This window comes from Harpia harpyja, chromosome 4, assembly GCF_026419915.1.
Source record: "Harpia harpyja isolate bHarHar1 chromosome 4, bHarHar1 primary haplotype, whole genome shotgun sequence".
Classification (NCBI taxonomy): Eukaryota; Metazoa; Chordata; class Aves; order Accipitriformes; family Accipitridae; genus Harpia; species Harpia harpyja.
Window position 1 is genome coordinate 80,643,727 of NC_068943.1, and position 262,410 is coordinate 80,906,136.

The 262,410-nt window shown below is 54.4% G+C and overlaps 17 protein-coding genes and 1 long non-coding RNA gene across 58 annotated transcripts; 9 read left to right on the plus strand and 9 right to left on the minus strand.

Annotated features, from left to right (window-relative positions):
• Positions 1-6,391: 6,391 nt before the first annotated feature.
• On the plus strand, positions 6,392-21,196 carry MEIOC (meiosis specific with coiled-coil domain). The gene is made up of 6 exons (XM_052785848.1): positions 6,392-6,555; positions 6,684-6,788; positions 8,305-10,159; positions 11,859-11,993; positions 15,944-16,124; positions 19,555-21,196. The coding sequence occupies exons 1-6, from the start codon at positions 6,392-6,394 to the stop codon at positions 19,776-19,778; spliced, it is 2,664 nt and encodes an 887-aa protein (XP_052641808.1). The 3' UTR covers positions 19,779-21,196.
• Positions 21,197-22,955: 1,759 nt separating this feature from the next.
• Positions 22,956-34,360, minus strand: CCDC43 (coiled-coil domain containing 43). Its single transcript, XM_052784958.1, has 5 exons — positions 34,156-34,360; positions 28,758-28,845; positions 26,412-26,547; positions 25,683-25,741; positions 22,956-24,457 (listed from the first exon to the last, which is right to left on the minus strand). The coding sequence occupies exons 1-5, from the start codon at positions 34,330-34,332 to the stop codon at positions 24,270-24,272; spliced, it is 648 nt and encodes a 215-aa protein (XP_052640918.1). The 5' UTR covers positions 34,333-34,360; the 3' UTR covers positions 22,956-24,269.
• A 298-nt stretch (positions 34,361-34,658) lies between these two features.
• Positions 34,659-47,847, plus strand: DBF4B (DBF4 zinc finger B). 3 transcript variants are annotated; one of them, XM_052784959.1, is made up of 11 exons: positions 34,659-34,804; positions 37,433-37,624; positions 38,771-38,821; positions 39,345-39,414; positions 40,364-40,434; positions 41,022-41,058; positions 43,045-43,090; positions 43,966-44,082; positions 44,325-44,451; positions 45,158-45,267; positions 45,851-47,847. In XM_052784959.1, exons 1-11 carry the CDS (start codon positions 34,694-34,696, stop codon positions 47,247-47,249), a joined length of 2,331 nt encoding a protein of 776 aa, XP_052640919.1. In that variant the 5' UTR covers positions 34,659-34,693; the 3' UTR covers positions 47,250-47,847. The 3 variants fall into 3 exon arrangements, with proteins under 3 accessions (XP_052640919.1, XP_052640920.1, XP_052640921.1); XM_052784960.1 differs by having other exon boundaries at positions 43,048-43,090; XM_052784961.1 differs by lacking the exon at positions 34,659-34,804 and having other exon boundaries at positions 37,493-37,705.
• A 4,338-nt stretch (positions 47,848-52,185) lies between these two features.
• Positions 52,186-62,953, plus strand: ADAM11 (ADAM metallopeptidase domain 11). Its single transcript, XM_052784962.1, has 26 exons — positions 52,186-52,411; positions 53,639-53,835; positions 55,318-55,394; positions 55,779-55,845; positions 56,385-56,470; positions 56,563-56,629; positions 56,798-56,846; positions 56,949-57,016; positions 57,395-57,469; positions 57,554-57,625; positions 58,205-58,371; positions 58,448-58,532; positions 58,616-58,706; positions 58,818-58,869; positions 59,029-59,128; positions 59,431-59,502; positions 59,599-59,691; positions 59,814-59,894; positions 59,978-60,028; positions 60,761-60,824; positions 60,915-61,014; positions 61,091-61,210; positions 61,301-61,469; positions 61,543-61,657; positions 61,956-62,046; positions 62,621-62,953. The coding sequence occupies exons 1-26, from the start codon at positions 52,354-52,356 to the stop codon at positions 62,664-62,666; spliced, it is 2,313 nt and encodes a 770-aa protein (XP_052640922.1). The 5' UTR covers positions 52,186-52,353; the 3' UTR covers positions 62,667-62,953.
• A 2,070-nt stretch (positions 62,954-65,023) lies between these two features.
• On the minus strand, positions 65,024-103,438 carry GJC1 (gap junction protein gamma 1). 18 transcript variants are annotated; one of them, XR_008234813.1, is made up of 4 exons: positions 101,259-103,128; positions 70,613-70,737; positions 68,895-69,024; positions 65,024-68,710 (listed from the first exon to the last, which is right to left on the minus strand). XR_008234813.1 is itself a non-coding variant. In XM_052784971.1 (4 exons), the coding sequence occupies exon 4, from the start codon at positions 80,816-80,818 to the stop codon at positions 79,637-79,639; it is 1,182 nt and encodes a 393-aa protein (XP_052640931.1). In that variant the 5' UTR covers positions 80,819-80,837; positions 80,971-81,046; positions 82,820-82,933; positions 103,344-103,438; the 3' UTR covers positions 76,643-79,636. The 18 variants fall into 18 exon arrangements, 17 of the variants coding, with proteins under 17 accessions (XP_052640931.1, XP_052640926.1, XP_052640927.1 ...); XM_052784971.1 differs by lacking the exons at positions 65,024-68,710; positions 68,895-69,024; positions 70,613-70,737; positions 101,259-103,128 and adding exons at positions 76,643-80,837; positions 80,971-81,046; positions 82,820-82,933; positions 103,344-103,438; XM_052784966.1 differs by lacking the exons at positions 65,024-68,710; positions 68,895-69,024; positions 70,613-70,737 and adding exons at positions 76,643-80,837; positions 80,971-81,046; positions 82,820-82,933 and having other exon boundaries at positions 101,264-103,100.
• Positions 103,439-106,196: 2,758 nt separating this feature from the next.
• On the minus strand, positions 106,197-169,020 carry EFTUD2 (elongation factor Tu GTP binding domain containing 2). Of its 3 annotated transcripts, none has more exons than XM_052784985.1 (28): positions 169,016-169,020; positions 127,761-127,866; positions 126,661-126,826; positions 126,083-126,161; positions 123,772-123,847; positions 123,437-123,502; positions 123,146-123,181; positions 122,151-122,241; positions 120,940-121,022; positions 120,278-120,444; positions 119,081-119,205; positions 117,348-117,411; positions 116,877-116,967; positions 116,335-116,470; positions 115,915-116,042; positions 114,736-114,929; positions 114,487-114,598; positions 114,129-114,269; positions 113,642-113,743; positions 113,052-113,134; positions 111,803-111,889; positions 111,390-111,516; positions 110,846-110,933; positions 110,200-110,318; positions 109,610-109,704; positions 108,618-108,771; positions 107,535-107,642; positions 106,197-106,870 (listed from the first exon to the last, which is right to left on the minus strand). In XM_052784985.1, exons 2-28 carry the CDS (start codon positions 127,863-127,865, stop codon positions 106,775-106,777), a joined length of 2,919 nt encoding a protein of 972 aa, XP_052640945.1. In that variant the 5' UTR covers position 127,866; positions 169,016-169,020; the 3' UTR covers positions 106,197-106,774. The 3 variants fall into 3 exon arrangements, with proteins under 3 accessions (XP_052640945.1, XP_052640943.1, XP_052640944.1); XM_052784983.1 differs by lacking the exon at positions 169,016-169,020 and adding an exon at positions 128,204-128,306; XM_052784984.1 differs by lacking the exon at positions 169,016-169,020 and adding an exon at positions 128,187-128,208.
• On the plus strand, positions 128,532-134,243 carry CCDC103 (coiled-coil domain containing 103). The gene is made up of 4 exons (XM_052784990.1): positions 128,532-128,683; positions 129,029-129,250; positions 131,901-132,033; positions 133,601-134,243. Exons 2-4 carry the CDS (start codon positions 129,081-129,083, stop codon positions 134,072-134,074), a joined length of 777 nt encoding a protein of 258 aa, XP_052640950.1. The 5' UTR covers positions 128,532-128,683; positions 129,029-129,080; the 3' UTR covers positions 134,075-134,243.
• Positions 136,323-137,597, plus strand: FAM187A (family with sequence similarity 187 member A). The gene has a single exon (XM_052784989.1). The coding sequence runs from the start codon at positions 136,323-136,325 to the stop codon at positions 137,565-137,567; it is 1,245 nt and encodes a 414-aa protein (XP_052640949.1). The 3' UTR covers positions 137,568-137,597.
• On the minus strand, positions 140,422-145,280 carry GFAP (glial fibrillary acidic protein). The gene is made up of 9 exons (XM_052784988.1): positions 144,773-145,280; positions 144,022-144,082; positions 143,713-143,808; positions 143,453-143,614; positions 142,472-142,597; positions 142,039-142,259; positions 141,792-141,835; positions 141,031-141,116; positions 140,422-140,709 (listed from the first exon to the last, which is right to left on the minus strand). The coding sequence occupies exons 1-9, from the start codon at positions 145,237-145,239 to the stop codon at positions 140,668-140,670; spliced, it is 1,305 nt and encodes a 434-aa protein (XP_052640948.1). The 5' UTR covers positions 145,240-145,280; the 3' UTR covers positions 140,422-140,667.
• Positions 148,580-160,037, minus strand: KIF18B (kinesin family member 18B). Its single transcript, XM_052784987.1, has 15 exons — positions 159,656-160,037; positions 157,356-157,513; positions 156,795-156,899; positions 156,431-156,541; positions 154,726-154,923; positions 154,332-154,508; positions 153,859-153,933; positions 153,627-153,739; positions 153,196-153,316; positions 152,824-152,939; positions 151,862-152,076; positions 150,558-151,089; positions 149,676-149,771; positions 149,389-149,477; positions 148,580-149,020 (listed from the first exon to the last, which is right to left on the minus strand). The coding sequence occupies exons 1-15, from the start codon at positions 159,969-159,971 to the stop codon at positions 148,911-148,913; spliced, it is 2,532 nt and encodes an 843-aa protein (XP_052640947.1). The 5' UTR covers positions 159,972-160,037; the 3' UTR covers positions 148,580-148,910.
• C1QL1 (complement C1q like 1) lies at positions 161,387-168,767 on the minus strand. The gene is made up of 2 exons (XM_052784991.1): positions 167,977-168,767; positions 161,387-162,410 (listed from the first exon to the last, which is right to left on the minus strand). The coding sequence occupies exons 1-2, from the start codon at positions 168,541-168,543 to the stop codon at positions 162,231-162,233; spliced, it is 747 nt and encodes a 248-aa protein (XP_052640951.1). The 5' UTR covers positions 168,544-168,767; the 3' UTR covers positions 161,387-162,230.
• Positions 169,021-176,707: 7,687 nt separating the features above from the next.
• Positions 176,708-186,162, minus strand: DCAKD (dephospho-CoA kinase domain containing). Of its 14 annotated transcripts, none has more exons than XM_052784993.1 (7): positions 185,928-186,162; positions 185,505-185,525; positions 184,882-184,996; positions 182,490-182,607; positions 180,335-180,538; positions 178,337-178,424; positions 176,708-177,801 (listed from the first exon to the last, which is right to left on the minus strand). In XM_052784993.1, exons 1-7 carry the CDS (start codon positions 186,020-186,022, stop codon positions 177,516-177,518), a joined length of 927 nt encoding a protein of 308 aa, XP_052640953.1. In that variant the 5' UTR covers positions 186,023-186,162; the 3' UTR covers positions 176,708-177,515. The 14 variants fall into 14 exon arrangements, with proteins under 14 accessions (XP_052640953.1, XP_052640956.1, XP_052640962.1 ...); XM_052784996.1 differs by having other exon boundaries at positions 176,708-177,823; XM_052785002.1 differs by lacking the exon at positions 184,882-184,996 and adding an exon at positions 184,009-184,127 and having other exon boundaries at positions 185,928-186,014.
• Positions 186,163-186,217: 55 nt separating this feature from the next.
• NMT1 (N-myristoyltransferase 1) lies at positions 186,218-204,210 on the plus strand. The gene is made up of 12 exons (XM_052784992.1): positions 186,218-186,442; positions 193,358-193,469; positions 194,822-194,966; positions 197,267-197,385; positions 197,954-198,045; positions 198,708-198,824; positions 199,316-199,486; positions 199,863-199,971; positions 201,069-201,239; positions 201,529-201,696; positions 202,122-202,259; positions 203,862-204,210. Exons 1-12 carry the CDS (start codon positions 186,315-186,317, stop codon positions 203,880-203,882), a joined length of 1,491 nt encoding a protein of 496 aa, XP_052640952.1. The 5' UTR covers positions 186,218-186,314; the 3' UTR covers positions 203,883-204,210.
• Positions 204,211-205,637: 1,427 nt separating this feature from the next.
• Positions 205,638-218,255, minus strand: PLCD3 (phospholipase C delta 3). The gene is made up of 16 exons (XM_052785007.1): positions 218,055-218,255; positions 214,689-214,850; positions 213,244-213,472; positions 213,026-213,155; positions 212,284-212,509; positions 211,165-211,366; positions 210,922-211,066; positions 210,689-210,841; positions 210,458-210,613; positions 210,140-210,175; positions 209,464-209,623; positions 208,595-208,711; positions 208,352-208,500; positions 207,618-207,753; positions 206,415-206,564; positions 205,638-206,333 (listed from the first exon to the last, which is right to left on the minus strand). Exons 1-16 carry the CDS (start codon positions 218,155-218,157, stop codon positions 206,245-206,247), a joined length of 2,343 nt encoding a protein of 780 aa, XP_052640967.1. The 5' UTR covers positions 218,158-218,255; the 3' UTR covers positions 205,638-206,244.
• A 5,362-nt stretch (positions 218,256-223,617) lies between these two features.
• On the plus strand, positions 223,618-232,093 carry ACBD4 (acyl-CoA binding domain containing 4). 3 transcript variants are annotated; one of them, XM_052785009.1, is made up of 10 exons: positions 223,618-223,769; positions 223,884-224,004; positions 224,086-224,170; positions 224,243-224,363; positions 226,985-227,098; positions 228,314-228,420; positions 229,185-229,335; positions 230,802-230,971; positions 231,376-231,420; positions 231,789-232,093. In XM_052785009.1, the coding sequence occupies exons 1-10, from the start codon at positions 223,700-223,702 to the stop codon at positions 231,897-231,899; spliced, it is 1,095 nt and encodes a 364-aa protein (XP_052640969.1). In that variant the 5' UTR covers positions 223,618-223,699; the 3' UTR covers positions 231,900-232,093. The 3 variants fall into 3 exon arrangements, with proteins under 3 accessions (XP_052640969.1, XP_052640970.1, XP_052640971.1); XM_052785010.1 differs by lacking the exon at positions 226,985-227,098; XM_052785011.1 differs by lacking the exons at positions 228,314-228,420; positions 229,185-229,335.
• A 2,250-nt stretch (positions 232,094-234,343) lies between these two features.
• On the plus strand, positions 234,344-235,365 carry HEXIM1 (HEXIM P-TEFb complex subunit 1). Its single transcript, XM_052785012.1, has one exon. It carries the CDS (start codon positions 234,435-234,437, stop codon positions 235,329-235,331), a length of 897 nt encoding a protein of 298 aa, XP_052640972.1. The 5' UTR covers positions 234,344-234,434; the 3' UTR covers positions 235,332-235,365.
• A 383-nt stretch (positions 235,366-235,748) lies between these two features.
• On the minus strand, positions 235,749-240,728 carry LOC128140766 (uncharacterized). 4 transcript variants are annotated; one of them, XR_008234818.1, is made up of 4 exons: positions 240,612-240,728; positions 238,719-238,893; positions 238,301-238,377; positions 235,749-237,690 (listed from the first exon to the last, which is right to left on the minus strand). It is a non-coding gene; the product is annotated as an uncharacterized LOC128140766 (long non-coding RNA). The 4 variants fall into 4 exon arrangements; XR_008234816.1 differs by having other exon boundaries at positions 235,749-238,377; XR_008234817.1 differs by having other exon boundaries at positions 238,301-238,893.
• A 7,901-nt stretch (positions 240,729-248,629) lies between these two features.
• LOC128140767 (myosin light chain kinase, smooth muscle-like) lies at positions 248,630-252,702 on the plus strand. 2 transcript variants are annotated; one of them, XM_052785014.1, is made up of 10 exons: positions 248,630-248,838; positions 249,211-249,371; positions 249,748-249,838; positions 249,961-250,164; positions 250,410-250,627; positions 251,039-251,162; positions 251,241-251,393; positions 251,578-251,698; positions 251,777-251,867; positions 252,260-252,702. In XM_052785014.1, exons 2-10 carry the CDS (start codon positions 249,356-249,358, stop codon positions 252,490-252,492), a joined length of 1,251 nt encoding a protein of 416 aa, XP_052640974.1. In that variant the 5' UTR covers positions 248,630-248,838; positions 249,211-249,355; the 3' UTR covers positions 252,493-252,702. The 2 variants fall into 2 exon arrangements, with proteins under 2 accessions (XP_052640974.1, XP_052640973.1); XM_052785013.1 differs by lacking the exon at positions 248,630-248,838 and having other exon boundaries at positions 248,847-249,371.
• The last annotated feature ends 9,708 nt before the right edge of the window (positions 252,703-262,410 follow it).

A 262,410-nucleotide genomic window follows, 5' to 3' on the forward strand; every position in this document is an offset into this window, starting at 1 on the left:
GGCAGACTCCCTGCCCGCAGGAGGACTGGCATCAGTAGGGGTCTGTCAGGGACTGGAGACCTCTCACATCTCTGCGCCCCTGAGCACGGAGTCCTAAACAGCATTCAGTGAGCAGGTTACAGTGCTTTGTGGAAAAAAAGGGACTTAAAATCTGTCGAACTGCTCCAGATAGGCAGTGCACCAATAGAGCAGCTACTTTAAATGAGGTGCCGTGGCCTCCTCTGATAGTACCTCTAATGGCTTGCTTACCTTTTCTCCTGAAGTGGCTCTCCATTCAACAGCATCTGGCTTATACTAGCGGCATGTTTTTATGCTTTGTGCTACAAATTACAGGGGTGTGCGAGCCTGAAAGCCAGATAATGGGAGCTTAGAGCTCCTACTCTGGTCTCTCAGTACATATGAAAGCCTGGAGTTAACCTCATTCTTTGGTAAGGAGGGCTTGGGGCTTCTAAAGCCCGTTCCTAGGCCTTTGCTCACAACGTGGGTGTCTTTTGCTCATTGCAGCTCTTGCTTCTACACAGAGCTGGTGTAGCCTGGTCCTGTTTGAGCACTTACTGAATGTTTGCAGCCAGACTTCTGGATATGGATCCGTATGGGGGCCCACTCCTGGGATCTGGTTGAAATAGTGCTTCACTCCTAAGAGCAACAGATCATATTGAATAAACTGTCTTATGCTGAGAGATGAAAATAGCTTGTTCACAGAGCAGTGTCCCCCTGTGTAATGTTCTGCAGGAGAATGAAATTCCAATTATTGTCTTAAGTCTTGACTTTGCTTTGAGGGAGAAAGGCGGCAAACACTTGGACTCCAAAGCAAGGTTCAATACTGTCTCCAAAGCTGACCTCAACAGCCTGGAAATCAATTCAGGGAGCGAGCTTTAATGCATTAGCAACCTTTCACATCAGCTTCCTGTGTGGGGCTTTGACAACATAATAAAATATTAACATTGATTTTAACTGCCAGTTTGCTGCTTTGAACGGGTAGCAATATCAGTTGTAACCAAGAGGGAAATGCCAAGTTCATGGAAAACTCAGGGGACGACTTTAACGCAGTGGGCCAAAGTGGTCGATACCTCAGGCTACGGATGTACCTCAGTGCAGAGTATGAGTACAGGATTCAGTGGATAAAGAAATTGGGTCGATACCTAAATCTGTTGTGGGCAGATCTAAACAGTGCAAGAATTCGGTTTCCTCCAGTGAGATGGTGTTCCTCCTGCTTGCACAGCAGCTGAGCAGAGTTTCTCTGTCTATATCCCTTCCTCAATAGAAATCGCTGCACCGGGGAAACATCTCTGAAGAGTGGTTGTTAAATATTGCAAATAACCCCTTGGCTTTGGGCAGGTAACTGCCAGGCAGTTCTTGCTGGAGGGGATTTGCTTCCCGGCCTCAGTTATATGTGAAACAGGCTGTGAGAGCAACAGGGGAACACCCGTGTCTGCCAAAACAGCATTTTCCTCTGCAGTTGGTAAAGGTGTCTGGCCTGGAGGGTCGTCCCTGGAGGAGGCTGCTGCTGCTGCATCCCCAGGAGTGAACTCCAGCTGAATGATACAATTTTGCGGGGATTCTCACCACTCGGAGCTTCCCAAATCTCTCTGCCATGTGGCCTTGAAGGAGTCTCTTGCAGAAACAAACACAGGAAATACAACCCCTGAATCTGTAGGGAAATAGGTGAGGGGATGGCAAGGGCAGGGTGGCCATGCTCCCTCACCTTTCACCATTTCAAAGGGGAAAAAAAACCAAAGCAAAGCTCCCCAAACCAAACATGAAGCTTGCACCAATCGGTTTCTCTTCAGGTCTGGGACCAAAGGGGACCCCAGCCTACCCCCGCTTGGTCCTGAGCTCCAGCTGCAGTTTGTCTGCCCAGCCAACAGGCCTACACCTCGAGAAGCTTTGGGCACAAGGCTCTGAACCAGGCCAGCACCTTCACTGGGGCACATCCCAAAGCTCTGCCCCACAGCCAGCCCCTCCCCGGGGCAGGGAGCAAGAGATGAAGCAGGGGGACCGTGCACGCTATGGAGCCGAGACCTTCAGGGCTGACCCCTCCAGGTGCCCGTGATCTCCTGGAGTGAGACCTCTGGTTTCCAGCAGACACAACATCTGCATCCTGAATCCCCGGGCGGCAGGGTAGCCCTGCTCCCTGGGTGGGTTTAGGAAGGCACAGGATCTGGCTCCCCAGGCTCGTCCCACTAACCTCCCTGTGAACCTGCTGGCTGGTAGCGCGCTGAAGGGAGTAAGAAGGCTGGAGGGCAGCTTGCGCTGGGAAATGAGAGAGATGTATCACAACACAAATGCCCACAATTCATAAAAAAATGATGCCTCTATCGTCATGAAGTTATCCATGTACTGCCTTTATCTGCCCAAATAGAGATGGCAGCAAAAATTATGTCCCTAGATTCCGTAAAAATAGCTTGAGAAGTGAAAACCAAAATAGCTTGAGAAGTGAAAACAAGAGCATGGTTTGATTTCAGGGCTTTTAGGCTTTCCTTAGTCCTTTTTAGTGAAAACAGTGATACTCGTACACTTGGCAGAGTATCTAAACCAGCAGCAGCAATGAGAGGTGTAAAGAAACAAAGGCTGGCAGCGTAGTGACCCTGCTGCTGGAACTGGGCTCCCTTTTCCATCAGGTTTCCTGTGGTTCCTCCTTCCAACCCAGCACCCCGGGGCTCTGGGGCACCCTTGGCTGTTTGCTGCACTGGTTTTGGCTGGGATAGAGTTAACGACAACTGCTCAGCAGGCTCTCAGCCCAGCAGGCCCTGAAACCGGGGACTGCTCTGTCACTGGTAAGGAGGTTTCCTCTTGCTCCCGTGGGCGATGCACAGGACTGTGGACTCTCGGGGGCAGTGTGGCTGTGGGCAGGACTGTCCTAGCGCGGAGACGGAGTGGCAGCAGCTGAGGGCAGCCTCGCTGACAGGGCCCGGGGGGCTGAGAGGGCCCCCTGCCCCGACATGGCTGCCGGTCGGCTCTCAGGGCAGATGCCGGGACGGCGCCCGGGGCGGGAAGTAGCGCTTGGGGCCGGGGCCGGTGCCCAGACCGCTTCAACGGCCGCGGCGCTGTGACCGGGTCAACAACGGCTCCGCAGCTCCTCATTGGCGGGATGGATGAGCGAGGTGATTTTCCATTGGCGGATAGGGGCCAATAGAAATAAAGCTCCGTTGCCATGAGACTAGCTGTAGGCTCTCGATGTCTAATAACCGCGTGGAGAAGAGAGAGGGTCACGCGGTGCGGGGAGGTGCGAGGGTGCCGAATGGCTCCTCATTGGCCAGGCGGCTCAGGGGCTGGCCAATCCCCTCGAGCGCGCGGGGCGGTGGTTGGCCCGGCGCGAGGCTAACAGCCGCCCCTCGCCTCAGGTGGCCCGCCATGGCGGCGCGCGGGAGGGGCGGCCGCGCGCGCTGCCGATAGCTGCTGTGGCAGCCGCTGTCCCGGAGGTCTCTCATGGAGGTGAGGGACGGGGCCGCGCTACGGGCTGGGGAGAGGCTGGGCCGTGCAGCTCTTCCTGTCAGAAACCCAGCGGATGGTTGGAGCTGTCCCGGGGCTGGGCCTTCGCCTCGGCGCCGGTAACCGGGCAGGGCTGAGGCTGGGCGAGGCTTCGCGCCCTTCCCCCCGCAGGGTGTCTGCTGCCCCGGCCGGGCTTTTCTCAGGTCCGCAGCGCCGTCCTGTGTGGGGCCGCTTGGGGCCGTCTAGGCCTGGGCCTGTCTTGTGGTAACGGGTGCTGTGAAACTGAGGTCAGAAGTGGTGGGAAAACAAGCGTCCCAAAAAAGTTCCATTTGGGAAAAAAATGTGTGTGTATGGTGGGGGGGGGGGTGTCTCAAATCTGTAGCAGCTTATTGTACTTAATTCTTTGAGCTCATACATCATGTAAGTACTAGTGTCCTTACTGAGCAAGGAGATAACTAAGGAGAAAATGTGGCATAACTAGTATAAGAAAGGGAGCTGTGTTCCACACTAATTCTGGCTTTGCGTGTTCACATATTTGTAAAATGTGTCTGAGAAAAACTGTGTTAATACATTGGTGTAACTGTGGCATAAACTAGAGGGAAGATCATGCTGCAGACCGTGTACGTTAGATGTAGAGCCTGTATTCATCCTTGGGTAGCTATAGAACAATTTTTTTTTGAGAGAGGAGTGCTTATTCAGAATACTTTCAGAGTGCTAGCCCTGTGGAACTTGAACTTCTTCTGAATTTAGTAAGCATTTCAAGTGAGCTGCTACAGTAATATTTTAAATATTATGCAAATAATGTCACTTTTATTTGTGAACTAAAGGAGGTTTTAGCTAGTCAGTTTTATTTTAACTTTAAATTTTCCTTGTGTACCTCACTTTCTGAGGAGGGGAAGAAAAGATGCCTAACTTTTTGTTTTGTTTTCATACCTTGCTCCCACTGGCCACCTATTTCTGAGCATTCCAGGTTGGTGATGGGGAGAGGGGTGTTTCTTAGGTGGAAGTTGTTTCTCCCATAGTTACGGAATGGGACAAGCTTCCACTGTGGCTCCCAGTATGTGTTTTATAGCAAAATTCTAGCTCCTGAAATCTGAAAATGCATGTACATGCATTCATGTAATGTAAACAATGTAATAGGAACAGCGATGAAAGGATGAGAGGTGTCTAGCCATGCACGGAAGGAAATGACTCTTCTGCTGCTCTTGGTAAAAGGGATGATAATTCTCCCACTTCTGTAGTTGATGTTCTTGTGTGGTGGTTCAGCCCTTTGGAAGCTCAGCTAGTGTAAATGGAGAGAATGCAGGTTTCCTCTTAATCTGTGCTTCATCTGTCTCTAAACACCTTGTGAATTTCTTGTGGTTTGTTTGGTTGAGCTTTCCTCTGAGGGCAAGTATGAAAATGTTCTAATGTCAATATGTAGAACTAATTCCTTGAAAACTCAGGTGGAGCAGAATTCACAGGTAGATTAAAGTGTTAAAGAAGTTAATGTTGGTATAAAATCCACAACTCTCAGGTCTATGTATAATTATGTCCTACCACTTTTGTTTTTCCTTGTCTTGTATAGCCTAAAGTTGCGTTCAGAGGTGGCAGTCGCTGCTGGAGTAGCACAGAAGCTGGTGGGAGGCTGACTGATGTATTCAGTAACGTAATGACAGGCGCTGGCTCGCTATATGGTTGCTACAAATCACAGGTTCAGTTGATTATAAATGAATTTTTTTTATATCTGTGTAAGAGTTTGGGTTGTTTGTAAACAAAATGGTCAAAAAATATTTCTAATACAGTTGCTTATACCAGTGAGCATATATCACCATGTTTGATACATTGATAATAAATGTCCATGGTGGTAATGTTCATCAGAAAGGACAGTGACTTTTTTTTTTTAATAGTCACAGATGAAGGAATATGTGGTGTTTCGTAAAACAGTATTTCACTGTGTTCTTTATTCTTCTGTTACCATAAACAATTGTAGACAAAGTGAGGAGCAAATGACTATTTTTAGGACAACTGAGAAGTCAGTAAGAAGCAGAAGCTTAGGTATTGCAACAGATATTTCTATGGCATACCACGTCCAAACGTTCGTATAAACCAGCCTGTTGAGCAGGGGGTTCTTAGTCTGGCCAGTAGAAAATGCCATGACTGTTAAGTGCATCAGATCTCTCTTTTCATTTTGCCTTTTGTACTCGTAAACTTTCACTGAGGTAAAAGACTCAAATAAATGAATGAAGAGTCATTTCCAGTACCTTCAAGAACAGACCTATTACTTACTCTATCCGAGATACATGTGGCTTTGCTCCTCCATGTCTTTCAGTCCAGCAACTGGGCATCTTTTATCGCTTACAGAAGTATTTTACAGACATGGGGAACTGAGACGTGAAGTAGAGAGACCAGCCTGTAGTTAGGCAGAAAGTCTCACTGGGAATAAAACATGGTTTTGTGTGTCGCTTTCTATAGCTGCTAGACTACTTTGCTTTGTAAAGGAGTGTATCGTGTATCTTTAACATTTAACCCTATGAAAGCACCATTAATTTTTTCACTTACTAAGAGCTAAGAAAGCATACCATGTTTAAACCACACAAGGAAGTGTTCCTTTTCACTTAAACTGGGTAGGAGACCTTTTTCTCTAGAGAAGGATTGGCTGTAAGTTTTCTTCAGTAGCGTAAATAACCTGTACTGATTGGGGGGAAGGGCATGTCACCTGATTCCTGTCAGTGATCATCTGTTAGAAACTGGTGCAGACGTTTTAGGCTGGCATGGCCTGAAATTTTTAGTCCTATGCGTATATGCCTGGGCAGTCACCAGCAGAAGTTATCTGTAGCGTTATGTCAAAAAGTATGTGGCTGGCTTGCTTCTCATGCTCTGGTTACTCCAAGAGTGAACTCAGGTACAACTGTGTAGAATGATGAAATGACCATGTGATGTGTTCAATATTAAAATCAATGCTTTTATTGTACATAAAATGCAGAATGAAGAAAATGTAGAGCTACCTCAGACCTACAGTTCTTCCCTTTCAACATCAGACTACTCTGCACCGGTGGACTCCTCCCTTTTATATGCACCATGGTCTACCTATGGAGATGATACTAAGCAGCCTGCTGCTTCCCAGATTAATATGAAGTCCAGGTAGTCACTTCTGACAGAGAGAATGTGTGTGTTGAAGGAGCAGATGGATTATATTTTTTTGTTTAATTTAACTTATGAAATATTTTGAATGAAGTAATCATTTTAATTAATATGCAATTCATTTTCAGGTTGCAGCCTGAAAGGAATGATTATGGCAGTGAAACGGATTTATATGGACTCGTGTCTAACATCTTGGAAGAACAAGATAAATCACAGCCATATTGTGCTGAGGGGTGAGCGTGTTGCCATGCAAGCACTGCTGGCATTCTCTTCCTCTGACAAAAACTACCCTTGCTGATCTCAGTATCTGTGTTCTGTTAGTCATCTTTGCATCTGCTCCTGGCAAGTCCTCATGCTCTTTACGGTTTCCCTTCCCTCCCCCTTATTTCACTCGTGATACTTTAAAGCTTTTATCTAGGTACTCGGATTACATGGTAGCTTCTGGCTTTCTGGTATTTACAGAACTTTTTAATTGGCTTTTTTTAAATAAGTCCTTAACAAGCATTGTGAAATGCTGTATTCAAATAAATCTCCTTGAATATATGCCTTTGCCTATTAATTTTTTTTTTAGATTAAGATCAAATCCAGACTTTAGGTTTGTTTCTTAATTACTTTCAATTCACAGAAGGAATACACAAAACATGAAATCATACTCTTTCAAACTTTCCTGAACTGGCAGGAGAGAAGAATTCCATGCAAAATGAATGTTTCTTGATGTTAGTGCTACCTGAGCAATATTTGCATATCTAAATGTCAGATTTATTGTGCCTATATTCTAGCACCAGAAAAAAACTATTAGATAGTCATAATAGATTGACACAGAAGGATTCAGATCCAGCATCCCCGAGATACTTAGAGAGCTCACTGTCTTTTGCCTGAATCTGAGCATTCTAGGTCTAAGGGATAAGAAAGAGAACTCAGTTCTCAAGGTTCCCAAGCCAGGCACCACTCTTCTGTTCTGTCTCCTCCCAAAATTCCAATTATTTCTGTATGTGTGCTGAGTTATGTGGCTGAAGTGAGGGAAAACTTTAGAGAGAGTCAGTCTTGATGAAGAGATCTTTCCAATTCCTTTGCTTCAGACAGTTAAGGTTGGATTTCCATTTTCAGTACTGCCAAATTTGGCTGTGACTGTAGTGACTTCCAGGCACAATTCCATTTTTACTTAGTCTGTTTACAGTTTTCCTCGACAGTCAGTGATTGATTGTCCTGTGTTAATCCATGGTAATTAACGGAAGGAAAGGAAATGTGCTGAGATGCTTATTCTTGATTTACCTGCAGGAAGCAGTGTAAGCCAGTGTAAAACACAGGTGATTCTGAAGCAGCGAGCAAGATGATACAGAGTAGTGTTTTGTCTGGAGTGCTAAGACATGGCTTTGAAAGGTTGTGCGTAGTTTCAGAAGTTTGGTTATCTTAACTTGTTGCTTAACCAGGAGTATTTTGGTGGTGATGGATAGTCAAATCCCTTGACAGGATTGACTGACCATAATTTGGTATGTACATATCACAGCTTGAAGGCAGCTCCTAAGGTATACGGGTGGATTTAGACAAGCCAGAATCAGTTTTCTCATCTAGTTAAGGGAAACTGCGAAGATGACAGTAGTGGATAGAAGTTGGAGTAAGGCATTGTTGAATCAATCAGAAGAAATGGTTGAGGGAAGAATTTGGGTTTTAAACCTTTTCCTGCATTTGGGCATGGAAGAGGAGCACCACAGATAAGAATCTAACGCGTGTATTTCTTGTTTTTTCAAGGACCTGCCCTTCCAACTTAAAGCCAGTATGGCCCATGAATGCAGCCAAAATCGTAGACCACCATGACCTGTTGCCAGAAACTAAAAGACCAGTTGGAGCTGTCTCACAACAGGGTTTTTATAGTAGCGAATCTGTATCTGCTGCTGAAAAACAGTACTTGCAAAGTGGTAATCTTGCATCACAGCAAAAAGTAGACGAATGTTATCACGGGTGTACTGGCATAGACCTTGAAGAGCAGTGTTTATACCCTTCTAGGAATGATCATGCCAACTGTTGCAACATGCAGACTAATGAGAATATTAAGACAACACCCATATATCAGAACTATCCATACATAAAAAACACCTTTACGCCCCAAGTTGGGTATTCAGAAGTAATCAAAGACTCAGGAGCTGATGCTTATTCTTATGGAAGGGAGAAGGTGTGTCCCAGAGGAACAGATGCACAGTTGCACCAAAAGCAGGCAGAAACATTTCTTCCACAGTTTCACAGATACAATGAAAATGCAGATTATATTAGATACACTGAATATTCTCATGCTAGTAAAGCAAAGCCTAACAAGAGCACCAATTGTAGCCTCCAAGAAAATAAGTTAGTAAATGGAACTACTGAGGCACCATCTCTGGACACAGAACCGTATACTAAATTATTTCAAGTTAAATCAGGAACTCAGAAAAAAATAGAAGATAGGATTTCAGATCAGCAGAACTTTACATTTCCCAAGGCTGTAGGACTTCTATCAGAAAAACAATTTGCAAATGAAGCTTCATTCTGCGCTGATTTTGGGCAAAAATTTGAATATGGACTGAAGTCTTTTGCAGCTTATCCAGGGAATAGTGACTGTGCAAATGGTGTAGAAAAGCAGCAGTTTTCAAAGTCTGATCTTCAGAATTCTGAATACTGTAAATCACTTCCATTATTACCAAACTCAGTAAATCTTTCAGCAGCTGCTAATGTAAGGCCAGCTTGGATGAACGTTCAAACTAAAACCGCTGCTTCTGTCCCCTTTCAGAATCCAAGTCCTTTGCTGAAACTGAATAATCATTTACCTGCTTTTCCAAAAAGTTCCAGTCATTCTAATGATTTTTTTCAGTTACCATCTTCAAATTTCCCTTTAAATAGTAATTTATTTCACAAGTACTGTCAAGAGAATCCTTCATTTTTTTCGAGTCTTGATTTTGGTTATAATACTGCAGAACGAGCTCGGTCTGCTGCTTGCATGGAAGCACTAGTTAGAAGTGGAGAAGAGAATGTCATTGAGTATTTAAGTGAAAAGAAATTAAAGCAGCCAAACGGATTCTGTGACAATTATTCAGCTCAGCAGTTTGGGATCACTGAAAATATGAACAAACACCGTTTCCAGTTGAAGCCACGCAGTAAGCATTATGATCTGGAAGGACAAAAACATGCAGATGGGTTGTTGCAGAACATGTACCAAGATTTAATGGAGTCTCAGGGTCAGCTTAATCTCAGGCAGGGGAGCGGAGACAGCAATGGCATCAATCCTGTGAATTGCCTACAGGCTCCAAGCTTTTCCAACAATGGCGTGATGGGTGACTTTAGACGTAAGCAGCAGCTTGGTTCGAGTGCATTCCCCTTGAGATCAGCTCATCTATTTGGCCGTTCCATTGTCCCTCTGATGGAGTCTCGTGAATTGTTCTCCCATGATGATTTGAAACGCTTCTACCCTTATTTTAATGATAAGATGTATGGTGACAATTCTTTTTCTGGTTTTGTACCAGCATTTGGATTTCAAAGGCAAGTCAAAACCCGTAGTGGGCCTGCCAGTGAACTTCATGTTAGACTCGAAGAATGTTATGAACAGTGGAGAGCTTTGGAGAAAGAAAGAAAGAAGGTAAAAAAAAAAAAAACAAAAAAAAAAACCAACAACCTAAATCAATATACCATATCACAGATTTTATGTAGATCTCATCCTGTTCAGTCTGGTTAGAGATCATGGGTAATTCTCACTTTTGAGTTGATACACTTAATGGGACTTCAAAGTTAAAAGAGTTTGCTTCCGTGTATGCTTGGGACTGAAAACAGAAGTTTTGAAGGTTTGTAGCCTGGTTAGGAGCATAACTAATGTTGTATTGAATGTTGCACGTAAAGCGGGGATTCGGTGACTTTTTCAGTCTCTGTGTTGGGGTTGGGGAAGGTGTGTGGTATGGCTAACAAAGCCATGTTATGCTTTTTTTTTTAATACAATAAATACAATGCATCTGGAAACTTTGAAAGCAAATCCAATAATTATGTTTTGAATTGGGATTAAACTTTAATCCTTTCAAGAATTAATGAAATTTCTTAGGCCCTCCACTTTCAGTTCTTTCAATGTGGTGTTCTCGCCTCCTGTTTCCCTGAAGTTTTAAACCGAAGATGTATTTGAAGGGGCTCTTTTTCCCCCAGAAACAGAGGCTGAAGAAAGGGTAATATTAAAACACTTGAACTAAAAGATTCCGGTAGTTCTGTATGAAGCCCTACTTAAAGCAATTGCCCTTTTTGGTCATCAGTGGAAGTGTTTCAGGCTACCCTTGGTGAGTGTAAAAGCTGTCTTAATTTAATCAGTTTAGCTGGTATTGAAATTCAGAAACGACCTGGAGCTGTGACTTTCTGAGAGGGAAGCTTGACCAAATGTTACCTGGGAATTGTGGGGCCGGGCCATTTGGCTGTCAGCTTCTCTGTGGAAGCTCTGTTGTGCCAATCCAACAAAATAAACTTAATTGTGAGAGGATGTAATACAGGGTTTTTTTGCCGAAAGCCAGTTGTTGCTTTGAATAGAGGGGTTAGGGTGACAATGAGCTTGACTTGAGGAGGGGAGATTGATGTCTGGGCTTGCATAGAAAAGTGCAAAAGAGAAAGAGTTGACACGTGCTGAGAAGAGGAGGGCGTGGAGAAAATTAGGCGGCAGCTTTATGTGAACCACTACAAGACAATCTAAGAAATGCAATTTTAAAACAGATTTAGCTAGCTGTGTATTGTTACAGGTGTTCCAGAGTGACATAACAATGGCCTGGGAGAGATTGAAATTTGAAATCTTGCAGTCAGGTTTCAAAGTAATTTTCTGATGGCTGAATAAAATATGATTTCATTTTAACAAAAAAAAAACAACTTTCTGTAGTTTGACTAATCTGTACAAAACTTAGGTTAATTGCTGACTTAAACAATTCTATTTTAATTTTGTGGGTGAGGTCCACATCTGTTTGCTCATTCTCTTTTGCCTTGTAATTCTGACTTGCCTCCATTTTATTCACAGGCAAAATTAGTACAGGCTGTAGTCAGAGTGTGAGAAGACATAGCACTTCTGAAACCCATTATGTTGGCATAATTACTTTAGTTGAACTGCTTTGAGTAAAGTGGTTGTTCACTTAAAACAGGTGATTGTCTTACCAAATGGTTAAATCCCAAATGCCTGAATCCTCATTATCTGCTTTAAAAAAAAAAATCCAAAACCCTAAGGGAAAGACACTGTATATCTAAATTTTTTTCTTGTTTCTGTAATGAAGCACACTTTGCAGTTTACGTTCTTAGGAAGTTATTCTTTTGTTTTCCTGCAGACTGAATCAGCTCTTGCTAAGAATTTCCAAGGGAAAAAGGTTTCCAGTGCTAACAACACTCTGATTCCAAGGCTGACATCAAACCCATCAAGAGTTGATCGCTTAATTGTGGATCAGCTGCGTGAACAAGCCAGAGTGAGTTGTAGGACTTAAAAAAAAAAAAAAAAAATCTGTTGAACTTATCACACAGAACTTAGATTAGTATAAGATATATAAGATGATCAGAGCAGCTTTTCCAAAAATAGCTCTGTTCTTAAACGCTATGCAGGGAATAATATTTCAGCAGTCCCTGCTAGAATTTCTACAGCTCCAGGTTCACTGCTGCTGTTACCAGGGAACCCACTGAGTGGCTGAGGCTCACGTTTACATGCCAGGAGGATGTGGTTCCTAGTACAAGAGTGTGCATGAGATGCCAGAATCCAGTCATCTAGCCTAACTGCTTGCACAGCTCTAAGATGTGCCTGCATTTTGAGCTCTTCTGTTTTGAGCAGCTCAGCAGAGAAATGTTCACTGTAGATTTGTAGACACTGTATTAGAGGAAGTATTTGTGGGGGGAAAAGCAAGTTTAATTAATGTTTGTAAGACTTCTATATATATATATGCTTGAGAGTCTTGTATTTTTTTCATGCAGAATGGTTATTTGATGCAACTTCAGCCTGAATTTCTATGTTACTAGTTTGCTGCTTAAGCCAAACAGCCGTAACCTGTAGGGCAAGCATGAGTTGTGTCTTTTGAGCTGCCTGTGACTCTGTGGCCAAACGATCATGCCAGTGTGCGGTATCGTGCTTCTTTGTGAGGCAGCAGCCTGTGCAGAATTCTGCAAGGGAGACTAGAGGGAGGAGGCGAGCACAGGCAGAGCTTATCTGACCTGCCAGCAGAATAGCAAGCATCTGATCTGGCTCTTCTGAGGCAGAGAGGCCAGAGCCAGGATGCTCATGCTGCAGAAGGAGGAGAAATGTGGGCTGAAAGCGCAGAGCTGAAGCCTGCCCCTGCAAGGGGTTGTGGGATTAAAGGCAGCAGCTGTTGTTCTGAGAAGTGCTGGTTCTTGGAGGAACCAGTACTGCTGAGCTCAGTCACTCCCAAGGCAGCAGTGGTAAGAAGCAGTCCTTCTTACCAGTCTCGCATAGGTGAAATAAGCTGTGAAGCCATGTCTGCTTACTGCCTGCTGAAATCTGTCTTGTGGCCTGGCTTTGTTCATACAGCCTAGTAAAGAGTACAGCGAAAGATGTGTTGATAGGCTTAGTGTACACTTTTTAAACTACTGTTTTATGAACCCCAAAGGAACAGTGTTAGGAAGTTTCCACTTTCAGAAGGCTTGCCTGTCTTTGTCCTAGTACTTTAAAACTGCATCTAAAAAAGGACTTCATCTTTTCTAGCCATTTGAGGAACCAAGCTTCAGGGTATAGAACCTCAGACACTTGTTAGGTAGCAACTGAAAAGTAGTTTTAAGAACGCCTAAAAGCACAGTGGGGCTGTTGAACCTGGATTCTAACATCAAAAAGTTTAGTGATAGCCAAAGAGAAACACTGGTACAAAGGCTCTAGTGGATGTTGAGCTGGCTGAATCTAGGATTAACTCTTCATAGTGTGGAGCATTTAGTTAAATCTTCTTGGTGGTCACACACTTTACTTTGGTTTTATCATTTGAGACTTCCACTTGCGGTTGCTTTCAGTTCCAGAACAAAGCATAGCTGATGGAGAGGTGACAGTAGCTTCCTTCACTATATCATCAGTAGCTATTAAAACCACTTAATAGTCAAAGAACAAACTTTAAACCAGGATCTCCTCTCTGTGGACTGTATCTCGTCTCCCTTGTATCTGGGGAGGTGTGAATCCACAGCTCTGTTGTAACTGGAGAATGCTATAGTCACCCCGCTGGGGGGTACTCTGAGGCTGCACATTCAGCTTGTCCTGTTGAAGTTCTTCTGTTGTGGACTGGTAATGATTTTTGCCAGAGAGAGGAAATGGGAGCTTATTTCTAGTAGTGAGGCTATCTGTATGGGCTGGGGAAAGCATTATGGTCCCTATTCCAAATACATTGTTTTGTGAAAAACAGTCATCAAGGCTGGGCCTGAAACGTCAGTCCTTATCTCATGGAGTATGCTCACCCCTAGACTGCAGGGTCTGTGTCTCTGCTGGCTGTTCACTGGGACCCTGCCACTCCAGCAGTCAGCCTCAGTGTCACTGCTGGCTTGCTGCTTTTCCCAGTGAAGGATCTAAATGACTTGGCAAGCCCTGTGACAGTCAAAAGGGATCAGCTGTGCTTTGCAAGAGAAGGGCAGGTTTAGTTAATGCCTCTGAGTTGTGAGTGGAAGGAAGGGTCTCTTGGGAATGCAGGATGAACTTCTGAAAAACCTGAGGGGACAGGAAAGCAAGCATTTGAGCCTTTGGTGGTTCCTGTTGGGTTGCTGGGGCAGCCCAGTTTTGCTGACTTTTGTGGATTTTGCTTTTAGACACCTGGCACTACTCCCAGGCTTAGTATAAAGAACATAGGCATTTAACTATCAGCTGTGGATCCCACTGGATGAGGTTGTGGTACCTGAAAACAAGGTCTTCAGAACGTAAGTCCTTTTGTGGATGTGGACGTACTATTAAGTAACACTGGGAAATGACTGTTAGGTTCATCTTACTTTGTTTCACTTGCTTATGTAATCCTACTATGCCACTCCTTAAAATCTGGCTTTTTCTTCAGAAACAAATCTAGTGATTTTCAAACAATCTTACCAACGTTAGTTTCCTATCTTAGTGGCTTATTCCTCAGTTGTTCGTGTGAAGTTCTCCCTTCGCTTTTTTGTAAACTCTTAGCTTCCTTACAAATGTGAAATGTCATTTTTTGAGTTTATTGGTTGTTGCTGCTGTCACAGTAACTTGCGCAGTTTATTCCTGCCTATGTTCCACCCCCTGCCAGGCTTTTGCCGGATCTAAGGGAGAGCAGGACAAGTCTGGCAGTGGGAGCTTGCTCCTTCCTGAATGGTCTCTCATGAGCCCTTAGCAAGGAGTGGCTGCTCTGTTCTGCTGTTGTGGATGCTGTTATCAAAATAACTGTCTTGGCCAACAGCCTCCTCTGAGGATACTTGGGGCAGATTGAGCAAATTGTCCTGGTTCAAATGCTTTTGTTAGCTACCCTTTCTTATGTTTTAAACACTCCATGCCAGTCCTTTTCCTAGGGAAGCCTACAGTCATTCTGTTGCAAGGAAGCATCAAGAACTTCATTTTGCACTGTGCTCCCAGACCCTCTGTTTCTTATTTTTAACTTGTGGATGACCGTTAATCATCAGGCTTATTTATAGGTCATCAAATGTAGCCATTGCCCAGTGAACATTACAATTTCGGAACTTCTAGTTTTATCTCTTTCTGCAGACCAGTAACCAGGTTCTTCAGTGGTCTGTGAACCATGGTTGAGGAATCACTCACCAAGGGGAAATTCATAGTAATGTGACTGTTGTAAGATAAACAAGACAACAAAGGTACAGATTCTCAATTGACTAAACAAAACTGAATTATTTCTGAATGCTTGTGCTTGATATTCTCTGAAAGAGTTCCCTTAGTGTTGAGTAACCATCCTGAAAGTCAGCCTACACATGTGGTTCCACAGCAGCTTCCAGACTGAGACTGCAGCTTTCCCACATTGCCAGTTGCTTTGCACTGGCACTGCACAAGGAGATAATCTGGGTGAAAACTGGCTGGTCTTTGTGGGATTGGTTTTCACCCGTATAATTGCAGGAGTGCTGATGAAAGGGAGGACTGCAGTGGTCTTGATTCAGAGGAATGCACATTGTCATGTACTGTTACATGGTGGTCTCAAAGTTGTATATATCTATTATTAACTAGTAAGCTGAGTGTCCTAATATTGGGGTATTTTAGCTTTGCTGTTGTGCTGTGCACACCCAGGTATTCTACAGCTTCGGTTCTGGAGAAGAAGAAATCCTAGGTAAGAATTTAAATCTACTTCAGCTATAACTTTATGAACTGTTCTCGAAAGAAAATAATGGTTATCATTAATCTGTTCTTCCTAATCTAGTTAATTTTCTTGTAAGTCTAGATGAGTATAGTTTGAACTCCTGTAACGTGTAAAATGTTCATTAGGTTGTGACTTTACTTGGAAAAATGGAGCGCCTTCGCAGTTCTCCCCTTCATGCTAACATTTCTACTGCTCTTGATAAACATCTGGAGGTAATTCATGTAGTGCAGTCACGTAGAAAAGATGAAATTGTAAATGCTTCAAATCGACAGAGGCAAGGAGCTCCCAGATGCCAAGATGACAGAGGTATAACTATGCTTACATACTTTTATAAGCTAGCTGAAAAATTCTACACATACTGCAAGTCTAAAAAAAAAAGTGTGAGGGGTTTTTTATTAAAGTTTTAATTTATTTTGTAGTGTCTAGAGCTTTGAGAAAGGCAGACTGTACAGGTTTTAGGTGATGGTTTTGAGAGGATACTAAAACTGGGTTATAGAGATAAATGGGTTAAATCAATTTGGAGTGCATTTATTCAATTAATAAACTAGCAAGTAATGAAATGGTAGTGGGGGTTTTTTTGTAATGCAGTTTGGGATTGGAGATATTAAGCTATTGCTTCTTTCTTCTCCCTGCCCCTCCTGTTCCTGTTCCCATCACCCCTCTAGCCCTGTCTGTATTTCTGTGTAGAACTTCCTTGGTATCTCCATGCTGAATCTGTGCAAAGAGACCAAGATGGCCTTGCATTATGAATGGATTTCCTCTTCAAGCATGTTCTGTTGTAGATTGACATAAAACACAAATCACATTTTGGATGGATACACAAAAATATATTGGTCAGAATGTTTTTATTCTTAATGGTATCCAAAATATGCAGAATATTCAGCTTAATCTTTCACTAGTGCTCAGGCAGAATGGCAGATTCCTTTCTCTCTTAGATGTGAGTCAGAATAAATTCCTGGTACCTGTGACACTCTGACCTACTGCTTTGTGTTGTACGCTTTCTTACATTTCTGAGTCCTCTGTTCACTTCCTGCCTTTCTTTCCACAACTGAATTAGATGGGTTATTTTACTTCTTTGGGGTATCCCGTCATGCACTTCTGTAATTCTAAAGTTTACTCCAAAAGATAGACTATAGCAATTTTTCTTTTCACCTGTTCACTGTCATTCTTGTTTCCCTTTACCTTGATTGAAAATTATGTGACTTGTTAAGACGAAGGGGGTTTGGGGGGTGTTGAAGCCCATGAAAATAATTGGTGCTGGCTTTGCTTGGTGCGTCTTCTTAACCAGATCAGTGAGCTCTGCAACTGAGTAGTCTGGGAAAGAGTAGCTGTCAGACCTCAGGATCTGCTCCCTGGTCCAGCTGCTTTGAGAAGAGAAGGGAAAGAAGTGGGCTTTGCACAATGGGTTCTGATTACTTAACTAGAAGGGTTGCACTTTCTTTGTCTACCTCTCATCCTCCATACTGGCTGTCTCCAAGATTTGTTAGCCTGTTGTGGCAATTGGGGAGGATTTTTCAAACAGTAGATTATTGAATGTAGTAACTGTATTTGTTGCATGTCTGGGAAAGCCTTGAGGAAAATGCCTGAAGCTGTGCATCTCCTCTCTTTGGCAGAGCTTTCTTCTTGTTAATAGTTTTGTTTTGTTTGAGAAGAGGTCTTCCCTGGCCCAACCCTGTTTCCACAGCACCTTTCTATTCCATCTGATGTGATATTAAGTATCTGTCTTATCAGGCAGGACCTGTCTATTATGTCCTCTATTCCAGGAAGTTTGATTTAAACAAAATTCATACGTGAGCCATGGTCTTGTCTTCTCCCAGCTCCCCCACTTTAGTTGCAACACAGATTTGCTTCACTGGGAAGCAGATGGATCTGAGCTGCCTCATATCAGTTGTATTCATGCACAATGTGGGTCTGAAAAATTCTATTACACACTGAAGTTATGGAACTGTGTGAGGTATCTGGCAGTTGTTTGTAAATGTTTTTGACGGCTTAATGAAGTTCTGGAAGAAATCACAATGATCAGAAAAAGGGTGTTATGGAGTGCCACCTGTCACCCAGAACAACCATCAAGCCTTTCAGGGCTGTCTGAGCATACCTCTGCTTTGAGATTGCCCTAGATTTAGTTTTGAGGATCTTTCAGAAGGATATAGCTGTTACAGATCATCTTCTGAGGGTAGAAGAGACCTTTTTAATGTCTGTAACTCTCAGGCACTGCATTCAGCCAAAGACTTTAAAACAACCCTTCCTTATTACTATGCGGTTTTCCTTTCTTCCCTGGTAGTGACCCAAATGCCAACCATATCTTACAGCTTTGAGATGCACATTTATGTGTCACTTGTTTCTTAGCTTCTTCTAGGCAGTCCAGATGACACCATTCCTGTGGTCTCTTCTGGATTCCACAAAGCTTGGTGTGGAAATTGGAATTTTGAAAATATAAGACCTGATACTCACATCTTCCCACTCTGTTTTCTGTCCTTTTATTTCTCTGGAGTTATCCTTCCAAACACTACCTTCTAAAATTCTTTGGATAGCTGACGCTTGTGTTGGACAAGTGGATTTTCATGGTGATTCTTCACAGTTACCTAAATCATTTTTGTGTAGCACTCCTTCCAGCTGCTTTAGCAGTGGTAACTGTAGAGGAATCAGTCACTCTGTGCAGAAGGAGGGATGTCTCAGAATGAGTTTCACAGGAACCAGCCTGGGGAGTGAAAGCCAGACAAGCTGGTAAAAGAGTGGTGGTGAGGGGATAAGGTTAGGTCTTAAATTCTGCCCTTTTCTGAGGCACCCCCAGTACCTCCAAGAGGGGCATGCTTTCACCTGGAACAGTGAATCCAACAACATTGGTTGAAGGTAGGTGCCAGGTTTTTGCAATAAAATTAAACTGCACTCGTGCTTACTGAGTACAACCACTTGGAAGAGCAGACTTTGACTTAAAAGTCTTCCACTGCTCCCAAATCCCATGGAAGTGTTTGAGCAGGGAGGCAAGTGCATACGTGCTTTCTGTGCAGCCCAGCGTACGGCGTAGTGTGAACCAGCTCCAAGAGGAGTGAGTGTGCCCCTACCCCAAAATAACATGCAAGTTCTGGCTGAAAACTCCAGTGCCTAGAAGAGGGTATTGAATTTGTTTCTTCACACACAGGCTGGAATTAAAATCAAAGCATTACCTATGCATTAAGTCATTGCAGTTGAATAAATGGACCACTGCACCACCTTACTCTTTATTTTAAAGTGGTGGGGGTTGACATGTTTGCAGAACATGATCTGTATGCTTTAATAAAATGCCATAAATGAACTATTCCTTCACCTGGCTTAATTTCTTAGGCAAGATGGGCAAAGGATCCACTTTGTGGATGTGGAGGGGTTGCTGTGAACATTCAGCAAGGAGCTTGCACAGGAAGGGGTGAGATACCTTTAGTATGTGTGTACATGGAATAGTTTCAAAACCAGAGCTGACCATAAGGCTTTACATGCTTCTGATAACAGGTGGCAGCTAAGTAGGACCTTTAACAAAATAAGTACCTAAATTCTATGTACATGCCTCTTTGTATGAGGGCGTAAAAATCACTACTTTCTCAGATTCAACTTTTACAATCTTATAAAGAGACAGGCAAAGTCAGACACTAAAAAGGGGCTAAGAAGTTCTGCTCTTTTTAGCATTGCCAGGGTGAATTAATCCCAAATAGTGCTTGCTGATGACCTGTGTAATAAAGCTTAAAATGCCGTTTCCTCCCTGCAGATGTGTTTGCTCTTGCTTTGGCAATTAAAGACATGAGCGTAGCAACACGTAAAGCACGTACAACTCTCTGGTGCGCGCTCCAGATGACCTTACCAAAATCTTCAGCTGGAAAACTAGATCCAGAGAAAGCTCTTCAGGAGACTGAGCAACCTGAAGAAAAAGTGTGCGAAAACACAAACAACTGTGGCATCCTAAATCAGAGGGCTGAAGTAAGCAAGCACTAATGAAATACTAGTTGCATGCAAAAATACACTCTGCAGTGTGTATGTATGAGAGATGATTGATACATTAATTCTTTTTAATTATTTGTAAAGTTTGAACTACTAATATTCATATTTAAAGCTGTATCTTGATGAGAAGTTGAATTTGCTTTGAGGGCTCTCGGGTTCTACTTAAACTGTTAACATGACAGTCAGTGTCAGAATATTGTAAAGCCAAACTGGTGAATGCTAACTTAAAAAATAATCAGACTAATTAATTAACAGCCAAGACATTATTTAACTTCTGCAAGGGAACCCTGGTGTACAACTCTTCTGATAACTTCTTTTAGTTTTGCTTTAGGAAATAGGTTTCAAAATAATGATTCTTAAAGACTGTAGTCTAATGGGGTGTCCGGTTAGTATCAGATAAGATTGTGATGTAAAAATGGTTTCCTTATCGGACTAAAACCTGGAAACAGGAGGAAAAATGCTAAGAATACCCAATATTCATGTAAAATTAAATATTTAAAATACAAATATTTATGAATTTGAGATTTTAGAATCTTAAGTTTGTGAAAGGAGATGCACCGGGTTCTACTAAATTACTGGTATGACAAAATTGCTGTTGTGAAACCATGCAATTTAGTAAATGTGTTCAAATCATTTGGGCATGCTCTTGGGAAAAAAAGAACCTCTGTTTTAAAGTATTTAAACATAATCAAAATATAACATGCACACAGGATTATCCTTTAAAAAGCTGTGCGGTAGCTGAAATAATGAGTATTGTTTTTAATACCTTCACTTCAAAATCGGAAGAGGTATCACAAAGTTCTGAAATTTAGGTTTTCTTAAAGTTACTCTTTCACTAGTTTGGTTTGAAATTTGCTTGTCATATTTTAGACTTATTAGTTTACCTCTGCATTTTTTGACAGCTATTAATACTTGGTGTTTATCTATCTGCATATCTTAATCTGTACGGAATATAAGTAACTTATTCACTGATACGAAATATTGGTATTATGTGGCTCGGGAGATATAGGGGGTTTTAACACTTCTAGCATCGTGTTTATAATGTGTGGATTAAATTTATTCAGCTGTCCTTGCCTAGATACCCTGATATTTTAAATGTCTCTGTTCTTCCTCCTTTTGGAAATCCTGATATGCAAAAGGTGTGATTGCACCACATAAATTGTCATTAGATGATGTGAGAAGGAAACCGAATGAGAATGCAGCAGAAAGTGGAGTAACCATTTTGATCACTGAAATGACCAAAAGCACTGCCAGAGTGAGTTCATTGGGGCAGGAGAACAAAGCACATCTTCATACCAACAAGTCACTGTATTAAGATTTGTTAAGTTTAACCTAGGCTATGTTGATGTTAAAAGCAATGCTGTACTGACTTCAGTCTGTCTGGTAAGAAATAAATTAGCTTTTGTTGATGAGCAGTTGTTCTGCGCTTGTCTTCATAGTCTCAGCTCCTAGAATGTGATCTGTTAACTAGGACTGTAATTTTCAGTTAGTTATTGAAGTGTGTTCAGGTATAACACAATGGTGATACTGAAATTACTCTCTCATAGAGAGAAGGGACTGTAACTTTAGACAAACCATGGGAAAATTCTATCAGTGCAGTGAAGCCAAAGTGGTGGATTATTTTTTCCCTGCAAGTATCTCATTAGTTACAAGCTCTTCTGTACTGCCAGAGAAAGCTTAGGCAATGATTTCAGTATCTGCAACTGGAAGTCTTAGCAGTCTGTCTGGAGTATTCCTGCCCTATACATTTCTTGGTGTTGATGTAGTCAATGCACTCCTGAGTGTCAGTCCAGCATCAGCGTTCAGTTCTCCAGACACAACGTCTGCCTCGGCACTGAATCAATAGCAAAAATTACTGATGCTCGGTTACAGCAGCTCTGGGCTTTGAAGGCAGACCTGCAGCCTCACAAGCTGGGAAGCACCAACTGTGCTGAAATGGGCTCACAGCCAAGGGCAGCTTAAACCCTTTGAGTGCGGTTGATTCCTGTGTCTGTGTTTACCCAAGACTACAGCATGCTTGTGGGTTGCCAACACCAAAAGCTGGTGAAGCTGTCCCGGTGGGGTGCTGCTGGATAGTTGTGGTCCTCCATCCCACTTTGCCCCAGGCTGCCTCCTGAAAACCTTTGTTCCTGTTCCTGTCCCTAAAATGGCCTTTCTTAAGTGCAGGAGTGAACTGTTGGCTAGACAGACATGACAGACTGAACCTTGCAGCCTGTGCAGGGTATGAATGGTACCAGCAAAGGTGATCTGTGACCCATCTGTGGCTACACCCTTCTTAAACCCATACACACTTCTGTTGAATTTACACATTTTGGCACATGGGGTGTAACCTTTTGTTTTTCAACTGGCTCTTGAGCTGGGCAGAGGGTGTTCAGTTCCTGTCCTGAGGAGGTGAACACAGCTCTTTGGTGTGCCAGCACCTGTGCAGATGGGCAGCTCCAGCCTGTGGCTTGCTTTCCACTTGGACGTAGAGGCTTGGGGAAGTTCAGTACCAGGTGTCTGGCTTAGGAACATGGGGAAAAAAACAAGACTGCTGCCAGCAAGGGAGGGTGGCTGTTGCTGCCTGAGCAACTGAGGTACCAGTGGAAGCGTTAGATGGCCCCGAACAGCCAGCAGCTTTCTCAAACCTACGTCTGGCCCAGGTGGCTTCAGGCACAGGTGCTGAGCCACAGCTCAGTGCCCTCACCCAGCCTCAAGCCCAGGGGTTGTGTGAAGGGCCTCAGGTCGCAGGAGAAAGTGTGAGCCCACAGTACTGGGGCTGGAGCAGGCCCTGTGCAGCAGTGGTTCTGACACCCTTCTCCCTCAGCAGCTACCCCCCACCTCCCCATCGCGCTGCAGTCCTGCACACTGGCAGCTGCCTGAACCACCCTGAAACGTGACACTGCAGCCAGGGCCCACTGCACCACCCCAGCCCTGGGGACAAGCACAGCTTGTTCACTGCCCTGCAAAGCCCCACGTAAGAGGTGAAGGGAGGCACTGCAGCCTCGGGAAATGAGGTGTGAATAAATGAGGACCAGCACCACAGCAGCAACAGGTCAGCCCTCAGAAATACTGCTGGTGGGTAAGGGGAAAGTGAGGACACAGGACAGGCTGGGGGAGAGCCCCCCACACCACACCACCAGGCACCGCAATCGCTAACCGTAATGTTCAGACAGACAGAGAGGAACCCACTTCTTGGCCAACCAATTTTATTATTCAAGTCCAAAGATAAAGCAGTTAGATACTCACACTTGCAGCAGCTAATTAAACAGGAGGCATGACCCTTTAATCAGACTGGTGCTGAAAGCAGGCGATGGGGACAGGCACCACCAGCAGCTCAGGATCCGCCTGCTGCTAGAGGCGCACCTCACCAGCAAACCACAGCCAGAGCACAAAGCAGCACAGGGGCGAGGCATGCCCGTTCCTTCTGCACCCCTGAAAGTGCTGCAGCTCCTCCTTCACACTCAGTTTACAGAAATTAGTGTTCTCTCCAGAGGCAGGTGACACCATCACGAAAACGGCCGGAAACAGCAAGTAACAAGCCCTTTGGGGCAAGAGAAGCATTCAGCCCCCACAGACAGCTCCCACTTGCAGCTGTGCCTGGTGAGAGCAACTAGCTTGTAAACCCAGCACATCCAAGTCGCCTACAGCCACTCAGTGCTGAGCCTGCATTAAAGCATTCGCCCTGGCAACTGCCATAGAAATAACAATGTTCACCTACATGAAACATCGGGGAGCACCATTTTCCAGCTACCAGCATGAAGTCTTAAAATAGTGTAAGGACTCGACCGATTTGCTACTGCTGCGGCTGATGCTCAAATCAGCACAGCCTTTACCTCACCAAGAGCCTGTGGGTGATGCAGTCTCGTAGCTGCAACTCATATATATTTCATAACATTTCCTTTCTCTTGCTGCAGAACAGCACTCGCCCTCACTGAGGTCAGCCAGAACGAAGACATAGCGTTGTTCATGGCAGCATAAATACATGTATTTGCAAATACGTTTTTCAAGGCTAGTGTAAATAAATTCACATTCGCCCTGTAGCAGCATGTCCTTAATTACACATCAGAAAGGGGCTCTGCTCTGTTCTCAAATCCTAACACGCTGTTGCTGCAAACCAAGGCCGGCAGGAGGACGCAGCCAGCTTGAAAGCCCTCTCCTACATCTTGTTTTGCTTTGCTTGAAGTGGCTAGAAGTAAAAACCAATCAATTTAAAGACACGGACATAATCACTTCACCGTTCTTTGGTACAGACATTGGCCACAATAACCGACTGGGACATCTGACACCACAAGCACATGGCACGCTTCGAGTTTAGGAGGTGCTTGAAATTTCTTTTCTGCTATGTAAAAAAAAAAAAATTTTTTTAAATTTAAAAAAAGAAAAAAGGAAGCGCTTCCAAAGAACCACTCGCCAGCCACGTGCCCAGAATTTCTGCTGCTTTTTAAACACACCCCATATTTGTCATTAATTTTATCCCTTAAGAGTCCAATGGGAAAACCCCAGCTATCGCTTCCGCTCGCCTTTTTGTGTCCTTTTCTTCTCCTTTTCCTTCCGCTCCTGCTTGGCTAGCTTATCCTTCTCTCGCTGGAGTTTATCTTGCTCTTTTTTCTTCTGGAACTCATCTCGCAGTAGCTCCCGTTCCAGCTTCCTGGCATTCAAGACATCCTCCACGTTTGTGTTTCGGAACAGCGCTGGTGGTGTGTTAAGGGCAGACAACGCTCTGGCTGAAGCCGCACATGGGCTGGTTTATTCTACCCCCCTCTTCACCTTCCTCGCCAAGCAAGTAAGGAATTTGGGAACGAGGAATGGAGAAAGAAAAAGGAATCTCTGCTTGTTTTTCTAAATAGAAAAGTCATGTAGGGTAAATACACGCTCTCTAGGAAAGGATTTTTTTCCTGGAAAAATCAAGTTGCCTACAGGTTCTTAAGACTGATATGTAAAAAAATTTGTAAAACCTCTACAAACCTAATGGGAAGAAAAATAACACATACAGCACAGCTTCCTCAAGTGGATTCATGACAGCTGTGTATATGACATGTATGTTTTTACATATACATACATGTACATATGTGTATATATCTGCAGACACTGTGATTACAGCTGACACCCCCAAGACAGGGAGCTGACAGCCAGCAGGTGCAAGGCATCCCAGTAGCTCCCTAACAGCTGGTCCCAGCTAATGGGGTGGGAACAGTGCCGCACAGCGCTGGCTGGGGCAGCTCCGCCTGTCCCACCGGCCAGAGGAAGACTGCAGACGTGGGAATGGATGAGGCAGCTCACACCAAGGATCACCACGGTCTCGTGTCCTCCCTCCCGCAGTGACTAGTGGGAAACGCTTTGGGAATAGCATGAGAAAGAGCAAGTGGGCGTCTCCTCCGCTGTCTCTTCCTCCTAACCATCAACCTTCTTCCATCTTAAACCTGCCAGCTGCTGAGCTCAAGGAATGTCCCAAATTATTGTGTTGAGAAAAACATGGGATACTTGGTCCTTGTTCACCATTAACATTCAGCTGCACCACAGCCTTATGAGTGTCACAGTAGTTTTTGTTTCTGTTGCACTTTTAGTAATTGCTGACGTGATTTACTTCTCTGGACACCAGTTAACATTAAGAATTATCCTTATTAATAAGCATGTTCTGTGAAGCTTCAGAGAGGGTAGAAGAGGGAAGGAAGGAATAGAGAGAAGAGAGAATGACAGGATCAGTCTCAGCTGTGCACACAGGGCAGGGAGCAGACAGACCTCTAACTTTCATTATGAGCAAGGTCAGGCTATATGAAAAGAAAAATGAATCACCAAACTTAAAAGGTGGCCCTAAAGAAACAGGGAGTATCAACACGGATAAGGATGAATGGGAAGCTCACCGTGGAAGCTGCCTTCCTTCCAAAAAGCCCAACTCATTGAGAATTCAAAGGATACATTTTTCTGATCCAATATTTACTGCTGTTGCAGTCGATCCATCCTGTTCATCCTCACCAGTGAGAGAATTAAGGAAATATGGACATCAGTAATTAACTTGTGCCTCTAGACAGTCACACTTAACTCAAAACATGTCAAATAATTTTATCAAGCCACAAGGAAGAAGCTAAAAATTAATGCAGACAATCAAGGACCAGGCAAGCACAAACCCCCATATTCAGCTCCCTCCTGCTGCTCAAGTGCCAGGTACGATTCCCTCCTATTCAACTTTGCTCTTCAAGGAAGAACTTGTTCTTCAGCACTAGGAAGAGTTAACTTTAAATTCTCCCACTTTACACATACTCTCTCTAAAGAGGATCTTTTCCACGGTTTTCTCACCAGAAAGCAAGACATAAATTCAATACATAAATTACTGTGCACAGCTACCAGGAGGTGATTCACTCCTCTTCTGCAACACACCTGGACTGGGCAAACCTTACCCAGCCAAACACGTGTTGGAAATGGCGGAGAAACATACTTAAAGGAGCATCTGCTCATGGCACTCCACAAACTAGGAGCTTCCATGCTTTTTTCCATGGAAATTATTCTATCATGGAGAAGGAAGACTGAAAAGTTTCCCCAGTTCTCCCCACCAGGCACTGCAAAGCGGGGAGGGCGTTGGTTTAGGAGATTTTTAATAAACATTGTCCTTTAAAGCACCAAGTCTCAACTGGGTTAGGAAAAGGATATTCTTCCTCATCCGTCACATTGGCATACTGGGCCAGGAGGGCAGCTTTCCTCTGCTTCTCTTCCTGGGACACCTCCTTTGGCTTCACCACAATCTTGGCCTGCTTCTCCATCATGCTGGCAATGGCTTGGATCTCATCTGGCAAGGAGAAGACTCAGAGCATCAGTCAGTCCCTGCAGACATAGCAGTGAAGTCCCAGCTAAGAGATGCCACACACTGCTGCTTCCTACATCTGCAGTCCCAAAAGGCACCGTCCCACTGTCACAGGCTGTGTCCCATCTGCAGGGAGACAGCTGTCGCTGGGGACAAATGCACAGAGCTAAAGGGAGAAGCCTCACCCCCTCCCCTCCTCCCACGAGCCTTCTCACAAGGTCACTAGTGGTGCTGTCAACGCACAGAGCACAATGAGCCAGCCATTTTGGGGAATTCAGTCTCAGACTTGAGAGAGCCCGTGCTGCTGAAGAGCCACCGAGGGGACGGTTCAGGCCAGCGCGGTGTCTGATGCGGCGATGTGACACCAGCTTCTCCTCACAAGGAGGAATTCCCCCATGCTGCACACAGCCATGATCAGGTGCTATTTTTCCTGGAGCAAGGGAAGTTTCACGATGAAACTTTGAAATAATAAGACTCTTGCTAATGAAAATCCATTTTACTCCCAATTGCATTGTCTTCTGGTTAAAAGCAGCTAAATATGTTTGTTTAACTACATACTTAAAACCACATCAAACAGAAATTCTGAAAACCCAAAGTGGCTGATGAGTTTAATACTCTTTCTTTTCTACCTACCTAGGGAAACAAACAGCTGATTAACCTTTCAACATGGAAGTTCTGCTGCCCATTTCTTAAAATGACATTTGGGTTTTGACACCAAATTTTTTTTAGGTTGTTAATAACTTATCCTCAGGATTCTGTTATTCTGACTTCACTGGGGATTTATCCTTTTGTGGAACCACAGTGAAATAATTAAATCCTTGCACTTCTAACCACCTAGACACATACTGCTACCTTCTTTCTGTGACAAGTAAGAAAAACCCCTGCAGGTAACCAATGGTATGAGCAGGAGGAGTCCAGCAGCAGCTCCAGCAATTCCAATCACATGTCCCCAAAAGAGAGATTTATTTTATTTAATGCACAGAATAGCCTAACTTTTCCCTGTCCCCAGCCAAAGGCAAGGTTAGGCCAAGGACAGACTTCAGTGAATTTTCAGGGAAAGCCACTGAACCACTGCGTGGTTCAGCCACCTCATCTATAAAGAGGAGGTGAGTGATATTTGTGAAATGCTGAGGTTTAGACAAGAAAAGCGCTGTATAAACACAGGCCTCACGATAAGGGCTCACTGGGAGAACTACTTCTAGAATGACATCAGTTGGTGACAATATTCTGTTTGCAACCAGAACCAACAAAAAAATGCAAAGCAAACAAAAAGCAGGATTTAGCCAAAAGGGATGTTACATTGTCACAGGCTACGGTTAGGTCCGTGCAGTTGGAAGATGACTAATTAATTGATCCATGCAGTATGCTTAAACCAGCAAAATCTTTCCAGCATATGACTTCATTGTACTCCAGAGCTCTGTTCAATGACCAGAACAAGCCTCCCCCGATGAACAAGAACAAGACGGAGGTCTTCGCTCCCGAGCCAACAGCTGAAGATGAGGGATGAATTCAGAGAGGGTACAAAGAAACAGTGGGGCTATATACATGACTGGGAAAGGAGCAGCATTAGTATAGCAACAGCAGCCTCACAGAGCTTCCCCCCTACAAGCATTTATGGAAAAAAAGGACAGTTTTAAGAGAAGATTTTGAAGGAGAAAATAAGGATGCTTTCCTGATGTGTACTGGGGTGAGCAGCAGCAGAAGGGACAGCACAGCTCTCCATAGGTGCAGTTGTAGTTGTATTAACAACACCTGCTTTCCAAACTAGCATAAACTGAAGTAGCATAGGCATTTTACATCATAATAACTGCATCTACCATCAGAGCGCTAGCTGCCATCGCTACATTGCTAGCATTGAATGGAGAGAAAGCCCTAGGTGTTTTGTGAAAGGAAATTGAAAAAATCCTACAGGAAAAAAAGAAAAAAAAAAAGAGAGCTTTTCCTCTGCAGGATTATGAACCCAAAGAGCAGTAGAATGCTAGGGACAGCTAAACGTGAAACTACTCATCCTCATGTCATATTTCAAGACAAAACAGTAAATAAGCAGCAATGGCAATGATAAGCAAGTCAGATCTGCAAACATATTAGCAGCATTGGTGTTAACTCCTAACAGAACGAACACACAGTTCTCATCTTGGGAAGGCCCTGCAAATTACTCATACCACGAGGAAAGACACACCGAGCAGCGACACTACCTTCTTTTTTCTCTTTGGCGTCAACAATCTGAGATTCAGACCACTTCTCGACTACTTCCCTGCAAACATCGTTTAAGAGATCTTCTTCCTAGTAAGGGAAAAGAGACTTCTCAGTCTTGGAACAAAGTTGGTCTGCTTTAAACAAGCATGAATCAGATATGAAAAGTACCAGCTGCAAAGAATCTGAACACCCAGCAATAAGCTCAAGTGATACAGCTTTTCACACGACATCTACTCATTCAATGCATACACGGGACTTTGGTTAACCTGGGACGACACAAGTCATGCAATGCACTTACTTGTTGACACAGCTCAGGACTAGAGAATGCCTTGACCTGCTAGGCAAACACAAGGTGTCAAGGCTGCCATCCAACAGCTCTGCACCACGCCAGGTGATGCCGTAACACTGCGGCGGTTTACTTTTCACGATACAGCTCTAACAACACACACTGGTTTCATAGTGGCTAGCTCTGTAGGTGCAACAGCCCTACAAACACCAAAGAAAGGCAATCAGGGTATCTTTGCTCTAGAAATCTACTGCCCAGCATCATCTCTCTTCTTGAGCAAGGCTGCAGAGAAGCTACTCAAAGTCCACCTCCAAGCCAATCTCAATAAAGTAAATAAACTAGACTGGATAAAACATGGGTCAGGGCCAGTATGGAGCTGAAACCACTTTGATGGTACTGATAGACCATCTCCTCCTGCCAGCAGGGATATTCTTGTCCCCCTTGACCTGCCTGGAGCATTAAACACAATCTAGAGGTGGCAGCGGAATGCATTCACACTGTTGTTCATTACTGAGGAAGACTAAACTGCAGGGAGAAAGGAAACGCACCCAACCAGCACCAGGACGGTATTCCCATCACCAGATCCTTCGCTTGTGGTGCTCCACCATAACTAGCTCTCTGCTCAGTGCCTACGTACAGCTTCTCAGGGGACTGATCAACACCTTAATTCAAGTTCCAGCAGAGGACAGGAGACACACTACTCTACCACATCTCAACAGTTGCGGTCACAGCATTCCTGTAAGAATTGCCCAATACGTGAGTTCAGGTTACAGAAGCTGAATCCAGGCACGAAACACAATCCTGATAAAAAAAAGTGTTTCGAAGAGTTACAACCAGGAGCGCTTCAGTGGGAAGACATGTGTACAACAGGCAGAAAGTGTCAATATTTTTTTATTTATTCTGCTCATTAACACTATATGGGGTTTGCTTAGGAAAAATCAGCAGCTGAGAGGCAGAGGCACTTGAGGAGAGCTGATACCAAATGTAAATTAGGTGGCCAGGGACACCTAAGGAATGAGCCAGCTGGGACTGAGAAATCCTCTTCCCTTGTACCTTGGCAGGTCTGGCCAGTGCATTGCAGCTATTAATGCTCAGGCTAGATCCGGGCACTGCCTGCAAATCCTTACAGTCATCCTGCTCTCCTGGGTCAGCAGCACTGCACTCAAGCAGGGACAAATCAAACAGCAAAGCAATGGCGACTTCTTACTAGAGCTGTTCTGCCAGCCTTGACCATCGCCTACCCTGCCTATGCCAAAAGCTAGCTCTGGGAGGCAGAAAACCTGATAAACTCTGCCTAGAAAATAATTTCTTATACAGGTATGTAGAAACCAGACCTCCGCCATCTGCCCCTTTCCCCATCTTTCACAAACAGGTGTGCAGGAATTGGCATTTCAAAGATGAGCACACCAATCCCCTGCACACAGACTTTCCACCAAAAAGACACCAAGTTCAGGATCCTCATCTTGAAAATTTGGGCACTAGGTACCTAAAAAAAGCACCTTCAAGTTCCAGGACAGATTGTCACTGAAAACATTACCCATCCAGCAGAAGAAAGCTCACCTGCATGGGGGACAGCAAGAAAAGTTGAGTTCTCCACAACTGTGGGACAGACGAGGAGATAAAAACATACACAAAAATCTTCCCACCTTTTGCTCCAATACAAATAAAGAGCAACTCAGAGTAAAGTCCTCCTACCCCAAGCCTACAACAGCTAAGCACAAAATTCTGCGTGTAACAGGCAGACAGCAGGAGAACTGACACACAGCCATCACACAACGCGGCCAAGCACCCAGATTACGAGCATAGTTCATGGCTGTACACACAACAGAACAAGGTCCCTGGTTTGGGGAGGACATGCTACAAGAACAAACACGCGGGATATTCAAGGCTGTGAGAGGAGGTGATCTGCAATCAGAGAAACAGCAGAAGGACGAAGGATTTGCAATTCCCACTGATATCAGACTCCATTTTAAGAAGTCAACATGCCTTTAACAAGAGTAGATCCAGAGGACAGGATGATGCCTAATCTGCTAAGATCAGGTACGAAAACGGGTGGTTTAGGTCTGGAAGAACCCACCGACCCCACTCCCACCGGGAGATGACACTGGGATCCTCACAGGAACACATGCTGGATGAGGGGACCAGCAACGAGGATGAGGTGCACCAAAACATCATTCCAAGTGCCAGTCAGAGGGAACCTTCCAGCCCTCAGACACACAGTAAGTCATGAAAAGGTAGGGAAAATCAGCATGGTTCAAGGACATGGAAGACATGAAAGTTTTTAAGTGCCAGAAACACTCATAGTAAAAGGATCATCCTCAATGGATGGGCTCCCCTGAACGCAGGGAATACTGGCCTGCTGGAATCAAGGCTGGCAAAACAATAAGTAACTTTATATTAAGCCAGGAGAGAAGGCTGGGAGAGACATACTCCTTGGGCACCTGGTTTCAGTATGCAGAAGGAAGAAAATAAGGCAAGTGATGATAAAGGAATGGCAGCAAGTGGGAAGGAAAATGAATGGCAGAAGACCTGCACAACCTTCTAACGAGGGTTTGAGCAATGAGAAACAAATCAGGTATTTCTGTATCGGGGGAGGCAGGCCTATGAGGGGAGAAGAACACAAAAGCGAGAGATGTTCTAGCAATTCCAGAAACAATGAAAAAACAGCCTTGGAGCTAGAGAAAGGAAGAAATGAAAGACAAAGATGACAGCGTGTGAATGGACACGAATGAAGCAACAGAAAAGAAACACGACGGGGCAGCCTGGGCGAAACTAAACCATTATGGAAGGAAGCAAAGAGAAGTTCTGCCACACAGTGCGGGGTATTTGCTGTGGCACCCTTCCATCTGACTGCAGTCTGCATGGAGACCTCTAGCAGAGCACTGACTTCTGTGCCTCTGGGAGATTCGTTCCCCACGTATAAGAGCAAACACTACTAATAGTGGTGGAGTTCAGAGAGCTGAGGATGCAACTACCAAATATTTTCATCAAGTATTCCCCAAACAAACAAGAAATGATGTTGGCTTAGAGGTTAGTAAATACAGACAAAAATTAACTATGGAAAATACAAGGGAGACAGATTCTGTCTGGTTTAAAGAGAAGACCTGAACAGAAATAGATCTCGGTTCTAAGTTTCTTGATTTGAAATGGTTACATCTGAATAAATTCAGGGAACTAATGCATGACATTGTCAGGACTGAGGAACCATGGACATGAGTGCAGAGGTCACCTGAAATTTAGTTTCATGAGGGTTGTCAAAAACAAACAAAGAAAAAATTACCTGGAATTTGTGTATAGAACAAAGATAAAAGACTTGGCAAGAAAGGCCCCAAATTAACCAAATAAAAGATTGTTTCAAAAGTCAATACAGAAATAAGCATAGTCTCTACAATAAAAGAAAAAGAATGCATCAACTAAAAAAAATAATTAAAAAGTTTGAGGGTTCAAGAGACAAAAACGTTTTACAAGAATTGCAGAAAAATCAAACAGCTCAAAACTGCAAGCAAAGCAAAAGTCAGCTGTGACTGTGTCACAAAGAAGAAAATGAAGAGAAGAAAGGGGGCTGTGGTACAACACATACAGAATAAAGACAGCCCAGAACTCGATGAACACAAAAACCCTGCACTGGTTCTCAAACCACGTGGCAGCACACGAGAAGGGTAACTGAGCACTAAAGAGAAAAGAGGAAATATCAGAACATAACGCAGCCGACTGCGGGGCAAGGGACAACCACCGCACTACGTACCTCAGAGCTCGGAAGGAGCATGCACAGTGAAAGGCAAGGCCCACTTCAGGCTTGTGAGTCTGCAACCGGTGTGGTCAAGGATCAGACACAGACTCTGCCTTTGGTGGCGAAATGAAGGCAAGTTAATTAACCTCAGCTATTTTAGAACAGCATTTTCCAAAGACATTTTTGCTCTGCCCCTGACGCCAGCAGGATGCACTGTTTGCTTATCCTATTATTTTAGGCACAAAGCTACACTACTGCAGTTACACTTCTTTTACTTACTGCTGTTGCCCCAGGGTGGGGAAGGGATGGTGGAAGGCAGCAAAGAGGTGCTCTGTCTTTTAGGAAAACCAATTTAAAATGGCACGCAATCAGTGAACAGAAGGAATTACGTGATATAGTTACCTATGATAACAAAAAGCTGATTATAACAACCAAGTCCCTTTGGGTTTTGCGCTCCTATACAGACATTTTGGGAGGAAGTCAGCAATAGCCATTGAGCAGACTGTTAACAGCAGCATGCACTCACTCATTAACGTTTTACACTACAAAACATCCATTTATGCAACAGTCTGAGACACAGATACTGTAAAAACCCTACAGCTCCCCAAAGGAGATAACTACTTAAGAGAAATTCTTTTCTGCACTCTCCTAACTCTCTCCCAGAAGTTTCGGGGGTGGGGGGAGAAGCAAGCCTCTGCCCACACACGGCTGACAGCATGGTTAATCTCTGTCCCAGCTAGGAGACAGACTCCAGCTCCAGCCTGACACAAGGGCCTCACTCCTGGAAAACAACACTGTGCTGCAAGGAACGAGATCTGCTAGACAAGCAACCACCATCTAACACAGCTACCGGTGAGCCACTCTAAAGGATTTGTCGTTAAAAGTCAGCTCTTACACCACACTTAGGCACTACCAGAAAGCCACCCAGCTGGCAAGCTGAACCCTGTGTCCTCCGCACAAACAAAAACCGACCCTTTTCTTCCCCCACACGAACAGCCACGCTCCACAGCGGCTGCCAAAGTTTCCCATCAGTCTCAAAACCGGCACAAACCCCTCTGCCCAGCAAACAACCCCCCCCAAACTCCGAACACCTGAAGAGCCCAGAAGGACCCCGGAGGTGCTGGGGACCCCCCCCGGGCAAGGCGGTTAGCCACCCCAGGGCTTCAGGGGAGCGACTCCCGCGCGTCCCCCGCGGTTCTCCGGGCCCAGCGAGGCCGCGGCCGCCCGTCACCTCCCGGCGGCGTAGGGCAGTCCCGGCGGGGAGGCGGAAAGCTCAGTGGCGCGGACCGGGCGGCAACACCCGCCGGAACCAGCCCCTCACCCCGGGCGGCGCGGCGCGGCCCGGCCGCCACCCAGGGGAACCCCCCGCCCCGTCCCTCACCAGGCAGGCGGCCAGGACGCCGCGCAGCGCCTCCAGCCGCTCCTCGTCGCTCTCCTCCTCGCGGAGCAGCCCCTGGATGTAGGCACCGTAGACGGCGCGGTCAAGGCCCAGCGCCTCCAGCCGCGCCGCCAGCCAAGCCGCGAAGCCACCCGCCGCCTCCCCACCGGGCGCCGCCATCTTGGAGCCGCACCGCCTCCGCCGCGCATGCGCGCGCGGCCTCCCGCGGAGAACGGGGTGGGAGACGCGACGGTGGCCGCGGAGGACAAACTTATGGCGGCGCCGGCGGGAGAGCGGAGGAGCTCAAGGGATCGGCTCGTCCGTGCCCGCAGACAGAGAGCGGCGGTACCCGGCGGGGCGGCTCGCCGGTGCCCGTGGCCGCGCCCCACCGCCCCGAGCGCCCCGTTTCTTCCCCCAGGAGCGGCGAACGCGCTGCGCCGCCTTCTCGGGCAGCGGCGTGTCCCTGCGCGGCCACCGTAGCGCCGCCGTTAGGGGCGGGGCGGGAATTTAAACGGCGGCGGCGCCTCCCCGCCAGGGCGCCATGGCGGGCCCAGCCGCCCCCTGGCCGCTCCGCGGGAAGTCCTTCTACCTCGACCTGCCGAGCGGGCGGAGTGCGCGGGAGCTGGCGGAGGTCATCCGGCGCTTCGGCGGGGTGAGCGGCCGCGGCGACTCCCGGGGCCTCCCCTCGCTCCCGGGGCCGCCTCCGCCGGGTGCCTGGCGGGCCGAGGCGGCCCCCGCCTCCGATCTCGCTCCGTTTCTCTGCCTGCTCTCCTATTTTAATGGCTTGCCGTTTTCCCTTGTTGCTCCCGGTGTTGAATTTGGCGTCGTGAAGCAACCGCCCGGCTCCCCTTCCCGGTCCCCGGTGGGCACCCGGCCTCACCTCACAGCCGGGGAGCCCCTGGGGGAAGGAGGCCGCTCTCCATCGCCTGCCGCCTTCCTCCCCTCGCTGGTCCCCGCTGCCTCGCTGCTGGGACTTTCTGGACCCCTCACTGTGTTGTTGGGCAGCACGGTCCCGCTTGTGACCAGCTGCTACAAAAACTGCTTGCCCCTGCCTTCCAGGTGGTGGCAACTGGTTGCCCGGCCATGGGAGCACTTTCCAGACGGTGGTAACAAGTTGCCTGACTGTGGGAGTGACTTCCAGTTGGCGTAACTGGGTGCTTGGTCCTGGGAGCACCTTCCAGTGGATGGCAACTGGTTGCCTGGACGTGGGGGCATGTCCCGGGCAGGTGGTAACTGGTTCTATGGTGATGGGAGTTCCTTCCAGTAGGTACTAACTGGTCATCTGGTGATGGGAGCATCTTCCAGTCAGTGATAACTGGTTGCCTGGTCATGGGGAGCACCTTCTGGGCAGTGGTAACTGGTTGCCAAGTTCCCCCTCATCCCTCACAATAGCCTGTGGCAGCCTAGTTTTTTAGGGAAGCTGTGGGACTTCCAAATGTTTCTGGGAATTCAACATAAAGTAGGGTAGTGCCAGCCAAGTCTCTTTTTGTCATGGAGCTGTGTGCTTTTTCTTATGGCTTTCCCAAAAAAGCCATCTGGACCCTTCCCTCTGTGAAGCTGTTGTTTGGGTGCATCCATATGGCATTCTTCATGGCCTCTCCAGATTTCCTTGGTGCTGATATTGCTCACTAATTCTGTATATCCTCTCCCAAGCCCTTTCAAAAAGTAGCATTGCTTTAGTCACCTGGGCCAGAACTGAGGACAGGGGTTGTACCCAGCAGCTGGTCGTTCATCAGTTTCATATTTCAGTTTCCTGATGACTCCTAGGTACAGTTTCGTCCTTATAGTTGTTGCTATTGGTTTTCAGACTGTTTAATCTCTGAGGTGAATTTCTTGTGTGCCCCCCAAAACTTCCTTAAATCCTTCAATGCTACACACAGGTGTAAAATCTTCATTTAGTTCTTGTTGCTGCTGTATCTCTGCCACCAGGATCATGTTTTGGCTGTAAATATGTGGGGAAGCTGACTTGCACTTTTTTCCCTTTTTTAATTGCACCTTCATGCTGAACTTGCTGATTTCTTTCTGTCCTCCCCTGGATGTGCTGTCAACACTCGGGGACACTGTCCTCATAGCATCTCTTATTTAGCTGTACATCTTCAAGTGTGAGAACTGCTTGCTCCCAGCAGTCAGTTATTTCTCTATGTATAGCTGCCACATTACTTGGAAATAATTTTAGCCTTTTGACTGTCCCTCTAGTTTCTTATCAAACATTGTCTCAGGTCACTTCCCTCTCTGAAATGCAGCCCACTGGGAGTGGAGTTCTCATTCCTCTTGCTCCTGTGGAGATACTGAATTCAATTATACCACGGCCACCATCTGTGCTCTTCAGTAGTGATATCCAAACCCAGGTCCTGTGTGTTGTTCAGGACCAAGTTAAGGGCATCTTATGGCCTTGGACTTGCATGTGGTGTCTTGAAGTTAGATTTGAGGTAGGGGTGGTAACACCCTGGAGCGTTATTTCAATGGGGAGATTTTGATTTACTCTCCTCTGTGCCTGCAGCCCCCTTGATCTCCCCTAACACAAGTCACTATTGCAGGGCAGCCTGCAGTGTCACGTGTGGTACTTCACACAGGTGGATCTGGGATCTTGATCCACGGGGATTCTGTAACGTAGCAGAACCAGCTTGTTCAGCAGCTGTGATTTCAGACTGCTCAGATCTTTGTCTTTCTGTGGGCTTCATACCCGTGTGTTAGTGCCCCATGACTGTCTGCCTTCTGTTGAGTTTCTGATAAGCCTACTGTTAGCGTCCCAGATTTTGGTTTTCCACCTCTTCCTTGGACTTCTAGCATCTGTGCAAAGGTGTGTGTATGTGTTTCAGCTTTCTAGTTCCCTACTGCCCTGTTCTGTGTGGAGCTTCTTGTCCAGCTGTTCACTTTCTACTTTATTTTGCTAAAATGTGTTCTGTTCTGAGAACGGAGCTCTTCCACACTCATGCATGATGTCCAGGGCCTTTTTCTCAGGTATTGTTTTTTTCTGAAACCATTGCTGGAGGAGTAGGTAATGGTAGACAGCATCATGGAAGTCTCAGTCTGAAGGTTCTGGTGATTATTTGCAGTGTATCCCTAGGGCATGCACTCTCTGTGCATCATAGGATCTCCTCCTTCTGGGAGACAGCAGTAAGGAATGGAAGAAGGAACTACTTGCACAAATGAGTGCTTTCAGCAGGCCCTTAATTGTGGGGGGGGGGTTAAGCTAAAGACAGTAGTTCTTGTTTAGCAGGACTCTTTCAGCTCAGAGTTGGACAGTTTCAGAGCTGCTCTGTTCCGTCTCTTGCTGCAGGTGACTGAAAGCTTCCTAAGCAAGGAAATCAGCTACGTGGTTTCCAGCAACAAAGAAGCTAAACGAGACAAAGCCAGGACTCGGACTGAGAAGCAGAGCAGCATGACTTCAGAAGATGCAAAAGCCACAAGCTCAATGCCTTCTACCTCCAAAGGGAACAATACCAGACCTCACCAGAAGCCACCAGACACTGTAAGAGCTATTAAGGTTTAGGCCACCTCAAAGTTTGGCCCAAGGGATCTATAGAATAGAACCTAAGACCAGTGTTGGAAGGTAAACTTGTTCCTGCTCTGAGCAAACATGTTGTGTGTTGTTGTTTGGGTTGGTTTTTTTTTTTTTTTCCCCTGGTCTGGCTGTTCATATTCATACCAATGCTCCTTGTATCTGCACATCATTGTCTGCTCAAATGTGCACGTCACAGCTTTGAGCTAGTAAACAAGGATATCTGCTCAAATGGCAGAGGAAATAGAGGGTTTAGCTGGCTTCCCAACAGAATAGGCAATTGTTCTGATGCAGAGGTGTGTCTAGAAAAGCCAGAGAAACGTAGAAAAGATAAAACCATTGTAGGCTCTGGGTGTGGGCTCACAGACACAGGTAGGGCAAGGCCGTTGCCTTGGGAGGAGATCTACAAGGGCAGCTTGCCAGAACGGATTTCTCTAAGTCCTGTTCACCCTGCCAGGGCTGAGATTTCTGGTCAGTAGTGCTTGTGGCCAAAGCTCCAATGTCTTGCATTGAACGCTGGTGTCCACTGGAAGCTGTGACTTTGGGGAGAGTCTACTACCCCAGTCTAGGCCATGGGCATCTCTGCCAGCTGGAGCTGGACCACCTGCAGGTGGGAAGCCTGAGCTAATGTGAGGGGTTTCACTCACTCGAGGTGTTTGTTCCCCTGTCCTTGCTCACAGCGCTATCCACTTGTCATACAAAAAGCTTAACCTATTTGCTGAAATCATTGGCTTGCAAATGAGACTCTCTTCCCAGGAAGGGCTAGCAAGGATGTTCCTAACCCCTGCCAGCCCATTGACATGCGGCAGGCAGAGTCTCCAAGCTAAGTTGCTGCTTCCTCTTGGCTTGCTCTGGATTATTCACTGCTGTTCAGTAAAAGCTAAGCCTTGGCTGAACAGCTGCTTAGTGTAGACCTAATGGGTGCCTCTGCGGTTTGCATTCCCCAGAAATGCTCAGTCCTGCTGTCTTTGAGATGAAGTCTTGGCCAGGCTTCCCTTCCCAGTGGAGAGCGGGTATCATTGGAAATCATTCTTACTGGACAGCCGTGCTGTCCTCAGCTTGCTGCTGCCTGGTAGCTCTTTGCTATAACATAGTACTTGGCTTCTTTCTCTGCAGGCCCTGATCAGCAGGGGAAAGGAACTGCTACAGAAGGCCATGAAGAATCAGGTGAGCAGCATGTGGATGGGCTTTTCTCTAGCTGGGTATGTTCAAAGTACTGCTGAGCAGTGCAGAACCAGTGCCAGCCACTTCTCCAGAGCCTCTGCTTGCTGAAGGGAGCAGATTCTGGGGCTGGTATGGGTGCTCAACACAAGACAATTATTAACACAAGACCCATTGTTAGATGAATTTTTAACCTAGAAAGAACTAAAGCTGCATAGCTGGGGCAAAAGGCTCCCCTGGAGTCCTTTCACTAATATAACAAGTGGCCAAAAGAATCTCAGTGCCCACTTAGAAGCTCATGCTATAGCAGAGATTAAAAATTTGACCTAGATGCTACTGTTCATTTGGGGTAGATAAAGCATGAGTTCGAACCTTTTCTGCTTTTCTGCCCTGATTTTAATAACAGCTACGCAATGGTCTGTCACTTGGGCAACAGGAAAATCTCTCTAAACTAGATTTGGAGCTGCATGTGCTCACACAGCCATCTCTGCTTTGAGCTGTACCTTGCCAAACCTCTCTGTTTGTACAGGACACCTGCAGTGGCAGCAGTATCCTCGCCAACGCTCGCCTGTGGGGAGTCCAGGTCTTGCACGTGGATGGTATCCTTCTCTGTAGGCTGAAATTTGGCTGTTGGTAATTAGTGATTTTTGAGACAGGTGGAGCAGAAGTAATGTAGCAAGTGTGGTACAGGAGAAGGAAGAAATTGCAAGAAATACCCGGTACTTGACTGATGCCGTCCTGGCCATGGCTAGCTAGGTCTGCCCTTCAAAAACCAGATTAACTTGTACGTACAGAACATGCTACTGTCACATTTACAATAGCAAACAAAGTATGTTGTAGTATACCGAGGCTGTAATATTAGAAAATGTTAATAGCTTGGTCAGTGCATTAATTTGTTCCAAAAAGACCATTTTTACTAATTGACCTAGAAGTACAGATCATGGAAACTGCAGGATTTGGTCGTTTTTAATTAGGAAGTGCTGATGTTTGAGGATCTGTGCTGGAAGGCGCTTCCCGTCTCAGTGATGAATGGGGAAGGGGTGACGAGAAAGACAGATGGTGAAACTCTTATTCTAATAATAGGTCTGGAGTAAAAGGTTCCTGAGTGTGCAATGACAGTGACATACAGCCGTGGCTGAGCTTGTCTGGGTGCGTGATGGAGGCAGCCACTGCTATTACATGTTCCTGAGCAGCCAGCTCTGCTGAACCGCAGCAGCGTTGCAAGCCTGTCAGGGCTGTCTAATGCCGGGGTCTGGTCTGCATGCTGCAAAATTCCTAACGGTGTCTTGTTTCTGCAGAGACTTGAAGCTAGCCTTCAGCTCTGCGAAAGAGCAAAACGGGGTTCCATCCCTCAAAGCACTCTTTCTTGCCTTCTTCTTGGGCAAATTAACTGTGTATTGGTGATGCTCTGCCAGGGGATGGCAGGCTCAGGTGCTACGTGCCTTTCCCCAGTGAGGGTGGGGAGTTATACTTGTGCTGCAGTCGGTGGAGGGGAATAGCTCACCTTCTCTTGTTGAGCTATGGCTCTTTGACATCCCACCTGTGCAGAAATGTTGTCATACACTCAACAGCTGCTGCGTGCCACCTCGGGAGCAAGGAAACGGTGCCAGAAGACAGAGGTAACTGACTGAACTCCAGCCAATCTGAGGTGCTCAGGATCCCTCGGTAGCTCTAAGCAGTCCTTCTAGCTCCTCTAGTGCTAATGGGCTAGTAAGCAGGGTGATCTCCTAGGTTTTCATCCAACACTGGGCAATCTGGTGCTTCTGTTTATTGATGGAGATGACAAAATTCAAAGACTTTTTCCTTTTATAAACTGGAGGTAAAACCAGATGAGAATGAGGCAGCTGTTAGTTATCAACATCATCTGTAGCTTAGGTAATACTGATTTTGACTTTAAGGGACTAAGGGTAAAACAAAGATCATATGTGACTAGTACACTGGCTTTCTGAAGTATTTTTTAATGCATTGTGGAGGTCAGTGAGAAGGTAGGGCATAAGATCAGAGAGTGGCAGTCTGTATATTGCATTTAAACTAACTCTAGGTAACTTGGGAGATGAAATATCAGGGGTAGGTGATATAGTCTCTGATGCAGGAGCTCTGAAGTGGTGGGTGAGACTGCTGTAATTTCACTTTGCTGCTCTGGGATCAGTAATTACAGTTCTGCCTGTGCTGGTTCCCATACTAAATATGTCACTCTTTCCTTTAGGCAAAATGCCTCGCATCAGGATCAAAATGTCGCAAAGGTAGGCCTGGAAGTTGTGCTCCTATTTACACTCAGATGTGGAGCTGCTTGAAGAAGCCTTGTTTAGAATTTGAAAATCCATCTGAAACTTCAGCAATCCAAAATATGCCAAGTGTTAAGGCAGTTTCTCTTGAACGGGTTTTGTAACTCCTTGTCTGAGTCTAGCTGCAGCCTATTAATACAGCTGAGGATGTTATGCCTTTGATTTCAGGCAGTGTTTTTAAAAATCCCATAAACTGTTTGCAGAGCAGCTCCCAGAATCCCGAGGCACCTGAGAACTGTGCTGCTGGCACTGCACATTGAATCCACTGGCTCAAACGAAGTTTTGAAGAATAATGCATCCTACAGAGGAGAGCGTGTTCCTCACAACCCACTCACTTCTGTTAGGCTGAAATGTACTGCTGAGACACCAATCTAGGGATAACACTTCCAAAGGAGGAGGGAGGAGGGGGGGAACCAGATTCTCATCTGCAATTAGACTAGAGCCAATTGTGGTACTGAGATTGGCACCAGTGACGTAAGTTAATTTGTGACTTGTTTGACTTCGCTCCTTGGAGGGTGAACACTCAGTAATATCTCAGAGCAGACCCCAACCTGGATTCTGTGTGTGACACTTGGAAGATTATTTTCCAGTTTGGGGGGGGAAGGTGGTGAAAAAAGGCTCAAAAAGCTGTCGGATAAGGCAGATTGTCTGCTGCAGGCTCAGAGCTCTTTGTGGCACACTCTGAACCATGCCTGGGGACTTGTGACAGCTGAACCGTTTGTCACTGTTCAGCACTCTGCCATGAGAGCTCACGGCCTGCGCACCAGTCTGAGTTTTATCTAGGGCCCTAAACATGGCCTTGCTTTCAGAAGTGCGAAGCATGTGGCAGCATTTACACGGAAAAATTGATCCTGTACTTAAATAGCTACTTTAGTGACGTAACAGCACATTTGATGCAGGTTCAGGATGAGGCTCAAGAATCTAACTGGTGAGGACAGGTGGACTCGGCCTTTCTGGAGGATGAGGTTAAAATTTCTTTGGAGAAAATAGCACTGAGTGCCGTGAACACAAGAAAACAAAACACTGCCCTTCAGAGGCGATAAGGGAGGCACAAGAGGTTTGGTTTCGGGGTCAAGCAGATGCCCTGTGGGAATACCTTGGTGTTTATTTGTTTCTTAACCGGATCTGTACTCAGATTTTCAGGCTGAGCATAATGTTATCACTTGTGAGTTGAACATACCTGTGAGACAGGAGGGACCTGGTAGCCTCTTCTCCCAGCTTGGCTCTGAAAACCTTTTCCTGAATGCACTGCTGAGGCTTTCTTCTGCTCCCTTAATATACATTATGCCTCTGCAGGAAGCATAGCTGCTGTTTGCCCTCTTCAGGGACTAAGCAAAGGCCAGATATTGCTCTTGAGAAGAGTTCTCATGCTAGGCTTGGCTATGTAGCATGTTGGTTTGTCTCCAGCAGCACTTACTGCTTTGACTTAACTATACTGGCCTGAGCCATTCTGAACTCCAGGCTGGTGTGTAAAGGTAAACGGAGAAAAAGGTGCTGGAAGGGTTGATGCAGAGCTCTGTGCTTGTGCGACTGCTGCTGCAATTTCTTTCTTATAAACTCATCTCGTGCTTGGCTGCATGTTGTGTTGAGGATGTGTGACAGTTTTTAGGATTCAAATCAGAATTGGAGGCTTGGGCTTAGGCCACTGGCTGATAAGACTGAATAGACATTAAAGATGCAAAGGGCTTAGTTGGATGTTCTTTAAAGGCGGAAACAGTCCACGGTTGGGCTGCCTCTAGGGTTTGGTCACCCTACTGAATACTCCGGAGGTGGGAGTTGTCGTAGATTACCCAAAGAGCTGTTTTGGCTGCACTTAGCCATCACTTGGCATTTGTGGGTGTCAGAAGTACTGATGAGCTTGGCTCTGTAGCCCAATTTTGTTGGGGGATGAATGAGTAAGTAGGGAATATGGCCAGGGCAACTTCTAACCAGCTTTCTTTCAAGCAGGAAAATTGAAGCCTCCTTTTCTGAAGGTTGAAGACCAGAGCAGGTAAATGAGGTCTTTCTAAATATCACACCTTCACCTTAAAACTTCAGGGGCTCCCACGGAACGAGTCCTTCACTGGTTTTATTTGCGGTGGATATTCTGTCCGCAAGGCAAAGCGTGGCTTCTTTGAAGACCCTGTTACAGGGAAGTTGACACTCTCCTAGAGGGAGGCAAATGGAGTATAGAGAAACAATCTAGGTGGCTCATATGTCGGGGGCGGGGGGGAAAGGTGTTAAACGAGACTTGACAACAGAGTTTACTTCCTTGCTCGGATTCTGTTTGTGATCCTTGGCAGGTCACTTAATCTGCTTGAGCCCTCTGAAACGAGGAAAGAGATTGAAACACATGAGGTCAGGGCCTGTAACTTGATTACAGCATCCAGCACCAAGGGGATCTGATCTCTGTGGTGTTTCTAACAACTCTGTAACTCTAACAGTGTCCAGAGCATTAATTAATTATTCTGAAGATAACATTTAAGGCAGCTGCAGAGTCAAATATTAGGTTTTACATGCTGCATGCAAGAAAGTGTGAAGAGGGAGATATCGTCTGGGAACCAAAACTTTCCCATGCTGCTGTGTAGCTGAAAATACTGCACTGGCTGCTGCTGCTGTGCCTCAGGGGCAAAAGGTGGGTTTCTACCTGAGCAGGCAAGCCTGCCTTCTGTCCAAAACATCCCCCCCATCAGTGCTGTTACTGGGAATCAGGTTTAGGACTTCCAGTGGGAAATGGGAAATCTCTGGAACAGCCAAATGAAAGGACAGCAATGGCCAGTATCCCATCATAAATGAGACAGCACCTTGAGCTCCTCTGAGGAGGGGACAGCTCTCTAACCATGCTATCACTGCTAGAAGTCTGATGTCCTGATCTGCTGCTTTCAGGCAATTCCGACCCTTCCATCACCAGTTCAAAAGCTTTCCCAACCTGAATTTCCTGGCACCCAAAAGCTCCAGCCCATTTGAGCCTCTGAAAAGCCTCTCGAATTCTTGCAGAGCCAGGTAGGTTGTAGCTCCTTCTGTGCAAGTTTTTAACCCAACTTCTCTGCTAACTGCTGCCCTGCTGGTTCCTGGGATTTAGAGAACCACTTGCCTTCTGGGTGCAGGTGAAAGGAGCCCTGTTCTGGGTTAAACAGCTGTAGTTATAAAAGGCAGCACTGCCTCCCTGGCCCTTATGCAGGCAGCTGGGTACCTGCTGATGCTGTCAAGTGAGGGCAGGGAAGATCTTTGCTATTACCTTGCAGGGGTGTGGAGGGCTGTCCGATGCGCAGCGAGGGGGAGAAGAGCCCCCAATCCACACCAGTCACTGTGCCAAAGAAAAAGAGGGGATTTTGTGAGTGCTGCCAAGAGACCTTTGAAGAGCTGCAGAAGGTAAAGGCTCCCCTGGGACCTGGTTCCTTGCAAAAGTTACAGGGGCCACTCAGCAGCTTAGTTAATCATGATGTGCCCATTATCAGTATGAACCCTTTTGGAAGGAAGGCAGATTGCTATACATACAGCCTTCGTGGTATCTCGTAGGATCAGCCTCATAGATGAAAGCCATAGTATAGCTGTGCTCTGAACTTCTGGCCTGTGCAAACAATGGTTTTGAAGATTGGAGCATGACATGCTCATCTCTGGGGCTAGGAGAGCCTCAAGGATCATGCCGCTACCTGATCTGTAAGGTGAGAAGCCTATTCCAGAGCAGTCAGGGGGCACAGGCTGATTAAAAAGGTGGGAAGAGGGTTTTTATCTCCTGGAAGATGCCAAACAATGTGGCTTTCAGAGCCCAGCCTTTAGTGATAGACAGTATGTATTTGGAGTTTGCATTTTTGCTAGCTGCTGGGGAAAGCTGTAGGCTGCTGTTAGATATAGACACAACCTTCTCATCAGCAGGTGTCTATGGGAACAGAATACTCACTGTAAGCAACTGGGGTTAACAGCATTGCCTATGTTTCCCAAATCTGCTTCCAAATAACAGCTCTGTGAAAAGGCTGTTCGTCCTCTAGTCTGTTAGGCTGTGGGAAGTGGCTGTTACTGCAAATTTCCCTCCCATGAAAGAATAAGTGTTGCTAAAAGGGCCTCTGCCACCTTCCAGCATCTCCAGAGCCCCCAGCACAAGCAGTTTGCACTGGACGACTCACAGTACGCCCCTGTGGATCATGTCATCTCGCAGCTCACCAACAACTTTGTGGAGCAGTCAGCCAAGTAAGTCTTTGCAAGTCTGGTAACTCCTGGACCCGAAAAGCAGTATGGTGCCACAGAGCACGCTCATGGGAACAGGGCCTGAGTCTCGGTGCTGCTGTGGTACTGGTCCCTAGCTCATGCCCTGTGTCAGGCAATCAGCCAGCAGGGAGCAGAGGGCTGTGGCTGACTGCAGGATCAACCTGGCGCCTGCCAGGCAAGGTTTAGATGAGCTGTGGGAGATGTTCTTGCATTTCTGTGTCTTCTCTGCTTCGGGGAACTCCCTGTGGACTTCCAGTGCCTCTTAAACTAGAAAAGGCAGCTGAGCCCATCTCTTCTCTCCCTGCATCTGACATAAACCCTGCTGTTCTGTAGCACTCCTGTGCCTGGGCCCTGGGCTGTTGAGAAGGCTGAGAGAGCACTCGTGCTGCCCATCTCCTCTGCCAGCAGCAGTATCGCTGTTTGCTGAGCCTCACCAGTCTAAAATTTCTTACTGTCTCCTGAGCAAGGGCTTCAAACACCCTGCACTGCAAAAAACACTTCATCTCACTGGGGGGAGGGTGTTGCTAGGCCTAGAGAGTGAGCATTAACTGATGGTTCTTCTCAGGGTACCTCCGTCCTGCCTGACAGACGAACACTTAGTGCCTCAAGAACAAGTTACTGGAGGAATTGAGATGCTGACAGCGGAGCTGGGAAAGCAAAGGGAGCAGCCTGAGCAGGGTGCTGTGGAACTGTTAATTGATGTTGAGCATGATCATGGCCTGAAGACTAAGGGATGTTCCCCTTGCCTGCCCAGGGACAGGGTCAGTAATCCCAGAGAAGAAGGGGGGTTGTCTAAGAACTGCTCTCTGGGGCTGCCTCTTGGAGCAGAACTCACCAGAGGGGTCTGTGCTGTGCCTGGCACCACGGAGGAGTCTGCAGTGGGGGATACAGATTTGGGCTTGGCTCCTGACCTGGGCTGGAGGACACATGTAGCAGCCACTCATGCTGGAGAGGCAATTGCTTCTTCATCTGAACCTCATAAACAGCAAGTGCTTGGGTCTATCGGCCATCTTCTACAAGCATTGCCTGCCTCCAGGAAACGCCAGCTTTCCTCCAGACAGAGCACCCAGGTAGGAAAGAAACCCAGGCTGGAGCTGGGTAGTGACCTCTCTCCGTCTAAGCAGACAAACCCAGTGGATGGTGGGATGGGTGGACAGAGTGCGGGACAGATGTCTGAGCCAGGCTTGCCCAGTGTGGTGGAGGCTGGCAGCTTGCCCCTAAGCACAAAGCTCTCCAACAGACCTCGTAGCTCCCTTGGTTTGGACCTGCGCCCCTGTGGGAACCCTGGGGACCCTGCGTCACGGCTGGGTTCCCTTGAAGCTGTGTCTGTGGGTTTTGATCCCACAGAGGCTGCAGCAGCCAGCACTGTCAGCGAGCGTGGCTGGAGCAGAGTGAACGTGAGTTCCCAAGGGAAGCAGCTCGGAGAGGAGAATGAAAACACACACAGAAATATGAATAGTCCTGAACTGGAGAGCACAATGAGCAAGACCAGCTGTCCTCCTGGCCGGTTGCCCTCTCCAAAATTGCCTGTGGCTGAAGCCAGATGTTGCTGCTTGCTCTGTGTCAGAGCAGCACAAAAAATAGCACCCGAACTACCTGACCTCCCAGGCCACAGCAAAGAGCAGGCTCCATGCCCTGGGCTCCTTCAGCCTCTTCCACATAATGCACGGGCTGATCATGACTTCAGCAGAAGTTCTTCTGAGTCAGACTGGGATGTCCAGCTGCTCTCCACACTAACGAGTGTCCAGGATGGCAGGATTCAGTCTGTGGACAGGGACTTGCTCCAAAGGACACATGTCAATGTAAAGGACAGTGGGTATGAGTCTCAGCTCTGCTCGGTCCTGAAGCAGAAGTCAGAGCTTGCCTGGGCAGACAAAGAGGACAAGAACTGCCGGAACTGCTGCACAGAGACAAAAGGAACCTCTTTCCCCATGTTCGGGACCTTTTTTTGGCAGCTGGACTAGCTAAAACCACCTCCTGGCTGTTCTCTGGGCCCTTAGTGGGAGTTGTGAAGTGGCTGGAAAGGAATTTAACAAGCCACCCCTCCCTCTCAGGACCAGGAGGTACAGCCGAGAACCAGAGCGAGGACTGTTGGCTGCACAGTGGTCTCCAGACACCGCAGACAACCTGGGCAGCTCTCCTGTTGGGAACTGATGGGTGATGAGGTGGTTTCACTGTCCTTGGCTGTGAGAGGGACTGGAATCTTCCCTCCTCACTGCTGGTAATGTTTAGAGCCAATAGCTTCCTTCTTTAACTCCTCAGTGGGCTGCTGACAAGATAGTCTTTCTCTGGAAGTATCTCCAGCAGGAATATGCTCTTTGCCCTTCCAGATTGAGAGCATGGCATGTTCCTCCTCTCACCCAGTCCTTGGAGGTGCAGAGACAGTGGGGAGGGGGGCCCTGGGGGTGAGATCTGTGTTCACGTGATTTGGGGTTTTGTTGGATGTCTTTGAGTATTTACGGATGTTTGTAACTGGTACTGAGTTGGGGGGTTTTTAGCAAACTTTTAAACTTTGAAATAAAATGGAAGATGAGATCCTGCTTGGCTGTACACCGGGTAAAACTTGTCTGGTGACCTAAGCATAACCAGCTCAAAATCTTGTGAAAAGTCCATCAGTAGAGGCTAGGTGATGACTGGGCAGAAGCCTTGCTGGAAAGGATGTGTAGATGATGGTGGGCACCGGGCTGAATACAGGGCAGCAGTGGCTCTGGTCACATAACATCACCCCATATGTGGTTTGTCCTAGGAATGTGGTCAGCAGGCTGTGGGAAGCTGTTGTACCCAGTGCAGTGGTGGCCATGTGTGGGGTGGCCCCAGGTAAAGAGGGATGTGGAGAAACTGGAGAGCACTCATTGGAGACTATGGACCTCACCTGGGCATGGGGCCAAGGAGAGATCATGGAGGCTGGGCTGGGCTGGCCTTGCCAAGAGGAGGCTGAGGTTGTCACTTCTTGAAGGACAGTTCCAAGTAGGATGGAGCCAACCTTTCAGTGGTGCCAGGTGTCCCAAACTGGGGCTTCCAAGGTGCAGGTTGGGAAAGGCTCCCTGCCCAGGAGGGTGGGACAGCCCTGGGCCAGGCACCCAGAGCAGTGGGGTCTGTCTATCCTTGGAGATTTCTCAAGTCCTGAGTGAAGGACAACCATCCTCCTTTTCTCAAGGCTTGAAGTGAAGCCCTGAGCAGCTGGATAAGGTAGTCTCGCTGTGAGCAGGAGGCCTGACCCTAGAGACTTTAGAGTTCCTCCTGAGCTAAATAATTCTGCAGTGCAACAGCCAAACTCTGGCTCTTCTTTACCTAATGAAGACTCTATACAGGTTACGAAGGGCTGAGCAAAGCTGCTGCAGGAGCTGAACCACACCAAGCATGGGACTCTGCTGTGGACATGTCCCTGCAGCTGCTTGCTGTCCCAGCTGGAGGATAATCCCTGGAAGAGAGGTAGAAACGGGCTTGGTGCACCAACTGTCCAACATCTGGATGTGCTCAGTCTCCTGGAGGGAGAGACCAGCTCTGTGCCCCTCAGACAGCAGAGGGGTGACCTGGCCTGCAGGGTGAGCTAGGAATGGGTCCTTCCAGATCACTGGTGGATGTGACCAAAACTCGAGGTGGTCAGTTGTCCCCTGCTGAGACTGGGTTACCTCATGGTAGTGTTGCTCAATGGAGGAGACAGTGAGCTTCCCTGAGACGTTAGGAGAGATGGCATTAGGAGATCAGCTTGATGCGGGGTGACACTGGTTGTCCTTCACCAAGCTTGGCCCTTCTGTGGAGGGGAGAGGGAGCCCTGGTTGCTGCCTGCCCCCTCCTAATGTTGACCAGTGACCTACATCATGGGGGTCCCTGGTCTTGCGGACTGTAGGAACGGCTTTGTGGACTTCAGGGACCCTTCAGACCTTGGGTCAGATGTTCTCGCTGGAGATATGCTTGCTGTCGTCTGGTGTAGACCCCCTCCTGTGAAGCACTGATCCCCTTTGTCACTGTGGTCCAGAGGGCCACCAGGAGAGTGCTGGGAGAGGTTGTCACCCTTGGGCTGGCAACCTTGCAGACCTCCCTGAGGTGCAGAGCAGATGCTGGATCAGCTGGGCTGTGCTCGATGCCACAGGTTCCTCACCTTGTTGCTGCGTTTGTGGCTAATTATTGCGTGGAGAAAGATGAAGGCCTGAGAGCAGCAGGTCACAGCTTCGAAGCCCTGCCTGCCCCATGCCGAGCTTCACGGAGGGAGGTGTGGGGCTGATCCAGGCAAGGTCTGCCCTGGAAGCACCGGGAACTGCTGCAGCGTGGCCAAGGAGACAATCGGTGTTTCCTGGAGCCTGTTCCCTCACGCAGCTGTCTGACAAAACCAGCGTGGGAGACGCTTCCCCGCACACGTGTGCCACCCCCCGTGCACGCGGGGTGGGGGGATGCGGTGGGGGTGGATGTGAGCCCCCCCCAACCTGAGCGTGACCCCACAGCAGCTCCTCTCTGCTAAAACCAGGCTGAGACAAACCTGCCCCCCTTCCATCCCCGAGCTGCTGCAGGCTTCAGTTCGTTAAGGCTCTGCAAAGCGATGATAACAAGGTGAGCGGCAGAGCTTGGGGAGGGGAAAGGAGGAGGGCTGGGGCTTATCCCCCTCCCTGCTCCCCGACCTCAGGCATGTCCCTGCCCTGTCCTGCCTTCCCTTCCACCTCTAAATGCTTCTGCCCCCCCCCTTTTGCACAAAAGTGTTGAAAACCAAAGTGGCCGCTGTTAATGAGGGTGTCAAGGTGGTTTTTGGCATGGGTGGAGGGGGGGCCCATTACACCACCGTGCTTAAAACACTCAACAAACTTCCTGGCAAGGCAAGCCTGGTGCTTTCACGGCTGGCTTTGAGCTGCAGAGCTGCCAGGGTGTACCCAAAGGCTTTTGTCACCAGTGGGCATGTGAGTCCTGGGGGGAGAAGGGAGCAGGTGCAGGGGTTCTGGAGGAAGGTGCTTGGAAAAGAGGGGGGGCCACAGGGAGAGGGGGGACACACTGGTGTGGCTCCCTGATGCCCTGTGGGGAGGGATTGGGTGCTGGCATGTGCAGGGAATCCTTTCCCTGGGCTCATCACGGCTGTGGGAGGTGCTGGGAGGAGGGGGGGGGAGTGCCACGATGACCCTGGGAGATGTGGGGAGCCCCCCAGGGTACTGGCTGCCCCAGGGAGGGAGCTGGAGCCTGATCTGAGGTGGCACAGGAGGGGTTTGGCTGGAGTGGTAATGGAAAATGGGTCACAGATTTAATTGTGGGATGAGTCGTCCTGGAGGAGGGTGAGGGATCCAAAACTGGGGGTTCAGAACCCCCGGCTTGGTCATTTGGGGGGCTCTGGGGCCTTCCCAGGGCAGCCAGCCTCTGGGAAGAGCTGGGGGACACCGACGTGCCTGAATTCCCCCACCGCTCTGGAGCACCGTGGTGGCTGAGCCGTGCCCCTTGTCCCCCGGTCAAACGCAGGCAGGGGCTGCCCCTCGCCACCCCTGGGGACACCCAGCACCCGCCGGGGTACGGTCCTGAGCACCCCCAGGGAGCAGGGGGTTGGGGCTGATGATCTCCAGGAGGTCTCTCTCCCACCTCCAGTCCCCCCTCTGCGACAGAGGGATGAGTGTCCCCTCTGTGCTGGTCAGACTATCCATCATCTCAGGGCTCAGAGCCCCCCTGTGCCGCCCAGGACAGTCCCTCCTGTGGGTGCCCCTGGCTGTGCTGCACCCCCCCGCGGAGCTGGACATCACCCTCCCATGATGCTGTACCCCCCCATCCTGCAGCTGTGTCCTGCTGCAAGATCAATGGGTGTTTACTGGTTTTTTTTCCCCCCCAAATTGTTCTGTTATCCCCAGGTCAAGTATGTGGCCTTGCGGCATCCCCCAAAATTGGGGCAACCCAAGAGGGGGTCCTTGTTTCTGGTACTTCCTGAGGGTTGTGCCTGGCTGTGGGTGGGGACCCCACAGCACCCACCCACCCACCCAGCAGTGATGGACCAGGATTGACCCGTTTCCCCAAGTGCCATGGGTCCTGGCACCCCTGTTTCAGCGTCCTCCCGCAGGACCCCGGGCTCCATCCAGAGCTGGGGTCCTGCAGCAACACTGGCAACTGGCTGGGGATCCAGGACCAGTTAAGGATGAAGTACCAGCTGGGGGGGGTGGGGCTCGGTCCCAGCTGGGGGTCTCTGATAATGTCTGGGGGCCTGGTACCAGTTGGAAGCTCCAGTACTGTCGGGAAGGGCTCTGGTACTGGCTGGGGGCCCCAGTACTAGCTGGGGGCCAGTTAGGGACTGGGACCAGTTAGGGACTTGGGACCAGCTGGGGGTCTGGGGGGGCTCAATATAGGCTGGGGGGGGTTCAGTCCCAGCTGGAGGCTCCAATTCCAGCTGGGAGTCCAGGACTGGTATGGGAGGGTTTGGTAGTGGCTGGAGGGGGGGGGGGGGGCAGTACTGGCTGGGGATGGTCTGCTACTGGCTGGGGGGCCAATACTGGTGTGGAGATATCCTGTACTGGGGGGGGGGGGGGGGCAAATCTGTCTGGAGGGGGGCCGGTACTGGTGGGGGCATCCTGTACTGGCTGGGGGGGTGCAGTACTGGTTGGGGGAGGATGGGCAGTCTTCGGGGGGGGGTCCAGTATGGACTGGGGGGCTCCAGTACCGGTGGTCCTATACCGACTGGGGGGACTCTGGTACCGGCTGGTCCACTCCAATCCCACCTGGGGGAGGCTGAGTACCGGAGGGGGGGGCGGGCTGTCTCCGGTACCGGCTGGGGGTGGGTGATGCCGGCCGGGGGCTCGGGTGCCGCCGGTGCTGCAATGCCGCGGGGGTGCCAGCGGCGCTGCGGCAGCCGGGGCGGGGGGGGGGGGGAGCCGGGACCGGGGAGGTGGGGGCCGGGGCGGGGCGGGGCGGCCCCGGGGCGGGCGCTGCCGGTGCCGCTGCCGGCGCCGGTGCCGGTGGCGGCGGGCCCGGTGCCGTGCGCGCGTGCAGGGGGGCGGGGGCGGCGCTCCCGGCCCGGCGGCCGCTCCCTGCCCGGCCCGGGGCGGAAGGACGGGCAGGACGGTCCCCGGTTCCGCGGGCCCGGCGCGGCCGCGCTCGGATTATGAGGGAGCCATGAGCCCGCTGCGGGGCTGGCTGCTCGCCGCGCTCCTCTCGCTCACCCCGCGGGCAGGTAGGTCCCGCTCCCGGTACCGCTCCGCTCCCGCCGTCGCCCCGGCCCCGGCCCCGGCCCCCGCCGCCGCTGCGGCTTTTTCGCTGCATCGACACATTTTTCCGCAGCGCCGCCCCGCAGCGCCCCGGGAGGCCACCCCCCACCCCCCCCCCCCCCGCCCCGCAACCACCCGGCCCCGCACCTGCCGCCCCGCCGGGGGTGGCCCGGACCCGCACCCCTGTCCCCCGGGTGTCCCCGCGGGAGGTGTCCCCATGCCAGCCCTCCGCGTCCTCTCGGGAGGTGTCCCCATAGCGGCCCTCCCCCCCCCCCCCCCCCGCTCCGTGTCCCCTGGGTGTCCCCCTCCGGGAGGTGTCCCCCCATAGCCGCCCCTTAGGTCCCCTCTGGGATGTGTCCCCATATCGGCTCCCCTGTCCCCTGGGTGTCCCCCGAGGAGATGTCCCCATAGCGGCCCTCCGCGGCCCTTTGGCATGTGTCCCCATAGCAGCCCTCTGGTGTCCCCTGGGTGTCCCCTCTGGAGGTGGCCCTACACCAGCCCTCCTGTCCCCTCGGTGTCCCCCCTGGGGGGTGTCTCCATAGAGGCCCTCCATGCCCCCTCAGAAGGTGTCCCTCTACCAGCCCTCCATCGCCCACTGGGACGTGTCCCCATCCCAGCCCTCCCTGTCCCCTGGACGTACCCTCGGGAGGTGTCCCCATCCCGGCCCTCCCTGTCCCCTGGACGTCCCCTCCAGGATGCACTGCTGTGCCCAGACCTCACCCCGCTTCCTCTAGGTGCAATGGCCTTTCTGGGTCCCCCACGTCCCCTGGGTGCCCCCCTGTGGGATGCATCGCTTTACCAGCCACCCGTGTCCCCTGGGTGTCCCCCTCCAGGACATGCCACTGTGTCCCAAGGCCCCCTGAGCTTCCCCTCTCAGATGTGTCCCCATATTGGTCCCCCACGTCCATCAGGCACCCCCCAGCCCGTGCTTGCCGGGTGTCCCCTCCTGGACACACCACCGTACCTGGGCGTCCCCCCCCCATATCACCCGCCATCCACCCTGGGACATGTCCCCATACCCACCCTCCACGTCCCCTGGGTATTCCCTCCAGGACACGGGTGTCCCCTTGGGGATGCAGTGCCACACTTGGGTCACCCCAGAGCGCATCCCTATCCCCATCCCTCCTCGTCCCCAGCCCCCCCGTGTCCCCAGCCGTCCCTGGGCCACCACGACCTGCTCCCCTCGCCCACAGGTCCCGCCGCGCAGGCCGGCTCGCTGCAGCGGAGGCTCCCCCGGGCCGGATGGCAGGACGGGCGGGTCGTTTCCCAAATCACCCACCCCAGCAGGCTAGTGGGGCACAGCTCGGGAGGAGAAGTCCAGAAGCATCAGCTGGACACCAGGGTCAGGAATGAGCCTGGAGGAGGAGGAGGAGGAGGAGGAGGAGGCCCCGTAAGTGAACCGCAACCCCCCCCCCCCCATCCGCTCTCTTTTGGGGGTCCCCGGGTGGGTGGGCAGGTCCCCCGGCAGCTGCCGTGGCCGGCCCGGCTGCACCCCAGCACGTGCGCGACCACCGGCATCCTGAACCGGGGCCTTCATCCCCCCGGGGACCGTACCGCCGCCGTTCCCCTCCCCGGTGGGGCATCGATGTGTGCCGCGAAATCCCATTAAATCTGGGTACCGGGGATGCGCGCGCGGGTGTTAGGAGAGATGAAATGGGAGCAGGCAGGCAGCAGGCAGGTCTCCTGCAGAATGAATGGGCTCATGGCTCTGGCGCCAGGGAGGACGGATCCAGGCCACGTGGGAGCAGCCCCACGCATCCCACCCGGTGCCATCCCCCAAACCGCAACCGTTTTCCCACCCTGGGCTTGGTGCATCCACGCTGGCCGGCGACCTTCACCCCGGGACCGGCGGCTGGTTTGCCTGGCATTTTAGGGAGCCGGCACACACGTCCCATCCGGCATGGGGAGGGGGTTGATGCTTTCAAAGAGGCGGTGGCGGCTGCGGAGGCTGGCGCGCATCGATCCCCCCCATCCTTGCCGGATAAAAGGTGAAATAATGAGCTGCAATTGCCACAAAGGTGATTTAAACCCGGCGTTAAGTAAAACCACCGGATGCCGGAAAATGCTGGTGGGTGGCCGGGCCGCCGCCAGCGCTGGCGGGATTTTAGGGAGGTGTTAAGCCAGGGCGTCGCGGGGGGATGGAGCGGCTGCGGAGCCTGGGGAATTTGGGGTTCGGCCCCAGCGGCGGCACCGGCAGAGCCCCGGTGAGCCTTTCCCAGCCGCACTGCCTGACTCGGTGGATGCGGTCTTGGCCCAGGACATCCCCTCCTCGGGGTGCTGCGTGGTGGCAAACGGGTCCTCGTCCCCGTGTCACTGTCCCGAGCTGCACCCGGGGTCTCGGCGAGGGAATGGGGCACCCCATGAAAGGTTTGGCTTTCCCTGGCCACCGTTTCCCCCCCGGTGCAAAGCCCTGGGGCTCCTGGGGGACATACTGGTAGTGATGGACGCTCACCCATGCAGTGAGTTTGCCGGGTCTCAGGCGGGCACCGCAGAGCACGGCTCCCGCTGCCGCCGGCAGGAATTAGGTCAGGAGCGATGGGCGCCGCAGGGCGGGTGAAACGCCGGCTTGGCACTGCCGCGGCTGAGCCGAGCCTGCTGGGGGTGGAGGTGATGCTCTGGCAACCCCTACCCAAATATGGCTCCTGAGGAGGTGGGCGATGGGATGCAGGTGCCTTCGTGGCACTGCAGGAGTGATGATCTTGGGGCAAAAAAACAGCTTTTTTCCTTTACATTGAATTTTGGGAGGTTAAAAATAAAAGTGCACCCTTAGAGGCCGCATATTTGGGTTGTTTGGCTTTTTTTTATTAGTTTAATTTTTAATTTTCTTCCGGGGGCTCGTGCGGGGAAGCTGACAGCTCCAGCTCTCTTGCAGGGGCTGCACCTGGCGCAGGTGAGCTTCGTGGTGCGCGCCTTCGGCTCGGCCTTCACCCTCGACCTCCAGCTGAACCAGTGAGCGGCTCCGGGGGTCCCGGCGGGGTGAGGGGCACCCACTGTGGGGCTGGGGGCACCCACCATGGGGCTGCCACTGTCCCCCAGCAGGAGGGAGGGGGTGGAGAAGCCAGGGGTCCTTGGGGACAGGGATGGGTTGTGCGGAGCCATCCCAGCTCTGATACTGGAGCTGAGCTGAAGGGGGTGGGGGGGGAAGAGGGGCCCGTGGGGTGCCAGCACCCTCCCAAAGTGGGGGTTCCCACACCGGGGTGATGCCACGTGCGTGGGTGGGTGCACAATGAGGGTGCTGCCGGCAGGGCTACGGCTGCTGCCATCTCCCTCCTCCTCTTCTTCCTCTTCCTCCCCACCGCTGTGGCCTCTCACCCCACCACCTGATCCTGGCAGCCACCTCCTCGCATCCCACTACGTGGAGCGGCACGTCGGCACGGGCAGCAACAGCAGCCATAGCACGGTAAGCTGCGTGCCGCACCATGCCATGCCGTGCCATGTCATACCATGCCATGCTGTGCCACACTGTATCACAGTGTGCCGTGCCGTGCCTTACCCTGCCGTGCCGTGCTGTGCCGTGCCAGCTCTGGGGTCACGGTGGCAAATTTGTAACTCCAGCAGAAGTCCAGGAGTGGCCACCAGCAGCTCAGCATCTCCACCTGGGTGGTCTTGAGATGCCCTCCCTGCCCCTGGGGTGCCCAGCCCATGCATCGGGGTGCTGCCCCGGTGGGGGATGGGGGGATGCATCTCACGTGGGTGCTGGTGCTGGGTGATCCCCAGGATGCTTTGGCATGCGCTACCAGCCTTGCCCGGGCAGCGGTGGGTGCCCACCGACGTGCCGTGGGTGCCAGGCGCACTGAACCCCAGAGCCACCAGCCCAGGGGTGCGGGCTCCTGGGGATGCTGGTGAGGGGGGCAGCTGCCTGCGCAGCAGCGGGCAGGATGGGACCCAGGGGCAGGGGCAGGGTCCGGCCGGCTCAGCCGCCTCTCCCCGCTCTGGCAGGGCGCGGGGGAGCACTGCTACTACCAGGGCCGGATCCGGGGGCAGCCCTACTCCTTCGTGGCTCTCTCCAGTTGCCACGGCCTGCGGTGAGTACCCCCTGTCGCCGGGTGGGCTGAAAGGGGGGCTGTGGGGGGGGCTGCACCCCTCTGCAACCTGTCACCCCCCTCTCTCTTTGCAGCGGGGTCTTCTCAGACAGCCGAGCCACCTACCTGATCGAGCCCCAGGTGGGCGTTGAGCACGGGCAGGTGAGTGGTGGCACCGGGACCCGCCATGTGCCTGCCTCAGTTTCCCCACTGCAGCATTACAGGTCTGGCTGCAGCTCGGGGACAGCCTTGGGGACTCAGGGACGTGGCGGTCCCCCTTCCACGCCGTCACGTCCATGTGTGGCTGTGATACTCGTCTCCCCATGGCAGGGCCTTCGACCACACATCATCCAGCGTGTCCCCAGCTGTGCCGGACCGGGTGAGCCTTTGCACAGAGCCGGTGCTCGTCCCCAAGGACTGGTGACGGTGGCCCCGGTGGTCCCGTGTCCTGTGCCCCACCAGCTCTGTCCCTTCCCTCCAGGCTGCCTCTTCCCTGCGCTGAACCGGCCCATCGCGGGTGGGTTACCAAAGCTGCGGCGGCGGCGGCAGGTCAGCGGGGACAATGGGGGACATGGGGCAGGGGACAAGGACGCTTGACCCCAGTTGGTGTCTGGCTGCCCGCTCAGCCTCGCTAGGATGGCCGCTTGCCCATGGCACAGCTCTGCCGCGGATGCAGCCGGGCTGGTTTATGGGTGCTGGGGATGTGTTTGCAGGACGATGCTCCTGCGTGGGCTCGGGGATGCCCTGGGGACCCACTGGCAAATGCTGGGGGGATCCACCCCGAGCCCACCCAGGTGGCGTTCCCCACCTCCATGCATCCCAAATATCCCTCACGAGCAGCCACAAAAGAGGTCAAAAAGCCCCTTCGCTGGGGCTCGGCAGGCGGATCCTGCCGGAGCCGGCTCAGCTGTGGGCTCCTGCCGGCAGGTACGCCGAGCCCAGCACACGGTTCACAGCGAGACCAAGTACATCGAGCTGGCGGTGGTGAACGACCATCAGCTGGTAAGCACGGGGGGTCCTGGGGCTGGTGGGGTGGGGGTCAGGGTGGCCCCCCTGGCCCAACCTGGCCCCTGGTGCCCCCCCCAGTTCCTGCAGCTCCGCAAGTCTGTGGTTCTCACCAGCAACTTCGCCAAGTCCGTGGTCAACCTGGCCGACATGGTGAGAGGGTTTGTCCCTGGGGGGGGGGTGTCTCTGGGGGAGGTTGTCCCCAGCACCTGGTGGGTTTGTCCCTGGGAGGTTTGTCCCACTGGGGATTTGCCCTTGAGGGGACTGTCCCCAGTAGCTGGTGGGTTTGTCCCCAGGGAGTTTGTCCCTGGTTCCTGCTGGGTTTGTCCCAGGGGGATCTATCCCCAGGTGGGTTGGGGTCCCTTGGAGGTTTGTCCCCAGGGGGTTTGTCCCACTGTTTTTTTTATCGCTGGCACCCGATGGGTTTGTCCCCAGGGGTTTGGTCTGCAGCACCCAGTGGGTTTGTCCCACTGGTGGTTTGTCCCCAGGGGATTGTCCCAGGGGGTGGGGGTTGTGCCCAGCTCCTGGGGGATTTGCCCCCAGGGAGTTTGTCCTCAGGGGGTTTGTCCCTGGTGCCTGCTGGGTTTGTCCCTGGGAGGGTTGTCCCTGGGTGGGATTGTCCCCAGCAGGTCGGTCCCTGGCACCTGATGGGTTTGTCTCTGGGGCTTTGCCCCCCAGGGGTTTGTCCCAGGGAGGAGTTTCATCCTCAGCGCTGTCCCCTCATCCCCACAGATCTACAAGGAGCAGCTCAACACCCGCATCGTGCTGGTGGCCATGGAGACGTGGGCCTCGGAAGACCGGATCCGGATGGGGGAAGACTCCCTGGAGACCCTGAACCAGTTCGTGAAGTACCGGCGCGAGGGGCTGGCGGAGCAGAGTGACACCGTCCACCTCTTCTCGTGAGCGTCGCGGCCGCGTCACCTCCCCGGGGACGGGAGCTGCCATCCCCCGTCCCCACCGTCCTCTTCCTCGCAGGGGTCGGACGTTTCAGAGCAGCCGCAGTGGCACCGCCTTCGTGGGGGGCATCTGCTCGCCCGCCCGCGCCGGGGGCGTCAATGAGGTGGGTGTGGCGAGACCCCCCCCATGAGAGCGGGCTGGGAATGGGGGGGTCCCTCCAGTGACTCCCCCGTCCCTCCCGTGCAGTACGGCAACGTGGCGGCCATGGCTGTGACGCTGGCGCAGACGCTGGGGCAGAACGTGGGCATGATGTGGAACAAGCACCGCGCGGCTGCAGGTACCTGCCACCCCCCCCGGGAGCGGGATGGGGACACTGCGGGGACACTGCGGGGACACCAAGCCGGCAGCCGGACAGCCGGCACCCCCAGCCCGTCTTCTCTCCTCCCAGGGGACTGCCGGTGTCCGGACTCGTGGCTGGGCTGCATCATGGAGGACACAGGGTGGGTGCCCGCTCAGGGTGGCACTGCCATCGTCCCCCGCCTGCCTTGTGTCACCGGTGGGGACATCGCCGAGGGTCCTGCCCCGTTTTGGGTGACCAGCCGTGCCTGGCGATGCCACCCGGGGGGTGCAGGGGGGTGACGGTGGCCCCCGGCCCGCAGGTACTACCTCCCGCGGAAGTTTTCCCGCTGCAGCATTGACGAGTACAACCAGTTCCTGCAGGACGGCGGCGGTAGCTGCCTCTTCAACAAACCCCTGAAGGTAACGGGACCCTCCCAGCCCGGGGGGAGCGATGCCCCGGGGGTGTCTCCGAGGGTCCCTCGGGACTCGCGGTCTCCCCCAGCCCTTGCCACGTCCAAGGTAACGGTGCCAGCGTCAAACCCGGTGTCCCTGGCAGGGGACAGAGCCGGACCCTCACGCTTGATGGCAAAAAGCAAGCAGTGTCGGTATCCTGCTGTTCCCCCGGGGATGCGATGCCCTTTTGGGGGGGGGGGCTTGTGGCAGCACCCTGCTTGGGGACACCCCCAGTAGCTCTCGCTTCCCCCCCACCTTGGTTCCGGCAGCTCCTGGATCCTCCAGAGTGCGGCAACGGCTTCGTGGAGGCAGGAGAGGAGTGTGACTGCGGCTCGCTGGCGGTGAGTGGGGACCGAGGTCTGCTCGCCGCGGCCATGCCCGGGGGCTGCCGGCATTGCTGGGTGGCTGACGTGCCACGCCGGCTGCTGTCCCGGCAGGAGTGCGCGAAGAGCGGGGGAAACTGCTGCAAGAAGTGCACGCTGACCCACGACGCCATGTGCAGCGACGGGCTCTGCTGCAAAGGCTGCAAGGTGTGGGGCCGGGGGGGGTGGGGGGGGCCAGATCTGGCATCCCACGGGGCCAGATCCGGCGAGCTGCCGGGGTTCCTGTGCCGTGGGCTCCTGATGTGGTGGCTTCATCCCCCCGGGTGCAGTACGAGCCACGTGGCGTGTCCTGCCGGGAGGCCGTGAACGAGTGCGACATCCCCGAGAGCTGCACTGGGGACTCCAGCCAGGTGAGCTGGGCTGTGGGGGGAAGTGGGGGGACGCGTTTCAGGGCCATGTGGCATCACCCGTCCTCTTCTCCATGTCCCCCCAGTGTCCCCCCAACCTCCACAAGCTGGACGGCTACTTCTGTGAAAACGAGCAGGTGAGTTCAGCCCAGCGTGGTGGGACACAGCCGTGGGGCTCGGGCATGTCCCGTGAGCTCAGGCACATTCCCATCGGGCTCTGGCATGTCCCATGGGGTTGGACACATCCCTTGGGCTCCAGCATGTCCCTGTAGACTCCAGCATCCTGGAGCTGGGGCATGTCAGCAATCGCAGCCACGGCTGAGCCGCACACACGTGCACAGGCGTGGGGTTTGGGGGGAGCTGGTTCCCACAGTAGCCGGGGTCCCCGGGATGTGCAAGCCCTCCCCATGCAGCGGTTCATCATCCCAGCGCTGTGCAAACCCGGGCTGTGGTCCCTGTGCCACGCACCTTCCCATGTGTCTGTGTGTGCGCATGGCCGTGGCCCCGGCACCTTGTAATTTTTCTTGTCCGTGCGCTGCTTCCTTGTGCACAGGCGCCTGCAGCGATGGCCCGTGCGAGCCTCCCTCATCCACGTGCATCTGCAGCCGTGGGCCGTGCAAACCTTTCACACACACGCGTGCATGGCTCCCTGTGCCCTGAAAACTGTCCCGTGGCCGTGCACACACATGGCTCCCCGGTCCCCGTGAACCTGCCCCCTGCCCGTACAGCCGGGGTGGTGGTCCCAGGGCCAAGCACATGGGGGGTGGTGGTGGTGGGGGGGGGTCATTGTCCTCGCGCCACCTCCGTGTCCACGCATGCACGCGTGCAAGCCCCTCCCCAGCCCCGTGACCCCTCTCCCTGTTCCCCAGGGACGATGCTACGGCGGGCGCTGCAAAACCAGAGACCGGCAGTGCAACGCGCTGTGGGGCCGCAGTGAGTGCCAGCCCCGGGGTGGCTTTGCCAGGGCAAGGCGGGGGGGGGGTGTCAGTGGGTGACAAGCAGGTGACACCCACTTTCTCCCAGGCTCGGCCGAGCGCTTCTGCTATGAGAAGCTCAACGTGGAGGGGACCGAGAGGGGCAACTGCGGGCGTGAGGGTCTGGGCTGGCTGCAGTGCAACAAGCAGTGAGTGAGCCTCGTCCCCCCTGTCCCCTGCCGGGTGCCACCCGCCCGCACCAGTGATGCCACCAGTGCCTTGCAGGGACGTCCTCTGCGGCTTCCTCCTCTGCGCCAACATCTCGGGCGCACCCCGGCTGGGCGAGCTCAGCGGCGAGATCGCCACCACCACCTTCTTCCACCAAAACCGCTACGTGGACTGCAGGTGGGTGCCACCGCCATGGGGACGGGGATGTCCCTGGGTGTGTGTGTGGGGGGGGTCCCAGTGTCACCCGCCCTCGCCATCCTGGCACAGGGGAGGCCACGTGCAGCTGGTGGACGGCTCGGACCTGAGCTACGTGGAGGACGGGACGCCCTGCGGGCCCGGCATGCTGTGTCTCGACCGCAAATGCCTTCCAGCCACGGCCTTTAACTTCAGCTCCTGCCCCGGCAGCTGGGATGGGAAGATCTGCTTCGACCACGGGGTGAGGGACATGGGAGGGGGGGACCCAAGGGGGTGTCACGGCAGAGTGGAGGGGTGACACCGTGCCCTCGCAGGTTTGCAGCAATGAGGGCAAGTGCATCTGCCGGGCCGAGTGGACGGGGAAGGACTGCAGTGTCTACGACCCCATCCCCGAGCCAAAGCCGACGGGGGAGACTGAGCGATACAAGGGTCCGTGCGCCCCGCGGGGGGGTGGGGGGGGGGGACAGGACGGGCTCCCCGTGCCCCTGCTGTCCCTGGTCCCCACGGCCTGGGACATCCCGCTTTGTCCCCAGCCACGCCCTGGGAGTCCAGTGTCACCACCCCCCCCCCGCCCCGGTGCTGTGGCTCCGCTGGGCACAGCTGGGTCTTGTCACCCCCTCCAGGTCCCCACAGTGCTGGGGCTGCCCTGGGGCTGTGTCCCCATGTCATGTGTCCCCCCCCACTGATGTGTGTCCCTGTCCCCTCTTCCCTGTCCCCTCTGTCACAGGTCCCAGTGGCACCAATATCATTATCGGCTCCATCGCGGGGGCCGTGCTGGTGGCTGCCATCGTCCTAGGGGGGACAGGCTGGGGATTTAAGTAAGCAGCCGCCGCATGGCTCGTCCCCTTCCGCTGCCGGCACCGGCACCGGCACCGGCCACGTCCCCCCCACGCACCGTCACCGTGCCAGGGCCAGGCCCCTGCCCTCCTGGGGACACCCCAGGCACCCCTGGGTGGGGGCACCTCCAGCCCCCCCCCGCCAGCTGGGCATCACCTGCAGCGTGGTGGTCCCCCAGGGGCTGGGGAGGCCAAGTCCCCTTGTCCCTGCCCGGTGCCCTGGTCCTGCCTGGTCCCTTGTCCCAGCCCCTGCCTGATCCCCTGGCCCTGCCTGCCCTGCCTGCATGTGGCATCGGGGGTTCGCTGTCACCCTGACCCCTTGCTCAGTCCTGGCCCCGTCTGTCCCCAAGCATGGGGTGCCGGGGTGGCGGCTGTGTCGGTGACCCCCCCCCCCCCCCGTGTGTGTGTGTGTGCTCCTGGCTGGCACTGGGACACGTCTGCTGCCTGTGGGACCAGGGACACTGGGGGGGGACGACACACACACACCGGGGGGGACAGCGGGGACAGGGGGGGTGGCACTAATGCTCCTCTCCTCTCCCCCCCGCCACCCCCCAAGGAACATCCGCCGAGGAAGGTACGACCCGGCGCAGCAGGGAGTGTAACCGCCCCCCCCCATCGTCTCCTCCTCGTCACCGTCACTGTCACCGTCACCGTCCGGCAGCCTGACGGCGTGGGAGCCCCCCCGGGCCGGGCCCGTCTGTCCGTGTCGCTGTGTGTCCGGCCGTGCTGTCTCCATCTCTGTGCCCCCCCCACAGCTGAAAAGAGACGGCGGTTGGGGGGGGGGTGGTGTCTCGCAGCAGCTCCCCCGATGCTGGCTCTTTTCGGCTCAGTGTCCCCCCATGTGTCCCCCCCCGTGTCACAGCCCCACACTAAACGTACCCCACTTCTGTGTTGCAGGTCCGGGGGGGCCTGAGCGGGGCTGCTCTGCCCCCCCCCCCCCAGCACCTCATTAACAGCAATTAAACGGGGCGCCGCTGCCGAGAGTCCGGCCGAGGAGGAGAGCGGGGGGGCAGCACTCGGGACCACCCCCCCCGACCCCCACCACACCACCACGAATGTACGGGCCCCCCCGGCCCCCGCCCTGGGGCTGGTGGCACTCCCAGCACCGGGATGAATGTACCTGCAGGGGCGAGCAGGGACCCCCCCCCCCCGAGCCCCACATCCCCCCCCCCCCATCAGCATCTTCCAGCTTTGGGGCCTCGGTCCCCCAAATGGCAGGCCAGTACCCCAGGATGAGGCCAGTATACCCCAGGACCAGGCCAGTATACCCCAGTACCAGGCTAGCACCCTGCCCCAGTGCAGGGCCTGGGTGTCTTGTCCCCCCCACCCCAGATGCCAGGTCTGGGATGGGGTCCATGGGAGCCAGGTCTGCACCTCCAGATGTGCCCCCCCCCCAAAAAGCAGCTCAGCAGCCCCCGATGTGGGGCAAGTCCCCCCAAACTCTTCCCCTGTCCCCAAATGTCATGGCTGCACCTACCCAGCCATGGGACCCCGAGGTCCCCAGCGGTGGGGACTGGCACCCACGGGTGCCACGCTCTGTCTCTAGGGCAGGGACTGCCCCCCCCCCCCCAGCCCCAACTTCCCCAGCTCAGACAGCTGAAGCCCAAACTGGTGGCACTGGGGTGAATGGGGGCGGGGCAGGTGACAGCAGGGCCCACCCTGGGGGCTGGGGTACGGGGTGAGCCCCAGGCTGGTGGCACAAGGGGCTGCTTGGTGGGTGGCACGTGTCACCCCCAGCCCCATGGCAGGCTGGTGGCATCTGTGTTTCCCCCCCCCCCCCCCCCAGCAGGCTTGTGCACAGCACCTGCTGGGGTGTCCCCCATCCCCATGGCAGGTGGGTGGGATGTGTCACCCCATCCCCATGGCACATGTCACCCTGCATGGGGTGGCTCTGTAGGGCCACCCAACCCACAGCACCATGGAGCACTGGGGGCCCACACTGGTCCCTTCAACCACTGGTGACAGCATCGGGGCGGCGGGGGGGACACTCCTGGTGACTCTCAGCGCGGGGAACGATGGGGGATGACACACCATGCCCACGGCGGTGTGGGGGTGTCCCCTCTGTGCCCTTCCTTGCCTAGCGTCCCTGTTCGCCACCAGGCCCCTTTGCCATGGAGGCAGAGGGTGTCCCCGAGCTCAGCCACGGCCAAGGTGTGTGGTGGCCCCCAGCATTGTGTGACAGCCCAGCTGGGCGCCCGCGGGTGCCTTGGCCGTGGTGGCACCAGACGAGGGACAGGGCACCTCCGTGCCAGGGTGTCGGGAAGTGACAGCAGGACAGGGGGTGGCTGGACGTCCCCAGGCTTGGCTTCAGTGGTGGGTCCTCACGTGATTTATCACTGACGGGCTGGGGGACATGGGGCCACCACAGGCACAGGGGTGTCTGGACCAACCCCCCCCCCCCCCCCCCATCCCCACCACTGTCACCCCAAAGTCCCCACAGCTGTCACGGCCACAGTGCCGGGGTGGTCCCCGCGGCAAGGGGACGCCCCTCTTTCAGAGCAAGAAGCCACCGTTGTCACTGGGTTTGGGGACATTAATATATATATATATCTATAAATATTGGGTTTTTTTTCTTAATGATTTTAATGCTGTAAGGTCAAGTGGTGCCGCTGCGGACACGCCAGGTAGGGCCCATGGCTGGGATGGGGGGGTGCACCCGGTGCTTCCAGAGCCAAGAGAGCAAAACACACACCCCCCCACAACATCCCCCCCCCCCAGCAGGCTGAGCTGATGGGCCCCCCTCCCGGCACGCGGCAGGGGACAAGCACACTGGGGCGGTGGCAAACCCCCGCCTCGCCAACTCACCGCCAGCCACACCGCCATCCCGCACCGCCTCGCTCCGCGCTACCGCCCGCAGCCGGGATGGGGCCCTGGGTCATGGGGTGGGGGCTTCGCCACCCCCCCCCAAACGCCTGCACCTCGTCTCGTGCTCCTGCTTTGCACGCGCTGGGGAGCCGCTGTCGCCGCTGCCGGAGATGCCGCGTGGTCCTCGCTCGGCCCTGGCTCTGGCCCTCGGGAAGCCTCCTGCAATGTCGCAGAATTTATTTACAATAAAGATTTGGAAAATGATGGGGGTTCTGCCTTCCTCCGGTGCCGGGGGTGGGAAGTATGGTGCTGGGGAGGTATGATCCTCCCCGTATTTCATCCATGAGGATGCTCCAGTCCCTGGTCCCCTCCACCTCATCCCACCAACATCCTCCCCATGTCCCATGCTCCACCCTGGCCCGTCCCCAAGGGTTGGGACCATCCGAGTCAGGGTTCCCATTGTATGGAGATGATGGCACATGGCAAGTGCCACCGAGCTCCCTCCCTCTGAGCTTTTGCCCGGCTGGGAACCCTGCCCTGCCATGGGGACACGTCCGCTCCCCATCCCACTGCAGGGATGCTCAGTCCTGCACCTCTCCCAGCACAAGGACACGGCTTCATCCCTGTCCCGCCACATGCACCAAGCGCTGTCCCAGCACTGGGACCTGGCGCTTGCACATCTCTGGGACACAAAAGCTGTTCCCTGTCCCATCGCAGGGACACAGGGACAGGTCCCTGTCCCCTCCCAGGAACACCCTCAGGCTGGGTTAGCTCCGTGCAGGGTCCTGCCTGGCGTTGCAGTGGGGTGAGCAATCCCTGGCAGATGGGGACTCGGGGACAGGTCCCCAGCTACCAGAGGGACCCATGAGGATGGAGCACCCTCCCATGGGACCAGTCCAGGTGATGCTCAGCTGGGGCTGGTCGGGCAAAGCTCAGCACAGTTGGACTGACCGGCATAGCCGGATTCCTTGGCACAGCCGGACTCCTGCTCGGCACATCGACCACGAGAGGGCTCTCCCAGTCCAGTCCATGTACGCCTGGACTGGACGGTGCAAGAGATGCTCTGATGTCCTCAAGATGTTCCAGGGCCACACGTGGCCCCACGGTCCCCAGCCCCAAGCTGGGAGGAGGGAGTCTGAGAACAAAGGCACAGGGTGGGGAGGGGGCTGCAGCACATCCCCCCCGTTCGGGGTCCTTTGAGCGTAAAATCGGTGGCAGATGGGGGACACCACACAAGTGCTGCTGCCAGCACCCCTTGGCCCTGGCAGCAGTGGGAGAGGCCCAGCATGCCCTGTCCACAGAGGGTCACTTCCCTGGGGGACCCCCTCTTCTCTGCCAGCCAGGGACAAGGGATGGGATGCAGGACAACGCACACTGCGACAACCCACCCCCGTGGGGCCGGTGGGGCTGGAGGTGCCCCTCACCCTGCAGAGCCCTGGAGGGACCCACTCTGGTGTCCCGCTATGCGTGTGGCACAAAACCACACCTGGATTCAGCACCTTGCAGGGAGGTGCTGAGCACCGGGGCCCACACACACGATCCAGAGTGCCGGGGTGGGTGAGGACATGAGCTGCCAGCCCTGCCCCACCTGTGGTGCTGCGGGTGCCCAGGAGCATCTCAGGGTGCTGCCAGGGTGCTCCCTGGGGTGCTGCCTCCCTTGGGGGGAGACCCAGCCCCAGGTGGGGGCCTTTCTCCTGGTTTCAAGAAGGGTCAAGCTCATCTTATTAAAGCAATCACCATCATCCACTCACTCTGTCCCCCACAGCTACGGCCTCGCAGGAGGCGGTGTGGGGTAGGGAAAATGCTGGAGAACACTCTGGCCACAGAAGGGAGCGTGGGGCGAGAGCTGGCTGAGCCGGGGGGTCTGCACCAAGAGCCACCCCTCATCCTCGCTGCCTCCTCAGCCGCAGTGTCCTCCCCTGCCAGGGCAAGGCTTCAGCGCCGCTCCTCCCCAAGACACCGTGAGCCCATCGCAGCAGAGACATCTTTATACCCCTTAAGGATTTTAGCTGCAGATTCGCTACCAGCCACAACTTGAGATGCATCTCGGCAAGGAGCTATTTTGGGCTGCTGTCTAGATACCAGCAAGATGAGTGAGCCAGAAATATTCCAGATGCACAGACTGTTTCTGAATCTTGAGTTATTCAGGGCTTTCAGGGTCAGGAGGGCAAAAAACATGACTTAAAGTCGGTCCAGCTCCAGTCTGCAGCCCCATAGGGTCACTCACCACCTATGCTGCTTGCTTAGGGCAGGGTCCTGCCTGCTGGCACCGCTGCCTGTGCTGGGCAGGCTGGGGCTCCCGAGGACGCTGCAGTGGGGTTGGATGTGCCCAGCACAAGGGAGATGCTCCTTGGCCAACTCCCCAGGACCACAAAAACTACAAGGGGCAGCAGGGTCCAGTGCTCAGAGGTGCCTGATGCCCCAGGCTGCCGCCTCTCTCCATTGCAAACTTCTCCAGCTCCTTTCTAGCTTCCTCCATCACATCATCCAGCTCCTCTGCCTTTTGAAGAGGAGCTGCCCCGAAACACAGAGCACAGGCTGGCTGGATGCTGCAGTGCTCCTGCCTGTCCTCAAGCCCCTTCTCCCACTCCTAACTCACCAGTTTTATGTAAGAGACCAGTCCTTGCACTTGGCTCTGATCCACACTCCTCATCCACCGCTGCCGGATTTTAGCCACAATTGCTAAAGGTTAACCACATCGCCCAAGGGAGAAGCCACAGTCTCCCATTTCCATACTGGGTGCCGAGATGCTCCTCTGATGAAGGCTGCAAGGTCAGCATCAGCTTTTTGGTTCCTCCGAGGTCACTTGCAGAGCTCTATCCCTAATCACAATGATGTGATACATCCAACTGTAATGCAACACACCTGAAAGGGCCAGCAGGGAGCAATCCCTTGGGCAGGCCTGGGGGATGCGTCTGTCTGAGCAGCTGTCACTTACAAGGATAAAATCAAAGACTTATTTGCCCCTCTTTTCACTGAAAACAGTAACGAGCCTCTAAGGGTGCATCCTGCCAATTTCAAAAACCTGCAATGTGCAAAAAAATAATAGTAAATCCCTCATGATTAGTAAAACCAAAGAAATAAGAAACCAGCTCTTCCACAGCCGCCTCTGTGTCTGTGCCATTACATAATGGGAAACCCTTGAACCTAAAATATCTCCGCTCCTTTGGTTGCCGAAGCTGATGATTGACCATCTGGCTGCAATTTTTCAACTATAATCTAATGAGGCAGACTTTGCTTTTAGGGTGCACACAAGGAAGAAAATCCTCAAGGACTCCCCAGGAACATGGTCAGAGCAGAGGCTGCAGCATGGGGGGCTGCCACGTGAGCGGCAGCTTGCGTGAGCAGAGGGAGGCTATGACTTCTCAGCTCTTGTGCTCGTAAGAAAGCCGAGATGTTTCGGTCAGCTTTTGAGAGCAGGGGGAGGTGTCAGATGGTCAGGAGGCAATGCTGCCGTGTGAAGTGAAATGGGGAAATGTCATCCTGAAGGGAGTTTTCTTTGGGGGACAAATCACAGGTGAGAGAAAGTAACACCCCAAACATGAGCTTCACGATGCAGCTGGAAGAACCAGGTCCTCATTTTCCATGCAAATAAATGAAGAACCCGAACTGAACTCCAACCACAAACCAGAACACAGGTTTTCCAGCTGGGAAACCCTCCGAAGGCTGACACAACCACATGGCACAGAAGCTGTCCGTCTGTCCCTTCCCTGTTTGAAGCACTCCGGTCATGCACCCACACCCTTGAGCAACAGGCGCTTTCTACTCCAGTGATGATGGTGGAAGACAGCATGACTTTTTTTGGCCGTGTCATCTTCTGTTCCTGGTGGGAAACTGAGGTCTGGAGAGGGAGTGAGAAGAGGAGAGAGAGGATGGGAAGCGTTGAGCCCACTCTGGCTTTCCCCCAAAGTAAGTCCCCCAGCACACAGCATGGCCTGTGATGGAGCAGGACCAAAGCAAGTCCTTGCTGTGCCTCTCTGAGTTGAGGCTTTTATTTGGTACACAGAGATTTTAGGGAAATTCACCTTTTTGTCCCCGTGGAGAAACTGCAGGCAAACAGCTGAGAAATGGTCACAAGGAGTATGCACACTTCAAGTAAAAGCAGATCCCAGCTCTGTCTCACCCGCTACGGGAATTTTGCTATTTAGGCTCCAACTGGAAACAAGAAACAAATCAGTGCACAGAAAAGAGGTAGTTCAGGGAAAAGCGGCAAATGTCTCTGAGGCTGAGCAGCCTCAGCTCCGCACGTCTTTCTTACACAACGCTGTCAGTCCAAATGGCACTCCAGCGCGCTGATCAGAAACCAGGCACGTCAGGGGGAAGGGGAGCATCGGCATTTCCAGCCACGGAGGTTTTACTGAGCACAACGCATCTGCAGCAGAGGCAACTCGAGGTTTGGGAGGAGCTGGGCAGGCTGAGCTGAAACAGATTAGACCAAATGGTCACAGGAATTTTGGTAAATGCTTGTCGCAGCTCTGCAAACACAACAGGTCGTGGTGACCGCACGCCCCTCGCAGGCTTCTTCCTGCTAGTTGTGCTACTGAGCTCTTTTGGGGTAATAAACACACCTAGCATTACACGATGCTTGAAGCATTTTGCATGGGAAAGATGGGTATCATTCTGCTTTTAGGAAAACACGAAGATATCAAAGCTGAAACCTTCTGCTGACCAATTTGAGACACCACTGACCCGATTTCTAATGGCAGTGAGGAGCCCTCAGCAGCAGAGACTAAGGACGTGAGCAAAAAAAACAGACTTTCCATGCCTGCACACAAACCAGACACATGCCAAATCCAAAAATCACTTTTAAAAATTCTTTTGAGGGTTAACGAGTTCAGGTGGAGGGAGCTCCCACAGGCAGCTGGCCCTGGTCCGAACACGGGCGCACTAAGGCTGCTTCAGTATCCCCCCTACATTGCAATAGCACTGAACCCTCAAAGTCAGGGGGAAAAAGAAAAAAGGAAAGAGGAGGTGAGCCTCCAAGGTCAGCTTAGCAATTGGAGCGACAGGTGAGAGCAGCCCCATGGCACCAGAGGCAACAGCCAAAGTCCAGATGGGAATAAGACGGAGCCACTCAGAGCCAGGGGTTGCTGCTGGACACACAGACACTGGGAGTGACAGGGCAGCTTGTGTGTCAAAGCACGGCCGCATCAGTAACTGCTTGCTTGCGAGAGAGGCCCGTGGGCTGGAGGCGTGTGAACAGACCCAGCCGACAACGGGAAGGGAAGGTTCTTTGCTAGCCCAGAAGACAGCCAGTGGCCTGAAAACGTGATTGAAGGCTTTGGTGCGCTTTAACTTTGGCTGCGCAGCCGCCAGCTCTTTGGGGGGGGAGGGTGTGAATATCCTGTGGGAAATGGGGGAAACCCAATTCCTTGAGTCTGTTATGACTAGACTGTACAAAAAATTTTCCAAACGCCCTTTAAGAAGCAATCTCCTGCTGGCCAGGACACTGACTGCACTGCCTTGTAGGTCTTTTCCAGCTCAAAGACTGTGTCATTCCAGGCATGGGCCAGCCTTGCCACTGCTTTTTATTAGCAGTCCCCCGAACGCTTGAGTTCACATTTCTGCCGCCGGTAAGCTTTAACCCACAAGCAGCCAAGGCAGAGACAGGCATGACTCAAAAATGACGCCCGATTGCTTCTGGGATTGCGCGTGCAAGATAGGTGCAGCCTGTTTTACAGCTCAGCAGTTCAAATCCAGGTCAGCAGAATTTAATTGAGAATCCCCAGTGGGCCCATTTCACCTTGTCAGCGCAGTCAAAGCAGAAATAGATGGCAGCCGCTGAACTCTCCGTTCCACACTCACCGGCCGTCACCTGCCTCTGCACAGGGCACAGCACACCAGGACCCACATCTCGTTGACCCCTGCCTGTAATTGCAAGTGAGATGTTAAGCCCTCATTATCTTATGTTAAAATGCAGGAGCTAGGGATCACAGATTGTTGAGTTAAATTGGCATCTGACAAAGAAAAGGCTCCGTTTTCCTATTTTCCTGAGCTTTTCTTCCTAGTCCTTCTCAAGAATTTAAATTCGTAACTACAAAAGAGCAATTTATTAAATTAGCTTTGAAGTCTCTCAAGATCTCGGCTCTCATCTCCGGGATATCTGCAGTACCGTGGCACTTGGGGTCAGAGCAGTTTATGTAACTATGTCCTTACCCCTACACTGGCTACTATCATTTTTCTGGGATCTCCTTTCTTAACAAGGATCTTCTCTTTCCTTACTGGACATCAAAATATGCATACAAATGTGAAATGTATAAAACCCTTGCATTGCAGAGGATCATAGCTTGCTTTTTTGTCAAAAAAACAACCAGGTCATTATGTAACACTGCTGCTCCAACCAGCTAGTCAGCAAGAAAAGGCAATAGGTGCTAAGAAACCCGATTCTGGAGCCACCAATTAAACCAGAATTTCATTTCACAGCCTGGTGGCAGGCTCGTCCTGAGCTCATCCCCTCCCTTGATGGTCCAGCAATGAACTGCCCTCCCTCCCCCAGTATAAAGGGAAGAAATATTCAAGGACAGTGTGATCTAATAGCCATACTGACAAAGGAAACTTCAGGGCAGCTTGAGTTTTCTTGGAAATACCACACTCTGCATGAACCAAGGTGTAAAGCTTTCCTGCTTGCCCTTTGTCTAGCTACATACTTCTAACATTTAGGACAAGGTGGCTATTTTTATACCTACAGAGCACTGTGGTCCCCAGCTTGCCCTGCAGCATCTAGGTGCTATCGCAATGCATGCAGCAGCAAGGACTTCCCTCACTGGGACTGCCAGACACTGTACAACATCAAACCATGCCAGGTGGATCACACTCACGCTCTGCGCGGAGGCAAAACATCTATCTGCACCCCACTCCTTGTGTTTCATTGAATAAACTCATTTTCTATTTGATACAATTGCATCTCTTTTCTTAATTTAGAAGTTTCTTACTGCTGCAAAGCTCCTGGCCATTGTCCCCCAATGTGCCATCCCCTGGCAGGCTGCAGGTGCTGCTACGTGACCTGGCAGCTGCCCAGCCACACTACAAAAGTCCTCACTAATACATATTCTTACCCATTTTCAACAGAAGCACTTCTTGCCACTGCCTTTTTATGCGACTGGAAATGTGCTGAACTTCTCTTTAATTTGCTTGAAGTCAACAAGCATCTGCAGGAGAGCTGAAGAGAGATGTTAATAAATGGGGCAAATGCTCACATTTCCATGCTGAAAAGCAGTTTTGCTTTCAGAGGGGGAATACTGCGCACCCAGGTCACACGAGGTCCATAGCACTGGTAACAGCAGTTCCTGTCTCCAAACTTTCACCGTCTTTACAAAACACCTCTCAGTGCCATACTACCTGCAAATTCCATTTGTACATTTGATATTTGTGGGAGAAAAAAAAAAAATCAATGAAAATATCAAAAAATCAAAAATTTAGACCAAGATATCAAAATATCTTGGCTTGAAGACCAAGAGCACAGTTCCTTCAGCTCTCCAGACTGGCGATTCCCTATTCTCCCTCCTGTGCTCCCATCACCTATGGCACTGCTCTTGTGCACTTTACTTGGCTTTTGAGAATAACCCATCTTATCTGGCCAAACAATTTCTTATGCGGCATCACAACAAGGCAGTGACTGATGTCCAAAACATTCACATTTATCGCTTTTCTTCTCTGAATCATGTACCTCATCACAAAATTTACCAGATTGATCCAGCCAGCCTTAATTTTCAGAGATCCTCACTGCACATTTCCATGTCTCTCCACCTCATTTTAAGAGCATTTACAGTGGCATGTGTTGATATGAGCTGTTATCTATTTTCTCATGGAGAATATGGAAAATATACTCCCAGGGAACCTATGTCTTCATCTCTCACAGTGAGCGCGTTCCAGCTACAAGCCTGTAGAAATTCAGCATGCAGCTGATGTAATCAAACTGACTTTTCAAGAGCTCCCTCAAAGACCTTTTGAAATGTTAACAAGTTTATTACCAAATACGGTTGACTAATCAGCCACATTTTCTGATTCATGCTTTACATGTCAGATAAAGGGCTCTGTCTGGGCTAGAGGGTCACTCTCAGCTCAACAGAAACCAGCTCCTTCCAAAGGGCCGGACCTCTTACGGAGGCTGTAGAGTCTATAAAACATCCAACATACCTGCGAACAGACCACCAGCCTTCAATTAGCGCTGGAACCAATTAATGAAATGTGGTGCTTTGCTGAGCCAGCTCCAGGAAAGTTGATTCCTGTCCCAGTGCTCCTCGTCCTCCTCCAGGCAGGTACTCCGGATGAAGCTGACCCGAGCAGCGGGTACGGCGCTTTCAGGGTGTCTCTTCCATCCATTAAAAACCACAGACAACCCACAAACTTTGTAACTTCATATTTTTGCAGCATTTTTCACCACTACACACCAGTGGGACTTACTGTGGTCTCTGGTGTAATTCCAATTAATGCGAACACTCAAAGGATATAACGCAAACAAGCAAAGGAGCTCTACAGTGCATTAAGTCTTCATTTTTTTTTGTATATGACATAAGAATATATGCAGCAACGAATCACTCAAGACTGTAATATTAGCTTCAGAGGAAAAAATGAAATATTGCGATCAGCAATATAAAGTGAGAGAGCAAGAAGCAAGTTTTGTTTCAGAGCTTGGAGTCATCACATTCAGGTATCATGGGTCAAATCTCCTCACCTTCTTCCCTGCACAAAAAGGGGGAATAAGAGCCAAAGATGATGAGATAGCTCCAAAACTACTGATGCACATGTACATACCGACACCTGCTAATATCAATGTGTTACCAAAAACATTTTCCGAACAGAATGGACTTTTAAAAAAGTTTTCTGATAGTGGATTTTCAGGTGATTTCAAGTTTATGGAAAAAGATATAAAAAGCCTGGCAAACATTCATAAATGGGATTATTGATTTTCTAGGGTAAGAAATACTCAGAGGGGAAAAAAAACCTCACTTAAGTCACAATATGTCTTTAAACAAGGGCAAGATGAAAGCTGAGAAGTTGGCATGATGCTTTCCAATACTCACAACAACACTAAAATATATCACCACTTGTTTGCTGACTTAAGAAATTTCATTCATGGCCAGAGATTGCCTAACTTCCATCTGAATACCAAGACTAATCTCCTGGCAAAGCCTATTACAGACGCTACAGAGGTCTGCATCGCCCTAAGCCGCAAACTCAGACACCCGCCTGCACTTGGGCTCAGGCACACGCGGTGGCCGTCTCTAAGGAGGAAGCAGGTGCGCAGCTCGTGCTTCTGCTCGGACAGACTTCGCTTCCACACAGAGGAAATCCAGGCCACGAGACAGCAGAAGTCACAGCCCTGAACAAGGGTCATGTGTAAAACTCCTGGGGCGTGACGCTGCATTTGGATGCAGCCGCAGGGGCCTCAGTTCTGCTCCTGGGGAAGCTGCAGGCTCGGGTCCACAAACAGGCGACATGTCCTTTGTCAAAGAGTAACCAGAATATCCCGCTCAATAAAAAAAATAAAAAGGAAGAGGACAGCAAAATCTGAACTGTACAGAAACTAGTCCATAGCACCAAGGAGCATCAATCACATGCCTTTAAATCCCCCTTCTAAGGCATTTTTCCCCAGCTATCAACATGGAATTTACACGACGACGATAATGTCATGCTGTAGAAAACAAAATGTCATTATCCAAGCAATGATGAACTGATATTTGAAGTCTCCTCTGATACAGAGAAAATGAATGGCAAGCCCTGAAGTAGCGGAAGCCCCCGAGCTCCTTTCAATGCTGCTGTAGAAAGGTGGGTTACATCTAGTTACACCGTTAACAGCAAACCATAATTTAACTCGCGCAAAGAGATGTGTCTTTCAGGAACTGTTTCACAGTAACTGCACAATGTGCAAAGCATAGCATATCTAATTCACAGGAATTAGGCACACCATAAACGCCCCAAGAGCAACCGTGCGCATCTCAATAAAGAGCTCATTCTGAAAGTACCCTCGTAGCTGGGAAGTTATGTGCCTGGTATCAGGAATTCTTGATTTATTAACAAATGAAGCTACAAGAACAGCGTAGTCGCTACAAGATTGTGGCTAAACTATAGGCAGGAACACTTAATGCTAACAACATTAAACCGCTAACCTATGCTTCCAACAGGAAAATTACTCCACAGAGAGGATCTAATTTATACTTGCAATACCCGGTATGAAATAAACAGCGTTATCCTCCCTTTATAGCAGAGGAAAACGAGGTGGAGCTGTCAGCTGGGCTGCCCAGCGACACAAAGGATCAGCTGGGATCACGTCTGGGATCAGGCGCGTGGTGCTGTCGGAGAGGCCCTCGAGCACCCAAGGCATCCGCGCAGGGCTGGCAGATGTGACACAGGACCCCTGGGAGATGCGCCCTCTCGGAACAGCAGCTGGAGGCCACGCAAAACACCCAGGGGCGTCTCAAACAGCACTGTGCATCTGCACGGAGCAACTGAAGCAAGCCTGGGGTGACTGCGTACAATCCCAGCTTTGACCTTGGGGTTTTCTGCTCCCGGCCTCTTTCTGAGCACAAGATCAAACACAGCCATCACATGATGGCTTCTATTAGACGAGTTCCCAAGAAACGTATCACAAGCAAAGAGCGCTGCAACCATACCCTCCTTTTTCAGTTATGGTTAAACGCCTGAAGCATTTCAGAATGTCTTGCTGCAAATTTGTTGTTAAATGAAGGCTTCTACACTTTAAAACACTTAAGCACATGCTTAGCTGGATGCCTGTAGCTGGCTGCATTGACTCATACAGAGATAATCACATGCTTAAAGATAACGGCGAGGTTAAGTGTCCTTCTGGAGCAGCAGAGGCGACGCAGCAGGAGCCCAGGCCCTGCTGTACCTCCTCAGTTATCCGTGCACTTGAACCCCTGCCGCACGGCTCAAGCCAGCATTACCCTGCCTGGGCACGGAGGTGGTGGCTGCGTCTGGGCTGTTCCCCGCTCCGCGGGCATTTCCGAGTCTGTGGAGACTGCGGGATGCTGAGGTAACCTGATGGTTTCAAAAACATGCACAATTATCACTGCTGGATCCTGCCTCGGTCACCATCACCGACTTCTGCCATTACAGTCCTCGCTGAGGCTGGGGACACAATGTGTTCTGGAAGCAGGCGCAGCGCTGTCCTCATCTATATGGCTGCTTTTTTCTTTAACTCTGAACAAACAGCTTTTTATTCCAAGCCCACACCACCAAATCCATCTCACTTCTAGATTTCTCGCAGCAGCACGGCACGACACACCACTTAATACCTCCTTAGACACACTTCCAATTCTGAGGTCAAACTTGCAGAGAGGGGAAAGCATGGGACACTTACCAAAGCCATCTTTTGTGATGGCAAAACAGACGGGCATTCAGCTGCAATTTTTAAAAGGAGCTGGGCAGCCAGCTCCTGTATGTTCCTTCAAAAATTGCAGCTAAATTAGGCCAGCTAATGCTGCACAGTTCACTGGACAATATCAGCATGCTCATTCATATGCACAAATGCAGATTTTCATGTTTTCATAAGTGGTACCCTTCTCAAGGTCTGACTTGCAAAGTTTCTAGATTTTTCTTTTTTTAATGCAACTGTTCTTGTCACTGAAGAGCAATTCACATGCAGAAAGGCACAGTTAGTTTCTAACCGACTCTTTTATTACACTAAACAAGGTCAAATATATAAAAATTCCAAGTTGTGGCTCTAAGACAAATCATCAAAATACCCCTCTCCCTCGCTCACATATTTGGAAGATATTCTATTGCTGGAAAAAAGAAGCCATATCACTCAGACTGGAGTAATCCACTGGATTTAATAGATTTTTTTTTTTTCCAAACTGCATCCAAAACCAGAGAATGACAGGACAAACCCAAGTTATGTTCAGTATTTTTTGTCCAAAAGTCTCTTCTGAACGTTTATTTCAGAATGGCCTACATTAAGCCAAAGTAAGAGAGCATTTTAAAGTAATGCATGTATCATTTCTTCAAAAGGAAAAATCAAAACAGATACTTTGAAACTGAATACAGTCACAGACATGAACATTTAGAGCTTTAACAGACATCCTCTACTAATAACAAACACTCAGTTTCAAAGAAAATGTGCACTTCATACACAATTAAAATGAAAACAAAAAAACAGTAACAGAAACAGCTTCATTACTTTGCATTTTCGGTATGAATTCAGTGCTGGGATTGGAATATTCTATACACTCTGCTCACTAATGGGAGTATTTACTGGTGTGGACAAAAGCTCACAGGACTGACCTGAGACAGTAGCTTTAAGCAGGTAACGGTTTAGAACATTAATTGGGAAAGGGCTAATACAAACAATGGGTGAAGCAGCTGTCATGAACCAATTTTATTTTAAGCCATTAATAAGAAACTGCTGCAGTTTGCATAGAGAGCAGCAAGAGGAAACGATTTTCACTTCTTGCCATTCGGCTGGTGAAAGGCTGTTCCGAAACCACCACAAGGGGTTAAGAGCAACGTAACCCTTTTGGGAAGCTGAAAAGAACAACCCCAGTGTTGGGGATAATGAGTGGATTGTAGCCAGGCATTGGCGTTTATCTCCAGGCTCCAAATGTATTTCCCTGGTACTTTCAGACATGTTTTCCACCCAGCTTCTCCATCACACTCCCAGCTTTCTGCTGGCAAAGCCTCTCTGCCCATCTTCAGGCAGCGTGCTTCTCTTCAGACTCCTGTTTGATTAGAGGAAGCACTATTAATAAACTCCCTCTCACCCCACACAGCTAGTCCCATCTCACTGGCTAGCTGTCCCTGCCCTCAAGTCCACTCAGGCTTTTAAAAACTGCTATGTACTTACTGTGTTACTTACTTATACTCACTTAAAGACATCACCCTGAAACTTTTCTGCATAAAATTCAGAGGTTGCTCCTTTCCCGGAGCAGCGGCCAGGAGTTAGTGCTAAACAAGAAGCCAGAAAGCAAGTTCGCTTCCCAACGTCTCTGCTGGAGGTGAAGAGGAAAAGCTCTCGCTGACCTCACGCAGAGGGTTGCATTGGCTCTGGGTGCACTTCTGCCTCTCTAATGCAGAGCTGAGAGACAGCTGGGATCTATGCCTGGACTGCCTGGTGTCCCAGAGTGAAAACAGACTGAAAACAATTCAGCAAAATACTTATTTTCAGCAAGTGCTTGGGTAGAGGATAACTGCAAGCATGTGCTTGTATCCCCTTAGTTTAAATTTAACATAAAGCCTATGCTTAGATGTTCTGCGGGACAACAATGGAGTACGGGTTCACCTGTGTCCTCCACAGAGCCTTTCTTCTCAATCCTGTTCCTGACCAGGCTGTAACGAGGGCACTAAGGACTGAGGTAGCCTCAAAACAGAACAGTCCCGCTTGAAACAGGCCCCCAAAATATATTAAAATGCACAAAAACCTAACTAAAGGGAGCGGAGCAAGGTCCTGAATACAATATAAATAGTAGCAAAAAGCATACACATTTATCGGCATCTCTCAAACATTAATGCACATCCTTGCCAAAAAGACACCGCCAAAGGCAGTAAGTACCGCATTCTCTGTTTTCTAATTATAAATTCAAGTTTAGTGCCAAAACCACAGAATGCCAAATCTGACTGGTCTCTCAAGCAGAAATCTAAATTATACACATTGCTCTGTCTGAACTAAATTCCTCGGACATAATGGAAGGAAGAGGGGTCTGGAATAAGGCAGTATCATTGATATTCGGAAAGGGCTTTGTAAAAACTCTTACAGACAGCTCATGTGTCCTGGCTGGGGGGAGAGAAATGTTATTCCTTGAGTGTAATGCACGGAGAAACAAAATTACCATGACTCCATCTAACCAGATTACTTTGGAAAAGACAGAAATCTTACCCAAAAGGTATTGTAACAACTCATGCCCTTGGGGAGCGGGGCGTTATGTAACAACAGACCTCAAAAACATCTCTTTCCATAGATCTCACATAAACATGTGGGATTACTGAATCCAGTAATTTCTATTTACTTTTTTTTTGATGTTTTACAGGAGTTTGAAGTCTCTCTTGCCTCCTGTTGCATAAAGCTTGCAGGGAGGTCTGAGCCCTCTCTGCGTTACGGCTGGCACTCTTACTCTGAACACAAGTACTCTCACACATGTACATTTTTGCTGTAATTTTCCACAGGGCGAAAAAAACTGTAGTACATAGTAGCTATAGTATGACACTTCCATTTTATAAGTAGCGCATCATTTTTGTAAAGGACAGAATCAAGAGCACCATTAACAGATGTTTTCCAAATCTTTCACTGCTTGCTGCTCAGTGACTGGCACCCGTGGGCTGCCTGGATAACCGGAGACTCCTCTGTGCTGTCTGCATGTGCAAGGCACTTTTGAAACGCAGCATAGAAAGTTTTACGTTTAAAACAAGGAAGAACAACAACAAACTGCAGACCACGGTAATAAAACTAGCAAAATGCTAACAGCTACCCATTGCTTTCTCCTCATTAATATAAAAAAGTGTAACGTCAGAGATCCAGTGTACAAATACAAAAAATTGTGCATAATAAATGTACTACAATACTGTACATACAGCATAAACCGTTCAATGAGAATGGTTTAAATATATCTATTTGTCTCCTGACTTGGAAGACAGAAGAATAAAGTTCTATAATCCTAGAATATGCGTATAAAGCCTTTCTGAGAGGTTGAATCACTAGCCAACGGTATCCCTGAAAATAAGCAGTCAAATATTTACTTAATGGAAGCCATTATTCAAGGGGTTGCTGGTTATGATAAACTAGGAGAAAAAACACAATATATAAACTCAGCCAACATTAAATCCAGACAGAGTTCTTTCCTTCTCCTGACTTGCTACTGGCACTGCTTTTGTTTGAGCCTGCTTTGGATTTCTTCTCTCTGGAACTGCCGGGATTGTTTTGGTTGTTGTAAGCCTGGATCGCGAGGTCCAGGCGCTCCTGAGCCACTTTAATTTCCCTCTGCAGATTTTCCAGGTCGGCAGGAATGTTTTCTTCGTTGCTTCCATACTGCTGTTCCTGAGCTATATTGGCTTTGTTCTGTTTGTAGGCCATTTTGGCATTGGACAGTTCAGTATATTGGATTTGCTCTGGCTTGACGGCAATGTTATAGCCAGGAGGAGCAGATGGCGTATTCCAAGTAAAAGGGTAGTTGTAAGTACCAGAGTCTTCCAGCTCTTTTCTCTTGTTGTTCAACGTGTCCCGGATTGTGCCAAATCCCAAATGGAGCATCTCCCAGACATTCAAAAGTAAACACATGCAGCTCACCCCGTACATTATTAGCAGGAAAATGGTCTTTTCGGTTGGCCTTGAAATGAAGCAATCTATCTTGTGTGGGCATGGCTTCCTGCTGCACACAAATATGGGGCTGACCTCAAAGCCATACAAAAAATACTGACCGACGAGAAAGCCAATTTCAAACGTAGTCCTCGCCAGAAGCTGCAGGACATAAATTTTCATGAGTCCATCTTCACGGATTCGCCGCCTGCCATCATGCTTAGCTTTGGCAGCGGCCTGCTGCTCTTTATTCTCCCGTTCGCTTTCCAGCTCTATTTCTGGGTACATCATCGGGTCTTCCTCATGGTCCTCCTCAGTTTCCTCTAAGCCACGGTGTTGTTTCCAGCGCATAGAAAAGCTTTTGCTTCTGATTCTTCTGTCAGCTTCGCTGTGTTCCACCATCCGGGCAATTTTATGAATTGCATAGCCTAAGTACATCACAGATGGAGTGGCAACAAGAATGATCTGAAAGACCCAAAACCTCACGTGCGAAAGAGGAGCGAAAGCATCGTAACAAACATTCTCGCAGCCAGGCTGCTCTGTGTTGCACACAAACTTGCTTTGTTCATCGTAATAAATGGATTCTCCTCCCACAGCAGTTAGGACAATCCGAAATACAATCAACGCTGTCAGCCAGATTTTGCCAACAAAGGTTGAGTGATTGTGGATCTCCTCTAACAGACGGGTCAGAAAACTCCAACTCATGGTGGTCAAGTAATTTTATCTAAAAAACAAACAAAACCCCCAAATATTTATGAGTTTATCAGCTTGAGCCTGAACGCTGCAAACATTCAACCAAAAGAGTCAGAAAACTCTAGAATTTTACAACCAACACGCAACCATGTTTGTAGCATCACCTGTTACCGGGAAACTCCAGCTGCCAGAATTTGCTTGAAGATCCTACGTCTCCTCCACAGGCTTTTGAGAAGTCTGCTACAAAAAAAAGTAGCAGTTAACTGCCATTTCACAAACAAAATGTGCTCCCAAAGCTACTCTCGAGTAGAAGTGAAAGACATGGCTGCTATGTATTTCAAATGTTAATAAAAACATTTACACTTGAGGCTGAAGTCTCCAAAACACAGTGGATCGAAAGCTAAGCTCCCGTGAAATTTTATGGGCACTGTTGGCTACATCCCACCACTAACAGTAAGATTTATTTTAGCTGCACAGAGGTAGCCCTGTTGAAGCCTGAGCTAGCAATCCTGGCCTCAACCATAGCCCATGGAGAGAAACAGCTCTCTCCATGGGGCAATGCCAGCTGTCTTGAGTGAGAAATGAATCACCCAGCCCAAACCTGAGAAGCAAGCAAGTGCTCTTACCTTTGATTTAAAGGCAAGACAACCTGAGTGACCTGACCAGTGCTAACCTGCAGGTCTAGCCTAGAGACAGGCTTTGATGTAAAGAACATCTAACTTCTAACCTGATGCTCAAACTATTCTATGGATTTGGGTTCAGTCCCTTAGGGAGGCTAAAAATCTCACTTTCAAGGCCAGAAAAGACTTTAGTATGTATTTTGTAGTGGGGTTTGGGAGAGTAGATGGAAAATCTAGTTAAAAAAATTTATCTGTCAAAAATTTTAGAAGAGGTACTAGATAGAATCAATATAAATCTGCAATTCTAACAGTAAAAAAAAACATTAGTGGAAACTCACGGCTGGCAACACTATTAAGTATTACAATGAACAAAACCTAGCGACATTACAGGCCCACCTGGAGCTCTAAGGAGTGAAACTAGTAAAATATCAAGCCCAGGAAGAACTGTTTGACGTTGTTCCAGCACAGGGGATACGACATCTTTCAGTCCTCTGACAATGTCGAATATTAGTTTGTCAAACATTATTAATAGAAATGCTTACATCAGAACAACATTTGCTGAAAGATCCTAAAACTAGAATTGGACAAATCTCTGACACTCTGATCTTAAAAGTGATTTATTCTTAACCTGGAGAAATTCCAGGAAACTGGAAGAAAACTAGTATTTGCAACTATTCAACTTCCACATAACTACAGAGTTGTTCACAAGCAAAATAATGAAATTTGAGGGGATGCAATCAATACAGAATTAAAGGATATAAATGTAATCCCCCTTCGGATGAAATTCAATGTTACACTGAAAAGGCAACAGCACAGACATAATGTGGATGGGCTGTGTAGGACATTTGATTTATTACTTCATGACAGTGTGAGGAAAAAATAGCACAAGAGAATATTAAAAAAGACCATATTAAGTGGATCAAAAGTAACAAAGGTCTTGACAAATGATTCCCACATTAGAACCAAGATCAATTGCATGTAATTACAGCAAGTTCTGCAAAGACCAGGAACAGGCCTGGCAATTAGGCTGTATCTTCCCCAAATTCAACCTGAAAATGGCTGCTGACAAAATCTGCAAATGGCACAGAAGTTTGCAGGCTGACAAAGATGAGAGTTATCAGAGATGCAGAAAAACAGATTGCTCGAGAGGCTGAGTCCACTGAAACAAAACCACCGCTTTAACCAAGCTTAATGCAAAGACATGCAGCTAAGAAAAAGAATAGCAGTCTTTTTTTTAAAGGAGAGAGCAGTTACTCTGGATATCAGTTAATAGGGAAGGGAGTGAGAGTCCTAATGGATGAGCATCTCAACAAGAGCTGGTGATACAGCAGAGATGATTAATGCAACCCTTAGTTGTGTCACGTGCAAACAGGAGCAAGGAGGGTGATCTTACCTCCTTGTTAGCAAGACAGCACTCAATGCCTGTGTCTGCATCCTTCAGAAGTTGCTTAAACATCAGAGAGTGAATATATTAGTCTCAAAACCAGCTGAAGAATGGGGAAGATGCCTAAAAGTGAGAGATTTAGACAGTTCAATTTGTTTAGCTGGGAAACATGGGAAGAAAATGAAGGATTACCGGTGAATCACTTAATCTAGAGGCTGTCAATTGTGCATGCAATCAATCCAAGGTTTACCATCGTAGCTCTTCTTTCTACGCAACCATGCTACCATTATGCTGTAGACAGAATTGGCTGAAATGGCATGTTTTTAACATGAAAAAAGACCAGAGGGTTCCAGTCCTAGTGCAGCGTCTTACTGCAGCAGGTGGCTTCATGCTCTGAACCCCCATTTCAGAAAGGCACCCAAGTACAGCTCCGTAACCCCAAGTTCTGCATTAGTGGGACAAGAGACAGTGCTTCAGACACCTGCACATTCAGCACTTCCCCACAGCTCACTCAGATTAGGAATCAAAATGGATGATAGAGTGAGCCTGGGGGTACCCTATGTGCCTGAAGTGTCTCCAATACGCTGAAAAGGCAAGTGAACCCCACATCTGGAACTGGGGATTACAGAGCTAAGAGCCACAATGCCGACATTCACACCAAGGTGCACTGCAAATCTAGCCACCAAGCACGGATGCTAACGAGACATACAAAAGCAGGAACTAGCCTGTACATTTTCAGATACTGTCAATGTTTATTCAACAGCGGTTACAACAGAGAAGTTTGAAATTAGCACTGGTTTCAATAAGAGAGGGGACACTGAATCTTTACTTCTAGACAAGCTGCTACCTCGACATCTAATAAATTCTTTCAAGGTATTTATCAGCTTTTCACAGTGCGTTTTCTATCTGCAGACCACATACCTCTGGTTGGCTCTTACCGTACCTCGCCAGCTATAAAGAGGAAGATGCAGGGAAGCGTGTGGATCACACCTTGGCTCCCTCGGCCACCACTCAGAGTGGGAGACAGCCACTGGAGGGCACAATGCATCTGGCCCGCTTTAGAACTTGCTTCAGAAGAAAGATGGGGGGGATTCACGTCCTGGATTCCACCAGTTATATAAATGAACGGCGTGACAAACCTACGTATAGACACTGACCGCACAGACTTGTACATTTAGGTTAACCACAGCTTTCAGATGCGTAAGACGGCGTTATCAGCTCCATGTTTAATAACCAAGACTTCTGTCAGTTACAGAGTTCTGGCTGCAGAGATGTGAAGTTGCTGAAGAGCTCTGATTCTCTTCAACAGGAAAGTGTCACTTATTCTAAATGTAGTTTTAGTCCAGAGCAGAGCTACTGACACAAATATGGGAGAATCCACCAGCAGGCAAAGAACTTCTTTGTCTTTAAGGAAACATTTTTGTTCAAGTGAAATGACCTGTCTTTAAACCTTTCTTTCACTGGAAATGTTCAGCCCATCCACATTAAACATAATATGAAAGCAAAAAGTTCCAGGCGGAATTATGGCATTTGAAATGGTGGTATCCTTCAGTTTCATGAGACTGGCCAAGGTTAGAGGCTGTGCGTTTCTGCCTTTACAACACATGTACTGCAGGACCTAGATATATTGCAGTAACCTTCACCTAACGTACACTTAGCGTCTCCCAGATTTGTTGTTCTGGCAACATTTAACTCAATAATTTTCCATTGTTTGAAATAAAAGTCTATGGACACTGACACGCATCTGAAAAAGGCAAAACATCAGCAATTTCAGCTAATTTAAGTCATGCCAGAAAGTGCATTTGAGAGAGACTTTCATTCCTTGTATTTGTCATAAGTTCATTCTAGCACTTCCAGCGGAGGAGGCTCCTTAGAGCAGGCAGGATATACGATGCAAATAACATGACGCTTATCTCTGACAGCAAGCTGGCTCCTGCAAATTAAAGTTTTGCAGGCACTGACATCCAGAAAGAATAAAGAAGAATTTGGAGCAGGTACATGGGGAAAAGAAATCAACTTTAAGTTAAGAGGTTCACTGCAGGAAATCTCTTCAATTATTTTAACATGGCTATTGTTCACATACAGACAGTGAACTGCCCCTCATGTGTGCAGCTTCCCCTATCCAGCCCATGTGTGAGTTTGAACACTAATTTAACCATGGGATTAATTTCACCTTCTTTCAGCTTTCTCATCTAACTGTGATGGCCTCCCACCAGTCAGGGCAGGAAGAACTGCACCTCGGAAGAGCAGTTTACTGTAGCAACCTTAAAATCCTGCCTTTGGACAAGATAGTTGGAAGTGTGGCAGGGATGGACAGTGGGACAGGAAGAATGGAGGAAGCTGGAACCATGGTTAGTCTGGTGAAACATTCCCAGCAATGTCTCTATACTCCCAAGATGTACGGCACCTATAAGGCAGTCCAGCATGCAACAGCCAATTTCTAAGAACAGCCTCACTCCAGGCCATCAAATGCCAAACACTTTCAGAATGTACAGTATCAGGACTCGTTACGTGTCATTCCATCAATGGCAGACAGCGGGACTGACACCAAGCTGAGGGGTGCAACTGACATACCTGAGGGAAGGGATGCAATCCAGAGTGATCTTGACAGGCTTGAGGAGTGGGCCCATGTGAAACTCAGGAACTTCAACAAGGCCAAGTGCAAGGGCCTGCACCTGGGCTGGGGCAAAATCCCCAACATCAGCACAGACTAGGGGTGGGGGTGGATGGGTGGAGAGCAGCTCTATGCAGAAGGACTTGGAGACTCTGGAGGTTGAAGAATTGGACATGAGTCAGCAATGTGCACTTGCAGCCCAGAAAGCCAATTATGTCCTGGGCTACATCAAAGGAAGCATGGCCAGCAGGTCAAGGGAGGCGATTCTCTGGGGTCCCTGTATAAGACAGACGTGGACCTGTTGGAGCAGGTCCAGAGGAGGCACAGAAATGGCCCAAGGGCTGGAACAGCTCTGCTATGGAGAGACGCTGAGAGAGTTGGGGTTGTTCAGCCTAGAGAAGAGAGGGCTCCAGGGAGACCTTACTGCGGCCTTTCAATACTTAAAGGGGACTTACAAGTAAGAGAGATTTTTTTTTTTTACCAAGGCCTGTAGTGACAGGACAAGGGGCAATGGTTTTTAACTGACAGAGGGCAGGTTTAGATGCAACATAAGGAAGAAATGTTTTACAATGAGGGTGTTGAGGCACTGCAACAGGTTGCCCAGAGAGACTGTGGATACCCCATCCCTGGAAGTGTCCCAGGCCAGGCTGGATGGGGCTTTGAGCAACCTGGTCTAGTGGAAGGTGTCCCTGCCCATGGCAGGGGTTGGACTGGATGATCTTTCAAGGTCCTTTCCAACCCAAACCACTCTGTGACTCTGACTCTGGCTGGAAGGACTCTACAACTGACCTCTCCACCACAGCTGACTGACAGCACTGCAAAGGCATACAGGCCAACCCACCCTTCCTAGCCCAGCTCACCATCCCATCATAGCTGGAGCCACCTTCCCCTAGCTAAGTCCACATCCGGGTATGGGCTTCAGCTCACAACCGAGTTTTCCCTGGAATAGAGGTGAAGTGCAGCACAGCAGCACACCTTCCAGCCATGAGACTCAACTCCCAGAGGGGAACAGGGAGCTGAAGCTCTCTAGTCTCTCTGAATTTCAATAGTTCACTAGCACCTCCTCAGACAAAGTTTGTCTTAAACAGCATGCTTAGGAGAAAGATTTGGTAGCCAAAAGGCAGTTATTAAGACGCATATATTTACAGGAAGACTTTTTTTCCCTTAAAATATGTCCTCCCATGTCATGCTAATGAAATTTGATTAATTTATTAATGATATATTTGTTTTGTTTTGGTTTTAAGCAGTTTAAAAAGACGTGTGCTGAGCAGAAAAAAAATTCAAGAATAAACACATGGCAATTCTGTTGATAATCAAAAGAGGTTTCATGCTGCATGAAAGTAAAATTGGGCCCACAGGCTAATTAAAATAGGATTTGAATTAGGATGAATGAATAATTAGCATTATTCATTCAAATCTCATTTACATTGAAATGTAAGGAAGTGCATGATTTACGATTATTTTTGAGGAAGCATGGGGGTTCCTTTTTTTTTTTTTAAACCTGAAAAATGAGTAAGATTTTACTGTTCAAGAAAGGAGAAAGTTGTGGCCAGACCCAGTACCAGCAAGGTACCAGCACCCCACAAATCCTGTTGAGTATTGTGCTGATGCTACCTGCCTGCCCGACCTGAGCAGCAATTCCAGCATTCACCCTCCTAAAGGACACAAGGGGAAGGATGTGGGGATCTTCCTGGGATAAGACAATTCATTGCTATCACCCTTCCATCATTCACGAAGGAAGTGGGTTCAATCACCACCAACTTTATTCCTATGTTTTTCAGAAGCATTTACAGCACTGTGCAGCTGAAAAAGAATAAGAAAGCAACTCTACTGAATTTTATTTTTAATCTATATTAAAGAATATTTGGGAGTGAAAAGGCTGGGACTTTTTGGACAACAGACAGCGCTTTTTCAAATAAATACTCTGTCATCTGGCAAGTCTCACACGGCAAACAGCAGAGAATGGTTTTGAAAAAGCCACAGCGTCAATGTCAACTTGGAAACAATTTCTGAACGGTGCCTTCAAATCCCAGGCATGCTAACAAGGTTCTGCTGATCCCCAGACCAATCCCCCTGAGTCTAAAAAACTCCTCATTGAATTAATTATAAGACCACAGATCCTATGCAGGATATAAATAGAACACTAAAATATGGGTAAGAGGTAGAGATATAGTAAGATTCTTGTGCTGTCAAAAAAATAAAGATGTCAAATAGGTATCTTTTTGAAAATCAACATACATATACCCACCCGAGCATTCAGCTTAAAGATAAACCGGAATTTGCAGATAAGACATGAACCTCCAGTAGCCTCAGCGTGCCCTCTAGGTAATGCTAACATGGAAGGCCAAGTGACAATTTTAGCAACACTCCCCTGCAGTGACACAATTCAAATGAAATCACAACGTGTTTCATACTGGCCAAAACTAGCATTTACTTCACCTACAGCAACCACGCTCCTCCACGAAGCATCATCTCCAGAGCACATACCCCAGAGCATGCGAGATCCCGACTTTGGAAGAGCAGCGTCCATCGGGGCAGCCCGTGCAGCCTGTGCTGCAGCACGAGGACATGACAAGCTGCAAGCCTGACTCGAGTTAATTTGAGAGCAGAAGCCTGCAGTGACAACAGGCTTCATCAAAAATGGAGGCTGGGCTGTAGAGTCTCCATTACCTCATGAAATTTTTGGAGACCTGTTTTGGGGTCTGCGTCAGCCTAAGTCCCTTCACACACACTCAGCATTCAGTGTCCCTTCCGAGGTGTACCAGCTCAGAGACTGGTATAGCGAGCTCCCAAATTTAGCATTTCTGTAGCAACTCAGGACAGAGTTGCCTGATGCTTAGCAAACCTGATTAAGCTGCTCATCACATCTGTCCTACAGACTTAAGGTATCAAGAAGCAGAAGCAAGCCCCAGGTAATGCTTACACTCTGGTGATGTGAAATGTAATAATGGAGAAAATAAAGCGGTCAGCAGATTACACGGCAAGACGCGGTGCGATGTTTGACAGTCTTTGCAGTGAAACACTTGATCCTCAGGGCAACAAGCCACAGTCAAACCGACATGGCATCGTGCCAAACCTTGGTCATACCAGCACAGTAGCAGGATGGAAGCTTGCAGCACGAGTAACCCCTCTCCCTTCACAATGCAGCTTGTGGATTAGGAATAACCCAACCAGTGAAGAGCTGCTACACTTAGGTCAAAACAACCCGGGAGTTAATTCTGCCCCAGGTCTCCAAGGCATTCCCTCTTCCACCTCACCCATCTCTCTTTTCTAGTTTCAAACACTTCAAAGTATTTCTCTACAATATAGTTTAACCCTACTAAGCCCAGATGGATTTGAGTAGCTCCTATACAAACTGGCCTCATACAGTGTTGGCAGGTCCAGCACAACTTACCAACCTGGGCCCTGCCCTGCTCTTGGCCCCAGCATTGCCACGCTTGCTCCTCACTATGTAGGAGCCAGTAGCATACAGCAAAACTCTTTCCCTGCGTAATTTAGTTGGATGTTGAAAATCAGGAATTACAGGGTAGGGAAAAGGGCAAATTTTTTTTTTTTTTTTTTTTTTTTTTTTGCAAAGAGTTTGAATCTTAAGTTCAAACCATACTAGAGAAAACACCCAACACTGCTGTTTTGAGATCGAGGTCAAGTGTTTAACCAAAACCTGAGCTCTTAGATTACCAGCCCAGGCTGTCTGCAGACAACGTGGCCAGGAACTGGTATTTGTACCCTTAAAATCCAAATATCAGGAGGGTATCCTCAAGAAAGATTGTTCCTACCAACTGAAATGACCATCAGACTGGGTGAGCGTGATCTCAGTATGGATTCAGGTCCACAAAACACTCCCAACTGTAAGCTGTCAATTCCCGTTCTTCCACACCAAGTGGATCCTGCAGGCTTTTCCATGAGATTATCATATATATACAGCACTCATCTCCCAAATGCCAAGAAGTTCTCTCTAGGAGCTGCTCCCAAACTGGATATTCGTTTGAATAAGATACCACATGCTCCTTAGCTCAGGGCTAGTAAACCCTGGTTCAGACACATGAAGTGTTATCGCTTGCCAAAATACTTCAGAGATCAAACACACCAAATGCCCAAGTCCGATGCTGTGACAGCTTCTTTGTAAGCAACAGAACCACCTATTTACTTCAGTCATTTACTTATATTTTGAAGATGCTTAACCACTAGGTTTCCTTGTACCCACATGCATTACCCTAAGAAATGTATAATATTCTGCCAACAGGTAGTTTAAATTACCATATTCTATCTCCCAAAGCAGGGTCAGCTAGAGCAGGTTGGCAGGTCCACATCCAGCCAGGTTTTAAATACCTCCAAGGATGGAGACTCTACAAGCTCTCTGGGCAACCCATTCCTACGTCTGACCACATTCAGAGTAAAAAAAGCTTTTCTTACGTTTAAGTGTAATTTCCTGTGTTTCAATCTCTGCCCATCACCATTCCCTGGGTACCACTGAGAAGAGTCTGGGACAACAGCAGCAAAGCAATTTTTCCTGGAAGAATGAATGTGACAGAAGGGGCACAAGTTACAGGGACTTGAAACACACAGGCAAGTGATGCTGACACCTAATATCCTTCCCATTCAAAGTGTGGGACAACTGCCCAAAACAGCACAGGCTGCTGCTGTGTAGTCAGCCCCGACATGCCCTGTGCAGCTCCACTAGCATTGGCATGATATAAACACAATACTTTATTAAAGTATTAAAAATATTGTACTGTTGACTATTTCACCTGTGTTCTCAGCAGTTATTTTAACAAATACAGGCAATGGAAGGGTAAAGATGGAAAAAATGCAGCGGGGATAATGACAAAAGGCAGGTACCAACTGACAAACACCACTCCAAAGTAACAGAGTGTAATGGACAGCGGGGCTGGCATTACTGCACACACCTGCCAATGAATCGCACAGCTTCAGCTCATTTCAGGACGCGCTTGCTGGCTTGCGAACAGTGGAGGGAAAGAAACTGCAGGACGGTATCCCACTTCAAACTCTGCAACAGGACCTGTGCAGGCAGGCCTGACACTGTCATGCAGGGCTGCACCCGGAGACACACGGGAAAAGCAGAGCCCAGGTGAAGCAGAACAACTTGTGCACTCAAAGGGAACAGGAGCACGATGCCCTACCTGACACTTCAGACCTATGGATGGGCACTTCCATACCAAGACACAGAGCACTGCAGCAAGACAAAAAGGAAAAATCGTATTTTGGCGGACAGACCCAAAAGGTCTCTGGTCCAAATTGAAGAACACACAACTACTGTTGAGCGTTACATCCACAGCAAAGCCACCGAGGGACACATGCTGCTGGAGAACAGCCGCCTTTGTAGGGGCTAGAGCATTTGTGCACCTACCTGGGTCCCTCCACCTCTCTTGCAGCGAGGTCTGGGTAAGGCCATCTTCACTCGCGTACCGTTTCAGTCAGGCATCAGAGAGATTTCCCTGTCTTGATGTGATTAGTGATTCGAATAACCACAACACCCCTTTAACTACTCCTGATTCCACTGCAGCCAACAGCACCACAGCATTTCCCCATCGGGCTCCTCCTATATGCTCAGAGGGATGAGTGTCAAAAGAAAATGACAGACTGGAGGCAGCTGACCCAAATATCACTCTCACAGCCATTTCGGGAAAGGAGAGAGAAGCCAAAAGAGAGCAATTCTGTCGGCTCCTGTACGTCAAAAGGCTTTCATTCAGCTGAGCGGGAGACAATCGAATGGGGATGAACACCTAATTCACCCACCACCATATTATGACAGTCAAAAGAAACTACGACAGTGTTTGCTTCATAGATAAGCCTCAAAAAATAGCATGAATGGCTTGTAAATAAAATAGATACCACATATCATGATGCAGTCTGTCACAATGTCCTCAGTCACCCATTCTGCAACATGGCAGTTGTTTCACTGTGACCCAAATTCAAAAAAAGACTTTTGTTTCCCAGCTCTGTCATCTGGTCTAGTACGAGACACTGCCTCACCCTACAATTATACCAAATTCATGTAACATTTTCTTCAACAGCAGCTTTTTAGAGAAGGAAGGATGTTCAGAAGGCAGACGAGGACATTGCAAACCCTCACCACCAACTGCTTTACAAAACATCCAGCACTTGGAATAGCTCTGCTAAACCTGGTCAGGACTTTCCACTCGCAGAGATACGGAGGACCAGAAAGCTTTGCAGACCTCTGTGACTTTACACAGCTGTATATCTCCTTAGGTGGAGAGCACTAAGCTCAGGAGGATGGTAGCCAGCCACGCCGGAAGGCCAACTTCTCAGGGTTGGTACCTGTACGTCACAACAATCTATGAGGATGGTGTTGGGAACACAGGCAAGGTCAGAATGACAGCACCTCACCAGACCATCAAAACCACTCTATAGCAACGCGGTACCCAGCACGCACATGGCCACGCACTGTACAGATGCTCCTTCCAGAGCCATGCAGAGAGCAAGGGGTCCACTGCAACAAGACAGCAGTGAAAACACAAACTTGCCAGGTGAGCTCGCCCACTCTCCTGCCAAGTGCTGGCTTGCTGCTTCAACTTCTCTCAAGTGCTACCAAACTGCAGAAATAATTGAAGAGTTTTGTTTCAGTAAATTGGTTTGAAGTACGATTTGTTCTGAGAAAAGGAGCATAGTATATCAGAGCAGACTGCTATACTGGCATTAAAATGTTACTCCAGCCTGAGTTCAACAGGAGTCTTAACAGCTTTATTTTGCCAAAGATAAAATTTAGAATACAAATACGCACATAAATTCAGTAAGTGAATTATTTGTTGAAAAAACCCATTTCATATAGTGAAATAAGAAACCCTAAATTGTCATTTTCTGAAAGACTTGAGTACTTTTCTAGACACCCTTGGGAAGAGACCTGAAGCAGCCACTGATTGAACTCCCGATGCGCCATCACACCAGATGGAAGAAGACACATACCAACTGTTTTTTTCCTTCTGAAAATAGCCACAAATAAATTCTATTTTATGAGAGGAAACTAGACGCCCTTTTCCCACCATGCCTCATGCCACAGAGAAAGGCACACTTCACCAAGCACAAAGTAGCAGGTGGGTCATTTTTTTGCCACCTGACTGCTTTACATGGCCATGTATTTTATCAGACTTCAGATTATGAAAATTAGCAGCAAATTTAAGGCAGATTAGTCTCCCAAATGCATGGAAACTGCTTAAGCCAGGCATGTGACTTGATATAAGAGTGCAAAGAAGACAAGGCTATGGTATATACTGCTTTTTGGTCCTGCTGGAGATGGAAAAAAAGCACACTGAGATACTACAGGCACAATTGTGGGCAATGCAACAGTGCCAAGCTTCCCCCAGTTTCTTATTTCCAAGCTTTCAAGATTTTAGGAGGGTGGTTACATCTTGATACAACCTTGTTAAGTCACTGAGTGAACTTCATGCTTGTTCTGTACATGTTCTCTTCAAGCTCCAACCAGGAGACAACACATCACCACCATTCAGCATGACCACAGAGAAATCACAACTTGCTGTCTCAACGCAAAGTGGGCATCAGTGTAAACAGGATTATAAAGCACTGGCCAGGTCAGCAGTTTGGCCTTAAAAGATCTTACTTAGAAAAATATCTAGAACACCAAAGACTGTAAAAAACCTTACTTTTCTTATGACTAAAAGAAAATAATACGAGCATATAACAACAGAACCTGTACCAACAAAAGAATCTCCTTTTAGAGAGCAACTTTGGACAACCCAGTTCATTCCCAAGTCTGGCTAAGGCCATGCTGCAAGTTTGGATACAAGTAATTTCCCATCTGCATTACTAGAATAAAACATTTACAGGAAAATACAAAGTAGAGACAAAAAAACATTAACACACTAGATTGCTTTAGTGATGAATGCAGACACAGCCTTACTATTCCTCCTAGCACATATTCAAAGATCTATTACCAACTATGCCAGCTATCACTTCACCTGAAGGGTTAAATCACTGGTATGTGCAAGGAGCCCAACCATTTTCTAATGCAGATGTGAGTAGGTCTGCTTGCAAAAATATTCTTAATACAAAGGATATTTGAGCATCTGCTGTATCACATCTCATTTCACTCAAAGAAAAGGGGCATTAGCTGCAAGCATGGGAATTCCTAATAAGAAACCACTGATTATTTGGTAGATTCTCTCACTAAGGCAACTCATACCTACTCTGCCAAGTTCACAGAATCACAGAATGGTTTGGGTTAGAAAGGACCTTGAAAGATCATCCAGTCCAACCCCTGCCATAGGCAGGGCTGTCACTAGACCAGGTTGCTCAAAGCTCCGTCCAACCTGGCCTGGGACACTTCCAGGGATGGGGTATCCACAGTCTCTCTGGGCAACCTGTTGCAGTGCCTCAACACCCTCATTGTAAAACATTTCTTCCTTATGTTGCATCTAAACCTGCCCTCTGTCAGTTAAAAACCATTGCCCCTTGTCCTGTCACTACAGGCCTTGGTAAAAAAAATAACCCTCTTACAAGTCAGTCCCCTTTAATTATTGAAAGGCCACAGTAAGGTCTCCTTGGAGCCTTCTCTTCTCCAGGCTGAACAACCCCAACTCTTTCAGCGTCTCTCCATAGCAGAGCTGTTCCAGCCTTCGGACCATTTCTGTGCCTCCTCTGGACCTGCTCCAACAGGTCCCTGTCTCTCCTGTGCTGGGGACCCAAGAGCTGGACGCAGTGCTCTGGGGGGGTCTCACCAGAGCAAAGTAGAGGGGGAGCATTCCCTCCCTCAACCTGCTGGCCACGCTGCTGCCATCTATCCTATGACTAAAATAGTTTCTCCCCCACCACTTAGTCACTACTTCAGATACCCATCCACATCTTGAGGGAGCCTCCCTGCAGAAAGCCACCACCAGGAACAGGTTCATTTCTTAATGCTACTAAAAGAGATGACAATGCCACACAGGAAAAATTAAGTGGCTTCTTTACACACCTACTCACAGTACTAAAAACAGACCCAGCCTCCTCACCAGCCCCATTCCTCCGGGCACTCTCTGGGAAACTGGCTCACACTGAAGTGACTAGAGAGGAGGTTACAGAATAAGGAGCCAAAAGGAAGAGTAACGGCAGGGAGGACTGGGTGGCATTCACCAGAGAGGTTGATGGAGCTCAGAGCTGGAACAGCTGACTGGGTTACAGCCTTTCTTAAAATCACCTTGGTACATGGAGGCAAGCATCATGCCAACTCTGTAAGAGAAGGGTTACAAAGAAAATCTTGGTAAACTGCAGACCCCCAAACCCAACATTTGTACAGGACTACTTAGATATTATTATACAGATCAGAATTAGTGGACAATTGATGTATCTGTATAAATACAATATACCAGGGGAAAAGTCAGTGTGGCTTCTGTAAAGGGACTTCCAGCCTCCCAAAAGGCTCCAGACTACCTGGACTTTTAAAATCTGTGAGCCTCTCTCATCAAAGGCTTCTTGCAGGGACACTGAAAGGCCACATGGGAAAAGGAACTGTCCCTGCACAGATAAACAACTAGGTGAAAGATAACAAAGAGTAGGAGTAAACAGTCATTTCCTGCAAGGGAGGGAGGTCCCAGTGGAGTTTCACAGGCAGAGAGGCTGGGACCTGTGCTGGACCAGGACACTGAGTAAAACACAACAGTGAGGTGAGTGGGATGTGACCAAGGATCCTGACGGTAATATGCAAGGCAAGGAAGACAAGCAACCATGAGGAATGGCAGAAGGACTTTATGACTCTAAGTAACTGGTAATAAAATGGCAGATAAAATTCCATGTAGATAAAGTGATGCATACATTGAATAAAAAAAAGTAAATCTCAATTTCATAGTAAAAAAGATGTGCCCTGAGACGGCCTCAGCAATCAGCTCTTGGGGCTGTCAGGCTGTTCCATGAAAGCTCCGGTACCGCTCAGCACATTCCAGAGAGCCAACAGCATTTTACCAGTGTTAGAGAAGGACAAGCACACGAACAGCACACGCTGCTGTGTCACCATGAGCACCCGTGGTTCACCTGCATCCCAACTACAGTGTACAGCTCTGGTCACTCTCACCGTCCCTCATCACAGAAATGGAAAACAGAAGCAGCTTCAGAGAAGAGGTACAGACTGGCTGGCATAGGACGAACAGTGGAAAAACGAGAAGGCTGAAGGGGGAAAGAAGGTAGGGAGCTGTAAAATCTGGAGTAGCCTGGAGAACAAAAGCCCCTTAAAAACTGAAAGAAAGAGACAGTGCTTGATGCAACGGGTAAGTCTCTAGGCAGAAAGCAGTCAAAATGCTGAGCAGGGTTTCAAACATGCTCCTCCCGTGCTGTTGCTGCAGCCTGTGCTTGGGCCAGTGTCAGAAACAGGACTCCGGTCCAGGCAGACCTTCAGTCCAACCCAGTGCAGCTGTTCTAAAGGAGCCAGGAGTGAGCATCTCCCAGGGGCCTGTGGGAAGAGCACGCTAATGAATCAGCTAAAAGAGAGGTACTAGCAAAAGCCAAAAGGAACCTGGGTACCCCAGGTTATTAATCATTGATAACTTACAGCCGACTGGTATTCAGTATTTACTTGTCAAACAAATCTCACACAGTCGGCACACTTGAAGGGCAGCAATGATTTATTTCTGTCAATATCTCTCCAGCACAATCCTCCAGGGAATCGGATTTTGCAGACACCCAGATCGATAAGGTTTTGCCACAGATTGCAAAGCAAGCAAGAGCAGGCTGAGGAATATAAATCAAGCTGGTGTTGCCACAGAGGCAGACATTTCAAGTAAACAGTCCATAAGGAGTGCAGACTTTACATGAACCAAGGAATAAAGAAGATCATTTCCATATGGCTATATGGAAGATCACCGTGTACTTCCTCCCGAACACTTCAATTTTATTTTATTTTTTTAATATCCCAGGAATCACAGTTTCCACTATGAAAATTCTTCTCCTTTTAAAAATAGTTCAACTACCTATTCGAATGTTGGCTAAGTAACTCTTGTGAATGAATGTCTGCTGTAATTAAAATTTAGTAATTTCTCAACTACTTAAATATGTTTACCATGAAAATCAGGGGATTTTTAGATTTTTAGGAGGAGATGCCATATGCAAGACAGCACACCTGCAAAACACACATTAAGAACCTTAATTATTATATTTTTACACCATTTAAAAATATATTAACACTGGGGCCAGCCCCATGTGCACAATCTACCACCCAGCCCCTTGCCTGCCTACAGATGTTTCTCCAACCTCAGGCCCTTGGATCACGCAGCATTACTTGTCAGCTGTGTCCCTGAATCTGTAACGCAGCAAGACTTCCAGGAGTTAAGGAGTCAGAAACTCACCCTCAAGGTAGCATGGAAACCATCTACACACAAGAAATACAATCACCCTTCCAGGCTCTCTACTATTTTAAGCATGAGATACAGAACTTTACAGACAATGACTTGTTATACCCGAGTCTGGCACGGCTGCACCACTCACGACTGTCGGATGCTGGGATGTCACTGCAAGCAGGAGTCAATATCCCCTGATGCCACAAGCATCATCGCTCATCCTGTAAGCCGTGTATTCCTGAGGTGCACCACAGCTAGACTCAGAAGTCATTTTTCCACATTCCTTCATCAGTTTAGCTCAATCAGAAAAGCAAAGTGGAAACAACAGGCTCCAACGCACTGCACTTTTTGGGAGGTCTTTGGGGATTTTTAGAAGAGAGGAAGCGCTGCGCACAGCTACCTACAAGACAAATAATAGAAGCCTGGGAAAGCAGATAAACAGCTGAGTGGAACACCACAACAGGTATTCAAAGGGAAAATAATAATATGCAATTGTCAGCCACCTCTCCAGCACCACCAAATGCGACATTCATACTAAAAAGAACAGTAGGCACAATCTGCTGGTCATCCATATGTATGTCTTCTCTTCGTACTTCAACAGTATCTTAAACGAGGTCAGGCACACACACTCGGAATTGTTTTCTGACAAATTTGTAACTAAAAAGGTGGAACTAATATCTGTAAGAGCCGAAAGCTGGTATCATGTCCTTATTTAGGCAAAAAAGCTGGCTGACTCCACCGATTTTCATCTAAGCAAGGTAATGGGGAGAAATCCTTCACTCCTGTGTAAAAATGTAAATCCCAGGTCAGTGAGTCATTTAAGCACATGCCTAATGTAAAGCTTGAAAGAAATCCTGCTAATAACCGGGCTGCTTCATATTTACAGTTAAGCATGGGCTTAAGTACCTGGATGATCTGGAAATACCCAATAGCCCCCGGAAAAGAGACTAAAACAGGCTGGTTCGTGAATTAATCACAGTGGTATGAACAAAACTGCTAATATTAAACTGGGGGGGGGATGTACGAGTGTGTGTGTGTTGAAGCATCTGTTCAAGTTTAGGCATATAAAACATTTTTCAGCCCAATGACTCCATAGGGAAATGCCTCATACATCAGCTCATCTGACTCAATTTTTCCATCACATTTCCCTTAATACAGTTTTGTCCATAAATACACTATTCATTTTTTCCAAATATAGCTTTTTATTTATAGTCACAAAACCTTGTAGCTTGTGTTGTTACTTAAAGCCCTGGGTTCCTCTCTGAAATGTAATAATTAAGGAATTATTAGCCAACACTGAGGTATGAAACTAAGTTATCTGCGTTTGCAGAAGAAAAAGGGATTTCTTTTTGCTACAATATTTACCGTTCTCAGTATTTCCTTCACCAGAAAATAACTCATAACGTTGCAACTGCCCAGCCATACGTTGCCGTATGTCAATTTAGCCCACAGCGCATCTGGGAACTTTCACCTTAAATCTTTGTTTTACACAAAAGCAAGCCAATTTTTTTAAAATCCCAGCCAGACCTTCCAGACAGTCCACAATTTGGGGAGAACCATGCGTCACTACCCAAGCAGTGATAATGATTCATATTTATGGTATGAGGAGGTCAGTAAAGGAAATCTACACATTCCCTTCTTCCCCTCCAAGGAGCATTTTGAAGATAAATTCTTTTTTGTGGCTTTTAACAGAAAGCGAACAGCCTACCAAAGCCATAAGAAAGAATGGCCACTGAATAGATAATTTAGGCATTTAAAAAGTATAGGGTTTTTTTCAGAGGCAGAATTTAGACATCGAGCAATACTGAACACAGCAAGTGAAATGTGATTTAATAGAATTTGACCATTATTAACCACAGCTTGAGTCAAAAAAAAGCGTAGCATGTTATTACATGGCACAGGTACAGGACAGTGGAATTCCACTTCTGCTGCTGGCGGGAAGTGCAAAGACCAGCTGGAAAGACTGATAATGACGTGGGGCTCTGCAATAAAATACTCATTCACAAAGCACGGCAAATGGGATCATTTCTCCGCACGGAGGCGGCAGTGCAGCCACCCTCGAGGGGCTGACCGGGCCGTGGTCCAGCGAAGAGTTTTCGGAGGCACATCTGTAATTTGGGGAGTCTTCCTATGTGCTGGGCAGGGATGCTAGGAAGGAACTTGCTTCCCTGTACAGTCAACAGCGTTAAAGTAGAGCAAGCATAAAAAGTAGGGAATATTAATGGAACTTTTTTCATGGGAATAATTTACTTCCTATTAGCCAGATTAAAAATAAATAAATCTGGAGCACAAACTCTGTAAAGCACTTTGTTGAGTGGCAGCACAAAAAACAAAAGCTGGAAACGGGGTGGGAAGAAAGGATCACCTTCCTCCTAATGAGACAGCAGCACCCATCCTCTCGGACCACAGAGCGGCCAGACAACAAAGGGGTCCATTATCTGCCAAGGTTTTTACTTCAACTGTTTAATGATTGTTACCGCTGTCCAAGTTTGTGCTGCCATTCAGAGAATCCTGTCTGAGCAATAAGGCAAAGGAATAATGAGGTACCTGCCGCATCTTGCTTTGCGTTGCCAATGTTTAGAAAAGAGACGGTGAAAATCTGAAGTGGCATTAGGAAAGAGCCACAAAATTGCCTCCCTCTTCCTGGCTCAATGCTAACAGTGAGGCTACAGACTGATTTCATAACTTTTTTTCTCAGCCACGCGGCCCCTCACAGGTACAAATCACCATGAGGGAAACATTGGCAAATCACCAAAATTCAACCTGATGAGCACAGCCTGCCTGGGTCCCCCCGCTCCTGGCTCACATGCACCCTGTTGCATTTTAGCAGCTCTCAGTTGAAAGCTCACTATGCTGTAACGATTCCTCACTCTCCAGCACCGTGGCTCAGTCAAAAAAGAAGCATCAGCCACACTGCGAGCGCCTGCTGGCTCCAGCTCCCCCAGCAGAAGTACCTGAGGCACAGGAGGTTCAGTAACCCAGTCCATAACGCACCCAATGTGGGCGTTCTGAGGATTAAACAACGCCTGACAGTGTGTTTCTAGCTTGCTTTGTTGGTCCAAAGTGCCTGAATTACACCTATGTACAACTGCAAGCACTACAAGAAATGCACTGGACCTCATCCTCTGCTTGGCAAGAAGTGATGTTTTAGGAGTTTGGGGTGTTTTTCTGGAGTCACAGAAGTTGCTGGCAGTCAGTAAATTACCAAGTCAACAAGTCTGTGTGTTAAAATTCATCACAAACTCTGCATCAGTGATTAGATTTCACAGCTTGTAAGAATTTTCCTCTTAAATCTTGCCCTTGTCAGCTATAAAACCACACAAAGCCAGAAAAGACCTTTTAAGGTCAAGTTTCACCTAAGCAACACAATTCCCAAACCAATTACCTTTTGAACCACAGAAAATTATTTAGAAAAACTGTGTCTACAATTAGAACTCTTCAGTATGTACTAAAATCTTTGCCAAATTCTTAAAATTGGTCTAAACTTGCCTAGCATCTGATCAGTGCCTTGCTACACCTTCGTCCTCGCTCATAAACTGTTTTCTTTTAACCTTCCCTCTGTTAAGAGATGGATGGGACCGCCAGAAGTCCTCACTGTCAGCATGTTTTCCAACCCTTTGGGGGCTCTTCTCTAACTCCTTCAAAGCAAGCTGCCATGCTCTCAGTCTGTGACCCCGATTTTTTAGTTATTTACTGATATTTGCATCACTTGCAAGTTATCTGCAATGACTTGGATGTTTGCTTCAAACTAACAGGCAAAAACAATCACTAATGAAGGGCTAAGAATGGGCACCAGTGGAACCCATCTAGAAAACAGAAATTTCATGACAATTCCTCATTTATAGTCATTCATTCAGACCTGTGAGTTGCTTTAAAAAAACCCAAAATCTTAATGTTGTTGCATCAGTTAAGAAAACACTTAAGTTTTTTAAATGAAAATGTTCTCTATTAGCAATAATTCAATAGTCCACTGCATCAGTGATAATATAAACTTGCAATTCTAGTCTCAAAAGTACTAAAGGTAGTCCCTTTCATTAGGATACAGCCAGTCCTTAAGATTTTTCTACTAACTTTTCACAATTTAAACTGATCTAAAACTTGATAAAGCCAGTTTTAAAAGCCACTGCAAGGATGAGAGAAGCCAGGTCATGAACCTGAGTAGCCGCAACAAATAGCAGCTGAATGCATTTTCAGCACAGTTGAAAAAACTGAGATGGTCTTGTAAAATAAGTTTCATGTGATCTGAACCACAAACCTTCAAACGTGATCTGTCAAAGTATACTAAAATATGCTCCTTGTTCCATTTTGCCCCATCCTTTGGCATTTCAATTCAGAAATGTCAGTCAAGTTACCATTTTTCGAGAAAGACACTGCAAAGGAATCATTTTCTTACAAGAAGCCACGGAAATACTCCCAGGGCAGACACTCACGCTCAGTCCAACTGACCCAGAGCGTACGGCCATGCTGCCCGCTCTCAGCACACCATCAACCCCAGCTCACCTGAGCTTTTGCTCCGAGCCCCGCACCCCCTTACCTCACCTCCTCCTCAGCCGCAGACATGGTCAGAAGCCCCTGGCCATAAAGGATCCCCAGCCTGCACTGTGGCACAGGAAATCCCTGCAGTCAAACTACTCTACCTCAGCTTTAATCGTCAGGACCATCTACTCGTTAGGAGCTTTTGCCGCTGACCAGACAGAGGACAGACGCCGAGCAGCCTGCGCATTCGTCAGACACAGAAAATATGTAACAGTTCACCCCACCCACTGCCAAGCCCTCCAGATCCGCTTCAGTCACCAGTGTGACATGAGAGGGGAAACAAACATCATCCCCTCCTGCCTTTTTAGAACTGCAGAAACGCTGGAGTTAATTTTAGGATTGCTGGAAATACAGGACTTTCAGCTGTCTGCAGTGTATGGGGAGAATAAGGAACAGCACAATAAGGCTCAAATTACCTGTGTGTTTCTATATTAATTTTCTTTTAAAAATTCTTACATATCCCACTTCACAGAATGGAGCTTACTTGTTCCCCCTGGAAAGCACAAGCATAACTTTGGAATACACTTGGAAAGAATCAAAAATAGAGAAGGGCACCTTTCATTTTACTAATCACAAGTCTTGACAGAAAACAACAGCTTTCCCCTTTTAAATGACCTGAAGAAAGGTGGGGTTTGGTAACTGGACCAACAGCTGGTTTGCTGAACATCACCGTGAAACAGATTTCTAACAGAGTGGGACAGATTTTTTTTCTACCAATTATCCTTGACTTGCAGTGAGCAGAAGAAGACATGGAAATAATAACAAGAATAATCAATGGTCTGTGAAATGCAAGGTTTTTGTTCTTCCTTTTATTTCTAAATACTAACTAAACACCCAATGAAAAAGCTGAATGCGGTGTTACCAACTGTTGCTCGAGAATCCATACTGTACATCCATGCCCTAATTAAATCTCTGTGCACTATCTCCTATTTGTAATCAATTTGACGGTGGAACAAAATTAGCACTTCCCTGGGAAGCAAGGTCGCAATGACCAGAAAGAGTCAGAACTAATTCCTACCAGTAGAAAAGAGAATTGGCTAAAAAAAGCCAGTAAAAATAACTGTACAAATGTCATTCCTGTGAAATTTTACGATGACGGGTGAAAGTTAGGCCCAACAGAAGCCAAAACTTTCATTATCTAACACAGGGGGCAGATTTTTCTCCTCATGCTCTGCATTCAGATCAAGCACTGAGAAATGTCAAACCACACGGCTGCAGCCCCAGTTAGCTTGAGACAGGGTTAACTCAGGGTATCAGCAGTATTATAAACGTTTATCTGGCCAAGGAGAGCAAGGAGCTGCTGATTTCTTAGCTTGTGTTGGTGCTACAACAGCGTCTGCTGCCGTGGACTGAACGCTCAGGATCTGTTGAGCACTGTCCTGCCAGGCTGAGGAGCTGGGATGGCCGAGCCGGCTTTGCAAAGCGAGTTCGCTAGTGAGGTGACAGACAGTTGGTGTCTCTTAAAGTAAAAAAAAATACCTGTTACTTGGAACTAAGATCAGCATCACAGGAAAAAAGCAGAATTTGCCACTGAAGGTGGTAAGAACACCTGGAAGGCTGTGCACTCCCAGCACACTTCTCTCTAACGCCAGAAAGCCGCGACGAGGGTCTGCATTTCTTCACTTGGGAGAAACGCATTAGAAATGCCCGTCCCTGAAAGCCGCCTCCCCGCAGCGGGAGCCGAGGGGCTTCCCTGCCCTCCAGAGCCCGCCGGGGAAGCCCGGCGGGACGAAGCCGAGGGCGCCAGCTGCGGGCAAACAGCAGCGGGGACGCGCGGGCCCGCCCGGCCCACGGGAGACGCCGGGGGCGCGACCGGCCCCTCGCAACGGCGGCTGGCGCCGGAGGGCGCGGCGGCTCCTCTCGGCCCCTCGCTCGCTCCCCTCAGGCTCCCGCCTCCCCTCAGAGCCCGCGGCTCGCCTCAGAGCGCCCGCCTCCCCTCAGCCCAACGGCCGCTCAGCCTCTCCCGCCTCCCCTCAGCCCCCCCACCCCACCCCCCGCGGCTCGGTCCCCTCCGAGCTCCCGCCTCCCCTCCGCCCCCCCGCGGCCCGGTGCCCCCCTGCCCGCCGCCCCCCTCCCCACTCACGCCGCCGCCCCGCGCGTCTCCAGCCCATGGTCGCGGCGGGGCCCCCCTCGGCCGCCCACACGCGCCGCCGCGGCGGGCCCGCCGAGCCCGGGCGGGGGGCGCGGGGCGCATGCGCAAAGCCCCCTCCTCCCCCCACGAGCCCACCCACCCACCCGGCCCCGCCGCCACGTGCCGCCCGGCGCGCGCGCCCCCGCTGACAGCGGCGCGTTTGCACGGCGTGGGGAGGGGGCCTGTTGCGGAAGGGGGGGAGGGGTGTGCCTCACGCGTGGGAGGTCTGGAAATGGGGAGGGGGGGGAGGCGAAGCAGCTGGGAAGCGGCCCAGGCGGCCCCTTGTGCGGGACTGGGGCTGGGTGCGGCCATGGCCGGCAATCACCTGGGATGGGGACAGCGGGACACGTCTTGTGACACCAGGCAATGGCCTCGGAGAGCAAGGGAGCGGGGTCACCTCCGGGACGGGGACAGAGACACTGGGAGCAGGACAGGGGCAGGGTGGGGATGGGCACATCAGGAGCAGGACAGGTACAGGCTGGGGACAACAGCACTGGGAGCAGGGCTGTGGACGGGGACACCGGGAGCAGGGTGGGGGCACTGGGAGCAGACAGAGGACAGGGACACTGGGAGGGGGGGAAACACAAGTACAGGGGCACTGGGAGCGGGATGGGGACAGGGACATGGGGAGCACGATGGGAATGAGGACACCAGGAGCAGGATGGGGACCGGGACACTGGGAGCAGGGCTGGGGCTCAGCCCACTGCGAGCTGGTTGCTCTAGGTGGTGCATCGCCCTGGGGACCTGTCCAGTCACTGGAGCTGGGGGACAAACGGGAACGACTGAGGGGTCGGCGCAGTGTCACTCGTTGCTGACGACCCCGCGGTAGATGGGGGTATTTACCCCTGTGGTGTGTCCCAGCGCTGAGCCCTGATGAACTCGTGCCAAGGATGGGTCCCCCAGCACCTGCTGCCCTAGCGAGCAGTTCTGTGTGCCGGTGTGCCTCAGTTTACCTGCTCCATAGCCCCAGCCAGGCACGATCCCCAGGGCACCCTGCCTGCACCCGGCAAAGCTCCTTTGGGAAGAATTCCTTTGGGAATTCTAGCTGCTCAGAAGGGGCTGGGGGGTCAGGGTCCGGCCATGCACAGCCCCTGTTCCCAGGGAACAGCCGTTTCCGCGGAAAATTCCCAGCCCGTGTGTGCGGGGCCAGGTTTTCGGCTGCGAGAGCTCACGCAGCTGCTCGGGCCCTGCCGCGGGTCAGCGTTTTCCAGCTGCTGGGAACAGGCTGCGTGAGAACCGGCTCCTTCCCACGCCTGCCCGGGCCATATCCTGCCACCCCTCCTGGGGTGAAAGCCGGGCTGATGCTCAGATCCATAGGGACCCGTCGGGCAGCACAGCCCCATGGTTCTGCTCTCCCAGGGGCAGGGGTGACAACCAGCACTGATGCCTGTCAGTGTACGGGTGCCCCCACAGAACCCTCCAGCCCCGTTATCCAGCTCTGGAGAGCCCAGGGTTGGGATCAGAGCCACCCCAGGGGGATGACAGATGTCCCCTTCCTCGGACAAAACCCCTTGCCGCAATGGGTTGGAGCGGCCGAGCGCTTGGCTCCGGAGCCGGGGTCACATCCCCTGAGCCCGGGGACGTGCTGTGCAGCACCAAGTGTGCTGCTGGCCACACAGGCACTGATCCTGCTGCAACCCCAACATGAGCAATTCGGGGCTTGCGCAGCTCCAGCTGCCCGGCCTGGTCCCCAGGGGCCCAGTTTGGTACTGGGCTGTATTGGGAAGCAAAAAGCATCCCCTGTGAGGCTGTGGCAGGGTTGGCCAGGTCATAAGGCAGGTCCTGCCTGCACCAGGCAGGGCTTGGACCCCGCTTGCCCCCCAGGGAGGGGGAACAAGCTGCCGGCAAGGTCACAGTGCCAGGGCGGATGCGGGAGGCGATGGGGAACCTCCAGGCACTGCCTGGCAGGAAAGGCTGAGCCCAGAGATAGGGCTGGAGCCCACAGCACCATCCGTCCTCCCGCCGGGCGGATGGGATAGGGCAGCATACATGGGCGACGCCGCTGGCCACCGGCAGCGGCAGGAAATCCTTTCCACAGAGACCCGGCACACGGCGGGATGGCTGGACACGATTTCCCAGGGCTGCTTCCTGTCCCCTGTGCCTACATCAACCCAGCGCCTCCCGTTTCCACCAGTGGCTGGGAGGTTTGTGGGGGGGCTTCTCAGCTTTACCTTCTGCTCCCAGGGTGCTGTGTGCCCCCACAAGCTGTCCCGAGCCCCTCCGAGCACGGGGATGCTCTGGGGCAGGTTCCCAGAGGTGAATCTGGGGCTGGACCAGCCTGCCGTGGCCAAATTCAGCACAGTGGCATCAGGGCGATCCCAGGCAAGGCTCAGTCTCGGGAGGGGAAACCATGCTAGCAGAGCAGCGCCAGGGGAGAGAGGGTGTAAATGCCCCCAGGAGATGTAAGCCAGCCCTAATTCCACAGCACATGGTCAGAAGCGGACCCAGGGCCGAGTCCGGAGGCAGAGTGAGGAGCTGGGGCAGGGAGCACTAAAAACCTTTCAGAGCACAAGCGGATGAGGAGTTCCCCTGAAAACACAGCAGGAGCCCAAGACCTAGAGAGAAAGGAAGAAAATCTTAGTGTGGGACAAGATTGGCCTGGCCTGGCTGGCAAGTTAGCTACTGCAGGCAGGACCAGGATGGCTGGGGGACACGGAGCCCTTGGGGGTGGGACAGCGCTGAGGATAGGGGGAATTGGGGCTGAAGATGGGGGAAACTGGGGCAGTGCATGCTCTAAGCACCAGTGAAGGCAGAGCCTCTCCCAGCGCTGCCTTCTCTTGGTGCAGTCAGACTAAGCCCCGCCTGGAAGTTTGTATTAAACGTTTACAAGGGTTCAAAAAAGGTGTACAAAAAAGGTAAAAGCCACACTTGCCTATTCTCCTGGGGAGGCTGGTAAAAGCACTCCCCCCAACCAGCATCCCCACCTTCCTCAGCTGCCCAAAGACATGCTTTGCTCAAGGCAAAACATGCCCCCAGCAGCCAGGAGAGGGTTAGCAGAAAGCTCAAATGCTTGACGCACGTTTACGCTCAGTCCTTAGTAATCTTGACATTATATTCACACTGCTCTGCTGCAGCCGGGGATAATCCGTGTGCCTGGAGAGAGCCTATCCAAAGGGAAAATCTCCTCGCTGGAGGCCACAGTGGCTGAAGACTAATAATACAAGAAGCATCAGCACTCTGGGCTGCTCCTTATACAGAGCAGGCCCTGAGTGCACAGTCTACCAATGCCCAGGGAGACTTCTACAGCCATGGAAGAGTGACCTGAGGAGCAGCTCCCTGCGTGCCCCGAGTGTCCAGAAACCAGGGCTGGGCAAGCGGGGATGGGAAAGGACAGACAGATGCCGGCCAGGACTCAGGTCAGCCCTCACGCCGCGGCAGCACATTCACATGGGGTAGTTGAGAACAACATCTTGCTTGGCCAGCTCCAGCAACATGGGGTCATCGAAGAACTTGCTGATGCTCACGTCTTCACTCAAGCCCTGCAGGGTAATGGCAAAGCCAGAAGTTATTCCTTTGGTAGCCAGCTCTCATACAGCCATTGCAGCAGGGATCCCACCAAAAAGCCCTGGTGTCCTGCAGTAAGAGAAATTTTTGGGCTCCAGAGAAGGCAGGAGAATTTGCAAGGCATGAGGTGCTTCTCAGCAGCTTGAAGACACCTAACAGCCTCTCAGGAAGCCGCAAATGTGTGGTTGCTGCTGCTGAGAATATCTGCCAGCTCACTGCCCTCCCAAAGGGGAGCTTGATTCCCTCTGCTCCCTCTGCGGTCCCAGGAGCCCCTCCAACCCCTCAGTCCAGCTCACTCAACCAGCACAGAAACCAGTTGCTGCTTTTTCTGCAGGACAAACAGGCTAAATCAGGCCACCAAGGCGTCAGACGGGCTGGGGAGAAAGCGGGGCTCAGCAGATACTGCAGGACCCCACTTTTGGCTGGAGTCGCTGCCAGATGAGTTGCTCACGGGACCATCACAGGCACCAACAGGCAGCATGGGGGATCAAGAGTGAGGGAAGTCCTGAGGCACAAAGGACATTGGTCCACTCTGGGAACACGGAGGGGACATGGCATGCCCAAGAGACAACACTGCAACAGCTCAGCTGCTGGTAGAGATAGACAGAGGGACACTACAGGGATTACTTCCAGACATACCTTCCTACGCCTGGTCTTGATCATGAACTCTCTGGCCAGATGCGGGGCTGGCTGGGGCTCCAGGGGTCGGATGACGATGCTCTTGTCCAAGGGGTCACCAGGCACAATCTGAAACACAAGGCCAGGACATGAGAGTGATGCTGGGGGCTAGTTCAACCCCCTGGAGACCCTGAACTGCAACAGAAAACATCCCTGGGCCCTGCAGACACCCCCAGCCTTGGTCTGACAGCCCCAACACCCTGTCTGTTCTCCTGGCACAGAAAACCTGTCATGTCACTACTGGTGATCATGCCTGCAAGAAGTCACTAATACGGTGTTGATAACCTAAGCCAAGAATACATCCCACCTTCCCCACATGCTGGTGTACTGTAAGGCCTCTAAAAACCTGCTAACCAGAACAACCAACCCATATGGGTCTCAATCAGTGCAAGCCTCTCTAGAAATCAGGCACATTTATTCTTTTCAGAGCTAAGCCTTGGGCTTTTACATCTTGACCTTTAAGCCAGCTCTTGAGGCTGACTGCTGCTGTTCTCACCTGGCTACACCAGAAGGAGTTGCGCACCTCACAGTGGTAGCTCCCACAAGACCTGGCTTGCCCCAGACTCGGAAATGGCCAGAGGACAGTATTTTGTCCCACACCCTGTTTTCCATAGGTTTAAAAAGCCTTCTCTAGAGGCAAAGCCTAACTGTGTCTTATGGCAGGCCAATGAGTCTGAGCCCTGCTCCAAGACTTCTGCTCCCCAAGCTGCAGAGCACCAAGCGCACCCAAGCAGCTTCCCTTGTCCCGGATGAGGATGTCCTCTCTCCAGGCACTGAAGGACCCTTATACTCAGCAAGCAGCAGCATTCAGTGCTCCCTTGCGAGGGCAAAGGGTGATGTGACTTGGAACAAAGCCGCTGGCTTCTGGCAGACACTTAACAGCTAGCGTACAAAGCCTCCCCAACTGGAGATCCTTTGAGGATATTCTCCAGAGAAGTTGTCCTGCCCTGTGTGAGCTGTGGCACTGAGCTCTATTGAGAAGACCTACCTGGCGCCTGATCCTACCATGTCCCTCTTCCCCATCTCACCAGGGCATGGACTTACCTGCCAGTGGTGGAAGACAGAAAGCGAGAAAGCTTGTCCCTGCGTGTGGGTCCTCAAGTCTGTCTCAAACCCAAATGAATCAATGGCTGGGATGAAGGCTTTGATGGTGTAGAGAGGAGAGCCCGGGATCGGAGCATCTTGTGTCACGTGGCCTCTGCCAACACATCAAAAGATTAGTCTTCCTATATGTCACAGAATCATGGAATGGTTTGGGTTGGAAGCGACCTTAAAGATCAACCAGTTCCAACCCCCCTGCCATGGGCAGGGACACCTTCCACTAGACCAGGTTGCTCAAAGCCCCGTCCAACCCGGCCTTGAACACTTCCAGGGATGGGGCATCCACAACTTCTCTGGGCAACCTGTTCCAGTGCCTCACCACCCTCATGGTGAAGAATTTCTTCCTAATGTCCTATCTAAACCTACTCTCTGTCAGTTTAAAACCATTACCCCTCATCCTATCACTACATTCCCTGATAAAGAGTCCCTCCACATCTTTCCTGTAGGCCCCCTTTAAGTACTAGAAGGCTGCTATAAGGTCTCCCCGGAGCCTTCTCTTCTCCAGGCTAAACAAGCCCAGCTCTCTCACAGCCTGTCCTTACAGGGGAGGTGGTCCAGCCCCTGATCATCTTTATGGCCCTCCCCTGGACCCACTTGAGCAGGTTCATGTCTTTCTTATGCTGACAGTCCCAGAGCTTAACGCAGTACTCCACGTGGGGGTCTCATGTCCCTTTATGTGTTCTCCTCTCTGACACTCAGGAAGAACCACGCACAAACCAAAGGCTGGGTGTGATCCTGGACATCCCCTCCCCACACAGCACAGGTGCTAGTATCAGTCAAGGAAGATTTTGGCTGTCACTTCATACAGATTTCACACTCTCCCCTTGCTTTACAAGCAGTGCTAGGACTGTGAACGTCTCCAGCAACCCAGATCCCAAGCGAGCAGTTGCTGCTTTGCAATGCTGAGGTGATGGCAGCTGGCCAGAACAGCTCACCTCCGCCTGGCCAGGACCGTGTACACCGCAGACACACAGTCAGCAGGAGCCTGCACCTCCACAAAGTAGTAGGGCTCCATCAAGCGAGGGGTGGCCTGTGAGGAGAAAGGGACACAAGCCACTGAGCCTCCAGCAGTGCCAACACAATTCAGTTCAAGTAAGAGTCAGGGACTGGCATGCTTTGGTCAAAGGTCAAACACAGCGCCTGACTGGGAATGAAAGGGTTCCTGGTGACCCATGCCCGCCCAAACCAAAGTCAAACAAACACTGAAAGGAGCTGTTCTCTTTCTGGCCATGAGTCACATGCTTCCATCTCCCCCACGCCCACCCTTCCCAGCAAGCCAAACAGTAGCAAAAAGGGGAGACAGTGCAGATGCACACAAGTTTCCAGCCAGACTGGAATGTGATTGCCTGTAAAACCCGTCTGCCAGCCACAGGGGCGCTGGAAACATTAATGGATAAATGAGTCAGTTTAAACTGACATCCTTGGGGCAGATACTGCAGCACACACGCAACCTGCATTCCTTGGAGCCCATAGGAGCCAGCATAGCACAAGGTTCAGTCTTTGTCATGCACAGCATAGTCCTCACCATCAGGAAAGCAGAATACACCACTCTCCGGGCCGTTGGGATGATCTGTCCTCCACCCCGGTGCAAGGGCTCCTGAGCAATCACTGCATCCAGGATCTTAAACTTCACGTTGCGGATCACTGAGGAAGGGCAGAAATGACAGCAAGTGACTCAAGGGGGATGTTCTCTGCCATACCAGCACCAACCGTGCCTCCCCAGAGACCTTGAGCACAAAGCAAACATCCAGACAAAAGACCTACAGCCATCAGAAGTTCTCCTAAATCTAATTCCAGCAGGGAAGGCATGACCATGTCCTAACCCGCATATCCAAGATGGGCATTCAGCAGCTTATCTTGCAGGGTGCTCAGTGGTCTGCACCTGAACTATATGAGGAGCAGAGCCAAGGTCTGGAGCAGCCAGATTGCCAGCTAACTGTGCCTGGTCTGTAAGCACGCAGCAAGTGCCAGTGCCTGGATAGCATGTACAGCCAGGAAAAAGGGGAAGGTTCTGTTATCTGCCTTGTCACCCATCCCCACAGCTGTTCCCAGCTGTGGTGTGTGAAGGGAACTGGCCACGAGGAACTGCACCAGCAAAATGACTTGAATGTTTAGAGATGGAAGAATTTAATCAATCTTATTAGCTCCACTTCTCCACAGGTCCTACTTACATTCATCACAGAGAGGCCCTTCCCTGGTCCCCCACTGAAATCCCTGTACAATGCTGTCCTTCACAGAGCCCAGCAGCGACTTGTCCACCTACAGACAGATAGACTGCTTCAGAGATGTGCATCACAAGGCAGTAACAGACAGACCCCAGTGTTTAAAAGCCAGTTCCTAGAAGAGCAGCAATGTCCCCCGATACCCCCAATGTCCATCCCTCCCTCTCACAGCTCAGGAGCATCATCTTCAGAATTTGGCATCTAGAGCTGCAAATTAAGAGAGTCCATGTTTTGGTAATCCTGAAAGGCAGACCAATTAGTTGCCAATTTTGAGGATGTTGGCCCAAAGACCAACACCTGAAAAATAACAGGCAATTTGCTAGCCAGTGTAGGAGTATGGTGAAGGAAGCACAGCAGATCTGAGATCTGGCAAACCAGTGAGCACTCCAACAGCATTAGGACCTTGCTGCAGGTTCTGGAAGGAGCGGTCACCTCTTGGCACCACAGGACAAATGTCTCACTGAAACATAATCCCCCTGCCTGTGTTTCTCACCTCTGAGGGCAGCGTATCATCTACTAGGATGTTTGGGCCAGTGGCATCTGGCCCAAAGGCCCAGATAGAACGGGCAGCCAGCAAATCCCAGTCATATTTGGTCTGGAAGAATTCACCCAGCTTCTTTCTGATAGAAGAAGGGAAGAAACTTTAGCAAACAAGTATCTGACCTGCACTCACAACATATTTACGACCCTGTTCCCTTCAGGCATAAAACGGTCTCAGCTTTTACCTGGAGCAACTCACTTGCTGGGACAGGCGTGCTCATGGACTAGCTGGTAGCAATACTGAACATAGGACCCGTGCCTAGAGGCAGTTGGCTGATACTGTGCACCTTGCAGATCCCAGCATTCCCTTTTTTCCCCAATTATTTACTTCTGGGTGGATTCCTGCTCTCCCCAGATCAGTCATACCTGTTCCACGTTATCTGGACCACTTCATTTTCAATGTCCTCTGCAAGTCCCTTTTCCAGAGGCTCAGCAATCATCGTGATCTTGTTCCTGAGAAGAGAGATGGTTGCAATTAGTCTGCAGAATGATGGAAATAGGAGTAATTGGCAGGACCTCAGGGACGGCACACTGCCTCGAACACAGCTAGAGAGATGAAGCCATCCGTGTCCTTCGCTGTTACTATCTTGCTTGTAAAGACAGCCCAGGCGCTTAACAACTGCTCTCCGAAGTCTGCTCATCTCCAGAAGCAGATTGCTAAGGGACAGCATGGCTCCATCCCTCCTGCCAGATGTCGAGCGCTTGTCCGGGCTGCAGAAGAAAGCCCATGGGCCACACAATATGCCTCTATCAGAGCCAGCACTCGCTGTGTCCAACACACAAGATGTTGCCTTGGAGAACCTCACCAATGCAAGTAACCTGCCCCCAGAGCAGGTTACTTCACATGCCCAACAGTTCAAAGACTGAGCTGAGACTGGAACCTTTCTGTTCGCAAAAATAAGGCTGCCAACCATGGGGAGAGTATACCAGAATAAAGGAGGGTAAGAAAACCCAGAAACCACAAGGGAACACAGAAAAGCTGTCTTCAGCTTATGACAGATAATGATTTCCCTAAAAATTCAGGCATTAAAATGTCCTGTGCTGCTAAACTTCACCCTGGTTATTCAGCCTACATTCCCTCACAGGCATCCCTCTTTCAGACATGTGCATCTCATAATGCATTGCTGGGGGAGGAAGATGAGACCAGGCTGTAAGGCTCCAGTGCATCACCAGAAAGGAAAAAAATCAATTTCAAGATTAAGAATGGATAAGAGAAGACAAAGTTTTTGCTCATGAAATGTTTGGAGAGTTACTGAAGGCACCACTGGGCTCTTTGGCACCCACTCTAGGATCCCAATACATCTCCTAGTCTTGGAAACACCACAAAACTGCTGAGAAGGTGTGAAATTTAGCTAAAAGAAAGGAGTATGTGGATCTGTCTTTGTTCCCTCCATTCTGAGAGTTCCTACAAAGCACAGAAATATCCCTGGGACTCAAGTGTGTTACTGAGGTGTTCAGCAGAGCTGCTGCAACAGCACGCTGCCAACTCAGGCACGTGTCACTTGTCTGGACAACAGCCACCGAGAACAGACCCCTTGGAAGGTATGAAGTCTATTCCCCAGTGAACCCCTCCATCTGCCTGTCTCCAATGCCCAGCTTGCCCATGGGCTCTTACTTCTTGTTGGGTGTCTCAGCAAAGCACTTGAGGGAGGACGTTTCCACCACTGTCTCGCAGAATGTCACAACTGGATCAGCGACCTGGAATAACAACAACAGGTTTGTAAGGTTTTCAAGTACTTCTTTTTTTTAAAGAGACTAAAACCTTTGAACACCTAAAAGAAAAAACTGATTCGTCTGCCAGTGTTTTAATCAGCATTGTGTATGAACCACTGAGGCCTGCACAGGCAGCTTTACTATTCCTTCATTTAAACAAGACAGGAACATTTAAACCTCATTCCAGGTATGAAAAATTCTCCTCAATTTATTTATTTGATGCTAGCCAGGCAACAGCTGAAGTACAAGAAAAGGCTGGAACATGGTCATACACTCCTCTCCAAGCCAATTTTGAAGCTCTCAATCACACCGGTGTGACAGAGTCAGGCTGTAAGAGTTACTTTTGCATCCTAACAGCCCTTTTTTTTTCCTTTTAAAGGGACGTGACAAAATCCACGCTGTATATTCAGCTAGGTTTATTTTCCCATCCTTCTGAGACAGGGGGACAAAACCCCTTCCCCAGCTGGGAAAATCCCTCTCTCATTTCCTCACCTTGATATCAATCTCTGAATACATCTTCCGTAGATCGTGCATCACACAGTCCAGGTAGAGCTCCCCTGTCCCCAGGATCACATGCTCCCCAGACTCTTCCACCTGAAAGATAAGACACGGGTTCAACTGACAGCATTACTGCTCACAGGCCCTTGCCTTCCAGGCTCCTACACACAAGCCTGAGGGAGTATCAGCTTTAAATAAATTAGTTAGGATCAGAGCACCCCAAGGAAAGCTCCCACAGCCTTTTCTAGCAGAAAGTGCTGATGTGCTCTGCAGAAAGCTGCTTCCCTGGCACAGCAAGGTATGTGTTTTTCTGCTGGATTTACAGTTTTCTGCTATTTCCACAGGATTCATGAGATCAACCGCAACAGCATGAAAAAACCCAAAACAAACAAAACCACCTACAGTAAAATATTATTTAAGATCAGCCTATGAGGTAGCCCCCAGCATGAGCTGAAAACAGCCATACATACACCAGAAATACCTTAGTAGTAAGCGAGGGGTAACTCTTGTTAACTTTGCGGAGACCATCTAACATTTTGGGGAGCTCCGAGGGGTTGACTGGCTCTACAGCTATTTTGATAACAGATGTGGTGTTGAACTTCAAGGGACGGAAGATCTGAGCCTGAAACCAGATAAGGACAAAGAGCTGACACTCTGCATCATTAGATGGCCACTGGAGTTAAACACAACGTTTGAAGCTGTTCTCTTTCCCTTAGTGGCTCTTGTGCCCTGGCTCCTCGGCAGACAACATTTCTTTAACCTCACCACTGGAGCTTTTGAGATGTGCTCCATCACCTTGACTTCCTGTAAGGCTGAGCAATACCAGCTATGCACAGTACCTCCTCATTGCCCCGAGGCTCCGTGACGGTTGCAGTCTTCACTATGGGCTGGTCCACTCCTTCTATCAGCACCCAGTTGCCAGCAGGAACCCGGTTTACCTCAATGTGATACCTAAAAGGCAGGAGACCATCACTGCAGCATTTGCTGCAGCCAGCCTCAGGCCCCTTGCAGCACTGCCCTCCTCCCTGTCCCTGGCAGCAACGACTCCAAGTGACTTTTCTCCCAAATAAGCACATTGCCAGATGCACCTTGCAACTGAGATCCAGAGACGTCCGACAGTACAGATCTGGGAATCCTCCTCATCCTCCAGGGTATAGTTTTCTCCAAGGACCTTCACAGGCTGCCCAGCATGGATGGTACCACTGAGCACTCTGCCAAAGGCGTGGAACTGAACACCATCGTCTGTGCTGTACATTTTTGTTGTGTGACACATCAGCGGACCCTTCCCGTGAGAGAGAGAGAGAGAGAGAAACAAGCCTCTTTCAAAATACAGTCAAGAAACAGACAGACCTGGCAGGACTCGTAGATACAAAGGGATTATAGGCTGGAATTTAGAAATACTTCTTTTGACTTGCCAAGTCCTTCATTTCCTTCCACTGGAAGCCTTACATCTCCTTGCCCTGTATGGAGATCCCTGGAATGACTTTGGTGGACGTTTCTAGAGCTCTCCTCTCTCCTCTTGTGGAGCAGTAAATAGTGGTTGGGACTTGAGAAGAAATGTCATCTGCTGGCCTGCAAACAAGCTCAGGGCACAGCACCCGAGCCTCCACAGATCACAGCTTCCAGTCCCATAAGGCCACTCCACAACTCGTGATCTGGTGACAGTCACCACTGTATAGTTTTATGTGAGTAATCACAAATCATTAAAATAAGAGATTTGTTTTCTCTCCAGACACTAGAGCAAAAGTCACAGGCAAATTCCTCACTAAGCTGCTGGCTGGCGTTGGTGGCTCTAGACAACTCTGAATGACAGCTCAGTACAAGCTGTTTGAGGAGGAAGGTTTTTGCAAGGCTTTGATAAGAAAGGTGCTGACTAACTAATGTAGGGTTATTTTTATCAGTATAGTTCAGATCAGTTTTCTCAGAGTTTGGAGAGAGAATCAAACTTCAAGGAAAAGGGACAAAAAGGCAGCAAAAGGACACAAAATCACCCTGCAGTTCCCATGTGCTCTGAAGTCCTGACCTAGTCCTGTTCCTCTCTGAACACTGTCAAACAATTCTCTCTCTCAAGGGCTGCGCTGGCAGGCAGCTAAAGTTTCTCAGAGTGAAAAGATTTGTTTCAGTATCGGATGAGAGGTTTCAAAATGCTGGAAGTCAAATCTGTGCAGATGGCTGCCTAGGAGGCAGCTGCCCTGTCAAGGCAGTGAAAGAGGGGCACATTTGCCACACTTTCGGACGCTCAGAGCAAAGCAGAATAGTTTCCTTACGTCAGGGTCGCATTCACTCATGGCCTCCCCGAGATCAGAGTCGACGCCACCAGTGTAGGTATGCTCGATTTTTGTCTTGGCTCCCACCTTTGGGGAGGGGATATGCTGCACACACATGTCCACAAAGCCTGGAAAAGTAATACTTCATGAGAACAGGATTAAGCACTGTAGAGGAAAGAAATGGACTCCAATAACCACAAGGCAAAGCCATTCTGACTGCAGTGCACCTAGAGCAATGGGGAAGATGGGAGCAGTGTCTCAAGCTGTCCTTTGGGCAAATGGTTTAATATTTTATATTTGGAAAGCTGAGAAGGGATCTGTGCAAGTGAGCAGTCCATGGCTATAATACAGCCCTTAACTCTGTTAATGTGAGACTAGGGTATTGGGAAGATTGTGGAGGGGAAGACAAACAGCATTTACCTGTGAATTCCCCAAAGAACTTCTTGCAGACAAGCCGCAGGAGTGGCCGAATGTTCAATTTCAATTCCTCTTTGGTCAGGTGGATGCCAAGTTCATCCAGAGTCCTGGGCAGGGTCGTGTCCACGTCCCCCACCACCTGCAAGACAACAAGCACCACCCTCAGCTTTGCTGCAGGGGTCCAAGCCAATAACTCCCAGGTGCAGCTTCATACCCCAGCTATCACCCTCAGGGCTCTTGACCTGCTCTGGTTTAGAGCTCACAGGAGAACTGGCTGGCTGGTTCAAATTATCACTTGGCTGATATTAGGGCATGCTAGAAAGAGCAAAGGCAGTTCTATTAACTGTGCAAATATAGGGCTATATTTGCACGGAGCAACTGTTAAGGAGTTGCTCACTGTTGTTCTGCACCCCTAAACTCAATCTGTGAAGACCACACTGCAGAACAGGACAGACGAGTCCCACAGGCACCAGGCACACCACCACACATCAGCCCTTGGCTGCTCCTATCTGCAACTGTGGGAAGGAGAATGAATCACCACATACCTGAGCCAAGATCTTGTACAGGGGCTCCAGAATGAACTCCACAAAACTGCGCTGGGAACTGCTCGTTGGGGCCTTTTTAGTGAACTTGCGGCTGTTGGGAGACCAAAGGAGAGACATGAGGAGCAAGCACTCTGCAGCCTGCAAGCACTCCTACTGCAAACACAGCCTCTGCTCTTCCCAGGTTATCTTCTTTTCCCTCCCAATCCTCCTGGGAAGCTGTCAGGGACACAGGAGTCATGCTTACTCCAAATGAAGGCCAGAGGAGGTTCTCTGCTCCTGCTTATGGGATTCAGGAGGACCACATGGATTCACATCAAGCAGGAGACCTGACTCAACCCTTCCCAGATACTACTCTATCACAGGACAACTCGGGTTGGAAGGGACCTTGGGTGGTCAGCTAGTCTACGTTTTACAGGGAAAGGAGGGAAAAAGCCAGCAATAAACTAATAGACATTTAAACAGGCTTCTTACGTCTTCGGGTTGAAGTAGATGTCACCCCAAAGCCGCTTTGCAAACTCCTGATAATTGATGTCTCCTAAAGGGAAAAAGCAAATGGCAAGTCTCTCAGATGACACTGTATTTCTCTCATCTTGGAAATCTTTGGGGTTTGGCTTTTAAAACAACCCTGAGGATTCGATTTAATGGACCAATGCTGGCGAGTGAATGCTTGGTCCCAATTCTGAATAAATGATTAAGCCCTGACCTGGGGAGACCAGGCAGAGAGGCAGGCAGAAAACAGGCCACTGAGGATGGCACCAGCAGCCCAGGTACACTGTGGGTTCACAGACTTGCTTCTCAGGAACATTTCAACTCTCTCAATTACACACAAGGTTAGAGCTGAGAAGAGCTGGCCTGCCAGACACCACGCTGCAGGAACTCAGTTACATCTGCTTCATTTTCCAAACGTTAATGCTGCAACGTGACACTGTAGTGCCAAGGTGCTGGGATGGCTTACACCCCATCCGCCCTGCAGGCTTATCGCAAGCATTTTCTGCCTTGCTGAACATCTCCAGGTTCTTTTCTCTTTTTCAGCTGATGCACTAAGCACATAGCCAAATACCCAAGTGCTGAAGGAATATTGTAGTGCCTGGCTGTCATGGTCAATTTACAAATAAGACAGCAGTGATAATTTAGAGCAGTTTCCAAACAAGCTTTTGCTGTGGGCAGATGTGCAAGCATAAGAAATTTCATGGTGGCTGCGGTTTTGACAGTTAAACTACTATAACTCATGTTAGTTGAAGTGTGGTGGCTGCACATAAAATCCCTGGTGGCCACAATCGAGTATTACTGACTTCAAGTACCCATTCAGCTCATGTCTGCCCCACATGGATGACAGCTCCTACTGACTGTGCCTGCATCTTTATCAGTCCCCCAAAGAAGGGCTATCATCCTAGCGGGCATCGAGTTAATGCTGTGACGCCCAGGGAGCTCATTTATTTCTCCAAACTCACCGAGGACATGTGATAGTCTGACACATCAGTCCCTGACCTCTACAACTTCATCCTCCCTCAGGCTAACTTCTTTGCAAGAGGTAGGCCAGCTGCTTTACAATATCCTTCTTCCCCTGCTCACGGCTCCTATGGATCACCCCGAACTCCCCAGTGTGAGACTTCAAAAACCTTGGCTGTACAGCTGGCTAATGCAAGCAAAAGGCCCACTTTTACAAGTGGCAGATTGCCTTGAGTGGGCACCTGGGGAACAGAAAATTAAATCAAAGCCAGAAAAAGACAGTTTCTTAAAAAAGAAAGAGGGCAAAAGTGCAAAACCTTGTGGGCCAAGCTTGTGCCCGGCTGCAGCTGAGTCTTAGACTCTGGAGACTTTTATGAAAAGGCAGGCAGAACTTAACTGCTTTGCTTCTGAGCTGTTGTGATAAGGAGGCAAAACACAACACATACACCTGCCTTCAACTGCCATAGCAGGACTTGTTTTTTCTGCTTAAGGGTATGTATAAAATATTGGCTTCTGACTCAAGAAACATTTCTCGGGAGAAACCATCTAGCTAAAAACAAGTGAGAACTGTGTTTTTGCTTTTTACCACCCAGGGCTCAGACCTGCAGTACCTCTCAACTCCTAGAGATTCAAGAATGCATATACTGGTCATAAACGTGCAGTGAAAATTGAAGCTGAACGGCTTAGAAAACCTCAACAAAAAGGGTTAGGAAATGAGATGTTGGAAGTGTACGAGGTTTCTGGATAATCCTCACCATATGTGTCTGCATAAATCTTTGCAAAAGATCCCAGCGTGAAGCAGATGCTGTACTGTGAACTGGAGAAACACACGTTCCCCAGAAGGGGAGACAGAACGAGGTTCTCATCGGTGGAATACATGCTGAGAGGAGACAGTTTTTAGAGACAAGAAAAAAAAAAAATAAAATCAATGTTATGAACCAAGGAAGACACTTAAATCCACTTCCCACACCAAACAGCAGTATGTGATAGGCAAGGATTCTACATTGCCAAATAGCATCTTAAAACGGGCTGCAGCATGCTTGCCATTGGAATTTCAGGGTCAGTATAATTTTATGACTATAAACTTCGAAGCATTAGTTTGCAAAGAAATATTTAAAGACCTAGAACTAAAAAGTTACCAGCATAAGTGCTTTGTATGTTTTGACAGGTAGAGTTTTGCTTCCCCTAAAAAAAGGCAGCCAAGTTGGTCAACCAAGCAAGGCAAAAGATAATACAAGGCAAATAACGTATGGATGGAATTGAATTGAAAGTTTTAATGAGTTCACAAGCACGCTAGACAGGATAAATTACCCTGCTCTGAGCTGCTTGACGCCAGTAGCAACTGAACAGAGAGACATGCAAGTGAGCTCATGTGCAAATTCACACAAACTTAAAGGGGAGAATGCTGTTAAGAAAATCACCTGGATGCAGAAGAACCCACAGAAACGATGCACTGCTACTGTGAAAGCTAGAGAAGATGTCCCTCCCTTCTCTGAGCAGGGTCTTGCAAGGAGATTTGAACATAGCAATATCCTAGTCTCTGTTTAGGGGTTGGGACAGCAAGTTCCCATTAGTTTTGTAACAAACGTTCAGGAGCTCTGCAACATCTCAACCTACAATTTGGGATACAGCCTGGACAGTTTCGGTGTATTTGAGACATTTGGGAGCACAGAAGTTCCCTGCTCTGGTCATATGTCCACTTTCCCTACTTTTTAATGGGGAAAAAAAAGAGCTGATCCCATGAAGCTTGTCAGGAAGAGCCAATCCTGCCTAATTCAACTTATTGGCCAAGATGAATTTCCAATGGTTCTTCCTTCCCCATTTTCTATGATTCAACATATCAAGAGACAAACTCATTAGTTTTTAGGCATACACAGGGCTCACAGAGAGAAGCACCTGCAATGGAACAGGGACAGCAAGCACTACTGATGCATCATCCCAGACACCCATACCTGATCAGACCATTAACTTCATCTACGATATGTCTGAGTTTGTAATAAGCATCTGTAGGGGGCAATTTCAGCTCCAGGATCAGTCGGTCTATCTTGTTGATGCACACGGTCACTGCTAGCCTTTCCTGCACTGCGTGCTTGATCAGCCTCTCTGTGTTCAGCATCACCTGCAGGGAACAATGAGCACAAACACTGCTAGCGAAAGCCATCCACAAAATGCTATCTAGGGCATGACAGACAAAGCAGCGACCCTTACACACAGGGCTGGAACTCTGTAGAAAAGCCTAAGCTCAGCCACCAGCGATCAGCTAACCTTCCTGAAATTTAGAAGTAGGTGCTAACCCAACCAAATTCCTTGAATCCTACCCCTTGGACATCTCTGATATAAATAACCTGCTCAATTTTAGGTATCATGGGGATGGAGATGCCAACAAGTTAGATAATCAGCCTACAGGTCACACGCATCACATCAGCCCTGGGTAGAGAAGCCAGAGGCTTGACTCCTTATTTTGGCTGGAAAACACGCTTGCTTCCCAAACTGTCCTCCAAAAACCCTTCACCCCGGAAAGCTGAACCCATCCCAGGTCTTCATGCTAATGCAGGATCAAAGACTCCAGAGGAAGAGATTTTGAAGTTAATTTGCTGGAGAACCTGGCACTCACCCCCTCAGCCGCATCAATGAATAGCACAACGCCATCCGAAATACGAAGGCCAGCTGTCACCTCATCAGAAAAATTGACATGACCTTCAAAAACACAAAATGGTGGTGAGAACCAGAGTAAGACCTGACGCCAGCAGCACAAAGGATGGAAACCTGTCCCTCTGCTCTGCAGCTTGCTCTGGTCACTGGTATCCAGTGAGGCAGAGCACAGATGGCTTCCTCCTCAGACAGGGACCCAGGAGCAGCTGCCAGAGCTCCGTATAGGGATTCACTTCAGCTTTAATGCTATTTTTTGAGAATAAACACAACTCGTTTAACAGGCACTTTTCCTCACATTTGTTACTGTTTTTCTCACAGCTCTGTGCAAGTACTTCAGGAAAAGAAGGAAGATTACTTCTCACCAAAGAACAACAGATGCCTCTCCCTCCAGTCTCCTCCTGCGCTCTAACCTCCCTCATCTTGAGCTGTAACTCAACAGATGTGTCCCAAGACCCTCCTTCCTAAAGTTTGGCCTTGGTTTCTTACAACAAGCTGATCCGTGATTATGCTCCCCCCACAGGAGCTTGTCAGAGGCTCGATGGAACTTGCCGAGAGTCTCGCTGTGGGGCAACAGCATTTGAGAAAAATACAGTCCCCACTGTGCATGGTGATACCTGGAAAATCCAATTCTACATATGCTTCTCATATACTTGAGTGAAACTATTTTCAGTCCCATTAGCCCTCAATTAGGCCTGCTAATCAGAAACGCAAGCCTAACTAAAAGCCAGCAGCACAGTCATTACTGCTGGAAGCGATTCCAGAAGACTGAGCTTAGCTAAAGGCTCAGGACTAGGCTGGAATCATCTACAAAAAAAACACAAAAAACCCCCCATGAGCTTCTGTAAAAGAAAGCTTCCCAAGGTTTCATTGCACCTAAGTGACATCTCCAGATGAATCAGTGAGGTTTCAGCGTATAGATTTTTCTTTGTTTTTCTGAGAGCCAATGCTACACAATCCCACCATGATCCAACACAAAAGCTCTTTGAAGGCTCTCAATAACCATCACTGTACATGTTTTTACTGCTCTACTCCTGTCAATAGCACTATCCAGAGGACCAAAGAGGTTTATAATGAGAGAAATCTTGGTTCACATGGTCATGTATCTGCTCCACACATCAAGCTGCCTTCAGCTAAGTGCATCCCAAAACAGAATTTTCAGGATTACACAATCACCTGGAGTGTCGATGATGTTGAAGAGAAAAGACTTTCCTTTGGTGTCCGGCAGAACAATAGTCACTGGTGTGCTCTTAATCCCTACTCCCCTCTGAAAGACAGGAAACCAGCATTATCAGTTAAAAGAAAAAAAAAATACATCACCATGTAAAGATATAAAAGATGACAATAGAAAAATCAGAAAGATGGAAAGAAGTAAACATCCATCCAGGACATCCTGTTAGTCCCAGGGAAGGAGTAACAACCTCAGATTGCTGCAGCATCCAGCCCAGCTCCTCCATCCATACTGGCTCAGACTGATGAGCCACCATAGCACAATTCATGCCTCATTTCAGCTGAGGAAGCATAATATGCAACACCAGAGACAAAAGATATGTGTTTTTCTGTGCTTTTGCCCTTCTGCTGCTATCAAGTTATACCTCAAAGCGTAAGATTTAATCACCCAGAACATAAAGTAGAGCATTAAGGTGAAGAGAAAGAAATGCTTCACAGGATTGTTCTGGTCATGACAATATTTAGCAAGTAACAAAATAAGATTCCCATTCACACCCAACCACATGGAGTCAGAGCACCCAGCTAAGAGTTCCCATCAAAGGAAACCAAGGAGAAATATGTTTATTTTGAAATCATAGTCTTTCTCCTCATCCACCACTGCTGTGAACCCCTTCCACCTCTTTCTCTCAAAGAAAATAGGAGTTACACATATGCTAGGATAACTCTGCTATAGATTTTCAACATTTCATGGGTTATCATCTCAGATAGATAAAATCATACATGGAGACGAGGGTTGCAGGAAATGGAAGAAAGTTGGACCAAGGATCTTACTGAGGCAAACAAGGCAAGCAGATCGTTTTATTGATAAAGAAAATAATCAAAACATGGAAGGCACAAAAAGATGTTAAAATGGAAAAGGAAACTGCCTACAGTAAGTAACTGTGAGTAAAGCATGAGACAACTGGATAAAAATCACTGCCTATTCTACAAGGCTCACTTACCTCTTGCTCTGTGAACAATATATCAGTGTAGCAAAGCTGCAAAGACAAAACAAAAGTCAGAATATCACATTTTGGTATCAAATATTAAGGTTGAAGCAGGACACAATAACTCTTTACACATGGTTAAGGTGCTAAGTAAATGACAGAGACAGAATTAGGACTGAACTCTGGCTTTCCAATCCTACGTTCTAATCACTAAACCACATCTTCCCCACATACAGTCATGCTCTCTCTGAGCGTAAAAGCCAACCCATGTTCCCCAGGGCAGGAATACACCAAAAACTCACTTACGTCCTGGTCATAGCGCTTCCGGATTTCTGGGTGTGTCTGTTCTATCAGGCAGTCAACAAAACAAGTCTGAAAAACATCAGACCACAACAGAAAGGAGGTGACTATGTTCAGACAGATAAGTACAAGTACAATCCCATCCCTCCAGCAGCAGTACAGAGAAAGTTGGGCACATTATTATTTCCACGTGGCTGAAGGAAAACCTACAAATAACTGCATTAGCAAGAGGAGCAGAAAGAGACTGCTGCTGCGGAGATTGAGGGGTCAAGAGCAATGGTAAAAGTAAGCAACAGACAGATCATTACTACTACCCGATATACGTTGGATATTCACACTACCTTGCCGTGATGAAGGTGCCCACACAGAGTCACATTTCGAATTAGCTCCGAGTTGTCCATCAGATCTGCCAGGAAACTGGAGGAACGAAACACAAAAGACTGTTGGAGGCTTCTGCTGTGTCTAAGAAAAGTAGGTGCCATTTCAGCTACACTTTCTATCCAAGGTGCCCCCTGAATCCTCTCCAAACTTTCATTCTGCCAATGCCCTGCGGAGGAAGAATCCCACTTTCCAGATGGGGAGGACAAGAGAGTTGGAGTCCTAGACAGATGGCCGTGGGTGGGAGGATACGGAGCTGGTAAAACTGCCAGCAATGGAATATTATTGAATATTTTTCTTCTCTTCTAGTCAGTATTAGAGCAAAAGTCACATCCATGTACTCAGATGATGAAATACTTCCACTCAAATAGTGGCAGGCAGTCAAGTAAATCACAGAGCTGGATAACAAGCACCCCACGCAGTTTTAGAAGGTAGCCACGGGGCTCCGCAGACCATTAATTCTGATTTTCAGGTCTTAAAACAGTGATGTTCCCAGGGACTCAAAGAAACAGTGATGGAATTTAAATCTTTTTAGAATCAGCAACTGAGCTGGGTAGTGACGAGCTGGTCACTTCTGCATGGATCCTGGCCAAAATGTAATTGAGATCCTAAATTACCAAGTCCCCTAAAAAATAACGGGAGGCTACAGAACACATATCCATTGCCATGGGTCTGCAGAAAGTAAGTCCTGTCAAATAATCTCCTTTCTGAAAAGATTTAATTTTCACTGATGCGGTAGACTTCTTAACATACAACATTTTGATTAAGAGCTAAAAAATACAAAAATCAATAATAATACTGATTAAAAGCTTGCTTATTGGGCTTAAAATAAGGCTAAATGGGAAATCAATACCAAGCTTGCAGGTTTCTGGCTCAGTCCCACAAGGAATTTCTCTTGGCCCCATCCTAAACATTTATATCAACTAACAGGACAAAGAGGAATTCATTATAGATGGAACGACCAGAGGACACAGGGATCAGCAAAGCAGTAGATAATGAAGAGTACAGGTCATTGATTAAGAGCAAAATGGACTGCTTAGAAAAATAAGACCCAGCAGGCTCTTTGGTTTATATCTGGCTATATAAAAAAATATCTCTGATCAATGAACACAGCCATACTGACAGCATCAGAGGACAGCCCCAAGAAGCAGCCATTCCAAAAAGGTCTTGGGCATCCAAATAACCAACTGACTGAATAAAAACTGCAGTGAAATTTTGTTGCCAGAAAATAACAGGATCCTTGATGATACACAGAGGGACTGCTCATGTTGGGGTCTGTTTGGCACACAGGGAACTGCTACTCAGCCTGCATCTGGTTCTGGGATCTACACTTGAAGATGACTATTAAAAACTGGAAAAAGCTCTGACTAGCCATGAAGTGGCTTATGGAAAGATGAGCCTAACAAGACACTCACGCAGCCCAATCTGTTCATCCGCAAATAGAAGACAACATACAGAACTATGCACGCGAGGATACGGAGCCCCTCCACCCATCAACAAAATGTAGACGTTGATGCTAAGATTATATTTTTAACAGAGAAAGTAAACAACCATTTTTATTCCTTACCGAAGTTGCGTGAAATACTATATCTCAAATTTTAAATTCATTTGGATTTTTTTGCAGGAGGTTTTCTCCCAACCCTGGTGCCCCAGGGGCTGCTTTGCTGGGCACAACCAGCAGACACCATCAAGCGCAGCAGAAGTGCAGCTTAGCTGCAGCATTATGCTGACCTACGCACAACTTTGCATAAAAATTCCCCTTGGAAACTCCTCCAGGATAGATGGGAATTAATCTGAGACAGCAGTAGGCCAATGGTCACTGGGATCAACCCAAAATGTCCCAGTATGAGGTGTGCCACACACTGACCATATAAATATTTCTTGAGCCAATCAAGAAAACTTGCCTTCAGCAAATCTGCACCACGAGGGCTTCTAATTATCAAGCTTTATATTAGCTGTCAAGGTAAGACTTACATTCTATTTCAGAAAACTATGCACTTTGCTGCATACTGTGGAGGGAAAATATTTGTAAAATGGTTAGTCTTTTACTTTCTTCCTCTTGTTTTTGGTTCAAAATCTGGGAAATAGCTGCACTCAGTTCTGTTGCTTCTGTCAGTAAGAAACAAAGCCAGTGCCCCCCGAAATCTGCCTCCTCCACATAGTACACACCACTCTGCCTCCCTACCTTTGCCTGCAAACAACAAAAAGTGAGGAAATCACAGCACAGATGGCTTGAGCCAACGTACACACTTAAAACCCCTACATACTACTTACTCCATCTCATAGACAGTGACCGGTAATGTCTGTTCCATCAGAGAGAATTTTTTGGTTTTCACAGGTTTAATAATAGGCTCTGAAAACAAGAGAAAGAACAATAAAACACTGTTACCAGAGACCCTGAACCCAGCAGGCTCAGAAACAATCATAGGGAACAGGGACTTTTGCAGACAAAACCACAATTTTCAAGCTGACAGATTCTCTTAGCTTTTTATAAAAGCAGCTGTACTAGATGATCATTGTAGGTCCCTTCCAACTGAACTGTTCTATTATAGAAGGATCAAATGAGATGACTTAAATGCATTTTCATTTCTCCTTAAATATCTTTCCAGTATCTGCTGATATCTATTCTTCAAATGATAGTTTGCTTGGCATTTGTAATAATCCTGAGCGCCAAAATCTGCGCACCGCTAGACAAACAAGAGTCTGTGCGCTCCTGGGGCTGACAGGGAATCCAAAAGGGGCATTAAAACCAATGTGGAGAACAGAAGGGAGTATTATTTTCCCTTTTCCAAGGATCCATTAAGAGTCTTCTCCTCTCTCCATACCCAACTCATTGCTTCCTCACCACTTACCAGTGAGAGGCTGTGTGTCTTCCTCTTGTACTATCGTCTCTACTTCAGGCCCATAAACCTCCTCAGCAGTGGGATAGTATTTCTTATCCTCATGCAGCACCACCTCCATGCCAGGGTGGTCCTCGTCGTGGTCCCCCATATCATCATCATCGTCATCATCCTCAAGCTGCAACCAACACTCACGTTTAGCTGCTGCCAGTACCAAAGTGCTTTACAAACACCAATCACCCCTGAAGGTACAGGCTTGGTGTTGTATGGCAAAAGAGAGACACAAACGCAGCCAGGGAACCAACAACACAGCCCCAGCACCTCACATCCATCAGCAGAGCAGCTTGCAGGGTTGCTCTCTGTAAACAACACACTTCTTCTTGCTGAAAATTAACAGCACCTTGAAAACGAACAGCAAGAGGACTTGCAGAGACGCCTGCATAGGCGGCGACTCCCGCCCCTCACTTGCATAGACAACAGAACACACTTGTGCACAGCCCAACCCCAACCCCAATCACACATAGACACCACTTTCAGATGAACTGCAGGAACGGGAGACTGGAAGGGGCTCCCGCAGTCCTCCAATGCTTTCCCCATCATGGCGCAGCAGCCTCTGCTGTCCTCCCTGCCCTCATCACTCTTCTCTAGTGTTTGTGGAGTCTTGCTCTGCCTTCTCCACCGAGGACTTGAGCTCCTTCCAATACTGCTGTAGCATTAGCGCATGTTACTAAAGGCCTGAAGACCTCACTGAATGGGTATGGATCCTCCATTTGACTGAACGCAGAAAAAAGCCAAATACAGCTTCAGCTATAGCAGCTCCCAATTCTAACCATGATTCAAGCAGAAACTTTGTCTTTCCCTTATCACAGGAACAGGAGGGCAGCTTTTCCTGAATCCTTTAAAAACCAAATCCACTCTGATCCTCAGGAGTCAAATTCCACCACTAAACAAAGTTTCACTGCAGAACTAGAGCCCAGCATGGGAGAGGAATCACCGGCAGCTTGTGAAGACCGTGCTGCTCATCCCCTGCTCCCGTGGGGCTTACCGGGCAGGATGAGGCCCACGCCAGGCTCCTGTGGGACGCTACCCCTCCACCCATCCCCACCGCTCACCTCGTCCAGATCTTTAGACTCTCTGCCCAACTCGTCATCGTCATCGTCCGAGTCCAGCTCCGGCCCGATGTAGTTCCCAAACTCATCGTACAGGTCGGTGTCCATGCTGGGGGCGGGGAGGGGGTCGGAGGAGGGTGCAGACTCTGTCCCACGCACCCAGGGATCCCTGCCCGAGCCACCCACAACACCCAGCATTGCTCCGCGCCGGGACTCCCTGCCCTGCCCGGCCCGGCCCTGCTCGCCCCGGCGCCGGCCCCGGCGCCGGCCCGTGTGCGACCCCCCATGACCGCCCGCCCGCCCGCCCCTCCCCTCCCCGGAGCCCTGCACCGCCCCGAGGGCCCCGGCCGGCCTGCCCGCCGAGCGCCCTCCCGCCCTCCCGCCTTCCCCGTCCCCTCCCCGGCTCCCTCGGGCCCGCCCCGGGCCTACCCCGGTGCCGCTCTCACCCGCCGCGCTACCCTCGCCGCCGGCGCCGCCGACACCGCCGCGGAAGGCCCCCGGGCTGCCCGCGCCGCCTGTCGCGACAGAATCCCCCGCGGCCGCCGTCAGCGCCGCGCCCGCGGGGGAAGGGCCGGGCGGGGCGGGCGAAGCCGAGGACGGTCTCGGCGGGGTCTCGGTGGCCGCGGGCCGGGCGGGACAGCGCGGGGCGGCGGGGTCGGTTCTGTCAGGCGCGGACGGGGCAGCCCCGCCGGGGCCTCGCGTGCGGTGCCCGGTCGCTATGGCGACGGGAGGGGCACCCGCGCGCGCGGGCGCGGCGGCGGCGGGAACTCGGCTGGGGGCGGCGGGGCTGTCGCGATAGAGGGAGGGTCCTCAGGGGCCGGTGGTGCGCGTGGCCCGCCGGGGCTGTCGCGACAGAAGGAGGGGCCCCAGGGGCCAGAGGTGCGCGTGGCCCGCCGGGGCTGTCTCGATAGAGACCGGGGCCAGAGGTGTGTCGGGGCCCGGCGGGGCTGTCGCGATAGGAGTGAGGTTCCCAGTTGCCATCCATGTCCGTGGCCTGGCAGAGCTGTCACAATAGGAGTGGAGTCCCCCGGGCCAGCCCTGGCAGCACTATCACGATAAGAGTGGGGTTGTCAGGACAGGAGCAGGGTCTCCGGGACCAGTCGTGGCAGGACTTGTGACAGGAGTGGGGTCTCTGAGTCCAGCCCCGGCAGGGCTGTCACGACAGGAGCAGGGTGCCCAAGGCCAGCCCCGGCAGGGCTGTCACGACAGGAGCAGGGTCCCCGTGCACCCAGGGGTGGCCCTGTCTCCCGCGTTACCCCCTGTCCCCACAGGTCTCAGGTCCCTGCCAGATCCCTGCTGGGGGTCCCTGCGCCCCACCTGCCCATGGTCCCGGTCGGTGGCAGGGCCGGGATGGAGGCGGATGGAGCCCTCGACCCCAGGGTGCTCGAGCGGGAGCTGCGGGAGGCGGTGGCGGCCGACGAGAGGCGGGAGAGGGAGAACGACGCCAAGCTGCGGGCCATGCGCCAGCGCGTCCCCTCCTACGAGGAGTTCAGGTCTGTCGGGGGAGGCCTGGGGCGGGGGGGGGATTCGGGTGCTTACCTACCCCGAAGGCCTTCGTCAACACCAAAGCTTTGCTAGGTGCTGGGTGCTCCTGCCACAGGGCCGACCCAACCTCATGGGAGACTTTTGGAGCTTGCTCTTTTGGAGCTCCAATTTTGGGACCTCTTAAGAGACAACGTCACCCAGCGAGTTTTGAGCTCAAACCTTGCTCTGAGAGAGGATTGAGCTGATTATCTGTGCTTTCTGCTCCAGGTGACCATGAGCGTGGCTTGACAGGGCAGCAAACCCAGCTTTGGGATTCCCAAAAACGTGACAGCCCCGTGGCACAGAGCCCTGGTGGGACAGAAACTCAGCCTTGTTTAAGATTTGCCCCCAAAAAATCATCAGGTTGACACGTGTGGGCTAAGGTCTCAGCTGTTGCTACCCGGAACAGCCAGCTCCAGGGCAGGTCCTCACGGTGGCCAAGCTGTGGAATGGCATGCTGTCCCCTCGCTGGCACGCTGTCCTCTCCCCATTCCCAGGCGCAACACCCACCCTCCAAGCCCTGCCAGTCTGCCCTGCCCTCCCTTTCCTCCCCACATGGCCCATGCCGTGGTGCTGGTGCAGAAGAAGAGGGTGACGTGTGTCCCCGTGCACTCTGCCCAGCATGTTCGTGCTCCCAAACCCATCACTGCTTTTTCCAAGGTGGTTTGGGAGAAGGTTTGTGGCCTGGGGATGGCAGGGATGTTCCACAGAGGTAGCGCAGGGCACTCCCAACGCCCACCAAAGTCCTGGATCCACCTATAGATCCATCTGGGGAAGTCCCTGTCCCTTGACATCCACGACAGATCTGTAGGTGGATCTAGGACTTCGACCACCCCTTGGTAGACTTACGTGGGACTAGATCAAATTCCATTCACAGCTTCATCTCTGCCTGCATTTGGTCATGTCATCTGATCCTTGAAAAGCAGGAAAACACTTTAAAATGGCATTTTCTCCCCCAACCTTCTTGCCAGTCCCTATAAAAGGATTCCTGAATGATTTTAAGCTGTTTTATCAGTGTATTGGTAATGGTAGAAATAATCTGAGGGAGGTAACGAAGGAGCTTCTCTCTGTGAGTGCAGCGTCTTCAGTCCTATAGCCCACACTAGCATAGGAGCAGAGAGCTGGACCCCTTCAAAGATCTCCTGCCCATTATTGGGAGGATTAACTACAGGGATTCATCCCATGGGATGAGAGGAACCATGTGAGCCACTGAGTCCAGGCTGCTGTAGTTAGTTGCAGATGTCAGTGTAATAAGATGCTGAATTCAAATGAATCTACAAAAACAAACCTTCCCAGTGTGCTGCAAGCTACAGAACAGTCCCTAGGTGCTGTCAGAATTTAGGGTCTTTCCTCTGGAAGTCCCAAAGCTACAGAAACTTCAGCATAGTGTAAGAAAAATGTAGGAGGAAGAAATGTCCTGCCAGTTCCTCAGGCTTTGGCTCTGGAACAACTGTTGGGTGAAAATGCCCAGCTCCTGGGGAGTGCACCATTCCCCATGCTGGGGAGGAACCACAGTGCTGCAGCCTATGGGGAAATTCCTGCTTCATTGGTCCTGACAATTGGATTAACACCGGGTGTGTGAGGAGGATGTGCCTGTCAAGTGCCCTATGCAATATCTTCTGTTTTCCTCTGACCCATCTCTGATGCTTTATGATCTCATTTGAACCCCAGTCTTGTTTGATAGAATCACAGAATGACAGAATGGTTTGGGTTGGGAAAGACCTTTAAAGATCATACAGTCCAACCCCCGGCCACGGGCAGGGACATCTGCCACTAGACCAGGTTGCTCAAAGCCCCATCCAACCTGGCCTGGGACACTTCCAGGGATGGGACATCCACAGCTTCTCTGGACAACCTCTTCCAGTGTCCCACCACCTTCATCGTAAAACATTTCTTCCTTATGTCCCATCTAAACCTGCCCTCTGTCAGTTAAAAACCTTTGCCCCTTGTCCTGTCACTACAGGTCCTGGTAGAAAGTCTTTCTCTGTCTTTCTTTTAAGCCCCCTTTAAGTACTGAAGAGATGCAGTAAGGTCTTCCCAGAGCCTTCTCTTCTCCAGGTTGAACAACCCCAACTCTCTCAGCGTCTCCCCATAGCAGAGCTGTTCCAGCCCTTGGGCCATTTCTGTGCTTCCTCCGGACCCGTTTCAACAGGTCCATGTCTCTCCTGTGCTGAGGACCCCAGAGCTGGATGAAGTGCTCTGGGGGGGTCTCACCAGAGTAGAGCAGAGGGGCAGAATCACCTCCCTCGACCTGCTGGCCACACTGCTTTTGATGCAGCCCAGGATACTATTGGCTTTCTGAGCTGCAAGCGCCCATTGCTGCCTCATGGCCAATTTTTCAACCGCCAGTATCCCCGAGCCCTTCTCCACAGAGCTGCTCTCAATCCTTCCATCCCCAAGTCTGTGCTGATGTTGGGGATTGCCCCAACCCATGTGCAGGACCTTGCACTTTGCCTTGTCAAAGTTCATGAGGTTCACATGGTCCCACTCCTCCAGCCTGTCAAGATCCCTCTGGATGATACATACGGCCCAAACTCAGAAATTGCCTCAGAGAAGAAGCTTGAAGCCTCAGAGTACTTGATCTTGCTAAGTATCCCATCCCCTTCTTGTTGCCTGCAGGAACATTGTGTTGGCATCACACCTGAAGCCCCTAGAGAAAAAGGACAAGATGGGTAAGAGGAGGAACGTGCTGTGGAATCCCTGTGCAGCCCAGACCAAGGCCCCACAAGCCAGCGACGTGGAAATACCCCAGGTGAGGGAGATGCTTTCCAGGACTTTGTCCACATCTAAAAATTACTCCAGAATAATTTGTGTATTATTTTAAAATGTGAGAGTTCTTCAGAAATATCTCTACATGTGATTAAGCCCTCAAAGTCCCCAGGAACTTTGGTGTTTAGATAACTACAGAGTTCAGTCTTGGCCCCTACTTTGCATCTGATAAGGGCTTGCACCAGCTGCTTCAAGAAGAGTCTGCTTCAGCCCTGTGGGAATCTAAGACCAGCTGCACAGCATCGGACCAGAGCTCCCAATACCCTGCCTCTGATGGTGGCCAGTAGCAGATTCTTGGGGAAGAGTGCCCTCCCTTGACTGCACTCTTCCAGCTGGCTGCAGTTTAGAGACTGAGAGCCAGGGTTGTGCATCTGGATCACCACGTTTAATAGGCACAGACCGCAGATCTTCTGTGAACATAGCCAGTTCTTTTTCACCCCGGGGTTTAATTATGCATGGTATGGAAAAGTGCTACGTTGTTTTAAACCTGCTGCCCGATAAGTTCTCTGGATGCTCCTTAGTTCTTCAGTTGTGGGATACAGTGACTAAACATTTTCTAGCCTGGTCATTTGTGATTCGAGTGACATCTGTCCTGCCCCCCTTGAGTGGACTCTGCCCATGCTGGAGAGTCCTAGTCACTGGACTTGTAGCTGGGGATGTTTCTCATGGATTTTTTTGACACTGAATTTCATTTGCCTGTTTGTTATGAGATCTTTTTGCAGCTCTTCTAGGCAGCTTTGTGTTTTCTTGGGCTGAGCAATGATCTCCCCAGAGCAAATTCTGTTCCTAATCCCGTTAGCGCTTGGGCTCTGATCTCCAGGGCTTCTCCATTTTGTGTTTAGACACAGCCTGATGTTGCTGTGCCTTGTTCTCACTATCTGTATAAAAGCCTAAACATTTTAATCCTCCTTCAGTCTGTGCGTCAGTTAAGTCAGCGATGATGAGTTCAGCAGTTCAATTACATATTGTATAAAACAGGATTTCCTTTTATCTGGAGATGCCACATTGAGCTTGGCTCTCTTTTAGTGCAAGCTCTCTGCCACAGACCCATACAAATGCAGTATGTTATGAGACAGTGTGTTAGGGCCATCTGCATATTTTCTGGGTTTTACATCTCATATCTTTTATTTCCTCACTCCTTTGATTTGCCTCACAGTGCCTGAGATGGAGCAGAGGTTTTCACTGAACTCCCCCAATTTCCAGGAGATCCCTTCCCGAGCAGTGATGGTGGATCCAGACTGGGCAGCGTGCCTGGTTCTGGTTAGGGTTGGGGTTACTCCACTCCTGGTCTGTGTTCATCCACGCTGGGTTTCATGTCTCATCCATTCTTCCATTATTTTCCCATGAAGTTCTCTGGTTTCTATGGGGCTTGAGGAACCTGGTATTTCTTTATGTTTTGCCACCTCACAAGCTTTATGCAGCTCTTTGTGCTATCAAAGCCTGTATTAAAAACATCTCAGCCATCTACAGGTTGATGGGGCGGTGGGGAGGATAAAAATCTTCAAGTGGGAATAAAACAAAAGGAACTGGGCAACTATTTTTTCCTTCAGGAACTGGATCAACTGCCCGGAACCTCTGCTGAATTTTACAGAGATTGGCGCAGATGCTTAAAAAGCGGAAAAGAAAAATACCAGTTTTTACTTGAACTCGGAGGGAAGGCCTTGGGCAGAATCTTTCAAACTGACTTAGGCTTTGGCCTCCTGGGTGAATTCCTTACGGTGCTGGCAGAGAATGTCTGTCATGAAGACAGAGATGCCATCCTTCAGATCTTACAGAGCCTTTCGGGCACCAACCGCTTTGGGTTAAACGTGGATCTTCTGAGCGAGTCGGAGAAGGAGAGCAGCAGGGCTTTGTTTAGGAAGCTGCAGAGCATGAGCAGGGATTATTGGACTGCTGGCCGTCCCAGCAGCCCAGCTGGTTGTGAAGCAGGGAGGGAAGCCCACCTCATGGACACCAGCTTGCAAAAGGAAGCTGAGAAGGAAAGGATAGTGATGGAGCTGATGAAATGTTACCAGGTCAACTGAAGGAGCAGAAGCACCAGGGTCATGCAGAAACAGAGTGCAAAAGAGGCTCAAAGCTTGACTTTGTGTGAGATGGATAATTGGATACTTATGGAGCATTGCTGTACATTTTTTCTGTACTGGGAGCCACCCAGAGCAATAGTTCTGCACAAATAAAGGTTAGTTACTGAGAGGACTGTGTTGTGATCTCTGGGGCAGGGTGTCCTCACAGAATGGCTCTGTGAAAATCTTTTAGATGAGGAGAACAACCGAGAGAAAGAAAAAATTGGCTGGTATTTTTGAAGGAGAAACCAAAACTAAATGGTCCCTTCCCTTTTTCATCTCTATCTGTTGTCACTCAGGGGATTTAAGAAATGTAATCAATGACACTCCGTGTTTAACCAGCCGCTGAAGGGGGAATGGGCTGATAAAGGTGGAAATGCTGTGCAAGGTGGTATATCTGGGACTGATCGAACCAGCTATTTTATTATTATTTTACCTCAAACAACAGGGCATGGGGTAAACCTCAGAGATCTGTCACCTCATGGTCCTGTGATCTCGGACACTATCTGGTTTGCTGAAATTCCACATAAACTGAAATTTAGAAGGAACTGATGGGCATCAGTCCAACAAAGAGACTCTCCAGAGCTGCCTAATACCACGTCTAAGTTGAGTCACACTTCTGTTTTGGCTGCAGACCAGAGATGCCCTCATATGGCACAGCTCAGCACCTACCCACCAAGCTTTCTTATTGTTCTGGTCTGGGAGGATCCTCAAGCTTCTCCCAAGCATGCTGAGCAGCCTGGTGTATGTTACATTGCTCAGGCTGCCTTGAAATCAGCTGGGAAACAACTGTCAGGTCCATTTTATTCCAAAACCCATCTAGCAGAGCAAAAGGTAGAATCACACCGGCGGACTATAACCATCCCTCTCCCACATTCTCTGTAGAAACCACTAGGCACCTAATTGCAGGCTTCAGATTCATCTCTGAGGCCTGGCACTTGAACGTTGGGCTTTGTGGCATCTATTTTGGGGACATGTGTGTCCCTGCAATCTGTTGTGAGTGCCATTTCTTTTGCCTTCGCGTAACACTTGCAAACCTGAGGATTAGCAGAAAGCTGAGAACTGAAGTCTTAAACAAAACAAGAAGATCCTGGAGCTACCCAAGGTCAGGATGGAGGATGTTGATGCAGGAACAGCCCCAGCACGACAGTTACAGCACTGGTGGGAACAGGCACAGTGCTTTCAGCAGTCTCAAGGTGCAGGGCTTGCATTCACATCCTGTGTCAAGGATGGGAGCAGCCTGCTGTATCCCCATCACTTGGGGAAAGGCAAAATCCCCACGGTTTGGTGAGAAGACTAAGGAGAAATGAAGTATGGGAGAGGTTGTGTGAATATTTATGGGAGGATGGGCTGTTAGACCAGCTGGGATCAGTTTCTCAATCAGTCGGTTCATGGTCTGACCTGAGCGTCTGCTCAAGAAGTGCCAATAGCTGAGCTGAAGGTCCAGCCAGAGTCAGTGGGGAGCAAATGGCTCACCTTCACTGTAGGAGAGATGCATTTAAGGCCTCCGGGGCTGGTTGCAGCATCAGCCCAGGCAAGGGTGATGTGAACAAAAAGCCTCCCTCGATCACTCAGAGAGGGGGCTTCTCAAACATTACCTGTGTGGAAGGACTTCAGCACACAAAACCTTGGAAAGCCAACAGGGAGGATGTAGAAGTATAAATACTATGTTTGAAACCTCTTCTTCTGGGCTATGGAGGTCAGCTGCCGTCGGAGGAGAGTCTTCTCTGCGTTCATTGCGCTTACAGGGGTCAGAGCAATAATTAACATTTACTGCACATGAGTCTTTCAAGAAGATGGCAGCAGTTCCCTTGTTCCCACCACGCTTCCCATCATCTTTCCTCTGCAGCTGTGCTGCACAAATGACCTGCCCACTCGTTGTCTGGGGCGTGGACAACAACACTCTAGAGCAGCTGGGTGAGAGGAAAGGTTCTAGAGTCCGTGTCCCAGGGAACAGCCTGCCCCCAGGGCGGGGACAGAGCACTTCCCAGCAGCTGGGGTGGGATATTTCAGCCGCTGTTTGATCCCTGCTGTCAGCATGTGCACTGCAGGCGGGGGGTCATTTGCAAACCCCACCTTTGATGAGCGGGCTGGGGTGTGCATCGTCCCTGCCCGGCGCTGGCACTGTTAACCCCATGTGCGGGTTCCTGCTGTCCCCGCTGAGGACGCAGTGGCTGAGTTCTGCTGACTGCAGAGACCGCCCGGTGTGATGGAGACGAGGCTGCTGGGACCCGCCATTCTCCTCTGCCTGGTAGGTGTTCTCCATGCTTTTGCGATTGAAGAGAAAGGAGATGTGTTCAAGAGAATGGCTTGTCCTGCTTTCCTGATGTTCGACAATGCTGCTTACTTGGCTGACATGACCTTCGAACTCCCTTGCAACTGCAAGCCTGAAGAGGTCTCTTCTGTCATCTGGTACTTCCAGAAGAATGTGGGCAGCCATGAAACCACAGTCTTGACGGACTTTGCTGGCACCGTGGTTGTCGACTCCGGCCATATCCACACGGGCAGCGATGTGCTGAAGCGTTTCAGTATCCGGATGTTCAGTCTCATTGTCTTCCGAGCCCAGGTGACAGACTCGGGACACTACCTGTGTGGCACTAAGAAAGGGGACTTCTTTTATGGCTACGATGTGGATGTGCAGCCCACCAAGCACATCACAGTGGCTTTTGTGGACAGAGGCCAGCACGTCCAGGATGACTACACAAGGAAGCTTTTCAGCCTCTTCACCACCTTCTGGGACTGGACCAGATGTGACCGCTGTGGGGTGAGAGGCGAGCAGCGGCGGATCGGGCTCTGCTACATACAGAGCGCCCAGCTGCACCCCCGATACCGCACCGCTGTGCCTAATGTCACGTCCTGTGGCTCAAGAGCTGTCCCTGCAAATATCCAGCGCCCTGGCCGCCTCCGGAGACCCGAGGTGGCCATCCGAAGCTGCCTGACCCCTTGCCTGAAAGAGGAGGTCCCCAAGGAAGGTGTGCAGGCCATCTCCAATGTCATTTCCAAGCTGGGCGAGAAGCCCTGGCTGCCCCGCGTCCCCACGCAGTTTCACCAGCAGCCCACTGGAAGTGGCCTGATCATTGCGTGCCCAGGAGCCCGGCCTGAGCATGCTGTGGCCTGGGACAAGGACTCCATCCGGCTCTACCGCTCCAGCTACCTTGTCGGTGTCAACAAGAGCATGCGGGTCTTCATCGACCACGGAAACCACCTGCACATCCAGCGGGTCCGGGTCAGTGATCGAGGTACCTACTTCTGCTGGCGGGAGGGTGAGATGGTGGCTGGCTTCCGGCTCAGCGTGATCTACCAGCACCAGCGCCGGCGGACACTTGACGATCCTGAGACATTCTACGCTGTCAAGACCATCGGCATGAGCTATGTCCTCATCAGCATCATCTTCATCATCATCCACGTGTGCCGCTGCTGCTGGCAAGTGTTCAGGTGCCCTGCCAGAACATAGCGTCTCCACCACGGCCCTGATGGGTCACTTTTACACCTCAGATCATCCTCCTGTTAGAAATTTCTAATGTCCTGACCATTAGAAATCAAAATGCTGCCAGCGCCTGCTCATCCTCCCTTTTGGTCAAGAGCGTGACAGTGAGGACTGATGTGGAAAACTCCCCGTGCTGCACATTGGCATGGCTTAGTAGGGACAGGCAGGGATTTCACACTGCCACGATTTGTTCCTGGCTCTGCTGCTGGCTTGCAGTGGGGTTTTAAGCTCAATATAGTCCTTTTCAAAAGAATGCTTGGAGTTGTTGCAAGATCTTCTGGCCAAGCTCTACAGAGTTCTCAAACTGCATCAGTGATTTATTTGAGCTGTTTTTCTAAGAGGCTTCTAAAAAGATCCACCAAACTATTTTAATCCAATTAATTCTTGCTTTTCTTACCCCTTTTTTTTTTTTACTTTTTTTCATTGCTGAGAACTTTGAGTGCCAACGTTTCAGAACATTCAATGTTCCTTTGAGCTCCTTAGCTGGAGCAAACCCATTTTTTTAGATTTTGGTTTAAGCATCTTTTCATTTTTGAAGGAAAAAAATTATTTTTCAAATTAATCTGGTGATTTTCTTCAGAAAATTCTCTGGTTTTTGGGTGTGTTACTTAACTCACCTGACTCAGCACAGACTTACAAGTCAATATTTATGCCCGACAAAATTAATATGCATGTCCTCCAGAGAGGATGGCATCTCTGCAGGGTTTGGGTGGCCACTTGCTTGCTCCTCAGTGTGGAGCAGGAGTTCCCCATGGAGCTCATCTCCACTCCTTTTTTCAAGGATGTGGCTTGGGGATTTCAGCTTTCCCAAGAGAAATCCCGCTGTCTGGGAGGGCAGCACTGGGGGGCCCAGCGACGCTCAGGCACTTGAACCGTGTAGATGATGTGCAGGATCTCAAATCTACCATCAGTCCTAACAGCTGCAGCCGATCCCAGGAGCTTCCCAGGAGCCGCAGCCTGGGTTTGTGTGGGGAAGGAGCTGGGTTTGAGGTTGAAGAACCCCAAGCAGATCCCTGTTTCCCCTCCCTTCCTCCTGGGAAGGGGATCTCTCCCACCCCACTGCCCAGCTGCCAGTTCTGGGGGGGGGTTATTCCTGCACCCCTCTCCCCTGCGTTGTCCCTTATGGGTGTTGACCCATGAAGTGTTGGCCATGCCTTGGGGTACAGCACTGAGCTTGAGTCCCCTGGCAACTTTGAGCTCGGTTTGGGCTCCCAAAGGGCTTCGCCACCCCAGCTAATCCCAAATAACCCACAGCACTGGCTGTGGAGAGGCAGGTTGCAGGCATGACTGTGGAAGCACAGCACTTGCATTAGCTTTATTTCTCATCTCAAGCTGCTGCAGGCGTTAGTGCATTAATTCAGTAGCAACGTGGGCTGCAAAGCTCCAGCCGGAGGCTGCTCGCAGGGGGACCAAGCCCCCTGGGCCACTGCCATCCCACTCCAGATGCCAAACCCGGGCAGCACCCAGGTTTCCTATAACATCTCCTGCCCCCGGGACTGGCCATTCTGGAGTCGGTAGCTGCAAAGCATGCTCAGCACCTGAGCCAGGCGATGAGGGGGACAGAGGGGACAGGGGGGATGGCATCCAAGTGACATCCCATGTGCTCATCCTGAAGGGCTTACGGGGTACAGGAATTGCCGCTGGGTCGTTGCTCCTACGTTAGGTGGCATCAGGGCAGGTTTCGCTTGTGGTCAGTAGCTAAATCGAAGGTGGGGACAGGGGCTGCGGGCAAGCACCAGGCTGGGCAATGGTCTTGGGTGGGCCGGTGGCATGTGCTGGTCCGGGGGGAGCATGGGAGGATAGATGGGGGACAGGGCCACGTGGAGCCCAGGAACAAGGGATTTCTTCCAACCCCATCTTGAATGCCCATGCGGAGGGTGGGCTTGGGCTCCATGCGTGGCAGGGATTGTGACCGGGGACAGCCCCAGTCCCTAGTCCCCCTGGTTCCTAGTGTGGCCCCAGGTGGGACAGGCAGGATTAAAATGGCTCTGTTTGTCCTTCCCTGTCATTCCTGGGGTGCAGGAGGCACCTCCTACTGTGAGAACACCCACGGGTGCCCCGACACCCTCCTCCTCCTCCTTCTCTGCACTCCCCTCCTCTCCATTTTCACCTGCGTGGGACCCCTCCAGGTGAGGGGCCAGGTGCACGGCTGTGGGTCGCCCCTCACCACAAGCCCCTCAGGACTGTTTTTACCCACCACAGTGATGGGGACACCTTGGTGGCAGACACCCAGTGGGGGTCAGAACAGTCCCATAGCTCTGTGCCAGGAGAAACCCTTAAGGCCACCCAACCTGCTGTTCCCACCACTGCTCTGGCCCCACAAACCACCCTGGACACCCCAGTGTCCCCAGGAACCCCTCACTATCCCCATCTCATCACCCTTTGACACCATCCTGACAGCACCCTGCCTCTCCATCCTCCCCTTCCTCCTGCCCGTGCCTCTTGGCTAAGCCCACCCAATGCTTGGTGATGGGGAAATATCCCTCACCAGCTGCTACCTTGCACCCTGTAGCCCCCCACCCCAAGGGTGCTCAGGGGCTGGGTGCACTGGGGAGATTCAGGGTGGCCTCCCAGACCAGAGAGAGGGCAGCAAGGTGGGATGCAGGGAGAAATGCTCTTGGCACCACCATCTTGTCCGACCAGTGCATGGAGATTGGAACAGGACTGACTCTCTCCCTGGCCATTGGCGAGCCAGAGACCCAGGGTGGGTGTGGGCATGACCCCAAAACTGCTGGCCCCTCCATGCCATGGGAATGTGGTAGCATCCCGGCAGGGGAGCTCGGCTCTGGCTGGTACCGCTCACCTCCCCCCGGGTATCCCCTCCCCACACAGTGCCTGGTCAGACAGCTGCTTTGCTGGCAGCCAGCCCTAAACAGGGTGTCAGTGGGGTCCCTGGGGCACGGGGCGACGTGGGATAGGCAAGGGGTTGATGAGAGGGAGATGGTCCCTGACAAAGCACCACTGGCTCCTCCCACGACCCATGCCTGGCTGTGGGGCTCCCTCGCAGCATCGGACGGGACCTACGGAGCTACGGCTACAAGCGTGTGGCTGCTGTGGCTCGCCCGCCCTATGCCACCTCCTTGTGCTCCTGCTTGGACTCCTTGATCACCTGGAGACAGAGGGAGAGGGACCATCAGCCCGGGATCAGGCTCTTCTCCCGGGCTGAGCCTGCCTGGGCTCTGAATGAGCTTGGGAACGGGGACAGGGATGGTTTTCTCTATGAGCTGCCAGGCTTAGCTCCACCATGTTCCACAGCCAGTTCACGCTGTGCTCTCAGGGCACTGGGATCACTGGCTCCCTGCCTGGGCTGCTCCCAGGGCTGAGGGATGGTGGCCCCATGTGCATGATGAGTGACCCCCTTAGGGACACCCCATGGGGAGGCGGGGGTGGAGGGAAGGCAGCATGGGTGACATGGATGAGGACTTCCCACCTCTCCATCTCTGGTCTCCACAGTTTTGACCACGATGCTCCTCTTCAGATGGGCTTCTGACACAGATTTAGCATCCAGGCTGGTCTCTAGGGGACACGGGCAGGACATGGTGGTGACCTGGTGCCTGGGGTATAGCCCTTCCAGCTACACACAAATGGAGGGGCCCAAAGGAAACAGGTTGGGCTGGAAAGCCCTGAACCATGGGAGACAGCGGCCCTGGGGACATGACCAGCCTCAGGGACACTGTTGGCCTCAGGGACATGGTTGGCCTTGGGGATGTGGCTGGCTTGGGGATGTGACTAGCCTTGGGGACACAGTTGGCACTGGGGACATGTTTGGCCTTAGAGATGTGGTTGGCCATAGGCATGTGTTTGGCCATAGGGACATGGGTGGCTTTAGGATGTGATTGGGCTTGCAGACAGAGTTGTTCTTGGGGATACAGTTGGCACTGGGGAACACAATTGGCCTTGGGGATGTGGCTGGCACTATGGACATGGTGATATGGTCAGTCTTGGGGATGTCATTGGCCTTGGGGACATGCTCAGCCTTGGGGATGTGGCCATGGCACACTCCTCCCCCCATCTTGGGAGAATCCAGGAATCCTGGTTCCTTGAGAGTCAGAGGAAAACCTCCTGGTCCCTCTGGATGGGGCAGGGATGGCCAAGATGGCATGTCCCCCATGGAGCCCCCAGAAGCCACCCCTGCTTGTGCAACCATCCTGCCCCACCCCCAACCCACCCCACACGTGGCCACAGCCTTACCTCGGATCTGCAGGTTGGAGAAGCTCTGCACAGGGATAGTGATCCTGCAGGAGCAACAGGGAGCATTGGGAAGAGCACGGGGTCCTGCTGCCCACCGGCTCCACCCTGCCCAGGGCTGGGGCAGGAGGCTGGAGGGTGGTCCCCAACCGAGCCGGACACCCCAGAGGGACCACGAGGATTTGGCCTTGGTTTGGGGCATGGCTGAGGATGGGGAGGGGGCAGGATCGAGCCGCAGCTTTGCCTTCACCTGCTTTCCTCGCCCTCCAGCAGCTTGCGGTACGTGGCAATCTCAATGTCGAGGGCCAGCTTGACGTTGAGCAGATCCTGGTACTCCTGCAGGTGCCGGGCCATCTCCTCCTTGAGGCTGCGGATGTCCTCCTCCAGCCGCACCACCGTGTCCTGGTAGCCGGCCGTCTCCAGGGCGTAGCGCTCCTCCAGCTCCCGCAGCTGCCTCTCCAGGGACTCGTTCTGGGGACCACGAGGGGACGTGACACCCTCCATGGCCACCTTCTCCCAGGACCTAGGGGATCTCCACAGTGCCCATCCATCTCCCATCCTTGGGGACCAGCCATTCCCCCAGCATTGGGTGGTGGTCCCCACTGCTGTGCCAGAGAACCCCGTGGTGGTGGCAGCTCCCCGAGGCCGTGTCCCCCCCCTTGCACCCCACAGCCATCACCTACCGAACCCCGCAGAGCCTCCAGGTCACAGGTGAGGGCCTGGAGCTGGTGCCGGTACTCATTGGCCTCCTGCTTGGCTGCACGCAGGGCGTCCGCGTGCCGGGCGGCCGCATCCGTCAGGTCTGCAAACTGGGGGGGGGACACATGTGCCATGGGATGGGACCACGTGGCAGGTATATGTCCTGGTGGCACATGGCGTGGGGACATGACCCTCCTCTGCTCCACAGGAGGGATATGGCCCCAGTAGCATGTGGCACGGAGAAATGTCCCTGACCCTGCAGGGTGGTAGGACAGTGCACATGGGACATGTCCCCAGTGCCATGTATCACTGGGGACATGTCCCTGCTCCCATGGCAGGAGGGGACAGTGCACATGGGACATGCACTTGGTGTGGCACTGGAGACATATCCCTGTTCCCACAGCAGGAAGGGACATGTGGGACATCCCCAAAGGCACGTGTCCTGAGGACATCCAGCTCCTGTGGGAGGGCTTGGCTCCAGCAGCAGGTGTCGTGGGGACACATCCCTGCTCCCATGGGAGGAAAGGACAGCGCACAAGGGATGTGCCCGCAACGGCACGTGGTGCTAGGGACATGTCCCTGCTCTCGTGGGTGGAAGGGACAGTGCACACGGGGCATGTGGCCGATGGCACGTGTTGTGGAGGCATGTCCCTGCTCCCTTGATGTGATAGGACAGTGGACACGGGGGACATCCCTGATGGCAGGTGTTGCTGGGAACACGTCCCTGCTTTGCGGGTGGGAGGGATGGTGCCTTGGGGTGTCACAGGGGACACATCCCTGCTCCCCACAGGGACCAAACCAGGACATGGGACATGAGCAGGGACGGTGGGGATGCCAAACCCCATGCACCACCACCAAGCAGAGCCACCCAACCCTGGAGTGGTCAACTGCAGCCCCAAGCAGGTGACATCCCAGGAGGGGACAGCCAAGCCACCCATCCATTGGGTGACCGACTCCCACCACACCTTGGACTTGTACCACTCCTCTGTCTCCTGGACGTTGCTGGCGGCCATGGCCTCGTACTGGCTGCGGATGTCACGCAAGGCGGCCGTCAGGTCCGGCTTGCTCGTGTCCACCTCAACGTGCACCCGCTGCCGGGCAAGCTGCTCCTGCAGCTCCCGCAGCTCCTGGGGGAACAGCAAGGGTCAGCCTGGCCCCCTCTGAGCCACAGGGCCCCCCCCCAAGCCCCAGCCCCCCCCCCCCCCCAAGTCCCCCCGGGGGTTACCTCCTCATGGACCTTGCGGAGGAAGGCGATCTCATCCTGCAGGGTCCCCACCCGCCGCTCCAGGTCCAGACGAGCCAAAGCAGCAGCATCCACGTCCTGTCACCGCGGGGGGACAGGAGTGACTGTCCCCAGGGCTGGCCACCTGGGTCTGCTCCCTCCTGAGCTGCCTGGCCCTGCCTGTTCCTGCCCATCCCTGCCCCATCCCTCTCCTGTCTGTCCGCGCCCATCCCCGTCCCATCCTTGCCCCATCCTTGAGCTGAGCCCCTGGGGTGCAGGATGGGGAATGCAGGATCCGGCCCCTGCCCTCACCTGCCTGTAGGCAGCCAGGTTGCTCTCGGCCTCCAGCCGCAGGGTGACCTCGTCCTGCAGCCTGCACCGGAGCAGAGAGGCACCCTTAGTCATTTGGCATCGCTACCCATTCAGCATCGTTACTCATCAGGCACCGTTACTCATTCGGCGCCATTACTTGTTACTCTCAGCCTCACAGACAGACCCACCGGGTCGACACAGCCCCATGCCACCAGCACCCACACCCACACACCGCGTTGGTGCCTGTGCCCATCCCACACCCCGTGCCACTGTCCCATACTGTTCCCAGGGGTCATCCTTGTCCCTGTTGCCACCCACGTCCCCATCACCACCCTGCTACCCATCAGTGCTTGGTCCCCAGGGCTACCCTGGTCCTGGTGGCCACCCTAGTCTCTTAGTGGCCACCCTGATCCTGGGGACACCCCAGTCCCCATTCTGGTCCCAGGTCCTTGCCACCACCATGGGCCCCGCCACCGCCATGGGCCCCATCACCACCCTGGTCCCCAGGACAACCCTGATCACCACCCTGATGGCCCTCCTGGTCCCTGCTGCCACTCTGGTCCTAGTAGTCACCCTGATGCCCATCCCGGTGGCCACTCTCAGTCCTGTCCTGGTGGCCACCTTGGTCCTTGGAGCCATCCTGCTCCTGGTGGCCACCCTGGTCCCCATCACCACCCTGGTCCCCATCATCATCCTGGTCGTGGTGGCCACCTCGGTCCCCAGGACTACCCGAAGAAGGGCAGCATCTTACTTCTGCTGGAGACTGCCAAGGTCCTCAGTGAGGTTGTCCCTCTCGATCTCCAGACGGGCCTTGGCGGTAGCCAACTGCTCCACGTGGCGCCGCAGGTCACGCAGCTCCTCCTGGTAGACGTCGGCCAGACGCGAGGGCTCCTGGTCCCGTACCTGGTTCAGCTCCACTACCAGCACCTTGTTCTGCTGCTCCAGGAGCCGGACCTTCTCAATGTAGCTGGCAAAGCGGTCGTTGAGCTCCATCATCTCCACCTTCTCGTTGGTGCGCGTCTCCCTGAACTCTGAGTTGAGCGCAGCGGCCAGTGAGAAGTCCATCTTGCCCGACCCCAGGCGGGCACCCACACGGGGACCCAGCTGGGTGCTGCGGGGGGCCCGGAGCCGGGCTGGGGGGCTGGCAGGGAGCACCCGGTACACCGGGGTGGCAGGGCCGAAGCGGCGGCTGTAGGAGGACAGCCGCTGGCTCTCCATGCTGAAGGGGTGGGTGCGATGTGCCTGGCCTGGGGAGTTTTATGGAGCCCGGGGGCCCCCGGCCCTGCCGGCCGCCCCCGCGCTGGCCGCCAGCCAAGGAGCCAGAGGACCGGCACAAAAGCCAGCCTTTGTGGTGCCCGGCAGGGGCGGATGCGCCCTGGCACCCAGCCCGGGCACCGCGGCACGGCCCCCTGCCCGCACCCCCCCCGGCAGGATCTGCCAGGGACCCGGGGAGCCTGGGGCAGACGCCAAGGGGGGAGGCACAGCGGTGGCCACGGGCACCCATGGGGCAGCCGGTGGGTGGGTGCTGGGCGCAAGGCTGGGTGAACACTGAGGGACCGGGTACAACGCCACGGGGCACCGTGGGTGCTGGGTGCGAGGGCAGGTGCGGTGCTGTGGAGTGCCCACTGCAAGGGCCCAGGCTGTATCTGCGCCCCGGGAACCCGTCCCCACGACACCCCTGGCCCCAGCAGCGTCTGAGGTGCTCAAGGCAGAGACACACACCGGGCAGGCTCGGGTGTGTGCGTGCACGGCCACCCCCCTGTGCACACACGCCTGCATGCATGTGCACACACCCTGCCATGCACACACCCCCATGCACGCACACCTGCATGCATGTGCACACACCCCACCCCCTCCCCGTCCTCTGCACACACCCATAAGGAGGCATCCACACACATGCATGTGCACATCTACATATAGGCACATACACACCCACTTGTATGCATGTGCACATCCACGTGCGCATACATGCACCTACAGATACACACGTATGTCTACCCACATCCACACACATGCACATGCACATCCATCCCTCCATGCCCATGTGTACACACACCACGTGCAATGCACACGCACACGTATGCCTACCCCTGCATATACATGTGTACACACACCCAGCGTGCACAGATCCGCACACGCATGCTGCTTTCCCTGAACACCTGTGCACATGCACACGCACAGAGCTGCAGAAGCCCATCTACCCTTCCATGTATACACAACGTGCACGGCCATCCTGCTACGCACACGCGTGCACATCCACATGTGTGCGCGCACACACACCGACACTCCCCATGTTATATCCCCCCAGGACGAGCCCCGGCACAAGCAGCTCAGTACCAGCTACCAAAGCCTCATCTCCCCAGCGGGCCGAGGCACTTTGCAGGCAGTCTGGCAGCGCAGGCAGGCTGCTAATTAAGGCAGGCTGCTAATTAAGTGGCTGAAGCCTCCAAAGTCCTTTCCACCCTAGTGGGTCTGTAAAAGCGCTGGCTGGTCGCCGCTGGAGCTCAGGACACTGGATCGCCTTCCCAGCTCCGAGGGGGCCTGATCCTGCCATGGCCACGGCTGCGTGTGCGTGGCCATATCACTGGTCACATGTGCACTGAGTTTGGGGGGTCTTTTGCCCCCCATTGGCCCACGGTGGGGGAGGACTGAGGGCCAGGACCCCTCCCTAGGTGGGGGCCAGGTGCCAGGGGCTTTTCCCAGGCAGCTGAAAGGGGCTTTGTGCAGGGCCGGAGCCAGCGCTGCCCAGCACAGCCATGGGGTGCCTTTGTGCTGGGGCACCACGCTGCCGGGAAACACGGGGGGACGGATCCAGGGGCGGTGGCAGCAATGGGCATGGGGCCACCACCGGCCCTGTCCCCTCCGAGCCACCGCATCCTGGCCACAAATTGAGGCACAGCCAGGCCTTGGGGACAGCGCAGGCAGGGGACGGGGGTGTTTTAGGGACGTAAGGGACACGCAGTGGATGCCCCAAGAGGCAGCTGGGAGGAAGCTGGGGGACAGGGGGCCCTGGGGTGCTGGTGAGGATGCTGCCGGGACAGGGATGGGGACAGGTCTCACCAGCCGGCAGCTAGATGGCAGCCGATGGCCGGGAAAGGCTCCCTGCCCGCTCGGGACAGGGACAGGCAGCCAGGCCCCACTGGGCACAGGCCACCATCGCTGGGCCACCAACAGCAGCTGGTCAGGGAGGGTTGTGGCAACAGCCGTGTCCCCATAGGTCCAATCTGTGGGGACCCAGAGCCACTTGGGGGTCATACTGGTGGGACTGGTGGCACTGAGACAGTGCTCAGGGACAACCTCTTGCTGCCACATCCCCCTTTAATCCCCAGAAGCTCCTTGTCCCCAGCCAACCCCATGTCCCCCTTGCTGTCCTGGACTGGTGTCACCAGCCACAGGCAGGGGTTTTGCCTACAGAATGACCTGGCTTGGGGCACCTACATACCCCACACGTGATGCTTGGCATCCCCAGCCTGCCAGAACAGTGACATCCCTGGGGACACATGCTGTGTGACAGCCCGTGGTGACAGGGGACCTCCATCGCTCTAGACTGCCTGAAGTCCCCTGGGGTGCACAGCCCTCGCAGGGCGGGGGGAACGGAGCGGGGGTGCGGGGGCTTCGGGGTCCTACATGAGCTGCTCCCCAGAGATTTATTTTCTCCCAGCTCCTACGCAGCCAGGATCAAAGCACAGAAAGCTGTCACTCCCAGCGGCTGCGTGGAGGCAGAGCTAGGCTCTCCCTCCTCCTCCTCCCAGGCCGCCTCTTAATGAGACAAACGAACTGGGAGCGGGCTGGAAGTTTTAATTAGAAGCTTCCAGCCTCTGAGAAGACAAAGGCGAGATCTGCCACTGTCAGGCAGGAAAGTAGGGCAGGAGGAGTCGGTGACCCTGGTCCCCATGGGACAGCAGCACGCCCAGAGCTAGGTCCACCCTTCCCATCCTGCTCCTGCCACCCTTGATCACTTCTGAGGGTGGCAACACCCTCTCCACCACTCCAGGGGTGGTGGAGGCTGCCTGCCTTCCCAGCTCCTGCTGGGCAGCCAGCCAGATGTGTCAGTACCCAGATGTGCCCTGGCATGACAGGAAAAGGGGTCACGGGGGTGTCGGGGGACAGGTGTGGTCCCTGGGTAGGGATGCTCAGAGCTCTCTGCGCCCAGACTAGGGGTTTGCAGGCAGCTGGAGTGAGGATCCCAGGGGGACAAGGAGACAGGGATGGCAGTGATGGGGTTTTAGCAGGGAGTAAGCAGCACAGGAACACTTTTGCCCCAATCACTACACAAAGCAGCAGGAGCTGGGAGGGCAGGCAGCCTCCACCACCCCTGGCCTGCACCCTGGGACACTGAGCAAGCGGCCCAGACCCCCACAGGCACAGCAAAGGGGGCAGGAGGCACCCATGGGGCCCCTATGATGATGGGAGATGGGGGGAAGCCACTATGGAGCCCACCCCCAGAAGCAAGGGCCTTTTCCAGGCCTGCAGACAAGAGCTGCTACCCAATCCCAGCTCCCTGCACGAGGGGGAGGCGAGAAGAAACAGCCACACGTCTCCCCTCGCCCCTCTGGTTTGAAACGAAAGGATTTATTAAAAGCGCGTGTTATTTCTTAGCATCACCCATCTGTTAGCACTCGACACCCTGGCGCAGATTAGAGAGGGGCTGAGAGGGAACAGCAATAATCCATCTGCTGCAAAAAATATACAGGGCTGCGCCAAGGGGGGGTAACACGCAACAGGGGACACAACCGGGACCCTGGGGGTGATGTTGGGGGTAGAAGAAGGGCTTGAGGGGAAACTTGTGGGGCTGCAGGAGGGATGGGATAGGGCTCTCAGAGAAACAAAGAAGTTTGACACCTGGGTTTGGATGTTGGGAGGGATCCTGGTCGGTGGAGCCATCAGCATTAGAGCTTCATTGGCTGGGGGGCGGGAGCAGGGGCTGTGCCGCCACTTGCCGCAAACCCTTTGGTGGTCCTCTTGCTGCCCTTCCAGGTGGAAGCGCCCGAAGGATGTTCTGAGGATGGAAGGGGGAGAGAAGCACATGAGGCAGCTCCTGGGTAAAAGCAGCAAACCCAGGTCCCCTCGTGATGGACATCCAGCCGCTGCCACCAGCTCCCTCCTCCTTTCTACCCCTCCCCAAGCACCCACCGCCCTTCCCCAGGGCTGTGGCTGCCACCAGAAAGCAGCAAACCCCAAACAGCATCTTCCACCAGCACCAAGCATCCCGACTCCCAGGTATTTCCACCCCCTGAGCTGGAATGGGGCTGGCACAACACCAGTTTGCTGCCTGTCCCAAGGCAGGGATCACTCCCGCAGCCCATCATGCTGTGGGGAGAGGGGTTCCCTAGGCACCTGGCCAGGTGTGGAGGGCACAGGGCTCACCTGGGATGCGGGAGGGCTTCACAGATCTCTGGCTGCTGCTCAGTTGGGCAACGCGGCTCTGGACCCTACCCAGGGAGGGGTAAGTGGTGCTGTGAAAGAGAAAGGGGCCATTTTAAACCCTCGAGGCTCAGGGCAGAGGCCCCCCATCATCCCCAGATGTTACAGGCAAGGTGGAGCCAACACAGGCAGGGATAGGGGCTCGAGTCCCAGAGGCGAGCACAGGCAGGAGCTGCCAATCCTTGCTGCCTGCATGGAGTGCTCTGGGGTACAGGGTGCCAGCGCCTCACCTCTCCATTTGCCTCCGCTTCTGTGCAGATGCTTTGGAGACAGAGGAGGGCTTGGGGATGGAGGAACCCCTCATGGCAAACACTGGGACACGGGATCTGCAGCCAAGGAAAAGAGGGTTAGTGCCAGGGCCAGATCCTGACCACTCACTCTCACAAGGCTGGGAGGCAACTGGGCCAACACCATCCACCTGCAGGGAACAGAAGTCACAGGAAACATGTCTGGTTTTGCAGAGGAAGATGACTGAAACAGGGGTGAATCCTCAGGGAATCTGCGCAAGTGGCAGCAGCTGCCTGGGTACTCCTGCTCCCTAAGGTGGTCGGGCCATTCCCCTGTACCTCAGTTTCCCCAGTTACCCTCTACAAGAACAATTTCCTAGAGCTATAGGAGGAGATAGGGAGACCTAAGGGTGTCCTGCATTACCAAGGGCATGCTGATCTCTGTTTTTGGCTGGTCACACAAATTCACACAGCTCTGTAAAAGCCAGAAGCTTTGAAGCACCAGCAATAAAAAAATAAAACACCCTAAAAACACCACACTGTGCAGTCCTGACCCTCGCTTCAACCTCTCTGGGAGGAGAGGCAATATCCCACCTGCTTCCCAACCAGCACATGGGGCTCCAGAAACCATGTGGAGGATGCTCCTCCATGTCCAAAGGGAAGAGGAGAAGGAGAAATAGATTTTCTTGGAATGCTTTTTATATCTTTGCAAGTGATTCACACACAAGCTTGGCCCACTGGCTGCCTGTCTGCAGGCCAAATGTCTTCTGCCCAGTCTCCCCTCTTAGCAGAGCTGCAGTGATCCACAAAGGATTCACCCAGACAGCAAGGCCATGAAGGGGGGCTCCCCAAAAACATGGGTAACCCATCCAGGGCAGCACTTACTTGGGCACAAAGGGTCTGTTCTGCTTGTTTAGCATGCTCTGAACATTGTCCCAGACAGAGAATTCAGGCATGCTGAAGGCAGCTGGCTCGGCCACGTCAGGTGAATCGCAGGCCTTGCAGATCTCGAAAGTCACATTCAGGTCATGGACGGGCAGGGCAGGCCAGGTGCAGCAGTTTTGAGCAGCTGACACTGCCAGGGGCACATGGCTTTTGGTGACTGTCAGTGTGCAGATTTTGGGGGTGCAACGCGATGGCACCGGGGAGACAGGGGGTGTCTGGGCTGCTGCTTTGAGACAGGAGGTGCCTAGGCTCTGCATCGCCCTAGGAGTCTCCGCTTTTTTCCCACATCTCTGCTGGCGTTTCATCTGCGTTTTGAGGCTGCTGGGATTTCCCGACTTCCTCTCAGACTTCCTCTTCTTCTTAACCGGGCTGGGAGCCATCGGCATGGAACTGGAGAGTGGAGTGAGCTGCTGCAAGCATTGCAGGGTGCTGCTTGTCACAGGGGTACTGGACACAGCGACAGACACCTCTACTAAAGGAGCAGAGAAGAAACAGAGTCACCTCCCTGTCTGCAGCTCCCAGACACCCCCAAACCCTGGGGCATCCCCCTCTGCCCCCCCTCACAGCTCAGCAGAGATCTGCCCAGCAAGCCCTACAGCAGCTATTTGCCAGCGGGTGTTTTCATCAAATCACGTTAAACCCAGAGGAAAAGAGCCAGCACAAATAATCCTGTGCCTTGCCAGCCTAAAGGCACCACACTGGTCCCAAAGCAAGTGTCCCGTGGCAGTGCCTGGTCTGTCCCCAGAAAACACGGTCTGCAGAGCCCACAGCTTTGCTATCAGGTTAATGTGTTGGCACTGAGGATGAGGAGGAAGAGCTCAGCCCTGGTCAGATGTAGGCTGCCAGCCGGGAGGCTGCAGCCGGGCTGACTCGGGCAAATGTACCATGGAGGAGTAAACAAGATGAGAAAAAATTACGATCAGAACTGCTGCTTTGGTCTCCTGGAGCAGAAATATCACTCACATTTAAGCTGACTTGCACACACATGCTGAGCTCCCCAGAGACAAGGGCTGCTCACGGCTCTTGCCGTGCCCCAGGCTGCCAGATATGCTGGCTAGCCTGAATCGCTATACAAAGCAAGGCTGGAACCACTCTCGGCATAATCCACTGGGCACCACATCAGGAGAAACTCATCTCCCTGCCCTATGCCCGTGGCCGGGAGCTGTCCCCCCCCCCACCGGCTCCTCTGGCACATGTCAAGACAAAGGAGAGGGGACAGCACTGTCCCAAATCCAAATCCTCACCGTCACAGCCCTGCTGCATCCTCTGGGCTGGGGTGGCCCCGCTGACCTCTGTGGGTCTGTTCAGAGACGTGGCTTGCTCCAGGTTTACATCAGCCTCCTGATGGATCAGGCGCTCCAGCTCCTCAAATTCAGAGACCATGTCAGGAGTAAGGAGGTTGGCATCCTTCAGGAGGGCATACTGCTTTTGGACAACATTCAGGATGGCAGCTACAAGCCTGGGGCACAGACAGACCCAAGAACCAGTTAGCAGGTGAGCTTGCGCCAGTGTCACCAGTAACAGAGGCTCAGCACCACCAGCATCACCTCCGAGACACCTCCTCGGGTAGGGCAGAGCCTGTTCGCAGAGTTTTGGGGGAAGAGAGGCAAACTTTGAAGCTGTGAGATACCCAAGCTGTAAATCTCTTACTGGAGAACCTGAGCTGTGAGTTGCATGTTCACCTGTTGGTTACAAGGGACCAAATGGCATCTACAGACTTTCTGCTGGGCTTCAGACACTCGTTAGCTCAGCTAGAGGCAGACAGAGATCTAGGAACACGTCAAGGCCAGTCTCCCTCAAGAGACCTTTCTAAAGAGGTTCATTCTGCCAAGATGCTTGGGGCAGAGATATCAGCAGATGGTGCCATGGGAGCCCTGCCAGGGCAGGACCTGGGGGAGCTGAAGCAGGAGGAAAGACTTCGTGGAGGTAATTTCAGGACTAACAACAAGCACTTAAGGCTCATGCAGTTGCTGTGCCTGGAAACCTTCCTTGCTGGCATTTCCAGGAGAGATTATCCCATAGGATTAGATCCCCAGGAGCCAAATCCCTTATTTTGGAGGGCAGGCAGTCATCTGCAAGCAAAGACCTGGTCCCACGTGCATCTAGACCACCCTTAGGATGGCTATGTGCAACAGGAGGCAAACAAGGCTACGTGTACAGGCAAACAAGAGGAAGCGGCATGTGGGGACAGCACAAAGACACTCACGTCCCTGGCTGGCTGCCGGACAACCCCTGTAGAAGATGGCTTGGTTTCTTCTGTTCCAGCTGGATATCTGTCTGGTGGGTTGCTCTGGGGCTGCTGGGAGGCATTTCCTCTGGAGCCTGGAGCAATTGCCCAAAAGTCCAGGATTAGCCCATATTTAAGCTGAGTTTGATCCCCAAACTCCCTGTTAGCTGGGAAGTTAAGAGGTTTTGCTAGCAATCCACAGCCCAACACATGCTGAGCCAGGACCCTGTAGACCGGCTGAGTTCCTGCCCTCTCCCAGCATGCCCAGTGTATCCCATGAGGGTATTTGAGCCCCCACCAGGCACCACTCATCATGCCAAGCCCTCCTGCGCTGTCCACCCCTTCTGTCACCTCCTTCTCCAATTCCAGCTGCAGCTGAACAGGCCATCCAGCTTCCAGCTCCTGCTGCTCTCCATCACTCTCCTTCTGAAAATCCGGGTCCAAGCATGTCTTTGGGACAGCTTCCTCCAACCTACAGAAGCCAAAGAAGCCACTGAGCCAGAGAAGATCCTCTGGGGAAGCCATCACATTGCCTAAGAAGTTTTGAGATGGATCAAACAGAAGAAGATTTGGCCTTTGCAGCCCAGCTTTGCATGCTGTGGTCCGTCAGGCTCATAACTACACCTGACCAGTAGAGATGATGGTGCACACCAGGAGAGAAGCTCATCTGCTTTCTGATGGACATCTGGGCTCTGACCAGCACTAAAACCCTGCAGACTCCTTGACACAGGGGACACCAGGAGGTCACACCAAGCTCTGTCCCTCCTCCCCACCAGCCTCACCTGAGCAGCCCCACTGTGCTCGAGCTGATGGGAGCCAGTGGTGCCAGCACCCTGTTCTCTGCCTCCTGGGCAGCATCCTCATAGGCACGGAGCTTCTCCCGCAGATCTGCCACCTGCGAGGAAGGATCATCTGTTGCTCAGACAGTTTCATGACCCCCAGGAGCTCAGAGGTCCACATCCCAAGCAAACCACAGCTAAAGACAGAGCCCTCCCCTCCCCACCAGCATCTCACCTCTGCTTTCAGCTGCTCGCAGATCACAGCGTATTTACTAACAGAGCAGTCAAAGCTGAGCACGTTGCTCTTCAGCTGCAGAGACAGGGACGAGGGAGAGGTTACAGAAGCACTGGGGCAGCACATACCCCTCTGCAATGCTGGAGCAGCACAGCTACTCAGCTTCCTCCAGTGTCCCCAGGGAGCCCCAGGGTGGCTGCACTGGGCACAATCTGCACTCAGGGGTCTGCTGCCACAGTCACAAGCCTTTTTGGGCTCTGGCCTGAGGGGCTTTAACAGAAGACTGAGCACACAGGGTTTTGCAGCTTCACTGGCTGCTTTCTGCCTGAAGCAGCATCCCCAGCGCTGGAAAACTCAAGCTGGAGAAGGGAGGCACCCACTAATCTACCCCACCATGGACCAGGCTCCTTCCCACCCATCCCCAGCAGCTCCGAAACACATAACAGATCACCACCGCAACACAAGAGCCTCACCGACAGCTTGATGTCCTTGGCCCGGCTGGCATACTTGAGCGTGTTGTAAGTGTCCTCATAGGCCAGGACGGAGGGGCTCACAGCAGCAATCATGACGGTGCGGCAGTTGCCACCAATGGAGTCCTTTAGCAAGCGCGTGAGCTTGCTGTCCCGGTACGGGATGTGGGTTTTCTTGCTCTGTACCAAGAGATCAAGGGTCTGCTCAGCTTTTGGCCCTTGGGTGCTCAGCTCTGAATCCTGTGTCACAAGGGGATGGCCACGCTCATCCCACAACACCTCTGAGCCCAGCCCAGGCTGCCGTCCTCACTGCACCAGCTAGACCATCACTTGATACCACTCACATTCACCCGCCCTGCAGAGCCAGAGCGCAGCAGGTCCACACAAACAGCATTACCTTTGCATCGGCCAGCGCGTTCATGACATTGATGAGGGCCAGCAGTGAGCGGTTGATGTTGGCACCCTCCCGGAGCCGCTCTCCCTTGGTTTTGGTGACCGAAGCTCGCTCCGAGCCTGCCAGGTCGATCAAGCTCATCTTGGCTACTTGCAGATCCCGAGTGAGGCTGCCAATGCGGTCCTGCTGCTTCAAGTAGATCTGCGAAGACAGAAGTTGGTGAGGCTGCAGCTCAACAAGGCACACGGGGTTGTTGGTTGGAGCCAGCATCACCAGTTTCAATGTTTATAAAAGGGTGGCGAAGCGGATCATGCAGGCCACCAGATCAAACAGGGGGAAAACAGGACCCTGGCATGCCAAAAAGAGAAGCCGAAAACTCGGTGATGACGTGAGTAGCAAAGCCACAGAAGGCATTCTCGCAAGAAGTGACAGAGCTACAGAAAATAATCAGCATCTTCTACACTTGGTGAGCAAGCGGGGTACAGCTGGTTGGGACCCTGAAGGGCAACATGCCAACCCAGAGTGCCGGCATGACCCAGGAAGTGCTCACGCACAGTGGCAGCCCCAGCCCAGACTCTGACTGTGGATGTTATCAGCAATCCAGACTCCAACAGCGGCTGCAAGCCCCCAGACACAGCCTTGCAGTGCCCCCAGGGTGGCATAAAGCCAGGGCTCTTGGTACCAACCATCCAGTTCCCAGCTGGTGTAGGCGAGGAGGGACACAGCCACCAAGACCCACCTGGCAGCATCACCCCATAACTTCCCCTTCTGCATCCCTGAAGATCTCCCAGGAGAAGCAAATGCTTCCCCCACCATCCTATAACACCCTCAATGCCCCAGGAGGAACTCCTGCAAGGACTAGAGGTGCCATGGAGATGCTGGAGGCCCGTAACCGGTCTTGCATCCTCACCAGACCGCAGTTCGCCTGCCAGGAGGCAGAGCCAGCAGCGGGAAGGGCAGATTTCCAGCACAGCTAATGGATTCACGGCAGGCAGGAATCCAGCACCCACCGACAAGCCCAGCTGGGAAGCCGCCTGGGAAAGCATCCAGACACCTGGACTTCCCCCCTGCAAGCAGCAACGGGCAAGGCACCAGGTTCAGACTGAAATTACAGTCAGAGCCCTCCGTCTCCCCATGCAGCCGTGATGGCCCTGCTAATTCGGGGAAGGGCCTGGCTGGAATTGAAATCAACTGGCAGCTTTGCATAGGAGAGCACTGAGAAACCAGGAAGCAAATTTAGAGCCCCCAGGGGAGTGTAATTCCCAGTTTAGTGCCAAGGGGGACACGACAACGGAGGAGACAGCGTGCCCGCAGCACCTGGGGGAGGCACAAGCATGAGCCAGCAATAAACGTCCCCCTTTGCTCTGGGTCAGGTTTTAGGTATGGCTCCCACATGCTAAGTCGACAAGAGTCAAAAGCACAAAGTGAAACTTCAGCCCTTGGGACATGTAACACCAAGCTGGGAGTATGGGGCTGTCTGGGAGACATGGCCACCAGCATGACCAGTACGTGCTGTCCTGCTACAGTGCTGGCTAGTGGCCTGCCCAGCCCTGTACCTCCCTTTTCGGCACCACAATCACTCCGATTTTCCCTTTGGCACACCAGGAGCAGTGGCAGGAACCCCGAGATGTCAGTCCTGGCATGAGATTGCTCCCTAGCCCCCTTTTCCGCACAAATCTCAAGCGATACTGCAACCACCAGCCCTCACCTGGAAGACAGCGTGTGAGCGGGAGGAGGTGGCATTGGCATTGGTGGGATGCTGCGTCCGGTTCTTGTTGCCATTGGCCAACATCTCCAGGAGCTGTTCTGCTGATGTGGGCTGGGAGGGAACATGCAGAGGGCAGGCATCAGCACACCCCGTATGCAGGCACCAAGCAGCCACAGCGACTTAGGTTGGGGCATCCTGCAGCTCTGCAGGGCTCATTTCAGCTCAGGGTCACATTTGCTGCCAGCCAGGAGCCATGCAGATAGCAGCCCTGTGTCTTCACACCCTTCCATGTCCCCCAGCATTTGCTTTCAGAACTGGTGTAGTTGCAGCATTGCCCAGACCTTGTGCCCATTTTTATACCCACCTGGTGGAAGGATAGACCCTGAACTACGAATCCTTTCTCGGGATCCTCCCGGATGGCCAGAGGGCCCTTGGGTTCCAACAGGTCGTGAATCTGTTCGTTGTACACCTGAAGCGGAGAACTCAGTGTAAGGCTGAGGTTTGGTTCCCGAGCAGGGAGAGGAGCTTTGTACCCCAGGGTCACGCACAACCCGGTGTCCCCTCCAACATCACCTCCGGGACCTCATTACACCAAGAGCGGCTGACAGTGCTCTAAATGCAGAGGACAGCTCGGGAGGGCTTTATGGGCAAGTCACTGTGCCACCACTCCTCTAAAGCCCTTTCAGCTAGCAAGCCCTCATTGCTGTGTGGACCACAGCGAGGAAGAGAAAATTCCACGACTCCAGATGGGACAAACCAGCAGCACCAGTTCACCAGACTGGGCGGGTGAGCCTGCTTCCAGTCGGGCTCTAGGGCTGCGCTGGGCACACCAGGCAGAGCTGACAGCGCAGCAGGTACCCCGAACATGGCACTACAGGGTCCAGATCAACCAGGCAGGAGGGGGCATGGCTCAACCCCAGCATACCTCCTGGTAGGAGACTAGGACCTCATAGCTCTTCTCCTCCTCTCTGGCCTCAATCCTCCTGTACAACTCCACCATGGTGAGGTACATGATGCCGGGGCTTTTCTCCAAGCCCAGCATGGTGTAGGTTTTTCCTGCTCCAGTCGCACCGTAGGCAAACACTGTGAGGAGAAAGGGTGGACGGTTGAAACAATTGTTAATTAACAGGAGCGGAGTAACGTCCACTCCTTGCCGGAGAGGAGAGCTTCCCACAGAAACCCCTGTGGTGGAGGTCGCTCGCAGGCTTTGCGGAGACGAGGCAAAGCTAATTACCCTCTGCACTAGCCATGCTATCCTTCAATGCAATTTTTTTTCCTCATTTCAGCCTAATTTAGCAGAGACAGAATGAGTCCCCAAACCATCACCTGCTTAGATGCTCAAGTCACCCCCGAACCTTCCCTTTAACAAGCCAAGCAGTCCCATTCCCATCTCTCACCAGAAAGTGCTTCTTGTAATTCATCTCATTTTTCCCCCCTATCTTTCAACACCCTCTTTGAAGCACCACCATCAGAGCAGGACACACTAATCTAGAGAGCCTCAGCCCTTCTCCCCATTAGCAGCACTCGGTGCTTCATGACTCTCATTTGATGATCCTAGAGTTATTTTATGCAGATAGAGACACGAGACATGCCTGCCAGGTGGGCACTGTGACAGAGGCAGCCTTCAGCGGCTCGCAGAGCACACCAGAGAGCCAGGAATAGCATCCCCAGTCCCAGTGCCCAGCCCATGATTAGACAGGAGAGCGGTTGTCTTCCGCTCGGTGCCTGCCTCACAGAAGTGATATGCTCGTTAAGCCGCTCGTCTGCTGACAGCCTGTGAACGGCACGGAGGTCTGTGGTGTCAGATGAGGAGCTTTTAGACCCAGCTTTACGGAGCTGCCAGCCTGGGAGATGCTCACGAGGGCATGGCAACCCCCAAAGCACCCCAAGACATGTCTGCTTCACCCCAGATCCCGTTCTGAAACTCAGCATCCTCTCAAAGTTCTGCCTATCACGGCAATTCGAGCTGGGAAGGCAAAACCAAGGTGCTCTTTGTGCCACAGGATCCACCTGATTTCTTCCCATCCTTCCCACCCCAGGAGAGCAGAGAACAAGTGACCCTCATCCCTCAAAATGCCTGGAAAGCATCTGCCCAGCCTCATTTTCTATCCCAACACCCACCTCCATCCTCTACATCACATGTCCTGCAGTGCCAAGCACTATTGCGGCCCCCCAGTATCACAGAACTGCCCAGGCTGAGAGGGACATGGAGAGACCGTCTGGTCCAAGCTCTCGTAGGAAAGAGAGCCTGGATGAGATCATCTCACACCTTGTCCAGTGGCATCTTGAACACCTTCAGCCATGGGGACTCTGCTACATCCCTGCGGAGGTTGTTCCAGTGAATGTTCTCACCGTAAAATATGTCTGTCTTACACTGAGATGAAACCTCTCCAGATGCAACATGTACCTGTTGCCCCTTGTCTTCTTGTGACCAGAGAGCCTCCACCCTCTCTGTAGCTGCCCTTTAAGTACTCAAAAACTGATGAGGTTCCCCCCATGTCTTCTCCAAGGAGAAGAGACCCAACTCCTTCAGTCTTTTCTCCTAGGGCAGGCTTTCCAGCCCTCGGATCATCTCCATGGCCCTCCTTTGGAAAGTCTCTATTCTGTCCACATCCTTCTTGTCTTGCGGGCACCAAAGCTGGACACAGCACTGGGTGGGATGATCACATCTCCATCTGAGCTAGAAACGCCCCTGTGGATGCAGCCCCAGATCCAACTTGCCTTTGCTGCTGCCGCAGTGCGCTGCTGACTCCCATTCAGGTCATTGTCCACCAGGACCCCCAGGTCCCTCCCAGCAAGGCTGCTCCCCAGCCACACAGATCCCAGCCTGTACTGGGCTCCTGAGTTACCCCACCCCAAGTGCAAGACTTTGCACTCATCTGTGTTAATCTTCACGCTTTTCTTGCTCACCTGCTTTTTTTTTTTTTTTTTCCTGTGATTCTATAAGAGCACTGCATGTTTTGCTTCCCCTCACTTACCTACCAAGATTAGATGACATTTCCATGTCCGGATCGTCCCTGTCCTGATCACACTTGCAATCGCCCCAGCTTGTTGCCACCAACAAGTTTGAGGCTACATGTTTTTGCATTGCTGTTTTGTCCCCCCCATCTCCCCAGCTGCCTGGGGGCTTCCAAAATAAATCTGTGGCTCCACTGAGCCCACCCAGCCCAGGAGCAGATGGGACAGGAGCTCCTGCAAGGATTGAAGTCATTTGCCGGGTCTTACCGGAGCAGTTGTAGCCATTGAGGATGCTGTCCAACATCTCGCAGGTGGTGTGCTGGAACACCTCCTCCTGCGTGGCCCCCTCCCCGAAAACCCGGTCAAAGACAAACTTCAGGTCCTTGCCCTGCTGCTTGGGCCTGTGGGTGGGCAGCATGCTGCTGGGGGGGCCACTGTGCTCCTCAGGGTCAAAGACGAGGATGCGCTGGCTGACAACGCGCAGGATGCGGTGCACGGCCTGCTCTTGCTCGCGGGGGCCAGGGGGCCGCACGCGCACCATGACAGCCACGGTGCCCTCCTCGGGTGGGGGGGCCAGCGCCATGGGGACAGGGGGAGCTGGGGTAGGGGCACGGTGATGGCTGGAGAACACAGCTCAAGGCTCGAACATCCCAGGGGTCTCAGGCACTCTGGGGGAGGGAGGGGAATGTGTCAGCTGGGGGGTGAAGTGGTGGAGGGGGAGCCTGAGGCTGGGCAAGGACTCCCACCCCAACCCCTGCTCCCACCCCCTCCCTGTCCTAAACCCCACTGGTGCCCCTATAGCCGTCCTTATATATATATATATAGCCCCCCAACCAGCCCTACATTCCCCTTCAGGCCCCTATAGCCCCCCCCAGCCATCCTCCCCACTCTCAAGCCCCCATAGCCCCCTCTCACAGCCCTGCTCCCCCCCTTCAGGCCCCCAAAGCCCCTCCTCACAGCTCTACCTCCTCCCCTTCAGGCCCCCCCAGCCATACTCCCCCTTCACACCCCTACAGCCCCCTATACCGCCTCCCCCCGAACACTGCACCACTCCCCCAGCCCCTATAGATGCTCCCCAGCCCTATCTCCCCCTCCTGGCCCCTGTAGCCCCCACCCCGGGCCCCTAAATCCGCCCCTACATCTTTCCCTCAACGCCCTTAACGCCACTCACGCGCCTCTCCCGCCGCTCCGCTCTCAAACGTTCCGAGAGGCCCCGCCCCAAATGCTGATTGGCTGCTCGTCCCGCCTCCCTCCCTATTGGCTCCCCGCCCGCGCCACGTGTCCCACCCGCCCGCGCTGTGCCCTATGGGAGTTGTAGTCGTTTCCCCCCCCGTACACTGGGCTGGCCGCCATCTTTCTCCCCCTGCCCCATCCCCATCCCCATCCCTGCTGCGGCTACCGGGCCGGGGCGGCCCCTGAGGCGGGGAGAACCGGCGGCCCAAGCGCTGTCTAGCGGAGAGAGCCCAGCCGAGGGCCCAGGGGCCTTAATGGCAGCCTTCTCCTCACAGATCAGAGCTGACAGCCCCAGCCCCAACAAGCCCCCGCTGCCCGGCCGCTGCCTCATCCCCGTTAATTAGCGTTGAGAAACGAGCACCGGGGACCAGCTGGGGCCTGGGGCGGGACAGCCACCCCCGCACCCCGTCCCCAGGGCCGCCCACGCGTCCCCAACGGCTCCTTGTCCTCTGACCCCAGCGCAGCCGCTCAGGAGGCGGCCGGTGGCCCCGGGCCCCCGCTGTCACCTCTAATTGGGACACATCCTGCCCGCGCCGAGGCAGCGGTGATGGGTGCGCGTGCCGGAGGGTCCCCACGGCTCTGCGTGGCCTGACCGCATCCCACCCCCCTCTTGCAGTGGGGACACCATGTCCCTGAGGGGACACCCGCCCATGGGCCCACCTGGGCTTTGGGGACAGGGACATGGCGGTGGCGGCATCTCCAGCGTCCCCACTGGAGGTGGCCGAGGGGACACCAGCGCTTGCTGGGCCGATTTGGGGAGCCAAGCGGGGTCGGTTGTGTTGGAGTTGGCAGGAGGACCCCGTCCCCAGGGTGGGGGACATAGGCTCTGCCCCACGCGGGGACACAGACAGCAGACGGGGAGAGGTCACAGCTCTGCTTTACCATGGAGTCGCCCCGGGGTCGGGCAGCAAGGCATCTCCCCCCCCCGGCCCCAGCACAGCCCCCCAGCACGGGGCTGGCCGGAGATGTGGCGGGGGGGGGGCCACCCGTATAGACATCTGCGCGTCCTGTACATATATACACGCTGGCGGGGACCCGCCGGCCCCCGGCATCGCCCTGGGTGTGGGGAGGCAGCGGGGAGCGGGGTGCCATGGGGCCAAGTGGGGTGCGCATCCAGGGGATGGGGGTGTAGTGGGGCAGCGCAGGGGGGGTCCCCCAGCCTCTTGCTGACCCCCAGCCCCCTGCAGCCCCGAATTAGCAGCCATGGGGTGAGCTAATGGGAAAGGGGGGCGTTGGGGCACCGTAGATCGCCTGGACCACCGCGGGGGGGATGCCATGGGGCTGGACCGCGGCAGAGGGATGCCGCGGGGCTGGACGGTAGCAAGGGGAGGCTATAGGGCTGGGCAGCAGTGGGGGGATGCCGTGGGGCTGGACGGCAGCAGGGGGGTGCTGTGGGGCTGGACGGTCATTGGGGGGATGCTGTGGGGCTGGATGGCAGCAGGGAGCTGAACCACAGCAAAGGGATGCCGTGGGGCTGGGTGGTTATTGGAGGACACGGTGCAGGGGTGCCGTGGGGCTGCACGGCTGCGGGGGGATGCTGTGGGGCTGGACAGCAGTAGGGGGATGCCATGGGGCTGAAGGGCCGTGGGGCGATGCCGTGGGTCCAGGCTCAGTCCGAGTAGATGATGAAGCCGGAGAAGGTGCTGTACTTGTTGTTGTTGCCGCCGTGGGCTTTGCCCCCGTCCAGCTTGATGAAGACCTCATCCCCCGCGTCCAGGTGCAGGATGACGCTGTTGCTGGCGTAGTCGTAGTTCTGGTCGGCATCCTGCGCGATAGCGCTGGCCCGCACCTGCGCAGGGGACACCCACGTTACCCGGCTCAGGGGACAGCTCAGCCCTCGGATCCCACGGGACACCCAGAGTCCCAAATCACCCACAGCCAGGGAGACCACCCGCCAGCTCCAGGATAGCATGGGGTGCCCTGGATCCCCGCCCATGGGTGAATGGGTCCTGGATGCAGGTGGCTTCTCTCAGCATCACCCAGAGGCTCCCCCTGACCTGGTAGGCTCAGATGTGGGACCACAGCTCAGATGTGGGACTACAGCACTGGGTTCAGGTGTGGGACCACGGCTCAGACACAGGACCACAGCTCTGGGTTTGGATGGGGGACCATGGCACGGACATGGGATCATGGCTCCCAATTCAGATGCAGGACCACGGCTCAGACACGCAACCCCATCTCTGGATTCAGATGTACGATGATGGCTCAGACATGGGACCCTGACTCCAGGTTTGTATGCAGGACCGTGGCTCAGACATGGGACCACGGTTCAGACACAGGACCCTGCCTCCCAACTGGAGTGCAGGACCATGCCTCAGACACGGGACCATGGCTCCGGATTCAGACACGGGACCAGGGCTCCGGATTCAGACAGAGGACCATGGCTCAGACACAGGACCCCATCTCCAGAGTCAGATGTGGGACCACAGCTCCAACGTGGGAGCCCAACTCCAGGTTCAGATGCAGGACCACGGCTCAGACATGGGACCTCATCTCTGGATTTGGATACGGGACCACAGCTCAGACCCTGGACCCTGACTTGGTTCAGATGCAGGACCACGGCTCAGACCCGGGATCCTGGCTCTGGATTTGGATACAGCACCACGGCACAGGCACAGGACCCCATCTCCCGATTCGGATGCAGGACTCCAACTCAGACACAGGACTCCATCTCCCAGCCCAGCCCCGAACCAACTTGATGAACCCAGCACATCCCCACACATCTTCCCATGAGCTTCACAGCAGCCATGAGCCTGTGGGAAGGGCTGAGCCGCCTGAGCTCAAATCTCCCAAAACCAAGCCTCGCTGCTCACCCAAATCCCTACCCGCTGCAGGGCTGGATGCTCCCCCCAGTAAACATTTCCTCAGTGCCGGAGGACAAGGCTGGGAGGTGCCGGCAGAGCCGGAGGTGCCGTAACTGCCTGGAAAAGAAGCTCTATGGCTGGAGCCTGCTGCCGCTGCAGAATTATTTGGGTAATCAAATCCATGCTGGCGCCTTGCAGGGAGATCGCGTGGTGCTGGGTGACAGTGACAAGCCGGCAGGTAAAATCCCAAGTGAAATGCAAAAGTGATGCACTGGGGAGAAGATGCTCCTAATTACAACTGACAAGAATGGGCTTTTAATTGGCTCACGCTGGGCAGGGAGGCACCGCCAAGCAGCTGAGGGGTCCCAGAGCTGGTGGGGGAAGGAGGGGTGTCCCCATGCATTCCTGTCCTTTGCCACCAGAACAGGGGGCCCAGGGGTCCCCTCCTCCTCGGGAATGTAGTTGCATCTCCCTGAGCCCACAGACAGCCTGCGATGGCGTGGTCAGACACTGTTAACTCTGGAACCTACTGATGGCCCAGCAGGCAGTCCCATAGGGCTTGCTCTCACCCATGGGCAGTCCCATAGGGCTTGCTCTCACCCATGAAGCCACATCCCTCACGCCATCACCAACAGTGTCGCCTCATTAAAAGTCACCCTCTGTCTACCCCACCACCACAAGGGTCCCTGTCCCCAGGGTGGGGACATGGTGAATCACAGTCAGTCACAGTGTCCCAGTCTCCAGGGAATGCTGCCTCGCCTGGGGTTGTGCTGAGGAAGAGGAGGGGGGGAAGAAACAGGAGGGAAGGAGAACCAGGAAAAGCTGTTTGGCACTGGGCTCTGCTGCCATCGCCCCCCCCCACTGCAGCCAGAGCCGCCTGGTGCCATCCATCTTCCCTCGTTAAGGAGCCACCTCGTCACCACGCACCCGCCAGCCCTTCGCACTAACCAGGGAAGATAAATGGCAGCGCCAGGTCTGGGTTGAGCTGCTCCCGGCACCGCAGTGGCAGAGAAGGTGGGGGCTGCCACTACATCCCCCCCGTGATGGCCTCATCTCACTCATCCTGCTCCGTGCCTCAGTTTCCCCATGCTGCTGCCAGGCGCAGCCCCTGCAGGTGGGAACCATGAGGGGGACACGGTCCGGGGCCCCGGTGGCTGGCTCTGTTGCAGCCGCTGTCACTGACACCAGTGACATCGCTGGGGTGGTGTCACCAGCCCTGGGGACACTGTGAGATGGGGATGGTCCCCAATGTGGCCGGCTGTGCCCAAGGGCCTGGGTTTGTCAGGGGGACGGGGCAGCAGGGTGCTCCCATGCCTAGGCTGAGCCGCTCACAGTGACAGTTGGCACTTTGGGGACACCACGTGCCCCACACGTCCCAGCCACTGTGGTCACCACGGCCCAGGATGCCCAAGGCATGGCAGCGGGTGCCCCCCCCCAGACCCCTGGGTGCAGCAGTGGTGCCCCCCAGGACTTCTGGGCCTGACGGCGAGTGGCCCTCCAGGACCCCCAGGTGCAGCGGCAGGTCCCCCCCAGGATGCCCTGGGCACGACAGTGGGTGCTCCCCCAGGACCTCCAGGCACAGAGGTGGGTGCCCCCCCAGGACAGTTGGGCACAGTGACAGATGCCCCCCAGGACCCCCAGACATGGTGGTGGGTGCCCCCCCAGCACCCCTGGACACAGCAGCGGGTGCCCTCACAGACCCCCTGATCATAGCAGTGGGTGCCCCCCCAAGGACGCCCAGACACGATGGCAGGTGCCTCCCCAGCATCCCTGGGTGCAGCAGCAGGTGCCCCCCCAGGACCCCTGGGCACAGCAGTGGGTGCCCCGCAGGGACCCTCGGGTGCAGTAGCACGTGCACCCCAAGGACCCCTCAGTGCAGCCTTGTGTCCCCACAGACAGGGTCCCTTGGGAACTGTCCCCAGGCCCCCACCCACGGGGACCCCCCTGGGGCTGTGTCCCTCCCCAAGCTGTGGCACGGCCACACACTCCTTCGGCCCTCACCCTGCCATGGGGACCCCCACCACAGGGACCCCAAAACCGCCCCGGCCATCCATCCAGCATCTCCCCCCATCCCGCTGCCCGATTCGCCTCCTCTGTAGGCTAATACAAATAAGAATAATTAATGCTAATTAACCACCAGGAGCAGCTCCCTCCCAGAGCCCGGGCTCCCCTGGCTCTCATTAACTCCAGCCCTGATGCAGCGGTGAGTGGCTGCGCCCAAAACTGGCAGCACCCAGAGGAAAGTGGGGGGTCAGAGGGGCCCCCCCAAGTTATAATTCCCTCAGACAATGCCGAGATCGACCCTTATCTTTCGGGACCGCCCCCTGGCCCCCCCGCCCTCCCCAGCCTTGCCAGGGACGGGGTATTTTTGGCAACAAAACCCTAGTTAGCCCCAGTTTTTAATTATTTGGGGCATTTCTGGGGTACCTTTTTTAAACTCTCCCGCCAGTGCCAGCCCGCTGAAGCACTCCCCTGCCTCCCGAGCCACTTCTTTATAAATATTGGAGTGGCGATACCGCGTTAGTAATTAACCACCGGTTAATTAGGCTGCATCGCGCGCCCGACCGAGCGCGGTTCCTCTCGATGAGGGGCTCCGTATCTTCTGGAAATTCATCCGGTAGCGCCTGGGTGCATGGATCCCCCACTGAGCCGGGGGGGGGTGTCGGAGCTCAGTGGGGGGCAGGAGGAGGCAGAAAGGTTTGGGGGGGTCCCTAAAAATATTTTGGGGGAGGAAAAAGGGGGTGAGGTGGTTTTTGGGGGATGCTCAGTCCAGAGTTACATGGATGCTGCTTGGGTGAAAGAGTCGGTGGTGCCAAGCATCACTGGGACCTCCCCCAAATTTGGGACTGGGGGGAGAAAGAGAGACAAAAATATCCCCAATAAAAGAAAATTTAAACTGTTCGGATGGAGAAAAAATGCCAAGCGGCTCCTGCCCCCGCTGCGCTCCTGGCTCAGAGGTTTTTGGAGCTGAGGGGTGAAGCGTGGTGGCCGTGCCATGACTCCCACTTTCCCCCCCACCCTGGCTTTTTGGGGGGTTGATAACTCAGTTTTGGGTTAATTTGGTGTCATCTGTCCTTGGGACGGGATGCACTGTGGGGCTTGGTGCCAGGAGAAAATGATGGGAAGTGGGAGCGGGGCAGGATGAATCCTGGTGAGGACGCCGGCCACGGTGACACCCAAGGGAATTGAGCTCGGGTGACATTTAGGGGGTCATGGCCACATCTTGTGCCTCAAGTCGTGGCCGGGGGGGGCACATAGTGTGGGAAAGGGGCAGCATTTTGGGCATCACCCAAAAACTGCGGGGATGGAGAGGCTGCATCTCTGGGTTGGGAGGATTTTTGGATGGATGGGGTCTGGGAGGGATACCAGAGCAGGGTGGGGGACAGGGACAGAGCCAACCTCGGGGTGTGTCCCCCTCATGGTGTCCCCATGCAGCCTGGCCGGGGATGGGGACATCTCTCCTGACACAGCAGCAGCAGAGCCAGCCCTGGGCTGGGAGTGCAGCACCCCAAAAGCAGGGCAGGCACTACCCCCATCCAGGCCACCGCAGGCACTGTCCCCTGTGGAGGAGCCCTGTCCCCCCGGGAAGTCCCAGCAGGGATGCTGACATGGCTGGGGAGGGCAGGGCACCCTGGGGACACAGCAGGGACACCCCAAGGCACCCTGAAGGCACAGCAGGGCATGTCTCCGGGACCAAGGAAAGGACTGAGGGGACCCTTGGGGACACATCAGGGCAGCATGGCTACAGCGGCAGACCATGTCCCCAGCACTGGGAGAGGAATGGGGCACCCCGGGGAGCATCTCCAGGGATGGGAGAAGGATGGAGCACCCAAGGGATGCACCCAGAGCCATCACTGTCACCAGGAGAAGGATGGGACACCCTGGGGGATCATCTCCGGGGATGGGAGAAGGATGGGGCACCCCAGGGATGCAGCTCTGGAGCTGGGAGCAGGACAGGGCACCCCAGGGATGCACCCAGAGCCCATCGTCGCTACTGGAAGAAGGATGGAGCATCCTGAGGATGCATCTCTGGAGCTGGGAGAAGGACAGGGCACCCCAGGGGTGCATCTCCATGACCAGGAGAAGGATGGGGCACCCCAGGGACACATCCAGAGCCCATCATCAGTACCGGGAGAAGGATAGAGCACCCTAGGGCTGCATCTCTGGGGCCAAGAGGACAGGGCACTCCAGGGGTGCATCTCCACGGCTGGGAGAAGGATGTGGCACCCCAGGGATGCACCTAGAGCCCATCATTGCCACCGGCAGAAGGATGTGGCACCCTGGGGATGCATCCCTGGGGCTGGGAAAAGGATGGGGCACGCCGGGAAAGCACCCAGAGCCCGTCATCAGCACCGGGAGAAGAATGCGGCATCCTGAGGGTTCACCTCTGGGGCCAGAAGAAGGATGGAGCACCCTGGGGGTACATCCCTGGGGCCGGGAAAAGGATGTGGCACCCTGAGGAAGCACCCAGCACCCTTCTCCGGTGCTTGGGGGGCAGCGACAGCTCCCGTCCCCGCGGCGGGGCTGGTAGCCGGGATGGCCAGCCCTTACCTGACCATTCTTGCAGAGGTCGGCCCACATGCTGGTGCCATCGCCGCCGCGCATGAGGACATGGTAGGTGAAGAAGTAGGTGCCAGGGATGGCGCAGGTGAACTTGCCGGAGGCAGCGTCGTAGCTGTTGCCCAGGTTGGTGACCACGTCGTCGAACTTGAGGACCTCGTAGCCCTCGTGGGGGTTCTTGAGGCCGGCGTAGAAGGCGACGCGTGGCACCGTGCTATAGGTAGCCGCGCTTACCGCACCTGTAGCCCCCGGTCCCGGTAATCCCGGGGGTCCCGGTCGTCCCGCTTCACCCCGCGCCCCCGCCGGTCCCGGGGGTCCCGGTTCTCCCGGCGGTCCCGGGGGTCCCGGTTTCCCCGGTCGCCCCGGTTTGCCTTGGGGACCTTGCACCAGGGTGGAGGGCGGCAGGAGGGGGCCGCGTTCGGCCGGTTGCGGGGGGGGCGCGGCGGCGGGGCCGTAGGGCTCGCAGACCATACGGCAGGTCCCCAGCATCTCGTACCGGCCGTCGGTACCGGCGGAGCTCACCAGCACCGGGATGAGCACCACCAGCACCAGCACCATCACCACCCCCGCCGCGGCCGCCAGTAAAGTTTTCCGGCTGAGCCGCCGCCCGGCCGGGGCGCGTTGTCGCCCGGGGGTGGGAATGGTGCCGGTGGGGGGGAGCAGGGCGGCGGCGGCGGCGGGGGTGGGGGGGGGGCTCGGGGGTGGCGGCGGCGGTGGCCGCTCCGCTGCGCTCCGCTGGCTCCGGTGCGCCCCGCTCCCGCCCAGGCCACGCCCACCCGCCCGGGTCACGCCCACCCGCCCGGGTCACGCCCACCGACACGCCCACTCCCCTCCCCGGGTCCGCCTAGCGACACGCCTAGTCCCGCCCCTGGGCACGCCCACGCATCGCGCTGGGCGGGGAGACACGCCCACCCCTCCTCTGACACGCCCACCCCTGCAGCCCCCGCCCCCCCCCGCCTCCCCGCCCCCCCCCCGGCCCCGGTGCCGCCCGCGCCCGCCCCACCCGTGACCCCCGGTTTCTCCGTGGGACCCCGGTCCCGCCGGCCCCGGCTGCCCCCCTAGGGCCCCCCCACCGCTGGGGACCCCTCCGTGGCCCCCTCGCCGTCCACGCGTGGACAGTCCCCTCGTGGCCAGCCCGAGACCCGCCCTGTCCCCACGGGGCGCAGGCGACGCCACCTCCGTCCCCGAGCACCCGGCGGCCACGTCCCCGCGTGGTCTGGAGCTCCATCACCTCCGTGCCCAGGAGCCGGTGGCCACATCCCCGGAGCTGGGGACACCCCTGGCACCTGGCACCTGTGTCCCCACAGGGGCAAACCCACGGCGGACGGTCCCCGGAGCATCCCCAGGGCCCTTGCCTCCTCCCTGCCTCAGTTTCCCCTCCCGCAGGGGCTTGGCTCTGAGGGGACCCGCACTTTGGGACAGCCCGGGTGACACGTGGCCAAGCACCCACCACCCAGGAGCACCCATCGGTGTCAACCGTGGGGTCGCGTGACAGGATGCCACTGTCGGTGGCAAAGGTCACGGTGACATCGGGGCACCCACAGGTGCCACCACGGGGACAGCCAGGCCACGCTAAAGGGGGACAGCCACGCGAAAGAGCTGTCCCCAGGGGGCTGAGCACCGGCGGGCTCGTGACACAGGGACACGCGGCTGCGCCCGCTCCGTCGCCTGCCATCTCCATCAGCCTCGGCGGGGACAGCAGGACGCGATGGCAAGTGACAGCCGCCGCCAGCGCCGGGGGTTAGCGAAGGACGCGGGGCCGGGGGGGGGACATGCAGCAGGGACGGGGGGTAGGACACACAGGCGTAGAGCAGCCTGGGGGCTGCTCCCAGTGCCGCCCGCTGCAGCGGTTTGGTGGCCCTGGGTGATGACACCAAGGTGGCATCAAACCTGGTGGCACCTATGGGGTCCATGGCATCATTGCCCCCCCCCAAAAAAACCCACTCTGGGGGCATGTCCCCTTCCAGTGCCACACCCGTGCAGTGTCCCCAAACCCCAGTGGACACACGGGGGACAGACCCCAGCCCCCCAACCCAAAAGAGGAGGGGACCAAGGGGACACTTGGCAGCCCATCGATCGCCCCTGCGTCTCCCCCCAGCTCCCGCAGAGGCTTTAATTTAATCAGCGTGCAAAAATCAATTAGTCAGCTTTAAGGAGGCAATTATTCCTGGGGGCTTAACGAGGCTTGGGGAGGCAGAGTATTTTGGGGTGGGGGTGCTGCCAGTCCTGCATGTCCCCCCAAGCTCTCACTGTCATGTCACCGGCTGCTTCCCTGGCTCTTTTCTCCATCGTTGTGTCCCCCCCCACTCCTTGTTATCTTTGTTTTTTAACGAGTGCCTAAAAATACGCCTCACCGAGGTCACGGGCTGCGTGAGTCACCCACCGGCACGGTGCTGCGGTGGCCTGGGTGGGCAGTGGGCTCTGTGTGGGGAAGCGGTGGCCGTGGTGGGGACACGGTGGGGGGGTACAGGCACGCCCCGGTTCCATCAGGGCACTCGTCTCACCTGGAGGGCCAGGGGACATCCTTGTGGTGGGGCCACAGCCCCAGGTCACCTTGTTGCCACAGGCCATTGTGTCTCCATGGCATGGCCACCACCCCAGGCCACCTCACCACCATGGGCCACCATGTCCCCATGGCATGGCCACCACCCCAGGCCACCTCAGGACCATGAGCCACCATGTCCCCATGGCATGGCCACCACTCCAGGTCACGTCACCAGCCTGGGTCACCTTGTCCGCATGGCATGGCTGCCACCCCAGGACACCTCACCCCCCCAAGCCATCATGTTCCAGTCCCAGGCCACCTCACCACCACAGTCCACTGTGTCCCCATGGCATGGCCACCACCCCAGACCACCTCTCCACCCTGGGCCACCATGTCCCCATGGCATGGCCACCACCCCAGTCCACCGTGTCCCCAGGCCATGTCCCCACAGCCCAGTTGCAGAGCCGGGATGGCTGGCTTCAATGCTGCCCTGGGGCAGCAGCACCCTATGGATGGGGACAACACACCAGGTGACCCTGGGGCAGCAGCACCCTACGGATGGGGACAACACACCAGGTGACCCTGGCTGGAGACCCCAAGGTGCTCCCTGTCCCTGTCCCCAACCCCTGCAAGAGGAGGGGGTGCAGTGCAGCCCCCCAAGCCGGCTCCATCCACCTGGGGATGGACAACTAATCAGCAAACCTCCAAAGGGCCATGTTTGGGAGCACAGGAGGGGGAAAAGGGACAAAGCCGGGAGGTGACAGCAGTGGTGGCAGTGTCTGCCATGGCAGCGGTGGCTGCAGTGGTTGCGGCGGCGGCTGCGGCGGCGGCTCCGCTCGACGCCAGCCGCCGCCGTTCCTCTGCAAAGGTTAAGCAAACAGCAGCTCCCGCAGAATCGATTCGCGGCCGAGTCCACGGCTGTTTGCTTTGGCAGCATGACGCGGGGAGGTGGGTGGGTGACGCTGAGGGGACGCCGGTGGCCAGTGGAGGGGCACCCCGATCGATGCTCCGGGGGCGCGGGTTTGGCCTGGGGGGGTGGCTGTATCCCCCCCCCCCATCTGCCACTCGCTGGGGAGCTCATTAAGGAGGATTTGGGGAAGGGCGAGGGCGGCTGGGTCAGAACAGGGGCTTTCATGGGGTCAGCGCTGTGCCGTGCCTCAGTTTCCCCTCCCAGTGCTGTGGCAGGGCGGGAGCTGCTGCCGCAGCTGCGCCACAGATGCTGCCCGTAGGACCACATGTGGCTGGGGAGGGGAGGACACGGACACTGCACCCACATGGCACCGTGGCACCCACCGTCCGGCCCCGCAGCCGGTGGTTAGCCCGGGCAGGCTGTGCTGATGGCTCAGCAGTAATTAGGACTCAGAGCCAGAAATAACTAACGACCCCGATGTCGGCCCATGCTGATGAGCTTGGGGAGGGAGCTGGCATTTGCAAGGTGTCCCCAGTGATTTTGGGTGCTCTCCCCCCAAATCATGCTGTGTCCCCAGGATGCGGCCTGGGTGGGGCCGTGGGCAGTGAGGGCAGGGCTGGGCCCTTGGCTGCCTGGCCAGGGTGGGCAGGACACCCTGGGGCGATGCGAGCCTGGGCTGCCTAGGCAGGGGCAGAGCTGGGAAGATGGCCATGTCTCCTGAACTCCCACCTGGGCCTTCCTCTGCTGGTTCCCACCACCTTGGTGGCATCCATCCATCCATCCACGCATCCATCCGTCCATCCATCCATGAATTCATCCACAGGTGCGTCCATGCATCCATTTGTCCACAGATTCATCCACACATCCATCCTGTGTCCCTGCATCCATGCATCTGTTCACGCATCGTTCCATCCATGCATTCATCCACACAGGTGTCCATGCGTCCATGCATCTATGTATTCACAGATCCATCCGTCCCTCCATCCAACTCCACGCATCCATGCATCCATCCACGCATTCATCCAGCCACCCCCAGGAGGAGAGCAGGAGAACCAGGCTGGGACCTCCTGTCCAGGCTGTCCCCCGGTCTCAAGGGAGGACACCAGCCACCCCAGCCATGCAACCTCCAGACCTGTGTCACCTCTGTCCCTGAGAAAGGACACCATGACCGCCTCATTGAGAGGCAGAGATCACTAAAAGGAGGAATTAATGAGGAGTTTTCCAGGCTGTGGATCCCCAGGGAGATGCAGTGCCAGCATGGATCAACACGGGAGCAAGGGAAGGTCCCATGGACCGATCCCGAGGTGGAGATGATCCTGGCAGGAGCCAACACTCAACTCTCGGTGCCAGGCTGGGCAGAAAATGGGCTCAAAAACCCCAGGGCAGGAGGTGCCTCTGGCCAGGAGGCTCAAAAAACCCAGGGCTGGGAGGTGTCCAGTGCCCCGCTTGCTGTGATGAGTGTGTCAGGGCTCAGCGGGGCAGCAGGGAGGTGACCGGTGCAGGCACAGACATGCAGAGGTGTCCCCACTCAACACACAGACCAGGAGATGAGGGACACACGGGGACAAGGCTGCAGGACAGAGATGAGGGCAGGGCAGGTCCAAGTGCCTGGCTGGATGTGGGCAGACGGTGCTCCTGGTTGGTTGTCTGACTGCTGGCTGGTTGGCTGGCTGGCTCTTTGGGTGAATGGCTGGTGGCCAGATGGCTAGCTGGCTGGTTGGATGCATGGATGGCTCATTGGCTGGTTGCACGCTTGGCTAGAAAGTTGGCCAGTTGGCTGCCTGGCTAGCTGCATGGCTAGATGACTGGTCAGCTGCTTGGCTGGCTGGTTGGGCAGCTGGCTAGTTGGCTTGAAGGCCAACTAGATGGCTGGTTGGCTGGGGGGTTGGCTAGGTGGTTGGTAGCTGATTGGCTAGCTGGCAGTGTGGTTGACCAACTAGCTGGTTGGCTGGTTGGTAGATGGCTAGCCAGTTGGCTAGCTGGCTAGATGGCTAGGTGGTGGGTTGGCTGGCTGGCTGGCTGGCTGGTTGGCTACCTGGCTGGTTAGCTGGCTGGCCAGTTGACCAACAGTCTGTTTGGCTAGCTGGCTTGTTGGCTGGCCAGTTGACCAACAGGCTGGCTGGCCAGTTGCCCAGTTGGCTGATGGCTGGCCAGCGGCAGGCTGATTGGCTAGTCGGCCGGCTGGGTTAGCACCGGCCCCGGGGACAGGGACATGCCAGCACGTCCCAGCCCAATGCCGGGCACTGTCCCTTGCCCAATGCGGGGATCCCAGCTGCAGGCGGGGGGGCAAGGTGGGGGTGGCACATCCCCCCCCGTCCCTGTCTCTGTCACGCTGCCTCTCATTACGGACACGGCGGGGCCTGCCACCCTCCTGCCGCACGGCAATTAAGGGCTGCCAACACCGCTACTTAATTAGAGCCTGGTTGATGGGACCGGCTGGTGAGCGATGGGAAATGGCTGCTCAGCTGGCAGCAGGATCCAGCTGAGGGGGGACGGAGGGGACGGGCTCAGGGTCGTGTCCCCCCAGGGACTTGGGCTGCTGGGACCTGCTGTGCTGTCCCCAGCGTGTCCCATGGCCGGTGGGGACGGGCTGTGACACAGCTGAGGGGGGTGCACGGTGACACTGGGTGACAGCCCACGGGATGTGCAGGGGGTGGCACTGGGGAGCATCCTGCGCAGTGACGGTGTGTGACACCCCAGGCCATGCAGTGACGGTGACACTGGGTGACACCCCATGGGCCATGCAGTGACACAGCACTGCGTGACATCCCATGCACCAGGCATTGACGGTGACTCTGTGTGACAACCCACGGGAGCTGCAGTGACAGTGCGTGGCACCCCGCAGCCCCGCAGTGACAGTGACACCCCGTGCACTGCGCGGTGACAGTGACACCATGTGACACCCCAGGGAGCAACAGTGACGCTCTGCAATACAGCAGGGCTGCGCAGCAGCACCGTGTCACACGAGTGGGACTGTGCAGCCATGGTGACGCTGTGTGATGCCCCGGGGGTCCGTGCAGTGACAGTGACACTGTGCCACACCCCAGGGACCATGCAGTGACAGTGACACCTGTGACACTGGGGGCCATGCAGTGACACTGGTGACACCAGTGCCATACAGTGACACCACACTCAGGCCCCCCAGCCTGTCCCTCCCAGGGGTCCCTCCCTCGTCAGTATTGGGGCCCCCTCCCAGCCCACGCTTGGGGACAGTCCCCACTGGGGGATGTCACCCTGTCCCTACGGCCCCGTGGGGGCGACCTGCCAGCTCCAGGACATCTGCAACCCCCCCCCCCCCCCACCTGCCCGGTGGGTGCCCCATGATGGGTGCTGGGGAGGAGGTGCTCCAGGGACGGGGTGCTCCAGGGAAGGGGTGCTCCAGGGAAGGGGTGCAGCAGGAGGGGCGGCCGTCCGTCACGAGCCCCCAACAACCGCAGCGTAATTGATCCAGCCGCCAATTTGCAGCAGTTAAATATTTGGCTTGTGCATGGCGCGGGGCTTGGCTCACTGCTCAAACAGCCCCGGGTGAGAGGAGACGGATAGGCCGCGGCGAGCAGCTGCTCCAGACGTTACCCGATCGATGGCGGGAGGCGCGGCGAGCTGGGGCGGCCTCAGAGCGCGGGGCCGAGGGGATGCCTCGGTGCTGGGGTACGTGGCACAGCACCCTGGGACCTCTGCCAGCACCTGCGGGCCATGGGAGCCCACGTGGAGGCAGCTCATAGGGGGGCAGCATCTGTGTCACGAGCACAGGGGTCTCAGCCAGGGTGTCCCCCCCTGGCTGGACAAGTGCTGCCCTTCAGGTCCCCTCCACGGCCATCGACTGAGCTGTCGATGCCACCCAGCAGCCCACAGAACGGAGCCATCCGTCACTGGTGGGGAAATGGCTGCAGGCAGAGCCACCCGGCCACCACCATGGATGCAGGGCGTGCTGGTGGCTTGTCCCCAAGGGGCTTTGGCTGGGGGGTGGCCAGGAGCAGGACCTGGGCAGGTCTGTGGGTGCTGGGGCAGCTGCCACGGCTGGGTACCATGTGGCACCCACGGGAAGGACCCTGTGGCCAAGCACCATGGTTAGGACCCCTTCCCCAGTGGGTGCCGATGCCTGGGCACACAGCCCACCCACGGGGCTCAACCTCCAGCTCAGCCCAGGGCACCAGGCACCCCAAGGCCATGCCAGCCCCAGCCAGCACTGTGGGGAGCCCTGTGTCTCGCTGTACCCCTGAAACCGCTCGCTCCCTCGGCCCTGCTAAACTCGTTAGCGGCTGGCAAACGTCAGCAGGGCAGGAGCAAAGCGCCAAATGCAATTACGGTGCCCTCGCTTTCTTCTCCCCCCCCCGGGCTTCATCGCAGCCCCATTTATCGCAGAGGCGGCGAGCCGGGAGGGAGGAAGGCAATCAGGGCTTATCTCGGGCTGAGACCGTCCTGCTCCAGCCCTGATTTATCGCTGGCTGCGAGGGACTCCCGGCATCACCACCACAATTAAGGGAGCATTAAAAAGGAGGGGAGGGAACCGGCAGAGGGTTATCACTTACGTACAGCTCCCCCCCTCACTGCCTGAAAAGTTGGGTACCCAGGGTGGGCACCCCAGCTCGGGGATGCTCTCCTGTGGCTGTAGCTGTACAGGGACCACCGGGTCTCCCCTGACAAGTGAGACGGGAGCCCTGGGTGCACGGCTGGGCTCAGAGGAGGGTGGAGGGGGTGGGAAGGGTGCCCGGCCCCGAAAAGGGGCATGTGCTGGCTGGGCAGGGCTGTGACACCCTGGGAAAGGTCCCTGTGCCCAAAGGCTGGCGCTGGGGACAGCAGGGACACTGCCTCGCTCTGCTGCATCCCTGCCTGCTGGGCCAACAAGCCCAGACAGGAGGGTGGGAAGGTGGGTCAGAGCCCAAGCATCCCACAGGACCTTGGGGACCACTGTGCGCAGGCAGGAGGTGGGCAGGGGCTGGCAACACCCACCTTTCTCAAAACGTTGTGATGGGGGGGGTGGGGGTGGCAGCAGGACAGGGCTGCCCTCAGGGGAAAGCACTGACCACAGAAAACCACAGCGAATCCCAGGATTGCATCCCAGGAAGCCAGACCCACACCGTGGGGAGCCCGGAGCCAACACGAAGCCATACCCCCCCCCCAAAGGAAGCTCATAGCAGGGGCCAATGCTCTGAGAAGCTCCCTGGGACCGGTTCAGGGATGTGTACTCGGGGAAAAAGCACGAGCGTGCTCGTCAGCTCTGCTTGCGTGTGGTGAACTTTACAGAGCACAGCCGTGCCCCGGCACAGGAACAACCTGGGAGAGGGGCAGGAAAAAGCAGCGCTCGCAGCCTGCAGGTTGCAGAGCCATGGGGAGCCAGCTGCTGTTTAGCACTTTATTAAAACAAACATGAAGAGGCAACACCCGCTTCGCCCCAACTCGTGCTCTCCCACGGGGAAACTGCTGCCGAAGGAAAACTCAAACAGCAGTAAATGAGTTTCAGCAAGGCAGGTTGTAGGTCTCAGCCTGCTCGGGGGACGTATCAGACCCTCAGATCCAAAGCCAAGGGTGACCCACAAGTGATGATTGCAGAAATAGAGGGCAGGAAGGAGGGCAAGCAGCCAGCTGAACACCTAACCCATGTGAAATGAGGTGCTGTCTGTCCCCCCGCTCAGGCAGATTTAACATGTTTCCATTAAATCAACATGAAAGAAGGGAAAAATCTCATGGCTAAATTCAGATTAGCCGGAGCTGTGAGCTAGGAGGGGATCAACCTGGGGACACCTGCTAGCAGAAACAGGACCTGAGAGGCCACCTACTCCCCCAGTGAAGAGATTGTCCTGGAAGACATTAAAGTGCCTAAATTCACTGAAGCCCCACCGTACAGACCCACGGGGGGACAATGAGGGCTTCATCCCCTCCACAGGCCACAGCCTTGCAAGGGGAGCAGTCTCATCCCACAGGCATAGCTGGTGGGTAAGAACTTGAGCAGGAAGAAAGGAGAGGGGAGACAGTGCCAGAAAAAAACCCCTACGCTCACCTTGGGAAGTCTGCAAGGAGACGCCTCATCCCACTGTCTGCATTCAGCTGGCAAAGCTCATTAAAAGAGGTGGCCTTTCACTGCCCTTTTCAAACCTGGAAATTCAGGCCTCTTCCATGACAAAAAGAAAAGGTGAATTAAGAGATGAAACGCCGGAGGAGGAGGTACACCAGCCCTCCAAGCCCAGCTACAACTGTGCCCACCACCAGCCGTGCCCAGAGGAAATCCAGGGAATCCTCCAGGCGCGCGTGCAGCTTCAGGACCTGCCGGCGCGTGCTCTCCCGGTCCCCGGAGTTGTCAATGACATGACTCGCTAATTTGCGCTTCTCGTCCAGCGGCAGCTGGGAGGCGATGCGAGCTTCTGCCTCGGCCTGGGACAGCCTGTTCCTCTTCATCAGCCGAGACAGCTGCGTCGGCGGGTCGCTGCCAGGATGGGAGGGTGGCACTGAGATGGCGGTGTGGGAAGGAAGAGGGGGTTTACCTGCCTTCCTCAGCAGGAGGGTCAATAGCCGCAGTAAAGCGAGGGGGAGAGATGTGCCACGCTTCATTTCAGATCTGGCGCAGGCATCCTGCACTCGGGTCAGCAGAGACACCCCTGCAGCGCTGCCCAGGCTGACCCCACTGCGTGTTTTTGGCATTCCCACGGCCCGTAACACCAGAGCAGTGCCCCAAACCCTGCCCCAGGCAACAGAGCACAGGTTGTGGATGGCCCAAAGACAGCAATTTCCCCTATACGATGGTGCCAGGTTTCAGGAAAACCTCAGTAAGAAGCCCCTCGTACACTAGGATAAAGGAAGGTGTTGCTTCTCATGCCTACAGAAAAGAGGTGGCATTATTGATAGGCTTCACACCAGGGCTGCAGCTAAATCCTCACCAGAGCGAGAGGGACGTGATGGTCCCCTCCAGCCTCTAAGAGAGGTGGCAGCATCCCAGTCCTCAAGGTTCACATGGCACTTACCAATAAACCAAGACCGTGTATTTCATAAACTTGGTCAATCTGTTGGTCTCAAAGAGCAGAGGGATGTCGAGGATGACGTAGCGGTAGCCTGCAGAAATGACCCCCCCCCCCCCCCCAAAAAAAGGGAACAGCGTTACTTGGATTCCCAAATCCCTCGTGCTGCACACACACCATGGCCACAGTTGCTCCAGCAAAGCAAGCGCGAGAGGTCTACAGCTCCACGATTACAGCTGAGAGGAGAGCAGAGCCTGTTTGCCCTCCTCCCCCTCGGAGGGAGGAAATGGTTTCGTTCCAAGTTTCCAGAGGAAAAAAAAAAAAAACCAAACCAAAAAAACCCCTAACCTGGATGATCTCAGACCAAAGGTGAAGCTGCAGAAATATAATGAGGAGCTGAAACAAGAAGCTCAAATGAAAGTGCCTGTGCCTGGCTGGCGAGAGCAGCAGTCACGCTATCGGTGCTGGCCTCTCCAGGGGAGCAGTGCCCACAGCAGTATTTGCTCTCCTCTCTTTCACTTGTCCAAGACTTCGCCAGGCTGTGGTCATTTGAGCTGATGTTTCCCAGCTCAGTTTTCTTCCCTTTATGGAAAGCTTTGGCTGAACAGTTCCATTTTTCCAAGGAAATCCTTGTGGACCTCTCACGGCTGTGACACTGAAACGCAGGGGTGCCTCCAGGCACAGCGCCAGGGCCTGAAACCTCACCAAACCTGGCGAAGTTTGGTTTAAAACTGCTGCCACCACACAGAGCAGCCAGTGGAGGAGAGCTCATAACCACCAGCTGCCATCCTCCCAGACCCTGCAGCCCACCTCAGGTTCTCCACGTGCCTCTGCCCTTCGCGAGCACCAACTCCCCTGGCAGACGGCAGCGTTTGGGGATGTGGGGGTATGCCCTGCTGAGTCTGGGGGAGCGGGCAAGGGTAGGGGAAAGTTGTAAGTCAGGACCTCGCTCCCCTGTGTGTCCCTCAGCCGAGGGGACACCTCCAGTTTTGCTGGTGTCCCCTCTTTATAACCCAAACCCCCTTACTGACCTGGCCACGGCAATAAAAGCCTTGACAAAGACATCATCATCCAATAAGCCACCATTTTACCAGCATCTCCGCCCAGAGAGACTTCTTGCTGCCCTACGGTTTGATCGATAAGAGCTTTCCTTACACAGCGATCCTTAGAGACAACATTCAGCTATCCCAAATCATTAAAACCTGACTAATGAGGACAAAGCAGCCTGCTGAAGACACACGGCACTCTTGCTGAGGGGCAGAACAGCATCCGCCTCCTGAGCCCACAGCCCCGGGTTCAAGACTCCCATCTCTGGCTCCCGGCTTTCCTGCCTGTTGCTTTCTCTGTGCTTTCTCCTCCTCCTCCTCACCCTGCAGCACAGCATGGCCCCACAGTGCCCCAGCACAGGCCTATTCAGCTGTCACAGGGCTCAGCTTTGATAAGTTCCGCGAAACCAGACTGACTCTATTAAGACATCCTTCTGTCTACATGGAGACCTCCAAAACAGCTGGTGATCTTATCTGGCATTTGATTAGACCAAGTTTGACAGCTGTATTTGTTATATTTATCAGGGGAAAAAGCAGGACTTTGGAAACCACAGCTGTCAGCCCATTTCTCACCTTATCGAGACTAAAAGGGCTCCGCAGCTTTCACTGAAGCCCGGGGAGGTTGGGGGCAGGGAAGAATATTTGGCCGTTTCAGAAGGTATGACATTATCCAGCAAGTAATCTCAGAAGAGGCCTCACAATGCTTTTCTCAGGCCCTACAGATGTACTTTGAACCATAGAAGAAGAAGGTGGTAAAGGGCAGCAGTGAAAGGCAGGACTGAATCCTCCAAACGCCGACGCGAAAGGCCACCGGTGGCAGAGCACAAAGGCCGTCACTCAACGTCAGCTCCCCTTCTCCTTCCCCGTCCCTCTCCCCACTTTAAAACCAAAGGCAGAGCAAGCAGGGACAGCTCCTGCCTGAGCAGGAGTCCCCGTGTGCTGGGACACGGCCTCTTACCTAGCACAAAGTACTTCCAGATCTGCTTCAGCATCTCCTTCTGGATCTCTGGGTGTGTGACAGAGTTCAGCAGCTGCCGTTTCTCCGGGTGGGAGAAGATAATGTTTCCTAGAGCCTCGCGATTTATCTCTCCATTCTCCAAGAGGATCTCGGTGCCAAAGTAATGCACTATCTGTCGATAGGCCTTGAAGTGGGGCTGCACCACTGATAACATTAAACAGCCGGAGGTTAGAGCCAGTTCTACAGCACAGTTGGTGTTTGCATCAGCGATTGGCCTCAAATGAGTTTTGTTCATTAAATAACCGAGCTTATTCTCCTCAGCGGGCAGCACATCTGCCTGCCAGCGCATGCTGAACCGAGACCAGCATGGCTCAGCACTGCAGCCCGGCAGACACCTGGCATTGGTGCTGCAGGAAAGCATCTGTAAAAAACCCTCTCAGCCCAAGGTCCCTTTGAGGGCTGACACCCGAGAGATCGAAGCATCCTGCAAACATTAATTCAGCGCCACAACCCTCCCTCGTGCGTGCTGCTGCTCGGGGTTAGAAGTCAGCAGGGTGGGCGGGAGGACTCACTGACGGCTACCAGCCAAGGCACAGGCAGGAACAGGGCTGAGCTGATTCCCACCACCTGCAGGGCGAGGAGTTGAGCAGGGAGATCCTAAAGGGACCGGGACCAGCATCAGGTTTATTTTAGCTGCAAACTTCAGCACTAGGTGAATACAGCCTGGCTGCTACAAGTTGGCTTTGGCTGCTACTAAGATTTTTTACTGTCTTTCACCTCAGTCACCAAATTCTTCATGAGAATGAACACAGAAACCTAAGAGATCAATTCTCAATAGGTATTTGCAGGGACCCTGATGTTACGTGAGCATATAATTTTAAAGCCACCAAAAAATCACCAACAAAAAGGATGCAGTAATAAAACCATAATTAAGATCAAGCTGAGGCTAACCACAGAGAATGACAGACCGTATATAATTTTCTTTCCAAAATCCAGGAACATTGCCACAGGTTGTAACCTCAGGCCAACCTAATAAAAGTCTTTAAGACCAATTTCTTTCTTCCGTGGAATTTCACATCGAGGCAGTTTCAGGATGAGTGAAATCCATATAGTAAACAAACACATATAAAAAAGGAATTGGAGAAAAATGAAGTGATTGGTAGAAAACCGACACTGAGTACCTGTAGTGTTTTCCTATCATCTCTGAGGGCTTTTAGCGCCTCCAGCAAATTTTCCGCACCTTGAGGGGAATTACAGTGCAATAAAATGTTAAGAGCATCACAGCTTTGAGCAGCTACACAGTAAGTTCTTCACCAAATAGAAAAGCGCAGGCACTTCAAAATGACACTGCCTGCACCACTGCTCAGCTGCAGACCCGAAACCTTCTGCATACAAAATCAGCAGCCCTTCCCAGAGCGAGCGCTGCTCTCCTCGTTATCCCGGTGGTATGGAGCGATTAACATCTCACCCCGCATCGCACAGGTAATCGAGGAGAGTAGGGTCTGTTCCAGTCCTGCTGAGGCAGGGTCTGGATTTCTGGGTTTCTTCTGTAGCCAGGAAAGCACATTTCCAGAGCAGTGAGAGGCAGGTGTGCTGTGCAGAAGCACAGACCGAATTCCCTCTGATCTGGGATATTTGGAGCCTCTTTTTTCTGAGCGCATTAAGGCACAAGTAATTTTGTGGACCAACCTCTCAGTATTTACAATCAAGCAACATCCAGCACAGAGGGAAATTCTCTTTCAGCGTGTTAGCGATCCCACCGAATGTAACCAAGTTACAGGATGGGTGTCCTGAGGCTTAGGGGGGACACCAGATCAGCTGAGGGAACCCGCTTTACAGAGAACTGCATTTATTTTGCCCAGAGTTGGCTTTCAAAGCCGGGAAGCACTGCACTTCAGGAGAGGGAAACTCAGGGCAAGATCTCCCGACAGTGTTTGTTATTAGGACAAGATCTTTTTTTTTTTTCTTTATTAAAAATATATCCTAGTTCCAATCCTCCCCAAGACAGCAGCTCCACACAGCCTCATCGACTGGGGAATAGGAGGGCAACACTTATCTAATGTACCCAGAGCACCCTCTGCCGTCTGCACTTCCCCGCATCAATCCCAGTTGTCAGGGGAACCTCAGGGAGAAAGATCAACTATGCAAAACTCACCCTCTCTGGCAATAACATCGGCATCAATCACGGCACAGCCCAGTTCCCGGAGTACGGCCACCACCGTGCTCTTTCCCGATGCGATTCCACCCGAGAGTCCGACCAGGAACATTGTGCTCTGAAACGGAGAGAAAAGAGCTTGAAAACATGCCAGGACAGGGCTGTTTTGTTCATGCTGTGCACATCGAATATTTATCCCAAACAGGCAACTTCATTCAAAGCTCATTTTCATACGTTTTCAGGGCATCACTGAGACATTACCACAATTTTGGCACCTCTCTCAGCTCGGTACAGCCTGTAAAACAGGGGAAGAGCAGTGTTGGGTTAAATGAGGCTTCCCTGGACCCTGCTAACTCTGGATGTGCAACTTGAGCCAGCCTTAAGTTCTTCCAGCTGGTTTACCTGCAGCTCCACCCAACTTGTTTCCCTTTTAGCATCTGCACCCATCAAGCCACAGTCTCACCTACAGCACCCTAAATCAGAGGACATTTCTGGCAGGGTTTTCGAGGGTGACTCAGGATCAGTGACAAAGGGGAAGAATTCGGACATCTCAGCCCAGACCAAGAAATGCGAGGACTGAGAGGGAGAGCCCTGCTTGATCTCTACAGCCAGGGTGTAAGAGGAGATAAGCTACCTCTGACATAAGCGGGATGCAAAGCACACAAGCCAGTAAGTAAATTGCATCCCCACGCTACTTGGAAGCCAGTGCAGTCATTGACAGCCCAACGGACAGAAGAAATCATGGCTCTGAGCAGCAAACTTGTGTCTGTTAGCTCGCAAACATGGCACCAAATGCAGAGTCTGTGCTTGCCGATGGCCTCGAGGCTAGGAGGGCGCAGGTAACCCCCCAGCCGACCCAGAGCAGACGACTTCTCTCACAGTTTCTGCACTGAGATCTCTCCCCACTCAGTCCAAACCCCGCAACCCTCTAAATCCCACTTGCACCCTTTCAAAACCAAAAGGCTCAGCGACGCAGAGGCAGCTCTGGACAGGAGTGGGTGCTCCTGTGAGCAAGGTGGTATCTGCATCCCCAAAAAGGCAACACCCACAGCAGGCTGGGAACAGACCCCAGCGTCCCCTCTCCAGCCTCCATGGACCAACATCAGCCCCAGCCAAGGGCGTTCAGGGCTTTGTGCAGCCAAGCCCTGCAAATCCCCAAGGACAGAGGCCCTGACTTTGCCGTCACCTTGTCCAGTGTGATGTCACCCTCATGGGCGAGAACCCTGACCCTCCCAAGCCCCAGCTTGTGGCTGTTGCCCCTTGCATCTGAGAAGAAACTGGCTCCACCATCTTTGGCCAGGAGCCAGAAGCTGCTGGTAGACAGCCCTCAGCTTCCTCTTGCCCAGAGGAAGGGAGACCCAGCTCCCACCATCTCTCCCAGCGAGCCAAGTACCCTAAACCCCAACGATCTCAGTAACCATTGCTCTGCCTAAACTGGTTCTGGTGTCACACCTCTCTCCAGACACCATGGCTACTAGCCCCCCAAAAAACTCTGCATATACAGGAACCAGGTACCTACTGCCGTACTGTCCCCCACGAACGGGGACCGCGCCGCTTTGCACCCAAGGGCAGCAGCTAGGAACACGGGCCTGCAGGACGGCTGAAGATGGGCAAAAACACAGCACGGCTTTCTTTTTGCTAGAAAAAAAAGACACTTTTGTCATAACTTGATCCTACGAACAGGACCCAGACCCACAGTCTTGCGGGGAGGAGGAGGTGGGTAAGTCCTGTGACAGCTGGAGGCAATTCAGCAGAGGGAGGAACCAGGAGTTAGAGCAAAACCCAGCAGCACCTGCCAGCAGCATCGCAAAGCGACTTTGCTTTATGGCTGCCGAGAGCCGATGCCAGCCCGCAGCAGCACCATGTGCTCTTTTCCATTCCAAGACACCAGGCGAATGGATCATGTTAACTCAATGGGGTTAACCTGAGCAACAACAAGGGGGAATTCAAAGGGAATCAGAAAGGGCATGTATAATAAATACCAGTGCTTTGCGGGAGGCTTATGTAAATCCCAAGCTCTGTTGCCAAGCAAGTACCCAGTGCCTACGGGGAGCCTTTCCTGGCTTTACGGTGGGCTTGGCGTGACAGAGGGGCTGTTTCTCTATTTATCGCAGAAGGTTAAAATCCTGCCCTCCCCAGCAGGATTTTATACACCCTCTGCAACAGCCGGCAAGGGCTAATGCTGCATGAGGAGAATCAGGCCCTTGGCATGCTGCCTTGCAGGGGTAGAGGCTCCACTCACGTGTTTTTTAAAAATACACATAAAAAACTCTCCTGCCCATGTAGAGTAAATACAGGGTTTTAACTGCAGTAACCCAGACGCTCTGGCCTCCAGCCTCAGCTGGGACTTGGTCCCAAAAAAACCTGCTATTTCTGTCCCTCCGTTACATACCTCTGCAGGCAGGCGGCTTGCTGTGAGAATTACTGCAGGGGTAAAAGCACTTGGAAGGGTTAGTCTAGAAACCACGGCCAAACAGGGCTTGAAAACACTTGTGCTGTCACAGGGCCTGTACAGATATAAGATCCATGGTACGAGGTATAAATATTTAACGAGCTTGGGTTTGAACTGTACACAAGGGTAGAGAGTCCAGCCCATTCCTGCAGATGTTACAGGAAGGAGCCAAAATCAGTTTTCCCCAAAATACACCATATTTTGGTGTATGTGGCCTGCGCCAACTAAATCAAATGTGGGGAAAGCCAAAATGCGAGCCACAGAGGCTAGTCAGATTGGAAAACTCGGCAAGTTATTCCTGCTGTGAGGAATGGTGCCCCAGGAGATGTAACCGAGCCCTGAGGAAGTGGCTTTTAAAGACTGAGGTGCCCGAATTTTCCCTGTGTCTCGACTCCTCTGGTTTTTGAGCACAGCACAAGTTGCTCGCCTCAAGCCATCCATCCAGCACGCCACAGGGCTGAGGACCGAGCCGAAAGGCGTCCTCCAGCACCATGCTACAACCAGCCCTCCTCCAGCTCCCATCCTCCACTCTGACTGGGGCCTGGCACAGCCTGTTGACAGACCTAGTGTTTGGCTTGAGGAGGCTGCAATTAAAAGGAAAAATCATAAAATACATCGTTACCTCGGTGGGGAAAAAGCCACCACTGCAACTGTCACCACGAACCACCCCCCGGGCCTTTTGACTGGTACTGAATCAATCCCCCTGTGCTGATGGTTTTCGCCGGGCAGGGTCCTGACTGTACAACGGCGCTTTCCCGGTGGTCCCGAACCCGGCCCCCGGCCCTGGCCACCCCCCGCGGCCTCCCCAAGCCCGGGGCCTGTGACACGGTCGGGGGTGGGTCAGGCTGGGCCGCGGGGCAGGGCTGGGGAGCGGAGCAGGGCCGGCCAGGCCCCGGGGGGACCACCCGCACCGGGCCGAGCCTGGCCGCCGCCCGCAGGGAGCGAGGGCCGGAGCGGGTCCCCTCACAGTGCCCTCACCCACTCACCCTCGGCCGGGCTTCAGGCGCGCCGCAGTGTCCCGCGCGCCTATTGGCTGGTGGGAAGCCGCGTCCCTCTCCCAGCCAATCGGCGCCGCCCTCATTGGGTTCGGCCCGCCCCCTCGGGCAGGAAGCGGGTAGGGGCGCGGACACCGCGACAGCGGCGGGGCCCAGGCCGCGGCTCTCCGCCACGGCGGGTGGCTCCGCACGGCTGCCCCGGTGTGAGCGAGCCCTTCCGCCCCCGAAGGCCGACGGGAACTGCAGTCCCGGTCCCGGCGCGGCCCAGTCTCCGTGTGCCCGCGCAGACTACCGGTCCCGGCATGCCCCGGGGCCCACCGCCCAATCGCGGCGCGCTTTGTTGCGGGGGTGCGGCAGGCGCCGAGGCCCCGTTTCAAGATGGCGGACGACGGTGAGACAGCAGTGAGGCGGCCACCGGCGAGGCCTCCGCGGCCGTCGGCGGAGGAGAACGACCACGAGCACTGCAGCGACTGCGAGAACGAGGCGGAGCACGGGTCCAACCGGGGGTGAGCGCCGGCCGGGGCCGCCCGCCGCGGCGGCGGCCGGGCCCATTGAGGCGGGCAGCGGCCGGGAAGTGAGCGGCACCCCGCCCCACGGGCGCGCTGATTGGCCGCCAGGCAGCATCCCGCGCTGTGATTGGTCGAGCTGCCCGTCGGTCTGGCGGGGGGGAGGGGCCTGCTCGCTCCCTTTCACGCCTGTTGTGGGAGCGTGTCCCGAAGCTAAGCAGGGTCGGGCCCGTCCGTGCCGTGGATGGGTAACGGCCTGCGCGGTGTCTGCAGGGCAACCAGAGAGCGGCCGCGAGTGCCTTCTTTTGGCAGAAATGAGCCCAATTCGCAGCTCTCCTTGTCCTTGCGTCAAGGTGTGTCTCCCCACAGTCCCCCGGTCCTCCAGCACGAATCCCGTCACCCTCCCGGCATCTCCGGCACCGCGGTGGCACCCGGGGCGGTGGCATGCTGGGGCACGTTGTCCCGCTCCCCGGAGGCTGTGGCCTCCTGCCGCCGTCCCTGCGCCCTGGAAGAAGGCCAGGCTTCTGCACGCCTGTCCCGTCGTTTTCCTAAACGCAGCCCGGGGTTTTGCAAAGCTCGGCCGATGGCGTCCAGAGGTATGAAATGATGAAACAGCAACAATTAGTCTGGGAGTGAGCGCGTACGGTGAGGCAGGTCCTTGTCTACGTAGGAGAGATCTAAAATCCCTCATGTAGTACACATGTTACTCACTGCCTTAATTAATAAGGCACAGAGCTGCCTCACCGTGCCTGTGGTTTGCAGGAGAGGCTTCGTCCTCGTTCCTGCTGGCTTTGCGTGCAGCAGGGCACGTCAACATGCGGCTTATGCCACATCGCGGATTTCCAGAGTTTTCCAGAGGTTTTGCACCTCGTGTGTCATGCACCTGAGCCTCACCAGGCTCCTCTTCCCGCTCACCCCATACCCCAGCAGCTGCTTTCCCAACCCTATGACGCAGAGACCGTCAGCTTAAAGAGCTCTTCTCCCTCCGTCGGCAGCTTTTCCTAGGCAATCCCGCCTGTCCAGTAACCAAAGTGAATAAAAGGTCATGCAAGAAATATCACAGAGGCTTTTTTTATGACAGCACAGATGCCCGTTTATATTTTATTTGCCTCCCGGGTGTGGCACTGTGTCTCAGTTTAATAGGTTTAGCCATGCTTGGGGAGATTTTTCTTTTCTTTCCCCCTGACATGATTAGGTTTGTGGAAACCAGAGCCAAGCAGAGAGGAGACACGGTGCTTAATCACCGTTATTTCCCAGTCCAGTAGCTCAGCCTGCCCTTTGCCAGGAAAAGGTGTGTTCTTGAGCCCTCGTCGTGTCTTAGCATGGGCATTGCGTCACCTGCAACCCCGAGGAGTTAAAATGCAGTTACCTGCCTGGACTAGCTTGAGCGTTGAAGTGCAGCAAGCTAACCGGGCAGCCTGGGAAAAGTCCAGTAACAAATATACCTAGAGAGTTTGGGTTGCTCGGGAAATAACATTAAAAGCGTGGCTGATGGGCACAGCGATAATGAGCACAAGCCAGGGAGGCTTTGGAGCTGTCTGGCAAATCTGTCCTCCCCAAAACTTAATGGAGGATCCACCTAGGAGAGAAAAGACCAAGCAGTAGGAAAGGTGGTGGTTTTCTTTCTTGATGCACATTGGTTCCGTTGATTTTTGTACTGTTTTGTTAGGCTGGAATGTGGGAGTGTTTCTGGTCACCCCAGCTGAATGCCGTCCCCAAAAACGGGGCAGGGGAAGTGCCTTGAGCTGCTGGGGTTTGCAGAGCAATGCTCAGAGTCCTGCCTCTGCCCAGTTCGTGTTAAGAGTCACTGGATCTTGGCTCTGAGATTTAAACGTAAAAGTACTACTTAGTGAGAGCAATACTTCCTTTCCTTTTAAGGACAGGAAAGAGGAATTGAGTTTCCTCCACTTCGGTCCCGTGTCAGCACTGGGAAGTGGCTGCACCGCTCTCCGCTGCAGCTGTCCAAGTTGATTTCCCAAAGAAAAAAAATCCCACTTTCATATTTGTTGTGATTTCCTTTGTGCGGAGAGGGCTTCTGTTGTGTCTCCAGTGTCTGTGGAGGGTTTATTACCATTGTAGATAGAAGACCCTGGAAAGGTAGGGACACCGGCACGGGCTTTGCTCCCCGGAGCTGCTGCGAGCCCTGTGGGATTTGTCAGTTCACAGGCAGTGAATGTCACTTGAGTGTTCCAGCCCCGTGAAATGTGTCTGTTCTTAGCAAAACCACCTGCGAAAAGTGGGTTTGGGTGCAAAAAGTTTGGGGACAGTCCTGTGTCATGAACTGGGTTGTTGCTGGATGGGGTGTGGGGAAAGCAAAGGGGCTTTTCTTGGTGGGACAGCGGGCAACTGCCTGGTTTGGCAATCCCTGCCTGCACTTACACCGTGAGAGGATGTTCCTGGGACAACTGCTGTGCTCTAACATGCAGAATTTAGTTTTAGGTATTATATGGAGCACAGTAATGGCACACTCTGCTTCAGGACCCATGCTCTGCCATCTGCAGAGCCTGCCTCATCGCTCTGGCCCCTAATGAGATTACAGCCTAAGTACCGCACCCGATTAGCCCCAGGTTTGGCAGAAAGATTTTCCAGCACCTAAATATGGAGCAGGGATCTACTATTTCTCATCTGACACCTTTCAGGCTAGGAAGCAAGGCTGTGCAGTGGAGGAATTGCAAACTGCACAAGCCCTTGCCCGAATCTGCATTTCCAGTTTGGGTTTTGAGGAAGAACGAGCAGTGTTTGGTTGGTACCATTTGCTATTGTAGGTGTGAGATGGTCTGAGAGCCTGAGCATGGCATTTCAATTTGTGTAATGAAAGACACTTTTTGATCGCCGCAGTGTGTACGCTACGGGAAATAACTCCCAGCCTCTGCCATCTAAATCCCCCCATGCTGACCCAGAGTTTCCCACTGGGCTTCAGGAGCTGAGGGAGCCGCGGGGAGCCAGCCGCAGCTGGAGTTGTCCTCCCTTGTGCTTTCTTCCCCCACCTTGCAAAAATAAAGCTCTCGGATCTGGGAATACAGCAGGAGCGCGTATAGATCCAGGTGATAGATAAGTGGGTGCTGAGCACCAGTTTATTACTGGATGCGTCTGGTGTTTGCCAGCCTCCAGAGGAGCTGAGATGGTGGAGGACAGTCAGTCTGAGCCCACCCGGTTTATTTAGGTACTTCCAAAAGTCTATTTTCTAGATTGCTCAGGTTATGGGTATTATTTTCTGTATTGTGGTTAGCACCAGCTCCTTTCACTTGAGCTCCAGGAGCCATCCAGTAGTGGGGAAGGGGGGTTGCAGCAAAAGGTAGTGGCCATGATGGCAGCAATGCCTTTCCCAGGAGAAGGGAGAAGTGTTTTCCTTAGTCAGAAAATGGACTGCTGCAATCCTGCAGGTAATCGGAAGACGTTCCGCATAGCACAGCCATAACGCCGTTCTCCACCCGCTTTATCTCTCAAAGCAGCTCGAGCTGGAAAAGAGATACAGGAGGAGAAAAGTCAGGAGGAAAAAAGCCATAAGTACAGCCAAGGAGGGCCATGGGCTGGACAGGAGCTGGCCTGGCGGTTAACCCTTCCTGAGGGGTGAAACCAGCTTCAGCCCTTGCAGCTTCATGGGTGACATCAGCTATGGTAGCTGGGATTTTGGATGGTGGTGGCTCATCCCAAGACACCGGTTGGACATTGCCGTTAACTTGGGGAGCATCCAAGGGGCTGCAGCTACACTGGAGCATAAAGAAGAAGATACTTGCTTTCTTAAATGGACTTTAAAATAGAAAATACCTATAATTGTTGCTTCCCTAGTGTAGCGAGTTGGACCTTCTGGTTTTCCAGCATTTTCCTACATGCTGGTGACTCCTCTACTGGGTTGGTTTTCATCTTCCGGCTGGAGCAGGGCCCTTCCGCATGCCACAGCACCTGGGAATGCAAAACCTCATCCCACCTTATGCCACGCTGATTTCTTCCAGGTCACGACAGCTTTGCTCATAAATCAGGGAGGATTTTTCTCAGCGCTTTTACCTGCGAGCCCGGTGTGGGGGTGAAGTGATATTGGTTGGGCTGAACTCATTAGCAGCAAGCTGGGAGTTGGCAGCTCTGATTTATGAAGCAAAGCAATGCCGACTGAATACACAGGGGCTGGGAGGATTTTGTTTGTCGCATCTGACACCCGCAGCATCCCGACGTGGAGGTGACCTGGGAAAACGTGTCCATCCCCCTTGGAAGGGGCGGCTTCCAGCGTCTGCTCTCGGTTATGCTCACAAACCTGCCTCGTGCCGTCAGTTTGTGGTGGTAAAATTGGCAAGAAATCAGTTGGATGTGTTTATTGCAGCTCCACGGTGGATGGTTTGGCTCATCCCAGGACCTCGGTGTGGCCGTCCTGGCTGGTTGGGGATCTGCCAGGTCTTGCCCGTGCTCCTCTGCAAGGAGTTAAAAAAAACCCATCACACATTTGTCACTAAAATCAATAGCGGTGTCAGCACCGCTTTGCCGTAATTACTTTTGCTGTCATGTCAGAGCTCACGTCTCACCGGGTGGAGGTAAAGCCCTTTCCTGGTGGTGGGAGGAAAAGTGAGATGTACCCCCCCGGGAACAGTTCAGCAGCGCCGCGGGATGCTGATCTGCACAAAGCTGCGGCTTCACAGCTGCTCCTCTCTCTGCTCTGCTGCAAGCACTTAGTGTGCCTCTGGAGAAGAGGGGGGCTTCTCATCAAGCCCCCTTTTGTGGAGCAGCTCACCCTGCGCAGCTACTTGTTCCCTGTGCAGGTGAGCAAATGCTTGCTGTTTCCCAGTGTTTTGCATGGGGCTCTGCCAATAGATGGGAGTCTTTTTCCCCAGCAAATGCCATCTGCAGAGTCTCTGCTGCTGTTCAGGTTTTGTCTGGAGGAAAGCCTTCCCCAGCTCAGCTGCTCTGTGTCCTGCAAACCAGACGTCTCTGCTCCGCAGGGCGATGGCTGCCCGTCACATCGGGTTTCTGCTCCACGAGTGTCAGTGGCCTTGCTGTCCACAGGCTTCTCTACACCCAGCCCCTCCCAGCTTCATCCCTCAAAAAAATCATTTCTCTATCCACTTTTCCCTGCTTTCAAAATTCATTTGCTGCTCAGCCCAGGGATTTTTTTAAACTTTATTCCTCTCCCGGCTCTCTCCTTTTCTTGGCCTTGCTGAAATAAATAGTTGGATGCTGCTCCAACATATTTTCCAGTGTGTTTCTTCTTTCCTTTCCCTGCTCCACCCTCTTCCCTGCTATCTTGTGTTTGGTAAAGACATTAAGCCAGTCCAGGAGTAAGCAGCACTCAGAGGGGGTGGTTCCAGGCTGGCTGGTGCCTTCGATTTACCATCTGCCTCTGGGCAGATCAGAGCTGTGCAGTTGTCCCTGCTGTGAAAACAGCAGTCATTTTGGGGGTGCAAGGAAGGAGCCACCTCTATATTGTAGAGTAAAAAATATACTGGCTTGGATCCCTGAGCTGAGATTTGGGGAAAGAAAGAGGATGAGGTCCCCAGGCACAGGAGGGCAGGGACGCGTACCACAGCATCCGGGCTGGCAGGGCGTCCCTGGGGCAGGCCCAGTCCTGCAGAGCTCTTACTGGTTTCCAGCCAGACCCGCTCTGGTATGGGCGATGGTGCCCGCCGGTGGTGGGCTTTGTGGTTGTAGGTGCTGTGGATGTGCCGCTTGATGCAAAGAACAGCTCCCACCTGGGATTCTCCATGGCTCTGTCCTCTCCCCGTTGAGCCAGACACGGGTTATGGTCCTCAGTGAAAACAGAAGAGGAAAGGTGCTGTGGTTTTACTGCAAAACAAACTTGGCAGTGCTGACAGAGACAGGGCAGAGCTGAGCGACACTGGTGGTGTACGCGCTGTCCGCCACAACTTGCTTTGCAGAAGATCCCTCATGCGTGTTGGACGCTGGCAAAGCACCCCTGGCCCGGTGTCCCCCCTTTTCCCCTCTCATCCCTCTGCTCGATTCCACTTCACCCATCTCTGGGGTTGAATTTTCACCTGAGCCATGACCCTCTTGGAGACTGTAACCTTGTTTAGGGGGCTGTTGGCAGGTCGCGGCTTGGGGTGCTCCAGCTCCGCAGCAGTAGCATTGCCTGCCCTGCATCGGGGTATCTCACGCAGGGGTGAGATCACATATGCCATGCCAGGAGTAAGCATCTCTCCTGTGTTTTGGCGTCAGGTCGCTGCCCTGGACTTGCCCATCAGCGAGGCCAGGCTTGGTGCAGGGTTTCATGCCTGTGGCTGCTTTGGGGTGATCATCATCTGGATGTCTGGGGCTGCCCTGCATCCATGAAAGGAAGAGCAATGCCCTGGCGCAGGCACTTCCCACCCTGCGCTCCCAAAGAGATTTGCTGCTCAATCTCAATTTTCCAGCTCCAGCACAACAATATAATAATTTTCTAATATAAGAGCCACCCGTCTTCCTAGATCATCATCTCTGCAGGTTGGGTGACAGTCGGTGCAGTGTCCTTGGCCACTGGCCCCTCCATGGCACCTGGAACTGCTGTGGTGCCTTATCCCCAGGGCTGGACCAGCATTTGCTGCTCCCACGTCCATCCTTGGGCTCAGAGAAGAGGAAAATCCCTACACTGGGCATTGCTGCCGCTCCATGGGGTGGATTTGGGCATGTGGGGCTGAGCAGGGTAATGTGACGGCAAAGATGCAGTCACCTGCGGTGTGGGGCTCACTCTCCACCACTGAGCAAACCTGCAGGGTGGGAGATGTTGGTGCTGGTCTGCTTTTGGAAGCTCACTGCTGGGAGGGATGCCAGGGAGAGGACACGTGGCTGCACCCCCCGTGCACCTTGTATTCCGCCTCCTGGAGCCTTGGACTCAGAGCAGGGAGCTTGTGTTTTCTTTAGAGAGCTTCAGAAACCCTATAAATGTTCTCCAAAAGAAAAGCCCAAGGCTCCAATGATGTTTCTTTTGTTCCCTAGCGGCTTGAGTCCAGCAAATGACAGCGGAGCCAAAAAGAAGAAAAAGAAACCCAAACGGAAGAAAGAGAAAGGAGGAGATCAGCCCGACCAGGCTCAGGATCAGCCGGTGAAGGTGATCGACCCTTTCCTGGAGTCGCAGCCCTGCACAACAGTCAGCCCCATCCTGAACGGCTCCAATGTAGCTTAGGGCAAGGAAAGAATCTCCCGCTCCTGGTTTTAGGCACTTGGCTGCTCAAAAAACTTAAGATTTAGAGTAATTTCCCAGCCTGGCTCTGTGCGTGGGAATTCCCATTGCTGCGGAAGGTGTTTGCGAAGCGCTCCAGGGTAAATGCGGTCCTTGGCTGGATATCCCAGCCAGTTCCTGCATTGCGGTGAGAGGGTCAGACTGGCGCCTCCGAGTTATTCTTTCCAGACACCAGCTGCCTCCTTGCAGGCAGGGAACCACCACTCTGCCACCTGCCAGCTTCCTCTCCTGCCCACAGCCAGCACAACGAAAGCATTTTGCTATTCTTGGGCGACATCTGATGTTGTTGATTTTTGCTTGATTAACATAAGAACAGCAGCCGGGTCAGAGCAGGGTCTGTCTTACCCCTCTTGGCTTTGCCTGATCCTGACTAGCAGCTGGTGCTTCGTGAAGGACCATGGGACATGCAAGGTTTGTCCCTCCCAGCACTGGCAGTCACCCCTCTTGTCCCCTCTGGTCCTGTGGCAGGGGACACACACACAGATCTGCACATCAACAGAAGCTGTTTTCTGTCTGATGACCAGTGCCCATCCAAATATTTCTAATATTTTGTCCTTCTGACTGTGCAGAGCATTAAATTGGGGCTTTGGGTGTTTCAAACCAACTTGACTGGGAATCGGAGAGGAGGTGGGGTTGTGAATTCAGCGCAGAGCTGCCCACTCTGCCAAGGTCTCCCTGGGGAGGAGGAGGAAAGTGTCCTTCATCTTGACTCAGCCTCTCTGCCTTGTCCTGGTCTGCGGTGCTCAGGGACTCCTCTGGAAGCTGCAGTTTGCAGATACGGATCCAGCTTAGGTGGAGGAGGCTGAAGCAGTGAGAGAAAAACCACCACAGAAAGCCCAAACGCTGAGTGTGGGTTGACCCAGGATGTCTCTGCATGGGTGTTAGCCAAGGTGAGGCAGGGAGGTTTGCTCCTGGGGCTCGCAGCACCCTCTTAACTGGAGCTTAAAGCATTTTAAGGCAGTTCGTCCATCTCCTTTGACCCAGGAGTACCTAGAAACCAGGTCTAGGTGTGCGGCAGGTGGCTGGTAAAAGGGTTCATCCATCTTGTAGAGGGTTACAAGAGGACCTAGGCTGGGAAGGGAGTCTCCTGCCCACTGTCCCCTTCCTGGCGGTGCCCTGAGGCAGGGTTAGCTCCAGGATCCCCTAATGAGAAGCTGAAATACAGACCTGGTGGCTCAGCTTACTCATTTTGTCTTTCCGCCCTCCTTTTCTGCCCTCAGGTGAACTCTTTACCCGCTGAGAGGATCCAGGAGATTCAAAAAGCCATTGAGCTCTTCTCTGTAGGTCAAGGCCCTGCCAAAACCATGGAGGAAGCCAGCAAGAGGAGCTACCAGTTCTGGGACACACAGCCGGTGCCCAAACTAGGTACGTATAGCCCCTTGCTGTTTCGTGCTCCTTAGGAGAAGCCTTGTGGTCCCCAGGCTGCTCAAAGAAGCCAGTCTCTGACCAGCAAGCAAGTCTCTGGACAGCCCCTCACTGATGTCCTATCTGGGCTTCCAAGGCATCAATGACACTTCTCCACCGTTCAGCATCATGGACTGAGCAGCCAGCCCTGCTGCCAGAGAGCTGTACAGGCGGCTGGGCGGGTAAAGAGGGATGAGGAGCCATTTCACTCATCAGATTTGTTGCCTCCTGCATTTGGGTATCCCTTAATCTCAGGCTTTAGCCCTTGAATTGGGTCTCCCCAGCCCTCTGTGCCCAAGTTTCATGTGGAGTGTTGCCAGCCTTCCTCTTGCCAAGTTCTAGGGGACTTGGAGCTAACCAGCTCTCCCCTTTCTGGGGGTTGAAGCGTCCCAGGAAGGGGTCCTTGGTGGGGAAGGTAACTCGGGGTGAGACGGGGCCAACCAGTGATGGGAGCCACTCAGGGAAGCAGGTCCATGTGCTGAGCTGCCACATTGTTGGTTTGCTGGGTCACACCAGCCTCTGGCATGGGCAGGCACTGGGGCTGAGCCAGGAGAGCCGGGAGAGGAGAGGCACAAACCTCACAAGCATCTGCACCCCCAAGCTGCCATGACCATCTAAAGATCGGGAATACTATCTCTTCGTCCCCTCTTCCCCCTGCAAACAGCCTGGCTGTCTTTTCCAGCTCTAGGCCTTGCTCCAGTCCTTTCTCCAGTTTGCTCCTGATGCTCTCAGCCTGCATCAAAAGTGATCTGCTGTCAGTAACGAGGTGTTTCTCAGTGTGGCAGCAGCGCTTGGCAGCTAAGCAGATCTGAAAGGAAGAGGGGTGCACTGCCGCAGAGCTGTGTGTCTGGAAGGCACTCATTCCTGAGCTAGTTGGAGCAAACCTGCAGCGCTCCTAGAGTGCCCGGGATTGCTTCGCTTAGTCTCTCCGCCCCTGCATCCCCCAGCAAAATCCATGCAGAGCTCAGGAGAACTAGCGAATGAGTCCGAGCCCATAGTTTCTAGATTTACCCGAAGCTTGTCATGGCTTCAGATTAGCTGCTCTTCAGTAATTTTCTTCATGGGGTTGTGTCTGACCCCTCTTGCTGCAAACGCTATTTGATTCCGTTTTCATGTTGTCAGCACCAGTCTGAGGCTTTCTTTGGTCTCAAAGACTGTTTGCTGGAAGCGATGGTTTCAGCTCTGTGCTGGGAGAGTCGTAGTGAGATGGCATAGGGTTAGGTGAGACAGCAAAGCCTGATCTTGCATTTGCCCTTTTTCCCAGAGGATCCTGGACATGGCAAACATCATTTCTGCTGCTTCTTGGAAAGGAGAGGCACAAAACAGCCTGCTCTTCCGCACACCAAATTTCTGGCTGTTCTCTGGCTGCCGGCCACTCACTGGGTCCCAGTGTCTCTTGTGGTCCTTGCTCAGGAGCACGCTCTGGCACACAGCATTACATACATGGGGCTATTTAGGGTCGGGTAACAAAAGCGCTGTGGGATTTTTAGAGCTGGATTTCAGAGCGGTTCAGCACCTGCTCAGAACAGAGAGGACAGCCAGGGGTGAGCATTTCTGGAAGCTGCGCTGGGTGGGTGTGATGGGGGCAGTTCGTGGTCTGGGCTTTCTTCCCCTCCCCATTGCCTGGAAACGTTTTCAATCCCTTTTTAAGGGAATTCCTAATTAGCACAGCTTGCTTCTCTTGGCAGCACTCAAGTGATGCTGCTGTGTTGACATCCCCAAGAAAGCTGGTGCTTGAGCTGACATCTCTTGGCTGAATTGGGGGCTTTAGGAGTCAGTGTTTTTTCAACAAAAGTTGTCTTGTTCACTGCAGCTCTTCTTTAAGCACAGTGGGAAGGAAACCCTGATGCTTGCCAAATGGCAGAGGCCAGAGCTGGCGGGGAGAGAGCCACCATCTGATGGTGCGGCTCATGGAAAAGTGCTGGCCAAAGCTGGGACTGTGGGGATGGGGAAGGATAAGGCATTGCATATGGACCTGGAGGACATAGCTGTGGCCCTGAAGCTCTTATCAGTTTGGTCACCTCCTCTCTGCTGCCTGATCAGCTCCACCATTGCTGTGGAAGGGGTTTTAATTCTCTGCCCCTGTGTCACGACAAATGTGTGGCACATCCCAAACTGGGTGGGTGCAATGGTGATTACTGGCTGCCTGCACCAGGGACCTGGAGTGGGTGACATGAGGCATGTTGGTCGCCAGATTGAGGTGTTGGGGACTTGGCCTCAAACGGTAGAGTGCATCTTCACGTCTCCCTGCTCTCTTACAGGAGAAGTGGTGAACACCCACGGTCCCGTTGAGCCAGACAAAGACAATATCCGTCAGGAGCCATACACCTTGCCCCAGGGCTTCACCTGGGATGCCCTGGACCTTGGGGATAGAGGCGTGGTGAGTACCAGCAGCTTGGCACACACATGTTAGGTTGGCGTCTCCGTTGCCTGTTGGCAGTTCCATGCTTGGACTGCCAAAGATGCTTCTGGGAATGGGAACATGTCCCTTACCACACCAGGCAACTCTCCAGCTCAGTGGTCACATCATCTCTTTGGACTTAGGTGGGTCTGACTTCCCCCACCGTGCAGTTACCTCTCACCCATCCAAGGTTGGCTTGGTTTCTTCATGGGGATGAACAGGGACTTCTCCACATGCTCTTTAAGTGTAAGGATGCCTGAAGCCAGGAGTTTTCCCTTTGGAAGACCCTCCAGACTGTGACCTACCACCCTGGGATGTGACCTGAGGGCAGCAGGACTTAATTTGCATGTCCTGCGGCTTACCCCGGTCTGCAGTGGCACCGGTTCAGGACCCCAGAGCAGGAGAACATGCCGGTAGCAGGGACATGGCTGCACATGGCGCCCATTGCTGTGGCTGCACAAAAAGTGTTCATGGTCCTGTCTCAGGGCAGCTGGGGCGTGTGATGGCTGAATAACTTTCTTAATCTGCTTGGTCTCTCCTGCTTTAGCTGAAAGAGCTGTACACACTTCTGAATGAGAACTATGTGGAGGACGATGACAACATGTTCCGGTTCGATTACTCTCCTGAGTTCCTGCTGTGGTGAGTGGCACCACAACCGCGGAGCAGAGGGTGTTGGATGCTGGCAAGCCTGATCCTAGTGACAGCGCTGCAGCTGCCTTTGCTTATCCCATCTCACTTCTTTCTGAAATCTCCATTCCCCATCTGTCACCATGCATGTGTGCAGTGTCCCAGGTACACTGCAAGAGGGGTCTCTTGCCCAGCCCTGCCTGCCTCTGGCTTCTTTGAGATATGGGAGCCTAAACCAGGATTTTTTTCCTCTCTGGTTTGATCCCTTGAGAGTTTGTAAAAATCCCGGTAGCTGAGGAACTTCTCAGTGCCCTGGAGCTGTAGAATGAAGGTGGCTGCCAAGTAATGTTGCCAGCAATAACACCTGGAGACCTGTTGCAGCAGAGCTGCTGTTTCCTCAGGGTGTTCATGAGTCGAGGAACATGGATTTATTTCCTCCTGTGTTGCTAGTGAAAACTGGCCTTGGCCACAGAGTGCAGGAATTGCCCTGGATCCCAGCAGTCCTGCCTTGTCACATCACTGTCACCCTCTTGTCCTCCTGCCTGCAAACCCACAGCTGCGTTGAGCAACCTGGAGCAGGACACAGGGCATCCCAGGACATGGTGGGGAGGCAGGAGCAGGTACACTGGGGAGCTTTGATGGGACGTGACTTCTGAAGTGTGTCTCTTCTCCAGGGCGCTGCGTCCTCCAGGCTGGTTGCCCCAGTGGCACTGTGGAGTCAGAGTTGTCTCCAGCAAGAAGCTGGTTGGATTTATCAGCGCGATTCCAGCCACTATCCACATCTATGACACGTGAGTGCTGCTTGGCTGCATTTCTCATCCTGCCCCTTGATGGCATGTGGGGCTTCCTGGGAGCGCTGAGGAGGTCTGGCTATGTTGTCCTCCCCAAACAGCCAAGCCAGACTTACGCTGTTCAGCCATGGAGATGCTTTGGTGCTTGGAGGAGAAGGTGGGGGATATTTAAGGTGGGCAGTGAAGTTCTGTTCAAAGACATCTTGTAGTTAGCAGCTGTGAAGGCTGTTTTCCTCAACAAGTGAGGTCAGCTTAGAGCTCTGGCTTACATAAATCCTCCAGGGCTGGATGGAGACCATTTCCCTGGGAAAACCTTGAGTAACAGCTTCAGGGAGAATTCTCCAAACCCAACCCTTGCCCCTTTGGCCTTCCCCGAGGCTTTGACTCCTCTTTCTGTTGAAGGGGCTGGAGGTAAATTGCCCAGGGCGTTGGACTGATCCTCCCAGGTCAGGACAGTTGGGTCTCATGCTCTGCATTGTTTCTTTCCCAAGAGAGAAGAAGATGGTAGAGATAAACTTCCTGTGCGTCCACAAAAAGTTGCGCTCGAAACGGGTGGCTCCAGTTCTGATCCGTGAGATCACGCGGCGGGTTCATCTGGAGGGGATCTTTCAGGCTGTTTACACCGCGGGAGTGGTGCTGCCAAAGCCTGTGGGGACTTGCAGGTGAGTGTCTGTGGTTCTCCAAAGAGATTTCTGTCTGCAGAGCTTCCCTTGCTGAGAACCCTTCTGTGGCATTTAGCATGTGTGGGATTCCCTGGGACAGGAGAGATCAATTCCAGCCCAGGTTTCTCCTCCCCACGCTGTCCTTCCAGGATTAAGTCCAGTAGCTTTGCTTAAGCTGCTCATATATCACGAGACAGGAGACTTTCTGCAGCACAAGTGCTTCAGGCCGCCCTTGCTTTTCGCTGCGGGAGCTGCTGGCCTCTTCATGAGCCGGTGTGATGTTCTCGCTTGCCCTCTCATGGCAGCTACGAGAACCTCGTGCCCATGCAGCTGTCCTGTTGCCCAAGAACAAGTCTCCCACCGTGTGTTTCTGCAGGTACTGGCACCGGTCCCTGAATCCTCGGAAACTCATCGAGGTCAAATTTTCCCACCTGAGCAGGAACATGACTATGCAACGTACTATGAAGCTTTACCGGTTGCCCGAGGTGGGTGCCAGCCGGGGCTGTGAACCACGAAGGCAGAGCTCATGAATTGCTCCTCGCTGAGCAAGGGGTGAGGCTGGGAACTGGAGACACAAACATCTCGGCCGAGGTCAGGTCCTCTGCCTGGAGAACTGGGGTTTGTTTCATGTAGTAAATGACTCTGTCAAGCCATTGCGCTTTATTTAATCTTTATTTATTTTTGCCTGGGTACCTGCATTTTAAGGGCAAATTCTTGCAGCTAGAGGACCCTGTGAGCTTTTGTTTCATGGTGAGTCATATCCTGTCCTCCTGGTAAAACGAGAACGCAGATATGACAGCCTTCATCTGTCCAAACACAGCCTCGGAGTGACCTTGAATTTGGTTAGTCCCTCATTCTTCAGTCAAACTGATCGGTTCTGTCACTGCAGTTGTCCTGCTGGGGAAGTTCCCCAGCTGGATATGGGAGAAAAAACAAACAAAGCATTAAAATTGCCACCACCTTCCCCGACCTTGTTGGCTTCCTTCTGTCGGTCAGAGCTGCTTGTTTCGGTTGGAGAGCGCTGCTTCAGTGCTGGGCAGCACATGGCTCCTGTCTCCTGCCTCCCACCACAGCAAAGGCACCAGCTGCTGTTTTGTAGTTACCGATTTCTGTGCAGAAACCCAGACCCAGAAGCAATGCATGCTGCTTGATCTGGGCTTTGCTGAGCAATCCCAACCCTAGATTAGAAATCGAGTCCAACTGGAAATAACATCAGGTGCTTCCTTGCGGTGCCTGGGGCATGTCTCCCACCCTGTCCCTGCCGCGAGCGGGAGCAGAGACCTGGAGTGAGGCAGAGATCTTGTGTCGTTAGTGGGTAGGAGGCCACTTCCAGCGGGACTTGACCTGCCACATGGGGCTTTGGGACCCACTGTGCTTCTCTTCGGTCTTTGCCATCAACGTCATGGCCAATCGCATCCATTCTTCTGCCAGGCAAGCAGGGCTGGGGGGAAGAGTGCTGGGTTGTGGGACTGAAAATGGGCTGATCTAAGCAGAGAGTGTCTCTGTGCCACTTGTTGGAGAGCCCTTGGGTGATAAAAGCCACCATGCAACCAACAAAAATGATTTGTCCTGCTTTCTGTAGACTCCCAAGACTCCTGGCTTGCGGCCAATGGAGAACAGAGATATCTCTGCAGTGCACAAGCTCTTGACCGATTACCTGAAGCAGTTCCACCTGACGCCCGTCATGAGCCGAGAGGAGGTGGAGCACTGGTTCTTACCTCAGGAGAGCATCATTGACACCTTTGTGGTAGAGGTGAGGGAGCAGGAGCAAGACAGTGGGGTGTTTTCCTGGGTTTCTGCCTCCACTGGAAGAGTGTGCAGTGAGCTGTGGGAGTGATTGGGGAGGTTGCTGCCCTGGACAGTGAGATGCTCTTCCAGGGTGGGAGGGTTGATCTGCTGGAGGATGGTGCCTCTCCATTCTGGGCTGCCCCGAGTCTCCTCACAGGGAGCCCACACATCACTCAGACTGGCAGAGCCCCGTAAGGCTCTGGCCGGGCTTTATCCTGGCTTTGACATGTTGCGGTGTCACTTCTGGCTTCCAGAGCGCCCCAGGGGAGGTGACAGACTTCCTGAGCTTCTACACGCTGCCCTCCACCATCATGAACCACCCTACTCACAAGAGCCTGAAAGCTGCTTACTCCTTCTACAACGTTCACACCAAGACGCCTCTCATCGACCTCATGAGTGATGCTCTTATACTCGCCAAGTCGGTGAGTGATGGCAAGGCCGGGGCAGCACCACTGGGCACTGGGCAGCTCACCGCTCGCCTGAGCACCCTTGGGTTTGTGGGGAGGGCCAGCCATGGGGCAGGGCTTGTACCCAAGGATGTACAAACCCAAATCCTAAAGGATCTGCTGCCCGGGAGAGGGATACAGGGGTAGCCTGAACCTTCCAGCTAGCATTGAGCTGAGCTCAGGGTGTCTACTCATTTCTTACAGCAAACAATATTGCCGTTTGTCTGTAGCACTTGAGTTGAGGGTGGGTACACCGATGCTGAGTTCTTCTCTGGCGGTCTTGGTCCCTTTTTCTTGGGGTGCAAGGCTGGGCAGGAGAGGAGGCAGGCAGCTCATGGATGGGAGGAACTCCCTAGCACGTAAGCAGGAGGAGCTAATGGCTTTGTGTCTTGCCCATGCAGAAAGGATTTGACGTCTTCAATGCACTGGATCTCATGGAAAACAAAACCTTCCTGGAGAAGCTGAAGTTTGGGATTGGGGACGGGAACCTGCAGTATTACCTGTACAATTGGAAGTGTCCCAGCATGGCACCAGAGAAGGTCAGTGCCTTGGGGTAGCGGGGTCCTCCAGCCCGGCCAGTGCACGGGAAGGGGTCTTGTCTCCACAACCCCCAGGGAGATGAGTTTGCTGTCACACACCTTGGTGTTCCCAGGCCAGCCGCTGTCTGGTGCAGTGTTACACACAGTAACAGGTGAATCCAGTGATGGCTCCTCTGTGCTCTCCCCGCTGTGCCTGCACAGAGGGTGTCCCTGGGGAAAAGCACTCGCCACTTGTCTCTCCAGGCTCATTTTACTCTTGGACTAGTGCAGGTTCAGAGTCCTTTACCTCAGGCACATCCACACGGATGACCTCTTCTCTCTGTGGAAGGAGGCCAGGTACAGAGAGGAGACAGGCAGAGGGCTGCAGGGTGACAGTTGTGACACCAGCAATTGCGACAGTCACCTGGGAGGTGGTTACTGTGCCCTGCGAGCCCGTGCAGGACCTGGGTGTCACTGCGCAGCCCTGCAGCCTGCATGTCAGTCTGTTGTGGTGGGGCGAGACGAACAACAACCCCTCTAGAGAGAACAGACGCGCTCAAGAGCCATTGGGTTGCTGTTGAGCAGGACCCCGTGACAATGGGGAGCTCTGCCAGCATGGTCGCCTGTAGCATGTGCAGAGGGGCTGAGCCAAGGGATTGCAGGGTTGTCACCTTGTCCCTACAGCCAGCAGATCGCTCCCCACCCAGCTGCTCCAAGTGCTGCAGCTGTAGACACCCCATCTGCCCACCCTTGGCCATTTTTAGGCAGCACCCAGTTGCTACTGTATCTCCACCCCGAAGATGTGGTTCAGCATCTGTCCGGTCCACAGCCATCTTGGAGAGGACAGTGCTTGAGAGCCAGAAGCTGCCCGGCTGCATCAGCGCTGCAGCCTGCCTGTGCTATGTCACAACAGCTAATTAATGCTTTAACAGCAGTAACGGGGCTTTGGTTCCCCCTTTGCAGAGTGTGCGAAGCCAGGTCTGCCTCTGTGGGTACAAGCCCACGTGCCTTAAACCAGCCTTGCCCTGCTGCTGACCCTTTCAGAAAGCTCCAGGAGGTTGCCGGAAGGTTTCAGCAATCCCTTTTCTCACTGGGAGAGCTGGTGGATTGGAGAGCCTGGTGCTGGGAGCTGCTCTCCGGCCATACCCTGTGGTGGGGCTGCCAGTGGCTCCAGTGGGTCTGAGCCTGGGACCGGCCACCAGCGCGTCCTGTCATGCAGTGGCTGGAGAGCACTCAGCAGTGCCAGCTGCCTGCAGAGGGGCCTGTTGTGGTACAAGGCTCTAAGGAAGCAGCTTCTCCCAGATCTGTTAATAGCTTAGAAACAACCTTGGCTTGTAAATCAAGGCTGTCTTGCAGACTGCCCGGGCTTGTCACACCCCAAACATCGGTCTCCTCCCCAGACTGGAGCTGGGCAGGGTCTGTGCACTCATTTGGCCACACACCCAGGGCTCTCCCTGCTCCCAAATATCCCAAAGCTGGTGGGAAAACCCATGCAGATGGTGCTGAGCCCTCCCAGCCAGCACGGCGAGGGCTTGTGAACTGCATCTGCCCGGAGCTGACTCTGGGGCAGAGGATGCTGGTGCTTGGCACATCTTGACCTGGTGTCTCTGTTGGCTCCCCCAGGTAGGACTGGTGTTGCAGTAAGCAAGCCCTTGCCAGGAGAGCGCGCCGCCGCCGAGGACCCGGGCCCAGTGAAGGTGCTGCCCTCGTCCTTTCCGCCAAAGCCAGACCCACGCCGGGAGAGGTGGAACCGAACCAGCCGCACAGCCACCCACCGCCTGGATTCACCGACCGCGTCCCGCAGCGCCGGCCGCCGCTCCCCCGCTGGCATCAGCGGTCTCCTTTGTTTTGATTTAATTGCATCCTCGTAAAGACGTGATCAAGGGAATGTAACTGCTGAAACTAGCTCATGATTGGCATATAATGGAGTTAACGGGTGAATAATAAAAGTATATATTATATATATTTTAAATCTTTCCTGTTCCAAACTGACATGAGTTGCATTCGTCTGCTGAAGGCCACCTCCAGGTTGCTGGACCGTGACTTTTCTCAACGGGGCCAACCAAGGTAGATGCTTACTGCGCCGAATGGCTCAGCACCGGCGTGGTGGAGCACCGGGATGCGGTGGCCAGGCTGCCGAGCCCTCCTGCCTGCGTGGAGGGTGTTTTGGGCTCTGTCCCCTGCTTGGCTGTTTTCCCCCAGTTTGCTCACTCGTCCGTTAAACTCAGTCCTTCCCGCGGGTGCCTGGAGAGGGAGGATGGCACCGTCCCTCCCCGCGGGCTCGGGAGCACGTCGAAATTTCTAAGGGCTATTTGTGCAAGCGATGCCTTGTCCCTTCTCCTCCCCAGCCTCGGAGACTTGAACCCTCTCTGCTCAATGGGGCAAGTGCTGAACTGAGGAGCAGCAACGCCCGAAGACACGGGGGGACTTGGCTCCTCGCTGCCTCCGGAGCTCGTCCAGCACACCCCGCTCTGCTTGGACTCCTCAGGGTCATTCATCTCTGCCACTCCTCATGATGCTGGGGCTGTGGGCACTGGGGGGATGATCCATCAGTGCTGCCGCACCTCAGGGCTCTCTGCTCAGCTGCTTTTCTCTGGAAGCGTGGAAATACGGATACACATGCAAGTGACTGCCCTGCAACATGCCATCGGCATTGCCCCGGGGCTTCAGCCTCTCCAGCCAGCCCAGTGCCTCTTCCACCAGGCTCATCATCTTGTGCTGTGGGAACCTCTGAAGTAAAGGAAATGTTTTCTTTCATGGAAAACCTTTATTGCATCAAGATATCTTGGCAAACAAGCGCCCGGGCAGCCTGCTGCCTCCTGCCGTGACATGAACCGTGTCCATGAAGAGCTCTTGAGATGCTCCAGCCCTCCCAGCCAAAGGTTTCCAAAGCTGCACACCAAGGCCAAGACCCCATCTATGCACTCCTGCGCCGCGCTGTCCCTCTGTGCCCCTGCTGTGCCCCGTGGTACACCATGGACCCCGAGGGCCTTTGCCCACCCCGGTCTGGACCTACGGGGCCTCAGTGGGGGACCAGGAGCCCAGTCATGTGTCCCCCCCAGCAGCGCCATTGCATCCCCCCTGCTCAGGGTCCCCTGTCACCTATGCAAGTACCTCTGCGTCCCCTCCTGTGTCCCCAGTGTCCTGGGCTGGGAGAGGCTGAGTGTGGGCGGGGGGGCTGTTTGGCGGGACCCTCCCCCTGTCCCCACGGCAGTTTTGTGGGCTCCTCCAATAAGCCCCACCCCGTCCCCCATGGGTGCAGCACCCATGGGTGCTTGGCACCTCCCCGGGGCAGTGCTGTGTTTGGGGATGGGCTCAGCCCTTATCCCCCCCAGACTTTCCTCCCCACACCCCCCCAAGGGGCCCCAGGAGGTGACAGGGACACGGGGACAGGCTCTGTTAAAATAAAACCTTTATTCGACTGGCTAGACATTGGGGTATAAATCTGTGACCGTCACTGGTGCTGGAGCAGGGGTTGGAAACGTGGCCCCCAGCCAAGCAGAGGCTCGACACTGTGGGCATGATGGGGCACATGGTGGCTGGGTCCCCTCGGGGACTGCACGGTGGCAGGGTCTCCTTGGGGACCTCATGGTGATGGCACTGTCCTTGCAGCCCAAAGTAGGGGCTGGGATTGAGTATGGCCGGGGGTGGTGGCGTTTGGGGGTTGCTGTCACCTATCTCCCCCCCCGGAGCTGTGCTGGGCTTTTGATGGCCCGGCCACCCCGTCCTGGTTGTCACAGCATCTCTGTCCCCTCGGGGTCACAGCCAGGGAGGAGAGGAGCAGGGCCTGCAGGCCAGCAGATGGGTTGGCACTATGGGACACGGAAGGGGTCCCCTACCTCCTTGGGTCCCCCAATCAGCCGTGCTGTCGCTGTGGCTGGGTGAGCGGTGTCCCCAGGCTGTCCCTGCAGAGGGAGCGGGGTGTCTCTGGCGCAGGAGGGTGCCCACCCCATGGAGGAACATGTTGTCCCCTGCATGGGGACACGACGTCCCTCCCACTGGGACCTCACAGGCTCTTGCATCGAATGTGCACAAAGAGCGTGGCGGGGGACAGGGATGTCCCGTCCTTGGAGAGCAGATGGATGTGACGATACCCTGGGGACAGAGACGGGGGCTGAGTGGGTGGCGGGGGACCGTCCCCATCCCCGGGGGGCAGCGGGGTGGGCACCCACCCACCTTCCCGCATGCTGGCCAAGGGCAGGGTGAACTGCCCCACGAAGTCGTTGCAGGAGGTGCTGTCGTAGTCCTCCACCACAAAGCGCACCAGGGCCAGCTCAGGCACCTGCAGCTGGAAGCTCAGCGTCTCCTCCCAGCGTGGGTTGAAGCCTATGGCACCAGGACGGGGGGGTGGGCGCTGCCACCGCGGCCACCACGGCCACCCACTGCCCTGGGCGTGGGGACCAGCGCGACCCTCCACTGTGCTCACCCCTGCCCCAGCTTAGCTGCCATCCTGCACTGGGGTCTGTGGGGACTGGGGCAGACTGGGGGAATGGGGGTGATACTGGGGTCAGGCTGGGCTATACTGGGGGAATGGGGGTCACACTAGGACTGTGATGGGGTATACTGGGGAAGAGGTGTCATAGTGGGGCCATGATGGGGTATACTGGTGGAATGGGGCTCATGCTGGGGCCAGGCTGGGCTATACTGGTGGAATGGGGGTCATAGTGGGGCTGGACTGGGCTGGACTGGGGAATGGGGGTCATACTGAGGCCATGATGGGGTATACTGGGGTAATGGGGGTCATACTAGGACTGTGATGGGGTATACTGGGGGAATGGGAGTCATACTGGGGCCAGGCTGGGCTGTACCGGGCGAATGGGGGTCATACTAGAATTGTGATGGGGTATACTGGGGGAATGTGGGTCATACTGGGGCCAGGCTGGGCTATACTGCTGGAATGGGGGTCATACTGGGGTTGGGCTGAAGTATACTGGGGAGAATGGGGGTCATACTGGGCTTGTGCTAGATATACTGGAGGCAGGAGGGAGCAGCACTGGGGAGAACTGGGACGTGCTGGGGCCCTGCCACTACTGGGGATCAGGCTGTGCTGGGGACGGGGCACTGCGGGACTGGGGTGCACTGGGGGGACTGGGGTGTCCTGGGCACTGGCTCAACAGGGGTGGCAGCTGGGGTGCAAGGGCCAGCGGGTGCCCGGGGTGTTGGATGCCCGAGGGCTCTGCCACCCCCCAGGATCAGGGTGCCCTGGGGATCAGGGTGCCCCCAGGATCAGGGTGCCCTGGGCTGACCCTGGGATCAGGGTGCTCCTGAGGACAGGGTGCCCTGGAGATCAGGGTGCCCTGGGGTGTCCCCAGGGTTTGGGTGCCCTGGGGTGTCCCCGGGGACTGGTGGCCGGGCCGTGGTGGCCTGGCAGGCGCTCACCGTTGTTGAGCTTGTGGTGGGTCTGCTGCTTGCTGCAGTCGGCCGGGACGCCGTGGATCTCCACCCGCACGAAGGGGTCCACGATGGAGCTCCCCTTCTCCCTGTTCAGCTTGGGCAGCTGCTGCGCCGTGATCACCTTGGGGGGCAGAGGGTGCTGGGGGCTGGTGGCACGGGGCACCGCGGGGTGGCAAGCCCCAGGAGAAGGGATGTGGGTGGCACATGGCTGGGTGTGGGGACAGGGCTGGTGCCCCCAGGAGAAGGGACGTGGGTGGCACCCAGCCAGGAGTGGGGATGGGGTGGGGAGGAGTGAGGTGGTTGGTGTCACCCAGGAGAAGGGACATGGATGGCACTTGGTCAGGAATGGGGACGGTGTCAGTGTCACCCAGGAGTAGGGACATGGATGGTATCCAAAGAGATGTGAGGCCAGTGTCAGTGTCCCCAGGAGAAGAGAGGTTGGTGGCATCCAGGTGAGTGTGGGGTTGGGGTCACCCAGGAGAAGTTGTGCGAGTGGCACCTGGCTGGACATGGAGTTGGTGTCACCCTTAAGGGACATGGGTGGGACCTGGCTGGACATGGTGTTGACGTCACCCAGAAGGGGTGTGGGTGGCACCTGTTTGGGTGTGGGGTTGGTGTCACCTGGGAAAAGGGATGCAGGTGGCACCTGGCCAGGCATGGGAATGTCATGGGTGTCACCCACCGGGGCATGGGGCTGGGGGGGAGCAGGGTACCCTCACCCTGACGTGCAGCGCCAGGCGGCGGGTCCCCTCTCCGGGGGGGCTGCGCAGGCAGGGGGGCTTCAGCACGTAGCCACAGCACCCATTGCCCAGGAAGCGCCCGGCATTCAGGTCCATCTCATAGCCTGGTGTCTGGAAGTTGAGGGCCACTGTGGGGACAGGAGGATGGAGTATCAGGGGGGGTGACAGCTTGGGGGGGGGTGCCAGGTCATGGGGTGTCCCCTGGGGGCCATGGGGTCTCACCCAGCTGGCAGCCAGCGTTCCACATCTCCTGGGGGTTGTAGTTGGAGGAGTTCATCTTCAGCCCCAGTGGGTAGACGCGGCTGAGCTGCTGGGCATTGTACTGGACCAGCGCCGGGCCTGGGAGGGGGGACGGCTGAGCGGGGCTGCTGCACCCATGGGTGCCACATGCACCCCTGGGGCTGGCACGGGGTCCTGCCGGTGGGGACAGGTGTCCTGCCTGCACCCATGTGCCTGGGGACGTGGACGGAGCCTGCCTGGCTGGGAGGGTCTGGAGCCCGAAACGTGACCCAGACCCCGAAACTGGGCCCTGGGGTTCAGACCCCAATCTTGGAGCTTGACCCTGGACCTTGACCTTGGACTCCTGACCCCAGACCTCACAACATGGATGCTGACCCCAGACCTTGAATTTAGACCCCAGACCCTGACCCTGGACCTTGACCCTGGATCCCAGACCCTGACCCTGGACCTCAGACCCTGAACTCAAACCCCAAACCCCAGACCCTGACCCCAGCCCTCAGACCCTGGACCCTGACACAGATCTTAATCCCAGCCCCAGCCCCCAGACCTGACCCTGGACCCAGATGTCACATCCCAAACCCAGACCCCACACCCTTATACCAGACCCTGATCCTGAACCTGTGACCCTCACCCTGGCCTCTGGCCCCAGCCCCTGACACCAGCCCCTGACACCAGCCCCCAGCCCCACCAGACCAGAGCAGCCCAGCTGGGGCCAGCATGTCCCCAGCCATCCCCCATGGAGCCACCCTTCTGAGAGACCCCATCTGTCTCAGCCCCATCCTGCATCCCAGTGAGGTCAGGAGCATGCAACCACTTTGTCCCCATCTCCATCCCCGTCCTGTCACCCTCACCCGCCTCCTTGATGAGCTTCCGAGCCTTCCTCTCGCTGAAGGAGGACATCTCGCAGGGCCGGGGGTGGCGCAGGGCATGGGCCAGGCCGGGGAAGGGGACAGCCTGGCAGTACACCACCACGGCCGACAGCTCTGGGGCCACCTGCGATGCATCCTTGGCCTGCGGGAGCCACCCTGGTGTCAGGGCCACCCCAGCTCTGGTGGTCACCTGCCTGCCTGAGGGTCTACAGATCCCCCTACCCTGCTGGTGCTGAGCTCTGAGACCCCCAAGGCCATGGAGACCCCAAAGTAATGGAGAACCTGAGGCAATGGAGACCTCCAAAGTGATGAAGACTCCAAGCAGGTGGAGACCCTGAGGTGATGCAGACCCCAAGATGTTAGAGACCCCAAGATGATGGAGAACCCGAGGTGATGGACAACCCGAGGTGATGGGCATCTTTCCATCCAAGGTGATGGAAACCTCAAAGCGATGGAGACTCCAAGGTGATGGACGATCCCCCCCACAAGGCAATGGAGAGCCTGAGGTGATGGAGACCCCAGAAATGGAGCACCCAGCCCAACAAGGGAGGAGGGAAGCACAGCTGAGATGTCCCCAAGCTCAGTCCCCTCTGCCAGCCAGTGAGAGCCACTCACCGCCCCCGTGGTACCCAACCCCTCAGCCCACCACACGACCCACCTGCAGAGGTTTGATCTCCTGCAGTGACTGCAGCGACTGGAAGAGGAGAGAGCAGGGCTGTACTGGGGGATGCAGGCAGTGCTCACCTGCCCCAGGCCCCAGCACTGTTGGGACACAGTGGTCCTGTGGCACTGCCGGGATGTCGCGGTCCTCCAGGACCACCAGGATGCCATGGTGCCCCAGCACCATCATGATGCCATCATCCCCCAGCACCACCAGCATGCTGTGGTCCTCCAGGACCACCAGAACACCATGGTCCTCCAGCATCCCCGGGATGCTGTGATCCCCTGGCACCATAGCACTGGAAGAGCCCCTTACCCGCCGGCTGTTTCTCTCCTGCAGCTTCTCCTCCTCTTCCTCTTCCTCCTCCTCCTCTTCCTCCTCCTCAGGGTCTGGAAGGGAGGTGACACCCCGGTGCTCATGCCATGGCTCTGGCAGCTTCTTGCCCTTCACCAGGACTTTCCCCTTCAGCTGCTGCGGGAGGAAGGGCCAAGCTCAAGGCTCAGAGGGGACATGGGGACACTGTGGTGGGCAGGCAGGTGGCCTTACCTCCGGGGATGGGAGGTTGTGGGGGTCCTGCCCCTCCAGCGGCTGCGTCAGCAGCATGTCCCCCAGGATGGCCTTCATGTGCCGGGCCATGGTGGCCTGCTGCTCCAGCCCACAGTGGTTCTCCAGGGACAGGATGACTGGGTAGGGCGATTGCTGGGGACGGGGATAGGGATGGACAGTGCTCAGCACCCAGCACCCAGCACCCGTCCCAGGGATGCCAGCACCTGGCTCACCTTGAAGGCATAGTCACGGATGCTCTCAATGACATCGCGGAAGAGGATTTTGGAGGTGAGCGTGTGCCCATGGTAGACGACAGGTTCCCCATCAGAGCCCTCCCAGCAGTCCAGCTCCACGCAGCGGCATCCTGCCATCAGTGCCCTGCCATCACACCATCACCGGATGAGTCCCTGCATCACCCCGGCACCCTCAAACCATGGGACCATCCGGGCATGGAGCATCTGACCAGGGGCACCCACCTGACATAGGCTTCGGTGCTGCTGGTGCCACCGATCTGGTTGCGGGTCAGGTAGGTGTTGTGGGAGGAAGAGATGAAGTAGTGGCACAGGGGCTGGCTCATGTCCTGGTGCACCTTGGTGTGCTCCTGGTTGAGGATGTCACCAGCGGCCGAGAGGAGGTACATCATGAAGCCGTCCAGCATCATCAGGTCCTGCTGCCTGGCTGAGGAACACAGTGGCGGGCTGTCGCAGAGGGCTGGCATGCCGCTGGCAGGGTGGCACCCCGGGGACTGTCCCCACCTGGATGTCCCCTGTCTCCCAGCAGTGCCATGTTCACCCCAGACCTGGCACTGCAGCACCCAGGGGACATGCAAGTTCCCTTGAGTGTCACGTCTCCATCCTGATGTCACTCATCCTGCTAGTGCCACATTCACCCTGGACCTGGCATGGTGGCACCCATGAGGTGTGGAGGTTCCCTGTCCCCACCCTGATGTCCTCCGTCCTCATAGTGCCATGTTCACCCCAGACCTGGCACTGTGGCACCCAGGGGATGTGGAGGTCCCCCGGCAGTGTCACATTCATGCTAGGGCTGCCACTGCATCACCCAGGAGACATGGAGGTCCACCTGCTGTCCATCTCCACCCTGATGTCCCCCATCCTGCTAGTGCCACATCTACCCTAGGGGTACTACTGTGATACCCAAGAGACATGGCGGTCCTTCATCCCCACCATAATGTCCCCCGTCCTCATGGTGCCATGTTCACGCTGGACCTGCCATGGTGGGACCCAAGGGACATGGAGGTCCCCCAGCAGTGTCACATTCATGCTAGGGCTGCCACTGCATCACCCAGGAGACATGGAGGTCCACCTGCTGTCCATCCCCACCTTCACATCCCCTGTCCCCTCAGTGCCACATCCACCATGGATCAGCAAGGCCACGTGTTGGACTGCTGACACCCGGTGCCACCCCAGGGAAGGGACACAAGGACACTCACCCAAGCCTTGGAGGACCCCATACCACCTTGGGGGGTGACACCACCAAGCAGAGCCCCATCCCCACGCCATCCATGACCTCCCTTGGCTCCAGCAGTGCCCATCCCACCACCACCCATGAAGCGAGCTGACTGTCCTCAGCCCTACCCTTCTCGTTGAGCTCATAGGCGCGGATGACGGCACGGGCCTGGCGCAGGCTGGCATCCTCGCCCTGATCCCGTAGGAAATCCCGCAGCTCCTCAGCCGACAGGACACGGTCCTCGCCCGAGTAACGCCCAAAAAGCTCCTCCAGCTCCGGCCGCCGCAGCAGCCGTCGGCAAAACTCCTCCACCTCCCGGCCCTCCAGCCGCTCGTCACCCGAGTGGTCGCACTCCTGATGGGACCGCAGCCCAACCTCGGGGACCGTCCCCTGCTCGTGGGGAGGGGACATCCCCTGCCTCGTCCTGCCTGCCCCTTGGGGCTGGCAGCGTGTGTGATGAGTTTGGGGGGCATGAGGGCTCAGGGATGGGCTGTGCCTAGGGGGGGTGCAGGGGCATGTCCCCTCTGTCCCCCCCACCCTCTGACCCTCCAGTCTGGGATGGAGTAGAGCAGAGTGCCATGCCTCAGTTTCCCCAGGCAGAAAGGGACCTTGGGAGATGCCCATGGGGACAGCACCCCATGGGAGGAAAATGTCACACCTTGGGGACCCACAGAGCAGTGGCAGGGACAGCTCACCCCACCACATCATGAGCTCCTGCTCATGAGGGGACCCAACCACTGGTAATGGTAGGTGGCTTTGGGTGTGACAAGTTTGACAGTTCTCTGCACTTGGGAAGGCAGAGGAGGAGCCAGCATTCCCTCCTGGTGACAGCAGTGGGGAACAGCGGGTGATGGAGCACAGGATGGGTACCTTGAAGAGCTTGTAGGCGTAGACATCATCCATGTAGATGTTGATCATCCTCAGCATGCTCTTTACCTCCCGGAAGGACATCTTGTTGTCCTTATTCCTGTCTGCTCGCTGCAGGACCCCATGGATCCAGCTATGCCAGGGTAAGGAAACCACCTGGCATCACCCCCACAGCCATCCCCAACCTGTCCCCAAACCCCCATAGCTCTGACAAAGGATATTGGTCAAGCTTCTCCGGTTGACTCATGGCTTGCAGCCGCCCCATCAGCTTGGTGAGACCTTGCACCCAGTGGCGGGCATCCTCCTCGCCCCGCGCAGCCAGGTCGAGGTTCTTGCGCTTGCCCTTGAAGACGAGGGTGAAGCAGTGCCGCTCGGGGAAGGCAGCACCGTACTTTCGTAGACCCTCTGACTGGTGTCCCTCACGCACCCCCTCGATGTGCATCACCGAGACTGCAGGGACACGCACGGTGATGGGGCCACCCCGGGGATGGAGGTTGTCCCTCTGCATTTCTCCCACCCATGAGCATCCTGCAAGACATCCTGACTGCTGGTGGACAACCTACGTGTCCCCAGGGGCACCCCAGGGGACAGGGGCTCAGCTCCTATTGATGCTGGGCTTAAGCCACTAATCCCAGGCGAGACAGGAGCCACTGCCGCTGACCCCTGCGGGGATGGGGATGCCGGCAGTGCCAGCTCCGGGCACGCATCCCAGATGAGAGGGTGGAAGGAGACGGGTGATGCCGGGGAGCAGGGACAGAGTCTGGCTGGGATGGAGACGGGACCTTGTGGGGGTCCTGAGGGGGATGGGGAAGGGTGTGGGCTCTTGGGGCTCAGGGTGGGGTGCACTGGGAGGCATTGGATGCACTGGGATGTAATGGGATGCACTGGGTGCAGTGGGAAGCACTGGAAGGCACTGGGTGCAGTGGGTTGGGATCCGGGTCCTGGGTGGAGGGTCCGTATTCTGGACTGGGGTCCACATCTCGGGTCAGGGTCTGGGTCCCAGGCTGGGGGTGCAGGTCCTGGATTGGGGTCTGCATCCTGGGTGGGGGTCTGGGTCCTGGGTTGGTGTCTGGGTCCTGGATGAGGGTCTGGGTCCCAGAGTGGGGTCTGGGTTCTGGGGGGGGGTCTGGGACCTGAGTGGGTTCCAGGTCCCAGGTGGGGGTCTGGGTGGGGGTCTGGCTCCTGGATTGGGGTCTGGGTTGCAGGGTGGGCATCTGGGTTGCATGTGGGGTGTCTGGGTCCTGGGTTGGGGTCCGGGTCCCAGGGTGGGTGTCTGGGTTGCACGTGGGGGTCTGAGTCCTGGGTTGAGGTCTGGGTGCCAGAGGGGGGTTTGGGTCCTAGGTAGGGGGTCTGGCTCCCTGGCTGGGGGCTGAGTGCCCAGTTGGGGTCTGGGTCCCGGGTGGGGGTCCGGGTTCTGGGTGGGGGCTGGGGTCCCAGGTTGTGGGCGAGGTCCTGGGTTGGGATGTGGGTCCTGGGCTGGGCTCTGGATCCCGGGTAGGGGTCTATGTCCCGGGTGGGCGTGTGGGTCCCAGCTCATGCCCAGGTCCCTACAGGCAGGTTTGAGGCACTGCCCAGGTCCCAACCCCTCCCGACAGCTCGAGGCTGTGCAGGATGTGGTCCAGGGTCCCCGAGCCCCTGGGGGACGGTCCCCAGCACCGGCACTCACAGCTCTGCTGGGAGAGAGCGCGTCCGAAGCGCCCCTCGAAGCAGACAGTCACCCCGTCCTCCTGCAGGCAGAAGAGCCGCTCCCTGGGGCCCCCCCGGGACTTGATCTTCCGGAGCAGGGAGCCCCGCAGCATCCGCTGGATGTCCTCGTCCTCCGTCAGGCCTGCAGGGAACCAGCCCGTGGGCACCCTGTGGCAGCTACTGGGTGGTACTGGGGGGCACTGGCTGGTACTGGAGGCTCTGAGGGTGTACTGGGCATACTGGGTGGGAGTGGGGGGAGCTTGGTGCACATGTGTATGCACATCTGCATGTGTACACCCCTGCACATCCCATGAGATGGGATGGGATGGCATGGGACTGACGGGACAGATGGGACAGGGCAGACATGATGGGATGGGACAGGATGGGATGGGATGGGATAGGATGGGACAGAATGGCACAGCATGGCATGGGACAGGATGGAGGGATGGGACAGGACAGGATGGGATGGACAGGAGGGGACAATGGGATGGGATGAGATGGGACTTATATGACACTATGTGACAGTACAGACAGGGCATGGCGGGACAAGATGGGACAGGTAGGATGGGACAGGACAGGGTGGTGCAGACAGGACAGGATGGGACAGGGTGGGCGGAACAAACATGACAGGATGGGATGGGGTGGGATACCACAGGATAGGACAAGATGGGAGAGGGTAGACAGGGCAAGATGGGACAGATGGGATGGGATGGGATGGGATGGGATGGGATGAGACAGAGCAGACAGGACAGGACAGGCTGGGATGGGATGGGACAGAGTGGGCGGAACAAACATGACAGGATGGGACAGGATGGGATGGCACTGGATGGGATATCACAGGACGGGACAGGACAGGACAGGACAGGACAGGAGAGGGCAGACAGGGCAGGATGGGACATGATGGGACAGACAGGATGGGACAGGACAGATGCAATGGGATGGGATGGGATGGGATGGGATGGAACAGACAAGATGGGACAGGGCAGACAGGACGGGATGGGATGGGATGGGATGGGACAGGATGGGACATGATGGGACAGACGGGATGGGACAGGACAGATGCCATGGGATGGGACGGAATGGGATGGCATGGGATGGGATGGGATGGAACAGACAGGGTGGGGTAGGATGACACAAGGCAGACAGGAGAGGACAGACAGGACACTGCCATCGGGCCACTGTGGGGCACCGTGTAGCCAGCCGGGGGGACAGCACACAGCAGCGCGGTGGCAGAGCCCTGCTCACACGGCAGAGCCCAGCTGCTAAATCCCACAAAGCCACCCAAATCCCGTGTGGGGAGTGCCAGGACAGTGCCGGCAGCAGAGGTTAGGCTGGGAATGATGACGGGGTGGCCTCGGGGACCCACGGGCCCACGCCCAGGCTCACGGCAGGGCCAGGACTTTTCCGTCTATTCTCCAAAGAGCAGTTATTTCCTCCCTTTTTTGTTTTGGCAACCACTCCTAAAGAACAGCCCCAGCACCCGTGTCCCTGCTCCGGCCGAGACACTGATCCTGGGCTGGGAAACAGCAGGTTTGGGGCCGAGCAGGGACATCCCGAGCTGGCCACGGTCTCGGGGATGTGGCCACCAGCTGCCACCACCACCTGCATGATCACATCCTGCCCACGGTGCAGGGTTGAGGGCAACTTCAGAGGGCAGGTACAGACACACGGATGCATGGATACACAAGCATATGAATGTACAGATGTATGGACTCATGGATACAGGCACATGGGTACATGGATGGACACACGGATTGTCAGACACACAGGCACATGGGGTCACAGGTGCACAAGTGTATGGATGCATGGACACATGGATGCATGGACACATGGGTGCATGGACATATGGATGCACTGATACGTGGACACATGGATGCATGGATACAGAGATGCAGGGATGTATGGGTACATGGATATACAGATGCAGGGATGTATGGATACATGGATGCACTGATGCAAGGACACACGGACACATGGATGCACAAGTACATGGATGCACAGATGCATGGACACATGGATACAGGCACATGGGCATACAGACAGACATACAGGTGCTCGGACACACGAGCACATGGGGTCACGGGTGCACAACTGTATGAATACATGGACACAGGGATGCACTGATACACGGACGCATGGATGCATGGATACACAGATGCGGGGATGTATAGATATATGGATGCATGGATGCATTGATGCAAGGACACATGGACACATGGATTCACAAGTATATGGATGCACGGACACATACGGGTGCATGGACATATGGATGCACCAACATACAGGCACATGGAATGCATGGGCAGATGGATGCACTGATGCATGGACACATGGATATACAGATGCAGGGATGTATGGATACATGGATGCATGGACACAGAGATGCAGGGACAGATGGATGCATGGATGCACTGATGCAAGGACACACAGACAAATGGACACACGGATACACAGATGCACAAGCATATGGGTGCACAGACCCATGGATGCATGGACACAGGGACAGACAGACCTGCAGCAGACACACGGCCACACCAAGCCGTGCAGCTCCGGGTACACAGCCACACGCCCAAAGGCACGCGCGGGCCAGTGCAGCAGTGGGAGCAAAGCCCTCCCTCCACGGCACAGGGCCAGCCCCTGCCCTGCCCTGCCCACTGCTCCCACGCAGGATCAGGCCTGGCCGCCCCGGCAGGCGCACCCTGACCTTCCCGGGCACCCGGTTCTCCTGCCCGCACCTCACGGGCAGCTCTGCCCCGAGCTGCTATGGGGTCAGCAGGGCCCCAAGCCGACAGCGCTGCGGGCAGCACCCTTGTGTGGGGAAACCGAGGCAGGGTATTAGGTGAGGGTCCCAGTGAGCTGGAGCTGAGCCTTGGGGACAATAAATCCCCCAAGCAGGAGGGCTCCCGTCACCCGTCATGTGGCCGAACCCCGACCCTGCTGCCCCCCAACATCTGGGGCAATACATAGCTATTTTGGGGCTACCTTGGGGACCCCTCCCAGCCACGGGCACCCTTCCCTGCTGTGGGGGACCCCATCCACCTCGGGATCACTCCCTGCCATGGGGACCCTCCTGGCCGTGGGGACCCATCCCTGCCGTGGGGACAATTTCCTGCACGGGGACCACGGCTATCTTGGGAACCCCTCCCTGCCATGGGGGACCCCATCCCTGCCATGGGGGTCGCCATCCACCTCGGGGACACTCCCAGCCACGGAGATCCCTCCCGGGACCCCCTCTGGCACGGCCCCCCCGGAGTTTCTGCCCGGTCCCCCCCTGCCCGCCCCGTCGGGTCCTCCGTGTCCCCCCGCCCGCCCCCTCCCCCCCGGCGGGACCGGCCCCAGGACTCACCCATTTTCTTCAAGGCTCTGCCGGGCCGGCGGGGGCCACCGGAGCCGTCCGACGGGGAGCGGGGCTGCTCGGCGGCGGGACGAGCCTTCCTGCCGCAGATCATTGTGCGGGGCCGGTGCCCCGGTACCCCCGGTTCCCCCGGTGCTCCCGGTGCTCCCGGTCCCGACGGTGCCCCCGGCCGGTGCAGCCGGGCTGGGCGGCGGCGGCGAACGGGGCTGGGGCTGGCCTGGGGCTGGGCGGCCCCGCCGGGACCGGGGCCGGGCGCTGGAAAGTACCGGGAGGAGCCACGTTTCAGCCCGGACGGTGTTAACTGTTTATGCCCTCCTGGGCCGAGCGGTGGCTGCCGGTGACGGTCTCCACCGGGACGGGTCTGCAGCGGGATGAGTCTGCACCGGGAAACCGGTCTGCACCGGGAGTGGGTAGGCACCGGGGGGGTCTGACTTGCACCGGGATGAGTGTGCACCGGGAAACCAGTCTGCACCGGGGATGGGTTTGCATCGGGGATGCGATCTGCACCGGGAACGGGCCGGGGTCCCGGTGTGCATTCGGGGAGTTTTTCTGCACGGGGGAACGGCACGGGGGGGTCCCGCTCTGCACCGGCTATAACTCGAAGGGCCGGTCCGCCCCGGAACGGACCGGGGGTCCCCACCTCCCCCGCGGAGGTCCGTCTGCACCGGGGACTGGCCCAGGGGACACCCCGGTCACCGCTGGGCGACCTGGTCTGCCCGGGGGGCACAGCTGCCTGCTGCCGGTGACACCCCGGTACTGCCGGTGGGCACCCAGGGGACCCTCTCCACCAGCCTGGGGACAGCAGGGACCCATGGGACCCCCTCTGCCATCACACCTGGGGACAGCAGGGACCCATGGGACCCCCTCTGCCATCACACCAGGGGACCCAGTCCTGCTATGCCCTCTACATCCCTGCCTTGGGGACATGGTGGCACTGGGACAGAGGGGCCTCTACCAGCTGCCAGGACCCCCAGGTGACCGTCCCCAGTGGTGGGACAGCAGCAGGAGCTGGGGACTGGCAGCAACATGGGCCAGGCAGGGAGGATGGTGGTATCTCCAGTTATTCCCCACTCCCAGAGCCCCACACGTGTGTGTGGGCTTGTGCACGTGTGTGTGCGCATCCCTGTGCACAACTGCACATGTGCATGCAGATGTGTGCATCTGTACGTGTGTGCACAGCTGTGTACTTGTATATGCATATGTCTCTGTGCACAGGCACACATGCATGCGTGTGTGCAGGTACACACACCTCTGTGCATGTGTGTATGCAACCATGTACACACACATGCATGTGTGTGTATGCAGGCACACGTGCATGCGTGTATGCAGCCATGTAGACATGTATGCATGCATGTAGGTGTGTGCAGACACACGAGTGCATGCAGGCGTGTGTGCAGCCATGTACACATGTGTAGCTGCACAGCTGCATGCACACATGAGTGCATGCAGGCATGTGTGCAGCCATGTACACATGTGTAGCTGCACAGCTGCATGCACACATGAGTGCATGCAGGCATGTGTGCAGCCATGTACACATGTGTAGCTGCACAGCTGCATGCACACACATCTGTGCAGCCATACATCCACCAGTGCAGCTGTACCTGCACACATGCCCGTGTAAGCATGTACATGATTTTACCCCAAATCCCTGCATTTTCATACATCCTCACCTTTCTCACAGCCACTGCTTGCTGACGGCAGGTGGGGCAGGGAGGAATGCATGGCTGCAGGAGAAGACCTCCTGTCCCCAGCCCCGGGATCCCCAACCTTGCAGCCCAGCCAGGGTGATGCATGATGGAGCAGGGGCAGAGCTGTGCTTTGATTTCAAGCCCATAGCGTGGCATGGGGCCATGGGCTTGCGACAAGGGGTTATTTTCCACAGCCCGGCATGGCTTCTTGCAAAAATCCGCAGCGCCTGGCGGGCTGGGGAGGGCACCCCAGGCCTGGCTGGGCTGAGGGGACCAGGACCTGCAGCACAGGGAGAGGAAACTGCAACTGCAGGTGGAGACTTTCGCCAGGGTCGGGGTGGCAGCAGCGCTGCCAATGGCTGCCAGACCCTAGGTGGGACAGTTGGGCACCCAGGGGTGACAGCAGAGCAGCCTGGGGCAATGTCTGGCCACCTGGGGCAACATCTGGGCACCCTGGGTGATATCTGAGTATGCTGGAGCAACATCTGTACATGCAGGGCAACATCGCGGCACCCATGACAACATCTGGGCACCCTGAGTGATATCTGAGTATCCTGGGATAAAATCTGGGCACCTTGGGGTGACATCTGAGCATCCTGGATGATATCTGAGTATGCTGGTGCAACATCTGGACACCTGGGGCAACATCTGGACACCCAGACCAACTTCTCATCACCCTGTGTGATCTCTGGCTATCATGGAGCAACATCTGTACCTGCAGGGCAACATATGGGCACCCTGGGGCAATATCTGGACATCCTGGGTGATATATGACTATCCTGGGGCAACATCTGGATGCTGAGAGCAACATCTGGGCATCCCTGGGACAATCTCTGGTTATCCCAGAGCAGCATCTGTACATGCAGGGCAACATCCAAGCAGCCTGGGGAGGTATTTGGGTGCTGCAGTTCAAGATCTGTGCAATGCATGCAACATCTGGACAGCTGGGGTTACATCTGGGCAGCCCCTTGGCTGTGTTTGGGGGGGGTACAGCCATCCCTGAATCCTTTGGGGACGTGGGGCACAAGGACTTTTCACAGGGACAGCCCAGCTCAGGGCAATGCCCCCTCCTGCTTGGGTCGAGGCTTTTATCATCCCAGGAGCTGCAAAATATACTGAATTTATTTATGCAAAATGTATCTTGCTTTGCCAAAAACCCTTAGGGAAAGCAGCTGCAGCCACCCCAAAAATGCACTTGCAACCCCCTAACTGGGCTCTGCTCCGAGTCCTCTTCTTCCCATGGCAATTGGATTGCCAGGAATTCAACAATGCATTGACCCGGTGAAACAACCAGGATAAACACCTCTCATTGCAAAATCCACAGCAAAAATAAATCCCGGTTGCGATTCCCCCTCTCCCGCAGCGTTGCTATTTTCTACCGCCCGCGAGCGATTTGGAAGGAGCCCCATGGAAAGCAGCAACTTGCATTCCCGGCCGCTTATAGCACAGCACGTGTCCCAGTGAATCACCGCTCGGGATTTGGGGTTGGTTTTTGCAGTGAGTCAGAGCCAGCAAGGCCCCGCCGCGCCGTCCCCAAGCAGAAATCCTGAGTCAGAGCTTGGAAATGGCAGGAGGTTTAAAAAGCTTTGCTGCTTTTGTTGCTGGATCTTGAATTTATAGAGGAAATGGTTCCCCAGGAGATGTGGGATGGAAATTAGGGGGGCTTGGGGGGGAGGGGTGTGTCCCCCCTTGGATTTGGGATTTGGAGGTGGGATTAAAGGGAATTTCCCCAACATGTAGGAAAGCTGGAGCATGGGGCGATGATGAAGCATGGCACGGGGCTGCCGAAAGCTGCTTTGCATCCCCCTCCCAGCACCCAGCCCTGGGCGAGGGCCAGATCCAGGCGGTCCCCAGGGCACCTTGTACCTCCAGGTCACCCATGTCCCCACAGCACCCTGCCTTCGGGGAAAGTCCTTGGAGCAGAGGGTGAAGGAGCTTCAGTTCGGGGCCTTGGGGACCCCAAATTCTGCCCCTTCCTTACTATCATAATTAATAAAGTTTTAATACTTAACAGTAATCGGTTGCTCTGCTAGACCCAGCTGTCCCCTGCCACATGCAATGGGACTGTGCCCCTGTCCAGTGCCCTGGTGACATTGTCCCAGTGCAATGTCCCAGTGCAATGTCCCAGTTCCCTGGTGCATTTCCCTGGGACCCTCGGTACGTGGCCCCAGCACATTGTCCCTATGCCTGGTGCATTGTCCTAGTGCATTGTCCTGATGTCACACTGTATGGCCCCAGTGTCCCCATGCGTGGCCTCAGTATCCTGGATGATTGTCCCAGTGCCCCAGAGCGTTGCCCTGCCCCGTTGCCCCAGGGCACAGTCCTGCTGCCCCACTGCATCACCCCACGGCATTGCTGCACTGTCTAGGGCACTGCCTGGCTGCATTGTTCTGCTGCACTGTCCTGGGCCAGCGCAATGTCCCCAGTGCTGTCCCAGTGCACTGTCCCTGTGTATTGCCCCATGGCCTGGTGCGATGTGTCGGAGCACTGTCTTGGTGCATTGCACCAGAGCACTGTCCTGTTGCACTGGTCATTGCACTATCCCAGTGCACTATATCTGTGCACTGACCGGGCACACTGGAGCACTATCCCAGTACACTGTCCTGGTGTACTGGTGCACCGTCCCTGTGCAAAGTCCTCGTGCATTGCCCTGGAGCACCATCCCAGTGCACAGGTTCACTGTCTCAGTGGAGCACTGTCCCAATGCACTGCCCAGTGCACTGTCCCATTGCACTGTCCTGGTGCACTGTCCCCGTGCACTTTCCCAATGCACTTGAGCACTGCGCTGGTGCACTGTCCAGGTGCTTTGCAGCACTGTCCTGGCACTGTCCTGGTGCACTGGAGCCCTGCCCTGTTGCACTGTCCCAGTGCACTGTCCCGGTGCACAGGTCACTGTCCCGGTGCATCGTTCTGGTGCACAGGCTCACTCTCCTGGTGCACAGGTCACTCTCCTGGTGCACTGTCCCAGTGCACAGGTCACTCTGCCGGTGCACTGTCCCAGGGCACATGTCACTGTCCTGCTGCACAGGTTACTCTCCTGGCACAGAGGTCACAGGTCATCATCCCAGTGCACTGTCCTGGTGAACTGTCCCTGTGCACTTTCCCAATGCACTTGAGCACTGCACTGGGAAGTGCTCAGCCCTGTCCTGGCACTGTCCTGGTGCACTGGAGCCCTGCCCTGTTGCACTGTCCCAGTGCACTGTCCCGCTGCACATGTCACTGTCCCGGTGCACATGTCACTGTCCCAGTGCGCTGTCCCAGTGCACAGGCTCACTCTGCCGGTGCACATGTCATCGTCCCGGTGCACTGTCCCGCTGCACATGTCACTGTCCCGGTGCACAGGTCACTGTCCCAGTGCACTGTTGCAGTGCACAGGCTCACTCTGCCGGTGCACAGGTCACTGTCCCAGAGCTCAGATCCCCCTCCCGGTGCACTGTCGCAGAGCACAGGTCAGTGTTCCGGTGCACTGTTCTGGTGCACTCTCTCGGTGCACATATGACCATCCCGGCGCACAGGTCCCTCTGCCGGTGCACTGTCCTGGAGCATACGTCACTCCCCCGGAGCTCACGTCACTGTCGCGGTGCAGATACGTCACTCTCCCGGAGCACCGGCCGCCCCGTGCCGGGTCCCCGCGCGCTGCCGTTCCGCCCGCAGCCCGCAAGGGGGCGCTGCGGTGGGACCGCCCCTCGCGCCCCTGGGCTGCGGCGCGTTCTCCGTTCATCCAGCAGGGGGCGCGCGCGCCGCGCCTCACCATTGGATGCGGCGCGTCGGGAGCGCAGGGGGGGCGGGAAAGGGGCAGGGCGGCCCGTTTCGGAAGCGGCGCGCTGATTGGGCGCGGCGGGGAGGGGCCGACGGAAGGCCGGCGCTGATTGGTCCCTGCGCTCTCCCCTCAGGGAGAGACGCACCGGGGCCGGTGTCGGTGTCGGTGTCGGGGCCGGTGCCGGCGCCATGGAGGAGGCGGGTTGCGGGGCGCAGTTCCGCGCCGCCGTTCAGGTTATCCAAGGGCTGCCCCGGAGCGGTGAGTAGGGGCCGGGAACGGGGCCGGGGTGCTGCGGCCGCGGCGGCGGCGGCGGCCGCGGCCGCAGCGCCCCGGCCCCGCTCCCGGCTCCGCTGAGGCCGTGTCGCGTCGCAGGTTCGTACCGGCCCTCCTATGAGGAGATGCTGCGTTTCTACAGCTACTACAAGCAGGCGACGGCGGGGCGCTGCCAAGGCCCAAGGCCCGGCTTCTGGGACCCCATCGGCCGGTACAAGTGGTAAGGTCCCCGGGGGGGTTTGCCCACTTCGGGACCGGTTCACCCCACTCCTTCCCACCTAACGGCCGCTGTCGCCCGCAGGGATGCCTGGCACAGCCTGGGGAGGATGTCCAAGGAGGAGGCGATGGCGGCTTATGTGGCAGAGATGAAGAAGGTGGCCCAAAAGGTAACGGGAAGGGGGAGAGCGGCTGGGGTCGGGCGCTCGGTGGTGCCCGTCGCGAGCTGCGCCCCTCCCCAGGTCATTGACACGGTGCCCATGGATGAGACGACGGAGGAGATGTTCGGGTACTTCGAGCCGCTCTACGAGGTGATCCACGACATGCCCCGGCCCCCCGAGGCCTTCTTCAAGAGGAAAGGGGGTGAGTGGGAGCCGCTGCACCCTGCTCGTGCCCAGCACATCCCTCACCTCTGTGCCACACTTCCCTCTTGGCACATCACTTCTGCTGTTCCCTGCTTGCTTCTGCACCGGTACGGCCATCACCTCTGGGCTCTGCTCTTCCCCAGGGCACATCCTTCTGCTGCTCCCTGAGGGGGGGAGAGGATGGACGCACCACCTCCCATCCAACTCACCTGCCATGGTGCAGCTGCTGCAGAGGTGCTTGTTTGGGCACCACCAAACCAGTGTCTCTTCAAGTGAAGCAGTTGTCTCTTCAGTCTGGGCTTTCTCTTCACAAAATTTTGAGGCGAGAACTTGAGATTTGGCTTCCAAATGCCCCTTGGCCCAAATCCCTGTACACGGTAGAGCAGGGATCAGCTCCCGTGGAGTGTCGCGGCAGGGAGGCTGTGCTTTCTCTTGGCACCAGTCCACCTCCAGGCAAGGCAGGCTGTGTACAGGGAGTCCAGGTCATCTGATGTAAACATCTGGATAGGCCAGCCAGCTTTTGCAGTGGAGTGGATGTGGAGAAACTGGGGTTGAGAAACAGGATTACTGAGACTGCCTTGTGCTAGAGAAGAGTCCTTCCCAGCCTTTTCCATGCCTGTGGCTGCCACCTCGTGCTGGGAGGTGGCTGGGGACCTGTCCCGCCCCTGGAGCAGGGCAGTCCTCAGTGTGTCTGACTTGTGAGAAGCATCTGAGGGAGGGAGGGGCTGGACGTGGTGGTTCAGAAAGGTGTCGGCTACTGTGGAGCAAACCTGCCAGCTGCACATCTGGAGGTTTGGCTGTGCCGCATCTCCAGTAGATAAGCTCAGCAGCAGATGAGCTTTCAGGGTATATTCACAGTGGGTGTGTAAACTGTCAGTGCTTTGCTAATGTTGGAAGAGCGTTGACAAATAGACTCGCTCCCCGCCTGTCCCCAGGCATCTGTCCTGTGTCTGACAGCTACTGTCACCCCCTGCTTCCAACAAGGATGCTGAAAACGCCTTGCCTGTAAGGCTTGGCCTCAGGATGGCTGCTCCTTCCTGTGGTACCCAGGTGCTTTTGTTCTCCATTTTGATGCTGAATCCCTTTAAAAGGCAAATAGACTTGATTTCCTCTGGAATGTAAAATCTGGGTCTAAATTCCTGGTCATTACCCACTTGGGAGTGTCCTCCTGCACTAGTGTCACTTATAAATGATGCTGTCACTTAAATCTAAACCTGGCAGCGTCTGTGGAGCAAATGAGCCTGAGGTGCCTGAAACGGTGGTTTAAACCACTGAACTTCTTAAGCTGTTGAGTCATTTGTTTTAAAGTTTCTCAGACCCACCTTCAGATTTTGTGCAATTGCAGCTTTTGTTACCAGTAATCCAGAGAGGTGATTTTAGATGCTGCAGCGGGTGAGAGTGGAGCGTGGCAGGCAGGGGGACAGAGGTGCTGCGTGGGCAGAGTCCAGGCAGGTTTGGTTTTGTTTCTTTACCAAGTCTACACACCGTAAAGTGGCATGTGGAACCCAAATCGTGAACGGTTCAGGGTCCCAACGGATCTCCAGTCAGTGGAGCTTTCACTGGTGTCTTGTAGACATAGGCCAAGACACTGAAGCAATTGGGAATCAACAATTAAGCCCTGACACACAGGCCTGGTGCTGCTCTGCCAGTCCCATGGGCACTGGGGGGGCCGGTGTTGAAGCCAAGCTTGCCCTGGCGCGGTGATGTGTGAGGTGATGGGACCCTGCCTGCACCCACCCACCCCTGTGGGTCACAGCACACACACGGAGGAGAGATTTGGGAACGGTGACAGTCCTCAAGCAGAGCAGCCCTGGCGCTAACTCCTGTGTGGGGTGTGGGCTGCTCTTGTCCCTCTCAGGGGATTCAGTCATCTGGGCTGGGCTTCGGGGGCGGTCCCACGGCCGTGGGTCTGCTGTGATGGCAAAGGCAGGTTGGGAATGGTGGAGATGTGCAGGCGAGGCGCAGGCAGGGCAGCATTGCCACATACCTGCCTGGCCAGAAGCAGGGAGCAAAGTCCCAGGGGTTGCTAGAAACGTGGCTGGGCTTAACCCCGTGGGCTCCGTGGGGTGGTGGGGAGGGCTGGATCCCCAGGCAGGCAGCTGTCTCAGGCCTTCTCTGGGGTGCTGCTGCCTGCTGAAAGCCCTTGCAGGTGATGGTGGCGTGCGGTGCCTAGACAAGGCTCTCCCCAGCCAACGCTTCTTGCATTGGGCTCTGTTCATTATTGCTGGTGCGCCCTGTGCCCTGCCAGGGGAGGGTGGCTGTCACCCGTTGGTGTTTTCCCAGCTATTGGCCAGTGCTGATCCCTCTGCCTGCTGCCACAGGGGCTGGGGGGACGGGGAGTCCCCTGCCACTCCTGGGTGAGCAAGATGGTCTGCACAGGGTAGGGTTTGCATTGATTCCTGGGCTGCCGGCAAATGGAGATGGCCCCTCTCCGTCTCTGCCAGCCGCTGCACATGTCTGGAGGCTGCTGGCCTGCCTGGCAGGAAGGTGGCCCCACTTCTGCATGTCCCCTAGCCATGTTGGCAGGAAAGCAGCACTGAGCCCAGCCCGCAGAGAGCCTGCGCTGCGAGGATCACCCACAACGCTTTAATTCTCCTCTGCCCCTTCCCCTCTGTGCAGGCAGTCAGGAGCGGACGGCCAACCCCAGCCAGGACATCCCAGCAAGCAGCCCAGCTCCGGAGTGCCTGGAAGACACCCTGCCCGGGGAGCAGCGGAATGGGCAGAACATGCCAGGTTGGTCTCCCTGGTGCGGCCAGCAGCCGGCAGAGACCCCTCAGAGGAGGCACCAGTGACGGGGCTGGGCCTCCATCCGCCCACACAGCTGTTGGCTTCAGGCACCTCTGGTCCGACCCTGCCGCTGTTTCAGGTGTTGCCTGAGTCACAGCAAGCTGGAGCTTTTTATGGGTCCAGCTCTCAGCGCCATTCTTGATGCCAGGGTAACCCTGGGTGTGTTGGTTCGACTCTGCGTTGCTCTTACCTGTGCAAAGGGGCCTAATTCTGCTAAACCGCAGGGAGAAGGCAAGGGTGTTTCCCTGTGGACTGGGAAAACGCTGCCCTGGAAGGTTCATGTTCCGGGAGGGGATGTTCTCCCTCAGCTCAAGCCAAGCCCACCCCTTCCACGGCACTGGGAGCCATGGTGCCAAGCCCAGGCCCTCCCTGCCTGTGCCGTGGCTAACGCCTTGGGCCTGGCTTTTCTTGTGCGGCCCCTTGTACGCTCACCCACCCACCGCAGTGTGCCTCCCTCAAGGGCACGGGCGGCTCTCCCGGCCTGGGGGGCCTTTCGCTGTGCCCTGGGTTGAGTAGGGTACTCCGGGGAGGCGATCCTCCCGCCGCCAGCCTGGCCCTCCCCTGAGGAGCATATATGGTCACCAAGCGAGCTGGCTGCATCCAGGCTGTGCCCATCCGAGTGTGCCCAGGCTGGCAGCACGCAGGGAGCTGGGCAGCGTCCCTGCCTGCACAGCGGGTGCACTGCCACCCCGGTGGCAGTTGGTCTTGTGCGAATGGTACCTGCTCCCTGCCAGCGCAGCCAGGGCCGTGGATCCTGCTGGAGAGGCTCCCCACCATTGCCGGGGTTTCGGCTGGCTGCCCTGGCAGCCCTCTCCCCAGGTGGGAGCTGCACGTGGGCAGATAAACTCCCCCTAAAATGGCACTGCGTCAGGGCGTGCCTGCCTATGAGCGGGGCTCTGCAACACCGTGGGCAGGAGAAGGGGGAATTTGGTCCTTGGATTCATGGCCACAATCCGGGTGGTAGTAACAGCCCGTTCCTTCCCCCTCTGTGCCTCAGTTTCCTTCTGCCTCGCCCCATGCATGCAGATGCTGCCTTCTTGCATGCTTGCGGACCTGTTGCCTTGCGGCTGTGCTGAGCTTCTGCTGCCCTCCAGACACTGCCGGAACGCCTCTCTGCCCTGCCGGCGCTGCCTGTGGCTGAGCTGTGTGCTTCCCTTCCAGGAGGTGGGCTGGCTCCTGCCGCCGAGGCGCTTGAGGGTAGCCAGGTGACCAGTGACTCCGAGGGGGATGTGTACTGCGATACCCTGGAGCAGATGGAGCCTGAGCAGGTAACGGAGGGCTGGGAAGCACTGGAGTCCTGCCGCACCGCAGCAGAGGCTTTGCCTGCTGCCAGCCCTGCCCTGCCCGCACTATACAGGCAGATCTCTCCATATTGTCAGCTCCCCCAGCTCTGCACGCCACCACGGCACTGCCATCCTGGGAGCCCGGTGAGACTCCCAGAACCTATGGGACCACCTGGCTGCACCCCTTTGTGTTTTGTGTCCCTCTTGGAACCTGGTCCCTGTCACCGAGGGGAGGCTGAGATGCCTGCGGTGCACCCCGGTACCACCCGTGGCCCCCCTCGTTCCTGCGGTGTGGCTCCAGTGGGGCATTGGTGGGCTGCCAGGGCTGAGCAAGGCCGGTAGCCCCAAGCGGGGCTGGTGCGGGCGCCTCACTTGCACCCCTGCCACTCGCGCTCTGCTCCCTGCTACTGGGCAACTCGGCTGCTGCCGGCAGCACTTGGCACTTGAGGTGCTATGGCGAGGCTTGGCGGATCCAGCGGGCAGGAGGGAGGAAGCCGGCCACCTGCCTGGGTTCTTCCTGGAGCTCTTTTGCCATCTCGAGCCTGGGCACCTCGCTTCCCTCTGGGGTTCTAGAGTTCTGTCACCTCCCAAACCGGGTGCTCAGCCCCACGGACCCTCCACCAGCAAAAATGCCACCAGGGGGTAGGGGGAGAGACGCCACCACTGCCCTGGCATCACCTGCTGTCACCCTGCAGCCCCCGGGGAGGGGAGCGGGGGTCTCAGGGCCCTTCTTCTCTCCCCTCGCGCAGGCTGGGCAGCCGCTAGGTCTCTCCCCGAATGGCGTCCAGGCCGGGCCTGAGCCCCCAACGCCCTGCGGCGCTGGGCAGGGAGAGCGGGGTGAAGGAAGAAGACTAGAGGGGAGGAGCAGCGCTGGCCTCGCAGCCCTTGGCTCTGAGAGAGGTGGGTGCAGCGTTTGGCTCCTGCGCGCCTTCCCGCTGCTCCCTCCCCACCTCCCGGCAAGCAGGGCTGGATGTCGGGGGTTGTGCAGGGGCTGAATGGAGAGGTGAGGGTCTGCAGCCACCAACAGGGAACAGTTTGGCTCCAGCACCCATGGGGGGCGATCGCTCAGTAGCCACAAGAAGTCCTGAGTGTCCCCTCTCTTCACCCCTTGGTCCGCAAGCAGTTTGGTGTCTTTACCCCTCCAGGACACATCCCCCGTTTTGCCTGTTTCTTGCAACGCTGCTAAATTGCCTAAATTTGGAGGATGCTCTGCTGGCTCCTCTCCAGCAGCCGGGTGGGGCGTGCGGGTCCCCAGCTGCCTGTGCCCAGCTCCTGCCTGTGGTCCCTGCTGCCCGCATCTCTGCCCAGTGCCTTTGGATGTGGGTGGTGCTGGCTGGGGGGTGAGCTCTCCTCGGGAGGGGAGTGGGTGAAGCTGGGCCCTGTGTCCCTGGAGGCGCGGGTCCCAGGGACACCCTGCTCCTGCGGTACCACTCGCTTAACACCACCTGCCGCTGTTGCCGGTGTTTGGGGACAGCCAGGCCTCAAGCTGCGCCGCTGCGGAGTGGGGACAAGGAGCCTCCTGCCAACGTCTGCGGCTCTCCCCAGACACGTCCTGGGGGGCTTTCTGTTCCAGGGTGGCATCGCCACCCTCACCCGTGGGACGGCAGGGGTGCTGCCGCCGCCGCCTCACCTGGGCACAGCCCACCCATCTCGCCCTTATCTTCCCCCCGTTGACATTGCTGCAAACCATCCCGGGCTGCTTGACCTTGGGAGTTAACTTGTAACGAGGCCGATAAAGCCAGGCTGGGCTGTCCCCCGGGGTGCCAGCGTGCACGGGGCCTGGCAGCAAGCCCCTGCCTGCCTCCCGCTCGCAGGGCGGATTATCCGGGTGTTTGCCGGGCTGCAGCGAGGCTGGTTTGGGGCCTTCGCTGAGCCCGAGAGCCTGGCGGGGAAGCAGCCACGCAGGCAAGGCATCCAGCCTGGTGTTCAGCATCCCGCCTTCGCCAGGTGAAGCGAGGTGACCCACGTGCACCGCCGCATCGGTGGGCCAGAGGACCCCCACTGCCACCACCACTGCGCTGGGGGGACATGGTGGTCCGTCTCCCCGGGGACAGGCCCGGTGCTGGCTGGTGGAGGGGGATGTGGGCCGCTGGGCTGGGCTGGGAGCTCCCACCTCTGCCTGGAGCAGTTGTGGTGCGGGCAGAGCTGGCAGCGTGTGGGCAGCCCACGGTGCAGTGCAAGCACCTGAGGAGATCCATCGCTGGCCATTGGGCGACAGCATAGAGAGCGAGCCGTGCCAGCCCTGGGGGTCCTCGGGGAGCATGAGGTGGTGCTCAGCCTGCCCTGCCCGATCCAGGCAGCGCTGCCACGTGTGCTGTGTGCCTGCCCCGCCGCCTCTGAGCAGCGCCCATCTTTGTGCCCCACAGATCTCCGCCTCGCCGGAGGAGAGCGGGACGCCGGGAGCGCCCCCGAGCTCACCCTGGGGCTGGCGGCGGAGCTGGATGCCCGCGTGGCCGGCACCGTCCGAGCCCTGCAGGACAACATGCGGCGAGTGTTGGAGCGCCTGAGTGAGCTGGAGACGCTCGCCTCTGTGCAGGTACGTGCCATGCCACGCAGGGAGCCACCACATGCCGACGCTGGCTGGCAGGGCCGTGATTCCCCAATTTGGTGTAGCCCAAGCTGGCAGGGCTTGGCTCCGGTCCCTGCAAACAAGCAGCCTGGGGTGGCCCAGGTGCGGAGAGACCTCGGGGTTTGGTGACATATCCTGGCAGGGCGGAGGCTGGTGCTGCTCTGATCTGCCCGGAGGTGCAGGCAGGGAGCCGCTGCCCCCGTCATTCCCATTGCCCCTTGGGGTCCCAGCCCGGCTGCAGTGTCTGGATCCCTCGCAGGAGCCCTAAGTGGGCTCGCTTTTCCCCGTTCCCTCCCTCTGACGGGGACATGGGGGCTGGAGGGGGGGGTGCCCAGCCCTGCCTGCACCCCAAACCCTCTCTTGTCTTGCAGGGGGACGCAGCTGGGACTGACCCTGGCCAGCCGTTTGCCCCACAGGTGAGTTGGAGGCGGAGGAGGCGCTGGGTGGTGGCCATGCCACCCCACACTGCCTGCCCCAAGGGGCCTGGCTGCCCAACGGCCCCTGGGGGCCTGGAGATGCAGCGTGGAGGGGAGCAGGTCAGGGAAAGGTCCCTCAGCTGGGAAGCAGGTGACATCCCTGGCACGTCCCCAGCGTCTGGGCACCAAGGACGACGGCGTTGATGCAAGATCTCCACAGGATGACGGATGTGACAGTGGCCCGCTGCCACCTGCCTTTCAGCGGAGGGCTGGGGGGGGATGTTTGGTCACACCGGTAACACCTTTGTTCCCCTCCCCACGCCTCCTCTCTCTCTCTCTCTCTCTCTCTCTCTCTCCCCCTTCCCCAGGCAACGTCCCTGTGGCCCCTGCCCGTCTCCCCACGCACTCTGCTCTTCCTCGTCACCTGGCCCTTCATCACCCAGTGGCTGCTGCACCGCTGGCAGGGCAGGAAGAGGTGACCGCCGTGTCCCTGCTGCCACCACCGGCCCCGAGACGGGGCGCAGGACAGCCCCGCTGGGCCACCACCACCCCTCCTTCCCCATCCTGCTTAGCACGAGCCGGGGAAGCGCCACGGGATCGACAAGGGAATGGCCTCACCCAGCCACGGGGTCTCCTGCAGGCCGGGACCCCAGCCCCGAGGGAAGGGGAGCCACCGCGCACCGCCAAGAGCCACTGTCACTCTCAGGGTCTCGCCAGCACCGCCGGGATGGCAAAGGGACCGGCCGTCCACGGGGAGCGGGGCGTGGGATCGCCCCAGTGCCCCAACCGGGATCCCGGGGGATCCCCTCGCTACCACGCACAGACAGACCGGTTGCCCGCCGGCACTGCCGCCCCAGTGCTGGGCGGGTTGGGGGGGGGGGGGGTGACGATGCAGCCACCGTCCCTGTCCCCAGAGACCAGTTCCATGAAGTGCTTGAACGTCTGAACCTGCCTGAATTAAAGTTGCCTTTTCAGTCCAGCCCGGGCTGCCTGCCGCCCTGCCGCGGGGAGGGGACAGCCGTCACCAGGGTCACCCCGCTCCGGCCTGGCCACCCCGCTGTCCCCGCAACGGGGCAGAGGTGGCAGCTGCCCGCCCCTGCCCCCCGGTGCGGGGGGGGGACGGGCACTGTTCCCAGACCCCAACCACTCCTCCCACGCCGGTCCCCGACCCCACGTTGTCACCAGTGCCACCGCGGGTGGGGGCAGCTCCCGGCGCAGGTGGGATCCCGCAGGCCGAGGCCTCTGGTGCCGCCAGGCCGCTGCCAGCACCTCCCGTCCCGCTTCGGGTGACCGGCCGGCGGTGGCTGTCACCCGGGCACCCGGGGGACCCTCCGCCCGGCCCACCCCGCCGGAGGCGCAGCCGGGGCAGGCGGTGGACTCCTGCCCGCGGGGGGGGGGGGGATGGTGGATGGCTGTCGGGGACCCCCCCCGGCCCTGGCGGTGCCATCCCGGGGGTCCCCGGCGGCCGCTTCCCCCAGGCCCTCCCGCCGCCGTCGGGCCGGGGGGGGGGGCGCTGGGCAGGGCCGGGACCCCCTCCCCCGTGCTGCTGCCACATCGGGTGACATGGCCCCCCCCCCCCCCCGGCGGCCTGTCCCTCACCCCCTTGGCCACGGATCCCCGTGGACTGACCCACCCCCTCCCTGGGTCCCCAGGTCGCGTGTCTCACAGGGTAGCCCCCCGATGGCCGCCCCGCAGCCGTGGGTCCCCCCATGGCCCCCCCCCCCAGCCACGGATCCCCGTAGCCCCCCTCAAGGCCGTGGGTCCCCCGGGGCTGCCCCCCCCATGCCTCCCCCATAGCTCAGCCCCGCCCCCGGCCGTGGGGCCCCAGGGACCGTGGCGGGGGGGCACAGCGCCACTGTGGGGGTGGCAGGACCAGGACCAGGCCGCGGGCCGCCCTGCCCCCCACTTCTCCTCCCCCCTCAACCCTCCCCAGCGCGGACGCGGGCGGACCCAGGCGTCCGGGAGCGCAGCTCCGCGCCGCCCCTGAAAAAAAGGACGCGGTGCCTTTAAGGAGGGACTTCTTTCCTCTCAGGTTTGTTTACATCTTCCTCCGCGCGGCTGCAGCACCGCCGCCCCCAGCGCGGCTCCGGGATTCCTCCGCCCGCCCCCTCCCCCCCTCAGGCCTCCCCCTCAGCCGCCCCCCTGCCCCGGGCCGGGCCTCCCCGCCGCCCAGCCCGTTACAGCCCCGCCGGCCTAGGGCCGGGCCGCGGCCGGGGCGGAGGAGCCACGGCACCGCCCGACGACCCCCTCCGCGGCGCGGGGACTCCTTTCGGGCCGCCCCACGAGCTCGCCGCGGGGGGGGGGAGTCGGGGGCGCTGCCCTCGGCGCGGCCCTGAAGGTCGCGAGGCGCGCGCGGCCCCGCGCACAGAGGCGCCCCTCCGCTCGTGGTACGGCCCGGCCCCGCCCCCGCTCCTCCGGATTGGCGCCGCCGCGCGCGAGTGACGTCCGGCGCCGCCAATCGCGGCTCCCCTCCCCCCCCCTCCCGCGGCGGCCGGGGGCGGTGCCCGGCGGGCGGGCCCGCCCTCCACGCCCGCCGATTGGGCCGCGGGGCGGCACCGCCCGCGCGCGGGGAGCCGTAGTGGCGGCGGCGGGCGCGCGGCGGGGCAGCGGCGGGGGCGGGGCGCTGCGGGTCCCGGCGTGCCGCGGGGCGGGGCGGGCAGCGCGCCTGCGCGGGGCGGGGCGGGGCGCGCGGGGGTACATAAGGCGGGGGAGCGGGCGGGGAGCGGCAGTCGGGAGCAGGCGGCGGCGGCGGCGGGTGGAGGCGCGGGGCGGGGCGCGGCTAGGGGGGAGGCGGCGGCGCGTGCCATGCGCGCGGGGGGGCGGGCCCGGCGGCGTTAACCCCTCGGCGACCGGCGGCGGTGACTCCCCCCGGGGCCTCGGCCCCGCGCCATGGCCCGGGCGGCCTGAGGGGGGGTGGGGGTGTAAGGGGCGGGGGTGGGGGGGGGGCCGCGGGTCGGCGGCGGCCCCATGCGGCGCGGGTAGCTCCCGTCCCCGAGGGAGCGGAGCCGAGAGCCATGGCCGACGCGGCGGCGGCCGCCGAGCCGGAGCCGGAGCCCCAGCACGAACCGGAGCCCCAGCCGGAGCCCGAGCGCTGCGACGCGCCGGCGGCGGACGGGGAGGCCGGTCGGCTGCCGCCCCCCGGGGCGGAGGAGGCGGTGGCGGCGGAGGGCGCGGGCGGCGCCGAGGGGCGGCCGGCGGCGGCGGGCGGAGCGGCGCGTCCCGGCCTGGGCCCGCGGTACCGGTCGTCTGTGGGTCGCACCGAGGAGTGGCCGGTGAAGAAGAAGCACCGCCGGCGGCCGTCGAAGAAGAAGCGGCGCTGGAAGCCCTACTCGAAGCTGAGCTGGGAGGAGAAGCAGCAGTTCGACGAGCGGCAGAGCCTCCGCGCCTCCCGGCTGCGCGCCGAGATGTTCGCCAAGGGGCAGCCGGTGGCTCCCTACAACACCACGCAGTTCCTGATGGAGGACCACGACCAGGAGGAGCCCGACCTGAAAACCGGGCTGTACCCGCGGCGAGCGGCCGCCAAGTCGGACGACACGAGCGAGGAGGATTTCCTGGAGGAGGCAGCGGAGGAGGACGGGGGCAGCGACGGGATGGGGGGGGACGGCAGCGAGTTTCTGCAGAGGGACTTCTCGGAGACCTACGAGCGGTACCATGTGGAGAGCCTGCAGAACATGAGCAAGCAGGAGCTGGTGAAGGAGTACCTGGAGCTGGAGAAGTGCCTCTCCCGCATGGAGGAGGAGAACAACCGGCTGAGGATGGAGAGCAAAAAACACGGCGGGGAGACGGCGGAGACGGCGCGGCTGCGGCAGCTGGAGCTGGAGGTGGACAGGTTGCGAGCGGAGAACCTGCAGCTGCTGAAGGAGAAGGACCTGCCCCGGCAGGAGAAAGGCCCCTGCAAGCTGGGGGAGTGACGCTGGGGGGAGGGGGCGGGGGGTGCGGGGGGGGCTTTTTACAGTGGTGGGGTGTAACATTCTATACATCTGTACAGAGACGCCGCGGACCCTTTTTAACGGGAATAAAGCGCAGCTGGGGAGCGGGGGGCCCGGGCACTGCCGAGGCCTCCCCCCCCTCTTTTTTAGGTGGCTGTGAGGGGGCGAGGGGGGGGGTTGATGTGTCGGTGATACTTGGTTTATGATTTATTTTTTTTGTGTCTAAACAAAAACAAAAAAGATCCCCAGGAAAGCTGTAAATTGGCCAAAACTGACTATAAAAAATTATAGAGGTCTAATAAATTTAATTACTTGTAACTGTAACGGTTTTGGTGTGATTTCTAGAAGATATTCAGAATGGCATTCCAGAAGGGAATACATTTTGAGTTATTTTTGTGATGTTATAACTGGTCTATGGTGGTGTCTGATTAAAACTAGCAGTAGTTTCTCACTTAACCCTTTTTGTTATTTTTTTTTTTTCCCCTGCTTATTTTAAATTCTAAGTCTGCTCAATCAGCTGCAATGGTTAAAAATACCTGGAAAAAGCGATAACAGCTCTTAATGTGTATGATGGATGCTGCTGATGCCTCTCTAACCTATTAAGCCAAAGTATGTTTCTTTGCCTAAAGGCTTGCTTAAACTTAACTCCCTTTCCTCCCAGGTCAGTTAACTGAGATCTGGGCAAAAACTGCCTAAAAATACACTTCTAAGCTACGAGTGAGGGGAAAAAACTTAAAAGTTTTGGAGCAGCCCAGGGAAAAGTTTTCATAGTCAGCACTTGGCCTCTGAAATGGCTGACGAGGAGGGATCAGTGGAAGGTGAATGTGACAGCTCAACCTTTTCATTCCCTGCTGCTGTACCTGAGAGGGGAAGGAGAAGAAAAAAAGCAGGAGAAGCTCCAGGCAGCTGTGGGGTTTTTTGAAGGGAAAACAGGTAAAACAAAGGGCAAAGTAATAGAGGGGCCAGAGTCTGCTCTGGTTTGTGGTGTGGTGTAATCAATGGCAACCGGGCTCAGAACTGGGAGTGTGTGTTAATGAAACTTGTACCTGGAGAGCCAGGGGATCAGCTGGGGGAACCCCCTGCCTCAGGCTACAGCAGGAGGGAAAAATGGCCTTATATGAAAAAATAAGAGGGGGCTGGATGTGGGGGAGGAGGAGACAAAGGTGCCCCCAGCACTGCTCTGCTCAGGGTGGGCAGCGCAGGCGGGTTTGTACAAAATCGGGGGTTTAAAGTGGCTGCGGCTGAGGGACTTGGCTTTAGGGATCACACCAGGTTTTTAACAGGAGCCTGGCAAAAAGCAGCCTGCCCTTGGGTGTACGCTGGCATCGACGGGCAGGAAAAAAGGAAACTATTCGAGGGCTACTCACTCAAGAGCCCAGTAGCCACCCGCGCTCCCTTCCCCTCTGCCATGACATCATCCGGCAGAGCCAGCGCCCGGTGCGGCTGCGGAGGGAGGCACCGCCGCGCCGCCCCGAGCCAGACCGGCGGCAAGGCACGGCGAGAGGTAACGAGTTAATCAGGATCTCGCTGGCTGGGAAGAGCGGCGCCGAACCCTGCGTCCTGCTCGTTCATCCCGGGCGCTTCTTTCCAGCGATTTATTTCCCCGAATGAGCGATTCCCTCTCTGTATCTGTGCTGCCCGTGAGTCTCGTTTTCTTCTGGGGCAGGACAACCGCAGGCGCGTGTCCGATGGCACTAACTCCGGCAGTGGGTGCTACACTTCACAAGTACCATGAAATGTAGTTCTTAGCACCTGGTGAATGTGAAAAACTTAATGCAAGGAAATATGATTAGTCAAATGTAGCACGGTGGTTGTTACAGAGTGATGGCTGTTACCAAGTTTAGCACACCCACAGGGTTTGCCCTCCATCTACTTACCCCAAACTTGTTACATTTAACTCCTAAGAATAAATCATTTATCTGCAAATGCTTTAACAAATAGAACTTTTAAAAAAACCCCAAAACAAAATACCATAACGATCAACTCTCCAACCTGCTTTGACTCCACCAACTTTTTCTACTTTATTCTGTGCTCTGTTCTAATGAGAACAAGTCTTCATACGAACCAGGCTACCTCTGATCCCCACTTTAGAAGGTGTTTAAGAACGGCAGGTCTCCCAGCATAGGCTCGTTCCAGCTCCTGCATCCAAACCTCCTGGCAGACGCAGACCGGTGGCATTTGGGGACCTTTGAAACCTCCGAGTGGATCAGTAACAGACAGGGAGCTCGTCCCCACTTCGCCTTCCCGGCCAAGGGGAGAGCTCGCCTGCTTGAGCCTCCCCGTGAGCTCTGGAGCCTGGCTCAGAGTTGGTTCGGAGGAGACGAGCTCGACTGCAGCTCAACTGTTTGAGAGGAACAAATAAAATCTTAGAGATCGTCAGAGATAAAGGTGCCGCAGAGCTGGCTGTGATGTGGTATCAAAGGGCAGCAATTAGTCCCTCCTGACAAGAAGGCAGCGCGCTGTCTTAACTAGTTGAGGGCAAGTACCTCCCTGGAGGGCAAGGCAGCCTCGCCTGCCAAACCTTTGAAGCACATCCCTTCTCTCGCTGCCACACTTTGGTCTTTCCTGGGTTGTTTGAGCCAACTGGCCTTTATTCCGGCTCCTCCAGTGAGCCCAGGAATGCCGCTGGAACAGCAGCACCCCTCCGATCTCCCTGAACGGGCTGCACCTCGGCGCAGAGCCCGTGGCTGCAGGAATCTGCCTGTTGGAGCTCCTGCTTGTCCCGACTGTGGGGCCGAGCGGTAGGAAGAGGCTCACTGCCACTCTGCTGGCTGCAGGAGGACACCACCGACGCCAGCTTTGCAGCAAGCAGCCTCAGAAACACGGGGCATATAGAGACCCTCTTGGCTAAAGGGTTTCCCACTTGCTGAGGAAAAGACTGCATTTCTGTCCTGGGGAGAGGTAGAAATTATTGCACTAATACAAAAGAAAAGGGGACTAAATCATCCCACCAGCAGTTACGGCCATTCTTCTTCGATGTGGGGCGAAGCGGCATACGGACAGACCAGTTCCCTGAAAACACTGCTGGCTGCAAGAAAATAAAAAAAAAGGAAGTAGTCCATCTTAAACAGCCCGTTAGTGCCGCAACATTGGTGTGAAGTGAAACCCGAATCCTGCCCCTTAACACCGGCTGAAGAGAACGTGCAGCTTGCCTTCCCTCATGGTCTGAATTAGTTTCAAGGAGCAGGTTGCTGGTACTCACTGGCATGGCAATTAGGTCCTGAAGTCTGTTAAACCCAGCCATTTGATGTTCCAGGTTTTATAAAGCAGGGACATGGTGCTGACAATAACACTATTGTCCTGCCTACAACTTAACTTGCACTAATTGCATTTAATTTTGTTAGCTTTACATTCTGAGGATATACTTACACAGCTGTTTGGGATATCCTGGTGATTCTCTTGTGTCACAAGGTAAGCATCATTTTGTTAAAAAAAAAAAAAAAAAAGAGGAGAATCTGTGGCACAGTGAGCCCTGCACGCGGAAGAGGTTTTACGGCGCTCACCGACGAGGCCATCGCCGAAAAGCTGGCAGCTTTTGGTCCATCTGCAACACACCAAACCCTGGCTGTTAGGATCAGGCCCATCATGTTCGCTCCCTTCCTGCTCCCACCCTACAAAAAACCCTCTAACAACCCAGGAAGGTGCCAAGGCATGCAGCTTGAATGAAGCGTAGCCCTGATTAGTTTGGCAAAATCAACTTGAAATGAGATCTTCAGCTGTCGTGTGCGTGCAGAGACGCACACGACAATAAACCTCCCAGCTTTTACAATGCAGCAATTTATAAAAATATGAAGCTTCAGAGTTCAGGACCTAATAAAGCAACGTGGGAGTTGAAAATTGTCAGCAGAGTCATAACAACAAAGCATCTGCTTCAAAAAAAAGAACACCAAGTGCATAAATGTAAAATAATCTGGTTTTTAACTGGAAAAGTCCACATTTGACAGTACAATCCACGCTTATACCAGAAGCCTCCAAAATCTCACTGTTTTACATCTAAACCAAGTCCTGTTAATACCAGGGGATGAGCTGGCATTATCTGCCTTTCACACCGGGAAGAAAACGTGGCCGAGTCACTCGCTTAAAGAAATTCGGCCTGTAACACAGCCAGGAACTCAACCCAGGCTACCAGCTGCCCCCAGCCTCACCGCTCATCAGGGAACTGAGCACAGAGGCTGCTGTCAGCTCAAAAAACTCCCTGGTGCTGAGTTTTGGGGTTTTTTTAAAAAAAGAGGTGTGTTTTTGTTTTGTTTTTTTTTTTTAAAAAAAAACGGGCTTTCTTTGACTTTGCACAGGGAAAAAAACCCACTCGGTTATTTCCACAGCCCTCATTTCCACCAGCCAGAGGAGTGGCATTTATAACTCAAAGACAAGGTTCGCTCCAGTTTATTATCAGCTTGAAAAGTTATCCCTTCGGCCCTGGCAACAGGCAAACGCTTTTGTTTTTAAGTGTCTCCAAGCACCACAGCAGTAACTGCTGCCTTGGTAGACGGCAGCAGGCGAGGGGAGGCCATATTAACTGCGATCCACTGGATCCAGCCAGGGAGAACCCCCTCCAGGAATCCGGCCGTGGTTTGGCTGAAATGTGTGAAACAAAGGATTAAATTCGAGGGAGTATCTTTTTCCCGGACGTGGTGTATTAAAAGGCTGTTGTGCGATGGCACGGCAGACAACGAGCAGCTTTCAGCCTTCCAGGAAATGTGTTTCCTAACCCAAATTTCACTTCCAATATAAAACTGCGCTGCTCCTCCCCACTTTGTGCCTACCGGGGGTCCGTCAGAAACCAGCCCTGCAGGGAGCTCGGGCTGCTGCTATCGAGCAACGTTCAAATACTACTGTTTAACGCGGGTTTTGCTAGAAAAACACCCCCCACACACGCACCCAGCATTACAGGTGAGGCCGCAGCCGAGGCGCCGCTTGCCAGCGGAGCCACGACGTGAAAACCCGCGGAGCCCCGGCCGGGCCCGGCCTCCCCCCGCCCCACCGCGCATTCAGACCCCGGACGAGGCCCCGGCGCCGGTCCGAGCCTCCTCCGGCTCCAGACGAGGCGCTCCCGGCAGTGGACGGGCTCCCCCCCGCCCCGTCCCCGGAGCCCTGACAGGGGGAGCGGCCGGTGACGGGCGCGGCGCCGCCGCCGCCCACCTCGGGGCCGGCGGGGAAACCCGTGCTCCGCTCCCGGGGAAAGGAAGACCCGGCCGGGCCGCCCCGCGCTCCCTTGCTCGGCGCCGCGGAGGAGCCCCCCCCGCCGGTCCACCGGCCGCTCACCGGCCTCGCCGCGCCGCGCACCCCCGCCTCCGCGGCGGGCAGCGAGGCCCGGAGCCGGCCTCCACACACACAAAATGGCGGCCGCCGCTCGACCGCCATCGCCGGCGCCTGGGCCCTGCCGCCCTTCCGCCAATCATGTACCGCCGTGCCGCTGCTTGACGGCTTGGCGGAGCCAATAGAAACGAGAGCACAGAGGAAGAGGAGGGGCGCGCCTCCGCCGCGCAGCATTCTGGGGGTTGTAGTCCCCCGCCGCGGCAGGGCGGCCGGCACAGGGCGGCCGCAGACTCGCTGTCCCATGATGCCGAGTGGCCGCACCCCGCGAGGGCCGCATCCGGGCGCGGCGCGTTGCCATGGCGATGGGAGGGGCGGGGCCGCCCGGGGGCTGAGGAGGGGGCCGGTCCCGGTCCCGGTCCCCGTTTCCCGGCCTAGCCGCCGCCGCGGGGGCGGGGGACCCTGTACCGAGGGCGAGCTCCCGCAGGCCCCGGTGCCACCGGGCGTCCTGCAGAGCGGCGGGGGCCGGGCGCTGCGGGCCTTGCCCGGGCTCCCCGGAGCCCCTCCGCGGGGGCAGCGCCTCGGTTGGGCGGTCAGGACCCGTCGGGCCCCGGGGAGGAGGTTTATTGGCCGGGATAGAGACACTGAAATCCGGCCCTAGCTGCGGCCCGGCTCGGCGGTGGCACAGGGGGCCGAGGCCTTGCTCAAGCGGCCTGTGCGGGGGTGGGGGGGCTCCAGGAAGGTGCCTGGCTCGAATGGGGGGTGCCCGGCTCCAAAGGGGGGGACCCCAGCTCTAGGCCAGGCCTTCTGCTTCAGCCGTCTGACGCTTAACTCTTTAATGTCTCTCTCCTCCTTCAGAACCGTTCCCGGATGGCAATTAGCAGACACGGATCACAATTAGCAGACACGGATGGCAATTACCAGACACGTCTCCCCGTGGGGAGCGTGGCGCCTTCGGCCGGCAAGGCAAGAGCTCAGCGTACTCCGGAGGTGGCAGTTCTCGCCCCGAATTGCCTCTGTGCCCAATTCCAGCTCTGCTGCCTCCTCCCAGGGTGAGCCTAGGCTCCATCTTGGATCTCAAGGAGAGGAGCAACCCAAAGAGCAAAGGCGATGAGCTTTTCCAAGCGTCTCCCCCAGATTTTTCCCAAAGCTGCCGTTCTCACCTCTGGCACTGGTAACGCTCCTCGCAGGCGACCTTGATGGCTGAGCCGTGGGTGTTACAGATGGGTTTTTCAGTCTGTAAGTATGGAAGGGAATAATGTGTATTTTGGGGATCAGGACACATAAAAGGCAAAAAATAAGCAACAAATCTTGCATAAAGGCAAAAAAAAAAAAGGCTCTCAATACGGAGGCAGACGTCTTGGACTTTCCTTTCTCAGAGGGAAGCGTGGGGCAGGCTGGGCCCTGGCCATGTCCCTGTGTGATTTTGGGGAGAACGATGCAGGGAATCAGCCTGCGCAGCTGCTTGAAGCTTTTTGAATCAAGTTCTGCTATTACAAAAAGACAAGGAGGTTTTTCTTCTGGGCTGCTAAACCCCAAAATTGCAAACACCCCCCGCCCCCTGGGTTGTTTATGATTTTAATGAGTGGGAGTTAATTGTGCTGAACGTTTTCCAGCTGGAGCGTTGGTGCTGGAAATGGTCTGGCTGTTCCTGAATGGAAAAGGGGATGGGGAGGTGTAAAATGGGCCAAATCTTGGGATTTGGGTGGGAGAAAGGGGACAGATCCAGCTCTCCCCCTCTGACTGTCCCAGTATGACCCTGCTGTAGGTACAGGGGATGGTGGGGGGGCAGAAACCCCTTTTGCAGAGACCCAGGGGGGCTGTGAAGGAGGCTGGTGACGTTGGTGCCACATCCTGGGGAGGGAGCTCCCCGGCGTCACCTCTGGCATGGGACTGGGTGCCCTCAGCCCCCTCTGGGACTCTCCCCATCCCTGATGGGCACCGTGCCGGGGAGGCAGCGCCAGGCCGTGCTGGGAGGTGCAGGCAGGGCTGGCAGCCAGCGAGAGGCCCGGGCTTGCCCCACTCTGCAGTGGTGGTGGTGGCAATGGCTGACACGGTGCCAGGGAGCAGGAGAGGCCCTGGAGTGTTTTGTCCCTGCCCTGTCCCTGTCCGGGAGATGTCGGGATGCTCCTCGGAGATGGTCGTTGCTCCTTGCACCCCTTCGGCACACCCTGAGCTCACGGTGAGCAGTTGGATGCACTCCCGGTGCCGGCCCATCCCTACAAGCCGGAGGAACCCCCCTGTTCTGGGGGTTTTCTGTGTTGGGAGCGAGGTTTTGGTAGCTGTGACATCGGCAACTCAAGGACATGACAGTCCCCAGCAAGTGCAGATGGGGTTTGACTCCCTGCATGTCCCATTTCCCGGGTTTTTGTGCCTTCAGAGGGTCAGAGCCTGACAACAGCCCCCTCGGTCATGAGTGTCCATGCTGTGGGACACCCCTGCGTGCTCCTGCCCTTCCCTTGCTGGCTGTTGCCCAAAGCGGAGTGCAAGGCGCGGACACAGAGGGGTTTGCAGGAGCAGGGGAACAGCCTGGCGTGCTGATAAGCCCCACACACCTCCTGGGGTGTTGAACTTATCTTTCAGCCCATGGCCGTCCCGGCACAGCTGAGCCACAGACACATGTGTGCCGAGTCAGCCAGTGCCCAGCTCCGGCCCCTTGGTCACGCTGCACGCAGCGTATTTAACAGCAGGAGTGTCAGCGAAGCTCTCTGAGGTCACCAAGTGCGATTATTTTTTGGCCCATGGGGTTGCTGTAAGGATCTGGAGGCAATCCCGCTCCCCCAGGGTGCTCCATGCACCATGAAAGTGCCATCAGTCCTGTCCCTGAGCTGCTTTGCTTTCCCCAGGCTGGAGGAACAGGTTCAAGGTCCCAGCAGTGCTGGGGGCTCAAGGCTGCACGGAGGAGCTGGAAGATTTGGCAGCCAACCCCGTCCAGGGACAGGCTGATTCCCGAGCTGCTGGTGCCAGAGGTTTTTGTGGTTTATAGCTCCAGATTGATTATTTTTTCCATGTATTTGGGTGTTTTCCAGCCTCCTCCACGCTCCGGGGTGTCCAGCTGAGCGTGACCAGCCGGGTCTGGGCACAGGCATCGCCCCATCTGCTACCCATGGGTCCTCCCGCCCTTCCTGGCACCCAAAAGCCTGGGTACCACGACCCTTTCCACACCTCTCAGGAATATTTTGGGGACACCAGATGTTGTTTGTACAACTCTGATCTTGCAGAACTGGCCTCCCACAGGATGGCAGACCCGGCTGGGTTTGCCCCCAGCCTCTGGGCAGGCTTTGCAGGGGGGAGAAATGCTGTGGGCTGGATTTAAACCAGGGACATGGCAGGGGGTGTCTCCTTCCAGAGCAGTTTTGGGTCTGGATTTGCAGTCGGAGGGGAGGTTATCACGCTGTAGTCCTGGGATAGAGCTGCCCTGGGTGAAGCACGGCGGCTGCTGGGCTGGATGGGGCAGGGAGCTGCTTGTTGAGACGGGCCTGAGCTTGAGCAAAGCCTTCAGCGGCTGGGGCAGGAGTGGAGCGAAGGGAGCCCAACGCTGGCAACCGAGGTCTGCAGACAGCCCTCGCAACCCCAGACCTGGGCCCAAGCCCAGACCCAGCTCCCAGATGTACCTCTCCTGGAATTGGTGCAGGCAAACGGGTGCCTTGGGAGCCGGTGGCATGGCGGGGACATGCAGCCCTGCCTGAGGACAGCCTGCACGTCCTGCCTACACACTGCTGTTGGGTGCCCTTGGGTGCCCTCAGGTCTCCTGGTGCTGTCCCCAGGGCATCCAAAAGCCCAGCCTGTAACCCCGCTATGGCCTTGTGGGGTTGGCTTTGCTCTATTTCTCTCTTCAAGCCGAAGCTGATGTGAAACATCCCCCGGCACCGGCACGGCTTTCCCACCCACTTCCCACAGCCAGGCCAGCCAGTGCCCAGCACCCAATGCCCAGATCCCAGCACCCAGGTCCTAGAACCCCAGGTCCCAGCTCCCAGCACCCCAGTGACTAACACCTAGCTCTCCAGCACCTGAGCACCCAGCATCCCAGTGCCCAGCACCTAGCTCCCAGCATCCAGCACCCCAGTTCCCAGCATCCCAGCACTCCCTGCACCCATTTCTCCAGTACCCATCACTCCCAGCACCCCGAACCCAGGTCCCAGCGCCTCGCACCCCGCTCCCAGTACTCCCAGTGCTCCCAGTACCAAGCTGCTCCCACCCCCCCCGAGCGCAGCGGGGCGCCAGAGCCGGCCACGTGTGCCACAGCCTGGCCCCGCCCACTGCCGGACACGGCCCCGCCCACCGCCGCGAACAAGGTTCTGTCCCCGCCCACTGCGTTGCGCAACGGCCTGGCCCCGCCCCACCCTCCACGCCCCGCTCTAGTGACCCGCCCCCCTTAGCCCCGCCCACAGCGCGTGCGCAGCCGGCCCCGCCCACAAGCAGCACCCCCCGTGCCTGGCCCAGCCCCCTCGGAGCCCACGCGTGTCCCTGTGTCCCCTGGGGCCTGCCCCGTCCCCAAGTCCTCACGTGTCCCCATGGCCTCTGGGTGTCCCCATGCCCCCCTGTGTGTCCCCAGGTCCCCTGAGTGCTCCCCACATCCCCTGTGTCCCCCCCTGTGTCCCCAGGTCCCCCGTGTGCCCCCCCACGCCCCTCTGTGTCCCCCAGGTGTCGCCGGACCCTCCCAGGTCCCCTGTGGCTTCCACATGCCCCTATCCCTGGTGTTCCCGTGTCTCTTGCGTCCATCTGGGTGCCCCCATGTTCTCTGTGCCCCCCATGTTCCTCCCATGTCCCCTCTGTCTCCAATGTCTTCTGCAAAGCCTCATCTGCCCCCTGTGACCTCTGTGGGCCCTTGTGGCTCCCATGTCCCCTCCATCCCCAGCGTCCCCTGCCTCTCCTGTGCCCCCTCCATGTTCCCCTGGTGTCCCCTGTGTCCTCTGAGTACCCCTCCCGTGTCCCGATGTCCATGGTGTCCCCCGTGTCCCCATATCCTCCATGTGTCCCCAGGTCCCCTAGGCACCCCATGTCCCCCCATGACCCTTGTTCCCCCCAAGTCCTCTGTGTCCTCCATGTCCCCATGTCCTACATGCACCCATGTCACCCATGTCCCCCCAGGCCTGGCTCCGGCGCACACACTGAGTGCTGTGTCCCCAGACAATGGGGAACGGCGACTGGCCCCCCATCCCTGGGGAAATGGGGAGCAGGGACAGTGTCCCCCCCCAGATGATGGGGAATAGGGACTGTGTCCATCCCTCCCTGGGCGATGGGGAGCAGGGGCTGTGTCCCCCCACTGGAGTCATCAAGCCCATCCCTCAGGCACGATGGGATCATGGACAGACGGACACCCAGATCCAGGACCCAGTGAGGTGACCCCATCCCTCCAAGCCACGCTGTCACCCAGCGTCAAGTTCCACCAGCTGAACCCTGTGGCGACACTGTTTATTGTAGGGTCTACAAAAAAGCAGAGGCAGCTAAATCTGCCCAGCGCCCCGCACAAAGGGGGCCTGACTCAGCCCAAAGGCTGGGAGGGCTAAGGGGGGGGTCGGGGTGAACTGGGGGGTCTGGTGGGGCACCCCATGGGGAGGATGGGGTTTGAGATGGCGGGGTCACCTGAAAATCCCATCCTGGCTTTGCTGGGGGTTCCTCCAGGCAGATGGAGACAACTTGATCACCCAAGCGGGAACCCATGGATGCCTGGATATGAGTGCTAATGATTAATTATATTAATTAATTTTATGAGTCACAAGACGAGGATGTCCATGGCAGATAATGCACCGCCAGACATTTCGGATGGGCCACCTTCCCAAACCCGAAAGCAAAGGTGCAAGAAAGCGCCAGGGGTCAGTGGCTGTTAAACAAAGCGCTGTCAGTAATGACGTTCATTTTGAAGGCTGGAAAATACCGAAGCATGGATGGATCTCCTTGTCCATCCCTGGACTGGCTCGTTTACCCTCACTCCTTAAAATCCTTTCGGCTTTTCCTGCTGTTGACCTTAAACTCCTGGGGATGCTCCAGTAGATGAGATTGAGGGGAAATTTGGGTTAGAGCTTGAAAATTAAACACGGTCCTTATGTGGGCTTGGGCAAGGCTGAACCAGGCTCTGATCCCATGGGAATTAAAGGCTGGGAGCGGGATAACTACCGGTGCTGCACGATGGAGGAATGGAGCTGGGAACGGCCATGTTGTCCCAGACCTGTGCCTGGCCTTGACCCACTCATTATGCTCATTGGATGCCGGGAAAAAAATATATCTATGTCTGCTGGTGGCAAGAAGTCAAGTCTGGATGGTGCCCAGGGCGGTGGCCTGTCGCTGTGGGGGGTCACCCAGGTGGACCATGGCATCCCCAGGGACTCCGGGCTGGTGTCGTGGGGTTGTCCCATGGATACGACTCTCTATCCAGAGGGGTGGGGTGGGAAGCAGCTCCTGAGGGATTCACCCTCCAGCCAAGCGCTGCATCCCAGCGCGTCCTCCCAGGGATGGTGGGTTCTGCCACCCCTCCACAGGTCCCACAGACCCCCAATCTTTTTTTCCCCTCCTGGCCTTTTTCTGCTCATTTTTGCTGCGCATCACCAGGACGAGCATCAGGCCAATACTGACATCAAGTGGCTGCTGGGATCCCTCGCACGCCTGGGCCGTATCCTGCCTCTCCCTGTGCTGGGAGCAGCCCAGCATCACCCACACAGCCTCATCCTGCCCTGGAGAGGGGCTCGGAGCCAAGCGGGGTCAGGAGCCGTGGCCAGCGGTGCCAGACATCAGCCTGGCCGGGTCTCCATCACCCCTCGCCAGGCAGGTGGGATGCAGCCAGCTGTACTCCATCATCACCCCGCTGCCTGTCCCCAGCCAGGCCATCACTGTGTCCTACTCCTGTCCCCGGCATGCCCAGCCACAGCAGTCGATATCCCAGCAGGGTCGAACCAAGCGCGCTGACGGCATCGCCGAGTGGGGAGTATCTACCGCATCCCTAGCCCACGGTGTGCTGGTGGGGACCCCCCCAGCCACGGCAGCCCCATCCTGTGGCTCTGCCCTGCCGGTGGCAAGGTCACAGTGACGGGCGAGTAGCAAGGTTGTGGTGGCCCTGCCACCGCCCCGGTGCTGGGGACACTTGTCCCCGACGCCCTGCCGGCAGCTGTGGACTTTGTGCCGAGTGCGGGAGTGACGGCGGTGGTGCGTCTGCTGGCACAGGCAGAGCCCCAGATCACCCGTGAGACCTGGCTTCGGACAGCAGGTAACACCAGGGTGACATCCCCACTGCTCGGGGGGATGCTGTAACACAGGGCTCCCTGGGGGGGGACGGGTCCCCCGTCGTGCCGCTGAACCATCACCGGGTGTGGAGTCAGCTCCAGGAGGAAATCATGGTGTTATTCCCATTTTATAGCAGGGGAAACTGAGGCGTGGCAGTGTGCTGGGTGCCAGAGCAGGCATGCAGTCCGGCTTTTTGGGGATAAAGGCTGGATAACCCCATTTTTCCTCCAAACCTCTGGGCTCAGAGGCCTGGAGGAGTTTTACAACATCAAGTACACCTTCATCCCGGCTTCCCTGAAGCGGGAGCTGAGCTCACCCAGGGAAGCCTGAAGCCCAGGATGGGTTTCGGGGAGAGCGATGGCTCTGGCAGGGTATTGGATGCAGGTGGAGCTGGGAATAGGGGAGCAGGTGTGAGTGCTCAGCCCCTCGGTGGGAACCCACCCATGGGTGGGGAGGGAGGCGGAGGTGTGCTGGGGCTGGGCTGCTGGTGGATTTAACTTCCGAGAGGCTCTAAGGTCTGGATACGTGCTGGGAGGGCAGTGCAGGACTGAGCTGGCTGCTAGGTAATGAGGTGTGTCAGGTCTCTGCAGACCCTCTCACGTGCCCCCCCCCCCCCCCCGTGGGATTTCTCTGGCTGAGACCCCTGTGTTGCAGCCCTGTGACCCTGCTCAGTGCCAAACGGGGTGTTGGGGGGTTTGGGACTGCAGTGCAAGACATGGTTTGGGGGAGGGCTCTGTGATGATGTTGGTGGTTGTTTGTTCCCCCAAGTCCGGAAACGCTCCCTGGGAAGGAAAGGGAGGGGAGAGCTGGGGCTGTTCCCAGCCCCGGAGCAGGAGGGATGCTCCTGGCTGGGCCTGAAGGCAGCACCGAGACGTCCCCATATGTGCGGTCCTAGTGGTCCTCAACCCCTAGCATCGCCTCTTCCTTCCCTCTCCAGCTCCCTGATGGGTCCGCAGTGACTGGGAAGGATCAGGGACCTGCTGGTGGCCTGGGACAGGACAGGACTGGACGGTGACAGGTCAGCACTGTGGCTCGTGGGTTGGGGTTTGGGTGCTGCCACCTAGCACGCTTGGGTGTCATTGCCCTGTCCTCCCAACCCTTGTATGGACTGAGCAGGAGGGGATGTGCATAAGGAAACAGGTCCTTTGCCCTAGAAATGCAGCTTTTCCTGGGGATTTCCTGGCTGATGCAAGACAGGGCATGAGAAAAACATCGGCTTTGAGCCTAAGGCGCTACTGGAAAGAGATTGTCCCCATCTAAGAAGGGACCTTGCTTTAAAATTGGGTTTGGCCCTTTGCTGGGTCTCTTTGGGTCCATCAGGTTGTCAGCTTTTGGGTAGAATGGGGAGTGCAGGCAGAGGTGGAAGGATGCTGGTGGTCTCACATGGCAGGGAGAAGGTGTGGGGCTCCAGGAAGCAGCCGGAGCGGACACGCAGGCATCGCCTGCCCCAGCACGGGCTTGCCAGGAGCCTCAGGGCTGCATCCAGCACCCATCCTGACTGCGCCAGCACCCAGCGAGGAGCTGGTGGCACCACCATGTCCCAGGCAGAAGGTATGGCTGAACCCTCGGTCTCTCCCGGGGGAGGCGCAGGCTTTGCGTGGGGACGCCAGTGCTGCTGCGACCCCGCAGATCAGCACCAATCTCCATCCCATCCTGTTTAATGGCCCTGTTTCGCTTGGATTTTTGATCCTAAAAGCACCTTTTACCCTGATTTGCAGGGTGCTGGGCTGCTCCAGGAGCTCCTGTGGCAGCAGCTGCTGTCCCCTCATCCCCCCCCCGGGGTCCCATCCGCACTGCGTGGGGAGGGTGGTTGGACCTGGATGAAGCAGGGGGGACACAGAAATAAGCACTGGAGGGGAAGTGCGGGCAGCTGGTCCCCAAAGCATGAGGGATCCATGCATGGACCACCCTGTTCCATCCCTCCCAGGAGGCGAGGAGACCTTTGAATACCGTGATGTGGTTGTCAGCAGCCAGGAAAAGTTTTCAGACGTGTACATGCAGTTGGAGAAGCTGGGAGAGTAAGTGGGGGTCCCACATCCCCACTGCTTGGGGATGGTCCATGGCTGTCCATGCACAGCCCTGGGTGGGATACAGGGTGGTGGTGATGGCTCCTCCATCCCTCATCCTCGCTCTGTCCCAGGGGAAAATTTGGGACAGTGTACCAGCTGCAGGAAAAAGCCACTGGCAAAATCCGGGCTGGGAAATATTTCCGGACGCGGACGGCTAAAGAGAAGCAGGCGGCTCGGGACGAGGTGGAGCTCATGAACCTGCTGCATCACCCACGCCTCGTACAGTGCCTCGCTGCCTTCCAGGGCCCTGCCGAGCTGGTGATGGTGATGGAGTAGTGAGTGCGGGGGCACAGAGTCAAGTTTGGGGGTGGTGGGGACAGTGCTGGGCTCTGCCAGGGAGAGCACTGAAGGTGGGGAGGGGTGCTGGCATGGGGCATAGGATGGACGGGCAACCTGCAGGCCCTGGAGGTATGGGTGGTGGGATGCTCCCAGAGTGCTCAGTCTGGCTTCCCTGGTGGGTCTTTTCCTCCTCGGGGCTGGTAGACCCCAGCGGGGTCCCCAGCACCTTGTCCTCCCCCAGCGTGGCAGGCGGGGAGCTCTTTGAGCGCATTGTGGATGATGACTTCGAGCACACAGAGCCCAGCAGTGCTCAGTATGTGCAGCAGATCCTGGAGGGGCTGCAGTTCATGCACAGCCAGGCCGTCGTCCACCTCGACCTCAAACCTGAGAACATTGTCTGCGTCAGCCCCAGCAGCCACTGGCTCAAGATCATCGACTTTGGCTTGGCGCGGAAGCTGGGTGAGCAAGAATAGTGGTCCTGGGGGACTGGAGCAGGGACTGTCACCGTCACAGGGACCTGATCTGGCCAGGCATGTCAGCAAGGAGCTTAGCATCCTCCTGCCTGCGCCTCTGGGACAGGCAGCTCTGTGGCACCAGATCAGGGCCCTTCCTGGTGACCATAAGATGCTCTGGGGAAACCTGCATGTCCTCAGCCCTGCCTCCCAGGTGGAGACCCCCCAAGACCCCTGTGCCTGTGGGTGCCCAGCACCCAGAGATGCTCTAGGAGAGCACCAAGACCTGCAATGGGCTCTGGAGGGCAGCAGCTCCACCTGGACACAGGGGCTCCTCTACCTGACATGTGTTGGTGTGCAGCTGGGCTGTCCTGGGGACATCCCAGCTGGACACCTGCCCCACGCATCTTCTCTGCAGCTCCAGACAGCCCCGTGAAGGTGTTGCATGGCACCCCTGAGTTCATGGCTCCAGAAGTGGTCGCCTTTGAGCCTGTGGGCTTCACCACAGACATGTGGAGCGTTGGTGTCATCTGCTACATCCTGTGAGTGTCCTCCTGGGAACAGCAGGTCAGGTTGGAGGGGGCTGAGCTGTCACTGATGTCCTTGTGTCACCTCTCTAGGCTGAGCGGGGAGTCCCCCTTCCAGGGGGACAATGACATGGAGACACTGAGCAACATCACAGCTGCCCAGTGGGAATTCGAGGAGGAGACCTTCTCTGAGATCTCCCAGCAAGCCAAGGACTTCATCAGCGAACTGCTGCAGAAGGACCCCCGGTAGGACCTGGGGGTGGCTGTGGGGTGCTGAGCTGGAGCTGGGCTGGGTTTTGGGGTGCCAAAGGGATGGGCAGGGGAAAGCCCTGGATGTGGTTGATGGAGGGGATGCTCCATGGGTCCATGCCAGCAGCTGAGGGTCTGATGGTGGAGAAGCCCCCCCCATGACCACCCCGTCTGCCCCCAGCCACCGGCTCTCCAGCACAGGGGCTCTGCTGCACCCCTGGCTGCAGCAGCCCCAGCCAAGCAGCACCAAGGCACTGTCAAAGGAGAGGATCAAGCAGTTCCTGACACGTCGGAAGTGGCAGGTACCTGGGGGGATGATGAGGATGTGGGGATGGGGATGGCTCTGGTGTGGGGCTCAGTGCTCCGTCTCTCCACTCCAGAAAACAGGCAAAGCTCTGCTGGCCCTCAACAGGTTGACCCTGCTGTCCCAGAGCCCGGAGAGGAAAGCGTCAGAGGCTCAGGACGAGGAAGGTGATGGCTCCTGAAGCATCATCCCCAATGCACCCCACCAACCCACTCCTCTCTGTTTTGTCACCCCCAACTCCTGCTCCTGGGCAGTTTCCCCCACCTTTGCTCCAACCTGCCCTGCTGCCACTACACACCGGGCCATGTCCTCACTGTGGCATTTCTGCTCCAGGCCAGCTTCAGTGCGCCAAAGTCCTCGCCACCCTCATCCCCAAGGGGCAATCTCTGATGCAGCCTCAGAACAAGCACATCCCGCTCTGCAGGGCTGGGATCTGTGTGTGATCCAGAGTTGATCGCCTTGGGACCTGGCCCATAGGTGTCATGCGTGTTCCTCCAGCAGAGGAGGGAGGTTGAACTCAGCCAGCTCCTCACTGTTCCCTCTGTCCATCTGCCTGCAGACCTGGGCTGTAGCCCGGAGGAGGACCAAGCCTCCAGGTCTCTGCCCCGACGAGGTCCCAGCTTCTCAGAGCTCCTGATCGACCAAGAGGAGGAGGAAGGTGGGAGCACTGCATCACAGGGGAGGCAGAGAGAAGCGTCAGCGTGGCCATGCCACCCCAGCCCTGGAGCACCTAGAGCAGCTGGTGAGAGAGGAACAGGGAGTGATGGGGACGAAACCTCCTCCAGCAGCTGACACAATGACCTGGGCAGCCTGGGGTAGGCCCAGATCACAGGGCTCCTCTCCCATGGGTGAACTCTGGGGTCCCACGGTGTCCCTGTACTGGGGTGGGGACAGCCATGCCTGCTGTCCCTAGCAAGGAAACAATGCTCCTGTCTGCATGGCTGCCCGGGCTTGAGCTGTCACCAATAAAGCACCAAGGATCTCTGCACTCCCTGTGCTGCTCCTTTTTTCCCCCCAAGATCACTGAGAGGGATGGGAAAGAGCTGCCCAAGCTGTGCCTACCCTTTGGCAGCTGGCACCAGGCTCTTGCCTGACCTGGGCCACCACCCTTGTCTTCTCCAGGAGAGATGCTGGCCCTGGGGACAGGGACTGAGTGGGGACAGTTCTAGCAGCAGCCCTTGTGTCCCTTGTTTGGAAGAGTCTTCCCTCATCATCAAGGAGGGTTGGCATCATGTCCTGAGCCCATGGACAGGAAGAGCTAGGATGTGTCCTGGGGACTCTGGTGTCTCCATTTCTGGGCCAGCTCTGGTACCAGCAGGGCTGGAAGGAGCCCAGAAACTGCTGTGTGACCTCCAACCTCCTCCTAAGGAGGCATCTTGGTCAGAAACTGGGAGTTGGGAGCCCCTCTCCTTCAACAAGAAGGGCACAGCCCTGTCTCTGGGGAATAACAACCTCAGGCACCAGTATGTGCTGGGGGACACCCAGCTGGGAAGCAGCTTGGCCTGGGGGTCCTGGTGGACACCAGGTTGACCATGAACCAGTACTGTGCCCTTGCTGCAAAGAAGGTGAACAGTGTCCTGGGCTGCATTAGACAATGTGTTGCCAGCAGGTGGAGGGAGGTGATGCTTCCCTTTATTCAGCACTGGTGAGGCCACGCCTGGAGGAGTGTGCCATGTTCTGGGGTCCCCAGTACAAGAGAGACATGGACACACTGGGGAGAGTTCAATGGAGGATGATGAAGGGACTGGAGCACCTCACCTACGAGGAAAGGCTGCGGGAGCTGGGACTATTTAGCCTGCAGAAGAGAAGGCTCAGGGGTGATCTCATCAATATCTATACATACCTGAAGGGAGGGTGCACAGAGGATGGAGCCAGGCTCTTCTCAGCGGTGCCCAGTGGCAGGACCAGAAGCCATGGGCACCAAATGAAACACAGGAAGTTCTATCTGAACCTCAGGAAATGCTTTTTTATGGGTGATGGAGTACTGGCACAGGTTGCCCAGGGAGGTTGTGTGATCTCCATCCTTGGAGATATTAAAAAAAACTGTCTAGGCATAGTCCTGGGCAACCTGCTCTAGGTGGCCCTGCTGGGAGCAAGGGGATGGACCAGATGACCTCCAGAAGTTCCTTCCAACCTCAGCCATCCTGTGATTCTGTGAAAAACCACCTCCTGTCGAAGCTGGGCTGGGGGCTGCTCTCCCTCAGCACATGCTGGAGCCGGAGGACTTGTGAAGGTGCCCTGATTGGAGTGGTCCAGCCCTGTGCCCACTGCCAGGTTGTGGCTGTGCTGAATAACGCATGGCTGAGGCACAGCTTTGACCCTTCTTCCTCCTCCCCTGCTGAACGAGGCTACCAGGGGCTAGGATGAAAGTGTTGTTTTTATTAAACAGAACCGAATCCACCCACTCTCACAACCACAGCAGGGACACACGTCTGAGAACTCTGGCCAGGAGCACTCACTGGATACAGATCAAAGGGACACCAGCCATCAGAGCTGCTGCTGGACTGGTAATGACAAACCCACTTTTGGATAGTTTGCTGAACCCTCTAGGAAGCTGATGGCCACTACAGCAGGAGGTTTCCATATCAGGATTTGGCATCCTGTTCCCTCCGGAGTTGGTAGAACAGCCAGAGTGCCTGTGGTCCCTTGGGTGGGGGAATTCATGGCTCTTATCTGTTCTTTTCTTGGGCTAATGGGGAAGGATGCTGTCACCTTCCTGTCCTGTTATTGTGGCATCGACTCTCCAGCTGACAAGGCTTTATCAGCACCCAGGCCTGACTTGAATTTTTGCGGCAAAAGCCTGTTCCTGTTAATAATGTCCATGGCCGGTGGCTGCTTCTGAGCACATCTAACCACGGGAAGCAGGAGACTGCCATGGTGTCGCAGAGTTGTAACATGCTCTGGCCAGGACTTGGTGGTCTCTTACGTTGTTGGAAACAGTACACGGAACTTAAGAAGGAACTTAATTTGGAAGTAACCAGCACGGACCTCCAGCCAGAGAATGAGGAGCCCTTTTGGGGACCCTCCCAACAGTGGTGAGGCCACCTTGATGTTTTCATTGCTTGGCACGCTGTAGGTCAGACACCCAGGTGAGCAGCTCCGGTGCCGGCACAATCCTCAGCGGAGCGCTCGCGTGTGGTGCACAGGGAGGGTCCTGCACCGGGGGAACCTCAGGGGAGTGGGGAGACCCACGGGGTGACAGCAGCTGATGAGTCCTGGGCAGGGCCAGGAGCAAGGGTGGCCAAAACCCCCCTGCACCTAAAATAGAAGCCCCTGGGGAGCGCGAGAGACCAGGACGTGGGGTGGCAGTTGGTGCAGGAAGGGTGCTGTGGCTCTGCCAGCTCAACCAGGGAGCAAGGGTATCCAGCCGGCAGAAAGCCACGGCCTCTCCAAGCTCTGCACCCACCATGATGGACGCAGGTTCCCAGACAGAGCTCCGGTGGGAGCAGGCTGTCACCCCGGTGTCAGGCTGGAGGCTGTGCCCTGCTCTTAGCCCGGGACGGGACGGCAGCGGTGAGCACAGCGTGGGAGGTGTGCCCAGGGAGAGGAGCTCCTCCGCTTAGTGACGGGGCTTGGGGAGGAGGACCGTGGGTTGAGGAGCATCGGGGAGTGCGAGGGAGAGATGGACTACTGGAATCGCACCCTGCCTTCCCCGGACAGGCCTGTCAGGCAGACAGGACACATGACACGGGGGATTCCCTACCCTCTCTCCGCCTGACTGAACATGATGACTCAGGGGATAGGGGACAATGGTGACAAGCTCCTGCCCGGCGCAGCAGGCACGTCTCCTCCGTGACCACCCCACCTTCCCAGGTGCTCTTGCGTACTAGGGATAAGGCTCTGCAAGTGGAACCGAACAATGAGGAGGATGATGGTTCGTTCATCTAGCTTGGAGGTGTCCCCAGGGTTAAGTTGGCCTACGCCCTGTGTCAAAACCACTTCCATAAAGAAAAACAGATGGGTCATTGTCATAGGAGACTCCCTTCTGAAGGGAAGGGAAGGCCCTATACGCAGACCAGACCCACTTCTTAGGGAAGTCTGCTTCCTCCCTGGGGCCCGGGTTAAAGATGTAAAGAGAAAACTTCCTACCCTGGCATGGCCCTCAGATCATTATCCGTTATTGATTTTTCACATATCAAGTTGCAACAGGAAGTCTGAGGGCAATCAAGAGAGACTTCAGGACCTTGGGACGACTGGTAAGGGATCAGGAGCACCAGCAGTGCTCTCCTCTATCCTCCCAGTTGTAGGGAATGATGAGGGAAGAAACAGGAAGAGCCAGCACATCAATGCCTGGCTCTGAGCCTGGTGTTGCCAGCAGAACTTTGGATTTTTTGATCATGGATCAGTCTACATAACACCAGGCCTGCTGGCGACAGATGGGGTAAACCTGTCTCAAAGGGGAAAAAGGATCTTTGCACAGGAGTTAGCAGGGCTCATTGAAAGACCTTTAAACTAGATTTGAAGGGGGAAAGAGATAAAACCAGGCTCACTAGAGATAAGCCTGGGGGGCCACACGCCAATGTTTGAGGGACCGTGTGCTAGCAAGGTCCTTCAGTCTGCCAACCAGAGGTAGGGAATGGAGATCCATGTGGCAGCAAAGATGCAAGGGTTATTGGTGTGTTAGAAACCACGAAAGCACCTGAGAATGGTCATATAGGAATTTGGGCTTCTCCCCTGCAAAAAGGTGGCGGGATCAATAGCTCAGCTGAAGTGCTTCTACACTGATGCACACAGTGTGGCCAACAAACAGGAGGAGCTGGAAGCCATTGTGCAGCAGGAAAACTGTGATATTGTTGCCATCACAGAAACATGGTGGGATGAGTCGCACAGCTGGAGTGCTGCAATGGATAGCTATAAACCCTTCAGAAGGGATAGACAAGGAAGGAGAGGCGGTGGGGTAGCCCTGTATGTTAGGGAGTGTTTTGATTGTCTAGAGGTTAATGAAGGTGATGATAGGGTCGAGTGTTTATGGGTATGGGGAAGGCTAACAAGGCAGGGTGGGAGCCTGTTATAGACCACCCAACCAGGATGAAGAGGCAGACGAAATATTCTATAAGCAGCTGGGAGAAGTCTCACAAATGCTAGCCCTTGTTCTCATGGGGGACTTCAGCTTACCAGATGTCTGCTGCAAATAAAATACAGCCGAGAGGCAACAGTCCCGGAGGTTCCTGGGGTGTGTGGAAGAGACCTTCCCAACACAGCAGGTGAGTGAGCCAACTAGGGAAGGCTGTTCACTGTTGTTTGTGAACAGAGAAGGACTTGTGGGTGATGTGATGGCTGGAGGCCATCTTGGGCATAGCAATCACAAAATGATAGTTTTCGATTCTTGGAGAAGTAAGGAGGGGGGTCAGCAGAACTGCTACCTTGGACTTCATAGGGCAGACTTTGGCCTGTTTAGGGGACTGGTTGACAGAGTCCCTTGGGAGGCAGCCCTGAAGGGCAAAGGAGCCTGGGAAGGCTGGACATTCTTTAAGAAGGAAATCTTAAAGGCGCAGGAGCAGGCTGTCCCCATGTGCCAAAAGATGAGCCGGTGGGGAAGACGACCGGCCTGGCTGAACAGAGAGCTTTGGCTGGAACTCAGGAAAAAAAGGAGAGTTTGTGACCTTTAGAAGAAGGGGCAGGCAACTCAGGAGGACTACAAGGATGTTGTGAGGTTATGCAGGGAGAAAATTAACTACTAGTTGGGCTTTGGCCCTTCTAATGTGGCTGCTGCCTTAAAAGACAATAAAAAAATGTTTCTATAAATACATTAGCAGCAAAAGGAGAGCTAAGGAGAATGTCCATCCTTTACCGGATGCAGGGGTGAAACAGTGACAAAGGATGAGGAAAAGGGTGAGGTACTTAATGCCTTCTTAGCCTCAGTCTTTAATAGTAAGACCAGTTGTTCTTTGGGTACCCAGCCCCCTGAGCTGGAAAACAGGGATGAGGAGCAGAATGAAGCCCCCATAATCCAAGGGGAAATGGTTAGCAACCTGCTACACCACTTAGACACGCACAAGTCTATGGGGCTGGATGGGATCTACACAAGGGTATGGAGGGAGCTGGCAGAAGTGCTCACCAAGCCAGTTTCCATCATTTATCAGCAGTCCGGGCTAACCAGGGAGGTCCCAGTGGACTGGAGGTTAGCAAATGTGACGCCCATCTGCAAGAAGCGCCAGAAGGAGGATCCGGGGAGCTACAGGCCTGTCAGCCTGACCTCAGCGCTGAGGGAGGTTATGGAGCAGATAATCTTGAGTGCCATCACACAGCACGTACAGGACAACCAGGCGATCAGGCCCAGTCAGCATGGGTTTGTGAAAGGCAGGTCCCGCTTGACCAACCTGATCGCCTTCTGTGACAAGGTAACCCGCTTAGTGGAGGAGGGAAAGGCTGTGCATGTTGTCTACTTAGACTTTAGTAGAGCCTTTGATACCATTTCCCACAGCATTCTCCTGGAGAAACTGGCTGCTCGTGGCCTGGATGGGTGTACTCTTCACTGGGGAAAAAACTGGCTGGATGGCCGGGCCCAAAGTGTTGTGGTGAATGGAATTAAATCCAGTCGACGGCCAGTCACAAGTGGTGTTCCCCAGGGCTCAGTATTGGGGCCAGTTCTGTTTAATATCTTTATCAATGATCTGGACAAGGGGATCGAGTGCATGCTCAGTAAGTTTGCAGACAACACCGAGTTGGGCAGGAATGTTCTGCTTGAGGGTAGCAAGGCTCTACAGAGAGATCTGGACGGGCTGGATCGATGGGCCGAGGCCAACTGTATGAGGTTCAACAAGGCCAAGTGCCGGGTCCTGCACTTGGGTCACAACAACCCCATGCAGCGCTACAGGCTTGGGGAAGAGTGGCTGGAAAGCTGCCCGGCAGAAAAGGACCTGGGGGTGTTGGCAAACAGCCAGCTGGATGTGAGCTGGCAATGTGCCCGGGTGGCCAAGAAGGCCAACAGCACCCTGGCTTGTGTCAGAAATAGTGTGGCCAGCAGGACTAGGGCAGTGATCGTCCCCTTGTACTCAGCACTGGCCGCACCTCAAATACTGTGTTTAGTTTTGGGCCCCTCACTACAAGAAAGACATTGAGGTGTTGGAGCATGTCCAAAGAAGAGCAACGAAGCTGGTGAAGGGTCTAGAGCACAAGTCCTGTGAGGAGCGGCTGAGGGAACTGGGGTTGTTTAGCCTGGAGAAAAGGAGGCTGAGGGGAGATCTTATCACTCTACAACTACCTGAAAGGAGGCTGTAGCGAGGTGGAGGTCAGTCTCTTCTCCCAAGTAACAAGCGATAGGACAAGAGCAAATGGCCTCAAGTTGAACCAGGGAAGGTTTAGATTGTATATTAGGAAAAATTTCTTCACCAAAAGGGCTGTCAAGAATTGGAACAGGCTGCTCAGGGAAGTGGTTGAGTCACCATCCCTGGAGGTATTTAAAAGAGGTGTAGATGTGGTGCTTAGAGACATGGTTTTGTGGTGGACTTGGCAGTGCTAGGTAAACAGTTGGACTCGATGATCTTAAAGGTCTCCTCCAACCTAAACGATTCTATGATTCCTTGCAGGGTCCAAACATGGCTCTTCAATGTTTGGGTGAGACATCTCCCGACAGAGCTCACCTGCTTCCTATTCCTCCCATGTTTTTAGCAGAAGTGGATTCAGTGCTCTGAGTTGGAGGAGAAGCTCCTTAGAAACAAATAAACAAACAAAAATATTCCATATTCTATCCAGAGCATTTGTTTTCCCTTCCCAGAGTAAGAGTGAGAGGCTGAGGAACCCCTTTCTCCTCCACTGCTCTTCTCTTGATGGTCACACACATCTTATCCCAATTTTTACCCGTTATCTACTCCATGTTTTCCTCGTTACACAGACTCCGAACTTGCATGCATCCCTTGGGAACCAAACTGAATGCCTTCAAGCTGCAGATGATAAGCAAACACCAAGTTACATGTAATCAATCCCTTGATGAACTATTTACCATGTGACATTACCAAAATATTTCTGGTAGAGAACTATGTTTATCTTCATCTGTTTTCCAAACTCCTCGCAGCCCTGAAAATCCCAGGACTCTAGACATGAGCTTTCTCTCTCTAATCCTGTATTTTATACTGTAAAAACTGATTTACATACAGAAGAAGCTGATTTACCAACAGAAGGCACGTGTTTCTTCTCCTTCCACTGCTTCCCATGGTTTAACACATTACAATGTGTGCTTGAGAAAGCAATGGACTAAATGAAAAGTGGAGTTATACCTGGAACTCATTAGAGCCACTGAGAAACTCAGCAGCACTGAAAATAGAAATCTAATCTCAGCATCTCAGAGGCAAAGGAATTAAGATTTTGAGCCTTCCATCAAGAAAGACTCTTGGGTTGACCTTCACTTCAGCCACACAACTTCAGAGTAGGTCCTCAAATCATCAGAAATCCTCCATCAAGACAGAAAGGAAGAGCAATGCCCTTGGGGAATCTTGAGAAACAGTTCCCCTCCCTATCTCAGGTACCCCTAGGTCCAGCTGCTTGGAGGTACGTCAGGTGGGGTCAGCTGTCCAAATACCCTCAAGCTTCTGGAGCTTAATCCTTCAGTGCCAAGTTATCATGATAACCTTGGGTTTATTCTGGGCTGCACAATCTAGGTCTAGGAATGCTTATTTGGATGAGGAAATATTGCCTGGGTAGCTCTAACATCAAAAAATTGTATTTTTTTGTGGACCTGCAAATTCGGGGGGAAAAAACCCAGAAGAGTACAATGTTCTGCTTGAGTGTTTTCTAGTGAATTGAAATTAATGAAGGAAACAAATCTAAGTCTGAAGTCAACCTTAATGTAAAAAAAAATTAGCCCTGGGCACACATTGAAGATGATTATTTGAACACGTAATTTCTCGAATGTTTTTTTAAGGACTATTTATAGCAGGGTGTGAACAGCCACCACGTAATTTGAATTGCCAGATAAAAGCCTTCATGTGTCGCAAGTCAAACACCAGAAAAATGGTGAAAGGAGGGAAGACACGAGAGTATGAGGACTTGGTAGCAACAGATGCAAAGGCAGTTAGATTAAGAGAGAAGCTGCGAGGCAGGAACATCAGTAATACCTGAGTTGTGACGCACTCATCTCTCTGCAAAGTTCCCGGAGTGAAGTGGGGTGTCCTCACTTCCCAAAGGGCATGGCCAGGTCTCAGCCAGTTTCTGGGGCGGTCAGGAGGCTCTTTGTGGTCACAGGAACTCAACAACCATCACCGCAAGGTGCAGCACCCAGGATGGGTCGTGCAGGGCTGGCCCAAGAGAAGAGCAAATAAGGGCCATGAAGTCCCCCAGCCAAGGGACCACAGGCACTCTGGCTGGTCTGCCATCTCTGGAGGCATCTCAGTCTCTGGGGTTGAGATGAGGGGGGAGTAGGATGCTCCCCCACCTCGTTCTCCTGGTATAGCTGGTGCAAGGACTGCCACATCTAACCTGCACCAAGGACCTCCAGCTGCCCAAAAACCAGGACTGAGCTCCCTCTTTGCAGCTCAGCACCATGCCCATGGGGATCAGCGCAACCCCAAATCCCTCATGAAACACCTCCCCATGCAGAGGGGACCACAAGCCCTGTCCTTCCCAGCACACGGCCCCCATTTCACACCCTGCTTTCACAGCCTTCATCCCACCATCGCAGCCCTCCCCATGGCCAGGAGGTGGTACCGTTGGCCTCATCCCTGCTTCTCCTGGGGATTGAGAGCCACAGCCGTCCCTCGTGTCAACCCCATCCTGCCCAACCCTGCCTGCTGCTCTGATCGCACTTGCCCTTGACATGGGGCATCCCACCCCAAGTCAGGAGGGACCTGGTGGGACCTTTGAGATCAAAGCCTGGCCCTGTCTGGGCAGCCTGGGACCTGTCCTAGCACCCATCTCCCACCGGGCTCAGTCCACACCAGGTCTCCTGCATGGGGGTCTCCACTCCTACCCTGCATCTCCAGCTGGGATCCCAATCCTGGTAATTCCCATCAGGAAAGGTCCTTGCACCCTTTTCCAGCTGCGGTTAGGAAGGTGTTGCCAGCATGAACGTGGATGCTCTGATGGCACTCAGGATTCACCTCGCCATGCAGGCAGGATGCTCATGGGGGGATCCAGACCTTGGGGTCCCCACAGACCCCCTGACCCATGGCAGAGCCTGTCCCCAGTATGGGACAGTGCTGGGTGAAAGCCCTGGTCCTCACACATGACCCTGGTGACATCTACCCTCCTGGGCACACCTCTGGGACTGTGTCAGGGTGGCCGTCCCTGTTCCCGCAGAGGGTCACAGTGCCTTACCTTAAAAATTAAATGCAAACTATTTAATGAGATGCTGAAATATTTAATGAAACGAAGAGATTTCAACTGCAAAACTGAGCTTTGGAAAATCAGAACAAACCCAAATGTGGGTGACCCCAATTTTGGTGCCGCTGAGCTGCCCGCGGCTACTCTTCGACCTCCCAAACCCCCAGAGATGATGGGGATGACGCAGCATCGTGCCAAGGGCAGCTCAGGAACCAGTGGCAGCTGCCTGCTTTGGTGGTAGCTGCCTGCTCGCGGCACGCATCCCCTGGCTGGAATTTGGGGTTTGCGGGGGGTGGAAGAGGTTGGCAGAACAGGTCCGGCGTGTTCCCTTGGTGTCTGCGGTGCTGAGCGCCTTGTCCTGACACCTCAGCAGGTCTTGCCAAACAGAGGATGCCACAAGAACCGGACGGATGTGGTAACGCTGGCGTCTGGCCCCATGGCTGCGCGGGGGAT

Excerpts from the sequence above, each read along its gene's own strand:
- MEIOC (XM_052785848.1), top strand. The coding sequence starts at position 6,392 with ATGCAGAATGAAGAAAATGTAGAGCTACCTCAGACCTACAGTTCTTCC. Across the intron at positions 6,556-6,683 it reads CAGATTAATATGAAGTCCAG|GTTGCAGCCTGAAAGGAATG; the intron begins GTAGTCACTTCT and ends ATTCATTTTCAG. Across the intron at positions 16,125-19,554 it reads CAGATGCCAAGATGACAGAG|ATGTGTTTGCTCTTGCTTTG; the intron begins GTATAACTATGC and ends TCCTCCCTGCAG.
- CCDC43 (XM_052784958.1), bottom strand. The coding sequence starts at position 34,332 with ATGGCGGCGCCCGGTGGGGAGGCGGCGGGTGGCTTCGCGGCTTGGCTG. Across the intron at positions 25,742-26,411 it reads AATGTGACGGATGAGGAAGA|TGGTGAGGATGAACAGGATG; the intron begins ATATCCTTTTCC and ends TAATTCTCTCAC. Across the intron at positions 24,458-25,682 it reads AAATATTGGATCAGAAAAAT|CGCTGTTCCGAAACACAAAC; the intron begins GTATCCTTTGAA and ends ACACACCACCAG.
- DBF4B (XM_052784959.1), top strand. The coding sequence starts at position 34,694 with ATGGCGGGCCCAGCCGCCCCCTGGCCGCTCCGCGGGAAGTCCTTCTAC. Across the intron at positions 38,822-39,344 it reads AGAAGGCCATGAAGAATCAG|GACACCTGCAGTGGCAGCAG; the intron begins GTGAGCAGCATG and ends CTGTTTGTACAG. Across the intron at positions 44,452-45,157 it reads CCTTTGAAGAGCTGCAGAAG|CATCTCCAGAGCCCCCAGCA; the intron begins GTAAAGGCTCCC and ends GCCACCTTCCAG.
- ADAM11 (XM_052784962.1), top strand. The coding sequence starts at position 52,354 with ATGAGCCCGCTGCGGGGCTGGCTGCTCGCCGCGCTCCTCTCGCTCACC. Across the intron at positions 55,846-56,384 it reads GCAACAGCAGCCATAGCACG|GGCGCGGGGGAGCACTGCTA; the intron begins GTAAGCTGCGTG and ends CCGCTCTGGCAG. Across the intron at positions 58,533-58,615 it reads GCGCCGGGGGCGTCAATGAG|TACGGCAACGTGGCGGCCAT; the intron begins GTGGGTGTGGCG and ends CCTCCCGTGCAG.
- GJC1 (XM_052784971.1), bottom strand. The coding sequence starts at position 80,818 with ATGAGTTGGAGTTTTCTGACCCGTCTGTTAGAGGAGATCCACAATCAC.
- EFTUD2 (XM_052784985.1), bottom strand. The coding sequence starts at position 127,865 with ATGGACACCGACCTGTACGATGAGTTTGGGAACTACATCGGGCCGGAG. Across the intron at positions 126,162-126,660 it reads AGACACACAGCCTCTCACTG|AGCCTATTATTAAACCTGTG; the intron begins GTAAGTGGTGAG and ends TCTTGTTTTCAG. Across the intron at positions 113,744-114,128 it reads ACCCCTCGCTTACTACTAAG|GTGGAAGAGTCTGGGGAGCA; the intron begins GTATTTCTGGTG and ends CTTATCTTTCAG.
- CCDC103 (XM_052784990.1), top strand. The coding sequence starts at position 129,081 with ATGGTCCCGGTCGGTGGCAGGGCCGGGATGGAGGCGGATGGAGCCCTC. Across the intron at positions 129,251-131,900 it reads CCCTCCTACGAGGAGTTCAG|GAACATTGTGTTGGCATCAC; the intron begins GTCTGTCGGGGG and ends TGTTGCCTGCAG. Across the intron at positions 132,034-133,600 it reads GCGACGTGGAAATACCCCAG|GAACTGGATCAACTGCCCGG; the intron begins GTGAGGGAGATG and ends TTTTTCCTTCAG.
- FAM187A (XM_052784989.1), top strand. The coding sequence starts at position 136,323 with ATGGAGACGAGGCTGCTGGGACCCGCCATTCTCCTCTGCCTGGTAGGT.
- GFAP (XM_052784988.1), bottom strand. The coding sequence starts at position 145,239 with ATGGAGAGCCAGCGGCTGTCCTCCTACAGCCGCCGCTTCGGCCCTGCC. Across the intron at positions 143,615-143,712 it reads TCCGCAAGGTCCATGAGGAG|GAGCTGCGGGAGCTGCAGGA; the intron begins GTAACCCCCGGG and ends CTGTTCCCCCAG. Across the intron at positions 140,710-141,030 it reads TGGAGACCAGAGATGGAGAG|GTGATCAAGGAGTCCAAGCA; the intron begins GTGGGAAGTCCT and ends CTCTGTCTCCAG.
- KIF18B (XM_052784987.1), bottom strand. The coding sequence starts at position 159,971 with ATGGCGCTGGCCCCCCCACCCGAGGAGGGCACCGTGGCTGTCATGGTG. Across the intron at positions 154,924-156,430 it reads GCTCACACGCTGTCTTCCAG|ATCTACTTGAAGCAGCAGGA; the intron begins GTGAGGGCTGGT and ends CTGTCTTCGCAG. Across the intron at positions 153,740-153,858 it reads GCGAGCAGCTGAAAGCAGAG|GTGGCAGATCTGCGGGAGAA; the intron begins GTGAGATGCTGG and ends CCTTCCTCGCAG.
- C1QL1 (XM_052784991.1), bottom strand. The coding sequence starts at position 168,543 with ATGGTGCTGGTGCTGGTGGTGCTCATCCCGGTGCTGGTGAGCTCCGCC. Across the intron at positions 162,411-167,976 it reads ACCTCTGCAAGAATGGTCAG|GTGCGGGCCAGCGCTATCGC; the intron begins GTAAGGGCTGGC and ends TCCCCTGCGCAG.
- DCAKD (XM_052784993.1), bottom strand. The coding sequence starts at position 186,022 with ATGAGGGCGGCGCCGATTGGCTGGGAGAGGGACGCGGCTTCCCACCAG. Across the intron at positions 178,425-180,334 it reads CTGGAAGTACTTTGTGCTAG|GCTACCGCTACGTCATCCTC; the intron begins GTAAGAGGCCGT and ends TCATTTCTGCAG. Across the intron at positions 177,802-178,336 it reads TACACGGTCTTGGTTTATTG|CGACCCGCCGACGCAGCTGT; the intron begins GTAAGTGCCATG and ends CCATCCTGGCAG.
- NMT1 (XM_052784992.1), top strand. The coding sequence starts at position 186,315 with ATGGCGGACGACGGTGAGACAGCAGTGAGGCGGCCACCGGCGAGGCCT. Across the intron at positions 193,470-194,821 it reads CTCAGGATCAGCCGGTGAAG|GTGAACTCTTTACCCGCTGA; the intron begins GTGATCGACCCT and ends TTCTGCCCTCAG. Across the intron at positions 198,825-199,315 it reads ACTATCCACATCTATGACAC|AGAGAAGAAGATGGTAGAGA; the intron begins GTGAGTGCTGCT and ends TTCTTTCCCAAG.
- PLCD3 (XM_052785007.1), bottom strand. The coding sequence starts at position 218,157 with ATGATCTGCGGCAGGAAGGCTCGTCCCGCCGCCGAGCAGCCCCGCTCC. Across the intron at positions 210,842-210,921 it reads TCCGTGACTATGCCTTCAAG|CAATCGCCCTACCCAGTCAT; the intron begins GTGAGCCAGGTG and ends CCCCGTCCCCAG. Across the intron at positions 208,501-208,594 it reads GAACGCTGGCTGCCAGCTGG|TGGCCCTCAACTTCCAGACA; the intron begins GTGAGACCCCAT and ends CTGTCCCCACAG.
- ACBD4 (XM_052785009.1), top strand. The coding sequence starts at position 223,700 with ATGGAGGAGGCGGGTTGCGGGGCGCAGTTCCGCGCCGCCGTTCAGGTT. Across the intron at positions 223,770-223,883 it reads CCAAGGGCTGCCCCGGAGCG|GTTCGTACCGGCCCTCCTAT; the intron begins GTGAGTAGGGGC and ends GTCGCGTCGCAG. Across the intron at positions 224,005-224,085 it reads CCCATCGGCCGGTACAAGTG|GGATGCCTGGCACAGCCTGG; the intron begins GTAAGGTCCCCG and ends TGTCGCCCGCAG.
- HEXIM1 (XM_052785012.1), top strand. The coding sequence starts at position 234,435 with ATGGCCGACGCGGCGGCGGCCGCCGAGCCGGAGCCGGAGCCCCAGCAC.
- LOC128140767 (XM_052785013.1), top strand. The coding sequence starts at position 249,161 with ATGGGGAGTGCAGGCAGAGGTGGAAGGATGCTGGTGGTCTCACATGGC. Across the intron at positions 249,839-249,960 it reads CAGTTGGAGAAGCTGGGAGA|GGGAAAATTTGGGACAGTGT; the intron begins GTAAGTGGGGGT and ends GCTCTGTCCCAG. Across the intron at positions 251,163-251,240 it reads GGTGTCATCTGCTACATCCT|GCTGAGCGGGGAGTCCCCCT; the intron begins GTGAGTGTCCTC and ends TCACCTCTCTAG.